Raw genomic sequence first — 277,961 nt, forward strand, 5'->3', positions numbered from 1 at the left:
TTTACCTTGGTTTTCTTTTCTTTGTCCGGGCCAGCTTAATTAGGCGCACTTCGACTAATCTCATGGGACAGCTGCCCGACCCTATAAAATTTGGTACTATAAAACACATAGGAATTAATTTATAAAGTAGGTGGACATCGTGGAGTTTGAATCCATTCCCCTCACTTTGCTCTAGCCCCCTACATCATAAAAAAAAGTTGCTAAATAATAGATTAAATGCCTTGCACCCGGAACTAAAGAGTTGGTACAAGCTAAATAGAACATTTTGGCCTTTTGTTTTTGTTTTTTTCCTTTGGTCTTGTTGATGCCAAAATCAACCTAAGTCCTGCGGCACGACTTGTGCGGACTGCATAAACTAATTCAGAGTGAGCTTATTTGGGAGACCTACAAAAACAGGTAGAGCTGACGCTCAAGTTAGTTCAGAATCCGAGCTAGCAAATCAGCTTCAAATGGATTCCTCTACTTGATTGGGTGTAATGTGAGTATATTTATAGTGACCGAATGGGTAGTTTTACGTCCTATCAATCTTAGTTCACTATTCTGAAGTTAGGTTACCTATCAAGTATTGTGGTTGTACTGGTGACTGGACCTGTTGCCTTCATGAGGTCGGCGTCGTGGTTTACTTCCGATGCTCAAGGGCCTCATCCCGACCTGTTAGCTCGAGGTGTTTCTTTTCTTATGTAACAGCTCAGCCTTCGTTAAGGGCTTAATTTGATGAGTTAAAAACTTTTATGCCGAGTCTAGCAAACAAAACATGACAATCCTTTTATTTCTAGATCTGCCTGAATAGGAGGAGCTACCAAAAACCCAAACCTTCCATTGAATTGAGTGACCTTTCAAGTAGTGGTTTTTAAAATGATTTTGAATCCATGATGCTGCTTTCTTGGAGATCTATTGATTCTGTGTTTTTAGAGTTATAGGCTTTTCTGTAGCTCGCATCCTTTAATTAACATCCTGATGCAATTTGTGCAGTGCCACTCTACTTGTAAAAGTTTGTTGAGTGCGTGTACTTTCCTAGTTTCATAGTTTTATAAAGATTAGCTTTTGGAATTCTTAAAAAATTATGCATGAATTCTTGCTTGTTGGGAGTATAATGGCTTTTTGAATGAAATCTTGTTGAATTTGAGAGTGTGCAATTATAGAATGTACTTGTGTTCTTTTTCTTCGAGATTGCCAATCGATGAATCAAAACAATTAAATAAAAAATTTGACTTTTAAATTCATTTACCTACCTAACTACTTCACTCACTAACCTCATCCTAAAAAATTGTTGAAAAATACTATCACCTAATTGATGAAGATCTATTTTTATGGTCGAATGTGACAGTTCATTATTATTATTACTATTATATTTTTTTTCTTCTTAGTTATGAGCACAACATACATCCTTAAAATATTTTCCAAAATTGTTGCTCCTACGCCTCACGAGTCACCTCCCCCTCCTCTTCTTTTGTCATCTCCCTTTTTTTTTTTTCTCTCTCCATGTATTTCCGATGGTCACTTTTTTTTTCTTTCTGTTTCTACTTCCCAACATAAAAAATACCTCTATATTCCATTGTTCGTTATTATTTATTTATTTATTTACAGTCTTTTTTAAATCAAATTTTACTATATTTTGTTCTTTATCTAAATTTACCCTATCTTTTTTGTTCGAGTTTACCATACTTTTATTTATTTGTATTTTTATCTAAATTTACTGTACATTTTCATCTCATATATTTATGTAAAAGTTAATATTTTTTTACAAAACATTTAAAAAAGTAATTACAATTTATAAATATCTAGTCACCTGTTAATCGTCATGTAATTTTTTGTTAAGTAGTCAACTAAGGTCAAATAATACTTAGAGACCATTTAAAACAAATGTTCGAATTTTAGTGACTAAAAGTGTTTATTTTGAAATTTAAAGATAAATTGACATATACGCTAAATCTTAGGAATAAAAAATGTTCATTTTGAAATTTCAGGGAAAGTGTATTTTTCTATTTTATTTATTTGTATTTTTTTTCTAAATTTACTATATATTTTCGTATCATATATATATATATATATATATATATATATTTATGTTTAAAAAAAAACAAGAAAAATGAATTATTCTAGTGCTGCGTAACTTTCATATTTCACGATTTTATTAAAAAGGCATCGTTCCAAATTAGAAATCGTTTCTTTTGGATTATGCGATGTCTTCTCGTGTTGTTATTTTGAACCTCCCAATTTAATTGAATTATTAGAAATAGATACTGTTGATGTAGATTTTTGGGCAAGGGCCACCATTAGTGTTGTGTTATGTCGAATGCACTCCGATGTTTAAATTGGAACTCAGGTTGAGAGCAAACGGGTATGAAGCAAGTAGAGGTAGAAGAGCAACAATCTCGTTGGTGAGATCCTGCTTGATATTGTGTGTCGAATTCTCACGCGGAGTGGTGTAAGGACAATTGGCTTTACCTCAATTAAGATTGTCCCTTCATTTATATGCAGTACGATGGGAAGTTTGGAGGAGGAGAGGCAAGCAGGTGGCGGATGGCCCACGCTAAGGGGTCGGGGGACCACCGACATTCTCTGTCCTCTGTGTACGGGAAAAAAAGGGTGTGGCAGTGATAACTTTCCAAAAGAGAGTTATTTGTCCAATAATTTCATATAAATTAATTAAAGATAGCCTCACTAACACCCAATCTATATTGATTTTGTACTTGTGTAAAAGATATAAATTCATCATCATCCTTATTTTTTATAATGCTGAGAGTTATGAAGAATGACCTAGTTTTGAATGTTTTGATGCAGCATTATTGATGCTGCAGCATTATTAGCATCAGAATAAAAAAAAGGCAAAAAATGACAGAGCTGACAGTGATAGCTTTTACTCGAGAAATTACTGTAGTAAAACGGAGCAATACCTGAAAGTTTGAGTTGATGCCCATTTATCGTTTGTGTTGCCCTAAAATCAATGAGGGTTATAAAAGTTTGCATTCAATGTTGCCTCCATTCATTCTTCATCAATCCATAGAGATAACAAGACAAGAGAGGAGGAAATACACTTGGAGAGGAATCCGAAGGAGACAACAAAGAGAGCTGATATAGTGAAGGGCTGTTGTTTTTCTTCATTTTCTTCTTCTTTTATACTCGTTAGTACACGAGTTTTGTATTTTCTCCTTCTCTTTTCTTGTATGGCATTGCATAGCTAAATTCATATTGTAAAGGAAGAATGTTGTGAACCGATTTTAGGCTGTAAACTTTGCTCCAGTTTTTAATGATGAATATATCAATAAAATATATATTAATTATTTAAAAAGTGGAATCGGGGATTAGATTAGGACATGTATTTCTTATTCTTGGAGCGGAGACTTGATCTTGCTGGAACTTTTGTCATCGCTAATGTAGAGACATGACAATACAAGTTTAGAAAAATGAAAATAAACTTTTGAAAGATAAATTTTAGAGTGATAAAAAATGATTTGGAAAAAAAATAATTAGTGAAAATAAAGTTAAAAAGACAAAAAAGAGAAAAATTTTGAGGGAGGAAAAGTAAAGTTGGGAGGAAAATATATGTTAAAGAAAAAAAAAGAAATTAGAGAAAAAAAGAAAAATTATAGTAAGGAAAAATTTATAGATAAAAACAAGATTCGAAATATACTTGTTAGATAAAATAAATAAATACAAAGAAAATAAATGTTATAGTGAAATTTTTTTGAAATTTTACGAGGAAAAATAGATTGGGAAGAGATAGGGAAGTTTAAAAAAAAACAGAATTTTATAGAAATTTTGGGAAAATATTAAATTTTTAGATAGAAGAATAAGATTGACATGTTAGAACAAAAAAGGAAAAAAAATAGTGATGAAAATTTTTTAGAGAGATAAAATAATAATAAATAGTTAAAATAATAATTCTTTTTAAAGAGAAAAATAAACTTTTAGAGAGATATTTGTTGAGAAAAAAAATTTAGACCGAGAAAGAAATTTATTAGAGACTAGTAACAAACACGTGCGATGCACGTAAACTTTCACAATTTTATTTCAAAGTATTTAAAACATAAAGTTTAATTAAATAGTTAAAATATAAATACAATTGGGTCATTTTCTCCCTCCCTATTTACCTCATGAACATTTTTTATTTTTTTTCTTCTTTGTATCTAATACAAAAGTGACCTTGCAATAAAATCTTATCAATCATTTATCTCTAAACAAATTTGAGAAGCAATAATGATTACTTTATATATTTCATAATTAAAATGCAACGAACAAGAATAAATAATTTAACACGTATCTATGATAGAAATGGACAAATCTTTTTTAAATTCAAAAATTTATCATATCTTTATCGGAAGATTATAAGTTTTAATTTAAATGAAAACAACAATATTAAGTTTTTTAAGGAATGCACACCTTACTTATCTTATTAAATTTTATGGCTTTTTTGAGTTTATTGAAATTTTAAATTTAAATTGGCTCTTTTAAGTTGTAATCTCCACGTAGAGTTTATAGACCCTAAGAGGAAGATGAAAGGATTAGTGAGAGGAGGAGAACTTGGTAATTGGAGCATGAGAAATAGTGATTAATTATTTTTTAAAAGTCATTATTTTTTAGAAAGAAATTTACAAAAGTTTTATCAAAACTTTTCACATTATATTCCTTATTTTTTTTCTTTATTCTAAATTAAATAAAGGAACTAAAATGACAAAAAAAAAAAACAAATATAAAATGTAGAAGAGAGAGGTTATAAAAAGAAAATAGAAATGGTTATAAAAACCACTGTTTTTTTCAAAAACTAAAAACCAGAATGAACGCGGTTATAGTTCGTTTGATTACAGTGTTGGTGTTTCCCCTTTTGGTAAATTTCCCCCCGAAGACCCCACATCGCCGCTAATACTGACTATGCACTACGCCTCTGATCTATTTATATGAATTGAGAGGGAAAAGTGAGAGAGAAGGGTATATCAGCTCCTCCTCCTCCTCCCTTTTCGATTTCAATACAGCATCGGCATCAGCATCATGTGGTGGGTTTCACATTTTCGTACCATTCGTCGTCCTCATACTCCCAGGAAAGCTGCTCCGATCCGCGCAGAAATAACTCCTTTCACTGCTCGGCGACACACCAAGTTCCGCGTTTTCAAAACTACCATTAAATGCCTCGAAAGCTTCACTTCTGCCGCCGCTCGAGCACTCGCTTGTCGCACTGCACCGCCGCCATCTCCGCCCGGATCGCAATAAAATCTTACCACACTGTCATATCGATCACGTGATTGGCAGCTTCTATCGATCACTTGTACGTGTGTGTGCTTCACTGGTTTATATTTTCGGCATGCAGATTCAAATTTCTGCAAGTTTTTCTTTTTCTTTTTTTTTTAAATTCAATAATATGTGAGAGTGAGAGCAGATTTGTCGGTTCTGATTTAGTATGTACTTTTAAATGATAAGCAACCGTGTATGTTGCTCAATTGAAGTCTCTCCACATACCGATCACGTGATTGGCAGCTTCTATCACTTGTGTGCGCTTCACTGGTTTATATTATATTTTTGGTATGCACATTCAATACAAGTTTTTTTTTTCCTTCCTTTTTTAATTCAGTAATACGTGAGATCAAGGAGTTTTGTTGGTTTGTTTGTGTTAAATCAAGTTGATTTTCGTTTCTTATTCAAGTTTGTGGTCTCTCTTACCATAAAATCGAGTTCGGGATACGATCATTGTGATCGTGTTAAGGATTTGATCTTCTTACTTGCTGGTGGGGTATTTATGACTTGCATGTTCGAAGATGATATGATTTAAATTATTTTAGGATTGGTTTCCTTTTGTGTTTGTATCCAATTATGGCTTGGATATAATTTAGGATATGATTTAAGTTTTCAATTCTTTGATTTAGGTATTTAAATTTATTTGATTTAGACGTTACTCGTTTTAATTGTATTCATCCTATTATAAATTGGGTAGGGTTGCATCATGGTTGGAATCAATAAAATTGTATGAGTTATTTTACCTATTTGATAACTTCCAAAATTTAACACACTTATTTAGTTTGTAATTTCAAATGATAAAGTAATATTGATCCAATGAAGTTTCTGTAATTGGTACCACTCCCCGATCGAGAGATCATGGGTTCTAATCTCCACGTTATAAACAAACGGAATTCCTCAAACTGCCAACACAATTTTAAACATCTGTTTAGTGTTTACCGATAAATGGAGAGAATATTCCGTAATCCAAAAATCTATTATGGACCACTCGCTTCTTATGTCGCGCCCGCGCCACTCGCAGGCAGCGGCGCTGGGTCTAGTATGAATTGGCGAAGGGCCGTTCGTTGTGTTGAATTGTCCAGAAATTACATCCACAGATGAAAATCCTTACGGTCTTCAGAGTCTCTCAAGCCAAAATTGGAGTGCCATTTTCGTTTCAATCTCAGGATTCTGCTTCTCGTTCATTCTCCCGGATTCAATCTCCACCTGAACGGTTTGCCGTCTTAACCTTACTCATAATTTTCCGTATTTTGGTTGCTTTATTCTTGATTGGCTACTCAGAAATCGTTGTAAAGGACTGTAGTATGTTTTCAAGAAAGTTCGCGGGCAGTAACAGAGATTCGCATCTTTAGTTTCGCGATTGAAACTCTGCGAGAATAGGATATTAGGAACTACATTTCAATTCCATTTTCTTTTAGGAGACTACGTACTATGCTATTTTGATCAGAAAGATGATATTTATCATTTATTATTGCTGTTCGTAGTTTCGTTTATTTATTTACTGGCAACCAAGAAGTGAAAAGAGCTTATGATGATCACAGTTCTTTCGGGATTGCATTTGACATCGATGGGGTTGTTCTACGTGGCCACACTCCTATTGGAGGGTCTCCCAAAGCTTTGAGAAGGCTGTATGCGGATTCTACATCCTCTGGTATCGATCTATCCACCGAAGTGAAATTTTCAAACTATAAAAACCAGAAAATCATCAAGGTGCTGCCCTTTTCTTGGTTTCTACAAAAATAACGTTTTCTTCAGGTGGAAACACATGAATAGCAGTTTATTTTTATTTTTCTCAACAAATCGCCTGGAAGTTGATTTTGGGGACTGCCTAATCAAGAGTGGAACAACAAGAGTTGCCATCTACTTGATTACTAAATTGATGTTATGTAACATAGTCATTTTTTCTTGTTTTGGTGTATATTGTTTTGCTTTATTGCTTTTTGGGCATGGTTCGGTAAATTGACTCTGTATCTAATACAAATGATGCTGCTGTTGTGTAGGTCCTTTGAAAGTTCCTTTTCTTTTCTTGACCAATGGTGAGTTTCTCGTCCTTTCTTCATGGTATTCAATGTTGTCTTATAGTTAATTTGTTGAAACGAACTCACAATGTATGTATACCACTGTTCAACTATTCCGTGAAATGGATTAGCCAGCAATATGAGCCAATGGTTGAGTGCATATATATGAGGGAAAAAAGCCTTATTATTGCATTTTTGCCAGCTTTTGTAATTGCATCTGATGCACAAAAAATTGTTTGACAATTTATTCTTGCGAATACTTACCATGGTTATTAGCACAACATTTTCCCCCAACCTCACCAAAAGATATGCTAGTTTCTGATGCTATTGTAAGTGTACAGCTATTTCATGACAGTTATAGAGTTCCTCGTGATCGTTTTTACTTGCTGAGCATTATATCCAATTATACATTGTGAAAGAATTATAAAAGATAGTTATTTAGCATATAAAAGATGACAATATTGTTATTCATTTTCTTGTGTAGGAGGAGGTACCCCAGAGTCCAGACGCTCCATTGAATTGAGTGACCTTTTAGGAGTGAATATATTACCTTCTCAGGTAGTTATTTCTCACATTACGATCCTCCCTTTTATACTGAATGAGATGCTGCTTTCTCAGCAATTTATTGATTTTGTCGGCTTTGTCGTAGCTCTCATTTTTTTTATATCTTGATGCAGGTTGTACAGGGCCACTCAAGTTTTAAAAGTTTGTTGAGTAGGTACCTTCATATAAATTTGGAGGGTACTTTTTCCTTAGTTAACATATTTTTTGAAGTAGGAAAAGAAGAAAAAGGAAAAAAAAATTAGTACAATGAAACTCACTATACTTCATATAAGGTTCTGCAGAAGATAAAACTAGCTTATGCAGTTGCTACTTAAAAAAGTTTTCGGAGATTTCTTCGAACAGCTTTCTCCTCTGTATATTATTAAGCGATAGGAATTTTTGTCCCCCTACTAAAAAAGAAAAGGAAAGGCCATTTGAAGGTTGTTTTTAGGTTAGCATGAATATAGTGAAAGTGAGCTAAAACTGAATCTTGGAATGACATCATGGATAAATTTTTTTAGATTACTGAAGCTTTGAAATAGATACCTTAGGGACCTGGGCAATAAGTTTGGGTCTTCTTATTTACCATGCTAAACTCACAGATTTTAGCTTATCTTATATTGTCAATGATATTTTGCATCATGTTTCTTATTATCGTCGGCATATGCTTTAAATTTTGTATTTAACTGCTTTTGTTTACCTCAGGTTTGAGAATGAACTTATCGTTGCAACTGGAAAGGGTGAGCCAGCTCTTGTTATGTCTGAGTATGGTTTCAAGTAAGCTCTTAGCCATATGTCTTGGATTATCTTTCGTCCAATGCCTTCAGAGCTAGTTGGATCACATATGATAATATTTTATTCCTCTACAGAAAAGTTTTCTCCATTGATGAGTATGCTTCCTTCTTTGAGAATATTGATCCTGTATCCCAATACAAGAACTGGACAACCAAACAAGATTTTGATTTGACTAGCAACCCTGTGAAGTTGATGAGGAGAAGGCAGAGTGTTTTCTCTGAAAGAGTGAAAGCGGCTTTTGTTGTCAGTGATCCTGTTGATTGGGGCAGGGATATCCAAGTACTCATTCTCTCTCCTTTATTCTTTGAATTTCTGAGCTGGTAGTTGTATAGTGGGTTGTAAATTTAGCTGTTAAGGCTACTTGTTCCAAACTTCCATTAGGTAAATTTTACTTCATGTCTATAAATTTGAGTTACTAACATTTGTCCAGCGACAAATAATTATTATAGGTTTTGAAATTACTTGGCTCTTCAATAGTAACATCTGTCTAGGACTTTGTATAATTTACTGGGTAATAAATTAAAAAATTTTCTCCAGTTTGATACCTCCGTAGACTTCTAATTCATTTCACTTGTAGATAAATTGTGAATCAATCGATGAAAATTTAGATTGCTAATCATCGTACACGAATATAATATATTTTATTGTAAAATATTGTTGAAGATCTATCATTTATTATTGAAATTGTGGAAATTTGATACTGCCGCCCACCTGAAAAGTTCAGATTCTTAATTGAACATTGTACATCTTTCAATCCATCCAAAAATAAATAAATAAAAAAAAAATCTTCAATAGTTTGTTGAACTTTTATGGTAGTTGAAATTGCAAGATGTTAATACCTTGTGTTACCAAAACAGAATAAAATATTGAACTATTGCAATGCTTCCCACAGTAGTAGTCTTCGCCCCATAACCTTTAACCATTTCTGATTTGCTTTCTTAGTAAATTTGAAGCTTGGTTTTCCTTTTTCCCTTTTGAGTTTCCTTGACCAGGTTTACTACTAAGATTCAGATTCAAAGAAATTAGCTTGAAATCGAACTTTGAATTCAGCCCCCTTGCTTGATGCTGACCTCTTGATAATAGCTATTTTTGCAAAAGCTTCAAACTCATTGATGAATGAATTAGGTTCTTTGTGATATTCTAAGATCTGGAGGCCTTCCAGGACAGGAGAATGGGAATCAGGTGCCTCTATATTTTGCTGCAGATGATTTTGAATATCAGGTTAGTTTCAAAGATTATGTTATGTATTACTTATGCAAATAATGCTTATCGATTGAAATAACCGCCAGCACAGGGTTACATCTCCTAATGGTGCCGTGCAATTGTTTGTCATTTCTCTTACTCTGCATCTACCTAGCCTACCATTCTCTCCATTAGTTTTTAAGGCTACAAATGCCATTGCCAGTAAAATCGAGAATGTGTCGATTGGATTTTTTGTGCAGGCTGCATTTCCGTTTAAGCGGCTTGGGATAGGTGCCTTTAAAATTGCACTGGAAAGTATATTTAATAGGTAAAGTTGCTATCTTGTGTCAAAATTTTCTCCATTTGCTGCTTAAAACTCAGGAAACATGGCAATATTTTGGCCCATGAATTGCCCCTTGGTTCCTAGGTGTTCGAGATTCTCTCTCTTTTCATTCACTTACAAGCTGTGTTAGAAGTGCTACTAATTTTGATGGTTTAAAAGCTAATTCCCTCGTGTTAGAATTATTACCACTCCAAGTATTGATTAAAACTGTTTGATCTTGAGTCGCAGGATTCACCATAGACCTCTCGAATATGTAACTTACGGGAAACCAAATCCTCTTGTGTTTAAGAATGTTGAAGTTCTGCTGAGATAAATTCTCTCATCTCACTGTGATGATCATTTTGTGAACAATCGAGATATGGAATTTACTCGTTTTAAAACACTTTATATGATCGGCGACAACCCCGCGGTAGACATCAAAGGTGCACGAGAGGTTCGTCATTTTAGCACTTGTAGTTTCATCACCTTATTGTCATTGCGAATAAATATTTCGCATTGTGAAAACCAGATTTTAATATCCAAAATCGACTTGTGATTTCAGGCAGGACGACCTTGGTTTTCTATTTTAACTAGGACAGGAGTGTACAGGGGCGAAGAAAATCACGCCGAGTTTCCTGCCGATCTTGTAAGTAGAAAGTTGATGGATAAAAATGCGTACAGAACTTACAAGTATTACAATGTAATCACATTAATGACTATAATGTCTGCCCTATTACCTTCTATATTTGAGTTTCTTTTTCGATTATTGCAGGTCGTTGATACCATTGAAGAAGCAGTGGACTATATTTTCGAAACTGAGTGCATTTCTTAATGCCTTTTGATCTCTCATTTTTCATCCTAATTCATTGTGTTATGGTGTTACAATGTTCTCCTATGTCACACATAATTATAATATCCAATGTTCTCCTTGAAAATACGAGAAAACATGATACTAAAATACCTTGTGCAAAAAAGAAAACAGAAACCGAACAAATCCGCGAGAAATCTTTTCTTTTCAGAATATAAAGCATCAGGATTTGTTCTACAAGCTGTGGGAGCAACGTTGAGTTCTATAAAGCATAGCATTTGGAAGCTTGGCATAAATGAGGGTGATAGTATGTTATCCAGGCGATATTACAATTTTTCTTTCACCGAATTGATAAGAATTGTTTAGGCTTAAAATTGAGAAGTCCATATAAGGGATGTAGCTTCCCAATTTATATTATAATCAATTGGTTCATTTCTTTGCTCGTCAGATTTATGTGGAATTTTGTTTTCTTGAATTAACTGTACGTAGGGTTTTGAGAATTTGAACCTTCAATTTTTTTAATTGAAAATATATGGTTTAACTAATTTAGTTATGTTTAGGATAGCTCTAGAAATTAAGAAAGGAGAATAGACAAAATGATACAAAAGACGTCCCCTGTTTCTTATTATTATTGATATTTGCTCATGGTACAATATTTTGGCCGAGGGGCATAGACCACAAGCATTAATAGTAGGAGACAAGTTAAAGGTAGGAAAGAAGTTTAGAAGAAGAAGAATTCAGGGGTATGGTGATTCAGAATCCTTACATGTTCTGGGCAAAGATGGATTCAACGACCCCTCGAGCAATCGGGTGATAACTCTCACGGGCTTCGGCATATATCTTCTTCGCCAAAATCTTCTCTTCTTCCCTCCCGGGGCCTTGTGTAAGAGCAGTGTACAGAGGACGGAGGTACTTAATTCTACCAACTGCCGTTAAAGTGTTCTCGACCTCAACATAGCTATCTCGATACTTCGACACAATTGCAATTTGAAGAAATGCAGCTTTGACATCATAATTCTTTGATTCTGAGAATTTATAACGGCCATCTAACGCCTGGACCTACACAATCGAACAGATGGTACGAAAACATAACTATCATATGAAGTTCACGATTGCTCATGGAAGCATCAAACTGTAGAATTGAGATCAAGAACCATCTTTGGTTCCAGAAAATATAGACTTCTTTTTTTTAATTTTTCAGAATTGATGCTGTGTAGTTTACGTTGTGGATCCCTACCATAAGAATTAAGAATTGATGCTATGTGACTTATGTTGTGTGCTTACGGTATTTTTCAAAATTGATGCTGAACAATACTATGACCAGCCAAAGGCTTAAACCAAAGATCTCATGGAAGGCACTCTATCCAAGGTCCTTGCCACTACACCATCCTCGGGGATGCACGGACTCATTCATAACTAAAGAACCTAATTTGAAAGATAAAAGTTGAAGAAGACACTCGTTTTTTGGGCAAGTGATATCAAGTCGCTGTCGTTGAGTTGAGTAGTTAAAAGCATCTCTACCTTTTCTAACAAGTCATGGGTTCGAGTTCCCTTTTCTAATAACTCATATATTCAAATTCCTACTCCAGCCTTTGTAGCATAACATTCTCAAGGAAAAAAGAGGGGTTGATCATAAAAATCAGTACCTGTGAGGCTTCAACAGATTTTGGCAGATTCTGCAAGTACAGCTCCCATTCTTGCCCTCCCCAATCAGCAGTTTCTTCGTCGGTCGGCATTTTACCGAGCTTAAATTCATTGGCGAGCGCTAGGATCGACGTGTACAAACTAGAAACTGGTTCATAAGCATCTGGAGGGATACCAGTGCCCTCAGTCCACATTACCAAATCTACCTCTTTCTCAATTCCAGGAATGGTTGCTTTCATGAAATCAAGAACGGTTTGGGTATCAATTGACTGGAACTTAAAGGTTTCAATATATTTCTTAAGAAACTCATCAAACTTAGGCCTTCCCACCTGAAGATTAAGAGGATGAACATTAGAACAAATACAAACAATGAAACAATAAAAAGGATTAATATAGTTTGAAGAAACATTATAACATACCTGGCGTTCAATACGCCAAAGGAACTGAAAACCCTTCTCGTAGGGTATTTGAGAATACACATCATCTGGATCCACGCCTTCTTGGTTGTTTTTTAGCTTTGTGAATTCCAAATTATCCTTAAATCTTTCAACATCCTCTTGCAAACCCTTCCAACCTATTCCTGTATTGAGAGTAGCTGCATCCTCCCCTTGCACAACCTCAACAATTCTCCTTTCAGCATACGTCGTAAAACCCTACCGCCATCCGTGACAAAAAATAGCATTAGAAAAAGGATAGAGAAACAAAGGCTCTCAAAAGAACAAACAAGCCTCTTCTGGGCACAATGGCATGATTGAGAGTTCTATTGCCCATAATCATAACAAGCCAAAACTAGGATCTTCCAATTATTCCATCAAGAACTGCCAGAGAAGAACAAGATTGAGATCCATTTAAGCTCATTAAGTTTGACTCTTTTCTTCCCAAATCAACCCATCCACACACACACTAACACTAGAAGAGAGTGGAAAAGAAAATTAATTTGCACAAAAACCTCAGCAAGAAATCAAGGCAAGAGTTTGCACAACTTTTTAAAAATGAAAACCAAACTTTAGTTTGGACCGTTGAAAGAATACAGAAAAAAGGCCACTACAAAACAGCCTGCACAAAAAGACAAAGCTAACAGTAGCAAAAAAATCTAGAGAACAAGGGATAAAACTGTTGTTATAAATCAATGAGGACCCCAATTAGGCTCGCACGATACTTGAACCAGAAACTGAAGTCAAACACAACTCACTTCTCGCTAGAATCATTGATTTAGCATAGAACAGAACAAACCCGAGTGATTTGATTTAATTTGGGTAAAAAGTTCCCCGGAAACCCTAGTTATATCTAAATGAAATAGCAACCAATCAATTGGAATGAAGACAAAAAGGAAAAAAAGTACCTCGTTCAACCAAAAATGTTCGTTGTTTTTGTTAGTGATGAGGTTCCCAGTCCAGCTATGAGCAAGCTCATGAGCAACCACATGCGCACCCGTAGCATCCCCCTTTATCACCGTCGGCGTCAAGAACACCATCTTCGGATTTTCCATCCCACCGTAAGGAAAGCTCGGAGGTAGCACCAGAAGATCAAATCGGTCCCAAACGTACGGTCCATATAACTTCTCGGCATGCTCCACCATCTCCTCTGTCCCTGAAAATTCAATCGCTGCAGCGTCGAGCTGCGAGGGCGCCGCTTCCCCATAAACCCTAGTCCGCGGCCCCACTTCCCTGAAATCGATCTCTCCCACGGCAAACGCGAACAAGTACGGCGGGATCGTCTGCTCCATCACGAACTCTTCCACCACTCTCCCTTTGCCGCTCCACAGCGAAGCAGCCCCTCCGGCCAACATCGAACCCTCGCCAGCAACTGGTGAGCGGCGCTCCACACTTCGCGCGGCCATCACCGCCGAGAGCTCCCCAGGGATATTCAGACGCGCAGAATAACGCACCCGCGCCGCCGGAGTGTCCTGGCAGGGAAAAATCGAACGAGCGTGAATAGCCTGGCACTGCGTGTACACAAACGGATGCGTCTTGTTGTAAGTCTGGGCAGGAGTCAGCCATTGCAGAGCCGAGGCCGTAGGAGCAGTGCTGAAAATCACGAGGAAAGAGGACTGGCCGGAGAGCGAAACGGAGAGAAGAGAGCCTTTGATTTTGTCGGGAGGAGCGAGTGAAAACGGTATCGGAGCACGGGATTGAGGATCAACAATCGAATGGATGGTGAGAGAACGAGTATCGAGAGACAAAGAACCAGAGTACGAACTCGCGAGAGAAATTAGGGCAGAACCATGAATGATCGTGGAAGAAAAATCGAAGAAGAGAGAGAGGGAAATGTGATCAGTGAATGGATGGGTAGAATCTGTGTAAGAGTGTGGGTCCACAGGCGCCATTGTTGAAGTCTTGAAGCTCAAGAACTGAAAATTGGTCCGTGAATTCAGAGAGTGGAGTTGCAGAGCCCTTTTATAATGGCGGACACGGCCCACGTGGCGCGGACGAACCCCATCGGCTATCCCATCCTCTGTAATAAATAATATATAAATGATAAATTATATATTTTTTATTTTTTATGGTTTCTATTTATTGGGTCTGGATTAATTCGAAGTTCCTATTGGTTCTTCAGATTTTTTAACTCAGGTGTTGTAAGATTTTGAATCTGTCGCTGTTGTTAACTTTGTTTGTTTCGATTTGTGCCACAAAATATTTAAACATGTTGAGAATTCGTGATGATTGAAGAGTAGCAGCGGCGTTATATGTTGAGAATGCGTAACTTTGTTTGACGACGTATTAAAGCAGTTTAAAATACAATAATCGAATAAACACGACTTTAAGAGCTTATGGATCTAATAAAAAATTTAATAGTATAAAGTATGAATAAACATAATTCTATTTATCAACTCGAGAATAGCCTATATTTTCCTAAATAAAAGATCGTGAGTTCAAATTTTTATTCCCTCAAATTGTACCCAAATAAAAATAACTCTACTTACACTATAGATTGAAAAATATTATATAGTTAATAAATTCTACAAGACCATTGAATTGAGACTCTTTGATCATTGGTGGATAATACTTATAAAGATTGTCTCGTATTTTATTTAACCAATCAATTATATATAAAAATTTAATAAATTAATATAATTTTTTTTAATTCAACAATACGTGGGAGTGAATGTTCTAATTACCAACAAAGATTGATGATGCAGGAAATATGTATGAACAATTTTAAAGGGTAAGAATTTAAATCAATTTCGAAATAAAATAAATATATTTGTGTAAGACAATTATGCTGACGTGTGTTTAGAAGCTGTTTGAAATTAAATATTTAAAAGCCATTTTCATGGTGGTGTATTTTATGGTAGTACTTGTAGGTGTAATAAGTCCACTTTTAATTTTGATATCATTAAGAAAACACACACAAAGAATAAAGGATAGTGCCTGCTTTATGCTCTCTCTCCAACCTTCCCAATAGCCATCCTCCGTTATTACATTCTGTGTACTTTATTCTGTTGCACTAATGAGATTAAGGTGTAAACAATAGATTGGTTATATATATATATATATATATATATATATATATATATATATATATATATATTCATCTACTTTTAAGATATGTATTTTGTTTTTTTAGTGGAACGAATAGGAGTGGATTATTCGAATCTATTATTAATTATTGTTGAGGTAAGCTCATGTCGACTTAAAACTATCTATTTTGATTTAAGTACTTTTAATTTTGGTTCATTTTAGCCAAACCGAACACAGCTTAAATGGTTAATACACCCCCTTGTTTGAAAAATAGAAAAATTGCTCTAAGGCTTAGCATCGGTCAGTTAGAGTCGGTTTTTTGTCGACTTTGATACCATCTATTTCCAAATATGGAAATTGACGAGTTACCTGCAAAGCTTGGCGTCGACCGAACCAACTGTCAGTTTAGTAGGTCGGTTTGTTGAAAAAAGGGCGATGTTATTTTTTTGTTCAATTCCATTTTTTAATTTATTCCCATCTTTTTGGTAACCTAAGGTCTAAAAACATAAAAATAAAACAAAAAAAAAATTAATAGACATATTATTGTCGGTCGGTCGATCAGAATGTGAGGGTGCATAACCACCGACTTGACCGATTTATTGATTATGATCAAAACCGACCGACTAAAAAACCGATCGACCGACGTAGGTTCGATCGATTCGATTTTTCGTGTCTATTTGCTCACCCCTTGTTCAAAGTTCAAACCTATATCCCAAAATGGTTTGTTTGTACTCAAATGAAAAATAAATAAATAAATAAAATAATAATAATAAAGTTATTATTTGAAATAGTTGGGCAAAGGCCCAGAGCCCAAACGATGAAAGAGGAATGGCCCAGATACGAAGGAAACTGGCTAACCTCCAATGGAGCCCATGCTTCCATCAACAGTGAAGATCACGATTCATTTCCACGCTCTTCGCTGCGCTTCGATCTTCCATTTCTGCTCCCTTTCATGCCCACGATCCTGTAGTTGTTGATGCTGTCACGCGCCTTCACGCACAGCAGCAGAGCACGGGAACCGGCGGAGCGAGCGGCGGAGTGAGCAGCGAAGCGGAAGCCTGGGGAGTGGTCAAAGATGGACGATTATACGAGAGAGATGATGGACTTGAAGACCCTTGTCACTCGCACTCTCGAGAAGAAGGGCGTCCTCGCAAAGATCCGTGTAATTTTCTTTTGTTTTTCCTTCGCTTTTTTTCCAATTTTGACGCTGTTTCGATCGGATTCCCCCCCCCCTTCCGGCCTCTGCAGATCTTATACTCGATTTCTTCCTGCTTGATTTCTTGGAATTCCGGGGTTATTATGGGCGAGCAGTACGGAATGTGGTAGATTAGAGCTAGGGTTTTGTTTCTACTTGCTGCTTTGAGAGGAATTAGGATGGAGGAGAGTGAATCCTTGTCTCTCTCTCTCCTTTTTAGTGTTAAGCTGGTTGGAACCAGAATGCAGTTACTTCGAAAATTGAGCCACTGTCCTAAGCTTTCAGCGATATCGTATGAAATGAGTTTAGGGTTTCTGTGCCTTTGGTGTCTGGGCAACTGGGTGGACTTGGCCTCTCGTTATTCATGGGTGTTATAGAGCTATTGGATCTTACACTGGTTGAGAAGAAAATTTTAATGTCAATCCCCTGATATAATGGAAGCTTCGTTGTGTCGTGGCCTTCAACTTGTTCTCATTGGAGAAAGTCCTTGAGAAGTGCATTTTGACACATTGAAAGAATACTTAGACCACTTCTCGTATCCTTCATAGATTATTATTTTTGAGTTGTATTGAGCTTTGACATCGATCTGATGGTAGGGGTCTTTAGAAGACACTACCTTTGAAGAGATATTCAGTCTAAGGCAGTGCCTTGAAATTGTGGGGTCTTTCTTGAATTCTCACTTACACTTTTTCCCCAGTTGTCCTGCCACTAATTGCCCTCCTGTTCCATAGAACAAATTATTCACCTCTTTATTTTTTTTTCCTTTGGGTTACATACCAGGCTGAACTTAGGGCTAGTGTATTCGAGGCAATTGAAGAAGAGGATCGTGTTATTGAGAAAGATGAAGGGTTGCCACCTGCATTACTTGGTAGTTGCAATGATCGAGCCAAGCAGCTTCACGCTTCACCATCAGGTTCGATTACACATAATTTTCTCCTCGCTTGAATGTTACAAAATTAAAAATAATTTATTTTGTCCATCTTGACAAAATGTGCCTTAAGAACTTTTGATAATGGGATTTTTAACGTGCATTATATTTCTTTACAGATAATTAAAGTCATAGAATCTACAGTGTGAATAGGGCGAACTCAATTATTTCAAACTTTTGATGTAGTTATTCACTCTTAAGTAATCTATCTATCGTTACTTTGGTATTTGAATTGCAGGGAGGCTGCTTACTGCTCTAATTTGTGAATACTTAGATTGGGCTCAGCTAAACCACACTCTAAAAGTTTATCTCCCGGAGTGCAATATGGTAATTGAGTAAATTGTTGCTTCATGTATACCAAGTTCTCCAATGCACCCACGAACAAAAAAAGAGAAAAATAGCAGACCAAAAGAATAAAAGGATATAAAAAGTTATACGAAATCTAATGGTCTTTTAATTATGCAGCAAAAAGATTCTTGGAAAGCTGAATTGAAGGAATTTAGTAGTAAAAATGGATATGATCTTAACAGAAATGGAGATAGTGGACCTTTGCTCTTGGATGTGCTTGAAGGATTCTTGAAATTTGAGGTTGGTTAGAATAGATCTTATTATAGATTTTGTTGAATTTGAATTCTTCGTGGTGTATATTTGCTTACTATTGTATAGTATTGTTGAAGGATAGTTATTTTCTTCAAAATTTACGGTAGATGTAATTTCCACAGGGTGCTCTAGTCTAGACCCAAAGCTCCAAGTTGAAAACTTAATAGCTTAAAACCTTGTTATCTTCTGGAGCTGTCCTTGGCTTGGTTGAAGTCTTATTGGGATTAGTGGGGTTGAGTCATGAGCATAATAGTAGTAGGCAACTAATTTCGGCCTCACAAATCTAAATGTTTGTTTTTGTACTTTGATGGTTTATTCTTGCCCCCATCAATATGCGACAGTTCTTGTAATATTCCAGTTTGGTCTTTGAGATGCAATCTTTCTCAAATAAACCTGCTGGGTTCTACTGCAAAGTGCAAACTCAATTAGGTGTGTATTTTTCCTTTGCACTGGGTATCGCAAGTCAATAACAGTCAATGATAAAAATATGGAGAATTAACTGTGTTACTTCGAAGAATAAATTAATAGACAGATGTTCAAATTGTCTTTCCCTGTTACCTTACCTGTGGCCTTGGGAATCTATCTTTGTTCTCTGTTCTTTTCTTTTCCTTTTTACTGGCAACTTATTGATCTTGTTCATTTCTTTGATAACAAATCAGAATTTATCTCAAACAAGGGGTGCTGGAAGGAGAATAACCACTTCAGAATCTGATTCAATGTCCAGTCATGAGTCTCGAAACAGTAGGAGACCTTCTTCATCTGTTTCAGGGGGTTTACCTCCTCTAGGAAGGTAAACACATGCCTGAACTAATAATATAGCTTCATTTCGTTCCCTTACCTAATTGTTGCTACATTCCTTTTTGCCTTCCCTAACTTTGTTGTATATTTATTCAGGTCTGGTGCTGGTTCACAGTCATCCGGTAAGTCATGTAGTTATTTATTAAATGCTTCTACGCTTGCTCTTCACTATTCATGTGATGATTTAAGCTTTCAGATAGGAGGGGAGGATCTTCAATGTCTGGTTACCGAAAAGATGAATACAGTTGGAGATACGATGGCAATGAGCTTCCAGAGGATGTAATCAGAGCCTCAACTGCTTTGGAAAACCTGCAACTGGATCGAAAAGCTAGAAATCTAACTTCATCATGGCGGTTTGTTCTGACCCTGAACAATAAAATCTACTATTTATTAGTAAAGAATGACCTTTTATTGTGTGCATATATAATGTTTTCCTTTGTGTCTTTCCAAAGAAAATTATGACTGTTTAATTGTGTGTTTATATATGACATCCTTGTCTCTTTCCTAAGAAACGTTTTGATTGAAAGACCTCTTCTATTCATATGAAATATGAATGAGAGCAGAAAAACCTTGGGCCACCCAAAGGAATGTCGAGGATGTAAAAAAAATAAGATTATCCTCATTAGAATTACTGCACAACAACCACCAACTAGGCTGACACATGCTGGAAAGGCTCTAAATAGCATCGATGGTGTCAAGTTGTGCGTGAACTCTTCCCTTTTGAGGGCTTTATACTGGTTTAGAAATATGTCTCCCTCTGGAACGAATACTCTTATATCCAAAATCAGAGAAGTTTTGTGGATGAGATTTTCTCCCTTTTGTACCGTTTCAACTTTCATTTGATCAATGAAATTGTTTCTATACAAATAAGAAAAAGGAAGCCAAGTTAGCCAGTTCTTTTATCAAGAAATTGCGTCTAAGCCTACAAATCAAAAGAAGGGGAATCAACCTAGGATTCAAGAGACAGATTTTATAGGTGAGGAAAAGCAGTAAAGAGAGGCCTATATCAAGGGGAAAGACCGACTGAATTAGGGTGAGTTTGCTCCTCTGAGAAGGAAGTCTTCTTCTAGGAAGAAAGATACTTTTGAACCTTCTCAACAATCGAACAACCAAATCTTGAGGCCGACCTAGCAAGTTTTGGCTGACTGCTGTTGATGTAAGCCAACGGGCGTTTAGTCGTATTGATAGCCCTTACAGGGGATTGAAGTGCACTATTGATGCCCAAAACATACTAATCCTTCTCAGAACAAAAGAAAATAAAGTCATCTCTGATCTAAAGGAATGCGAGATGCACCCAAGTATCACCCTTCTTAACTTCATATGTGAGATGCACCCGAGTATTAAACAACTCAAGTCCTCATTAATCTCCTCATCTTTCTTTTCTTTGAAACTCTGCAGAGTATCACCCCTCTTAACTTCAAATGCGGTTCTAACTCTTTTTCTTCTCTATTTCCTTAATTCAACTTATTTACTGTTTGTCATTCTTAAGCTGGAACCGTAAAATCGAAATTGTGGATGTTGTTGCAGACATGGGGGAGATGGCATCGGCGAGGATGATAGCAGAGGTGAACATATGTGACATGGAGGTCGTGTACTCTGTGCACAATGATCAAGCGAGGGTAGTGCTGATGTTAAAAGATTATGTAACTTGACGTGTTTAAAATGTTCTATTTGAGCTTTTTTTAGTTACCCCTCTGTTACTATCAACCCCTTTTGAATTCTCTTGACCAACTCTGAAGCCATGCTGTAGTTTTTATGTATTTTGAGTGAAAAGAGAATGAAAAAGGAGGCATTCGTCAATCATTTGTGAGATCATAAAATTAGCGTTATATGCTCGTGCTTGGTTTCATAATTTCAGTGCCTCCTTTTATCATGTACTCAATTGATGGTATTTTATAGACCTCAGTCCTGGTTTTTATGGACCTATATTTGACTAATTTTACAACTTATTCTAGAGTGGGCTATTTTTTCAATTCCACTGGCCTCCAACCATTCTATTTGCAATAATACTGGGTGCTTATCGGACTGTTGAGCACCATAAAATTTTTATATTTTTACGGCGTCATGATCTTGGGACACGCTTTTTTATGGATGATCGGTATACATACATTCGTACGAACACAAATATTTGTTTACATGCATTCGTGAAAGATTTGAACGATTGAGGTCGAGACAACGTGTCCACCTAATGCTGAAACTAGAGTCCGAGTCAGAATCAAAGGCCATATGATCCTAGCGAAATATTTGAAGAAGAATCCCAACCTGTAGACTCCAAAAGGAGTTGTTAAGAAACAAGGTAGCAGATTTCAAAATGTGCTATTGATATGTTCCAGGCAAGTGGACACTGCATGAGCCACTTAATTTGCTCATTGTTCCTGAAGAAAGTTAGGTCTGATAAGTTTGCCCGTTCTAATTCTGTTTACGCTCCATGTTTCTTCAGTTTGATGCTTTGATAATCACAGCCACTCTATCATTCTCTATCTATTTATTTACCACTCAATTTCTGCTAGTTACAATAACGCATCACATTTTCATTTTCAAGCTCTACACTTCGAATAACCAAAACAAAAAGAAAAAGGGTGGAGAAGACTCAATTTCAAAAAGAGACAAAACGAAAATTGAGAGGCAAGTTGAACAGCACCTTAAAAATATGACTATGAACAGTGAGATGATCCAATCAATGGCAAGCCTGGTTTTCTGGTTCATCGAATGAGAAATTCGTCTGTAGATTCAATGTTACCAAGAAGGTCAAAAGATTTGTTTCTCATGGTGTCTTTGAGGATTGTGATCTGACCTTCCCTGAGAAGTATGTCTTCCTCGAGGACTTCTATCTTCTTTTTCAATAGATTAACCTCCGAATTAAGTAACATATTTTTTTCACTGTATTGTTTCACTTGGTCCCACATGATATCCCTCTCCTCAGAAATCTTTGGCACAGTTCCCCTAATGATCGCCAATTCTGTAGTAGATTCTTCAAGGTCATTTTGCAGCCGGTTCACATTCTCATCCTTTTTCAAGATCTGTAAATGATGAAGGACGTTTTCATATTTGAATTCTTCTTAAACCCGAGGATTAAATCACGAATCTATTTCAGTTTGAGACATGAAAATATGGAGGAATTACCTGGAGTTCTAGATCCTTTAGCTTGTGAGAAATGCAGGATGTGTTGTCTTGTGCATTTTGCACTTCACATCTAAGAATATGGTTTGCTCTAGCTGCCGTTGCAATTTCAGCTTGGAGCTGCTCAATTTCCAGCTCCTTAGAGAAAAGTTTCTCTCTCAACAGACAAGTCAGTAACCTTTCTGCTTTGAGCTCAGATTTTAGAACATGCTGCAAGAGAGAAATAAGATATAAAATGAATGCCCTTATCAAACTTCATAAATCCAGTCATGATTTAGAATACAATAAATTGACATTAGGGATGCTTGTACTAGATTCAGAGACTACCTCTGCAGCATCACAATTTAATTGCATTGACCCATCTGCATTTGCACACTGAGAATGGACTTCCGAAGCAGCTAGGTTAAATTTCTTATGCAACAATGAAGATACTATCTGTAAACTCCGTTTTAAGCTTTCAGTTCCACGCTTCAATCCCTGAACTTTCACCTCAGATTCAATCAAATATAGCCCATCCAAATTGTTCTTCACGCCTTCCATTCCCTGCATACTTTCTGAACGACAGTGAACTTTCTCTTTGATGAACTCAAGTAAGTCTGCACATAACTGGGAGCTCTCATTCAACAATGTTTGCCCTTTATGTTGTAGACAATCAACACGTGCTAACATTTCCTCATCCAGCTTGATGGTTAAAGCACCATTATCTTTCCCACTATCTTTTAAGCGGTTGAATATGTTTATGTTTTCATGCCGAAGGGAATCAATTTCAAACCTGCAAGATTCTAATTCCCTTCTCAATGCCAGTTCTACTCCAGTTAACCTTAATTGCTCCATCTGCATTTTTGCCACATGCTTATCAAACCTTTCAATTTCTTGGTTCTTCCCTAATTCTTGAGTAAATATTTCCTGCAATCCATTTATTGTTTTCTGCTGGTCACAGCAAGTCCTCGTTAACCTTGTTGTTGATTTATACAACTCCTTGCATTCCTTATCCTTCTCCTCAAAATGTCTCTTAAAGGATTCTCTATCTTCTTTAGCAGTTCTGTACTTATCTTGCAATTCGGAGACATTCTGCATCAATACTTGGTTTTCATCCCTTAATTTGTCCATCATTATGGTCAGGTCCGTAATTTTTTGCTCCGAATTTGATATTATGTTTCTATTCTCTGTGTCCCTCTCATTAAAAAGAGAAACTTCCCTTTGTAAAGATACATTCTGTTCTGCTAGCTCCCGAACTCTTTCACGAAGTCTCCGTTCTTCGAATTGGTACTTTTCTAGCTTTAATGACCATTCATTCGACCTTCTGTCCAGCTCTTTCTCCAATTCTGACTGCAACTCGTTCTTTTCTTTATTGAGCTTCTTAGTCTGAGAATCCAATTTTTCCTTTGCGAGTCTCAGCTCTTCCCTTGCAGAAACCCTTTCAGTAATTTGGGACTGTAGAAGACTTGAAACCTCAAGTGCCAAGCTTATTTTCTCCTCAGTAATATGTCTAACTGTCTGAATCAAACCTGGAACTCCTGTCCTCTGTTGAAGAAAGCTCTCCCGGTCACGTTCTTCTCTGAAGAGCACGACTCTTTCCTCTGCCTCCTTGGTCCTCCTCTGCAGTTCTGCATCCATATCCTCTTCAGTCTCAACAAGGTTTAACAATTCACTATGATTTATAATGTTCTGTCTATCGAAACCAGAGCACTCCATATTATTTCTATTAATAGCTTGGGAAGGTTGACGTACTGAACAAAATTTCTGGGGAACTGCATCTAAGTTGGAATCATACCATCCATTTGAGGATCTATCATGTATAATATCCCCTATGGTGATTGGTATACTTTTGTCAAATCCCTTTGGACTTGTTTTAGGAATGCCATGAGACTGGGAGAGTCTCTCGATAACATTCTTCGCAATGGTCCTTGGAGATTCATGTCCTAACCCATTTTTAGCATACTTCCCAGAGAAGAAGTGATAATTTGAACCTGGAAATTCTTCAGACGGATGACTTGTTGGCTCACCATCAACAACAAATTTTGGCGAAGTAGGTGCTGTACATCGACTTCGTGGGGGCCGCCTCCCACTACCACTTTCAGGGTAATTTCTGGGAGGAATATTGTTTTGGGGTCTTCTTGATTCATCCTGTTGCTCTCCATCATCAATATATCGATCCAAGATTTTGGTTGAGACATTACTAGAGGAAGTAGAAGAGTTTCCTGAAGAATCACAATAACTTTGGGATGAAACAGCAGAAGAGGGCCTCTCCGTTACAGCTCCATAAGTATTATGTGCTGTCTCAAATTGCTTTGCCCTACACTGTCTTCCAAATGGTGGTGTTTGACAGCTAGCAATACCACAGGCAAGATTATTCAGTTTTAAGCATTAAATATTTGATCAAGAAGGATTAAGTGACTTGCATAATATAGCACCAATTTTATGGAAACACTAGGCAACAAAGTCTCATCATGTTCTTAGACAACTGGTCTAAACCTTACCGATCTGAACGTTCACATTGCTGATCTGAAATGCCAATGAAGTTACTGGATAGAGACCCATTTTTATCTTTTAACCTAGAAGAACTCTTATCCTTCCCGCCATCAAGAAATGATGCTGAAGACAATGATCGACTTCTTCTAAGACCAGCACCTGCATTCAAGTAGTCAAATATCAGGTTTGCTCTTTCATCAATTGGTCTTGAAACTACCTGCAACGTTGTTCAATTTACCTTCAAATGGATGCTCCATGCAATCTTCTTTTTCTGTTCTTGATGAAGAAACCACGGTACTACTGTTGCTAGGCGCTGAAGATCTGAAGAAGAACAACTTCTTCATGTATAATCTCGATACTGGATTTACTCTAGCTTGTGACTTTCTACGGATCCTTGTCCCCTGCTCTTCGCTACCAAGCCTTCTACAAATGGAAAAGAATTTGGATTTTTAATTGGAACAAAGAGCCACGGAAGTAAAGCATTCATCATATACACTGCTTAATATGTGAGAGAAATAAATATGTAACTATACAAGGATAAGAAGCATAGATATAACTGCAACGAAAATAAATAAATAGATAAATGATTGCAAGAGGGAACTAAGTTAGTTATTCATCCAGAAAAAAAACTAACCGATACGAAAGCGTTGAGAAGTAAACTGAACAGATGAGAAAGATCCAAATACTGAAAAGACAGTTTTCGACAGTACTCTTTAGTGACTGAAAATCCAAAAAAGAGAGAAAATTTCAATGAATTAGTCAATCACCATTATGCCACCAATGTGATTTTCCAAGAATTAAGGAAAATATGAATTACAGTCGAAAATACGCAGAAAATTCATAATCATTAATTTTCCCGACCTTTGTTCGTTGATATAAATTCGATAGGAAAAAAAAGGCTAATGACCTACTGAGCTCGGTCAAAAGGAAAAACAACCAGCCTTCGGGCTAAGCAAAGTTTTATGCTGAAAATAATGAACTACAGAAAATTATTCTGTCCCCCCCCAAACCCCAGTTTTGGATATCATCTCAGCGCATTTCACGGAAACCAAGCGCCACGTATACAATTCTTACTCGGATCCTTTCCTTCTCCTCAATCGTAAAGTACCAACATCAACTATCAATCAATCCGCTCCACTACTCTTTGCCGATCAACATTCAATAACAGAAAGTTAAATGCAAAATAATCAATCGTCGTTAATTCAACAGAATAACAAGAATCAGTGACTTACCAAGAGAAGACAAGTAAGATTCTATTCAGAAATGAAATTCCAAGAGAATACTCTGCTCGAAGCTCCAAATTCGCCGGGCAAGGGTTTGGGAAAGCGCCGGTGAGTAGAGGAGTTGAGGCCGGAAAGTATCCGGCGACGGCGGCCGGAGAGCAGAGCGGGAAGCAGAGAGAGAGAAGCAGCGGACTTTGGAGGAGCGAGGGAATAATCAAGTAAAAGGAAGCATGTTCTTTTTCGCTTTTTTGAAAATGGGAAGGGTAATTATGTCCAATCAGAATAATTCAAAAGTTTCAGTTACGATGATACATACATATATAGCGGCGTGCCCGTTTATGTGGAGATAATCACCTGCTCTCGATCTCATTTTAACTTCTCATTTATTTATTTATTTTAAATATCATTTTGATCTAAAACTTTCAATACGTTCCATGTGGTTCTCCAATTTTTAAAAAATTCATTTTCGACATTTAATTTTTTCTTTTCTTTTTAAGTATAATATATGTGGTAGAAGATCGAACTTATAACCTGCTAGTTTAAGTTAACTTATAACCAACATGATTTATATAAATAATAATAATAATTTAAATCAATTTGAAACAAAAATTATCCCCCATTACCAAACAAATAGGGAAGTTTCCACTCATCTCCAAGAGTGTGATTTTGCCATCCCACCGGTGCTCTCCATAGTACTAAATTTTTGCATGTTTATATTGGGTTTGATATCGACATTAAGGATGAATCAAGATTTCCATAACATCGTAAAAAATTGACAAAATATAAAAGATATCAAACAATAGATATCATGAATATGAACTTAAAAATAATAAGTGGCAATGCTATGCATCATTGAGGGTGGTGTAAGGCTTTGGTTAAATATTAAAATTATACAACTGTTGAAGATCCAAGGAGGGTGTTGTTATTTATTTCTCTATTTATAATTATTTATTGATTTTATACATTTGGTCCAATGTTGTTGCTATTATTACGCTTCCTGTTGATGTTCAATCTTTTTAGTTGTAAAATGAAATTATTTTTAATAAAAGATGTATAGTTTATTTTATCTATTTTTAATTTAATATTTTAAATTATTATTCAACTTTTGATTTGACATATGTTAATTAATTATAATTAAATTGTTAATATGAGCTTAACTTAACGGTATTGATACATAATGACACATATTTTAATGTGTACTAAAAAACAATAAATAAATACAAGCTAAAACAATGGTTGATATTTTGTGTTCCTAATTTTATATATAAAATTAAAGTCTATAGGTGAGCCACTTCTTTATTTTATCATTCTTATGTTTTTTAAGATTTGATTCCAAATTATAAAATTAAATATTTATTTTATGTTTCTTATGTTTTGTCAGATTTTAGTCCAAATTTTAAAATTAAATATTTAAGAACACTTTTTGAAATATATGGCTCTCTCAATTGGGTAGGATTCTCAAAATATTATTAGATACATAGTTAAAGAGATAGTTAATAAATAAGTTTAAATTTTAAAAACACAAAAGTTGGAAACAAATTAATTAATTGATTATTGAATGGCATTGATCATTTGGATGATAAAATTATGGAGTTGTGGCTTATTTAGTATTTATAATAGTTGGAAACATATTGAAAATTATTGATATTTCAAAAGTTTAAGAAACCGAGATAAAAATAACTCTAAATATTTAAGGATCAAAATTGATATTTTAAATATCAAGGGACAAAAATAAACCAATCCCGAAAATCTAAGAATAAAATATGATTTAATTTTTTTTTTTTTTGAGACAAAAGGCAAAGTGAAAAGTCGAGCAAGAAAAAACCAGAGGAACGTCTCCTTTTGAACAAGAGCAAAAATATCAGGAGGACAATTTTCTAACCAAAGCTGAGATTGATTTCCCCATGAGAGCCCACAAAGCCTTTGAGTTATCGGAGAACATCGCCTAAGCAAGAGTCATCTTCAACCTCTGACGAAAGTAGCTTGAAAACACGGCTTGAGTCGACTTCCAATACGATCTGATGAATCCCCATTTCTGAAGCTAATCGGACGCCTTCCATAGCTGCGAAACCTTCTGCAAGATCAGACTAAAAAATGAAAGGAATCGATTTGTACGAGGTAAGCATAATTTCGCCTTTGAAATTTCGAATAACAATCCCCAACCCCGCACACATAAGGTTACTGGCCATAGCTGCGTCTGTGTTAACTTTGTATAAAGGAGGGGTAGGAGGAATCCATTTGTTTTGTAAACTGACAGATGAGGTAGGAACCACACAAGTCTGCTTTCTATTCACATCACGGTATATCTGGAGATAGTTTATAGCCCAACTCCATATATATTTAGCCGATTTGAGACCTCTCCCATGAATCTGATTGTTTCGGTTATTCCAAATGGTCCAGGAAATGGTCACAATTTCTTCCATATCAGCCCAGGAAATGTTCTCCTTCCAATCTAGCGCCAACTCGAAAAAACTAGGGCCAAAATAATTAGGAGCCAAGAAAGTAAGGTGAGTATGCCGCCACACTTTCTTGGGAAACTTACAATTCCACAGAACATGAATAATGTCTTCGCCCTGAACTCCACAAGCTTTGCATAAGTTATCGTCCTCAACACCCCGCTTACTAAGATTTGAAAGAGTAGGCAACAGATCATTACAAACTCGCCATAAGAAAAATTTGAGCTTGCTTGGAAGCCCCAATTTCCACACACCTGTCCACCAAGCTTTCCGTTCACTATATGAAGAAGATGATGGGAGGCCTTGAAAGCTTAAGGATTGGGCTAGTCTATATCCACTTTTCACTGAGTAACACCCCTGCTTTTCATCCTGCATATTCATACAAGACCCGAGTAGGCGGGTTGAGGTCTTACGAGGTACCCACTTTACCAAGTCCCCCTATTGGTAGGCCAAGGATGCTCCACGCTTCATTTTCAAGAAAGTTCTCTGACTTTCCTCTCATTCCACTGATCTGATTCACTTATCAAATCTGCCACTGTACTAGTAGGGGAAAGAAAGCGGGGCGGACTAATTTTGAGGGAAAATTCAATCGGGATCCATCTGTCTTCATATATTGAAATTTTCTGCCCGTTTCCAATCTTCCAGCGAAGACCTTTTAGTGAGAAGCTTTTTTCCCCACATTAAGCTTTTCCAGATAAAAGAAGAAGATCCCTCAGCTTTAGCGTTAAACAAACAACCATCCTTAAAGTATCTATGCTTAAGAACTTGAGTAAGAAGCGCATATGGGTTTTATATAGCCTCCAACATTATTTAGCAAGAAGTGCTTTATTGAAATGCTCGAGGTCTCGAAAACCCGAACCCCCTAAACTTTTTGGTTTACACAAATGGGCCCAACTCGCCCAATGTATTTTCCTTTCCTCACCATTGGAGCCTCACCAGAAGCGAGCCATCAATCTATTTAAATCATAGACAAGACTTTCAGGCAAGCGAGAACAGTGCATTGTGTAGCAAGGAATAGCTTGCACAATAGCTTTAATAAGAACTTCTTTTCCACCAATTGAAAACAACTCGTTTTTCCAACCTTGAAGAAGTTTCCAAATTCTATCCTTTAGGAAATGAAAGGTGTTAACCTTATTCCTTGGCATAAACACAAGAAGACCCAAATAACGTTGGTGATGTGAAACAATTATGACACCCAAGATCTGGCCAAGATAGTTTTTCAAAGAGACATTTGCATTAGGGCTAAAGGAGAGATCTGACTTCTCAAAATTAATGGGTTGGCCCGAAACCCTCGCATAAGAATCAAGAAGCATACGGACTATGTGGCACTCTTGAGCAGTCGCTTTGAAAAAGAGAATACTATCATTAGCAAAAAAGAGACGGGTAATCGGTGGTCCACCTTTAGAAAGAGAGAATTTACTGATCTGTTTACTATGTTCTGCCCTTTGAATTAAATGAGACAAACCCTCAGCACAAAAAATAAATAAATAAGGAGAAAGAGAGTCACCTTGTCTTAGACCTCTGTCGGGAATAACTCTTCCAACTCGATCACCATTAATGTTGAAACTATATGAAACTGTTGTAACACACATCATGATTTTATCAACCCATTCCTTAGCAAAGCCTAATTTCAAAATAATTCTTTCTAGAAAGAGCCATTCAACTCTATCGTAGACCTTGCTCATATCAAGTTTTAGTACTGCCCAACTGGTCTTTCCTTGCCTTTTGTTTTTAATGGTATGAAGGCTTTCATATCCAAGAATGGCATTATCAACAACACACTGTTTAGGAATAAAAGCACTCTGATTCGGGGATATGATGGCATCAAGAATAGGTTTTAAATGATTTACCAGGGCCTTCGATACCAATTTATATACTGTGTTACATAGGGAAATAGGCCTGTAATCTGAGACCCGCACATGATCTTTGATTTTAGGAATAAGAGTAATAACCGTTTCATTAATGCGTTTAGGCGAGAGACGATCGTTCAAAATCTTGAGACATCAGGTTGTCACATCCCTACCCACAATATGGCAATAGGTTTTATAAAAAGACCCATTGAAACCATCCGGTCCAGGGACTTTATTGGGACTAATTTGCTTTAGAGCATTATAGATTTTATCCACAGTAAAAGGTCTCTGCAGTAAGCGATTCATATTATCTTCAACTCCGCATTCTAAACCATTAAGAACAGAATCAATCAAGGCAGATCAGGCATAGATGAGGAGAAAATATGTGAAAAATACTGCGAAATGGCATCAGTTACCTCCTCTTTGCTCTCTCGCCATATGCCATTCACATCTTCAAGTCCTTGAATGTAGTTTAGTTTCTTTCGATATGAAGCTTTAGAGTGAAACCATCTGGTACTTTTATCCCCTCCCCTCAGCCACTCATCTTTAGTGACGCCAATATGTCTCTTCCTCTTCAAGGATATGCTCTAAATTTCTCTCAGCCACAAGAATAGAATGTGCATAATCCGTACCGCCGGCATAGTGATTGCTCTCTGGAGATCACACACTGAGTCTTTTGAATCCTCTGTCTATAATTACCTTTTTTATTAAAACCCCAAGCAATCAATTTAGAAGCACAACTAGAAGAAGCTTTAATCAATTGATGGGTATCCATATCTGATGAACAAGCAGGCCAACCAATCCTTACAATATCTTCACATCCTTCAAACTGAAGCCAAACATTCTCAAATATGAAAGGTCTAAATTTCAGAATACATTGATCTTTTGGGGCAGAACGAACTTGGAGAGAAATAGGGCAATGGTCCGAGAAAGAGAACTCCAGATGTCTAACTTCAGAGAAAGAGAAAAGATTCTTCCAAGCAAGATTGCAAAGAACTCGATCAAGTCTTTCTTTAATGAGACTTGTCTCCTATCTCCTATTAATCCAAGTAAATTTATAGCCACAATATCCCAGATCCATAAGGCCACAATAGTCAATGGTATCTCGAAACATAGATATGAGGCTCGCAGGTTTTGGTCGACCTCCTTCCTTCTCATGTTCATGTAGAATATCGTTAAAGTTGCCTCCAACTACCCAAGGAATATAATCGTCAGACTTTAGATGTTTAAGAAGACTCCAAGAGGTAGATTTCCCCTCCTCTTTTGGGCTACCATAAAACCCAGTAATGTGCCAATACAGATTGTTATTCTGCACATAACCATCAATGTGGTGATCTGAAAACGACGACATGTTGAAAGAAACATCATCCTTCCATACAAGGCAACTCCTATCAAACTTGTTATGCTCTTCATTTTGGCGCTTGAAGCACGTTTGATAGGAGTTGCTCTAAGCCAGTCACCATATTGGTATCTTAGCCTAGTATTCTGAGGGTCCACAAACATGTCACAATCTCTATTAGTATGACCAATCAACCCACAAATATAACAAAAGTCAGGCAACCATTCATACATTATTGGACACCAAATCTTGCTCCCCGAATCAATTTCAATCTGAAAACCACGTCGAAGTGGTTTAGTAAGGTTTATAGCAACTCGAACTCTAAGAAAAGGACCACTCCAATTATCCTCCCACACATCGTCAACTTCTACAGTTGCCTCTAAACAAGATCCAAGCTTTCGAGCCACATCCTTAGTCGTAAACTTAAAAGGAATATTATGAATTTGAATCCAGAAGGGGTCTTGAGAAAAATCCATGCTTTCTGGTTGGTCTGATGCCGTAGGAGATGAGAGGACTAAAGGAGATTTCTTAAAGAACCAGGTCCACCCATAAGAACTCGTTTTTTCTCAAAAAAAGATTTGAATTGTATAACAAAAAGATTTGAGCCCGCTACTTCAAAGCGAGTATCTCCCGAAACACCCCAAACATTTTTCATCGTTGAGCAAAAGGCTTCAAAATTAACAAATTTACTAGATAGAATTTTGCCAACTAGATACAATTGAATATTCTCATGTGAAAGAATACTTTTGCCATCTATATCACGTATAATGTCTTCTTCTTCTGCTGTTAACGAAAGAGACTTCGATCGTTCAGTAATTTCGTCCATTGATTTACAAGAGACTAAGAAACAACAATTCAACTTATAACCAGAACTAGACAGAAGGAAAGAAAACAATGAGCAGTGCCAAGGAAGGTCGCACGCCCCAAGCCCTTATGTCGAGTGAAACCCTGTACCCTAGACAAGATGATTCTTCCTAGGTTAAATTCTTATTAATAAATTTGTGGCATAGAGATATATTAAATACAATATATATTTATTTTATAAATAATAAATAAAGCGCTATCTAAATATTAGAAGTACATATTTTTTATGTCAAGGGAGAAGGATATCATTGCTGAACTGCATGAGCTTCAATGGTGATATCGCCAAGCACCACCAGTTTCTCCTCCAGCTACTTCAAGCATGCTCCAAGGCCCCTTCCCTCAAAGCAACAAGACCTCTTCATGCTATCACAATTACAATGGGTCCTGTTCCGAACCAGGCCATTTTTGTCCATAATAATCTCATCTTCCAATACTCTTCTTTTGGGATGTTATCGGTGGCACGCAACCTGTTCGACAAAATGCCCCACCGAAATGCTGTGTCTTATAACACGGTAATCAGTGCTTATAGTCGATGTGGGTTTGTAAATGAAGCATGGGGTTTGTTTTCAGAGATGAGAGATTGTGGTTTTGTGTCGACCCAATTCACATTTGGTGGGTTATTGTCGGCGGAGTTATTGGATTTTTGGCAGGGTGTTCAATTGCAGGCGTTATCAGTTAAGAATGGACTGTTTGATGCTGATGCTATTGTGGGAACGGCCTTGATGTGGCTGTACGGTAGGCATGGATGCTTTCAGGAAGCTCTGTGCGTTTTTGGAGATATGAATTGGAAAAGTTTGGTGACGTGGAATTTGATATTGGCATTACTGGGTCGTAATCAACTTGTGGAAGAATGTAAGTCTCTGTTTTGTGAGCTTATGAGTGGAGGGATGGGACTGTCCAAGTTCTCTTTTGTGGGTGTTTTGTCTTGTTTTTCTTGTGAAGAGGACTTGAAATTTGGGCAACAGTTACATGGTATTGTGATTAAAATTGGGTTTTATAATGAAGTTCTGGTGGTAAATTCTCTGATGAACATGTATTTACAATGTGGAGGCTTTTTCTTAGCTGAGAAACTGTTTTATGAGGTGCCTATACGGGATGTTGTGACATATAATTCAATCATTGGGGCGTGGGAAAAGGTCAAGAAACCTGAAATAGCATTAGAGCTCTTTTACGATATGTCAATGGATGGACTAATTCCTACCCAGGCATCATTTGTAAACGTTGTCTACTCTTGTAGTTGTTTGGAAAGTTCCATTTATGGAGAATATTTTCATTCTAAAATAATTCGTTTTGCTTTGGAGTCTGATGTATATGTGGGCACTTCTTTGGTTGGTTTTTACGCTAAGTTCAGAAAAATGGAGGAAGCCCGTTATTGCTTTGATGAGATAGCTGAGAAGAATTTGGTTTCCTGGAACACTTTGATTTTGGGTCACTCAACTGATTGCTATACTTCGTCTATTTATCTGCTGCTAGAAATGCTCCGTTTTGGTTATCGACCTAATGAGTTTACATTTTCAGCCATTATAAGAACACTATTGGCTTCGGAATTACTTCAGATTCATTGTTTGATTATAAGAATGGGCTATGAGGAGAATGATTATGTATCAAGCTCTCTTGCTTCTTCCTATGCCAAACATGGTCTCATATCTGATTTCCTGACTTATGTATCTGATTCTAACAAACAGCCTTCTGTTGTACTCTCTAACATAATTGCTGGATATCACAATAGAGTTGGCCGATATGGCGAGACACGAAAGTTGCTTTATCTACTTGAGGAACCAGACATTGTATCGTGGAATATTTTGATTGAAGCTTGTGCTAAAACAAGCAATTACATCAAAGCTCTGGTTCTTTTCAAATGCATGCTCATGCTCCAAATCTATCCAGACAATTATACATTCATCTCCCTTTTGAGTGTTTGTGCTAAATTGTGCAACCTTGCTCTTGGCAGTTCGGTTCATGGCATTATCATAAAGACCAGTCCCAGTTGTCGTGATACATTTATGTGCAATCTGCTAATTGACATGTATGGAAAATGTGGAAGCATTGGATGTGCTTTGAAAATATTTGACAAAGTGGAAGACAGAAACTTAATCACATGGACAATTCTGATCTCCATCCTGGGGTTACATGGCGACGCTTATGAAGCGTTGGAAAGGTTTGCAGAAATGGAGTTATCGGGGTTTAGGCCTGACGAGGTAGCTCTTGGTGCAGTGCTTACAGCTTGCAAGCACGGTGGGCTTGTTAAAGAAGGAATGGAGTTGTTTAGCAAGATGAAAGTGAAATACGGAATCGAACCAGAAATGAATCATTATCAATGTCTGGTTGACTTGCTTTCTTCACATGGACATGCTGCGGGAGTGGAGAAGTTGATTGTCACCATGCCTTTTCCTCCTGATGCTTTTCTATGGCGTAGCTTCCTAGAAGGCTGCAAAAGACAAAGGACCTTATAGACCAGGTGATGCAAACATGACCGTGCCAAAGAATCCCTTTCGTGCTGAAACCGAAAGAAATACCGATGGCTCATATTCCTTCAGAGCACGACTTCAGAGATTAAAGGGAAACATGAATCACCATGTTTCTTTCTTGATGATGAGGGACACTTCTGGCCACCCAACGAAGAAAGTAAACCAGTGGATGCCTGCCAAAACCTTCACTTAATGTCAAGGTACTAATGAATATCGACACGTTCCCAACAGTGTTTCGTTCTTCATAAAATCGAGTACTCATCCACCGTTAAGGCCTCCCGTCCTGTACTCTGCACAGATTGGAAAAATTGCAGACTTTAAGGTGGATGACACAGCCGCCTTACACCACCAAATCTAAACCTCAAGCAATGCAGCCTACAGCACCATGCCCTTCTTGAGGGGTCCCTGTCCTTACAATTATTTCCTTTACCCATTTTTTCAAACTTGAATATACATCAGTACGACTGGGTGAAATACAAGTTTCGAAACAAGAACTTACACAGTCCATAAATTTGTGTTATAGTATCTATATTTTATACTGTTTTTTAAGTCGTAACTGTGAGACTATGAGAGAAGTTTTGGAGTCTGCTTTATAAACTTTGATCAGTTTGCAGTTCTGTATTCAGTGGCTTCTTCCACTCTCCAATTGGTTCAGAAAATGAAGTGAATTTTGATCAAACGGGCTCTATTATATTGCAGGGAAAGCTGGTAAGCTGATTTACCATAATTATTAATTAGGTCCAAGATTCATATTGTTGTTAAGCTGGGTAACTGCCATTCTATTTGTCTTGTTTTTTACTTTTATTAATGCTTTGAAAATTTAGCTCATTTTAAAAAAACAGTAATAAAGTTTTTTAAAATTAGTCTAAGATAATTTGAATTAGACAATATTTATAGGAGATTTTGATTTTCATCCTTGTCCCATTCTTCTCTGATCTTGGAGAGTGGGGTGGGTGCTGGATAACTTTCTGGGTTTCGGATCTTGTATTAGTGAAAAGTAAACCATTTTTAGGCTAGTTTTAATTTTTTTGTTGGTGTATACCATGATTTTAAATATCCGTCGTCCATGGACATGTCCATGTATCCATGGGTTCGATATCGATTTTATTACAAAAAAAATCGACAAACTATAAAAAATATCAACAAAATTTCACTAATATAGACATAATATTAATATTAATCATTTTTAACTTGTTTAGAAATGGTTAAACGACTATTTGTTAATTAATTTTTTTTTTAGTTTTTTATTTTTATAATTTTTCCAGAAACATTCATCAACATCGACATTGTATCGATATTTCCATGAAATTGAGACATTTAAAACTTTGGTGCACACCAATATGATTTATAGAAATAATAATAATAATTTAAATCAATTTGAAAACAAAAATTATTCTCATTTCGAAACAAATAGGGAAATTCCCACTCATCTCCAAGAGAATGTGATTTTGCCATAGTACTTAGTACTAAATTTTGGCATGTCTATATGAATTTTCATATGTATATGGGTTCAATATCAACATGAACGATGAATCGAGATTTCCATAGCATTATAAAAAATTAACAAAATATAAAAGATATCAACAAAATATATCACGAATATGAACATAATATTAATATTTAATAAATTTTTATTGAGGTACAACTTTATTTGTTAATTTAAATATTTATTATGAATTTTTCTTTTGTAATTTTTTTAGAAATATTCATCGACGTCGACATTTTATCGGTATTTTCATAAAATTAAGACGTCATATTTTCATCTACATCAACATTTAAAATTTTGCTTATTCTACCTGCGAAATTTAAATTTAAAGAAACAAAAAGGCTCCATTTTGTTAAACATGTTGCACAGAGTTAAAAATAAAAATAATAATCATATCCATTTCTACTTTTCATTTACGTTACAGTGAGCAAAAGATTTGATTGAATTTGAAACTAATAAAAATTTTAGTAGTTTATGCATTTGGTTTTCTTTAAGTTTTTTTTTTTATATATATAGAAAAGTAAGCAATTGTTCTTATTTGATCATCAACTATTAAATGCATATTTTCAAAACATCAAACCAATCTAAAATGTGATTGTAATAAAGAAACTTCAAAATCATTTTTTCCAATATATATATATATATATATATATATATATATATATTCCATTGATACATTGATGTTTTGTCTGTGAGTTCAAGTTTCACTACAAGAATTTTTAGATTTGGTGACAAAAAAAATCAATCGTGAAATATATATAGCTCAATGATGATTCATGTTTTTCCTTAATCTTTGAAGTCGTGCTCTAAACGAACATGAGTATTCTTTCGGTCTCAGCACGAAAGAGATTTTTTGACACAGTCATATTTGCATCACCTGATCTATTAGGTCCTTAGTCTCTTGCAGCCTTCCAAGAAGCTATGCTATAGAAAAGCATCAGGAGGAAAAGGCAGGGTTACAATCAACTTCTTCGCTTCTACAGCATGTCTATGTGTAGAAAACACCTGATGGTAATGATAAAATATATTAAATATGAACCTAAATTGATTTAGGTCAAAGTCGTAAATTCAAATCGAGTAAAGTATGAAAAGAAAAAAAGAAAAATCGACAATTAAAAAAGTAATTATTGCTCTGGGTGAATTCTAGTAAAGTTTGGTTGACAATGTAAATTGAAGAAACCCGAAGTCAATTAAACAAAAGCGACGACGTTTCTTCCCTTTTCTTATCACAGCGACTCTGATATTTATTTGTTTCAGGTCCGTTTTTCTAGGTCAGCTGCTCGTTGATTTTTGTTTTCCCTTGTTTTATATGCTCCCGTCGATTTCATTCTTAGTTTGCTAATCGTTACTCTCATCGGCCTGACAAGTACGTATGATTTCTGATTTCTGGTATGAACTCCTCCATGAATCCAATGAGAAAGATAGGTTAATTTGTCAGGTTTATGTTGTTGTTGTTTTTTTTTTCTCTTTTTTTTTTTTTTTTTTTTTTTTTTTTTTTTTTTTAAGCAGGGCTTTTAGGGTTTTGAGTTGTTGAGCAGGGAAAGGTTATTGAAGTACTCGAATGTTTTCTGACTATTAAATCGGGAGGGATTTCAAGGTTTGGTTGGTCAAACGCGGGATTTACTATACAAAGACGAAAAAATTGATTGAAGATCGAAAAATCTATAAAGCTTTTGAGGTATTGGAATCATGGTTGCTCCCGAAACTGAAGAGGTGTTTCACGATTTCTTGTTGTTTTCTGGAATTAGAAGATCATGCACATTTCTTCTTGTGTGGTCATAATTTTCTCGGTATATATTCATTTGGCAGGTTGGGTTTAAGCACACTGTCATGTCAGCTAGTGATTATAATGTAATTGTGCCTATCAAGAAGAGGAGATTTACTATAGTCCAATCTTCTCCATCGTCTCCACACAAAGAATTATCTTCTCTTTCACTAGATGATAACTTAGTAAAAGTAGCAGAACCCGGTATATCTGATGGTATAACAGTTTCGAGTTCTGTTACAATCACAACTTCTGAATTATCTGAAAAGAAGGAGATTTCTTTTTCCGAGGAAAGTGAACGAAAAGTTGATTTATGCAATTCAAATAGGGTCCAGAGCAATATTGAACCCTCCGGAGTCAGGTTTCAGGAAGATGATGCTTGTTTTAATCATCAAGTGGAAAATAAAGCTATGAATGTAGAGAATGAAAAGCATGCACTTCATCTGCTTGAGAAACCTGAGTTAAAGTTACCAACATCTGATCCTAATTCTAAACTTGGACTTTGTGCTAATAAGAAAAGAGTTGGAATTGACAGAAAAGAACTTGAAAAGTGCAAATCTTTAACTTCTCTAGTTAAAACAGAAGCTGAATTATCAGTAGGCTTGAATGAACGTCTCGTTCCAGACTTGGTTGTAAAAGGGAGTGACAGGAAGTGGCAAAAGCAGAATAATTTAGAACCAGTGTCACTGAACCTAAGCTTAAGCAAGCAAGGAAGTTATACCCAGTGTCTCACTAGCAATGTAGGGTCTGATTATGATGGTTCTCTTCAGCAGTCAAATAGGGGAAATTGGGATCTCAATACCTCAATGGAATCATGGGAAGGCTGTGCAAGTGATGATCCTTCAGTGCAGGTTCCAGTTGTTCAGACAAACACAATTGTCACTACACATAGATGCTCAACTGAAATGGTTAGAGCAGATATTTCGTCAGGAAAACCAACCCCTTTAGATCAAAGTGATTATCTTCATCTAAGTCTCAATTCATCTGATCTTAGGCCTGTAACGAAGCAAGAACAAATTTCATCTGTTAAACTAGACTTTAGGAGTACTGATTCTTCTTTAAGCTCACCAGGCAATATGCAGTTTGATGATCTTAATGTTGCACTTAAAGTTGTAAAGGCAGAACCATTTGTTAAGGGCTCCGAACTGGAGTCTAAAAGCAATGAAGTTAAAGGATTGGGATTATCAGGCGATGCTTTAATGAATGGTGAATTAGATGATCAATGCAATCTTGAACTCCCCAAGGCTTCAAATATTTGTAGTCCGATGAACATAGTCAAGGCTAAATCTTTTAAATCTGAACCAGTATATGAAAGCAAAAAGGAAGCACTTGAGATGTTAGGGGGTAGATTAAATTTGATATCTAAGCAAGTTCTTCCGGATGTAGATAATTCTTGTCCTATAGCGGTGCCTGTAGTGGCAGAGATGTCGGAGGCAGCCAGAAATCCTTCTTGTTCAACTTATTTGGCTACAGATGGTGACATGTTGAACCATTCAGAATTGCCAACTCCTACTAAAGGAAATCTTAATGAATGTGGTGGTGGACTTGTCAACTCAGAAAAGACTGATATAACTAAGGATCCGGGTTTGGGAGATTCAAGTATTTCTATTGCAAAACCATTCAATGCTGAAGATGAGAATCAGAATAATCCTAAGTGGTGTCTTTTGAAACTCTCGAATGAGCAGTGCTCTGGTTTACAGGGAGGTGAGGAAAGTTCTGTAAGTGATGAGGAAAAGATTAGTTTATCAGCTGATATATTAGAAGAATATCCTTATAGTTCTGAATATGAATCAGATGGCAAGCAGGATGTAGATGGGGCCATGGCTGAAGTTCATAATGATATCGAAGAAGATTATGAAGATGGGGAGGTTCGGGAACCATTATTAAAGACTCAAGTAGAAAGCAGCGTATGTGTGAAAAGAGAAGTTGAAAACTTTGATCATGGTGATTTTAGTAAGGATAAGAAGATTAATTCTGTCGGATTGCCTGGTACTGATTTTTCCACTCTGATTTCTGTTAAGCAGGAAAATAAATTAGAAAGTCACGATGTTAGACAAGAAGACAAATTTCATAGTGTAACTACCAATCAATCTTCTGAGCAAGAAAAAGATGAAGCTTCTTACTTGAAAGAAATACTTGTTGAAGAGAATGCCTCTAACAAGGTTATAAAAGCCACAGGTAGAAGGCAATTGTTTCATTGTGAGGAAAGAGACGCCTTAGAGGACCAGAACTCTTCTGACAAAGCCACAGATGGAATTGAAGAACCAATTGTGACAGTTTCTCAGGGTGATGCAGAGAATGTTAAAACAGTAGATTTTGTGCGAAACAATGATCCAGTTTTGCCAAATGTTAAAGAGCCTGTAAATAATGATGATGCAACTGATGATTTTATTCATGGCAGCAGACATATTAATCCGTGTCATGGTTCTACTTCTTCATCTCCTAGTAAAACAAGATCTAATTCATTGAGGTCAGTTTTAACACGAACTGACAGAGAACAAATACTCGACGTAGCGCTGGAAGGGGGAAAATTACAACCTCAAGGAAGGTGCTCGATGGTCACTGCTTTTTTTATCTTTAAAAATATAAATGTTAATCAAGCTAATGCAATGCTGATTTCTTCTTATTTTCTAGAGATGACAGATACAGTGGCGTTTCCCAGAAAATTTATGTGAATAGACACCAGAATCTGTCACCCCAAACGAATTTTCATAGAAGAGAGAGATTCACTATCCGGACAGACTCTCTACAAGGTGAATGGGATTTTAATCCAACAGTTTCTCCAGGAATTTACAGTGATCAAATACCATACGATGCCCCCAGACGTAAATACTTGTCTGCTGTTTCTGACGATGACATCGATCAAAACCATTATAAAATCAAACCCAATGGCCCGTTTCGTAGTGCTGGTCGTCAAGGTAGACAAATATTAGATGACGAAGGCCCCCCCTACTGCCATATACCCTCTAGGAGGAAGTCACCTGGTATAAGAGATGGTCCTCCAGTACGAGGTGTTAAAATGGTACACAGAATGCCTAGAAATATTAGTCCAAGTGGATGCATTCGCGAAGCTGGTTCCGAATTGGTTGGACCACGACATGGTGAAAAGTTTATGAGAACTTTTGAAGACGAGACCATGGATCCAATCTATGCACACCCTCAACCTCCATACGAAGTAGATCGGCCTCCTTTTATCCGAGAACGAAGGAACTTTACTATCCAAAGAAAAACTTTTCCCAGAATTGATTCTAAATCTCCAGGAAGGTCTAGAGGACGCTCTCCTGGCCAATGGGTTCCAGGCAAAAGAAAGTCTTATAGATTTTGTGGGCATTTAGGAATGACACGTCGAAGTTCACCAGGTTATAGGGGGGACAGGATGAGATCTCCTGATCAGCCTCCTCCTATCCATGGAGATATGCCAGTTCGTAGACATGGTTTCCCTTTTTCTCCACTGCCATCCAGTGATTTGAGGGATATGCGTTCTGCTCCGGACCAAGGCCATATGAGATCAGATATTCGATGTAGGAATCGATCTGACCGATTGTCCTTTAGAAACAGGAGGTTTGAAATTATGGATCCTCGAGATAGGATAGAGAGCAGTGAGTACTTTGATGGGCCTAGTCAATTGAACGAACTGTCCGGTGATGGCAACGATGACGACCGAAGAAGGTTTTCTGACAGACATGAACATCTTCACTCATTCAGACCTCAATATAATGATTCTGATGGTGAGAATTATCATAACAATGCGGAGGATAGCCGCAGGCCTTTCAGATTCTGTGCAGAGGACGGACCTCCAGAGTTTCATGAAAGAGGTAACATGAGGGAGAGGGAGTTCAATAGACGTGTAAAGAACCAACCAGGAAATCTAACTAGACGAACTGGGGTGGTAATCGAAGAGCATGAAGTAGAAGATTACAGGCATGGTCGGCAGATGTGGAATGATCATGGCTTTGAAGATATCTCACGAATGAAAAGAAAAAGATTTTGAATTCGCCTCTGGTTATAATCTGCTGGTTTATAGTTCTAAACTCATTAGATTTGTGCAATTCTGAAGCCAGGTGAATGGTGATTCACTTACTTTCTGATAAGTTAGTTCTTATTGGAAAGGTGATTTCTTCTGCAGTTTCGGTGAAGTTGCTTCTGCTTGGATTATGGTCATTGGTCACTTCAATATATGGCTGCTTCACATTTTGACTTTCTCCACCCACAAATTATAAAATATTATATTTTTATATTAAAGGCGTACATGTAGTGATTTTGGCCTGACTTTTATCATTGCCGAAATTACTCATGTTTAGCAAATTAGATTTTAGAAAAGTTTAAAATCATTTTAAATTGGTTTTTAAGGTATCGTTGTGATTTTGAAAAATCAATTATACTTGAATCTATGTTTTTCAAAAACACTAATTTTACTATTAAACACACACAATTAAGTTCTTGAAAGAATAAGAAGAATTTAAAAACACACTTTTCTTTACATCATTTTTTTGAAAATTGTGATGGCACAACTTTGTAAAACTTAAATGTTTTCATAGATGCTAACATGAACTTTGATCAACGATAATTGACACATGTGGTCATGAGTTTGAATTACACTTCTATTTGTACTAAAAAAAAGTTTTCATAGACATTGAAATCACCATATTTGATGTTTATAGAAACTAAATGACATTCGTGATTGATCAGCACGATCTTTCAACGAAAATTTACGTCAGACTGGAAAAAGTGTGCGTGAATAAATCAAGATAAAAAGAGATGTTATGTGTTGGTTTTTTTGTTTTTTGTTTTTTAATAATACATATTGTAGATAATTATGACAAACAAATTATTTGACAAAGAATTTGAAATCATGTTGACAGGTGCCTATTACGTTATTAATAATATAATTCCTACAAAATAAATAATATAATTCCTACAAAATATTAAGATCATATTAGTAAAAGGTTATACTTACTCTAATTTTAATTTCAATAATTTATATTAAATTTTATTCCAAACGTAATTAGAAATTAGAAATTATTTTCATTATTTAAAATATTAGAAATTTGAAACCAGTTTCTTACCGATTTCAAAAGTATTAGGAATCTGAACTAAATTTGTACAAATTTAACGAATAATTAACCGTTTACTACGTTCACTGTTTTAATTTTATTAAAAAAAAAAGTTCTTAAAATCTGTCCCAAAAGGAGGGCAACAAATTATCTATAAAAATCGGCAGAAGAATGACGCCAAAATGTAATTAATAAAATTTAAATTATTTCAGAATTAATATTCCCGGGAAGCTATTACTTTTAAAACGGAAATTGATCTGAACTGGTCAAAGTGTTTTGACCGGATTTCGACAATTTATTAAATAAGTTTAATTTTACAGCGTCTTTGCCACGCAGCCTTGTTTTTCTATAAAACGATGGTTTGGGGCTCACTCTTCTTCGGAACGAAGCGAGTTTCTCCCGATTTTCAGACTCATTCATTTGTGGAGTTCAAGTTTCTTCAGACGCTGAGATTTTTGGACGACTCATTTCATCGTTATAATCATCGCCTTCGAGTTCCAGGCTTCAGCTTTTGGAACTGTTCCGATCAAAACTCATCGCTTGCATTGCACTCGTCTTCTTTTCTCTCGGCTTCGGCGGTGGAAATGAAGGTAATCACACTACTTGCCGTCTTGATTTGCTTAAAGTAATCGCACCGCCATTGTTGCCGTAACCCCGAGCAGCATACTATACTGTAACGAATGAACTTCACTATTTACATTAACGAAAATGTATTAGGTACGGCTTAACGAGAATTGATCTCCAGAACGATTGGACTATGGAAAACCTAACTCCTTTGTTTCTCGGTCTAGAATAATTTGATTTCTGGTGCGAATCGAAACCCTAAGCCTAATAGCGATGAATTCTCTACTCTGGAAGAGACGAATAGGGCGTAGGCGTCACCTGAGTAGCGACGATGTTCGATCATGGACAGGGGCGTTTCGTAATTGGTTTTTTTTCCCTTATTCTTTAATTCTTTTTTTATTGATAAAATAACATAAGTGAGCTTGATAACAATTTATCGTTCTTTAAAATTGATTATATGAAATTAATTTTTATAATCGAATGTTCTAAATTTTTATGTTACAAAATAACGCTTTTACTTTTGTTTTGAAAAACATTGAAAGCGAAAATAAAAAATAAGAAAGTTGATTTTGTTTTTAGAAATTCTACAAGAACAAAAAAATATGAACAGTTGGTAACTTTTTGTTTTTTATTTCTAATTTCTTCTTCTACAAAAAAAAAAAAAAAGAACGGCTTTTCGTAAGTTTTTAAAATGAAAATAATTATAATTATTATTGTATTTTCAACGAAAATAATTATTAACTTTAGAACGAAAAGAAATCCAGATTGGTCAAAGCATTTGGCCGGATTTTGGTGTTTTATTAATTAAATTTTAATTTTACGGCGTCTTTACCACGTCACTCGTTTTTCCTATAAATGGATGGTTCCACTCCGTCTTCTTCATTTGCATAAACTCATTCTTCTGCTGAACTAAGTTCTTTCAGATGCTTAAATGTTGATTGTTGGAAGTGGAGTGTGGACGATTCCCTTCAACCTCGACAGCCGAGAGACGCTGTTTTCTAACCCTAACCCTAAAATTGAAATCGGAGGAAGGCGTCAAGGAATAATTCATGGTTCCACGTTTGTTTCATTACTTTAATTAATGGTGAGATTCAAGTCTCGTTTTTCAACTCTGTATCTCTATCTCTCTCACTTCTTCGATTCATTCTAATGGCAATGTGTCGATGCCTCTCTCTCTTGATGCAAGTTTTCATCCTTCGGACATGAAAGTAGTCGGTGATTGAAGGTTGTTCGTGAACTCTTGTCACGCCTACTGCTGTGAATCATCCGAAAATTAAGTAATGGTGAGCTTAATCTATTTAGAAGAAAAGAATAATCTTTGGATGTTTTCATCTTATAAAGACGAACCAATTTGCAGGATCGAAAAGGAAAATCCCTAATTTGAAATAGAACCACATATGTCTCACAGCTTCAGTAATTGGACTCCTCGGCATAGTCAAGTGGCATTCAGTTCATAATAACAAGAAGACATAACAGACTCCACGGCGTCAGGTATCTAAAATTGATTATTATTCAAAAGTAATAATTACGTTAAACAACTTGGATCAAGTTGAGAGTGTAATCTACATCTTTTTTTCAAGCTACATGATATAATATTGGACTGCTATTGGGAAGCAATACCTCCCGGACTTTATGACTTGGGGGAGACCCATTCTGGAAATTTCTTGCATAACATCGACCGTACGGGGGCAGATGACAAAATTATAAAGGCATTGCTAGAATTTTAGTTTGCGTAACTCTCTTCCTCTTCGACCTTTTTGGACTCGTCGTAGCAAGACATATTTAGGTTTTCCGTGTTCTGCATAGTACGAGGTTATCCTAATCCACATTTGAAATCAAATTTGGTGACTAATTATTTTCATTTGGAATAAAATTGGTGATTACCCATTATTTTGAGACTTGTGTGTTACGTTTAGATATAACTTGTGATGTTAAAAGTATTAGTACTAATTTAAGTTTAACAGAGCAGTTGGAACTATCGAGAGCTCTGATATGCTATTGGGTACTCGATTCACCAATATATGGCGATGGGGGACGTCTACATCAATTTCTAGTTCTCATGCTCTCCGCTTCATTAGGCACTTCTCATCCTCTTCTCAACCAGAGGTATTGTTGTTGCCTTTGATGTTAAGCATGAACGGGAAATCTTGACAGCTTCACAATCTCATTCTAAGATTTTAGTTTGTATTAAACTCTAACCATGATTTACTTATCAGGAGTTGCATTCATTTAATGAGGATGAGGATACTGATGGGGCATTTTTACCATGGTTGGAGCGAAAAGCAGAGATGAAGATCTCATCAGTGCTTTCTATCGGGAAGTCTTCCATTGGCAGGTTGCTTCTTTGACTTCAGCCATTACCTTTATATGAGGTTTACATAATTTAATCCATCACTCCCTTTGCTGAGTTCAGGTTTCTGTTTGCTTCTGAGACTATAAGAGCTGGAGATTGTATTTTAAAGGTTCCTTTCAATGTGGTATGTTATCCTTTGTGAATAGCTTCATAAAGTATCTTAAATAGTGATACTGTGATAGATTGATATCTTTCGTTTCTCTTTGCAGCAAATCTCATCTGATATTCTTCCTTCACCTATTAGACATCTGTTAGGCAATGAGATTGGAAATGTTGCCAAGCTCGCTCTTGGAATTCTACTTGAGCAGAAACTCAGTTTGGTAAGGTTTAAGTTATGTTGGTTACATTAAAGATGAGAATGATGTTTGCATTCAACTGTGCTATGAGATTACCTCGAATTTGAAAATCAATTGAGAGTTGGATTTTGATATACTAATTTGTTATTTTCATGGTAGGATTCTGAATGGGCTCCTTATGTTACCCGACTTCCTCAACCATGGGAGATGCATAACACAGTTAGTATTTTGTCTTTTCATTTGATTCGTGAAAAAATTTCATGTAGTTGTGCATTTAGCATGCTGTGTGCATGAGCAACCTTATATATGTATGAATCGTATGTGTTATTTTATTCTAGACTAAATGAGTGACTCGTGAAATAAATTCTGTCAATAATCCAACATTTTCTTGAGACGTGGCAAGGCTATAAATGATCTACAGATGTTGTGGCTCAGACACTGTTGTTTCTTTCTACTTGGAAATACATTTTTTGTGGCGAATGTGACTGCAGCAAGGATAGGCCTATCTTATGAATTTATCTTTACCTACATGCTAAAAGTTATAATTAGAACATCAAATCATTAATATTATTACTCTATTATTGGTTGCTCTGTAAGTACATAAAACTTGAAAGGTTACATTACAATAGATCGGCAAATATTGGTCATCATTTTCGCAAGTGAGCCCTCATTTTCTTATTTTTCATTCAAAGACCTTTTTCTATTTTGAAAATAGTTGATGAAACTTCCAAGTTTTCAATTTTACGATGTCTGAAGATGTTTAGAAATAACAATTAGTTCCTGACTAACTTTTCCCTTATTAGAGACTTTGTAGATATTTTGGTGCGAAAGTGAGTTGCAGATGATTCGTAAAAGCTCTTTGTATGAGGAATCACTTAATCAAAGATTACAAATTGAAAGGGAATTTGTGGCAATCAGGCAAGTAAGTGCTTTGCTTCAGCTACAACTTGGCATTTTCTTTGATCTGGTAAGCATTTGCTACCAATATCTTGTTATCCAAATATCATGCTTTGTATTGGTGCGGACTTTCAATATCATTTTTCACTACATTCCTTTTAAAATTAATTCAAATTGGAGTGGATTTTTTTAACTCTGGAAGAGTGCTTAATGCATCTTGTTGTTAGGATCCCGATTATAAGAAAGTGTCAATGTAACTATATTACCATATCAAAGATGAAATTACAATATTAATGGCCTTTGGAGAGGCTATCTCTCTCCCAAGAACTATGCCACGTTCCTCACCTTAGACTATTCCCAAAATTATACTCCCTTCTCTACATACTACCTCTATTTATATCCTAACTTACCCCTAACTAATTACCATAACGCCCCTAACTAATGTACTAATACTATTTCCAAACTATCCCTATTAGTACTTTCACTCTTGTAAGTGGTAGCGGCTTGTAACATCTAATCTCCCAGTCCCAGCCATTACTTAGGTTATAATTCTAATGGTAAATGGAGATATTATATACATTAGAGCATTTAATTTGATCATGTTTGTTAAAAATATTTATTCCATAATTCATTTGAGATAAGTTTCACTGATTTTCCTGATGTTGTGGGTACATTATATGTTCTTAGGCCCTGGAAACCTTCCCTGAGATAATTGATAGCTTCAACTACCAGCATTTCATGTATGCTTATGCTCTTGGTAGGTAAATTCAGTTGAGAAGGAAGATATATTAGTGGGGATGTTTTCCCTTTCTAATTTCCACACGTAGGGGAACAGTTTGACTTTCTATTAGTTTGCGATTCTTCGAAAATTTTAAAGTTGTAAATTTTGTTCTTTTAGTACAGATATATTCATTGCTTTACTATATTGAATTTGACAGTTACTTCTAGAGCATGGGGAAGTGCAAAGGGTGTCTCTATGGTATTCTTTTGTGACATTTCTTTTTCTCTTCTTTGTATTACAATTTACATCTAAAGCACAAACAAGTTTCATAGTACAATAAAGAACTCTATTCGAGTCATATTTGTACAATTTAATTTTTCGACAGATTCCATTTGCAGATTTTTTGAATCATGATGGAACTTTAGAAGCAGTGATACTAAATGATGACGACAACCAGCTCTCCGAGGTCCTACTCACCCTTTCTTACCACATATCTTATTTCCAAGGAAATATTAAATTGTAACTTTGATTTTTTTTTTTAATTTATTTTAGTCCATTTATGGAACTTGGACATTTTTCTTTCTTTCTCTATTTTTTGTCAACTGAATTTCCTTTTTGGTTTTCAAGTATCTGAATTTCTATGTCAGGTCATTGCTGATCGTGACTATGCTCCAGGCGAACATGTGAGTCTTCATTTTCATTCATTATCTGAAGCTGAAAGGCCAAGTAGTCGGCTTTAGTTTTTCTTCATCCGTTTGTGAAGAAAATTCCCATAATTTGTACTTGTCCATCCTCTTTTTAAAGACGGACATTCCTTGCTCATTATCAGACAATCACTTATTCACAAACCTCGTGTGGGGACCTTTAAACTGTGTGGGGTCATTTCTGTGCATTTTGTTTTGGTGTCTCCCTTCTTGGGGGGTGATGGAAGAAGTTTTACTTTGATTTCTTTTAAATATCTTTCTTATATTAATAAGTTATGGTTGTATGCTTATATGACATAAAGTTTTGACAATTTTTTTATTTTTTATTTTCTAAACCTTGGATATGTACACACTTATTATTGTTAACTACATGTATTTGTGAAATGTATGTGGACAAGAGAAGTTGGAATTAATCCCAGATTTCACACGTGTCTATTGATATCATTTGTTGAAAGTTTTTTATTTGAGCTCCTAAGTGCCAATTCATTGTCTGCTTATTGTTTTTGGTTTTATCTAATCATCATGATAATAAGAAGCGGATGTATTTTTTTATGTACATGCTCTATTGGGTACTTTTGTGCTTGTATTTTATGGAATTGCAAGCCAGAATGATCCATTTTCCATTATGAAGTACTTTGATTTGTTACCATACTATTCACTAAAACTATTTTGTACAGGTGCTAATAAGTTATGGCAAATATTCAAATGCTACGTTGATGTTGGACTTTGGGTTTGCACTTCCATACAACATGCACGATCAGGTTTGTATGTCAATTTTGAAGGGAGCGATTGATACAATGGAGAAATAATATTATTGAATATAGTTATTCATATTCCAAAAATTCTATTATGGTGATACTTCCAATCAATTAAGATTAAGATCTCCCTTTATGATATAGTGTGGTCTAAATTTGATCCTTACATTTGATATACTACAAATCCCTAGCAATCTTCTTTAGGTTCTCTTAGTTCCTCTATCTTGCATCATGCAGTGTTCTTGTCTCCAACTTTGTTCTACCCTTAATCTTTAGGATAAGAAGTGGATACGTTGGACATAATTATATAGTTTGTTAATGCTATTTATCATTTATATTTACTTTTATGTCTACAGAAGAAGCGGTAGTTCTTTATGTTATGTTATTGATGCTTGTTTTGATGTTAAATTTTCCATGTTTCCATGGAAATATGGCATGCTCAGGTTCAGGTGCAGGTTGTAGCGACTGGAAATGATCCCTTGGCGAGAATAAAGTTGGAACTTTGGCAAAGAAGTTGCACATCAAATACTAAATATTTTAATGGCGTTTACTCACCCAAGAATTCTTTCACAATCAGGTTAGTATCATATCAAAAAAACAGTTGCATTTATTTTGATCCATGGTGCTATAAGTTGTGGAAACGGGATACTAAGATATGATGTAGACCAGCAACATGTTACTTCTGGAAAGATAGGACATGGGTTTATTGAAATAATTTTACCAATGATTCAAGCTGAGAAGTTTATGTTTTATACATGAGACGAAAAATGATAGTCTATGAGGACTTGGATAAACTGGCTGCATTATGTGTTTTTCATTTGATTTTGTTTAAAAGAATGATATACTACAAGAGTCTGTGTTTAATCGGTTTCGTATATGAACAAGTCATTCTAATTGAATTATCCATGTTTTTGTAGGTTATATGGGGATAGAATCTAGTTTTCAGTTTTATGATTAGTCTCCTGTGGATTATGAGCTTGCCTTCAATGTGTATTATGGAACATATCTTTTTTAGGAGGAGAATGGTGATAATTTTCGGAGGAGGCTTAGCTTGAAGAAAACGTTGGATTTTAAGTTCTATACAATTATGTTATGCTGATAATAATTATACGAGTAAAATGTTTATTTTGTTAAGCCGAGCTCGGTAGTGCGAGCTTGTAACCCAAGCGAGGGCAGGGCATTAAAGTGGCTGGATGTTTGTTCAGCCAACCGCGTTGGATTTTTTGATAATAGAATGTTTAATCATGTTATGACTTTTCCGTCAGCAACAGATTTTGGGAAGAATTTACATTCTCCACTTAGTTTTTGTTTGTTACTCCATGTTTGTGTAACTGTGTAATAGTTAGATTATGTTTACCATAAGTATTACAACTTCGGTAACTTTTACATACCATTAGGGAAGTGAGATCCGCTACTGGGAAAGGGAGAGGTCTTCCCCAATCACTTCGTGCATTTGCTCGTATTTTATCTTGCAGTCATCCCCAAGGTTTTTATCTCCCTCTTCCTGAATTCTGAGTTAGTTATTTCTGCATTGTCATGGCTCGAGTTTGATATTTTCTTGGTGCTTGTTGAATATAGAGTTAAATGACTTAATTACTGAAGCAACTAATGGCGATGGTCGGTTGGCTCGAATTCCACTAAAGAACGTCAATAGAGAGGTTGAAGCACATCAGATCTTGCTCTCTCAATTCAAACGATTAGTTGAGGAGTATAATGAATCTATTGAGGTACCCACACTCCAACATCAACTTATTTAATTGAAAGTTGTTTATATAAATTCCATTCCTTCGTATCCATCTAATTATTTGCTTTGATGTGTAGCACATGTATCGTACAGCATTTTTATTTTCCTGTTAGAACATTGGCAGAATTATTCAACCAGTATTCTAGTGGTACTTTTCACAAGCGTGCAGCGCTTTAGCTCTTAGCTTTATTTGCGGGCATGATCGTTATATTTTCGAGTTCTCATTCGTTTCACAATGTATTGTTGTTTTAAATGCTACGCCTTATGTGCAGTGGCAAAGCTAAAATTTTTAAATTTTTCTATGCAACCTCTTGAATGTGACCAAGTTGGAGCAACTGCCCTATTTTTTAAATTTTTATTTGTCTCTGTTACGTAACTAGTCCATTAGCATTACTATTTTCAGTGCCTAAGTGAGCTAAATATTTAAGGTTAAAATACTTAGTTTGGTCCTTCAACTTTCATTTTGGTTCATTTTGATATATGCTTGGTTCATTTTAGTCCATATACTTTAACCTATATTTAATATAGATTTTTTTAATTGCTCATAGTCTTACATAAATATTCTTGTATCCGCCATCCAGTCACTAGGGTTGGTTGATTCTCCCTTTCTATGCAAAAAGTTGGCACAACGGAAGCTAATGGCCCGACATCTTCTCAATGGTGAGCTTTGTATCCTCAATTCTGCTCTTACTTGGCTGGAGAATTATTGTGATACCTTTAAAATATTATAGGACTTCATCAGACTTTTATGAATACTCGTTGTACAATACTTCATTTATTTCGTGTTCATTAACTATTCTATTATATGTTTTCAAATGCTTTAATTAAAAACAAGTCATTTGAAACACATTAAATCAATGTTAAACTTATTATTAAATCATGTGTTCTTTGGTCTTGCAACTTTTGGAAGGTTTAATTTTAAAAAATTATCATTTCAATCTGTGAGCCAATATTCGCCTACTCTTAAACTAACCTATGTGGCTTACAAGCTTGGGTTAACATATAATAAACTCGAGAGTTTGAAAACTATAATGTAAATCAAAATGGAATAGCGTGAATATTGGGGGATTAACATTCATGAAAATATTATAACAAACTTGAGTATTGTGTCATATCATGATATTTCAACAGCCTTACGGATCTTTAAAAATGTTTAATATGCAAGAGACTTATTAACGGAAAGTTTGGGATGTATTAGATACAAAATGAAAATTATAAAAATATATTAGACATTTTTTTGTGTAAAGGTCTATTTGATATAAAATTGAAAGTTTTTTTGAGCCTATTCGTTATTATAATAAAAATATAAATTAAGTTTATTTGTATATGATGTCTAATAACAATATTTTATTTTAACAAATTAAATCACAAATATAGATAATTAAAATTAAATAGTTAACCAATGAAATAGAAAATTTTGATTTCATTAAAAAAAATCACGTGTACTGAAAAAAGATTAGCCACTGCTAGCATTCTTGGTAATTAACACCACTTTTCTTTCACACCATTTTTCTAGGCATGCTTAATTTCGTTGCTTCCTCGGATATCACTGCACTTTTCTTCCATACCATTTTTCTAGTCATTTATATAAATGGAATAAAATAAAATGTACTCTTTCAAAGGTAGTTTGAAAGTTTGCAATTTTGTAAACAAAATAAATAAATAATAGCATAATCAAAATTTAACTTAAACATAAATATATGTTAATGTAAAGCAAGATTAAAGACCATATAAATTTTGACAAATGGGTCACTCCAACCAAGAACCAAGGCTGGCTCAACCCGTGGATCAACTAGTTGCCCCATTTGAGTTAACTGCAAGGTCAACCAATCCTTGGTTTGTTTGCTAGTTGGCTTGACCACTACAAAGTCGACCAGTTCGGTGTTGGTTGGCTCATCCAAAGCTCCATTCTTAGAGCTCTAGCGTCCGAGCTCGAAGTTAGGTCGAGGTCGAGTAGCTTTGTGGCTGACCGACCTAATAGTTTGGCTGGTTTGTCTAGTTTAATTTTCAATTTCTATTTCAATCCATAAAATGTCAATGCTCTACATATCCAATTAAAAATGTTCAGAAAGTCCAATTATACGAAAAGAAGAGGATATCTTAAAGAGAAGAACTAAAAAAAGAGATTCGGGAGATTTGAGGAAAAAAGGTCCCTATATAGTTAGGATTTATCCTCTATAAAGGGAGGAAATATAATCCTACTTAAAAGCTAAGCTTCACACAAAACTCCATTGTAACTTAGGCATCAGAATATGTGTGGTTGACATCATACCGATGGCATCAACAAAACATATTAAGAAAAATAATTATTCAATAGTCGCGGATATAAAAGTGTTTTAAAAACAAATATTTATTGTAAATATACCAATAAAATTCACTCTTTATTCCTAGTTGAAAAGTTTGGGAGAAAAAAAAATTCTCACATGATGTAAAAATTATAATTTTTCTTTCTGCATAAAAATCGACAAATGGAAAAAAAGGATATCAATATGGAAATTATAATTGTTCTCACATCAATTCAATCTTTATTCACAGTCATTTACGTTTCCACCCATTTCTTTTTCCTTTGAGAGTCAAACAAGCAAAATCGGTATCAATATGGAATATTTCAGTACCTTAATAAATTATTGCCATAAAATTTTAATTTTTAAAAAATATATTTTAAAATCAGGTAAAATATCAATAGATCTCAAATAAGAAGACGCTTGATTGAACTCTTACAAGTTACAAGCATTCTACAAGACTAGATACGTATAAATTTCAATTAATACGACACTTGAATTAAAAAAAACCAAAAACATAAATAAATAGTTTTTTTTTGAATTAAATTTGATATCCATAATTATTTAAATAGAATATTCATGTTCTCTCAGTCTCAGTCAACCGGCAACCGAATCTGAGAATTATTTTAAGCGCTAGTTCATTAAATGGGGCCGCCTATTCAAATAATAATAACAATAAAAAAAAATAATTAAACAATGGCGATAATTCCATTTAACCGGTAAAGTTCGCGGCAGCCAACCACTGAAATGAGTAGTACGACGAAGAACAGTGGAGTTGGAAGAAAATAAACATTTTATTTAATTTTATCAAAAAAATAAACGGAAATGTTTTCTTTTTCCTTCGGCTTAATTTCCATGCGCTTTCCTCTGGTCTCCTTTTTTCCTCGCCGATTGTTTTTTTCTGATTTCTTTTTTCCCTATTTTATCAGAAGCCATATCTCGATTCTCTACTAGCTTCGCAGCCACAATCTGAGCTCTCTCATCGGCTATTAAAGCTTTGGAAGAAGCTGATCTGCTAGGTTTTTGTCGCTTCTCATCCAAAGATGGGTAGTTCTTCAGCTCAAGGTAGCTTTGCTCTTTTGGATTTTGTTGTTTTTCTTTGTTTGTGATTTGAAATCTGTAGCGGGGAACGATTTTTCTGTTTTTTTGATTTGCAGTGGCGGTGGATGTCGATGGAGGTTTAGAGAAGGGGATTTTGACTGTAGCATCGAATCAAAACCCTTTGGCTGAGCCCTCGCCGACGCCGTCTCCGTCGTCAACTGCGACGGCTCCGGCTCTTGTCCTGTCCAATTCAGGGAAGCGGATGGACCAAGCGGGGAAGAAGAAGTACGTGAAGCAAGTAACCGGACGGCACAACGACACCGAGCTTCATCTGGCGGCGCAGCGGGGAGATCTGGCCGCCGTGAAACAGATTCTCGATGATATAGATTCACAGATGGTGCGGAACCTCAGTGGCGCCGACTTCGATGCGGAGGTTGCGGAGGTTCGATCGTTAGTAGTGAACGAGGTCAACGAATTGGGGGAGACGGCTCTGTTCACTGCCGCAGAAAGAGGGCACATAGAGGTCGTCAAGGAGCTGTTGAAGTATTCCAATAAGGAGACTCTCACAACGAAGAACAGGTCTGCTTTCGATCCGCTGCATATTGCTGCAAGTCAAGGACACCATGGTAATGATCTCGATCTCATCTTCTCTTTCATAACGAATGCCCTAGGGCTAGATCTCATCTTCTTCACTTCGAAAATTGGGGGAAATAGTAATCATTGTGTTTCTTGAATTGTAGAAATTGTCCGGGTGCTTCTTGATCATGAACCTTCACTGAGCAAAACGATTGGACAATCGAATGCCACTCCACTCATAACTGCTGCAGCACGGGGCCATACAGCCGTAGTAGAGGAATTGCTTAACAAAGATCGCAGTCTGCTAGAGATTTGTAGATCTAACGGTAAAAACGCACTGCATTTTGCTGTGCGCCCAGGACATACTGAAATTGTAAAACTATTACTCAGCAAAGATCCACAGTTAGCACGAAGAAATGACAAGAAGGGCCAAACTGCACTGCACATGGCTGTCAAAGGGCAGAGCCGTGATGTGGTGAAGTTGCTTCTTGACGCAGATGCTGCCATTGTAATGCTTCCTGATAAATTTGGTAACACTGCACTGCACGTTGCCACAAGGAAGAAGCGTGTGGAGGTAATTTAATTCAATCACTGCTCCGTAGTTTATTGAGTTATGAATCACCTTTGTGGATGTTGGCTTATTTATCTTCTTAGTTACTGGTAATCTTGGACATCTTTTGAAACTCTCGTATACAAACATTTTAAGGGTCATTTGGTATGCTGGCATTGAAACGAAAAGTTTAGAAACAGAAATGTCGGGAAATAAGATCGTTGGGAATGAGACTAGTATGTTGTGAGTGTGCAGTACTAATGGGTTTCATATACATGAAAAAGGAAGATGTAATATTTGGTATGTGGTAATAAGTATTGTAGGATGAATAATATATTAATTTATATCAATTAGTTTCTTAATTTTGAGTTAATTAGTTTGATTAGTTTGTTAATTAGTGTTTCTTTAAGTAATTTTTTGGTTTCCTGTAGATTTGTAACAGTGGGCTTTTGACGTATTATTGAATGGTAAAGGCTTAAGAGAGGGTTTTCTCTCCTCTTTGGGTGTTTTCTCCTTGTTATTAGGATGAATTTCCTCATTGCTCTTGGCCATTGACATCATTCATTAAATCTGCTGCATCAATAAGAGAGATATTAGGAAGGTCTCTTTTTAAACTCTGGTATTAAAATAAAAGTTTAGGGCTTGTTTGATAACCATTTTATTTTTGGTCTTTTATTTGTGAAAACTAATTTTGTAACACTCTTTTCTCCCATGTATTTGTTTGTTATTTTAGAAACGTTTTCAAAAAGAAAATGTTTATCAAACGGGACTTTTAGAAATGAAAATTTTGGAAATGAGATTGTTGAGAATGAGATTCTTGTGTTCCGAGTATACATTACTAACCTGTGTTTGCAGATCAACCGTCCCTTTCAATAAATTATAGTTTTGTGCTCGATAAATTCTGTAACTAAAACATGGCATTTTTTTCTATGTAGTGTTTATATAGAAGAACCCTCGTATTACTCAAACTCATTCCTTTTCTTCAATTTTGCAGATAGTGCAGGAGCTTCTGCTCCTTCCAGATACCAATGTGAATGCACTAACCAGAGACCACAAAACTGCTCTTGACATAGCTGAGGACCTTCCTCTCTCAGAAGAATCATCAGAAATCAAGGACTGTCTTTCTCGTTACGGAGCTGTCAGAGCCAACGAACTGAACCAACCGAGAGATGAATTGCGGAACACGGTGACCCAAATTAAGAAAGATGTCCATACCCAACTCGAACAAACCAGAAAAACAAACAAAAATGTACATAATATCTCTAAAGAGCTCAGAAAGCTGCACAGGGAAGGAATCAACAACGCAACCAATTCAGTCACGGTGGTGGCTGTGCTCTTCGCAACGGTTGCTTTTGCAGCCATCTTTACCGTGCCCGGTGGCGACAACGACGACGGAACAGCCGTTGTGGTGGGCTCTGGTTCTTTCAAAATCTTCTTCATCTTCAACGCAATTGCCTTGTTTACGTCGTTGGCAGTCGTGGTGGTGCAGATTACATTGGTCAGAGGTGAGACGAAGGCGGAAAGACGAGTCGTGGAGATCATAAACAAACTCATGTGGCTGGCTTCTGTTTGTACTTCGGTCGCATTCATGGCATCGTCCTACATCGTGGTTGGCCGCAAATATCAATGGGCTGCAATATTGATTACCGTAGTTGGAGGTGTGATAATGGCGGGTGTTCTTGGCACCATGACTTACTATGTTGTGAAATCTAAGAGAACTCGATCCATCAGGAAGAAAGAAAAGAGTGCGAGGAGGAGCGGCTCCAACTCATGGCATCACTCTGACTACTCAAATTCAGAAGTTGATCGAATTTACGCTCTTTAGAATTAGACAAGACTTGCAAATTTTCAAGTTATTTGGTGTTGACTGTTGAGCAAATGTTTGTATGTATGTGTATGCGTACAAAGTCAATTCTCTCTTTCAATAAGTTTGATAACTTATTGAAACCAATTTACATGAAGGATGCAAGTAAATCAACTTCTAGGAGTGTGGATATAATTGAGAAAATAAAACCGGATCGAGAGGTTTGGTTAGACCACGGTTGGGAGTGGATACAGCTGAGAAAATCAAACCGAATCGAGTCGTTGGGTTGGGGTTTTTATGCTCATTCGGTTCTCCCAGTTTCAAAGGTGAGAGGGTTGAAAAGTTCTGGTTCTGTTGGTTTGGGGGTGGGGAATATGAAATATGGTCATTTATAATTTGACTCAGAAATTCATTTGGAATTTTTTTAGTACGGATGGGGATTTGAGAATATATATATATAATCCGATAAGGGGCTTTGGCTTTTTTCATAAAACCCTAGTCATAGTATTCAGGAATATATATATATACACACGCACGCAGTATAAGTGTGTGAATATATATACACACACATGCGTGACCGAGAATATATATGTGTGAAGACCGAGAATATATATGTGTGAATATTTGCCTATAAATTTTTGTTAGATTCAAAAGGAAAAAAAAAAATTGTACATGAATGACCCACTATTAAGTCAATTTTTGGTCAAAATTGGTCCACTGCTCTGAGTCAGAGTTAGGTGTATTTGATTCATAAGGCTCCCAAGATATAAGAAAAATTACTAACTTTTATTTTTTTCAGGGTAAGTAAAGAAAGTAATTTGTAGATTATTTATTAAACTATATTTATTAATTTAAAAAATAAAATAAAACAGTGATTATTTATTATAATTAGACTGGGATGAACTTAGTTCACTAAAAATGTCACGAGTTAAACTCTGTACTAAAAAAAATATTATTATTATTTAGAAAATAAAACCGGTTTTATTGTTAAAAGTAAAGCAGACAGATTTTAAAGTTTAGCGGGCTTGGGCACCGCTATTTATACCTACCACCAAGGACGGTCCGAGCCAGCAGAGACGTGGACGTGCTTGTTCCACGTGCTGACGCACGTGACCGCTTGAATGCGAAGTCTGCCCCCACTTACGCGGCACCACCGCTCTCCCTTCTCTCTATAAATGCCTCCAATTCCCTCCCAAACTCCTCAATCGAGAAACTGACAATGGCGCCGGTGGCTGATCTCGGCGGAGTTCAGGTTGAGAACGTCCCGTTTCCACCCCAAATAAAGCCTCCAGCCTCCGCCAAGACTCTCTTCCTCGGCGGCGCAGGTCAGATTCCTCCGCCGCGCGCCGATTCAACTTTGAACTCTGTTTTCCTTTTCCTTTTTCTTTTTCCCCGATTTCATTGAATGTGCTTGTGGAGAAACTGCGCAGGAGTTAGGGCTTTGGAGATCGGAGGAAACTCCGTAAAATTTACTGCGATTGGCGTCTACTTGGAGGAGGACGCTGTGGCGCCGCTCGCCGGTAAGTGGAGCGGAAAGAGTGCGGAGGAGTTGATGGATTCCGTCGAGTTCTTCAGAGACGTCGTCACTGGTTAGTAACTGATTATCGCTTTTAATGTGTTATCGTCTAAATTTAATAGATGACTGCTAGATTTCAGCCGTGCCGGCCGCCGGACGTTACCGGTGATCCGGTGACTCGACTATCTGGCTTGCCAGGCTGTCGCTTCTGTTGAAACAAATTTGTTAATTGGACGAATAAAATCAAACTAGGTTTGCGTGAAGTTCCATATTGTGAGATCAAATAGTTCCGACAGTTAGCCTGCTACACGGCCCAAATCTTATTGAATTGGTTCAAGAAGAGTACAACTGGTTTGGTTCATTTCTAATATAATTTTACAGTAATTCAAATCTTCAGTAGATTAGAGATTAACGAACAGCTAATTTGATCTATGGAATTTTAAGTTTGAGTGATTCCATGAATGATTAGAAGTAATAGACTAAATATATAGTTTTTTTTTTTTTTTGTCTCCCTTTTGAATACTATACTGAAAACACAGTTTTGATTTCTAAATTCTATACAATTATTTTAACTTCTTCGCTAAAACTTTAAAAATGTCAAGTGGCCTATCATGCAACTAATTTTATGACAAAGTTTGATGTTAAGGTATCTAAACTCTTTAACCCCATGTTTGGAACCTCATATTTTGGAAAGATTTTGAAATCATTTGCGTTATTTGGTTTAAAAAAAAATGAAATTAGGAAGGATTTGAAATCACGGTTTGGTGATTCCAAATAGTTTGGATTTGGCGGGATTTTAAACTAAAGCTCGACAAATTTCAATTTTACCCTGTTTGAAATAGTTTGACTTTCAGTTTTTTGTTTCTTTTTAATATTTGAATTGTGACATGTGCAAGTTTTTTTGTTTTATCTTCTAAGGATGATATTTGCAAGTTTTAATCTTGTTAACTTGATTTGATTAAATTATTTCTTTCTTTTCATGATTATATATAAAAAAAAATTCAATGATTTGATTTAAAATCAATTTGGTTCCAATATAAAATTCAAAATTATTTCAATGATTTAAGATCCTAGAATTTAAAATCATTTTTAACTGAAAATGAATTTTCACCATTTTTTTAATATCAAACAAATCCCCTCCCCCACATTTTTAAACCCAAAAAAAAAATTAAACGAATAATCATAACCAATTCAACATTTAACTAGAATGTTTGGCCTGGATGAACTTATAATATGAAGTTATGAACTAATAAGCTGGGACTGATAACCTCTCCTCTATTTATCTGTTACGAACACCCCATATGGAATCTGAATAGATCTCATTAGTGAAAAGTGAAAATTTTTATTGGTTCATTGGTTGTGAAATGGATTTTTTCAGGCCCTTTCGAGAAGTTCACAAATGTAACTTTGATATTGCCACTGACGGGTGAGCAATACGCTGAGAAAGTTGCAGAAAACTGTGCTGCAGCTTGGAAATCTATGGGAATCTATACCGATGAAGGAGCCGAAGCCATTCAGAAGTTCATTGATGCCTTCAAGAATGAAACTTTCCCTCCTGGCTCTTCAATTCTTTTCACCCATCTACCTCCCAACTCTTTATCGGTTAGTACCACTTTCACTTAAATATATAATAATCAATGTATCTTTTCACTTTATGTAGAAAAAGAATGGTAAATATGGCTAAAAAAATTAAATGTACATCAGTTAGAGATTACTCTGATTAAGTTAGTAGTGTACTAATTACTAATTACTGTTATCAGATCAATTAGATGATGGATGACATTTTGCCGAACTCTTAAATTTTTGTGAAAATGCACGTTGCCAAAATAGTGACACCTGCTAACATAGCTATCTAGTTCTATCTCCCAACAAAACATAGTAAAATAAATTTGAATAGATTACCCATCTACCTGTTTGTCGTACTAAAAATAAATAAACCAACCACCCAAATTCCCTTGCTCTACATATATGGAAATGCATGACTAATGAAGAAACTTTCTTGCATGATAATGTGAATTTTGTATCTAATTAACTTTATTTTTTTTAATTTGGTGTTAAATGAGTTATTGAATTTTATAAAGTATACCATAGGTTTGACTTGTTAGGTTTTTTTTAGTACAACTACTCATTTTGCTTTTAAATTTTTTAGTCACCTTCATTTCCTGTTAGAAAATTATGATAAAAAGAAATTAGTTAGGAAAATGAAGAATCACTTTTTAAAAAGTTGAAAGACTGGAACTAAATAAAACAAACGTTTGTACTAATTAAGAAATGGAAGATATAATTGTGATGTAATTGGTGGAGTTTGCAGATTAGCTTCTCAAAAGATGGAAGCATTCCTGAAAAAGGGAGGGCGACGATAGAGAACAAGCTGCTGAGTGAATCTGTGTTGGAATCAATCATCGGTAAGAATGGGGTTTCACCAGCTGCAAGGCTTAGTTTGGCCACCAGATTCTCCCAATTAATGTTGCAAAATTAAACCCAACACTCACAAAATTTCTCTGCCAAACAAGACATCATCTCAACAACCCAAACCCATGTGGATGTTGATTGTTAATGTTGGTGAGAAAAAATCAGCCCCCTCCTTTTCCCACTCCCACTCTCTTGGTTTACTTTTCTTCTTTTTTACGTTGCTTTCTCTTCCGGAATAAGACACAAAACGACATCGTTTCATTTCTTTCCGTACTTTTTTGTATGACTTCGAGTCGGCGTATATAGTTCAAAACGCAAACTAAATAATTTTTTTTTCCTAAACAAGAAGTTCGAAACGCAAAATAAATGGTTTTTTTTCCTAAACAAGAAGTTGGAAATTTTAAAAGCAATCATCACAGCAATGAATTCTCACATACATTGTACAAGAGCTATTGCAATGTGCAATTTGCTCTAAAATATCGATGATAATCCTTCCCTTCAAAGCAAATATAAGCACATTGTTTGATCTTTTGGTTATTTTGAAAGAAATAAAAAAACGCAGACTAATTTAAAAGTCAGAGTGAATTTGGATGATGAATCTGAACAATATGATGAATTTGAACAATATGTGTACTTCAAGGTCTCATTTTAAGCAACATGAACATAATTCGAACTCCTTGTATTATTTATTGAACTAAAAACACTTGAACTTTAGTCTTTAGATGTAACTTTTTCACGTCACCGTGAAAATTATAATTAAAAAATAAGAATATAATGGAGATTAACAGTTTCAGAGCCTTAAAATGGGATGGCTTAATTTGAAATTTAAAAAAAAAAATACATAAACGCTCCAACCAAACAAATGAAATAACATTCGTGATTTTGGCCTCCATTGATCTGATCTTTCGTTGCTGCTCAGTTCATCTTCTCTTGTTCTTGCTTCCAATCAGGAGCGAAAAGTAAAACAGAATCCTGAACAAGAATCCCCAAGCGACGGTCACCAGCAAGCAATGCCACTTACTCAAATCCGTTATTCCTTGCTGTTGCAGAATGTCAGATCCCGTCGTCAAGCAAGTGGAGCTCGTTATCTTCATCCCCAAAGTGCTGCTCAGATTCTCTAGAAGCTTCAATTTCATGGCGGACGGGACGATTCCCAGAGGAGTGTTGTCGAAAATCTGCACGCCTCTCACGAAGCATTTCGTCGGGTTGTCGAATTCGTTCTGTAGAACGGCTTCGTACGGATACTTCACCAGGGAGATGTAATGGAACCAGATCCAGTAGCCTGGAATTCGATCGCGAGTGATGAAGAAGCCGCTGAAGAGAAGGAAATAGGCCAAAATTGCTACGACGATGGTGTAGCCAAGCATCACATGAGGCACTACTCCCGAAAGGAAAGTGACGAATGAACTCCCCGCCCAGAACGCAGCAAAAATTATCAGAAAGTAGAACAAGAAACCTGTAATCCCGCCGTCCAATCCCACCGCCCAAAACGTCGTCGCTGCGAAGGCCAGCGATAGGAAAATCAGCGCCGGCAAGGCCACCAGAGAGTGCGAGAGAACGTAGGAGGATCTTCGATATGCATTGTAGGCTGTTTCTCGCATGAAAATGTACCGTTCTTGGAGAAACACCGGAAGAGCATCGGCGCATGTATAGAAGGTCGTGGACATGGCGAAAGCGAAGAATCCCAATCGTTCTTGAACTCCTTTTGGCGAGTTGTCCAGTTGCCAGAACATGGTGGCGAGGATGAATCCGGTGACCAGAACGGCGCCGAGTCGGATTCCGAATAGCTCTGGCATTCGGCGGGAATTTAGAATCGATCGTTTCGATAGAACCGCCATTTCGATCCAGAATGGATTGGCGAAGGTCGGAACCATGGAGTTGGGGCTTGCGTCGTTGTTGGTAGCACCGGAGACTAATTTGCCTCTGGAAATGCTTGCGCTGATTGCTTCTTTTAACGACATACTCTGGCGATCCGACTCTGGTTTTGGAGTGTTGTTCTTCATGCTCTGCCATGATTTGTTGAATTCAACTAAGCTCTTGGTTCCTCCCGGAGAGCCTTCGAGCTCTCGAATCCGATCGAGCGCGAACTCAGTCCGGTTCTCATTTTCCGGTATCGGATGGCCGAACTCCGCGAAATACAGAGGAAGATTTGCAGGGGAGCCACTGTAAACGGTTTGTCCACGAGACAGAAACAACAGCCGATCCAGCAATCCGAGAATCCGATAACTCGGCTGGTGTACGGACATCACGACGATGCTACCACTCTGAGCAATCCTCTGCAGAACTTTCACCACCATGAACGCGCTAGTCGAATCGAGTCCCGATGTCGGCTCGTCGAGGAACAGGATGATCGGATCGTGAATTATATCGATTCCGATCGAGACTCGCCGCCGCTCTCCGCCGGAGACTCCTCGGTGTCCTTCATCGCCGATGACGGTCTTCGCCGCGTTCCGGAGCCCTAACTGGTCTATCAATGCTTGAACTCGCATCTTCTTCTTAGATTTCGAAAGCGTTCGAGGCAATCGGAACTCGGCGGAGAACATCAGAGTTTCTTCCACCGTGAGCATCGGGAAGAGCAGATCATCTTGCATCACATAAGCAGAAATCACTTTCAACAATCTCGATTCCAACACCTCTCCGTTCAATGTCACCCTTCCTTTCAAGCTTCCTTTCGCGATTCGGTTAGCCAGTGCATCAATCAGCGTTGATTTACCTGAGCCACTCGCTCCGAGAACGGCCAGAATCTCGCCCTCTCGCGCCTCGCCGGAGATGTTGTTCAACAGAGTCTTCGTTTTCGTGAATAAGCGGTCGCCGACAACTGTCTCGTCCGCCGTAGCGCCGCCGAGTCTGTTTCCTCGGCGATGAAAAACCGATGAGAAACTAATTTTACGGCGAACCTTAACGCTGTATGTGAGATTGCTAAAGGATAGCACGAAAGGCAGTGACCGCGGCTCCAAGCTTGCGCCGGTCAAGTCGAGCACCTGATGGACCTGTCAAATATTAATTAAATTAATTAAATATAACCTAACATATAAGTTTAAGTTTTTCTTTTTTAAATAATATTTTGGTCCTGACCTAAGTTCTAGAATAACATATCTCATGGGTGAAGGATTGGGTTTAGGTGGATTGAGATTTGGCTTAAGATGTTTTTTTTTGCGCAACCATTTGGAGATATGGAGGATCGAAATTCGATTTCGATGGAAGAAAAACATATCAATTACTGTTGAACTATGTTCATATTTGATGTTGAACTCATTGTTTGTTTGTTAGATTTATTAAGCGTGAAGGTTATCTAATGTTTCACCAGCAACTTAAACCTCACTCTCTCACACCGTACTTAATTTAGAGTTCACAAACTAAATTTAACATTCTTAGGTGTAAATGTGAACTTGTACGTCTAAAACATCTTCAGCTTCATTATCAAGCTCACATGTGAGATGTGTGTCGTGAGGGGAGTGTTAAGAGCACCGTGCTTTTAAGTGTTTATCGACCACCACCCATTTCTCTAAGTACCTAGCTATTAAATATTTTAGTACCGCTCTTTATTTAAAATAGAACACAAAAATATTATCTTTTATGCACTCGTCACTGTATTTATATAGTAATTTAATTAATGGTGGTCAACAAGAAAGTGCTATCCGATGAGCATAAATATTATTCAATACCAAAACAAAAATATAAACAATATCCAATACTTTAAAGTTAGGAATTTAGTAGTAGCTTAACATTACCGGCGTCTCGCTGCCATCTCCGTTTGCCTCGCTCCGCACGTCCCCGACTCGCTTCAAAAGCTGGCCAAGCGTAGAGAACGAGCGCGGGCGATCATGAAGCTCCATATGGTTGAAAAACGCCACCGTATCTCTCGCCGGCGACATATCCTCCCCCATGGCCCCGGTAAGAAAATTAAGCACTTATAATTAATATGTGTACTGGCCGTATAGCAGAACTACGGAAAAATGAAGATCACAAAGAAAGAGAAGAAGAAGAAAAGAGAAAGCACTTTCTGGGAGAAGCGATTTTTTAAGAAACTGCTTTTTTGAAAAGCCCCATAAATACAATAAAGCTGAGAGCAGAAGAAAGGAGAGTTTGGTTACACAGTTAGGTTAGAGTTGGAACAGTTTCATGGGGAAGAAAATATGAGAAGAGGTAACCTAAAACTCCTAACTTCCTTGCATTTGTATAAGAGAAGCCATCCCCATGAGATGCAATGGGATTGCGCCACGTGTCATTGTTAATATTTGGGGTTTCATATTGTTCACACTTTATGGTTCTGAATTTAGGTTGGATGTTGATCTACTCTCTCTGTGGAGTTTGAATAATAAAGGATTCAGCACGGGTCGCCCCTGTTTTGATTTGATGCAACAAAAAGAAAAAAAAAAAGATTTCTTGGAAGTTAGAATGTAGCAGGTGAGTTCTATTGATGAAACTTTGTAATTGATTAATTAATTAAAAAGAAACAAACTTTTTTATTATTTTAGTTATGTATAATATATATATATAGATGTATGTTGATTAAGGTGATAAGGTAGAATTCCATGCTTTTGGTTTTTTATTGAAGGGTAATAAAAAAACAGGTACGATTGGTGGTGATTTATTGACTCGGTTGCTATTTCAATGTATTTCTTTATGTTTTAATATATATATATATATATATAGTAGTAAAGATTGAAGTTGATTCGTGATAAACTTATCTAATATAATATTTAGAGGGTTGGTTGTAACTTTAATTAGAATTTTAAAAATAAAAATTTTTCTAAACTTTTAAGAAAGTTTGGCAAAAAATTTCTAAATTTCTTCAACTTCCTAAAATTGAAAACTCTTGATAATGTAAGCTATTAAATTGAAATTTTTAGACCATATATAGATTGGAAAATACACATTGGTTTAATGACAATTTAGTTTTGAAAATGGTGCTTGTTTGCCCACAGTATTTTCCATATGCTTTTACTTTTCTTAAAAAACACATATATGCATTCCATTTTTTATTTTTTATTTTTATAATTTGGTTTAGATTTCAAAAATCGTTTTTAAAAAGTACGTACCAAAAGTTTAAAAAAATAACATAGGTAGAAATAATATTTTCAAAAGCTTAATTTTTAATAACGTAAAATGAAAAAACAAAATTAAGGAATCAAACTTTTAATCATTTACAGATATTTTTTGGTTAGTAAATTATCTAGTGATGGACGTTGATACCTTGATAGTAGTGTTAAAGTGTAAAAAACAAAATAATAAATAATAATAATAATAATAATAATAAAGGATGGCAATGAGAAAACAAGTATTTTTTTTTCTTTTTTGCAAAAAAGTCAATAAAAAGTCTTTATTGTATTTATTGTACTTTCTTTTATTTTTTTTGCAAAAAAGTATTTATTTATTGTATTTATGGTTAATAGTATTTATTGTATTGCTCTTGCGTTTTGGATTCGTGTAAAGTTGGTTGATGTAGGTGGGCTACCGTAGGCGAGGCCGGCAATGTAAATTGAAGAAAGCCAAAGTCAACACCAAACAAAAGCGACGACGTTTTCCTTTCCTCTTACTGGATCTCGCACGTGCTTTCCCCCACGTTGTCCGTTGTCTGTCCACGTCAATTTTTCTTTTTAGGAAATTTTCAGTTTTTATTTACGCCGAATTTGGTGACCTGTATATTTTTAGTTTTTACTACTCTCTTTTTCTTCTTTTAATTTCCCTCTCTCTTATTATTTTTCCTTTTTTTTTCCTAAACAACCCTGAAGTTTTTGTTTCAAGGATTAATTATATCTATTTTATAAAGTCGTGGACTAAATTAATAGAAACTTAATCTATGATCAAAAGTGTAATGTAGCACTATTTCAATAAAATATTACGAGAACGACAGCTACAACATAATTAAATTTTTTTGTAAAAATTATAGCATATGACATTGGTGTTTACAAATATTGTAAAAAATGTATGCTAAAAAAATGTCGACGTTAAATTTTTCTCAAATATAGAATAAGTTTAATATTTTTTATGTGTGTTTTATATTACATTTGAGTTTGAGTTTGATTTCTCCTCGGACGATTGTTAAATTAAAAAATATATATATATATATTTGATTTCAATTTCAATTTCAATTTTGCAATTTTTGTACTGTATTTGAAAATACAAATTTATTTTTGTGTTAATTATGTAAATATCTCATTGATTTGTGAAAGTCGATTAAAGATTTTTCAAAAAAGTAAAAGCTATTTCATTAAAACTGAAACAGTGCCATAATGGCTATAATTAATGATTATTATTTATTTTATTTTGAATAAATTATGCCTACAATTAATTTAGTATGTTGTAATAAGAGACTTTATTTAAAATGGTGGACTTTCGATCTACGTAAATGAAAGGATCAGAAGGTAAAATATATCATACCACGTGGACCGAAGACGTGAGTCCACAATTGATCTAATAGCACCAATCTGTAGAGCTTAGTGGACGACACTTAGAGCCTCAAATAGGGTGAAGTTACCTTATCTCGCCACTGTTCGAGCTAAAAATCTGCCAGCATTGAGAAACCGCTTGAAACTGCGTAACAACCTTAATAACTAAATAACGACTATCGTAACATAATGATTCTCGTTACCTCTAATAAATATGTCATCATTCTCCTTCAAAGGTATGCAATTAATCTGGAACCGACCTACTAGCTCGAGCTTTAAATTGACTTGAGTATCGACTATTTGTTAATTGAACACATAACTCATTCCCACAGCTTGATCGGTTAGCTTGCCATAGATTTCTAACCCTCCAAAAATCAGCATAAACAAATAGGATATCATATAAATCACAAGCAAATCAATTGATGGCCCACAAAGTTATCATTTCAATCCATATGTGATCTGATTGTAACTTTTTGTTTTATTAGTTATGATTATAGTTAATGCATAGATTGTACTAAAAAAAAACTATATTTATATGTAATAATATTTGGTTTAAAAACGTATATATTGTTTCAACTTGAACGATTTAGTTATTGGGCCCGCATTCGAGTGGGCCATGTTAATGGGCTCAACACGGAGTCTCGTCCCGATTGGGCCAGATCCACTTCTACTGGGCTTGCCGAATTCATTAGATTTGCGCAATTCTGAAGCCAGGTGATTCATCTTCTGCAATTTCGATGAAGTTGCTTGTTCAGTTGTTCTTGGGTAATGTTTGATTAATACATATTATTTCAATGCAAATTCGAGTTCAGATAAACAATAATGTTACTTAATAACTCAAACATTGCTTCAATGTTAACAACGGAAAAAGGAAAAAAAAAAAAAACTTGAAGGGTTTGAAACACTGATCGAACGCTAATTTTTCACTTCCTCCGGCGGCCAAACACTAACCTTCTCCTTCTCGAATTTAACATACACAGCAGCAACCGCCGCTACGAAGTACACCTGAATCAGAATTATCGCCGGCGTGTGGTAATTTATGACGCCTTTTCCGGTAGCCAGTTCCACCAGCACCAGAGCCGAGATTCCGAGGATCGCAATCCATCCATTTATCCTCTCGCTGAACGGACTGAAGCCGAATTCCACTTTAAGGCCGCCGGAAACCGCCTCCTTCAGCGGCACCGGCGGGAGGTACACCGATGAGCCGCCGGCGCCGGCGGTGGATCCTTTATTGGACTTCCGCGCCTTCCGTATCTCCGCCTTCTTCCCCGTTCCGCTCCGGTACTTTAGCCGGACCTTGGCGAGGCGGTTCTCGAAATCGTCGCCGTCCGATCCCGGCTCTGGATCGGCGGCAGGGGTTTCCGGATCTGCTGCACGAGTTACGAAGGTGAGGGGCTTCGTCTTGTGAGGCTTCGAATTGGAAGGGAATGGGAGAGAGTTTGGGAATTGCAGGGAGGAAGATGGAATCGCCGCCATGAAATCAGAAAATCAGAGCTCGTGGATAACTCGCTGTAACCATTCTGGCCTTATATTTTTTTTTGCCCCTTCCTTTTAGTATTTTTTTTTCCGCTGTCTTTAAATGAGTGGTTTCTACGATATCCGTTTGTTTTATTCATTTTTCTTTTATTTTTTTATTTACTCAGTAGATTTCAACTTATAAACTTCTAGTTTGATGCACGTTATTGCTTCCGAATTTTTATACTTTAAAAAATATAATGGTTAAAATTTAGATCCCCTATTTGTAAAATTTAATGGATAATATAAAATGGTTAAAAGAATCTGAACATAGCACCTATTTAAAATAATAAAATGTGTTATTAAAGAAAAATAAAATAATAAAATAGTTAAAATATTATTTTAATTCTTACATTTTAAAATATTTAATTTAGTTTGAAAAATAAATTCATTGTTTTCATTTCTGCAATTATAGAAGGTTTATTTTACTCTATTTTTTTAGTTCAACATAATGGGCATTGGAACTTCCGACTGCTTAATCAATTATATATAAGTCAAACTACACTTAAATTTGACAGGTTTGTTTTACTTTTTAAATTCAAAAAAATAATTGTTTCTATTTTCTATTATTTTGTCATGTAATCTCATATATTATAATATATATTTAGATTAGTGTGTTAAAATCATAATAGCGGCCAAACTGTAACGAGATCAAGCGTTATTTTTTATACAAGTAATGTAAATATAAAAATATCTAATAGGATTTGTATTCTCTGTTTTCGTATTATTGAATTACTTTTTTTACCAAATAAGCAAAATGCAGTCAGCATTTGATTATTATGTTATTTTAACATTAATAAACTGACAGTCAAAATAACTTCGGGATTATTTATAACCATTTATCAAACATTAGGGATTAAAAATATCTATTTTAAAATTTGAAGAACTAAATAGATACCTACTTCAAATCTCATGGACCTATTTTCCCAAATTTTTTTTTATGTTTTACCATTTAATTGAGTTAATTTTAAAGCTTTAATAAGTTATGATATTTGTAGGGTTGAATTTGAGCATTTTAAATTTTATTTTTAGAGTTGGTTGATTTTTGTGTGATAAATTGTGTAGTTAATCCACTGACAATATTAAAAGTTAGTTGGAAAAGTATTGATCTAATTGTTTATTTCAAATTCATGATATGTTTTAGCAATACAAACTTCCAATAAATTTCAAATGAATTTTCTTGTATGCTGTGCTTAAGATAATTTGGCTTGAAATCAAATTAATTTATTGCAAATTAAATGATTAATCTAACTTCGTCATATTCTATTTGTATATTCATAAATTAGTAATTAAAATTTATCATAGTAAAATCACTTCTTTTTTTTTCGTATTTCTAATGTTATACATGTATATATATTAATATCAAAGAAAGGATTAGGATATAGAAATTTAAACCTATAATTTTTTTTTGGTGACAATTTAATTAGATTGAAATGGTAAAATTGAGTTAATTTCTAAATAATAATAATATGGAGTTTTGAAAAATAAATACTGTGGTCCATATATTTTAATTCCGCAGTATCCACGAGGTTTCACATCTCAGGGGAATGCTTGAGTTGAGATTCCCTATTTTACTCCTTTTCTCTCTCTCGAAATTTATAAGAATAAAAATATATAAAAAATAAAAAAAAGGAAAATTATTAACCCAAGTCCGATTCCCTATAAGTTTGCGTAGAGCCGAATTTCCCATCTTCCACGCAAAATTCTCCATCTCCGGAAGGTAATCTCATTCGTTGCTTGCTTCCATCTTCTTTTTTCCCTGCCGATTGCGAATACATTAGGTCAATGCCATCTTTGATCTGGGTTTCTCATGTATGTGCGTTGATTCCAATTCCATTGTTACTTTCTTTCGGTATCTTCAGCAATACAAGCACGTCTTAGATCTCTGTGAATCGCCTGTCTAGGACAGCCTAATCTGTCATCCAGTATGTTTCTCTTGAAGCGGAGGGGAGTTTGATGGAAGTTTGAGTTATTGGTTGAGGAACAGCTGTTCAAATATTGGGGGATGTCTTCTAGAAATTTTGATCGGATTCATTATCAAGTGATCCTGGTGATCTTCTGGTCGTTTAGATGTGGAATACGTTTGCGTAGATGGGGTTTATGCTTCTTTTCTTTTGTTCCTTTTAGTTTTATCATCAATTTTGTATTTTTCATTAGGAATCTGCCCTTATGGGCTGGATGGAGAAGTTTTTGCGTGGATATGAAAGTTAGTAAGGGAGGTCGGGCAAGTATGAGATTGTGCATGGCTGCTCTGACGCTTAATAACCTTATGCCCAAAAGTTTGTGGCTGGAGTTTGCTATGAAGTTAGTTGTGTTGGGTCTCCGCTGATCCATTTTTGAGGCGTGGATCGTCTGAACATTTATGGGTAAAGTTTGAATCACGGGAATCTTCATAAATAGGATGGGCATGCAGGATTTAAGATATGGATGCAGATTTTATGATATTCCATGATGGAACCGCTGCATTCGCTAATTTATTTAGTTTTCGCTTGCAGATTAATAGATTATTATGACACAATGTCTGTCATATGCTATCTTGCAGATTGAATATTTTTGAAGATAACTAATGTATTAGTATCCGTACAGTGCAGAATTTGGAAGTGACTTCTAAGAAGTTGGTGAGAATTTGGTGTTGGATTAGAGTGATTAAAGACCAAGAAACTGTTTTAAGCCACTCAGGCCTTTGAATAATGGCCATGCCAGAAAGTGAAGAGGTGCCTAATATTTATTTTTATTTTTTTGCTGTTTTCTGGGTTTTGAAGATCGTGCAAGTTTCTTCTTATATGGTTGTAATTATTGTCAGTAAATGTTCAATTGGCACTTGGCAGGTTTGTTTTAAGCGCATTGGGCTGTCAGCTAGTGATTATGATGCATGTCTTCCCATCAAGAAAAGGAGGTTTCCGTTAGTGCAGTCTCCTCCATCTCCATCTAAAGATATATCTTCATTTCATCCGGATGGAAATTTAGTGAAGACTGAACAGCCATCTTCATCTAAAGATATTTCAGTTAATCCCAATGGAAATTTGATGAAGACTGAACAACCATCTCCGTCTAAAGATATTTCTTCATTTCATCGCGATGGAAATTTAATAAAGACTGAACAGCCCGGGATATCTGCGACAACAGTTTCAAGTTCTAGTGCAGTTACGAGCTATGAGTTGTCAAACAAGAACCAGGAATGTGTTTTTGACGAAAATAAAGGAAAATCCGATACTGATTCATGTTATCTGGATAGGTTCCAAAGTAAGATTGGAATGGCTGGAGTCAAGTTTCAGGAACCCCAACCCAATTTGGGAGATCGTGCTTGTTTTAGTGATTATGTTGATGATTATGTTGAATATGAAGAGAAGTCCTTGATCACTGAAAAACATACACTTCATGCATCATCAGAGATACCTGGGGGATTAAAGTTATCATCAACCAGCCTCAACTTTGACCCCCTTACTGGTAACGAAGAGGAAGAAATTGCTGTAAAAAATCCCGAAGAAAAGCGCACATCTCCTATTTGTCAAGTTGAAGGAAGAGCTGCATTATCAGTAGGTTTGAAGGGACATATGGTTCCGAAATTGGTACCTGAGAATAATGATATTACTTTATTGAAGCATAGCATTTTAGAACCAGTGTTACTGGACTTGTCTTTAAGCAAGCAAGGGAGTAGCTCCCCTTGTGTCAGAGGTAGCATAGGGTCTGATTATGATGGTTCTATTTTGCATTCAAATAGGGAAAATTGGGATTTAAATACCTCAATGGAGTCATGGGAGGGTTGTACTAGTGATGCAGCTGCAGTGCAGATATCAGCCACTCAAACAAACATGGATGTCGGGACGTATGTATGCTCGTCTGAAATGGTTGAAGGTGATAGTCCACGTGGAAAACAAATCCCTTTAGATAGTGAACATAGAGACAACTCTATTAATGCATGCGTGCCATCAAAAGATCATCTTCATTTAAGTCTCCATTCATCTTATCCTAAGCCTACGCTTGAAGAAGATCCTTATCTTTCTGACTATGAATCAGATGGCAACTGGGATTTAGCTGATGCTGTCGATTATGATGATAATAATGTAGAAGAAGATTATGAAGATGGGGAGGTTCGGGAAACAATGTTGGAAACTGAAGTAGAGGTCCATGAATGTGAGAAGAGAGAAGTGGAGCGTTTTGATCATGCTGATTGTGATGATAAGAAGATCAATTATGTTGGATTGCCTGATCAGGATAGTTTCACTCTAGGCCTTGTTGAACAGGAAGCTAAACCAGAACATCTGGATGTTAGAAATGAAGATGATGTTCATACTGCAACTAAATGTAAATCTTCTGAGCAAGAAAATGAAGACCTCTGTGAGAAAGAAGTACATGCCGTTGAGAATACTATTAATGAGGACGTAAACAGGCCTGTGAAGGCCACAGGAAGAAGTCAATTGTCTCTGTACGATAAACAGGACAACTTCGAGGGCCAGGCCACTGCTGATAAAAATATTGATGGAATTCAGGAACTGATTTCGACAGTTTCTCAGCATGTGGAGAATGCTATAGCAGTAGATGTAGTGCAGAATAAGGATGTAGCTTTGCCTAATGTCAAAGAGTCTGTAAATAGTGATGATGCGAAGGATGTTAATGGTGGCATAAAAAATAGTCGGATAATTAATCTCAATCGAGCTTCTTCAGATTCAACTCCTTGTAAGGTGAAATCTAGTTTTGTCAGGCCAGTTTTATCACGTACTGATAGAGATTTTATACCCAACATGGCACTTGAAGGAGCAAATGTACAACCTCAAGAAAGGTGATTAGTGATTTCTAGTTTTCTTCCATACGTTCTCAACTTTTTTCGTTTATTAAACTTGTTTTAACTATTCCTCTGACTTTCTATCTTGTCATTATTTTTTATTTTCAGAGATCACACATTCGGTAATACTAACAAGAAAATTTCCGTAGATAGACACCAGGATCCGTCACCATGGATGAATTTTAGTCGTCGAAGAGGGAGAAACTCTAATAGGTTGGACACCCGATCTGGGGAATGGAATTTAGGGCCCAACTTTTCTCCAGAAACTTACAGTGACCAACAGATAGATTACCATGTTCCTGGCCTTGATCAAAATCGATATGATATTATACCTGATGGTCCATTTGGTGGTGCTAGCCATCGTGGTAGACAACTGTTAGATGATGAGGGACCTTTTTTCCATGGACCCTCAAGGAGGAAGTCACCTGGAAGAAGGCATGGTGGACAAGGTGGCAAAATGGTTAACAGGATACATCGAGATTTTAGTCCAAGTAGATGCATGGATGAAGGTGGATCTTTTGACCGACAACACGGCGAGAATTTCACTAGGAATTTTCCTGACGGGACCATGGATCCTATATATGCACGACCGCAGCCTCCATACGAGGATGATAGGTCTTTCTTCAGGGAAAGAAGGAACTTCTCTTTCCAAAGAAAAGGTTTTCCCAGAATTGATTCTAAATCCCCAGTAAGATCTAGAGCTCGCTCACCTGGCCAGTGGTTCCCTTCAAAAAGATCTGATAGGTTTTGTGGACGTCCAGGAATGACGCATCGAAGATCTCCAAATTATCGGACGGACAGGATGAGATCTCCTGATCAGCGTCCCATGGGTGGGCATATGGCAGCCCGAAGACATGGATTCCGCTTCATTTCACCATCTGATGACATGAGGGATGTGGGTCCTGTTCCTCCAGACCATGGCCATATGAGGTCCATTATTCCTAATAGGAATCAGACTGAAAGATTATCACTTCGAAACAGGAGTTATGATGGTATAGATCCTCGAGGAAGGATTGAGAGCGACGAACTTTTCGATGATCCTGTACGTTCGGGTCAATTGAGTGGGTGCAGTGGTGGCAACCATGATGATGATGAAAGAATATTTAATGAAAGACATGAACCTCTTCATTCTTTTAAGCATCCATATGATGATTCTGATGGTGAGAGGTTTCGAAATAATGCAGGGGATTGTTCTAGGCCTTTCAGATTTTGTTCAGAGAATGACTCGAGAATTTCATGGAAGAGGAGGTGAGGGTGAGGTAGGCAGGCCATCCCATTGAGTTGGTACAAACTTAGATTTTATTTCGTAGATGATATATTCTATTTATGGTGTAAAGGGATGACGTTTTTTGTGTTCTCTTTTGTTTTGTTTCATAATTTGCAATTGTAAAGAATTCCATACTCATGTAGAAGAGTATGGTTCTGGTTCCTCCCAAGTGCTATTGTGACTTTACAGCTTACCAGCTGACTAAATCGTAAAAGTCTTGATGAAGTACAAGTACAAGTAGAACCCTTCTGCTCTAGAGAATAATTTGTTGGCTGAGAAATATGTTACTCTACCGTGGGATAAAATAATTGCGCGGGTGAACTTTGGAATAGAAATAAATGCTTTATCTATTAAGCTATGTTCGGATTGTCAGATTCGAACCTTTAATAGATCTGCATATAAGAAATCTTGTCCGTTGGTAACGGAAATCACATTAGTAGGAATACTTGTCCGTTATGTGTAGTTTCTTACAGGAAATCACATTAGTAGGAATACTTGTCGGTTAGGTGCAGTTTCTTACTAAGTAATAAATGGCAAGGCTTTTGGGCTAGAAGTTTGAGCTAATGGATTGAATTACATTGGTTAAGAAAGGCAAGATTTGCAGGTCATTTGACGAGTCTGATTTTAAAAGGGTGTTTCAAGAAGAGGCTAGTTCAGATCTAAATAAAAAGATCCAATGTCAAGGTATGGTGTTTCTAATGACTAGCATTTGCATAAATCTCATGACAAGTTAGTTTGCTTTTTTTTTTCCTTCATATTAATATTTGAATCTCAGATTCTCCATTGTGTGGGGGGAGGAGTGGGTGGCCAGTACTTTCCTCTTCTCTTGCCTGTAACAGTTCACATTGAATGACATGGTCGTTGGTCATCTTCTCTTGCTTGTTGACGGCCAATTCACGAGGTAAAAGAATGAATGTCGATTGTTTTCTCAATTTTTATGCATGACTGGGTTGTGTTTGGTTTGTTTGGGTATGAATTTTGTCCCTCAAAGTGAAGGACACCCTCCTTTGAGTTTTTTGGACAAAATCTGAACAACTAAAAAGGTCGTGGGTTGTTTCTTTCTTGTGCTGTTGTCTGTATTTTCTTATACTTTAAGTGGGAAACGGAATAAGGGGAAGTAACCGGGTTTGTCTAGGTAAAGGTTTTGTTCAAGCAAAATTTGGATCATTAGCGATAGGACCTTTATTCTTGCTATGTTCTAACTGCATTGAAACTGCATGGCAGTTTGTGTAGCAAATAATTGAATTTGGTTTCTTAATTATGTCTAGCACAGTTAGGTCTTTGATTCATCTCCTTGTAAGGAAAAATCTAGTTTTGTCAGGTCAGTAGATAAAGAGTTTGTACCCAACATGGCACTTGAAGGAGCAAATGTGAAGAAAGGTGATTGTCGATTTCTAGTTTTCTTATATCCTTTTTTTACCTTTTTCCTTTATTAAACTTGTTTTAACTGACTTTCTATATCGTCATTTTTTATGCTCAGAGATGACACATACAATAATGTTTTCAAGAAAATACCAAGATCAGTCACCATGTATGAATTTTAGTCGTAGAAGAGGGAGAAGCACTAATAGGTTGGACACCCGATCTGGGGAATGGGATTTTGGGCCCAACTTTTCTCCAGAAACTTACAGTGACCAACAGATAGATTACCATGTTCCTGGCCTTGATCAAAATCGATATGATATTATACCTGATGGTCCATTTGGTGGTGCTAGCCATCGTGGCAGAGAATTGCTTGATGATGAGGGCCCCCCTAACTGTCATATACTCTCTAGGAGGAAGTCACCTGGTAGAAGAGATGGTCCTCCAGTACGAGGTGTTAAAATGGTACACAGAATGCCTAGAAATATTAGTCCAAGTAGATGCATCCGTGAAGCTGGTTCTGAATTGGTCGGACCACGACATGGTGAAAAGTTTATGAGAACTTTCGAAGATGAGACCATATGAAGTAGATAGGCCTCATTTTGTCCGAGAACGAAGGAACTTTTCTATCCAAAGAAAAACTTTTCCAAGAATTGATTCTAAATCTCCTGGAAGGTCCGATGGACACTGTCCTGGCCAATGGTTTCCAGGCAAAAGATAGTCCGATAGGTTTTATGGGCATACAGAAATGACACGTCGAAGTTCACCCGCTTAATGGGTGGACAGGATGAGATCTCCTTATCAGCCTCCTATCCAAGGAGATATGCCAGTTCGGAGACATGGTTTCCCTTTTTCGCCACTGCCATACAATGATTCGAGGGGTATAAGTTCTGCTCTGGACCAAGACCATATGAGATCACGCATACGAAGTAGGAATCAAACTGGCCGATTTTCCTTTAGAAACAGGAGGTTTGAGGTTATGGATCCTCGAGATAGGATAGAGAGCAGTGAATACTTTGATGGGCCTGTACATTCTGGTCAATTGAACGACTTACCTGGGGATGACAACAATGACAATCAGAGAAGGTTTTTTGACAGATATGAACATTTTCACTCATCCAGGCCTCAATACAATGATTCTGATGGTGAGAATTATCATAGTAATGCGGAGGATAGCCACAGGCCTTTCAGATTTTGTGCAGAGGATGGACCTCCAGAGTTTGATGAGAGAGGTAAGTTGAGGGAGAGGGAGTGTGATAGATGTGTAAAGAGCCAACCGGGAAATTTAACTAGACCAACCGGGGTCATCATCGAAGAGCATAAAGTAGAAGATTACAGGATGGTCGGCAGATGTGGAATGATCATGGTTTTGAAGATATCTCACAAAAGAAAAGAAAGATTTTGAATCTGCCTCTGGTTATAATCTGCTGGTCATAAATTATTTCAACAAAAATTTGCTAGGCTGAAAAAAGTGCGAGTTGAGGATTCAGACAGAGCTTAAAATGAACAAGAATGTTACTTAATAACTCGAACATTGCTCCATTCGAATTCTAATTTTTTACTTCCTCCGGCGGCCAAACACTAATCTTCTAGCAATGGCTGGCTGCTACAAAGTACATCTGAATCAGAATGCTCGGGCTAACGCCTTTTCCAGCACCAGAGCGGAAATTCCGAGGATTGCAATCCCATTTATCCTCTCGCTGTACGGACTGAAGCCAAATTAGATTGCCCGGGAACCTGAATTGAAGGGATTTTGTAGTAAAATTGGATGTGATCTTAACAGAAATGTTGATAGTGGACCTTTGCTCTTGGATGTTCTTGAAGGATCCTGAAATTTGAGGTTGGTTGGAATGGATCTTATTATAGATTTTGTTGAATTTGAACTCTTCGTGGTGCTATTTGCTTACTGTTGTATGGTATTGTTGAAGGATAGTTCTTATAAATTTTTTTAAAGTTAAAGAACATAATATATTATTAATTCAAAAATATTCTAAAATAATAACTATACAAAAATTAAGATATTTATGTTGCAATAAATATTTTTCTTTTTTTTTTTTTGAGATAAAAGATAATAATTTTTATTTTGAGACACACAGAGACTAGAACTTGGATTGTGGAAATTACCACTATACAATGTTTTAAAATGAGATTCGATTTCTAAAATGGTAGAACCGAGTTGCCCTTTTTAGATCACAACTAAACTATGTTTGCTTCAGAGTGAATTAACTAACTTAAAGCGCTTTCAAGATTAAAATTCAAGACTTTTGTAAAAATAAATACTTGCTAGTTATAGAGGCTCATTCCAAATTTCCATTCACCAAGAATTTCTCATGGCGGGTGAAACCAAAGCCACAACAATTCCGGAAATGAACTGCAAATAAATTTATCAAACGAGAATAAACACTAACTGTCAAGATAAATAAAAGTCAACAAAAATAAAACATCTTGGTTGAGGAAAAATCTCAGAGAGTATCCAAAGTAAAATTATCAAGAATACGAGACAAAATTTGTCAACAAAATTGGTCTGCCGTTGCATAAGAAAATGTCTATCAGATAACACTACACCTTAATAGCATATTTCCTCAATGGAAAGTACATCTCTTTCTTCTTCTGTCTCTCAGTTTTCAAGGAGGCCTGAATAAGAAAGTGGATTCATTCAACAAAATGGTCGAAAGCAAACGAGAAACAAAGAGAAAGAAATGTACTACCAACCAGCTCACAGCACTATGTTTACACCAATGAAATTGAAAGATATAAGAGGAATACAAATGAGAGAAAAAGTTCAATTGGCTATTGTCAAAGTAACTCCCCTTTTTATTGATCATAGGTGATTCTGGAAAATCAATTATACCATCACTCACAAACGCCCTAAATTCAAGGAATATCCTGAAGTAAAAAGAAACCCAACTGGGTGAGTACTTGCTGTCTTAGGGTTTTTCACGTGAGAAAGGGTTTTCCAAATCCATTAATGTTACTAAAATGATTGATCCAAATGCAAATTCTCCCCATCGAAACTGATTAAATTACAAAAACTGAAATCATAAAACTACTTAATTCTAGATAATAGGAATACTAACTTCAACTATGGATATCAAGGTTGTAAAACTAAAACAAACAAAGCCATACTCTAATCATGGATATGTTTGATAGCATTTCAATCTAAATCCAAATTCAAACATGCTTTACTATCCCTCAACCAAAATAACCTTGATAAAACCAAAAGACCAACAAGTACTAGTAGTTTTGCAGTACTTTTGCAAGAACAATCTCAACAGATATCGTACACAAACATTGTAAATATTAAACATAATTAAACTCGAGAATGGCCCACGCAATATTGAAATTACAAGATAAGAAACAAGACAGGATAAAGATGAAGTAATCACCTGGTGCTTGGTGAGCCTTCTACGAATGGCCCTGGTCTTCTTTGGACGCAGATCGAGAGGCAAAAGTTTCTTCTTCTTGTACGCTTCTCTCAATGCCGCCTTCTGCTTCTGCGAAATCACCGTCAAGACCTGAGCGATCGACAATCTCACCACCTTGCTGCAAAATCAACCACACAAAACAACACAGGTCAATTAAACAACAAAATGCATCACAGGAAAATTTAAAAAAAAAAACAGAGAGAAAAGGGAATTACATTTTGGATAGCTTGTTCGGGGCACCGCCGGTGACTTTGGCGACACGAAGGAGAGCAAGCTCCGCCTTAAGATCCTTAAGCTGCGTCAACAGATCCGCCTTTGATTTCTGCCTCAACTCGTGAACCTTGATCCTCGCTACAAACCAAAAACATCAAAATTGAATTTAAAAAAAAAAAAAAAAACAACAAGAAGTTCATCCTTTTCCTCGATGATTTGATTTAGGAATTACCCATTGCTTCTCGCGTGCTCTTCGAAACTCTGCGCCGCCCTCGACGAAACCCTAGAAGAGGAGATGGAACCTGGTGAAAGAGCTGCTACTGGGAAGACTAGGGTTTTCGAGTACGAGAAAAACGTTGTAGTTTTATAGTATTGTTTCTAAATTACCAATTTGCCCTTCCGCTCTCCCTTTGGGCCTCAAAATAAGCGTTTGATTTAGCCCACTAATTTAGCTCGGCCCAATTATACTACGGCTTCGTTTGGAATCACTGGACCGGACGGAATTGATATGATGGCCCATTAGGTTTATCTACACGAGTACTCGTCCAATTTTTTTTTGATAAAGGTACCCTTCAAATTATTGCTTTATACATTTGCCCTTTACCCGATCTCTTATCTCTTGCTCCAACAAACAAAAAATAATAATAATAAATAAACAAACGATTTGATCCATTTCTTTTCAATAATTTCGATTATCACAGTTTTATTAGACGTAGAATTTCACACCCTAGCATTAATTTAATATGTATTTTAAAAAAATATCACAATTTTTTTTTTTAAATGTAGCATAGATTTGAACTTTTTTTTTATGTATTTTATATTTGAGGTTGAGTTTGATATGGATTATACTGTTTTTCATAAAAATTTAAATTATCTACCATATGTGTTATTACGTTTTTATTTTATGTATTTATGTAATTATCTAAGAAAAATTGAGCCTAAATGGTTGTGGTTAACTTTGGATTGGAAGGAACTAAATTAGGCTTGGGATGAAAAAGAAACTGAGCTCATTCATCGGGCTGAAAATTAAATTTCCAATATAAAAAAAAAAAAAAAACTGATTTAAACGGCACCAAATTAGATTCCTGCTTGTTCAACAGGAAAAACCATTTAATTTGCACAATGAAATTTCAATTTTTTTTTGGGAAATTTCCATCCTTTTATTTAGTTGAGCTATGTTTAGGTTTTTTCGAATAATTAGTTGAATTCAAATAAAAACAGGCAGATAAGAGAACACAAAATGTTTTGATTGATAACTTTGTAATATATTAGCTTTCATATGTAATTGAGAAATTCATAAACAAAGTGAGATTTGAGATCTCAAACAAAGGATAGATGATAAAACAAGAGTGGTTTTAGTAAGTGATGTAAAGAGTGAATTGCAGCAAAGTCTCTACCCCATCAGTTTCATGCTGGTTGGTGCCTGGAAGAGTCTTCACATTGGCATAACCTTTTGCATTTACGTATTTTCCAGTGCCTCCCATGATGGCCAAGTGAGACTCCGACACCGCCGTCCGGTGGACTCCGAAGAAGCTCAGGCTGTCGACGTAATGGCCACTCTCAAACATGGTAGTGAATGCCATTGTTTGACTGTTTCCATCCTCCGAGCTCACCACATAGAATCCTTGTGCTTTTCCAATCAAACCAGAGCCCAGTTCGTGTCCTTCGGTCAGCTCGTCGTCAATCACTGTCATGGTACCGAACATGAGCTGTTGTATCGACACTCCGGACGGAAGCTGCCCGGCATTAACGGATGGAAATCCAGCCACACCATTGAAGTTGTTCCCATTGTTGTTCTGCAACAATGGGGATGTAGCTCCACCAAGGCCAACCAGAAAAGGGAGGTTGTTGTTGTTAATTAGACCACTGTTTCCATTGCTTTGGGGGACACCATTGCCCACTGATAGAACTGCTCCATTAGGCTTGGCAAACGGAAGCTGACCGTTGAGGGCCGGATTGTTAACCGCCCCGGTAACAGCCCGAGCCGAGGGGTTTGAACCACCAAGGATGTCATGCATAAAGAAGGTTAAGGTATGGTGATCAGCTTCAATCCCACCACCAAAACTAGGTAGAGTAGTTGAAGGTGAAGTAGTAGTTCCTTGCCCTGAATTGCTAATAGGCGTACCAACGACATTGGATACTGTCGGACCAACGAGATTGGATGATGTCGGCGTACCCACCGGCCCCTGTGGCTGCTCGTCGAGAAGCCTGGCTGAGTTAGCAGATAAACACATCAAACAGAGGAGAAGGCAGGCTATGGCTTTGGTTGAGAAAGAGAGAAGTTTGTGAGATTCCATGAGAGGAAGCTGAAGGAAGGAGCTAATAGAACTTCTGTTTTTGATAATCTTGATGATGGGTTTGAGGGTAATCTGTGTGAGTTTATATATATATTAGAGATCAAGCTTAAGGAAATGGGAGTGGCTGAAATGGAGTTGGTGAATAACTCTATGATCTTTGGTGTATTGGTTTAGGTTTCATTAATCTGTCAGAAACATACAAAAACAGTCTGAAAATTAAAGAATTGTCAAGGGGATTGGCTCAACTTCCAAAACACCAACAGAAACACAAAGGTAATCTATACACAAATAATGGCATCACAAAAATTTTGATGCATAAAAATAACATCAATCTGTCACAGTTGACAACAACAAACTCTAATTCCACTCATGAATAAAAGAATACAAACTCTTCGAACACTTCAACTGGATCAAAAATTTTCCTATGCACAAATATATAGCTCACTTTTTCTTTTTCTTTTGCTTCAAAAAAAAAAAAAAAAAAATCTTTGTTTTTGTATGGTAATGTTTATCCATAACCATATATTATCATACCGTTCATAAGAATCCAATGATACCAAACTCTGCAAGAAGCTCTTTGATCAATAATCTCTCTAGTTCTCTACAAATAGAATTAATCTCCTCTCCGAGATCAATCCACCCAATCTCCTTTCCAAACTGCTTATCTACTAGATCTTTGTTCAGTTCCCTTTCTTGGCTATCCAGCAGGATCCATAGTTCTTCCTCGACCATTTCCCGGTCAAGCAAAGGCCGAAATCTTCTTGATACAGGCTTTGCCCATTCTGGCACACCAACTAATGACTGAAAGAGTTCTATTAGCCCAGAATTTATTCTGTCAAAGAGAAGCTTTCTTTCTGATCTTCTCCAAGAAGTTTGTTCACCGAATTTCTTCTCTAAGGTTTCGAAGACTGAAGGGCTAATCACGTGAGGTTCCTGACCATCCCATGAAACACAACCCTTATCCAGGTTTCCACAATACAAGCCTGCCTCACTTAAGACATCAAGAAGGTATGAAAAATCCCTACTATCTTTGAATTTGAATGTGCTCATTATGTCATCAATTTCTTCAGAGCTGCATTTAGATCCTTCTCCACCACCATCATCATCACTTGATACGAACATTTCATGTCCTTCTGAGTTAGATCCCGGGGAGTCTGACATCAGTAGTTCAAGTTGCATCATCAAATCTACAACCAAAATAGGTTTGGATGAGTATGTTTATAAGAAGGTATGAACTTGAAAATAAGAATATAGTCATAAGATAAGCCACCTCTACTGTTAATGCCTGAGGATTCAGAACTTGATATCGTTTCTTCTTTAAAAAGTGGTTCAAGAACTGAAACTGGGCTGGGTTGATAAGCCTCCTCCAAACTCACAATAGAATCTAGCTCTTTGCAAGGGTAGTGTTCAAAGCCAGGACCTTCCTTATCAAATATGGTCGATGCTTCCTGCAATTTATTTATAGGTAAAAGAAATGTTGGAACACGTAAAGCAAGTATCAACTTGTTGAGGATAAGGAAGTAATGGGGCACATTTGAAAAATGCAAAAACTCTAACAAAATATGTACTTACTATAAACACGGGAAAAAAACAAAGACCAAATCAGAAAGTAAATACAATTGACACAGAGAAATATGAGCAGGAAAAGTCCACCTATTTAAGAGATTCTAATTTTTAGATAAGAAACAATTTCATAGACAATAAATTACAAAAAGAGAATGAGAAAGCTAAAGTAGATTGCTAAGAGATCTTCCAATCGGCAGAAAAGTGTATTTAAACTATAGTTTTTACGAGTGAGCTTAGATGCCAATAAGCATGGAATGAAGTAGAACCTAAGAAGCATGCACACTTTATTTTGGTTACGTGTCTGATAGTCGGACACTTGTTGGATACATATTAAACAAACACTTTTTGAGCACAATAGACATGTCTCAGACAGTAGTTATGCAAAGGGAATATGAGTCCAATACTTATTAGGCATATATGGAATTCTAATTATAATAAAAGATATAAATATTAATATATAACAGAGAGCATTAAACTTAGCCGTCTAAGGTCTAGAACTAGAACCAAAACCAAAACTAAGTTTAGAAACCATGTCTAAGGTCTGGTTTTATTCAAGTAGATCGCTCAATTTACACAAAGTGAATTTTTTAACACAATAAAGTTAGCTAGTGCTGAAGGCATCGGAAAAACATCTTTCTTGTGGGAGAAAAACAAATATAAATTATTCTATTTCGCTAGCATCATAATTCAGCATGCCCTCCTTCACTTGGAATGAAGGCTGAAACTGTTAGCCTTGTCCAACTGAACATTACATAAGTCACAAATAATACAGTCCATTGCAGTCAATAGTAAATGGTTCAATTTCAGTAAATTCAAAGTCAATTTAGCCAAATAGATTATAGAGTCCGTCCAATACTGCATGAAAGGAGTGTATGCTCCCAACTAAATCTACTGTAGTGTAAGTTTCTGAATACTTTAATGAGAGAAATACGGAACCTGTTGAATGGAACGACATGTGGTACGAAAAGAGTTGGTAGATGAATCACCATCAGTCTCTGAAATACTGCAGGACATTGAATCAGGTTCCTGTTTGTCCACAGTAGGGACCTCCGCGTCATCAGTCTTTACAGCCAATACGTTAGAAGCCATACCTGAAAAATTATCATCTGGATAATCACTCTTCAAAGAACACTCAATTGCCTTATTTGGATTGTTCTCTGCGCAAAAGACAACATCGTTCCTTGATGATAGAGAATTTATAGAACGCTGATTACAAAGGCTCTTCTTCTCAACTCTGGTCTCCAGATGACCCACAACAATGCAGCCATCATCGACAATGTGACCACTTGCTGATTCAGGGCAAGGAAAAATCCTCAACTTCTTAGAGCCCAATTTCAAGGTAGGGTCTGAAGCATCTTTTCCATCAGAACTTTTATCTGATGGTTTGCATTGTAGCCAAGTAGCAGAACCTTCAGACTTTAAAAACCATGTATTTCGAAGGGACTCATATCTGCTCCTGGTTCTAGATCTTTTTGTAGTCACAGTAGCAGCAGAACAAAATCTCAATCTGTGGGAGTTTTTACTGACTTGATCTAGTCTTTCGTCCTTGCAGCTCAAGCACAAGGGACTGCCAGAATGCAAATGTTCCTTATTCGAACAAACATGCTTCTGGAAATCATACTTCACTGGCTTGCAATTCAAATCGTTGGGCAAAGTTGCATGATGATGTAGTATAGGCATTTCACCTTTGTTGCTACCTTGCCTAGAAAGAATCAACTTTTGAGTCTCCTTTTGTTCTTCGATGTCCTCCCTGAATCCTCTGGCTTTGTACGACTCAACTGAAAAGCAACAGGAATGCTTATATTCAGCCTTCAAATTAGATAAACCTGGGGAAAAAGTCGTTCTGAATTCAGTTTCTTTTCTATGCACATCGTCATATATGGATTCTGATCTTGATGCCTTCATTTGCAAATTGACAAAATCATGCCTTGTTTTTCTCCCGCTTACATCAAGAATCCTTGAAACTTGAGATGGTTGCTTGATGGGCTCTACTACACATACCATAGTCTTTCTTTCTTTTTCTTTAGCCATATGCTTTCCATTTTGAGAACCATGAAAATATTTGCATTTCTCGCTAACTAAATGCGAGCCTTTCAAAGAAGTCAGTGAGGAGGAAGAAAAGCATAATTTATCTTTCCACTCCAAAAGGGGTATTGAAGACTTCAAAAGATCAAAATCATCATACGCGCATGCTTGTCCTTGTTTCCTGTTCGTAAATTTAGTGCCTGCATCATTAATTCCTCGTGTCAATGTAAAATGTGACTTTGACAGACTGAGTCCATTCTCGACATGGTTGAATATATATTCCTTTTCTCTTGTAGGTCTCGGTGAGATGTCCATAGAATCAGTAACTTCTGGTAATTCTTGAAGATCATTTGAAGTCTGTATCATCTTATCTGTTGGAAAGTGCTCGACTCTCATGAAGTTATGTCGTGTAAGTGGCATACATGCTGATGATAAAGCAGAGTGTTCCTTCTCCCTAACCCCTAATTCGTTGCAACTGATATCACTCTTGAAGCTATCTACTACATCGAGAGTATTAAAGAGTTCTATTGGCTCTTCTACGGTCGTCCTAAATGGATGACATTTGGAGGGGGGTTTCTTCTTCGGGACTCCAATAGAAGCAGCCCTTTGTAAATAACCCTCAGAAAGAACTCTAGAATGCCGTGAGACATGGTGCGCAGATTGCTGCTCCTCAAATCCCATCAATGCTTCAAGAACACTAGCTGTACACTGTTTAGTTCCCATCTTGGAGAAACTCTACCGACAAAACTTTATGGTACACAACCCCTGACCTCAAGTAGTTCGCTGAAAATAAAATAATTATCTGCAAAAATCCATTTAGAATATTTCAGGTGAACGAAAAAGGGAAAGGGAAAAGGGAGAGAGAGATTCATATGTCTTAAGTTCAGAAACCAATTGTCCACTTTTTGGAACGTGAAGCTGATTACAGATTATTAACTACCAAAGTGAATGATATAAACTTATCAATTACAAAAGCAGAACAATTAAAAGCTTACTTTGTCTTCCCGTGATTGCTAGGATCCTCAATCTCCCTGCTTCCTGAATACGGTAACAGGGCATTTTAATAGCTTTAAAAGAGAGTAGAAAATATAAAGCAAAAGAAACATATTACCGTGTGAGGGGATAATATATATAACACAATCAAGAGAATAAGAGTATCAGTAAGGAGTCCACTTCACAGAGTACACAACATCCCTGGAATTTATGGACAAAAAGAAACCAGTAGCCTCTCAGGCTACATAATTAATTACATATCACTATTTTTTTCCATAAATGGAAACAATTCTGCCTTGTCTGCAAGAGCCAACAGCATAAGCTTTAAAAATAGAAAATAAAACTGATTGGAAGAAACAACTCAAAAACAGCAGATTCATCCCATCCAAGATGCCTGGTGACCATCCCATAAATGATAAGAAATGGGCCACTCACATAAATAAATGTAACACAGCAAGGTTTGAAGCAATCAACCTGTGAAGAAAACAATTCATTTCTAACACCTTCTTTCTGGTCAGCAATCATTGGAGTCAAAAAAGAAAATAAACATAAAGTAAATCATAAATGAAGACATCAACATGCTGTCATAATATCAGATTTATGGTTAGAATAACAATTCCGATACATAACCCACAAATTCCCAGCAACAACAAGAAAACAAAATCATTTAAACGCCATAACAATCATAGCCCACTCGATTAATGGACACAAAAGAAGCAAAACCCAGAAGCGTACTGGGTAAAGAAAGATACTCAAATACTAAGAAAAAACAGAGAAAACAAACTCAGAAATCACATACAAAGCTAAACAAGACAATCGGACACGGACCTTCTTTCAAAACCTTTCGCATCAAAACGCTGATCTTAGATCTTCCTGAAAATCCACGCCACAGAACCTCCATGATCTGCAACAAGAAGAAAAAACTAGAAAACCCTCCGCATCATTCCAAATCGCCCTCTGATCATAAGAGCCACCACTAGATCAAGTTGAAAACCACTTCTTGAGTTCGCTGGTATGAACAAAGCAATACAGAACTGAACCCAAATGATTTCAAGTCAAATACAGAACTGAACCCAAATGATTTCAAGTCAAACACCCACAATTGAAAAGCGTTCTGCTTATTTATACTACAGAAAAACACAAAATAGAGGTCGGCGGAGCAAATCTGGAAGATGGAGTATTCGATCTTTTTCGATGGTGAATGATACTGAAAGTAGAGGAAACGAAAGAGGCGCGTCCCAGAAAGAAAATGGGCGAGAAAATGATGGGATATAACAGTGAAAGTTTTGGAAAATTTTGATGTATTGGGTATTTTTGCTACAATTTTTCCCATTGTCGTATTCAGAGAATTACGCGCCAACTTATGCAGTTACGTTTGTCAGCAGCTGCAAGATCGTCGCCCACATTTATTATTCGCAAAATTATGTGAAAAGTTTTATCTTTGTTTTCTATTGGCTACGATTTTGATGTTTCCACTCCCTGATTTTTCTCAAGGCGCACTCACTGTAGACTGTCTGTCACTGGCTCTGCCTGTGGCGTGGAAGTATGAAAATGAGGAGTGGAAATATTAATTGGAAATTATTGTAATTAAAATACTCGAACCTGACATGCCGCATCATGCATGAGCTTTTGACCTAAGCTAGGGCGGGCTCCTTTTTTGTTTTAATTTTAGTTTTTAATTATTAGGACAACACCTAAAACTCTCATTTTCTTGTCTTATTCATTATAATGTCTGTGTATTAATTATATTTTTTAAACACAAGATATTTGGGTTTGTATGTATGATTAGAATATTAGTGTAAGTCTCCAAGCTTCGGATCAACTAGAACAAGTTGGACAAAGAGCTCTGGATGTCGTACAGAGGACCTGCAAAACAGAGTAGAAACTCCGATGTTAAAGTCGGTAAGCGTTCAAATCAACTCGATAAAGAGAATTGGACTAATCGCGTACCTTGAAACGGAGCGGAATGGTCCTATTTATAGGCAGCACCCTCGACTGGATTCCTGACAATACCTCAACGGTTCTTTAAGGTTCCCGTGAAGTACAGCGTGATGTCGCGGAGTTTGTCGGAGAATAGACTGAGCCGAAGTGGTCCAAGTCATATATTTAGTCGGTTCGGCCATCGTATATGGTCGGCTCGACATGAGGACTCATGGTCGAGGTAAACACACTTCGTGCATGTGCACTGCTAGACGAACCACAACTTGCCACGTGTAGGTTGAAATCTACCCCCAACAATTAGAAACATTTTTTGTGATATTATATTATTTCAGTTTCTTGCATTACTAGGAAAACTCTTATCAATTTAAGTACGCAAGTATACTTATTTATATAATATAATTGCGAGGGTCAAATCTTGTAGGATCACTTTTAAGTACATTATGAATGTTCATTGGTTGGATTTTATAATATTTTAAATCCAATTGTACGGGTTAAAGACTTCTATAACTTGGACATTTATAGTTAAATTACAAACTCAACTTAAAATAACTCACACCTCATATGTGTATATTATATGAGTTACAATGTTTTTAACTAAGGTTGCTCAAAAAAATCGACTAACCCAAAAATTCTAACATAAAACTAATCCAATCTATATAATTTGGGTTCAGGTTACCTTCATTTTAACTAGAAAGATGAGTTAATTTTAAGTTAGTAATACATTTATAAAAGTTGTAATTATATATTGTTGTGGGTTGGGTTGACTCAACTTGGTGAACCCAAAATTTGAATCATCCCAACCAAATTAGAAGAAGAAAAAAAAAACAACTTGTTCTTGCTCATATTAGCAACCCAACTCAAACCGTATGGATTGGGTTGGATTGTGGAAAGAAAAAAAAAGTACCAACTCTTGGATTTTCTATCATTTTATGGCTACTTTAGAAAGCGGTAATTTATATATATATATATATATATATATATATATATATATAGAAAAGGTAGTTTTTAATTTTTAAAATATGCATTGAGGGTCGAGGCCAAGTGCTATATATAGAAGAGAACCGATAATTGCACCAGGGTACAATTATTGATTTCTTACTATTGTCTTGACACTTGTCTCAACATAATTTGATACAACCTAAAGAGATAGAGTATGGCCGACAAGACACGTCCTTGACTGGCATCTTATCTCTTTGGAATCTACTTTTAAAAAGTAAAGATAAGCGTGGCCGACAAGAGGCATCTTATCTTTGAAAAAGCAGGAAAAGAAATAAAGTAAAGCGGAAATAATTACAACTTGACAAAATAAGAAAAGTTGGAAAATAAAGGCTGATATGACTGTTTTTGGACTGGATGCCTTGCTTTAGAAATCTGACGAAGTCACCCGGCTTCTTCTGATTTAGCGAGGATTGCGGATTCTGTATATCAATCGTAAAGGCTCCTCTGGTTTCCAATTAGGCCGTTCCATCCAGGGTCTTACTCTCGGCTTCCCGCCTTTCACTGCCCAAGGAACACCATAGATTTTCGACTAGAGTTGCCTTGTGAGATATGGAATCCTCTCATCTGAGTCAATCCTGTACGCTACCTGCGTTGCCTTGTGGTTGGTTATTCCACATCAGAAGCATGCCATCTACTGCATCGTGATTTCTTCTGCAAGTCCTTCACAAAAACAGACTGGGATAGTGATGATAAGATCGGAATACAATGATCTTATCGAAAATTCAAAATGAAATTTAAACAAATTAATTTACATAATAAGAAATTAAAATTAAACAATTGAAATATCTAGTCTCAGCTGGGCTGTGAATCTAGATATGGGTCGTTGATGTCGTATCCATCGAAGGGATCGAAGTCTTCTTCGTCGTCTACGGCATCATCGTTGACAGAGGCGGATGAGTCAACATCCGTCTGGACATCGTCGGGATCAGAAATCTGAACTGCGACGGTATTGAGGACCGAGTTGAAGTCGGCTTGAGATCCGGCTCCAGCAAGTGAACTCATGATCGTATTTTTCGCCAGAAGGAAGCTTTCATCTTCTTGCCTTGTGACGTCTTGGAGATGAACATTGGTTTTCAACCAATCCTTCATCTTGTCTGATTCTAGGTAGGAATAATCGAATTTTTCCCACTATTTGACGCGGAGAGCTTTGCTCAACGCTTTAAAATTTCCACTGGGTCCTAGCTGGAAATTCCAGCAAAGGATCCATGGTATTTGAAAATACAAAGCAAATCTAAACGTCTTGGAGAGAGGAGACGAATAGATACTTTGTTGAAATAGGTGGTAAGATTTCTGAACTTCTACCGGAAAGATCTCTTCGGAGAGTCCAAAGTAAGTCCACCATGTTTGAAACCAAATTGGAAAGTGAGACTTGTAAGCTTGCTTACAGAATGTCACAAACCAGGAATGGTTATAGCCTTGCAACCAGAAGACAATATACCACGCTTTCATGTAGTCGCGATAATTGTAAGTTTGCGGTTGGAAGGTTACTGACAGTCTCTTCCCTACAAACATGCCCTGTTTCCAAGAGGAAGGGGTAAGGATGCGGAAGATCCTGAGCTTTAAGTAAATGGTCCTAGAAGGATCATTTCTGTCTGGAACATGAGTTATTTCTGCAGACTTTGAATCTACTAGAATAAACTCATAATAAGTTCGGGTTTTTTGAAGATCCTCTGGCAGGTAGTTGAAGCCTTGAGGAAATATTTGCTTGCAGACTTCTTGGACTGAAGGTCCGTCGAACTCTGGTTCAATAATTGAATCTACTAGGGTAGTTCTTGTGAAATACCCAGTGATTGGAGGCCTTGGCTGAAAAACCTTCGGCCTAACTATTTGAGAAAACGAGGAAGGGTTCCTCGGAATCGTTGGTCTGGAAGTGGCGGCTGCCGTAGCAGGGCGCCTATTCCTCGTTGTATTGCCGCGAGGGCGTAACAACGTGCTTGAAGGGGTTGGAAGGCTTGGAGGGCCTGTTTGAATAGTCAAGGCTCTTTGGGAAGAACCTTGCTGACGCCTGGATACCGTTTCAAACTGGATATCCATAGCATAATTTTCTGCACTCATTGGAGATGGTACAGATGTTTGAGTGACGGGCCTTTTGCCCTTTGAGGTGGCAGCCCTAGAAGAGGATGTTGCTGCTTGAGGAGAAATGCTTGATTCATTTCTCGGCGACGGGGGTCGCTGATTGTTTTGCGGCGGAGGCCGCTGGGAGTTTGGCCGTCTCCGGCCGGGAGGAGGTTCCATCTTGAGGAAGGGAGGTCAGATCTGATTTTGGTGTCTTCAAGAGATGTTCTCTTGAGAGGTAATCAGCAAGGGAGTTTTCACTTCCTTTTATAGGCTCGATTTTGAAATCAAAGCAAGATAATATTGCCTGCCATCTTGCGAAGATTTGCTTTGAGACAAGATCTTTACATCTTTTTCGAAGATGTATTTGCTTGCTTTTGAGTCTGTTCGTACAGTGAAATCCTTGTTGATAAGATCTCCCTAGAACTTTTGAACGCAAAGTACTATTGCTAATACTTCTTTTTTTACTGTGGAATAGTTTTTCTGGGCACTATTCCATATTCCTGAATGATAACGGATTATGGAGATTCTTCCGTTAACTTCCTGTTTGAGAACACCGCCGTAACCGATTTCTGAGGCGTCGGTGTCAATAATCAGGTGCGCCTGTTCATCCACTAAGGATAAGCATGGGATGCTTTTCGCCAGTGATTTGATTGATTGGACTGCGCGTGTATGTTCTTCAGTCCAAGGCTTTGGATTCTTTTTCAATCTGTCATAGAGTGGCCGACAGATTGTACGAAGATCTTTGATAATTCTCCAATATAATTCACACAACCCAAAAACCGCTGTAGTTGTGTTTTGTCTTGTATAACGTCTGGAAATTTATCCACAAATTCCAGAGACCTTTGGATGGGTTTGATGATCCCTTGATTAATATCATAACCGAGGAACCTAATCTTCGTTTGGAACAATTTAATTTTTGGTTGGGATACCACAAGACCATTTGCTCGGATGATATTGAGAAACAACTGGAGATGCTTGAAGTGTTGATCTACAGTGTTTGAGAATACCAGAATGTCATCAATGTATACTATTGTGAATTCTTGGTATTTGTTGAAGATATCATTCATTATCTTCTGGAATTCGGATGGAGCATTCTTCAATCCGAATGGCATGACGTTCCATTGATATTGTCTGAATGGAACATTGAAAGTCGTCTTGTAACGGTCAGTTGGATGAATCTGAATTTGCCAAAACCCAGATTTTAGATCAAACTTTGAGAACACCTTCGCAGAAGTGATCCTTTTTAGTAAATCCTGACGGTTAGGTATAGGATACCTAATCCATTTTAGGACTTTGTTGAGAGGCTTGTAGTTTATGACGAGCCTAGGAATTCCACGTTCTTTTTCGGCCTGGTTGTTGACATAAAAGGCCGAACATGACCATGGGCTTTTAGAAGGACTGATTAGCTTCTTATTGAGAAGATCTGTTATCTCATTGGTACAAGTCCTTACCAGATCTTTGCTCATTTGAATGGGCCGAGCCTTAGTAGGAATTTCGGCTTCTTTAAAATCATCAACGTATGGCAGATTTACCATATGCTTTTTTCTATCCCAAAACGCATTCGGGATGTTTGAACAAACTTCCTTCTCGAGCTTTTTCAGGAAATTTTGTATTTTTTGCTGAATGGATGGCGTGTTGATTTGAATTGCCACCTTGCAAGTCTTTATATCGTCCTGAAGGAATTCAATCTGCTTTTCCTTTTTGGCGATAGTGTTGATGTAAAGACTAATATCTTCTTCAATGGACGAAATATACCTTGGAATTATTGGCTGACTGAATTCGAAGATAATTTCTTTGTTGAACTTCTTTGAGACAATTCTCTTATCAGTGACTGAAAAAGGATATAATTGAGTCAAGAAAGGGGTACCTAGAATTACTCCTTCATTGAGGGTTTTGACCAGGATGAAGGTATTGATAAGGCACATGTCGTCTTTGCAGATGTGGACCCTTGATAATTTGTATTTGATATTCAACGGATTTCCACCAGCTCCGCTGAGACTTTCTTTGGTTGTTTCAATGTATTTTGAAGGGACCAATCCCTCTTGAATAACGTTCTGATCGGCTCCAGAGTCGATAAGTGCGAACGTCTCTAGTTGGAAGTCTCGGATTTTGAATATAATCTTGGACATCCACTTCTGATGCTGAACTTTACTGATGTAATTGATCCCGCTTGGTGAACCAATCTGTAAGGTCTGTTCAGGTCTTGAAGAGGAGGTTTCTCCTTCTGTTGATTCTGACTCTTGGAATTTTCCAAAGGCGAATTCAAGAGTAGAAAGTCGTTGCTTGTTACTAGCAACTTCTCTTTTGAGATTCTTCACTTCAGTGTGGAGATCTTCAATTTGGATCGGCTTCTTGGCTTCTCCTTTGACCCTTTTTAGAATATCTTGGAAAGAGTATTCTATTAGGTTATAATCAGGTTTCCTTTGAAGAGCTTCTGCTTCAAGGCTTTCCCGAAGTTTCACAAGGCACATTCTCTTGGATTCTTCATCGGGTAGTCTATCAATTAGATCAAAGAGGGCCTCTTGATCTCTACTGATGACATTGATATGGCCATGACTTCTTCCAGCGCAATGTCCAGTGCAAGGAATAATTTCATCTTCTTCAGAGGAATCACTTTGAGAATAGAACGTCTCTTCCTCAGAACCTTCTTCGTTTATGAGGTTGATCTCATCATTGACGGTAGAAGATTCGGAACTCAAAGAGCTTTCTTCTTCACTTCTGATGGCATAGAGAAGAGATTGTCTTGTTTCTTCATCTATAGTCAGAGAGTTGATTTTGTCCTTCAAATGGCACTTACTGGAGTAGTGTCCTTTGCGGTTGCATTTGTAGCAGACAACAGAGGACTTATAAGGACGATTCTTAGAATAGTCCTTCTTTCCTTTGTTCTTGTTGTAATATTTCCGTTTACGCCTTGGTAATTCGGAATCTTTTGATTTGCTCTTGTTGAAGAGTCGCTTGTTGGAAGATTTCTTCTTCTTCTTCCGTTCTTCTTCAGGTCTATTATCAATACCATATTGTTTGCAAAAAGTTCCCAATTCCTTTCGGTAGTCAGGATCTTTGATCACTTTGGCTGTATGCCTATTCTCGAGAAAGAGATTAACACATACCTGTTGAATTGTGGCGTTAATGTCTCCGAATGTTAACTCCGCCCAATCGATACGATTAGTTGCAGAGTTTACTACCGCAGTCTGGTAGTACTTTTGAGCAATATAATATGGAAGTCCTTCAACGAACTTTTGCTTCCAGATATCTGCTCCGCATGTCGTGATGGAGTAAAGACGCGCCAAGAAGGTGTCTTTATACCATTTGTAGTTACTCATCTTTCGGCATCGAAGGCTTAAAAGAGCTTCGGCGTTGAGATCTGAGTATACTTGAGTGCTACCAATAAAATTCTTGGTCATAGCATAGATTAATTGATTTACCATGTCTGGCTCATCAATCTGCATAGCATTAGAACCTTCCTGCTTGACAACCGATTTAGTCGCCGTCAGGATTTTCGTTCTATCTTCGTCGGTTAGCTGGTTATGCCACCAGCTTCTTAGGTTTCCAGAAAGGCCAGAGATAAGGATGTGGGCTGTCTGTAAAACCGACTTCTTGGTGCTGAAGGCAGTGGCTGCCATCATCATTTCTTGAAAAGTATTCATCATTTGAGCTTCAGAATACCCATCAATATTCCAAGTAATTATTGAAGATCCGTCATAAGTTCGTTGGTCATGGCGGAGATCGTCCCATCCCATATCTGGAGGAGATGGTCTTGGATAATGATTCCTTACTTCCGTGTGCATGGTAACCGGAAGTATCGTTGAGGATGTAGCCTGTGAAGTAGTGGGTATGGTGGTCACTACATTTATACTTTTGGCTGCCTCGGGTTTTTGAGGAGATTCTCCTTTATCAAGGGACAAAGAAGAAAGTCTTCTGTTGATCTCAGCAAAAAGATCTGAGGGGTCTTCTTTGAGAGGTCCAATCTTAAAACTATTTGGTTGAAAGATTGGCTGGCAGGGGTCTACTGGAGGGATCCCTGGAATCTTTGAGACGGTAGGAAGAACTGGATTCTCAATTCTTTCTACAGCTTTAGATACCTCAGAGAGGATCTTGTTTGAGTAGTTGAGTTGATGCTGGATATTTTTGATTTCTCGAACACCAACTTTCTGGACTTTGTCTTCATCTATTGTTTTATAGGGTGAAGACACCATCTTTATGGCAGGTATCACCGGATGAGAGAAGGTCGCTTCTTCTTCTGGGGGGAAGGTAGAAGCTACCCAAACAGTGTCATTTCTGATGACCGCTACCTGTCCATCAGCTTGGAGTCTTTTGACTAGAGCTTCGTTCTTTACTAGCTCTTGGTTTTGTATCTTTGAGGTGAAATCGCCAAGGGTCATGACGGGTTTTCTTGTTTCTTTGGGAGCAGCAATCCACATGTCGATGTACTTGCTGTATAATTCTTTATAACGTTCCTCTGTTTTTGAGATAACGTTTATTTGATTGAAGGCAGATTCAGTTCTCCTTTCCATATCGGATTGGGTTGGAGAGAGTGATCCTTCTTCGTAGTGAACGTCAGGGATTTGATGAGTGAAATCTACTGACGCTCGCATGGATTCAGATCTTTTAAAAGATCTATTAATAGTGCTCACCGATCTTGCATCTGACTATTAATAGATCTTTTAAAAGATCTGAATCCATGCGAGCGTCAGTAGATTGTTCAAACATCTCGAATGCGTTTTGGGATAGAAAAAAGCATATGGTAAATCTGTCATACGTTGATGATTTTAAAGAAGCCGAAATTCCTACTAAGGCTCGGCCCATTCAAATGAGCAAAGATCTGGTAAGGACTTGTACCAACGAGATAACAGATCTTCTCAATAAGAAGCTAATCAGTCCTTCAAAAAGCCCATGGTCATGTTCGGCCTTTTATGTCAACAACCAGGCCGAAAAAGAACGTGGAATTCCTAGGCTCGTCATAAACTACAAGCCTCTCAACAAAGTCCTAAAATGGATTAGGTATCCTATACCTAACCGTCAGGATTTACTAAAAAGGATCACTTCTGCGAAGGTGTTCTCAAAGTTTGATCTAAAATCTGGGTTTTGGCAAATTCAGATTCATCCAACTGACCGTTACAAGACGGCTTTCAATGTTCCATTCGGACAATATCAATGGACGTCATGCCATTCGGATTGAAGAATGCTCCATCCGAATTCCAGAAGATAATGAATGATATCTTCAACAAATACCAAGAATTCACAATAGTATACATTGATGACATTCTAGTATTCTCAAACACTGTAGATCAGCACTTCAAGCATCTCTAGTTGTTTCTCAATATCATCCGAGCAAATGGTCTTGTGGTATCCCAACCAAAGATTAAATTGTTCCAAACGAAGATTAGGTTCCTCGGTTATGATATTAATCAAGGGATCATCAAACCCATCCAAAGGTCTCTGGAATTTGTGGATAAATTTCCAGACGTTATACAAGACAAAACACAACTACAACGGTTTTTGGGTTGTGTGAATTATATTGGAGACTTTATCAAAGATCTTCGTACAATCTGTCGGCTACTCTATGACAGATTGAAAAAGAATCCAAAGCCTTGGACTGAAGAACATACACGCGCAGTCCAATCAATCAAATCACTGGCGAAAAGCATCACATGCTTATCCTTAGTGGATGAACAGGCGCACCTGATTATTGACACCGACGCCTCAGAAATCGGTTACGGCGGTGTTCTCAAACAGGAAGTTAACGGAAGAATCTCCATAATCCGTTACCATTCAGGAATATGGAATAGTGCCCAGAAAAACTATTCCACAGTAAAGAAAGAAGTATTAGCAATAGTACTTTGCGTTCAAAAGTTCCAGGGAGATCTTATCAACAAGGATTTCACTGTACGAACAGACTCAAAAGCAAGTAAATACATCTTCGAAAAATATGTAAAGAATCTTGTCTCAAAGCAAATCTTCGCAGGATGGCAGGCAATATTATCTTGCTTTGATTTCAAAATCGAGCCTATAAAAGGAAGTGAAAACTCCCTTGCTGATTACCTCTCAAGAGAACATCTCTTGAAGACACCAAAATCAGCTCTGACCTCCCTTCCTCAAGATGAAACCTCCTCCCGGCCGGAGACGGCCAAACTCCCAGCGGCCTCCGCCGCAAAACAATCAGCGACCCCCGTCGCCGAGAAATGAATCAAGCATTTCTCCTCAAGCAGCAGCATCCTCTTCTAGGGCTGCCACCTCAAAGGGCAAAAGGCCTGTCACTCAAACATCTATACCATCTCCAATGAGTGCAGAAAATTATGCTATGGATATCCAGTTTGAAACGGTATTCAGGCGTCGGCAAGGTTCTTCCCAAAGAGCCTTGACTATTCAAACAGGCCCTCCAAGCCTTCCAACCCCTTCAAGCACGTTGTTACGCCCTCGCGGCAATACAACGAGGAATAGGCGCCCTGCTACGGCAGCCGCCACTTCCAGACCAACGATTCCGAGGAACCCTTCCTCGTTTTCTCAAATAGTTAGGCCGAAGGTTTTTCAGCCAAGGCCTCCAATCACTGGGTATTTCACCAGAACTACCCTAGTAGATTCAATTATTGAACCAGAGTTCGACGGACCTTCAGTCCAAGAAGTCTGCAAGCAAATATTTCCTCAAGGCTTCAACTACCTGCCAGAGGATCTTCAAAAAACCCGAACTTATTATGAGTTTATTCTAGTAGATTCAAAGTCTGCAGAAATAACTCATGTTCCAGACAGAAATGATCCTTCTAGGACCATTTACTTAAAGCTCAGGATCTTCCGCATCCTTACCCCTTCCTCTTGGAAACAGGGCATGTTTGTAGGGAAGAGACTGTCAGTAACCTTCCAACCGCAAACTTACAATTACCGCGACTACATGAAAGCGTGGTATATTGTCTTCTGGTTGCAAGGCTATAACCATTCCTGGTTTGTGACATTCTGTAAGCAAGCTTACAAGTCTCACTTTCCAATTTGGTTTCAAACATGGTGGACTTACTTTGGACTCTCCGAAGAGATCTTTCCGGTAGAAGTTCAGAAATCTTACCACCTATTTCAACAAAGTATCTATTCGTCTCCTCTCTCCAAGACGTTTAGATTTGCTTTGTATTTTCAAATACCATGGATCCTTTGCTGGAATTTCCAGCTAGGACCCAGTGGAAATTTTAAAGCGTTGAGCAAAGCTCTCCGCTTCAAATGGTGGGAAAAATTCGATTATTCCTACATAGAATCAGACAAGATGAAGGATTGGTTGAAAACCAATGTTCATCTCCAAGACGTCACAAGGCAAGAAGATGAAAGCTTCCTTCTGGCGAGAAATACGATCATGAGTTCACTTGCTGGAGCCGGATCTCAAGCCGACTTCAACTCGGTCCTCAATACCGTCGCAGTTCAGATTTCTGATCCCGACGATGTCCAGACGGATGTTGACTCATCCGCCTCTGTCAACGATGATGTCGTAGACGACGAAGAAGACTTCGATCCCTTCGATGGATACGACATCAACGACCCATATCTAGATTCACAGCCCAGCTGAGACTAGATATTTCAATTGTTTAATTTTAATTTCTTATTATGTAAATTAATTTGTTTAAATTTCATTTTGAATTTTCGATAAGATCATTGTATTCCGATCTTATCATCACTATCCCAGTCTGTTTTTGTGAAGGACTTGCAGAAGAAATCACGATGCAGTAGATGGCATGCTTCTGATGTGGAATAACCAACCACAAGGCAACGCAGGTAGCGTACAGGATTGACTCAGATGAGAGGATTCCATATCTCACAAGGCAACTCTAGTCGAAAATCTATGGTGTTCCTTGGGCAGTGAAAGGCGGGAAGCCGAGAGTAAGACCCTGGATGGAACGGCCTAATTGGAAACCAGAGGAGCCTTTACGATTGATATACAGAATCCGCAATCCTCGCTAAATCAGAAGAAGCCGGGTGACTTCGTCAGATTTCTAAAGCAAGGCATCCAGTCCAAAAACAGTCATATCAGCCTTTATTTTCCAACTTTTCTTATTTTGTCAAGTTGTAATTATTTCCGCTTTACTTTATTTCTTTTCCTGCTTTTTCAAAGATAAGATGCCTCTTGTCGGCCACGCTTATCTTTACTTTTTAAAAGTAGATTCCAAAGAGATAAGATGCCAGTCAAGGACGTGTCTTGTCGGCCATACTCTATCTCTTTAGGTTGTATCAAATTATGTTGAGACAAGTGTCAAGACAATAGTAAGAAATCAATAATTGTACCCTGGTGCAATTATGGGTTCTCTTCTATATATAGCACTTGGCCTCGACCCTCAAGGCAAAATTGTGTGTTCAAGGGATATTTTTGTTTGTAACAACAACATTGTATATGTATTATATTATATATAACTCTATATTTTGAAATTTTTGTTAATTTAACTGATTAATTATATATTTTGATAAAAAAAATTTGTTGGTTCCAATTAAATATATAATATATATATAATTTTAACCTCTAGATTCATAGGAAAAAAGTTTATTTTCTAATACTTGATTTTCTTTATTTCGAGAATGTCATTCATCCTTATCCCCAATTTCTCTCTCTAGTTTTTTTCCACTCTCCAAAAATTACTTTAATGGAGTGTTTTGCTCACAGGTCTGATCAAAGATAACCAAACATACATTTTTAGGACGTGAGATTTGCTCATCTCAAATTACAAGTTTGCTAATATCCCGACCTACATAAATCTTAAAATCATAATTCATGTTAACTTCCACACACATCATAAATCCAAGTTTCTATTTCTTAAATCACACAAATCTCAATCAAAAAATATTCAAAATCAACATGAAAATATACAAACCAAGCGACAAAATCAAGTAGGTAATTAAAAACCGTCTAAGCACAAAATGCCAAAGCGCAACCAAAACATATCCAAGCACAAAAGTAATTTCATCCGACCGAAAAAAGATATTTAAAACTAGCCACAAATCTTAAAAATAAATGAAAAATATAACTGCATTATTGATCTCACCACTTATTGAGTTTAAAATTCAATTACATAAGATCGAAAGTTACCGAACTAAATATTGCGTAAAACATGAATCCTTCGTAAAGGTTAACCATTCATTCAATTCATTCTAGTCTCTTAACTTTAACAATCTACCCTATTTTCATTCTCTTATATTTCGATAGATTTATCATTGTTTTACATTTTCCGACTAAAAGATCACAAGTTCATCTCCGTCCCCACACGTTGACTAAAAAAATATAAAATAAACAAAAAAGAAGTTTGTGGTGCTACATTCTAGATTTTGTTAGATTTAAACTAAAAAGAAAAAAGTGTAAACTAAAACAAGATTTAAACTAAAAAAAAACCCAAGCACTAACATGCATCCTAGAGATTTGTGTAACAGTAGTACGTTTGAGGCCTTGAGCTGAGACTTACCTCAATGGAAATTCCAATAATATCACCAACCTGGAAAATTTCATTCTAATTCTTTACAAGTAAATGGTTAGAATAAATAGAAGAAAATGATTCTACATCATTCATAAAATCTAAGAATCATCTTTCCTACTAGAAGTAAACTTCTTGGAATCTGATTCCAATTCTGGAACTGAGAGACATTAGAACAACTTACTATCCATCTTGCACGTCAATAATACTAAGATTTATATTTAAATCACATTTTGATCAATGAACTTTCGAAATATTCATTCCAATCTCTAAATAATTAAAGGATAATTATTTTGATTCTGCCACCTAACATCTACTTACTCAATAGTCGCCCTCAATCTATATGGGTTGAATTCAGACTAATGTGAAGATGATAATACACCCCCTCAAAGTCAAGTTATCAAATTGTTAAAAGAAAAATAAAGGTATGGACTAAAAAAAATTTTTTTTTTTAGTTTGGAAACTAAATAGATCTTTTAAAAGTTTAGAGACAAAGTTATAACAATTGACTAGAAGAAGCAAGGGTTAGATTACCAACACAATCTTCCTAGAAATGGAGAGTCCATTGCCTCATCTTTTCTAGTCTCTCCTCCTTGCTTACTTATCTAACTCCATTTTTTTTTCTGAATTCATTTGCCAAGATCAAAATAGACATTCTAAAAGTTCAGAAACCAAAAAATTAATTTTGAAAGTTCTATACTAAATCCTCGAGGGAAGGCATAGCATCAAAGCATTGGTTGAGAAAGGTCCACATAAACCCAAATGCATTGATATATTCTCAAGGCAGTTTCACATATACCCAAACCAACGAGAGGGACAGGGTATCTTGATTATGGACCGTGACTAGAAGAAAGCCACATACATCACATTCACTTACCCATAAAAAAGGTTCATGCTTTGAACAAGAAAAGGCCAAGTAGTCGTGCCCCCACATGAATATTTGCTTCATTTATTGATCAATGCAAAACGTTGACTGCAAAAAAACCACAGACAAAAGGGAAAACCTCTCCCAATGTAGAATGAAGGACATAAACTTCGAGATAAAGCAACATCCAACATCCAATGGCTATTGTCCAACTAATACATTCAAGTAAATGTATATTGACATGGCACAATATGATTGGTTGAGGACAAAACACACCTTGTTATAGCAACTGAGGAAGATTACTATAATTGGGGACCATGAAATTATACTCCGTGCTCATTTCCGTAATGATTTAAATTATTCATGGGGACCTCAATGGATTCTCTGTGCGAGTTTGTCTGATTGTCATGATAGAATTTGAAGTACCAACCAGAACTCAGAGGTAAGATCGTTGTCATGGCAGGCTTAGTTTTTAGGGTCCCCTTTGGAGGAATCCGAGATCATCTTTTGGATCATTTGGCTTGTCTCTTCTTCACTCATTCTATCTTTGTTGCTTTGAGATTGTGCATATGCCTCGAAGAATTCCTTGTTTTCCTTCTCTAATTCGCTCCACACTGCATATGGAAGAAGCATGAATTTTAATTTTTTTTAAAAAAAAAAAAAAACTGTCCACATTAATGTTTAACGATTTAGGTTAATTATCAATGTAAAATACAAATAAAATCAATATATATGTTTATGGATATAGAGGAACAAAGAACGAGATTCAGAAACTTGTAACTCAAGGTTTAAAAGGCATTATTGAAGGCGTTTTTTTTTTTTTCGCTTCTAAAACCGACTTTTATTGAGAAGAAATGAAAGAATTACCAGGACAGTACAAAAGGGGGGGAAACCCAAGAAAAAGGAGCAGAGAACAAAAAGAAAAAGACTTAGAAAGCATTAATATTGAAGTTTGAAATATATACTCAACTTAAAGGGGCTGGTAAACATTGCAAATAACAAAGGAACTAGTAGCTCCCAAGAGGCAGCTCCGTTGAATAAGGTGGACGGTCTTTGAGTAACACTTATCTAGAAGTTGCGTGTTTGAATCTTTAGATGAGTTTAACAAGAAAAATTTTGATGTCTCAAAGTCTGAGCCTTGGGCAAGCGCAAACTTTAAAAGTAAATAAATAACAAAGTAACTTGTAGTTCTCTAGTGATTCTGTCTGCCCAATGCTAATGGAATGAGATCATGCATGACTAATTATAGACAAAACAAAACACTTTTCGTTTTTTCAAATAAGTTTTAAGTGCTTAATTTTCTAAGGCGTGGTCTTGCTGTCGAAACCCAATTAATAGTATCAAAGTTATACACATCCTTGTGACCATATCTATGGTGGGTAATAGAAAACACACAGAAAAGGTTTACCTGTTGACGTGATGATAGGTTTAATATTTGCATGTTTGGATAGAGCGTCCATGCATTCTTCTTTTGTCATGTGGAAGATCAGACACTTCTCTATCAGGTGCTGCACCTACAGCAAAATTTGTCACCACCATCAAGAAGATTACTAATACAAGCAGAATGGATTTTAATCATTAAATTAGGAAAATAACCAAACCAAAAGCACCAAGTACCATATGTATGTAAGAAGCAGAAGAATCTGCCATGTTTTATTATCAGAAAATCTCTGATATCCTCCTAAGGCTCGAGCAATGAAAACAAGATGATATACAGAGCAATAAAGTCGATGTTTATGAGTGATCAACTCATAGGGGGAGCAACAACAATAGCATTATAGTGGTATTTAAATAAGTGCAGGGACGAGGATGGTGGGGCAGGCAGTCCCACGTGGGAGATGGGTGATTATTGGCTGGGAAGAGATTAGAGTAGATTTGTGAATGACAATTCCTTTGTCTTCTCTACTTACCATCAGAGACTCCAATCCACGTGAGTGGGGTCCGGACCAAATGAAGAGTCCTCCAAGCAGACAAAAACTTATAGGCTCAGCTCAAGGCAACAAGGTGGCATCCTTCAATAGTGTAGCCAAAACTAATTCTTTGGCTACTCTTTCGTTCATCACTATTCTAGACAAACATTGCAGGCCCATTTCCAAGTCCTTCCAATGAATAAGAATACTCATCTTTCTGCCCTGAAGTTGCCATGTCCCTTCTCGTGGCATGCCCCGGTTGATTATTCCTGCCACATCAGCACTGAGTGCTGTTTAAAACCAACTTATTTTAAGTAACTTGCCTCGTGTTTCAGCACTGATTGCAAGTGCCAGTGGACCTACGCATTCAAAATCTACAAGAGAAGTAATTGTATCCTGAAAAATGAAGAAAGAAGGAAACATTATCAAGAGGGGAAAAGGGAAAAAGAAAACACAATCAACTCTAATTGAATCAAATTAGAGCAATCACTTGGACGTAAAGGTATTGATCTCTGTCATCTTTACTGGTTTTGGATTTCTCATTTTTCTTTGAGTATACCAAGTTGAGTTCTTTTCTTTTCTTTTCTTTTGTTCCCTATGAATAACCAGCTTTATGAAGATTTGAAAATCATACAATCTATCGTAATGGTGATTTATGGATTGAAATCTGAAGTATGCTTTTCTAAGGTTGGAGTATAGTGCATGATAATAGAACTTCATCGATACTTGATAATTTGCGCCAGATTGTCCCCATATTCTCATGGAATTCTACGAAGTTTGTCTTTTTTACTACGATTATGAAGCAAAGTCATCATTATGGAAGGGAGAAAAATAAGTCCTGTCACAGAAAAATCAATAAATGAATCAGAGAACACAAACGCTAAGCTATCTGTTATATTTTGATAAAAATTAATAGCAGAAATAATGAAACATCAATGATTGGGATGAAATTTGCCTATTTCCAGAAAAAGATATTTGCCCCGTTTTTTCAATGTTATCACAAAGCATGGCCAATTTTAAACTTAACATTACCTCCAAAACAAGAGTCCAAATGAGATCAGTTTCCCTACCCCCGGTGGTCCGTAATTCCTCCAGAAGTTACCAAAAATGTGTGACTGAGAATTCCAAGGCTCATGTGAACTAAAATGTGTATCAAAGCCACGTCAATAGAACCCACTTGGTGATTAGATATCATATCATTTTGGATCATATGTGATGACATGTCAAACATAGATTGGTTGTACAGAATCAAAATTTAAAAAAAAATCTTTTGCATCTTCTATTAAATTTTCATTTTTCATGCTACTAAACCTTATGCTCAGTTTCGTAGTCAGCATAACTTGCATAATTATAATTAACGTTGCATAATATTCCACATCTTAGCATGTTAACTCATTAACCATGCCCTGAACTTCGCTTTGCTGAAGGCTGACCAACCTTGACCCTGTTTCAAGTTTTAAACATTCTAACAAATTATAAATTATAACGCATCATAAGAGATTATGTCGGAGGACCTCATACGTGGCATATCCTTATTGGAGGAGAAAACTACACATGGCTTTAGGTGGACAAGGGCATCAACTCGGTATTGGGGTTTACTACCAAGCTGACGTCCAATATGGTCGAGCCGACCAAGTTTCCTTTGAGTCCTATTCTCATTCTTTGGTTGAACCGACCTGGACGTCTTTGGCTGAGCCTGATGTCCCCCTTACCATGGGTACGCGAGCAAGTTCCGTTCCAGCTCATCCCGTCCGAACTGAGGTTCACTAGCTTGGTCATTTTCGTGATCAAACCGATCATGAGAGTAAACAACTGAACAAAAACTCTTCGACAATAATACATTCACTTATGAAAACCCCACGTAATCGAGGATTTGTCAAATCATAGCTCTTACGATTCAACTTTAATGAAAGCTTTCAAAGCCAAGAACCACAAAGATCAAACTTACTCTTGAAACAATCAGGTCCTTTTCAAGAATCTACGCTGCCTCAAATATCGCATGTAATTGTCTTAGAAAGCTTGATTCCCAATAAGATGACTGCAAAAAATGTCGGAGCTGATCAGAAACATATCATGTGAGGTAAAATCAGGAACTACGAGCTCGTTTTTTTTTTTTTGTTTGTACTAACATGTGGGGTGGGATTCAACTCCCGGTTAAGATATAATTTTTTTTTTCTTTTTCTTAAACGAATATATTGAAGCATAGAAATTTATCATTTTTCTTTTAGGGTAGGTAGACAATTTTAGAAGGTTTATGTGTCAAAAAAAAAACTATTTTAGAAGGTTTAACAAATATCAAAGGAAAAACAAATCTTACTAGAGCTTGGCCCGGAGTTCATAGAGAGTAGTGCCTTAATACTAACAAAGCAGTACATGGTTGTCACCAACACATATCGAGGTTAGGTTAAGTCTCACATCAAGCACGGCCCCTCATATTTGTCACCTATTAAAATTGTAACCTTATACAAATTGTCGATGGTGAGTCGAACGGAAGTAAAGATGACCTTGAATCTCGAATCCCAAGCGACGAACACAACAATGATTTAAGACAAAGGGACGATATCTCAACAGTGTAAACTAAAAACTCGTTCTCACGCCCACCTAATTTTAATTACATATTATTTCTCAATTATTTCTGTTGTTGATTTCCAAAAATTATGGTCTACATTATAAATGTTGTTTTCGCAGTATCTTGACCCCAGAAAAAAAAAATGTAACATCCATCCACGAAGAGCTAAAATCTCTTAATAATCTTTTTAGTGCATTGTACATTTAACATTCTCAGTCAAATTCACTTCTATCAAATAAATGTCTTAGAACAAAAGAAAAAATCTAAGAATTTTATACTTCCAAGCTCTAGCATTCTATTATTAAGCAGGTATGTTGTACTCTCCAAAGTGTATGATTATTTCATTCTTTTTCCTAATAATGACAGATTTGTAGGTATCTTCTTATGACCTGTTTGATAATATTCCCATTTTTTATTTCTCGTTTTTTATTTTCTTAAGAAATCTAAATATTTTACAACTAACTTTGTTTCTGGTTTTTCCTTTATCGTTTATTGAAAACATTCTCACAATTATATAACAAGGTTTGGAAACAACCAAAACAAGTTTCTCCTTTATTGTTCCCATTTCTAATGTGCTCCAAAACATAAATAAAAAATTTGTTTTATCATACTTGAAAACAAAAACGTTATCAAATAGACCCTAAATTATTCAGAGTCACAGTCAATACCTAAATATTCTTTTCCCCATCCTATTCGATCGGAGTGTATCAAATATCTTTGTATTCAGACTCTGAGCATATCACTGAAGGAGCTTTGATGAATTTAACCATCAAATTTCTCCATACCATATATCTGAATTCAGCAACCTAGAATTGTAGAGTTTATATGGATCTGTTTTGAACAAAAAGATCTGCTCAGTTAAAAATTCTTGCAACTTTCAATCCTAACAACCCCAAATTCTTCAACTTTAAAAATAATAAAAAAAAAATCAAGAATAGGAAGCATCAAATCTGCTAAAAATAAATTCGAAACTTGCATAAATTCCAATCAAACTCCATGTCAAGTTATTCTTTTAGCTAAATTCATAGTTTTAAGCATGCTATTTTAGTACCAATTAACTCAAATCATCTATGGAAATTTCCAGAAATTCATGGATATTAGAATTTCGAACACTAATAGACAACTAACTATGAGACATTAATCCAAAAGGTGTAAACTACCTTAATATCATGAACTTCATATTGTTGATAGTATCAACTTGATACAAGGCCTTCAAAGAGTAGGGTCTATAAAGAAGTAGAAATGTCTAGCATGTCAACGCAAATTTTGAGATTTGAACTAAATAACCCAGAATGTGCACATTGCGAGCCTAAAAGTATATGGACAGGGAAACAAGAAAATTACAGCAAAATAATAGGGAATTTTTTGTCACATAGCAATTGAAATAATAGTTAAACAAGTAAATAGAATAACCAAAAAGTTTATAACTTCTATGCAGCACGAAACAGTTCCTAATTTCTTAGTACCACCAAATTCAAAAATCAGTATTATGAACATCATAGAAAGAAAAAATATTACAGACCAGACAACCATACTAGAGAAGCCTGCACTTCCAAAGTTACATGGTAGGCCTATGGTATCAGCTGGAGATGTTCCAGATTAAGCAGATTATATGTTCTCTCGTGTGTGTCGGTACCACCTTGATCTCATACCTTTTGGGCATTCAATCTCCCTGTGAATAAGTTTTAGCAGACATTAACTCGAATATTTAGCTGGAGGAAATGGTCTTCCAAGTTTCCTTTATATTTGCCTACGAAAATCTACTCATATTCAAAGTAAATTATGCATGCATAAACTAGGAAAAAGAAAACATAATAGCCTCTCTCCTCGTGTGTGTAGAGACTGTGGATACCCCTAGATTCCATACCTCTTGGGCACTTGGACTCCTGTGGATCAATTGTTTACAGCCTTGGAACTCAAAAGTCAAAAAATTGGCTGAAGAAGAACGGTCTTCCAAGTCTTCTTTAAGGCTTTAACCCTCCTTGTATTTGCCTAAGAAAGTCTGCTCGTGTTTGAAGAAGAAAAAGAAACCCATTACACACACACACACACACACACAAAAAAAAAAAAGGTTTCCTCAAAAGTGATGATTTTTTCAACATCTAATTATATAAAAACAAACATGAGCTCCAATATTTGGTTATATAGCAGTTTTTAAGTCATTTCAGTAAAAACCAATAGAAACCTAACATTGAAGAGTTTCCTTGCTCAAATTTTCGTTTTTGAGTCTAAAATAACCACATTCATTGAATCTCAATGGAAAAGATACTATGGTTAAGAGTAGAACATGGCTGATAGATACTCCAAAATCTGCCACTCAATTAAATAAGCTTTCATATTTAAAAAACCACTTAAAATTGAAATAGAATAATTCTATTTTCCAAAAACATTCAATCATTCAGCATGAGACATCGTAGATTGACACCTGAAATTCATAGCATATTCACAGGACAAACTGTATATGAACATTTGAGCTTACTTTGTAATTTCCAATTCAATTCCTTGATTTCTTCCAAACTTCCAAACAGTATAGAATAAAGTTTTCTTCACTTACCCAAGTAGCAGGAATTTGTGGTGCCTTCTCTCATCTTTCTTCTGCTTCTTTTCTTTGGCTTAAACTATAATTTGGCTAGTAATGGGCATTAAGTAGAAACTTGAACCCTCTCTTAACATCTAGAAGTGTTTGTTTGAAGCCATCGCCTCAAATTCTACTAATTTTTTAGAAAACCTGCAAAACACAACCAGCATAAGACAAAATTCAAGATAAAATAAAGCAACGATCAGCAACCAAAGAGATGAAAACAGCCAAATAAATTTGCTATTTGCTATTGACGGCACAGGACAAAAAACAAAAAAAAAATCAACACAGGTAGCACAGAGAGAATCAACATGAAATAACTTCGAAGATATTTCGTCGCTATGTCTGCAGGATAAATAAGTAGTTCACTCCATCCAAACGTGCAACATAAGCTATGCAAAACTCAAATGGCTTGCAAAATAAAGTAAAACGCATATCTCATCACAATACAGTCATTAGTGCACAGAGCAATGCACTAAAGCCAGTCTTCGGATACATTATCATTTAACGAGTAGTATTTAATTGTTCATGCAAACTGGATCATCATAGTCTTTTTCTTTTAAAGATTTCACCAACTTAATCAAATTAGAGATAATAATAGAATGTATGTAAATAATATTAATATAAATTTTCACTATTCAGTTATTAAAATGCCTTTTCGAGTTAAATATTCAAGTGATCCTTGGGATGATGTTAAAAAACATGAAGCTCAGAGTTATGTATATTCAGAAGAAACCTGATTGGTAATGAATAAAGAGATACTAATAACTAATTACATGGCTTAAATACATTATTCATGCAAAATTCTCGACCAAAATTGTTTCAACCACGGAGCAGACGTAGCATGTTTCATGTTAGTAAGACCAAAATTTCATATGTTCTACCTGTCGGATTGAAATGCATCCATTTTTTCCATTATCATCGGAATCATCTGTATCAGGTTCGTCGCACATAGACGAAATCGTGATAGACCGAACCGGCCTCGGAGTTGAACACCGGACCGGCCGCGGCAAAATTGGTCAAAATGTTGCAGGCCGAATCTGGAGAAGAACGAGCCGCACCGAGCATTTCTCCGGATTCAATTCCTTGCCGTGAAGGAACGTATCAATGATGATATCGCTTCTCGGCCAAGCACGTTACAAATACCTTACAATCTTCAATCGAGATCGTCGATCAATATCATCTGAAAAGCGGTTGCAACTAGAACTTCGTAAATCGGAAGTCCTTACCGAAATCGACAAATAAATCAGTGACGTTTCATCTCTGTTGTCGACCAGGGATCCAATTTCAGCAAATTAGGGTTTTCCCTCTCCCATCTTCCGCCTATGGTGCCGTTTTGTCTTCCAAATCCAGTCGTCCTGTCCAATTCCAAATTAGGGTTTCCAGAATTGCAACAAAACATTACAGTTCGATAAAAAGTAATCGAAAGTAAACATTACTTTGAAATCGAAAATCATACGGATTTTACGATCTGGTCCCATCGCGAGTTCCACGTCCTAATCTAGGGTAAATGCCGCCAAAATACAAAATAGCGATAGTTAGGGTTAAAAACAGTAATCAACAGTGCAAAATTAGCATAAATTGGAAAGATCATATATACAAATTCATCAGGCAAGTTCTTCAATCAAATTTCAAAAATTAGGGTTATCGAATTAATTGTGCGTGACGATTGAAGAACGTAGAAATTATTGGACTTGGAATTGGGGGGTGGGTAACTGGGAGGCCAGCACGAAAGAGTTCTGCGAAGTAAGCAGCGTCAACGATCGGCCAGCCTATAACCCCTCCACAAATTCTTGCGCACTGCAACTAGAAGCGCTGCGGCCGGATCCCCCCGGCCACTTTGTTTTCCTTACTCATTAGTTTAAGGCAAGTTTTTCTTTACCACCAACATTCTATTTATACTCCTCTGCCCATGCCCATCACTCGCGCCTTTTCGATGTGGGAACTGCAACTTGCGGTTTCTACTTTCACCAAGTCAAATCTGGCTTTTTTTCTTCCGTTTTTACCCCTGTTAGACCCTGGGGAAATTCCAACTCTGGGTAAAATTCTTTATTCTGGCCCTTCCTTCGTTTCTTCCTTCAGTAATCTCCCTCAACAAAAATTTCAACCTCTCAACTTATAATTTTAACACAATTTTGTAAGAATTCTGACTGAAATTTATTGAGAATTTTATCAATTTTATTTGTAATTTGTCATAATATTTTTCTGGTTTATTTTGAATTGTCCAGTATAAAATAGAAATTGATAGATCCCAATTTGTAACTAATCTCAATCACAAATATTTAGATTTGGCTTAATTTCGTAACAAACCTCATCAATTTGGTCTCCAACTGACTTCTTTCTCATGTGTTTTTTCATTTTTATACATCTAAAAAATGTTTTTGTCAAGAGGCTAAAGAATTTTTAAAAAACAAGAAATGTGAGAAGATTTGGTTAAGGAATGTGGATACAAAACTAATTTCAGGTTGTACTTTATGTCAGGAATAACTATAATAAACATTTTTTAGAAAATGACCCATGGTTCTGAAATGAAAAACTTTGGCATCCATAAATGACAATCTCTCGAAACAAGTATGGCATAAGAGAATTATAGTTTTGACACGTTGAAGAGTGATTTTGGCTAACCTTTTATAAAGTCATTTTAAAATATTAGAACGTGTTAAGTCATATTCTTTTTTTAGTACATCATGTGGGGTGGAGGATCGAACTCACCATCTTAGAGATATATGTCAATTACCACTGAACTATGTCGCACTAACAAGTCACATTCTTTTGAAATAGTAATGTTTGTGATTTTACAAAATAGAAAAGTAGTTTTTTTTTTTTTTACAACAGGTAGGGGTGAGGGATCGAACTCACAACTTACTAATTTGAGATATATGTCAATTATTATTTAGTACGGGTTAAAACTGTACCAGAAACATTCCCAAATACATCTAAATTTTAATATATATCTTAAAATATCACAGTTTTTATAAACTAGAGCATAAATCGGTTTTTTCATAACGACTTTGACTGATTTTAATTATTATTTTTTAAGTTCTTGTTAAAGTAAGAAAATATATATTTTTAGTCCAAATTTGTATTATTTTTTTATTTTCCGAAGTTATACATAAAAATCGAAAAAGAAAAAGAAAAATGGGTGAGGGGCCGACGGCAAGAAATGTGGCTGAGTGAACCCGCGAACATAACGGATAGGCAATCCAAGAACAGCCCAAAAGATAAGGTCATCTTGCTTTAACGAACCAGACGATTCACAAGCAATAGACCTTCTTCAATGGCTTCCCTGCATTGCTCATCCTCCGTCCAGAACTCTCTCTTTGTCAATTCACTTTCTCAGGTTCACAATTCCTCCAAAATCATTCCATTTTTCATCCCTTATTATCTTGATTAACGATCAGTATTGTTTTGGCGGTCGCAGAAACTCCGTGGAAGATTTATTTGCTGCAGAGCAGGGATCTCGTTTCTTGTCAGGGCCGAGCAAGCACACGCATCTTCCATTAATGGCCATGCGTGCAGTTCCGAAGGTCAGTTTAGCACATTGACATGGAAAATTAGACGTCTCTTGGGTTAGAGTTTTGATGATACTTGCATTTAGCTTGGCTTTGTGAGTTAATTGAATGTGCTTGGCAGTGACTGTGTTATGTGTCGGGATAACTTGGCTCAAGCAAATTGAGAGCGAAGAATGTTTTATAACCTTTAATGATATGTTGGAAGTTATAGAAAGAAAATGGTAAAGTAATACCTGTATTATATTGAAGTTGCTGCTACAGGGTTTAGTAAGAACATGGTTGTTGTTGGATGTAATAGAAAAAAACCACACAGAAAGCTAATTAATGGAAAGGAGATGCAAACAAAGTGAGATATGTACTATGGATATCATCTTAAAAAGCATAACTTCGCCCTAGTTCGTAGGTGCTACAGTATTACGGATTTCTTACCAGATTAATGCACTAATACCAATTTTGTCGTGTGAACCAAATTGTTGAATATCAATATCTTCCTTCTCAGGACTAGCAACTCATCAAGTGGACTGGTCATGGTAAAGTGATCTCAAACTAGTTTGAATTCTTGTTTTAGTAGAGACCTTAGTTCAACTAAAGCAACAATAAGTTAATTGGGAAGTGTCAAGGCACACCGGCCTCGACTCCAAGAGTGTGGAAGTAAGCTAGAAGTCATGCTAGATTTTTGTTGTTTTTATAATTGGGAGTCGGAGAACCATCATGGGATGGCTCAAGTGGTCAATAAGGGCCTTTGTAAATAGTAAAGGACTTAGAGGGAATGAGTTCAAACCAGGGTGGCCACCTACCTAGGATTTAATATCCTACGAGTTACCTTATCAACCAAATATAGTAGGATCAGGCGGTTGACCCGTGATTAGTCGAGGTGCGCGCAAGCTAGCCCGGACACACGGATTCCAAAAAAAATAATAATAAATAATAAAAAAAATAATTGGGAGTTGGAGCTTTGCTCCCCTATACCCTTGGGCACCCGCGTCCGCAGCAGTCATGCTAGATATTCTAATCCCATGTTCCAATATTCCCATTTTATTGTGGAGAAGATTGTTACGTGGATGTAAAAGCATTTTGCTTCAAGGCAAATGACCTCAGGGTGAAATCTTAATCATGACCAGGCTATTATGGATTGTCTTCTTAGTTAGCTTACTATGTACTGTTTCTTCATTACTTTTATCACTTAAATGCCATTTTATGGTTTGTATGTGTTTATCACAGTCAGGCACTTTCTATACTGCTAATATATCTCTTCCTATGGTTGACCTCATTGCATTCATTTTTCAATAGTTGCTCTATTTTTTGGCAGATAGACTTGGGAGACGCCAGCTACTTTCTGGCAGTGCATTTATAACTTGGATTTCTCTTGCGGACATGAATTCCATGTCATGTAAGATATGTCACTCGTATTACTTACCAAAATCTTACATATCTCTTTCATTTTCGTTGCTTTGATTCAAGGAGTTTAGTTCTGAAATTAGCACCTCTAGCGTGCATCGTATTTCTTTCTTCCAAATTGAAGGATGATGATATCCTAAGAGTGCCCGCTTGATATTGCTCAGTTGCTGCAGAAACAAAGAAAGGGTTTCTGTCAGTTTCAGACAAGAAAGATGGTTACTCGTTTGTTTATCCATTTGGGTGGCAGGTACTCTAATTGTTCAGTTTTTTTCATTTTTCTCCTCTTCACTTCCTTACACACATTCAACAAATATAACTACTCAATACAATATGCATGTTTCAAAGTATTTTTTTCCTCGAGGAGTGGGCAGGAAGTAGTAATTGCTGGACAAGACAAGGTATTCAAAGATGTAATTGAACCATTAGAAAGTGTCAGTGTCAATTTGATTCCAACCGGCAAAGAAGATATTCGAGATTTTGGGCCTCCTGAACAGGTTAGCAATAAAATGTGTTAGAATAATGCAATAAGTTGGTAATTTTAACTTTTAGGTAACTTCAGCTGAGTATCTTATGGTTCAGGTTGCAGAAACTTTGATAAAGAAGGTTCTAGCTCCTTCAAATCAAAAAACAAAGTTAATTGAAGCGTCAGAGGTTTGACTATTTACACTTTCGTCTGAGTTTTATCATACTAGTTGCTAGGAAATGAAATAATTAGTTGCTGTAAATGAACTTACCCATTAAATGTGGGTGCACAAGAATCTCAACTCAACACTATGGTGTGAGGTTCTTTGGAATATTCTTCTGCAGTTGTCCTTGACATCATTGTAAAGCAATGTATTAAAATTTAAATACACCCAAAAATAAAGCAAATTCCTTATGTAATCTGTGAAGTGAATGGTTTACATAGTCTACTAGTTCACCCTGTTGCTCACAAACACCTGCCTACAAATATCGATGATAGAACCAGACACAAATGGGATCGCTTGCCTGCCCATCTTACTTCCACTGTATTGTAGTAGATATGCTAATTGCTAAATACATTTTAAATTTTAAGCACATATTATTTCAAAATAGCAATAGCACTTCCTGTGAAGTTGGCCTGTTAAACAAAGAGACAACAACCAATAAGCTATTAACTTGTTTTGATATTCATAACTCTGTCTATGTGATCGAGTGGAGCGAAATTATTTTAGTTTATGGATTTGTTACAACTCAATTTTCATCTGATTTTTTATTAACTAAAAGCTTTCTTTTAGATGGGCTTACTACAAGCTTTTGAGGAGGTCAAATTTGTCTGAATTGTCAAGTTTATTTGCCTGTGTATTTTTAATTGATTTATTTCAAAATAATGATGCAGCATGATGTTGATGGAAAAGCATACTACACATTTGAGTTTGTAGCTCAAGCTCCAAACTACACTCGCCATGCTCTTAGCACAATTGCCGTTTCCAATGGTATGCAACTTCACTAGTCTTATTTTATTGTTGTTGGGGTAATTTTTCTCCAAGTTAATCTTGTTGGTCTATCCCAGGGGCTTGTCTAACAAGCTGTTTTCAAATTGTATTTTAAAGAACAGCTATTCAAAAATGTTTTTACTGAATTTTTGCTAAAAGAAGTCAAACTATTCAATAAACAATTCACAAACAAGCCCCTAAGATTCCTAACAAAGCTCTTCCATACCTTGTTCCGATTATATCCTTCCTCCAATGGCAGGAAAATTCTACACTTTGACAACCGGAGCAAACGAGAGGAGGTGGGAGAAAATGAAAGATAAATTGCGCACAGTTGTTGAATCCTTCACAATTTCAAACGTTTGATGGTGTTCCTTCACAATCATTCCAGCTCCATTTTGATTCTCTCTCAGATTGTTGAGAACTCGTGTCACCATTTGTATCTTCAGTAACTCGTGTCACCATTTGTATCTTTATTCATTAGATTGAGGAGTGAGTTTAGAGAGATTGCAATGCCTTGTATTATCGGATGAATATGTAAAAAATTGCAGTAGCACCAAAAAGTCAGTGGTGTAATGACACAGCTATATATAGTCTTACTCTTGCGGAAGATATGTTCAAGAACCAAATTTCCGAAATCAAGAGAGGTCAAAGTTATTTGAGAGAGTGACTTATTTCTAGTTTTCTGTTTCATTGTTTTTCAATCGAAAAATAAATATATTTGACAATCATTTTTTGTTCTTTAATATTTTAAACTAATGTTTCTAATTTCCAGACTGTTGGCAGACCTGTTTTAAATTTTTATATTTTCAGCATTTTCAAATTTTAAATTTAAAACTTTAAAACGAAGAATTAAACTTTTTGATAAATAAATTATATGTGTTATAAACACATTTGTTAAAATAAAAAAAAATGTAAAATATGACATGTTATAAAATAATATTTGTTCTAAAAATAATAATACGGTTAAATAATAATCGTACATAATTTTCAACAAATATATCAATAAATCAATTAATATTATTTTAAATTTAATTAATAACTACTCTTAATTTACAAATACACAAAAACAATTTAGATTCAATTTTCAGATCTACTACCAAACATAGCTTTAAAAACACTTACAAAACATACCTTTGACAACTTTATTTACAGATTTATATTTTTCAATCACCAACATAACAAACCCTAAATTGTAATATCCAAGGAGTAAATAGTTTAAGCCAATAAGATGAAAACTACTAAAACATTCAAGCACTTCAACCATTTCAACAAGCATTCCAGCAGCTTAACGAAAAACAACTTACTATTTGCTAGAGAAAATAGAGGTCATTCCATAAATCAAAAATGTCATCGCGAAAGATAATCAATTCTCTCAAAAAAAAAAAAGCAACAAATTCTAATAACTTAAATGATTCCAATCTTGTTTGCGACATCCAAAGCATCATAATCGGGAGTCAGCCTAACGTATGCCTTCTTAGTCCCATCAGGCCTGCAATTGTTGTACAAAGCATGAAATCATTATATGAATTAACACTATATGAGATGAATAATAATCCGCACTGTTAGAATTTGAGCTGGATTAGACAATAAATTTTCACAAGATTATTGAAGCCCCACATAACAGTTAAGAACGAGATGGTATCTGAAAACAGCCAACTAAATATTCTAAGTAGAAATTATAGGAATGCAATGCGTCATTCAAATTACCTTATCAAGGTGTTTACTTTCTTTGTCTGGATGTCGTACATCTTTTTCACGGCGGCCTTAATCTTCTTCTTATCGGCTCGGATGTCGACGATGAAAACCAAAGTATTGTTGTCCTCGATCTTCTTCATTGCAGACTCAGTGGTCAAAGGATACTTGAGAATCTGATAATGGTCCAACTTGTTCCTTGGAGTAGCACTGATGCGTGGATACTTGGGATTCCTTTCCTTCTTCAATGTCTTGGGGCGGTGAAATGTGACTGATGTCCTGATCTTCTTCGCCTTCTTCTTAAACGTTGGACCTGATTTTACTGCCTTCGCAGTTTTCAAGGCTTGAGCCTTAGGGTCGGCCTTTTTGGTGCTGTCAGCTGAGGGAAGACAAAAGTGTCAAGTTTTAAAGGCTTAAATCACCTAAAACTAATGAATTATATACAAGTCCTTTGTGTGTGCGTGTGGATGTGGATGTGGGATGTTCTGAAACCGGTCTTCAATGTAGATAAAGAAGATTGTTAATCAATGAAATCCGATCCAACCCAGAAAAAAAGGAACAGATAAAAGACTAGACTGATTATCATTATCATACAACTCCAATATCCTGTCATGCTTGAAGAATCTCCGATTCAAAATAGAATAGGCCGAATTCCACCATCTATGCCAAACAATTTATTTACAAGTTACATAATTAAAAAAAAGGGGGGCTTTCTCATCCCCTGTCCTTCAGGCTGTATACTTTTCTTTTTTTAATATACATGTTTCTGAAAAAAAAAAGTTACATAATTAAAAAGCAATATTATTTCAGAATTGAAAAAATAGCCAGAATATAAACATCTAGAGAAGGCTAGGCATAGTAACATTAGACACTGAACGAAATTTTGAAAATTTAGATGTTTACAGATGTTTAGACATGATCCGCTCGCTATTGCTTGATGACAATCTAATCCAACCACTGATTTACCATATCAAACTTACCGCAGCACATAACAGACATGAATCCATTTCATAGACATAACATTATTCATTATCTTACTCATAAAACTTCATATCTTACATAATAAAACACGTATCTTTTATAAATTCCATTAGCCTTATAACGTAGTTTACAAAAATGATATTTAAGCTAATAATAAACTTCTAATGACCATTTAATATACTTTTGACCCTACCCTACACAAGCTGCTTGGCGACAATGGGCTTGCCAAACCAAACAACTGACACGAAAAAAATAAAATGGGACTTAAGACTTAAACCTTCCGTACGAGTTTATGAAGTTGGTAACCTACAGATAGCTGACTAAATTCAAAACAGATTATTCAAATCTTCATTGAACAACTGAGTCCAAAGAACCGAATCTTTACTGTATAACAAGATGTCGAGTAATTATCGAACCGCAGTAATGAAAATATCATCGAAAAACATGTGAGGATGTCTATGCAGCTACGAATGAACAAGATTATTAAATAAGTAAATAAACCAGACGAATCGAGAACGGCGAGAGGTAGAAGTTGATAAACTTACCTTTTGGAGCCATTGTAAAACCCTCTACCTAATCGCTACTCCGACCTGTTGATGATAAAAAGGAATGAAAACTCAGTATACGCGCAGAAATCCATCTAATAGCATCGCATTTGAACCCTAGCCCTAAATTTAGAGAGATTCAACCATTGAGAGTTTGAGCTGAAGCTAATCAGATGAAAGGTCTTACCCAGACGAAGAGCTGCTATCGGGGAGGCTAGGTTTCCGCAGGGGATGATACGGCTTATATATTAGGGTTTTGTTGACACATATATATACTCGTAAAAATTAATAATAATATTTTAAAACTAAATCTCGTTTTTTCATCAAAATTTTTAAATTATTTGATTTTGGTGTTAGATACTTATTTTCGCTCTTAATCTTTACTTGAATATAAAAATATTTATTTTAATTGCCAGCACAGCTTATCACTATCACCTGTTGTGCTTAAATATAATTTTTTTATTTATTTATTTTAATTTTTTAACTTTCATTTTTTATATTGTTGTTTATTAAAAAATACATCTTTCAAAAACATAAGATGATTTTGAAAAATATATAAAAAACATACAAATAAAACTAGTAGTTTTTTAAGCTTGCTTATTTTTAAATCTGGGCTAATGATACCAACTTATGTTTTAATAAATTTGATATATATGATTAAAAATTGTGAGAAAAATCATCCTAATTTTGTACGTGTGGAAATGACATAATTTAATTTTGAGAAACAATTTTAATCCCCCTAAAAAGTTGTACAAATCTCAAGCATTCAACAATAGGAGTGGCTTGTTTTCAACCCATTAATACAAAGTTTTCCAAAGTACCTTTTAAAATAATTATGGATATATTTTAAGGGTATTTAAACTAAGCATAGTTCAACCGATTATGCATGTTCTCAATCATAACATCAAAAGTTTGAATGCTCTTGAAGCCAAAAATATATATTTTTGGGTATTTATGCAACGGAGGGATGATTACCAAATTTATATAATTTATATATAGTATGTATTATTTCCGAATTACCAAATTTGCCCTGTCGCTGGGCTCGAGCACCTGGCAGAGTGAACCCAATTGATCATCATATAATGGGCTTTTAGTGGGTAATCACGAGTGGCCCGTCCATTTAATGCTTTTGGGCTTCAATTGAGGTTATTGGGCCGTAATGGAGTGTAGGGTGGGCTAGATACGGAACCCATATATGCAAACTGTCTTCGTCTTCTTCTTCTTCTTTTTTTTTTTTTTTTTGGGTTAATTTCCAAAAGATTGCTACAGACTTTTGTTTGGTAAAAAAAATTTGTTCAAATTTATTATTGTTTTTTAATATGTTTTTCTTAACTGACTAGCTCCTACTATTTGGTTTTTTTTTTTTTCAAATTAGTCTCCAACCTTCTAAATGTTTTTAATTTCATCTTTAAAGTATTCATTTTTCAGTTGAATTAAGCTATTGTAAATGAGTTGGTAAAGTGATGTTATAACGTGAAATACATTTTATTAATTGAATTAAAATTTTAAAATCACTCTTAATATTTATTTTAGTAGAAATGATTCAATCAGAAAAGGAAAAAAAAAAATTGATTCTTCGCGTTATATCCAATGTTTGATTAATGTTGGATTGTCGTCTAAACCATGTATATCCTCATATGCTATTATCCAATAATATTTTGATTTAAAAACTCAAAAAATAATTGACCCTTTTTTTTCAAGCAAATGTTGCCTCTCTTTTAGTAGTATTTTGTTAGGTGACAACTTAATTGAAAAAAATAAGGGCCAGAGTTGAAATATTTAAAATTTTAGAGACCAATTTTGAAAAATGCTGAAATATTATGGATTAAAACATACGTTTAATGCACAATAAAATTGCGATGAATCGTTTTTATTATAGATTTGTAGTTAAATATTTTGAAATCAAATTGTCTATCTCCTCAAATTGGAATTTAAAGTTGTGAAACCTATAAAATTCCAAAAAATTACTTCATGAGTTGGGTCAAAGTCAATCTATTGAAAATTAGATTTCAATGGGATTGATTTATCCTCTAACACTTAGATCATTCAAATGGATGGAGTGATATGAATGTACTCGTAAATTTCAAAATAATTGTTAGGTAATAGGCTCTTAAAATATAAACCCAAATATCAATTTAAAATATTTTTTTTTTATAACAATGATACGATTAAAGATAAAAATTTAGAATCTACAACTTTTAAAAAGATCCATTTAAATTATACTCATATCTCCACCTTATTTGACAATAGGAGTTCCCACACGATGTAATTGGAAACCTCTCACAATTGCTATCAATAAATGTCTTATAACGTGAAGGGAAAAGTGTTTTATTTTCTTCCATAAATTAATATCTCTCCATTTCACAAAATATAAATATAACTTGGCCACATATGTTTTAGCTCCTCACCTCCATCACCCAAAATAAAGTTGAAAAGTCCCACCCTATTGGCCTTTTCCCACCAATCCCTTCACGACACGCGTGTCGCTTCAAGGGCACCATTTTTATTGGAGACTCGAAGGATAATTGCATCATTAATTAATTTTGTTAAAGTACTTAGCAACTTTTTCAAAATGAAGAGTAGGGTAACTTTTTTTTAGTGGCATCCTATTTTTTGTATTGTTTAATTTGATGGATTTCAATTGGTCAAATCTTACCTCAATTCTAGACCACGTATATGATTTGATAGGCTTTTTCTAGTGGCATCCTCGTTTTTTAGAATTATTTAATTGGATCGATTTTAATATGTCAAATCTTACCTTAATTCTAGACCAAGTATATGATTTGATGTGCAAAATCTATAATAATTTATTCAATTTGGGATCCAAAATTTTTTAAATCCAACATTAATCTATAGCCAGTAGTGTTGAAATTGAGTAGGCGACGTGACAATTAAAAATATAATTTTATATCATGTGACAGATTTTTTTTAATTAGTTGTCCTCACTTGTCTAGGAGTTTAACTCTCGTCATTATAGTAGACAACACACAAATTTCCTATCTGAGGTCAAATTTGGAGGTACATATCAATTATCGCTGAGCTATGCTCGCTTTGACTTATAATTTATATCAATTGAATTCAACTTAAACTCAAACTTCATTTATCAAATTAATAACTTAACGTCAATTTTAGCTGACACGAACACATGTAAGACTTGAATATCCCACATAGTCGAACTATTAAAAAAAAGAGATCAATTTTGTTTGAAAAAAGAAAATCAATTTCAAGAGGAAAGAAAAGGCAGAACACAACCCCACCGCGCCATCAAACAAATTTTTTGGCAAGAAAAAAAGGAAATAAAAGTCAGAAGATGACGTGCCGCCCCGAAAGACGAAAAAACCTTCATCCTCATTCGACCACCAACCTTGAACCTAGACGCTATCACGACCCCATACACCCAAAACCTTTGTATTTCGCACTCCAATTTTTGCTTTTAAATAATAAATTAACTCTACGGGGACTATTTAAAAAAAGCATTATATCTAATATTCGAGAACGGCCCTCTGACTGTTTATTTAATCTTTTTATTTTTCGACAACGGAACCTGTAAATAAAATATAAAAATGTCTAAAAACAGAAAGTATGAGATAAATTGAATTTTGTCAATTAAATAATTAATAGCGATGAGTTGAACAATCTTTAATTATCCATTAATACTGATATTTATATACTCATCGTTTTTTTTATATTTTTTTATTTTAGTCAAGTCTTATTTTAGATAACTATTTTTTTTCAACGAACACTTAATTATATATACTTTTCATTCTTTCCGATACATGTATATATGTATTTTTTTAAGTTGATAAGATTAACTCTACATTTTAAAAATTAGAATAATATCATAAGTTGATTTATAATATACCAAAATAAAATAAACTCAAAGAAGACATTATCTCAAGGATAATAAAAAATTATAACATTTTTATCATATAAATAAAAATTATAGCACAATTTTAATACGATAATTTTAGAAAAACGATGAAAACATACATTAAAGAAAAAAAAAATATATATATATATATATACATATATATATACACACCAAATTAAAATGAAGATTTTTTTAGTACAAAATGAAACTATATTGTAAGAAAAAATTATAACTCAATAAAATTATAATTTTCAAAAGTATAAGGAATAAATGAGAACTATTTATTTTAAGAAAAAAATAAAATAAAACTATAATACAAAGTAAGATCACTTAATTACTAAAATAAACTCTACTAAAAAAATTTGAAACTACGTATATTGAGGGACCACATTGAAATTAAATATAAATCATTGGCCAAAATTTTAATTTGTACTAATTTATCAATATAAGAGAGGATTGAATTAAATCATCGGTATTAATTTTCTGACAGATGATAGAGTGGGAGAGGCTCTCTCCTCCGACGGACGATGCCGAATCCCAGTCCTCCATTTCAGAAATGAAAAACGAAAATTTCCCGGGAAAATAATTGGAATCCAAGAAAATATTTCAATTCCGTCGAGAAAGTTACAATTCATCTCATCCACTCCAATTCCGCTTCCATTTATCGAATCAATTGTCGACCACCAGTTTTACAGTTCCACTGATTCACGCCGCTGAAGCTCTTCGTCGGAGCTTGTATGAATCCTTGCGCTGGTTTTGTGTATGGAGATTACGTACGCATCACCCAGCGCGACTAGCCTTGCTTCATCCAATTCTGCCCTTTCCTCCATGCCTGCCTCGAGCCGACCGGTCAAGGTCATTCCCCTGCAGCATCCTAGCACGACGTCGTCATCTCCCTCCGGTGCTTCTGCCGGAGCTCTGGTGAAGACATGGACGGCGAAGGTGAAGCGGATGACTTGGATTCAATGGATGGAGCTTTTGCTGCCTTGCTCCCGCTGGATTAGAACGTATAAATGGCGGGAATATTTACAGAGCGATCTATTGTCCGGGATTACTATTGGCATCATGCTCGTTCCGCAGGTGCGTTCATACTCTCTCATGAAGTTCAATTCAGAAATGATTTTTTCTTTTTGTTTAATTGTCGAGGAAGAAGGGAAAAGAAGTACAACAGGATTGAATGTTGTTTGGTGGCGAAAAACAAAGAATATTTCATTTATGCCGGCGGAGTATTTTTTTTCATCTGAAACTAGAAGTTTTACTTTGTCTTCCAATTGGTTCCGTTCCAACTAAAAAACTGTACGGTGTTCTTAAAAAAAAAAAGACCAACTACAGAGTGGTTATTGAAATTTTACACCCAACTTTTCTGCTTCAGGACACTTTCATTTTTGAGTTTTCTTATTTTCGAGCCTGGGTGACATTGGATATTGGTTTTACGCCACTCGTTCTCGGTCCACATTCTAAAGATAAATCATGGTTAAGGAATAAGAATGGACTTACCACCGTGCGATCTTTAGTTCTATTTATCAACTCTCCCAGAATCTTGCTTGACAATTAAACGTTTCATTTCATCAATTTTGCCAGTCATATTACAGTATAACTGTTGGTTTTTGGAAATGAACAATGAACACAGACTGTACAAGTTAAAGATAAAATAGTTGGTCAAATTGTCGCAATAAGAATAATATATATGCTGTACAGATTTTATATTATTGCTTAATTTCAGTTTTGTTATACGAGATCAAGGTTTTCTTGGAGATTGTAACCTGTGTTACCCCTTTCACAATGGTTAGTTATGGACCTGACTGCTTGTTCTGATTTACCAGGCAATGTCTTATGCAAAATTAGCTGGGCTTCGACCAATATATGGACTTTGTAAGCAAACAATTCCTGATTGCATTAATATGTGATGATGGTGTTGATATTTTTTAATTCCTTACACTTCGCTAACATTTTTTGTGCTCATATATTTGAGAAACTCTCCTAATGCTGGAATTTTTATTGCAAGGCAGATTCTGGTTTCTTCCCTCTGTTCGTCTATGCATTTTTTGGTTCTTCACGTCAGCTTGCAGTTGGTCCAGTAGCATTGGTTTCTCTCTTGGTTTCTAATGTCTTGGGTGGAATTGTCAATTCATCTGAGGAACTATATACTGAACTTGCAATATTACTGGCACTCATGGTTGGAATATTGGAATGTGTGATGGGGCTGTTGAGGTGGGTATCCTTTTCCTTTTGAGGAGATATTTGTTTCATGTGAAACATATTCATTTTAAAATCATATCTCAATATTTAGAGGACCTTGACAATTTTGATGGTTGAAAAATGCAGATTTTAATTACAACATGATTTATGGTTTTACCTAATTATGTACTCTATTTGTTGCCTTATCAGGCTGGGATGGATTATTCGCTTTATCAGTCACTCTGTAATCTCTGGCTTTACTTCGGCTTCTGCCATTGTGATTGGATTATCCCAAGTGAAATACTTTCTGGGGTACGATGTATCAAGAAGTAGCAAAATCGTGCCACTAATTGAGAGCATAATAGCTGGAGCTGACGGGGTATGTATTGCATGACCATATCCTTGTGGTATAGTAAATTAGGCGTCTGATTCAGTACTCCATTCACCTTACAATCAATAATCCATGACAGAACAAAGGAGGGAAATTGAGTGGATAGAGTATCAGCATGAATATTTTTCTTACAGGATCTACATTCTATCTAATCTTCTTCGTTTTACTTTCTAATGTAAATATTTATTTATAGTTCTTATGGCCGCCTTTCATAATGGGGTCAGTCATCCTTGCGGTACTTCAGATCATGAAGCATTTGGTATGGGATCTTATCTATTTATTGATAATATTAACTTTTCATCAGATTCTTTTTATGATTTTAGCATTCGTGATTAGGGAAAAACAAGAAAGCACTTACGTTTTCTCAGAGTTGCTGGTCCCCTCACAGCAGTTGTTATGGGCACAACTTTGGCGAAAGTATTGAATGTACCTTCCATTTCTTTGGTAAGCATTGATAATAAAAATTTAGGATCCTTTCTATATCTTTTAATTACTTTATACAGATTGAATTCAGTTTCATGCTGATGATGTTTAGAATAATATGCTTTAAACCAAAATCATATTTAATTTCTTTTTGGTGCTCCATAAACTACATTTAGCAACGATGTGTGCTAATTATGAACAAGGCATTAATGAAGACCTTGGTAGGTTAAGTGAAAGACTACATACTTTTGAATTTCATACCAACGATATTGAATTCTGGTTGTAACCGACTTATAGTCATGACAATCTGCTCTTTATCTTGCCATTAGACCATATAACTGTTAATCGCCAACATATGTATTAATCTTTTAGTAGTTTTTAAAAAAAAAATTTAATTAAAAAAATTAGAAACATAATATGAATACGTTTTTTGTGAGCCATAAATGCTTTTTAAAAAGTGGTAATGGTTTAGGTTGGAGACATTCCCCAAGGCCTTCCAAAGTTTTCTGTTCCTAAAAGATTCGAGCATGTGAAGTCTTTGATTCCAACTGCATTTCTGATCACAGGAGTTGCTATATTGGTAGGAGAAGTCATTCCTATCCCTCTAAGTTTGTTGCTTACACGACAATCATGCTTAACACTTAGTGGTCTCTTTTGAACATTCCTTGCTCTTAGGAATCTGTTGGGATTGCCAAAGCATTAGCAGCAAAGAATGGGTACGAGTTAGATTCAAATCAGGAGGTATGTACTTTTGCCCTTGGGAAATGATTTTCAATTTCTACACCTCTTGAAACTGGCTACTTCACTTAGCGAAAAGTGAGTTATAGTTCATATTCTTTTATTGAGCAGTTATTTGGTCTTGGAGTATCCAATGTCGTTGGCTCATTTTTTTCAGCATATCCCACAACAGGTCAACTATCTTTTACAACTTATCTCATAAGGTTGCTAATCATTAACTCACTATCACTCGAAATCTAGAAGAATTTGAGATTTCTCTCTTAAATGAATCATTAGTGTGTATATATATATATATTTTTTTTTTCATGTGTTTTTGTAGGTTCTTTCTCAAGATCAGCCGTGAGCCACGAAAGTGGAGCTAAAACTGGCTTATCTCAGATTGTTACAGGAATGGTCATGGGTGGGGCCCTTCTTTTCCTGACTCCATTGTTTAAGTACATACCTCAGGTTTATCTCCATTCTCCGAATTATAAAAGACATTTAACATAACCAGGGTGGTAATATGTACTTTTACCATATAATTGTTGTACCTTTGTGTTCATTTTTCCTCTTAGAAAAAGGTCATAATACTAATGCTGCAATCATTATAGGTGCTAAGAAAACTTAAATGTGATTATTTTTATATTGAACTTTTTTTAGTCTTCAAAGCTTAAACTTTGAGGTTCAAATTGATTTTAACATTTAAATTATATCTTATTACTCTCTTCCATATCTCGTTTTGGACTTCGACTTCATTTACCTGGACTTGACTTAATGCATGGATTATTGTTTTGAAGAAGTAGAGGGAATAATATAGTAAATTTGAGATTCCAATGCTATTTGTACTGTAAACTCGGAAAAGCTAGAGATGTTAGGTTAGATTAAAATCAAGCATTTAAACTATACTCTAACCACTTATCTATTCGTGTCTTTAAAGCCACCATCAAATTATTTATTTAAAGATGCTAAATCTGCTTCTTTGTTCTTTGTTCTTTGTCATCTTAGTGTGCATTGGCTGCCATTGTGATCTCTGCTGTAATAACTTTGGTAAGCACCGCTGAATTTAATGCAGTAATTTTTTTTTTTCATTTAGTTAAATCTTCTGATGATATTAACAAATATGACTAAATGTACATTTTATCTAATCAATGAGTTAATTAGCGACCACCCTGAAAAAAAAAGAGTTAATTAGCGAATGGAGCATGATCATGGTTGTTGTGTTTATTACTACAAATATACAGTTCAGATTTTTGTTCCGACTTTCTTTATGAGGCGATTAAGCGTAAGTAGATTGGACTATGAGGATTGGCAAGTGAATACCAATGCTTCTTCCTTTTATCGTTCTACCGGGACTTGGCCCTTAGTGTATCTAGAAATCTTCATTTGGGGTATCCTCGTTCCTTGTGGTGGAAAGAATCTTTGGCAGATTGTCTAAATGGAGAATTTAGGGTTGGTTGCCTTTTGCTTACACTATCCATTCTCTCTCTACTTTGGTGAGAGAATGTCTTCTCTTCCCATTTGTTATCCTTTGAAATTAACGATATCGTCTCTTATATGGGGATAAAAATCTTAAGTTGTTTGGACTCTCCGCCGTTCGTACAACTCTAAACTAAAATTATATACTTTCATCTTATTTAAAACTACTGTCTAATTCTAAATTTCTTCTTGTGTAACGAATAAAATATTGATTTCTTCTTGTGATACTTCCATCTTTTTGACTAATTGGTCACCTTATTCGTGAGGTTTTTTGTTTGCTTATAAGTTGTTGCTCAAGAAAAAGGAAGTTGGATAACTCAAGAAGTTAGAAGTATTTCTTGATGTCCCAGTGAAGATTGTCATGATGATACGATGATAGCGGGAACATATTTCCCTGCTTGTTTCAATGAGATTATCTATTTTGGGGGCATTTTTTTCTATGTTTTCATGATTGTAGATGGACGTGCATTTACTATTGTCATGAAACAACTATTTTTCCTTTTTCCTTGGATGCTTATCGTTTCAGGTGGATTACGACGAGGCTATTTTTTTGTGGCGCATTGACAAGAAAGATTTTCTTCTATGGGTGATTACTGCTATTTCTACGTTGTTTCTTGGCATTGAGATTGGCGTCTTAATTGGGGTACGTATTTAAAACTGTTCTGATACGGTAGTTTTATTTAGATAATTATTTACTGTCAGTTTTAGTTTGTTCAAACTTATAATGGATATGTTTTATCATAGCTTTCAACTTGAAGAAATTAATTGCTGTGGCCTTTTTAAAGTTCCGAAATAGGATACCTCCTGGCTTTATTTCGATAAGAGAAGTTACATCAAAACAATTAGACTACAAAAGAAGGCTACAATGAGAATGGTATAGCCAACATCCGGGCGCAGAAAATAAACAACATTAAAATTATTACAGATAGGAGCCACAACTATTTGTGAGTAAAAGTAAAGGATAATTGCACAAAAAGTCTACAAGTATATACCGGGAGAGAAGCAGTAAAATAATGCTCTCAAACACCCATCAAGATACCTCAACCTAAAAAATATCGTGTTTCTTTCTCCAACAAATTGCTCTACACAATTTCAAAGAAACTCACCGTCCATAACAGTGAACTCTCTCCTAAAAAGGATTAGGAGGATGTAGAAGAATTTCCTTAATCATCTCACGGCCCTCAAGGGTCGGACCTAAAGAAACCTCAAATGTCTGCTAGATTCTACATCACGCTTTGATAGAAAAAATAGCACCGCTACAACAATTAGTTCAAGTCTTTTGAAACCCTTTTGCAAATAACCTACATTGAGATTTATGTGAACTTTTCTCTTTTGACGTTAATGTTAGAACTTAGTGAGTAGAATGTAAGAAGTAGAACCTTTCATATTAGGCAATTATCGTAACTAAAATTGAAATATTGAAGTATGCTTTTTAATATGTCTTCATTAATATTGTTCAACTCTTCTATTGTGAATACCACTCTAAGCATGCGGTTTATTGTGAATCTCATATTGTAGGTGGGTGTTTCACTAGTCTTTGTCATTCACGAATCTGCAAATCCACATATGGGTAAGTCGTTCAGTTTCGAATAAGCTATATTTGAAACTCGGAAATGCTGTGTTCCAAAGTCTTACATTTATTGGAATCCATGTTATTGATTTGTATATCAAGTCAAGAAGGTGGACGGTGAATTTCCATCTTTGTAACATACTATAAATAAGTAATTCTGCCTTCTATTTCCAAACCATTCAAAATTTTCAATGGGAGGGAAACGTCTAAAATTCATGATTTAGTACTTGCCCCTGCCTCGACTGCATTCCAGCCAATGATCCTTAATTTTTCTTTTTATTATTTCACACTCATTCTTTGGGTCTATTAATTTATTTGTCTTTATTGCTGCTCAAAAAGAAGCATATTCTTTTGAGATAGAACTAAACAACAAACGAAATTTTGTGAAGTTACATTATCCTCAAAAATAATGGAAGCTTGTAATGGATCAATAAGTTATTGTTTATTTATGCAGCATCCTTATAAGAGCAGAGAATTTTGATAGAAATTGTATTGAAGATTTTAAGAATAATAAAACACAGTAAAATATCCCAAGTAATTCAAATAACTTGGAAGGCTCACTGCGAGCAAGCTGAAGCACAAACGACTAAATAATTGCTCAACTTACTTTACCCTAACTCACCTTATTTATAACCACTTTCTTCCAACGAACTTACTTGCTAATTACTAATATAACTCTAATACATTGCTATCACTCGTACTTCATTGTTAATTCTTCTATTTGTTCCTATTACAGCTGTATTGGGGCGTCTTCCTGGCACTACTGTGTACAGAAATGTTCAACAGTATCCAGAGGCATATACTTACAACGGAATTGTGATTGTTCGGATTGATGCACCAATTTATTTTGCAAACACGAGTTTCATCAAAGACAGGTGCTTGCTCCTACTTATAGTCTTAGTAGTTTGGTGTACTTGTCCTCTCAATATCACGTCGAGAACAACTTGCTTTTTTGTATCTGTTAGTTTTCCCAAGTAAACAAATACAATAAAGGATTTTGTATCACAGGTTACGTGAATATGAAGTTGAAGTTGACCGATCTACTGGTCGTGGGCCAGATGTTGAGAGAGTTTATTTCGTTATTATAGAGATGGCACGTAAGTTTATTCATCCTTCTGCTTTTGTAGAGTTCATAAAATACATGTAAAATAACTAAATGAGCATCACTTGTTTTTTTCCCCTTTTGATGGAGTGCTCCTACCACTCTCTGTTTTCAGCAGGTCACTGAGTTATGTTCTATTCTTCCATTCATTAAGTGGGATCAATATTAGCATGATTGTCATTAGTATCTAATAACAATTTCATGACACGTGCTTAAAGATTTCATCTCTAACTCATGGATAACTTTGTGTGGAAGTAAGGCTATGTTTAGGAGTGCTTTTGGCTGAAAGCACCTTTGCCATGACTAGAAGTACCCTCGTTAAAATCATCATGTTTGTTTGGAAGTGATTTTTTATTGCTTTAGAAAAAAATCAAAAGTACTCGAAAGTATTTTGTGATAAAACACACATAAAATCCTTTTGACTTGAGTGTTTCTTAAGGAAGCATTTAAAAGCACCCTCAATCGTGTAGAATCAAGCATCAAAGTAATCTGATATTACACACTTTTTACTAAAATGATTATCGTTAAACTACTTTTGCTAAAATCACTCCCAAAACACACCATTAAACTATTAGCCTCTCCATTCATGGGCCTTTTATCCTATATTACTAATCTTTGTTTCTACTTTTCCAATGTGTTCTCTACCTCCGCAGCCGTTACTTATATAGATTCTAGTGCTGTCCAGGCTTTCAAAGAATTGTATCAGGAATACAAACTTCGAGATATTCAGGTAGTTCTCACTTACTTCATTACTATAACAAATATAATCACCATAATTTTCTCCATAACCATCTGGGTCGTACACAGATTGCCATTTCCAATCCGAATCGAGAAGTTCTGCTTACATTTTCAAGATCCGGTGTCGTCGAGCTTATTGGCAAGGAGTGGTTCTTTGTGAGAGTTCATGATGCAGTTCAAGTCTGTCTTCAGCATGTGGAGAGCTTAAAGGAGACAAACAGGAGATCAGATTCTTCACCAAATGATGCATCAAGCTTTCTCCAAAGCTTAGTGAAATCCAGAAGTGAGGATTTATCAGTTAGCCAATTAGAGGCAGGCATCAAAAAGCTTCCAAGTTCCAATGAAATTGACCCTCGATTGGAACCATTGCTGCCTCGAATGCCTTGAGAATAATTTTTTTGATAGAATGCAAAGTGTATCAATTATTTTGCAAATTAGCTGTGCATATGTATGCTTTATTGCTTCAATTTGCTTTATATATGTAAATTGATATGTTGTACCGTTGAGTAAAAATATATACAGTCTATTTTGTAAAGTATCAAGATAAATTCGGCATGATTATGTATTCATTTTGATGTATGCCGTGGCAATAAAAAATTTGATATGTCTGATAATATTAATGCATTTGAATCTTCTGTTTATTTATTTATTATTATTATTATTTTGGAGTTGCATTTGAGTGCATTTTGGTTTTATATTTTTTTTAGTACAACAACTAGGGGTGAAGATACGAAACTACAACCGAATTTGCAATAACCAGTTAAGTTATACTTAAGTTTGCAAATTTTAGTAAAATAACTTAAGTTTGCAAATCTTAGTAAACTAATGATAAATAAAGACCCTAATAAAACATGAAAACAGAGTTTTTTCAAGGAGTTGGAGAAAAAAGTGGGGAGGAGAGTGGTCAGTGGTTAGTGCCCAGCTCCCCTCCTATACTTATCCTCCCTGTGAAGAGTGTGCATTTTCTCTCAGTCATCAGTTTGATTTTTTTTTCCGAGTTTGTTCCTTCTTACTTTGTTCTTTTTTTGGTTTTTTAAAGAAGTCGTTGAATGGGTATTTTCTTTTGCAGATTTGGTGCGTGGTCACCACCCTTCTTATGTCATTCTCAGTGGTTTTTTCTTTTCTTTTCAAAGCAGTGTTTTATTTATATATATAAAGAAAATACTCTAATAAGACATTTACACCTTCCTTATTATCTATTGCTAATGAATTTTCTTTCTATATTTGTTATGTAAGATCCAAAAGAGGGTGGCTTCTTATTTTAAAATATTTGAAAATATGTATTTTTATTAAGTAGTTAATATCTGCCAAAATTTTCAAACTGGTTAATTATTGATTAACTTTAATTTTAGTAACAAGAATAAAAATTAGAATAACATAAAAGCCCTAAAATGCGCTCTTTGAATTGGTCAAACCACGATAGTAGTTTTCTTATTCCCACATCGAAGAGGCGCTACTGACGGAAATGGGCGGAGGTGTATTTTTAATAGTTTAATGGTTATTTTTATTTTTGAAACCCCCAACGGTTATTTTATTTAACCTTAAGAGACTCTAGGGCTAATAAAAAAATAAGCGATGGTGAAGTAATCTTCGATTCCACTCCACGTTCGATCGGGTAACTCTCATTTGATTTTGGTTAATTTCATAGATTTTTACAGTTCATAATTTCTTATCATCTTTGATTTTGTACTTTCGTTAAGGGACATGAAAGACCCAATTTAAAATTGGAACTGAAATTTCATGATCAGAAAACCCTAATTCGAGGTCGGATAGGAATCGTGATGTGATGAGATTCCTTGGACCAAACTCGATCGGAAAACCCTAATTCGAAATTGGAGAGTCGTTGCGATCTCGATCGGTTAGAATCACGAACAGAGAGCTGTTGTTTGCGATATGTTTTTCGGCAGGAGTTTGCACTGGCGTTTGATCTTGCGGAGGAGGGGGTTCAAGTTTCTCTCATTGTACGATTCACGACTTTCACTACCGCATCACAAGCGACTCTCATCGTAATGATTTTCTTTCCAGATTCATGTCGGTAAGAATCACAAGAGACTCTCATTTGTTATTGGGTTCTCTCATCGAAAACCCTAATGTTTTTTTGAAATTGGAGTGGGCGTTGGGTAAGACTCACGAACAAAGAACTTGTTGTTAATTTTCGGTGGTTTTCGTTTGATAGTATCTCCAGACTTTGGAGTTTGCAGTGGCGTTTGATCTGGGTTGCGGAGGAGGTTTCTCTATTCATCACAGGCGAATAGTTCTCACTGTAAGTTTTCATTTATCTTTGTGGTTTCGGGTTTGTCACTTTATGATTGTTGTTACTTTTTTCCCCGAGCTGTAAATTCCATATTGATTTCAAATAACCTTCTTCATACCTATATTGGCTTTCTGAGTTTCTCTGAGGAAAAACGAAAATCTCTAGTTCATTCTTTAAATATATATGTCTTGTCTTAAAGGTATGTTGCATAAATATTATGTATATAACGTTAGTTCCTTCTTACAAATTTTATATTGGTTCGTTAAAATGATTCCATTATATTGGTAAATGTTAAAACTAGAAACGTAAAAGTAGCTACACATTTTTGTCCTGTTTGCGCAGATTTTGCATCTACATAATTAAATAACTAGGGGCTGTTCGATAACCATGTTTTTAGTTTTTCTGTTTTTAAAAATCACACTTGTTTTTGTACACTTTTGTTATTTAACTTTCTTGTAAATACATTGGAATTCTTAACAAAATTAAATTTTTTTTTTTTGAAAACTATATATATATATTTTAAACATTTGGCCTAGATTTTGAAAATACTTATCAAAACTGTATTACAAAACAAAAAAAATAACTTTCTAATCTTACTATTAAAAACCAAAAATAATAAATCAAAAGCAACATAGTTATCAAACAGGGATTATATAATTATATATTTGAGTTTTATTTGTTTTATTTTTTCTCTTCCCCGAAAAATATTATTTTTCAATTTTGTTGACATATAAGTTAGGGACAACATCTCCATTACACTTTCAATTGGTTACTTGTTTTTACTCCTTATATTTGGATTTTTATACTGTTTACTATCCAAAATAATATATTTTTATATGTTTTAAATTATTATTATTATTTTTTTCTGTCCAAAAAAATTTCTTTTTAAATTTTATTTACATATAAGTTAGTGATAACATCTCAATTGGTATGAGGCTTTTTGGGTGATACCAAAAGCGGCTACGAGGATTATGTCAAAATTAGAATATCATACCAATACCAATATAGGGATGTAAAGGGTGGTTCCTTGCTCCTGACCCTTTCAATTGGTTCATTAATTTTATTCCTTATATTTTAATTCTTCTATGGTTCATTATCCATAATGATGTATTTTTATATGTTTTAAATTATTATTTATTTATTTTTCTCTTCCTCAAAAAAAATTCTTTTTAAATTTTATTGACATATAAATTAGAGGGAATATCTCCATTAGTACGAGGCTTTTTGGGTGATTCCAAAAGCAAAGCTCTGAGGGTTATCCCCAAATTAGACAATATCATACAAATGAAGGGATGTGGAGGGTGGTTCCTTGCCCCTAACATTGTCAAATGGTTCCTTGTTTTTATTCCCTAGATTTGGGTTTTCTACCGTCCATTATCCATAATAATATATTTTTGTATGTTTTAAAAAATTATTTACTTATTTTTCGATTCCCAAAAAATTAATTTTTACATTTTATTGACATATAAGCTAGGGAGAACATCTCCATTAGTATGAGGCTTTTTGGGTGATTCCAAAAGCAAAGCTATAAGGGTTATGCCCAAATTGGACAATATCATACCAATGTAGGGATGTGGAGGGTGGTTCCTTGACCCTAACATTGTTAATTCCTTGTTTTTATTCCCTATATTTGGGTTTTCTACTGTCCATTATCCATAATAAAATATTTTTGAATGTTTTAAAAAATTATTTATTTATTTTTCTCTACCCCAAAAAATTTCTTTTAAAATTTTATTGACATATAAGTTAAGGGAGAACATCTCCATTAGTATGAGGCTTTTTGGGTGATTTCAAAAGCAAAGCTATGAGGGTTATGCCCAAATTAGACAATATCATACCAATGTAGGGATGTGGAGGGTTGTTCCTTGCCCCTAACAATGTCAAATGGTTCCTTGTTTTTATTCCCTATATTTGGGTTTTCTACGTTCTATTATGCATAATAATATATTTTTGTATGTGTTAAATTATTATTTATTTTTTTCTCTTCGGCAAATTTTTTTTTCTTAAATTTTATTGACATATAAGTTACGGAGAACATCTCCATTAGAATGAGGCTTTTTGGGTGATTCCAAAAGCAAATCTATGAGGGTTATGCCCAAATTAGACAATATCATACCAATGTAGGGATGTGGAGGGTGGTTCCTTGCCCCTAACATTGTCAATTCCTTGTTTTTATTCCCTATATTTGGGTTTTTTACTGTCCCTTATCCATGATAATATATTTTTGAATGTCTTAAAAAATTATTTATTCATTTGTCTCTACCCCAAAATATTTCTTTTTAAATTTTATTGACATATAAGTTAGGGAGAACATCTCCATTAGTATGAGGCTTTTTGGGTGATTCCAAAAGCAAAGCTATGAGGGTTATGCCCAAATTAGACAATATCATACCAATGTAGGGATGTGGAGGGTGGTTCCTTGCCCCTAACATTGTCAAATGGTTCCTTGTTGTTATTCCCTATATTTGGGTTTTCTACTGTCCATTATCCATAATAATATATTTTTGTATGTTTTAAATAATTATTTATTTATTTTTCTCTACCCAAAAAATTTCTTTTAAAATTTTATTGACATATAAGATAGGGAGAACGTCTCCATTAGTGTGAGGCTTTTTGGGTGATTCCAAAAGCAAAGCTATGAGGGTTATGCCCAAATTAGACAATATCATACCAATGTAGGGATGTGGAGGGTGGTTCCTTGCCCCTAACATTGTCATGGTTCCTTGTTTTTATTCCCTATATTTGTGTTTTCTACGGTCCATTATCCAGAATAATATATTTTTGTATGTTCTAAAAAATTATTAATTTATTTTTCTCTTCCCCAAAAAATGTCTTCTTAAATTTTATTGACATATAAGTTAAGGGAGAACATCTCCATTAGTATGAGGCTTTTTGGGTGATTCCAAAAGCAAAGCTATGAGGGTTATGCCCAAATTAGACAATATCATACCAATGTATGGATTTGGAGGGTGGTTCCTTGCAACTAAGATTGTCAAATGGTTCCTTGTTTTTATTCTCTATATTTGGGGTTTCTACAGTCCATTATCCATAATAATATATTTTTGTATGTTTTAAAAAATTATTTATTTATTTTTCTCTACCCCAAAAAATTTCTTTTAAAATTTTATTGACATATAAGTTAGGGAAAAGATCTCCATTAGTATGAGGCTTTTTGGGTGATTCCAAAAGCAAAGCTATGAGGGTTATGCCCAAATTAGACAATATCATACCAATGTAGGGATGTGGAGGTCCTGCCCCTAACATTGTCAAATGGTTCCTTGTTGTTATTCCCTATATTTGGGTTTTCTACCGTCCATTATCCATAATAATATATTTTTGTATGTTTTAAAAAATTATTTATTTATTCTTCTCTACCCCAAAAAATTTCTTTTAAAATTTTATTGACATATAAGTTAGGGAGAAGATCTCCATTAGTATGAGGCTTTTTGGGTGATTCCAAAAGCAAAGTTATGAGGGTTATGCCCAAATTAGACAATATCATACCAATGTAGGGATGTGGAGGGTGGTTCCTTGCCCCTAACATTGTCAAATGGTTCCTTGTTTTTATTCCCTATATTTGGGTTTTCTACGGTCCATTATCCATAATAATATATTTTTGTATGTTTTACAAAATTATTTACTTATTTTTCTCTACCCCAAAAAATTTCTTTTTACATTTTATTGACATATAAGTTAGGGAGAACATCTCCATTAGTATGAGGCTTTTTGGGTGATTCCAAAAGCAAAGCTATGAGGGTTATGCTCAAATTAGACAATATCATACCAATGTAGGGATGTGGAGGGTGGTTCCTTGCCCCTAACATTGTCAAATGGTTCCTTGTTTTTATTTCCTATATTTGGGTTTTCTACGGTTCATTATCCATAATAATATATTTTTGTATGTTTTACAAAATTACTTATTTGTTTTTCTCTACCCCAAACAATTTCTTTTTACATTTTATTGACATATAAGTTAGGGAGAACATCTCCATTAGTATGAGGCTTTTTGGGTGATTCCAAAAGCAAAGCTATGAGGGTTATGCCCAAATTAGACAATATCATACCAATGTAGGAATTTGGAGGGTGGTTCCTTGCCCCTAACATTGTCAAATGGTTCCTTGTTTTTATTCCCTATATTTTGGTTTTCTACGGTCCATTATCCATAATAATATATTTTTGTATGTTTTACAAAATTATTTATTTATTTTTCTCTACCCCAAAAAATTTCTTTTTACATTTTATTGACATATAAGTTAGGGAGAACATCTCCATCAGTATGAGGCTTTTTGGGTTATTCCAAAAGCAAAGCTACGAGGGTTATGCCCAAATTAGACTATATCATACCAATGTAGGGATGTGGAGGGTGGTTCCTTGCCCCTAACATTGTCAATTGGTTCCTTGTTGTTATTCCCTATATTTGGGTTTTCTACCGTCCATTATCCATAATAATATATTTTTGTATGTTTTAAAAAATTATTTATTTATTTTTCTCTACCCCAAAAAATTTCTTTTAAAATTTTATTGACATATAAGTTAGGGAGAACATCTCCATTAGTATGAGGCTTTTTGGGTGATTCCAAAAGCAAAGTTATGAGGGTTATGCCCAAATTAGACAATATCATACCAATGTAGGGATGTGGAGGGTGGTTCCTTGCCCCTAAGATTGTCAAATGGTTCCTTGTTTTTATTCCCTATATTTGGGTTTTCTACCGTCCATTATCCATAATAATATATTTTTGTATGTTCTAAAAAATTATTTATTTATTTTTCTTTTCCCCAAAAAATTTCTTCTTAAATTTTATTGACATATAAGTTAGGGAGAACATCTCCATTAGTATGGGGCTTTTTGGGTGATTCCAAAAGCAAAGCTATGAGGGTTATGCCCAAATTAGACAATATCATACCAATGTATGGATGTGGAGGGTGGTTCCTTGCCCCTAATATTGTCAAATGGTTCCTTGTTTTTATTCCCTACATAATAATATATTTTTGTATGTTTTAAAAAATTATTTATTTATTTTTCTCTACCCCAAAAAATTTCTTTTAAAATTTTATTGACATATAAGTTAGGGAAAAGATCTCCATTAGTATGAGGCTTTTTGGGTGATTCCAATAGCAAAGCTATGAGGGTTATGCCCAAATTAGACAATATCATACCAATGTAGGGATGTGGAGGGTGGTTCCTTGCCCATAACATTGTTAAATGGTTCCTTGTTGTTATTCCCTATATTTGGGTTTTATAGGGTCCATTATCCATAATAATATATTTTTGAATGTTTTAAAAAATTATTTATTTATTTTTCTCTACCCCAAAAAATTTCTTCTTAAATTTTATTGACATATAAGTTAGGGAGAAGATCTCCATTAGTATGAGGCTTTTTGGGTGATTCCAAAAGCAAAGCTATGAGGGTTATGCCCAAATTAGACAATATCATACCAATGTAGGGATGTGGAGGGTGGTTCCTTGCCCCTAACATTGTCAAATGGTTCCTTGTTTTTATTCCCTATATTTGGGTTTTCTACCGTCCATTATCCATAATAATATATTTTTGTATGTTTTAAAAAATTATTTATTTATTTTTCTCTTCCCCAAAAAATTTCTTTGTACATTTTATTGACATATAAGTTAGGGAGAACATCTCCATTAGTATTAGACTTTTTGGGTGATTCCAAAAGCGAAGCTATAGGGTTATGCCGATTTAGACAATATTATACCAATGTAGGGATGTGGAGGGTGGTTCCTTGCCCCTATTATTGCCGAATGATTCCTTGTTTTTATTCCCTATATTTGGGTTTTCTACGTTCTATTATCCATAATAATATATTTTCGTATGTGTTAAATTATTATTTATTTTTTTCTCTTCGGCAAATTTTTGTTTCTTAAATTTTATTGACCTATAAGTTAGGGAGAACATCTCCATTAGTATGAGGCTTTTTGGGTGATTCAAAAAGCAAAGCTATGAGAGTTATGCCCAAATTAGACAATATCATACCAATGTAGTGATGTGTTGGGTGGTTCCTTACCCCTAACATTTTTAATTGGTTCACTGTTTTTATTTCCTTTATTTGGGCTTTCTACGATCTATTATCTATAATAATATAGTTTTATATGTTTTAAATTATTATTTATGTTTTTCTATTTTTTGATCACTCCATCTTTTGGGTGGTTCCTTGCCCCAAGATGGTTACTATTGTTGACCGCACATGATGCTATGGGCTTGGTTACACCCTTGCTTGTGGGGTGCGAAACTTTGAGATATATATTATCTTCTCTCTTTTGACGTTGGTGTAGAACTCATCATGTGGAGTAAAAATGTTTATTTTCTCAAGAAGCATGTGGTTAGTTGTTTGATATGTTTTCTGTAATGTAGTTTTGGGTAGTTTACTTGTTATCTTTAAAACAGGTGCTTGACTATTTTGGATTTATGCATCAACTTATTTTCTGACACTAGTATTTCTATTTATTTATGATTGGAGAAAAATAATGTACTTACTATTTTTCAGAGTTGCGCTGGTTCCCCGACAGTTAGATGTTACCAAGTCAAGATAATTATTTATTGGTCTTAATTGCTATCTTACAACTAGCAAAGATCTCAAAGATTTTTAATTCTTAAGCAACTCATAAGTATAGTTTCATCTTCTTATTAGTTTACATTGTTGGTTCCATCTTATGCAGATGACATAACTAGAAGTATGAGGTTCGACGATATCAAATAATAGTATATTGACTAATTTTGTTTACAGTTATGACTTTTGAGGACTTATTATTATCCTGGATTGATTTCTTCAAAGTCGTGGCATTGAAGAGAAATAGGCAGGAACTAACCCATTTGATGTCTCCCTATCCTTTATTGGGCCATCTCCCTCATTTCTCCACCAACAATCAATTAGTGCTCCCCATCTGATGCCTCCATAACCTTTATTGGGTTTATTTTCTCATTTTTTTCCTTTTATTAAATTTTATATTGGTTAATGTACTTCTATTCTTAGTGGGGAGTGAATCAAGACCAGATCGTAGATTCAATAGTACTTACCAAAGATATTGCAGTAGAGATCACAACAGCACACATACTAAAACAACTGAGAAAGAAAGTGCATTGATGGGAGACTTGAAGAATTAGAAGACACACTTAAATATCGGTGGTAATTTACTTTACCTTGACTCACCTTATTTATAAATACTTCTATTCTTAGTGGAAACCTTATTTATAAATACTTCTATTCCTAGTAGAAAGAGAATGAGGACCAGATCATAGATTCAAGAACACTTACTAAAGATATTGCAGTAGAGATCACAGCAGCACACATACTAAAACAATTGAGAAAGAAATATTCTAAAAGAGGCGTCTTCCTAGCACTACTGTGTATAGAAATGTTCAATAGTATTATGGGGATGCACCAATTTATTTTGCAAACACGAGTTTCATGAAAGGCAGGTGCTTCCTTCTACTTGTAGTCTTAGTAGTTTTGACTTTGGCTTTCTTGTCCTCTCCATATTACGTTGAGAACAACTTGCTTTTTATTCTGTGAGTTTTCCCAAGTAAACGAATACAATAAAGGATTTTTTTTTTTCTTTCACAGGTTACATGGATATGAAGTTGAAGTCAACCAATCTATTGGTCGTGGCTCAAATTTTGGAGGAGTTTATTTCGTGATTATAGAAATGACACGTAAGTTTATTCATCCTTCCACCCCTCCTAGTATAGATATTAACAATGGGGGGCCTCACATGGCCTCCCATTTCATTAAGCACCTTGTCCTCAAGGTGGGTGTCAGCAAAATGGCCCTGATGAGAGTCAGGGAACTGGCGTTGCAGGTCCTCAATCGCTTCCCATGTAGCTTGTTCCTCAGCTAAGTTCTTCCGGTTGGTCGCGTAGGGCCCGAAGTACTTGTTTGCAAGCTTTTAATTTCGACACTTGGCTGCTGTTTTCTAGTACGGTCCGATGTTCAAATACACACAGTCGTCATCCTCATCTTTGAAGCAATCTATTGCCACATCCCTTTCTTCCAATTACTGATCCAATGTTGCGTTGGTAGCTTTCTTGCTTCCATACCCAATCAGAGGGAGTGGGCCTCCCATAGGCCAAATGAAAGGTGTTGTCCCCACCAATACTTGGTACGTTGTATCGTCGTCGGGCATTTATTGACTATCTTCAACTGTCCATCTGTTTGTGGGTGGTAGGTTGTGCTTCAACGTAAATGGGTCCCTTGCAACTGGAATAATTCAATTTCAGACCAGAAGTGATTCACAAATATCTTGTCTAACCCGTGTAGTTGAACAATTTATTTGTCAAAAACAACATCCACAATCTCTAAAAATGAAAATGGGTGATTTAAAGGGATAAAGTGTGCATACTTACTTAGCTTGTCCACAACTACTAAGATAGTGTCGTTGCCCCCAGACTTTGGTAAGCCCCGACAAAGCCCATGGTCACATGTTCCCATATACGTTCTGGAATAGGTAGAGGTTGGAGGCATGCTGGAGAGTTTGCAACAATCTTATTTCTTTGGCAAACTTGGCATGGCCCTACATAGCCCTTGACATCCCCCTTCATCCGTTGCCAATAATCCTCTCGGGTTAATCTTTTGTAGGTCCTAAGAAACCTAGAATGTCTCCCCCATTATTGAGTCCAGTGTTCTAAAAAGCGCTTGCGCTTCTTGGCGCTATGCGCAGTGTATGCGTCTTGCCTTGAAAATACCTTGCATTTAGGTATTTTCAATTCGCCTCGCCTTTTCAAGGCAAGACGCATACACTGCGCATAGAATACCTTGCATTTAGGGTCTTTTTTCTGTAAGTCCACATGCTGCTGGTTGAAAATGGGCCAAATCCCATAATTTTTAAATCAACCTCCACGATTTCCTCGAACTTTTCCCCTCTTTCTTCTCCAACTTCAAACAACTCCCAACAAGGTTCTTTGTTTTGTAATTTCTCAACCCACATGACAGTAAGGTAAGGCCCTCTCACTTTTTCTAAAACAATAAGCTCTCCCTCCATTTCTCTAAAACAGTTATCTCTCTCTCTTTGTTTCTCTCTCTCTGAAACAAAATGTTAGAATTTCTTTATTTTGAACTATCATGTACTAGTTTAGGATTGTTTTCATGTTTTTGTGGACCATTGACTCTTTATGCTAAAAAACTTATAATGTTTTTTAATCTTATTTTGCTTTTACATGTTTTATATGTGGATATATATTTTATTTATTTTGTGCCTTGTGTTTAAGCTTTTACATGCTTTAGAGTGAGGTCTATTGAACTTTAGTACGCCTTGAGCTTTTAAGAACATAGATCCAGTTGTGGTGTAACTTTAGAACGGTTGAAATGAGAGTAGACTTCTTGGACAGTATCAGGCAGATCTTATACCTCAACACGCCTTGTTGCATACTAAACTTGTTGCTCCCCTTAGTATCTTTGGCTAAATCCGCTATTACCACGAACAAGTATGGGTCATTATTTAGGTTTCTAATAGCGTCGGTGCTGAAAAGGCTCTATGTGGGCTACTGGTGTGCTTTAGGATAATGCATATGCTGCCTAATTTTCCAACCTTGGCTTGTACTAAATTTCAAAATTGTACCCTAGCAACTTTGAAATCCACTTCGGATATTCAAGTTAAATTACTCTCTGTTCCATCCTTACTATCTTTGGCTAAATCCGCTATTACCACGAACAACTTTGATAGTACCATGTTCATAAATTGGAATCAGGCAGGCTAGAACTGGTGTAATCACCATGGCATGCTTCAATTTCTCAAAGACTGCGGTGGCTTGCTCATCCCAGCAAAAGGCATTCTTCTTATTAAGTTGGGCTACTGGGGCTGCTAGGGACAAGTAATACTCTGTCAAGCTTACGTGGTTGAGGCCATTGCAGCATTGCTCTTACTTTTTGTGGATCAACGTCCACCCTCTGTGCAGAGACCCAGTGCCCCAGATATTCAATCTTTTCCCTCATGAATTCACACTTCTCCAAATTGGTGTTCAACTTATTGTTCTGCAAGATGTTAAACACCACGGTGAGATGCATTATGCAGTGTTGTTGAGGCGCACCCGGGCGCTCGCCTCAGACGAGAGGCGAGGCGATTTCGCTCAGGTGCGCCTTGCAAGGTGCCCAGGCGAGCGCTTTCAATTGGGCGCTCGCCTCGGTGCTCCTTTGTGCTCCTCTCTCCTGAGGCCAGACGATTGCTTCAACGAGGCGAACTGCTTTATTTATTTTATTTTTTAAAAATTTTTAATGTGTTGTTTTAAAAGAACCTTTCTCCCTCGCGAAATACCTTAGTCCACAAACCCTAACCATTCTCTCTGCCTCTCGACATTCACCTTCACCACCCTCTATCTCTGGCCATCGCCCGCTCCCGTCTCCGACCATCACCGTCGCCGCTCCTAAACTTATTGAATTTGGTTGGTTTATGTATCTTGTTGACATTTACTATGACACTATTTTGGTATTTATTTTTTAAACTATGATTACTATATAAATTTATGCACTATATATATAATTTTTATTTTTTATTAAGGTGCACCTCGCTTCACTTGGGCGTCGCCTTTGTATCGCCTTTTGCCTCAAGGCGATCAAAGGGCTTGTCGCCTTGAGGTGCGCCTTGCGCCTTGAAAACACTGGCGTTATGTGAGAATCTTCGTTTGGGTTGTATATCACAATATCGTTAAAGAAAACAGGTATGAGTTTTCGTAAAAGGAGGGCTGTTATTTGTCAAGGTTAGAGGTTGTTATTTGTTAAGATAAAGTTTGCATATGTACTTAGCTTATCCACAACCACTAGGATAGTGTCGTTGCCCCCAGAAAGCAATAGACCGTTGATTCTGGGATAAATCTGCGTGCAATGCTACATTGTTTGAATGGTTACTGCCATTGCTACATTGTTTTTTATAGTATTACTGAGATTCGTGCGTTGCATCCTTACATTATATATTTATTTTGTTCTTTGAGTGTTGATCCTATTATTTTGACTTATTTATCAATTGCTTTGATATGGTAGTTGCTTTGTTTTCCTTGCAATATTGATGCATAAACATAATTAGCTCTTTTGGTCACAAAATATTGACGGGATGAAAATATTGATTGTTTTGATAAATAATGTGTCGATATGATGTTATTTCGACTTGTTTATCAATTGCTTTGATATAATAGTAGTTGTTTAAACTATGGGTCGTAGGACAATATTGATTGCCTCAATATAGTAGTTGTCTTTAAGCTTCAAGTACATCAATATAATGATGTTTGAATATACCATATACATTCTTGCCTCGAAATATGAAATATTGATTACCTCAATATAGTAGTTGTCTTTAAGCTTCAAGCTTCAAGTACATCAATATAATGGTTGTCTTGATATAATAGTTGTCTTATTTATCAATTGCTTTAATCCGGTAGTTGCTTTGTTTTCCTTTATTTCAAGTTTTAGTCTTGAAATATTGGTGTGCTCGAAATATTAATATTGATGGCTTTGATATAGGTATTTGTCTTGACGTAATTTATATGAAGTTTGTTTTGGTAACTTTTTTGGTTTATAAAATATTTATTTTTGCGTGTTAGTCCCAAGGTTAGAAATGTGATGTCGATGGACATGTAAATTGCAAATATTGGTGCAAATTTTTTGGATTAGTAAATATGACTTGGTGCATTGAAGTATTTGTTTCGAAGTATTGATTGTTTTGATATAATAGTTTTATATGGATAAATATGTCTCGATATAATGATTACTTACTAAGTATTTGTCTTGATGTAATTTATATGAAGTTTGTTTTGGTAATTTTGTTGGTCTATAAAATATTTATTTTTGTGTGTTAGTCCCAAGGTTAGAAATGTCAATGTCGATGCAAATGTCGAGGTCTTGATGTTACGGACATGTCGATGGACATGTAAGTTGCAAATATTGGTACAAATTTTTTGAATTAGTATATAAGACTTTAGTTGTAACTTAATTAGGTTATAACTAATCGTTGGGTTGGGCCTTTGTCAAAAATTGGGCCTTTTGTCTTAAAAGTTTTTTTTTTAATGTTAGTAAAAGACATATTTTCGAAATGTCGTGGATATCGCAACATTTGTATTTTGGCGATATGTTGATGACACGGGGAAAAAGGACTTTCTACTCCCCTGTTCAAGTGGAGGCTGTCGAAATACTACTTGATCATGTCAATATGTCGATCGATATTTAAATCATTGGTTAGTCCTTTTATTTTGTCTTATTTATCAATTGTTTTGTTATAGTAGCTTTGTTTTCCTTGAAATATTGTTGCGTCGACATGATCAAGTAGTATTTTTATTTTATTTTTTTTTAGTCCATGTGGAGGTTGGGGATTCCAACTGAGAACCTCTTGGTGTGTTGAAGTATTCGTCTCAAAATATTGATTGTTTTGATATAATATTTTTAAGATAAATATGTCTTGATATAATTGTTTTGAAAAATTAGTCACTGTAGTTTATATGAAGTTTGTTTTGGTAATTTTGTTGGTTTATAAAATATTTATTTTTGTGTGTTAGTCCCAAGGTTAGAAAAGTCAATGTCAATGCAAATGTCGAGGTCCCGATTTTACGGGTATGTCGATGGACATGTAAATTGCAAATTTTGGTACAAATTTTTTGAATTAGTCAATTAGACTTTAGTTGTAACTTAATTAGGTTATAATTAATCGTTGTGCTGGGCCTTTGTCAAAAATTGGGCCTTTTGTCTTAAAAGTATTTTTTATGTTAGTAAAAGACATATTTTGGAAATGTCGTGGATATCGCAACATTTGTATTTTGGCAAAAGGACTTTCTACTCCCCTGTCGAAGTGGAGGTTGTCGACACATCGACATGTCAATATGTCGATCGGTATTTAAATCACTGGTTAGTCCTTTTATTGTCTTATTTATCAATTGTTTTGTTATAGTAGCTTTGTTTTCCTTGAAATATTGTTGCATCGACATGATCAAGTAGTATTTTTATTTTATTTTTTTTAGCCCATGGGACTGGGGATTCCAACTCACAACCTTTTGATGCGTAGTATTGATTGTTTTGATAGGATAGTTTTATTGATAAATGTCTCAATATCATTGTTTTGAAAAATTAGTCACTAGTTTATATGAATTTTGTTGGTTTATAAAATATTTATTTATTTTTGATATAAATTAGTCACTAGTTTATATCAATAATATGTATTGATGGGCTTGAAATATTGACTACCGTAGTAGAATGATTGCTTTAAATAATGGTTGCCTTGAAATATTTGATTATATCAATCTTTTGAACATTCAATACTTTGTCATTTATAGCTTCCTTGAAATATTAGTTTCCTTAATATAGAGATTGTCTTGAAATAATGATCTTGTTTTATAACAATTATTTTGAAATACTGCCTCGATATATATATATATATATTGTCTTGGACTTATGATATAACAAGATTAGAAAAAAGTTCTCTTGATTTATGTTTTGAAAAATTGTTCAAAACTATTTGTTGTTTGATTATTTAGATATAATAATTATCATGGAATATTGATTGTTTCAATATAACAAGATTATGAAATATAATGGGTGATGTCAAACCCTTCGCCCTTCTCAAAAAAAGAATGATAATAAAATAAAAGTAATGGTGTAATCAAGATTTTAAATGTCGATGTTGATGTTTCAATTTCATGCAAATATCGATTGAAATATTGATCAAAATAATTAATATTATATATATATTATTGACATTTTATTGATATTTTTCACATTTTGTCGATTTTCACTATGATGGAAATGTTGATTCACACCTCATGTCGGGTCAGAACCATGGCTGTAATATCTTAAATCAAAAAGGTAGAAGAATGGTGAAATTGGATGCCCCACATCGACTGATTAATGAACAGTAGAGAATGGCTATAAATGAGATGTTTGTGAGCGCCAGAATTTTGTCTGTTCAACGTTGGATGGGTTACGAATGATTTGGATGATTTTCTCTTTTTATTTTCGTTGACCGGTTCTTCGCTGCGATGCGCAATGAACCGAGATAAAATTTTGGGAACTCACTTTTGAAACCCTGATCCTACTAATTCTTATTTCGTATAATATCACCAATTTCTTTCTGTTTCGCCAAAATTTCTGCAAAACCTTATAAATCCTAATCCTACTGGTTTCGGTTCATATATCATTATTAATTTATCGCAGTTTCCTCCAAAGTTCCATGTTCGGATCATCTGTATCAACTGATCGATTCATCAGAAACCCTAACACACAAACTTGTTAGTTATTTTGATATCCTCTCTCTCAAATGGACAATGCTGAGTACTACAAAATGCGAAAATTGATTCATCAAAACCCTAATCTGGTAAATGTTTGTAAATATGATTAACGTCATTCACAATCTCTAATTCATCATAATGATTTCCCTCAGTTTTGAACTCTGAACAGCTCGATCTTACGATGTCCTCACGTCATCAGACGGGGTAACGAAATTCCTTTTACCAAGTCTGGTGGCCTTATTTTTCTGCTTTCGACGTCACAGTCATATATTTTTCTTTGCAATTAATCTCTAACTTTTCAATGTTATGCTAGATTTACTTCAGGCATTATTCAAGTTACTAAAACTTTGCAATTACTTTTCATCTTAGCATACGCTAAGTTTTCTTTAAAGTTGTTGAATTTCTAAATTTTTTGCTTTTCTTTCTTCTTTTGATGATACTTTAATTCTGATTCCATGTATGATAGCTATGTATTATGTATGTATGATAGCTAACAAACCGAGAGTAGCCCCTGCAAGGCTGCAACTTTCTTCATGTTGTTTGAGTTTCATGCTAAATTAATATGGTCTTTGACTAGCAGGGCCAATCAGCGAGACTTTGACAACAAGACTCAACTGCGGAATTGACTGAATAGGACACGAGCGGGTACTTTCAAGCCTATGTGACCAATGCACTTATGCTGCCTTCACTCAAACACTTTCAAAGAAGCAAGGGGAAGGAGCGAAGCTGCTTTACCGAGTTTACGAGGGGAAGGGGAAGAGTTTTTGAAATCGATTCACTAAGCTAGCTTCACTCTTAAACTACTTGAACTAGAGGAGCGGTACGAGCTACCTACTCTACTAATAGGCTTACTACAAAAGAAAGGAAGGCTATTTGAGATCCTTTTTCAAGGCTGTTGTGTATATCATAGAAGCCAGGTGAACGAGGCAATAATTCATTGGCACATGCTGATTCTGTCCCTTACCCTTTTCATAGCATGCACTAAACTCATTAAGATGATTTTTTTCTCTCCTGACCAAAAATCCCTTGATAAGGTTCTTCTCATTAAGATGATGGCATAGGACACCCAAAAAACTACCAATCTCGCTTCATGTCCAATGAGACATAGGTCTTCTTTGAAGTCATGCTTACAATAGCTTTGTTATCTGTCATTTTAGTATGCACTAGTTGCATCCTTATGCCGTTCATGTATGAGCTGTTCAATCTTTTGTTACGAGAAGCTGTCAACATCTCACAGCTCTGATGCTTCATATTATATTTTTTTTTGTGGTTCAAAATCCTCTACTGTCTATGTGATGTACTTGAATATTTTTCAGGAAAGGAAAGAGGATAGCAGAAATCCCACATTGGGTAGGCTTAAATTTGATCTCAGTTTACAGAAGGTGCGCGAGTTGCAGAGAAACTGCCATCCAATTTGCCATGTGGAAGATGGACATTAAATAAGTACAGTGACCTAAAATAGTACAGTAAAAACTGGCTTTGTGGGACTGTGGCTGGGATTGCTACAAGAAAAAAAGAGCACCTATAACAATTAAGTCAGGTCTTTTGGAACCTTTTTGAAAATAACCTATATTGAGATTTATGTTAACATTTTCTTTTGGCCTTATATTAATGCATTTGAATGCTTTATTTATGTATTATTATTTTTAAGTTGCATTTTGGTTAATACAGGGTGACTATATAAATAAAGATGTGTTAATCGGTTAAATATGCGTTAATAAATGTTGATACGATAATCTATAGTTAAATATGCGTTAAACGATTAAACTATGCTCAAGTTTGATAAGTCGTTATGGATCTGACAAAATTTTGAAAACTGGTTAATTATATATTGATTAACTTTAATTTTAGTAAGAAAAATAATAATTAGAAGAAAAGTAATAACGTAAATGCCCTAAAAAAAGGGTTATTTGAATTGATCAAATCACAATAATGTTTAAGTAAGGGCAGCTCCCCTTTTTTAATAGAAGGAAGTGGGATAGTGGAGATGATTTCGGTAAACCGATGCATGAGCTGAGGCTCCCATGTCCCGCCGATCCTTCGAAAAAGTAAGGTCGTCAAACGGCTCATAGGGAGTCAGAAGCAAGCGGAGTCAAAGGCGGGTCAAACTCACATAAGCAGAGGGGGAGACACATTCATGAAAAGCGAGAAGCTGTCGGGAATCCACTCAAATTCACTTAGATTTTATCCCGAACTTCTTCTTGACACATCCTCTTTGATTCAAATTGTGGGGCATTCAATGCACTTGATGTAGACCAGAAAGAAGAGCCTTTCCCTGTGGGCTGGACTAGGAGAGTAGCTGTCTCTTCACTCTCCTGCAGCCGATTCTGTGCTAGTTACGGGTGGATAATTATAGGCTAGTCTACCTTGACGATTATTTTATTAAACCATAAAACTCTATGGCTAATAACAAATTATCTTATGGTAAAATAATATTTGATTCCATCAGGTAAATCTACTTTTGCTATCGAAAAAAAACTCTATTTTTAAATTTCATGATTAGAAAATGCTAATTCAAAATCGGATAGAAAACGTGATGTGACGTGATGAGGTTGCTTCTATGAATCTCGTCTGTAGATAATCGACGATTGGAAAATCCTAATTCAAAATTGGAGGATTGGATTGGCGTTGTGGGGTCGGTAAGAATCATGAACAAATAACTATTTGTTTACAATGGCATTTGATACGGGTCAATAATCTGTCGAAGGAGGTGATTCTACGTTTGTAGATTCAATGATGGAAAAGTCCTAGTTTACAATGGCGTGTCGATTATCACTAAGCTAAATTTTGAAATATTGGTTATCTTGAAATATATTTACGTAGCAGTTATTTTGAAATATTATCTCAAAATATTGATTGCATTTTGATAAAATAATGTCTTCATATAATGAGATTGGAAGATAATAGTTTTTAAATAGAATTTGTTTGAATAAAAAAAATTCTCCATAAGTATATGACTGTTTCAATATAACAAAATTCGAAATATTTATTATCAATATTGGGTATTTTGATATTAACACGATAGAAATTTCATGAATTTATTTAATTTTCAATATACAGTGGAATAAAAGAAATATTGTAATATCAAAAAAAAAGAAAAATAGGGAAAAAATGTTAAAATTGGATGTCCCGCTCCCACATCGATCGTAGACACCGAAGAATGAACATCAGGGAATAGTTATAAATAAGGGACTGGCGGGCTTCACACTTTTATCTTTGTTTAGCGATTGGCGGGTTCCGAATTATTTGGAATGTCTCTTCCTTTTATTTTCGTTGACCCGGTCTTCTCCCCGATGCAAGGAACCATGAAGATCGAGATGCAAAGTCTTCGAAACCCCCTAACCCTTCCAATCCCGATTTCTTCATAATTTCTGCAAATTCTTTGGAACCCTAATTCTAACCATTCCGATTTCTTAAAATATTAACAACTTCTTTCGTTTTCACCAAAATTTCTCCATAACATTACAAACCCTAATCCTACTAATTTCGATTTTGTATAATATTACCAATTTCTTGAGGTTTCACTTAAATTTTTCTGCCAAATCTTAGAACCCTAATCACACTCATTTCGATTTTATATGTTAGTATTTATTTCTCGCAGGTTCGCCTAAATTTCCATGATCGGATCATCAGATTTGATGCTGGATCGAATCATCAGAAACCCTAACGTAAAAGCTTGTCCGCTAATCTGATATCCTCTGTCTCTTAAATGGATTAATGCTAATTACAAAGATCGATTAATTAGAAACCCTAGTAATCGTTCATAAATTACGGAGATCGCTCGTCTTTTACTTTTTCGCGCCTATTTCATTCGTGAGCTCATCTCTCTCTCATTTAATATTCCCTTCAGCGCCTATTTTGTTAACTGAATCACGGAACTTCTTAATCGAAACAAACTTCAGAGGATTTTACGATCGCCTCGCACAGTGTTCTCCACAATAGCACCGTTGCTTCATCAGACGAGGTGTACAATCTCGTCACCATGTTCACTTACAAAATTCTCTACATCTATTTTAAGCTTCGTTGAAAGGATTGAAGCGACTCATCACCATGTGCGGTGACTAAAACAAGATGGATATTGGTTCAGTAAGTATTTTTCTGCTTTGATTCTCTTGCAAAGATGCCATTGCATTAACGTTTTAGTATGTCAGTCACGATCTTTGGTGGTACTTTAATTCCTAATTCCATCTAGATATATAAGAGAAGGGAGTCGTTGTTTGTGACGTTGTAAGAAAAAATAAGAAAAACTAAAAATCAACCGATGGATAGAATATTATGTATGATACAAATCGATTGTTTGGAACAAGAAAAACTCCTTACTCTTCCAGCGTACCTTACTCCTTAAACTTTATCGATCTATTCCCTTCTCAATCATTGATTGGAACAAGGGAGATGCCAGCGTCTTCCAAATATTGAAAAATACTTTGATTATCAGTAGAAGATGCCTTTTTCAACTAATAAATGTTGTTGGCTGGAAGGAGAAACCAAAGGATAATGCGGTTGTTCATAATGTGTTTAAGAACAAATAAGAAAAAAAGAAAACAACCGGAGAAAATATAATGGATGATACAAATCAATTGTTTGTCCCTTCTACTTCCTCATGTTGTTTGAATTTCATGCTAAATTAATTTGGTCTTCGTTTTGTATGTCGTAGCTAGATGAATAAAAGGCAAGAATTATTTGGCATACTCCAGGATGTATGTTGAAACGGACATAGAAGCCTAAATTCATCAACTTCGGAACGGAGCAAAAGGTTCTGTTTTACAATCTTTAAAGCTGAAGCTGATGCCATTACATGGGTATTTTTCTTTCTGTTCCAAAATTTCAATTATTTAATATTTATAAATTTGTTTTTGCTACATGAAATGTATTTTCTTCTGGAGAAAGGAAGTTTGATCCTGGATCTCAGAAAAAGAGTTAAAAGATTATCAAATGGGGAGCATAGAGAGCTTTAAGGACTTGTTAATGACTTAATGTTGATCAAACAAGATCAGAAGGGTTTACAGATACGAGGGCTCTTTTATCATTGATGGATTTCTTATCGATCAAAATACATAAAGCTGCTGATATGATAACCATCCTAATTTTGCAGCCAATAGGAAAATGCACCAATCTTTAAGTTATAGATACTTTGATTTCCATTGGCTTTATTTATTCTCCATTATTTATTTATTGTTTATTTCTTTTTCCTTTTTCTCAAGTATTATTTGGGTATCTACAGCTTAACAGAGTTAAACACTCCAGTTCCTAGTTGGAGAAGTCAGATCGTCAATCAAATTTCTTTTGGAACCATTAAGCCAGCTGAAGAAGCAACACTGAAATCACTTATTGGGAGGAAAGTTAGAACCAAATGACCCATGTTGCTGTTGAGGTAAACTAGCATTTAATGGTATAATACTTCATGTTATCGAAATAAAAGGGGCTCAATTACATCTTTGTATATTCAGGGATGACATGCTCTGGTTTATGATTTTGGCTCTACTAACGAGATATGGGAAGGTATTATCCCAAGGTATGGTATATACTATTCTTTCTTTGAGCTTAAATAAATTACATTACCATATAATGGTGTTACTTGGTCCTATGTAGCTATTGGCAACTAGTTCATATCTTTAAAATTAGTACTACTCGTTACCTTCAAAATACGCTAACATTGAAACCTCTAGTACTGTTTAATCCTTTAAACTCATGAGAACGTTAGGTTACATTTTATCTATGTATATGTTTGGTGGCATCAACGCCTTGGGGCTTGGAATTTAGGAATGGAAACTGGAAACTTATGGTTAACAACTTAATGGTATCTTCTCCATTATAATTAATGATAAACATAAGAGAATGATTTTGGATCACTACCGAGCTTAGGCAAGGATCCTTTGTTCCCATTTTTAATTGTGGCTGTGGAGAGGCGTAGTGAAAGCTTTCTTTGTTGGGTGTATAGAGTTCATCTCACTCATAAATATTTCCCAACTCAATATTTTCCCATAATAGTTGAAAAGGAAACAACCTCGGCTTGGAAAATACAAAATCAATGATTAGTCCGCACAAAAAACACCCTCGAAGATTTGAATTACAACACACGATCTCATTCTTTTCTTTTTCATTTCTTTTTTTTTCCTCTCTCATTCTTTCCGTACGCTCAAATATTTGAATTACAGATGTCGTTTCTCTCCGAAGTGTGATAGCAATTTTTGATACAATGTAGTCCGCCCATTTGTAATTTAATTTGAATTCTCAGGGCCCTTCTGCCTCCTGCACGCATGATATTTACCTCTTTTTAACCTCTTATTTCAGATGTAGGATTAAGACATGTTACACTACTATGCACCGCCACATGATTGTGAAGAAGCTAAGTGACTGTGAGCGGGGGAAGAAGTCTAATATACATTTCAGAAATTAACAAAACGTTAGGTGATTCAATCATTTTCTTTTTCCTGGATGGCCTGCTCAATGCTCATAAAAAATAACAAGGAAGCATAATTTAAGGTGAAAAGCTTTTCGTCATATGGAAAGGAATTATGTTTTTTTGGATCTTATACTTATTTATTACAAATAGTCTCTAACAAACTCCTACAAATTATCTTTACATGTCCCTCATTCCCTTCAAACCGCATTTTATAACCCATTGTTCTTTTCCATGACATTTCCTCTGCTAATCAGTTATAGATATGGAGATCCTACTACGAAGCTTCCATCTGGATCCTTTAACCAAACACAATCTTTTCATTCCCTTCCAACATCAACTGATTTTTCAGTGGGATCAAAATAGTCTGCAGCTCTCTTTCCTCATCGTCCTCCAAGATCTTCTGTTGGCAGCCAGCAGTATTTCAACATTTTGTACTTGAATTTCAAATTTCACTCAACGAACTGACTTTTTTGGCTCGACCACTTAATTTAAACCTGGTAATTTGACATCAAACAATATATCATCCACCCAAGTGTGTTCCCAAAATTTCATCCTCTTCCCATTTTCAAAGTTCTGCCCATGGACTTCTTCCTTTCCTCTTCCCTCGTAAGTAAACCAATATCCAACACCTAACCACACATTTTTAGTAGGAAAAGATATAAAACCTTCCAATTTGCCAAATGGAAGATGGACATAAAATAAGTATAAAAATGGTCACAAAGTCAATCCCCAGTACCCTACCCTTTGGCAATTAAAAACTTCTCCAATTATCCATCTTTCTATTAGCTTTCCGAACCACTACGGTTCCCAAAATTGGAGTAGCCAATGTTACTGACTTGTGTTTTTTTTAGCATATCCCACATCAGGTGTATTGCAGTTGCTGAATTAAATATTTTAGGTTATGTAGTTCCTAAACATTGATTCGTGAACTGCTATGAATATAGAGCACATTTTACATTTCTTTGTTGCATCAATTGTTTTACAATTACTTCTTTTGTTGTTTTTGCAGGTTGACTTTATGGGACCGTAGTTGGGATTGCTGCAAGAATCATTATGGCTGCGAGGCCTTTTTTTCTTGACTCCAATGTTTGAGTACCCCTCAGGTTTATCTTCATGTTATAACTGTTCTCACATTCGACCACATGCCATAGCTCGCTCTTCAGCAGTATTCTATTGAGCCATTTACTTACAATTGGAATGTGATATTGCTGGTATTATTTCTGAAACAGGTGCTTATTTCTATTTATTTATGATTGGAGAAGAATAATGCACTTACAGATTTTCAGAGTTGCTAGTTCCTAAAGATTGTAATTCAAGTCAAGATAATTATTTAATCTTAATCGCGGTTACTATAGTTTTAAGCTTACAAATAGCAAAGATCTCATATATTTTTAATTCTTAAGCAACTCTTAAGTGATCACATATTGGTTATGTTGTTGGTTCCATCTTAATAGGATTGATTTATGCATATAACATGATTAGAAGTATGAAGTTCAATGACATCAGTCATCAGATAATAGTTTATTAACTAATTTTTGTTTACAGCTAAAAGATTATTCATTTATCTTTATTATTGATAGATTTCTTCTAGGTCATGGCATAGAAGAATTAGGCAGGAAATAACCCATTTGATGCCTCCATCTCCCCCATTTCGCCACCAGTAATCCATTAGATCTCTCCTCATAAGCTATCCCTGCCAGCCAATAGAAAAATGTATAATGATTTATTCTCCATAATGGCTCTAATTTTTCGAATCATCCTTGAATCTCCCAACATTTTGTAACTACTGGAATGTTGTGATACCAAATATTGGGAAGAGATATGTACCTTGAAATATTTTTACTTTCATAGAAGGATTTTTTTTTTAATTTTTTAATTTATAAAATATTTATTTCTACTTGTCAGTCCTATTGTTTTATCCTATTTATCAATTGCTTTGATGCAGTAGTTACTTTGTTTTTTTCTCGAAATATTGATGCAGGACAGTAATTGAGACATTGAAATATTGGTATCAAAATATTGTAACTACCATATTTTAGAGGTGGTTCGTGTCATTTGTCCTGAAGTATGGTTGCCGCAAAACATTGATTGATTTAATATTATAATCGACTTTAAGCTTCAAGTACCTTAATAGTGTTTGAATGTATCGGTGCTCTTGATTCAACAATGGATTCGAAATATTAATTATATTGATATGACAATTGTTATGATATAATATAGTGATCTTGATTATATCCCACATTACTTGAAATATTGGTTATCTTGAAATGTTGATTTTGTTTTTGTTGATGCAACGTTTACTTTTTAGCAGGTAACAATGGTTGCTTTAAAATATTTGATTGTCTTTCATTTTATAACATTATTGAATTGTTGATTTAATGATTGCATCAATATAGTTATTGCCTAGATATCTGTTGCATTTGTGAAATGGTTGCTTTGATATATTTGATTATTTTTACATGACATTTATTTTGAAATATTATCTCAATATATCGAGTGCATTAGTAAAAAATATTCTCAGAAATATTTGTTGTTTCGATATAGTAATTCTCAATAATTACATAACTGTTTCAATATAACTAAATTCGAAATGTGTGTACTTTTTGATGTCACTAAATTCGAATATTTATTCTCTTCGATGTCTTAAAATATTGGGTGTTTTGATATTAATGCTATATAAATTTGATGAATTTACTTCATTTTCAATATGCAGTGAAATAAAAAAAAGGTAGGGAAAAGAATGTGGAAATTGGATGTCCCACTTCCACATCGATTGCAGACACTGAAGAATGAACATTAGGGAATGGTTATAAATAAGGGACTGGCGGGCTTTCGCAATTTCATCTTTGTTTAGCGATTGGCGGGTTCCGAATTATTTGGAATGTCTCTTCTTTTCATTTTCGTTGACCCGGTCTTCTCCCCGATGCAAGGAACCATGGAGATCGAGATGCAAGGAACCATGAAACCCTAACCCTTCCAATCCCGATTTCTTCATAATTTCTGCAAATTCTTTGAAACCCTAATTCTACCCATCCCGATTTCTTCAAATATTAACAACTTCATAACTTAAGAAACCCTAATCCTACTCATTCCGATTTTGTAAAATGTTATAAATGTCTTGCGATTTTACCCAAATTTCGGCCGAACCTGAGAATCCTAATCCTACCAATTTCGATTTCATATTATTATTAATTTATCGCAGTTTCAACCAAACTTCGATGTCCGGATCATCCGTTGTGACGCTCGATCGATTCATCAGAAACCCTAACGTTTAAACTTCAATCTGATATCCTCTTAAATGGATTAATGTTGGGTACTGCAAATCACGAAGATCAATTCATCCGAAAACCCTAATCTGGTAATTGATCGTGAATGTCTCGAGGAATTAATATAATTTCGCGCCTATTTCTCTCTCTTGTCCATAATCAATCTTTTCTTTACGCGCGAAATATGGAACTTGAATCACGGAACTCCTCAATCCGATTTTTCTCTGTCTCGAAACAAACTTCAGAGGATCTTTCGATCTCCACATTTCTGAGTCGCAACAGCAGCATCGTTACTTCATCAGCCGAGGTGTACAAATCTCGATGCGTCGTCACCGATTAAATCTCTGCAGCTTACGATTTTAAGGTTTGTTGATCATCTATTCCATGAAAACTATTAACAAGTGTCCTCTCAATTTAATTAATGTAAAGAAAATCCTTCTAACTAATTCGGGAGGAGTTTGACTATTTATTATTGTTGATTTTATTGTAATTTGTCGTTTTGAGAGGATTGAAGCTATTCACCAACGACGTCACGATCTGCCACCATGTTCGGTAACGAAAATCAAATGGATATTGGTTCGGTTATCGATATTACGAGTCATTTTCTTAGCATGATACAAATAAGAAAAAGGAAAGTTGACAAACGGTGAGTATATTATGCATGATACAAATCGACTGTTTTTCCCCTGCAACTTTCTTCACGCTGTTTGAGATTCATGCTAAATTAATTTGGTCTTTGTTGTGTATGTCATAGCAGACAGATGAATAAGATTCTTTGGCACATGCTGATTCTGTCCCTTACCTTAGGAAGCCTAATTTCAGCAACTTGAGAAGGGAGCATGAAGTTCTGTTCTTACAACCTTTAAAGCTGAAGCTGATGCCATTACTTGGGTAGTTTTTCTTTCTATTTCAAAATTTCAATAAACTAATAACGTAATGTTGATCTGACATGATCAAAAGTATAAGTTCAATAACATCAGATAATAGTTTATTAATTGGTTTTTTTGGGTTGTTTACAGTTACGAGGGCTCTCTTATCATGGATGGATTTCTTCTATCAAGTACATTTTGCTCCTCGTAATGGTCCTCATTTTGCTATTGAAGTTATAGATGAGGTAATTTTGATTGGCTTTATTTCTCCATTTCCTTATTGTTCAATTCTTTTTCCTTTTTCTCAAGTATTCTCTGGGTATCTTCAACTTAACAGAATTAAACAATCCACTCCAGTTTCTAGTGGGAGGAGTCAAGTTGTCAATTAAATTTCTATGGAAAGGAGCAACACTAAAATCACTTATTGGGAGGAAAGTAAGAACTAGATGACCTTGACCTAAGGCTTTGTTGGGGCATAATACCATTTAATGGTATAATAGTTCATGTTATAGAAAGGAAAGTTGCTAAAATTATTTCTTTGTATGCCCAGGGATGACATGCTCTGGTTTATGATATTGGCTCTACTAATGCAATATGGGAATGGGTATTCTCTCAAAGGTATTCTATCTACTATTGTTTCTTTGAACTTTATATTGCAATGAACTCTAGAGAGTTAAGACATATTATTAACGTCAGTCACGATCTCTAACCTGATATTACTAAACTTTGCAATTTTTTCTCATCTTAGCATGCACTAGTTGTCTCTGTGATATTTGTTGTATCGTATTATGTGAAAGTTGTTGAATTTCTATGTTTTCCCCCTTTAATTTCATCTTTTGATGGTACTTTAATTCTGATTCCATGTACATGCTAAGTATATATTAGTTAATAAGAGACAATGAGGGAGTAGTAGAGCATAATGCGGATCTTCGTAAAGTGGTAAGGAAAAGAAAATTAACTGACCGAGAGAATATCATGCATGATACAAATCGATTGTTTGCCCTTGCTACTTTCTTGATGTTGTTTCAATTTCATGCTAAATTGATTTGGTCTTTGTTGTGTATGTCATAGCAGATGAACGAGGCAACAATTCTTTGGCATATGCTTATTCTGTCCCACACCGCAGGATGTATGGTGAAGCTAACATGGAAGCATAAATTCATCAGAAGGGAGCATAACTTCTGCTTTTTACCACCTTTAAAGCTGAAGCTGATGCCATACTTGGTACTTTTTGTTTCTATTTCAATTTTCAAGTTTCTAATATTTGTACATTTTTTTGGATCTGGATTATGTGATTGCTATATGAAATGTATTTTCTTCTTGAGAAAGAAGGTTTTACCCTCGAACTCGGAAAAAGAGTTAGATTATCAAATGGGGGGCATAGAGAGCTTTAAGGACTTGTTAACGGCTTAATGCTGTATAATGTTCAATAATCCCCTTCGATCTCATTAAATTTGAACGTAAACTTATGGTTGTGTTGTTAATTCAGGTGACGAAATGGGTCTCCCAGACTGCTGGTTTTTCTGGATCCATTGTTAACTAAGGATGTAATTCTGGAAAATTGGGTGAATTATACTTCTGGCGGTGGAGGCATCTTGAATGAAGCTGAAGGCCACTTTTCGTGAGTTTCTTGATCGCCATATCTCAAAAACAACCCAACCAATCTTTTGATCGAGCTTTCTCTGATCTTAATTGGGGTACGTATTTAAAACTGTTCTGATACAGTAATTTTATTCAGGGAATTATTTACTGTCACATTCAGTTTGTTCGAATTTATAATGGATATGTTTTATCGTGCCTTTTAACTTGAAGAAATTCATGGTTTTGACCTTTTTAAAATTCACAAGTAGGATACCTCCTGGCTTTATTTTGATAAGAAATGTTACATAAAAAACAATTAGACTACAAAAGAACGCTACAATGAGAATGGTAGAGCCAACATCGGGGCGACAGATATTATACATAGGAAAAATCTACAAGTATGTACCGGGAGAGAAGCAGTCAAAGTATGCTCTCAAACACCCATCAAGATCCCTCAACCTAAAAAATATCGTGTTTCCCTCTCCAACAAATTCTCTACATAATTTCAAAGAAACTCACCGTCCATAACAGTGAACTGTTTCCTGAAAAGGATTAGGAGGATGTAGAAGAATTTCCTTAATCATCTCACACCCCTCAAGGACCCAAAGAAACCTCAAATGTCTGTTAGATTCTACATCAGGCTTTGATAGAAAAAATAGCACCCCAAAAGCAATTAATTCAAGTCTTTCGAAACCCTTTAACCTACATTGACATTTATGTGAACTTCTCTCTTTTGACGTTAACGTTAGAACTCTGTGTAGAATGTAAGAAGTAGAACCTTATATTAGGCCATTATTGTAACTAAAATTCAAATATTTGAGATTTAATTGATTTATTTTTTTTTTAACCCCAAAAAATTTCTTTTTAAATTTTATTGACGTATAAGTTAGGGACAACATCTCCATTAGTATGTGGCATTTTGGGTGATACCAAAAGAAATGCTATGAGGGTTATGCCAAAATTAGATAATATCATACCAATGTAGAGATGTGAAGGGTGGTTCCTTGCTCCTAACACTTACATAATGATATATTTTTCTATGTTTTAAATTATTTTTTTTTCTCTTCTCCAAAAAATATATTTTAAATTTTGTTTGCAAATAAGTTAGGGACACCACATCTCCATTAGTATGAGATTTCTTGGGTGACACCAAGAGCAAAGTTACGAAGGTTATCTCCAAATTAGACAAGATCATACTGGTGTAGAGATGTGGAGGGTGGTTCCTTGCCCTTATCACTTTTCAATTGGTTCCTTTGTTTTTACTTCTTATATTTTGATTTTTCTACTGTTCATTATCCATAATAATATATTTTTATGTTTTAAATTATTATTTTTTTCTATCTTTCTCTTTACAGCGATATCTGAAAACTCTTTTGTGTTTATAATACCTAATTTCCTTGTTTTTTTAAACATAATTTATGCTTTTAATTTTTAATTGTCTGTACTTTATTTTGCTCATTCTTTTGCCCACTTTTAAATAAATACTTTCATTTTGTAAGTTCTAATTTAATTTTAGCCTTCTATAATCTTTATATGTTTAAAATTTTATTAACTTTTGGATTGGACTCCGTTTCTGCAAGGGACTCCTCTCGGGGTTGTTTTTTGTAGGCTCGTTTTGTTTCTTTTGTATCTCTTTTCATTTTTCTCAATGAAAGTGTCGTTTCTTATAAAAAAAAAGAACAATTATTTTCTTTTTTGAAAGGCACAGTTTTATTTTATTTACTCTGACTTTTCATCCTTTTATTGTTCATAATATGTTTGTAACCTAATTTTTGCTGCGCTTTTGCATATAACTGTGCTTTGCTTCTCGTCATAGACCAAGACAGAGCTGAGTGTACAGACTTAGGGATTGGGCTACTTTGGACTTTTCAAAACTGGTTAGAAAATATTCCTTCGTTAGTTGTAGTAATGAAAATTTATTTTTTTTCTTGAACACTCTTCTTACCTCTCATAATACGTTGAGCGCAATGTTAAAATTTTTAAAAACCATCCAGTGGGAATCGTTAAAAGTTTTAACAATTTCGTATTGTGCATTTTTTGACGACATTGTTCTGCTTTAAAAGAGGAGACTTCACAAATAGGCACCTCATACCTTAGTCCCTTTATGAAAGTTATATATATTCATTATATTGGTTCCATTATCAAACATTTTGGAGGGTGTGAGTTGATATGCGTATAGAATAGTATGCAATCTAAATTTTGTTTTGTTTGAGTTTTTGGATTCAAGGGATGCCGAAAGTGATTCTATCCTTGGAGACATGAGAGGAAAGCAAAAATTTGTAAGTTCTCGAAGTCGTTATGCTGTTTGACTTCACTGTTTCTTCATTTTCTTTAACTCATTTGATTTCCTTTTCCACTTTCTCAGTTATTACTTGGGGTATCTTCAACTAAATACTTCACTTTCAAGTGGAAGGATCAGAGATGCTAGTTAGATTTTATAACTGGTAACGATGCTGTTGAGGTAAACCATCTTATAATGGTATACTGTTTCATGTTTCAGTAAGGAAAGTTGTTGAAAGTACATCCTATTGTACACTTCAGGACAACATGTTATGATTCATATTTGTTGGCAAATAAGATGTGAGAATGAGTATTTTCTCAAAGGTATATCTCCCTACTTATTCTTTGAACTTAAAATAATTGCATTATCTCTTGGCTGCATATTTAGAATTGTGACAATTATTGCAAGGATATTCTTTGGCAACGTATTTTGAGAGGCACGGATAGAGGCTTAGTGGAAGATGCCTTTGCTAGGAGAGAAGTTCATTTCACTCATATTTGCACCATTTTATTTGGATCTAGGAGGGATGAGTTATTTGTAAACCTAAATAGGCAGTCATACATGTCTTCCAGTCCATTTTCAAACCTAGAACTAACAGAACGAATTGTCCACCCTCTATCGTTTGTCATATTCCCTCTTTATTTACCTTGAATAATGTTAGCAGACATAAGAAAGTATAGTAGCTTGCGGAGTCATGGTGGATGTACTTTAAGCAGGACAAAATCGCCTACAATCTCTCCTCCATCTAATCCAAGATGGTTACTATTATTGACTTTTGAGGGCTTATTACTACCTGGATAGATTTCTTCAAGTCGTGGCATAGAAGAAATAGGCAGGAATAACCCATTTGATGCCTCCATATCCTTTATTGGGCCATCTCCCTCATTTCGCCACCAACAATCAATTAGTGCTCCCCATTTGATGCCTCTACTTCCTTTATTCTCCATTATTTTTTATTGTTTATTTCTTTTTCTTTTTTCTCAAGTATTATTTTGGTATCTACAGCTTAACAGAGTTAAACACTCCAGTTCCTAGTTGGAGGAGTCAAGTCGTCAATTGAATTTCTTCTGGAACCATTAAGCCTGCTGAAGAAGCAACACTGAAATCACTTATTGGGAGGAAAGTGAGAACAAAATGACCCATGTCGCTGTTGAGGTAAACTAGCATTTAATGGTATAATAATTCATGTTATTGAAATAAAAGCGGCTGCAATTACATCTTTGTACATTCAGGGATGACATGCTCTGGTTTATGATTTTGGCTCTACTAACGAGATATGGGAAGGTATTATCCCAAGGTATGTCTATCTACTATTCGTTCTTTGAACTCAAAATAGTTACATTACCATTTAATGGTGTTACTTGGTCCTATGTAGCTATTGGCAACTAGTCCATATCTTTAAAATTAGTCCTACTCGTTACCTTCAAAATATGCTAACATTGAAACCTCTAGTTCTGTTTAATCCTTTAAACTCATGAGTACATTAGGTTAAATTTTCTATATGTATTTGTTTGGTGGCATCAATGCCTTGGGGCTTGGGGAAACTGGAAACTTATGGTTAATGGTATTTTCTCCGTTATAATTAATGATAAACATGAGAGAACGATTTGGATCACTACAGAGCTCAGGCAAGGATCCTTTGATCCCTTTTTTAATTGTGGCTGTGGAGAGGCGTAGTGGAACCTTTTTTTGTTTGGTGTATAGAGTTCATCTCACTCTTAAATATTTCCCAACTCAATATTTTCCCATAATAGTTGAAAAGGAAACAACCTTGACTTGGAAAATACAAAATCCATGATTAATCCGCACAAAAAACACCCTCGAAGATTTGAATTACAGCACACGATCTCATTCTTTCCTTTTTCATTTCTTTTTTTTTTCCTCTCTCTCTTATTCTTTCCGTACACTTTTTTTCTTCTACTCTTTCCTTGTCTGCTGTTTAATTTTCCTCTTTTTTTCCTTTCTTTTCTTGTCTTTATTTTTTCTTCTATCATCTCTCTCAAGAAATAAGTCTCCACCATGACTCAACAAACCAAGAAACCAATAGTGACTCAACAAACCAAGACATCAAAATGATGATCTAAAACCTCCAAAAGAAACACCCTTGAAGATCTGAATTACAAACAACCTCATCTCTATTTATTATTTGCCTCTTTTTCATTTTTCCTCTTTTTCCCCCTTTTTCTTTCTTTTTCCTTCTATGAACTCTTCTAGTGTCCTCTTCTGCATCTCACCTATAAAGAAAAGCAAATACCCAACTTCTATTATCCACCAACCATATCCAACGGTATGAATTAAGATGAACTTATTCCGCCTAACCAAGTGAGAAATATTCTTTTTCTCCTTCCCATCCCAAAAGAATCCTCTCATATGTCTCTCAAAAGAATTAAGATGAACTTATTCGTGAACTGCTATGAATATAGAGCACATTTTACATTTCTTTGTTGCATCAATTGTTTTACAATTACTTCTTTTGTGGTTTTTGCAGGTTGACTTTATGGGACCGTAGTTGGGATTGCTGCAAGAATCATTATGGCTGCGAGGCCTTTTTTTCTTGACTCCAATGTTTGAGTACCCCTCAGGTTTATCTTCATGTTATAACTGTTCTCCCATGCTCTTACTCTTATTTAAACTTTATTGAGATATAAGTTAGGGACAACATCTCCAATTAGTATGAGTTTTTTCGGTTTTTGGGTGATACCAAAAGCAAAGCTATGAGTGTTATGCCCAAATTAGACAATATCATACCAATATCAATGTAGACATTTGGAGGGTGTTCCTTTCCCCTAACACTTTCAATCGGTTCCTTGTTTTTATTCCTTATATTTGGATTTTTCTATTGTTCATTATACATAATGATATATTTTTATATGTTTTAAATTTTATTTTATTTGATTTTTTAAAGATTATTATTCATTTTTTCTCTTCTCGAAACAATTTCTTTTTAAATTTTATTGACATAAGTTAGGGACAACATCTCAATTAGTATGAGACTTTTTGGGTGATACCTAAAGCAAAGCTATGAGGGTTATGCCCAAATTAGACAATATCATACCAATGTAGAGATGTGGAGGGTGGTTCCTTGCCCCTAACGCTTTCAATTGGTTCCTTGTTTTTATTCCTTATATTTAGATTTTTCTATGGTCCATTATCCATAATGATATATTTTTATATGTTTTGAATTATTATTTATTTTTCTTTTTCTTACCCAACAAATTTATTTTTAAATTTTATTCACATATAAGTTGGGGATAACATATCTATTGGTAGGAGGCTTTTTAGGTCATATTAAAAGCAAAGCTATGATGCTTGTGTCCAAATTAGACAATATCATACCAATACCAATGTAGAGATATGGAGGTTGTTTGTCTCTAACACTTTCAATTGGTTTCTTGTTTTTACTCCTTATATTTGAATTTTCTACAGTTCATTATCCATAATGATGTATTTTTATATGTTTTAAATTATTATTTATTTAATTTCTTTTCCCCAAAAAATATATTTTTAAACTTTTGAGATATAAGTTAGGGAGAACATCTCAATTAGTATGAGATTTTTTGGGTGATACCAAAAGCAAAGCTACGAGGGTTATGCCCAAATTAGACAATATCATACCAATGTAGAGATGTGGAGAGCGGTTCCTTGCCCCTAATACTTTCAGTTGGTTCCTTGTTTTTTTTCTTATATTTGGGTTTTCTACCGTTCTTTATCCATAATGATATATTTTTATATGTCTTAATTTATTATTTATTTGGTTTTCTCTTTCACAAAAAATTTCTCTTTAAATTTTATTTACATATAAGTTAGGGACGACATCTCCATTAGTATGAAGCTTTTTTGGTGATACCAAAAGCAAAGCTACGAGGGTTATGCCCAAATTAGACAATATCATACCAATGTAGTGATGTGGAGGGTGATTCCTTATCCCTAACACTTTGATTAGATTCATTGTTTTTTTTCCTTATATTTGGGTTTTCTCCTGTTCATTATCCATATAATGATATTTTTATATGTTTTAAGTTATTTATTTTTGTCTTCCACAAAAAATTTCTTTTTAAGTTGTATTCACATATAAGTTAGGGATAACATCTCCATTAGTATGAGGCTTTTTGGGTGATACCAAAAGCAAAGCTATGAGGCTTATGCCCAAATTAGACAATATCATACCAATGTAGGGATGTGGAGGGTGGTTCCTTGCCCCTAACATTTTCAAATGGTTCCTTGTTTTTATTCCCTGTATTTGGGTTTTATATGGTCAATTATCCATAATAATATATTTTTGTATCTTTTAAACTATTATTTATTTTTTTCTCTTCCCTAAAAAACTTCTTTTTAAATTTAATTGACATATAAGTTAGGGACAACATCTCCATTAGTACGAGGCTTTTTGGGTGATACCAAAAGTAAAGGTATGAAGATTATTCTCAAATTAGACAATATCATACCAACGTAGGGATGTGGAGGGTGGTTCCTTGCCCCTAACACTGTCAATTGGTTCCTTGTTTTTATTTTTTATATTTAGTTTTTTCTATTGTTCATTACCATAATGATATATTTTTATATGGTTTCAATTATTATTTATTTATTTTTCTCTTTTTCCAAAAAATTTCTTTTTAAATTTTATTGACATATAAGTTAGGACAACATCTCCATTAGTATGAGGTTTTTTGGGTGATGCCAAAAGTAAAGCTATGAGGGTTATGCCCATATTAGACTATATCATACGAATGTAGAGATGTCGAGGGTGGTTCCTTGCCCCTAACACTCAGAAATTGGTTCCTTGTTTTTATTCTCTATATTTGGTTTTTCTACTGTTTATTACCATAATGACATATTTTTATATGGATTCAATTATTATTTATTTATTTTTCTCTTCCCCAAAAAAATTTCTTTTTTAATTTTATTAACATATAAGTTAGGGACAACATCTCCATTAGTACGAGGCTTTTTAGGTGATGCCAAAAGTAAAACTATGAGGGTTATGCCTATATTAGATTATATGATACGAATGTAGAGATGTGGAGAGTGGTTCCTTGCCCCTAACACTTTCAATTGGTTCCTTGTTTCTATTCTCTATTTTTTATTTTTCAACAGTCCATTATCCATAATAATATATTTTTATATGTTTTAAATTATTATTTAATTTTTTTTCTCTTTCTCAAAAATTTCTTTTAAATTTTATTGACATTTAAGTTAGGGACAACATCTTCATTAGTATGAGGCTTTTTGAGTGATACCAAAAGCAAAGTTCTGAGGGATATGGCAAAATTAGACAATATCATACAAACGTAGGGATGTGGAGGGTGGTTCCTTGCCCCTAACACTGTCAATTGGTTCCTTGTTTTTATTTTTTATATTTAGTTTTTTCTATTGTTCATTACCATAATGATATATTTTTATGTGGTTTCAATTATTATTTATTTATTTTTCTCTTTTTCCAAAAAAATTTCTTTTTAAATTTTATTGACATATAAGTTAGGGACAACATCTCTATTAGTACGAGGCTTTTTGGGTGATACTAAAAGCAAAGCTAGGAGGGTTATGCCCATATTAGACTATATCATACGAATGTAGAGATGTAGAGGGTGGTTCCTTGCCCGTAACACTCTCAATTGGTTCCTTGTTTTTATTCTCTATATTTGGTTTTTTCTACTGTTCATTACCATAATGACATATTTTTATATGGATTCAATTATTATTTATTTATTTTTCTCTTCCCCAAAAAAGTTCCTTTTTAAATTTTATGACATATAAGTTAGGGACAACATCTCCATTAGTATGAGGCTTTTTGTGTGATGCCAAAAGGAAAGCTACGAGGGTTATGCCTATACTAGACTATATCATACGAATGTAAAGATGTGGAGGGTGGTTCCTTGCCCCTAATACTTTCAATTGGTTCCTTGTTTCTATTCTCTATTTTTTATTTTTCAACGGTCCATTATCCATAATAATATATTTTTATATGTTTTAACTTATTATTTAATTTTTTTTCTCTTTCTCAAAAAATTTCTTTTTAAATTTTATTGACATTTTAGTTAGGGACAACATCTTCATTAGTATGAGGCTTTTTGGGTGATACCAAAAGAAAAGTTACGAGGATTATGTCAAAATTAGACAATATCATACCAATGTAGTGATGTGAAGGGTGGTTCTTTGCCCCTAACACTTTCAATTGGTTCCTTGTTTTTATTCCTTATATTTGGGTTTTCTACCGTTCATTATCCATAATGATATATTTTTATATGTTTTAAATTATTATTTATTTATTTTTGTTTCCACAAAAAATTTCTTTTCAAGTTTTAGTGACATATAAGTTAGGGACAACATCTCCATTAGCATGAGGCTTTTTGGGTGATACCAAAAGCAAAGCTACGAGGGTTATGTCCAAATTAGATAATATCATACCAATGTCCAAATTAGATAATATCATACCAATGTAGGGATGTGGAGGGTAGTTCCTTGCCCATATGTTTCCAAATGGTTCCTTGTTTTTATTCTCTATATTTGGGTTTTCTACAGTCCATTATCCATAATAATATATTTTTGTATGTTTTTAATTATTATTTATTTTTTTTCTTCCCTAAAAAAACTTTTCTTTAAATTTTATTGACATATAAGTTTGGGACATCATCTTCATTAGTATGAGACTTTTTGGGTGATGCCAAAAGCAAAACTGTTAAGATTATGCCCAAATTAAACAATATCATACCAATATAGGGATGAGAGGGTGGTTGCTTGCTAGTTGCCCCTAACATTTTCAATTGGTTCATTGTTTTTATTCCCTATATTTGGATTTTCTATGGTCCATTATTCATAATAATACAATTTTATATGTTTTAAATGATTATTTATTTTTTTCTATTTTTATATCACTCCTCCATCTTTCTGGGTGGTTCCTTGCCCCAAGATGGTTACTATTGTCGACCGCACATGATGCTATGGGCTTGGTTACACCCTTGCTTGTTGGGTGCGAAACGTTGAGCTATATATTATCTTCTCTCTTTTGACGTTGGTGTTAGAACTCATCACGTGGTGTATAGAACGTAGAACCTTTCATATTGAGCAAATAAACATTTAAGTATGCTTTTTAAGTTTCCTTCGATAAGTTTGTTAAACTACACAACTGCCTACTGTCAAAGAATATTACGAGAAACATGTGTATTTTACTTATCTTTGATTCTTTTCATTCATCAGAGCTCTTCAACAGTATTTTTTTGAGCCATTTACTTGCAATGAGATTGTGACTATTTGGATTTATGCATCAACTTATTTTGCTGACACTAGTTATCTTTAAAACAGGGGCTTATTTCTATATATTTATGATTGGAGAAAAATAATGTACTTGAAGTCTATAAAATTTGAGTTGTCAAATAATTTATAAAGTTAGATGTTACCAAGTCGAGATAATTATCTATTGGTCTTAATCGCCATTTTACAACTAGCAAAGATCTTGAATATTTTCAATTCTTAAGCAACTCATAAGTATCCACATATTTAGTTCCATCTTCTTATTAGTTTACATTTTGGTTCCATCTTATGCAGATGACATGATTAGAAGAACGAGATTCGACAGTATCAAATAATAGATTATTGACTAATTTTGTTTGCAGTTTTGATTTTTGAGGGCTTATTACTATCCAGGATAGTTTTCTTCAAAGTCGTGGCATAGAAGATGATGTAGCCGTATATGGCCTTTGGGATAGCTTATTAAATCTTAAAAGTTTAGCTTTATAGTTGTATTTCTTTTAAAACATCTTTTACTGTGTAGTAACTACAAGTTACTATTAGTTGCTAGTTTGTTAGTTAGGATCTCTCTATAAATAGAGAGACTTTTCCCATAATAATCAGATTTGAGATATTCTTTCTTTCATTGAGATTACTCTCCACCAAATTGGTATCAGAGCATCGGAAAGAAAAAAAAATTTTCTGGGCATTCAAATGGCGGGAAAGAAACCTATCATAGGAGACGTTTCTTCCATGACCAACAAAGAAGCGGAGCAATCAGCCGCTCTCTCACCACGAGCATTGACCACACGCTTGCAGTTGGTCGAAGGGGATATCAAGAGTATACATAATGATGTGGATGAGATCAAACAGATCTTGGGTATTATACATCAGCAACTGGAAAATCTGAATTTAAATCACAGTCCATTGGAAGTTCCTCAACAAAATCCATCAAGACTTGATCAAGAAACTAGAAGGGAGAACCATCAGGGAATCCGGATCCAAGAAAGACCAACAGCCCCTCCAAGAAGACATCAAGAAAGGGGGCAAGAATTCAATCTGGGACCAAGATTTCACCAAGATCGTCGTCGGCACCTTCAAGATTTCAATGACAACCCCCTGTTTCAAAGGCGACAGGATCTTTTTATGGATTATTCCAGCGATGAGGAGGAAGACCTTCTCGAGATGGAAGGTAATAGGCACGGGTATCAAGCTCGACCAAATAGACAGCAAGATACAAGTGAATACAAACTCAAAATTGACATCCCTACCTTCAGCGGAAAGATGGACATAGAAGGGTTCTTGGATTGGGTGCGGAATGTTGAAAATTTCTTTTCATACATGAACATGCCAGAGCATAAAAAGGTACATTTAGTGGCTTTCAAACTTAAGGGTGGTGCTTCGGCATGGTGGGATCAACTAGAAATTAACCGACAAAGGTATGGGAAACAACCAATCCGTCGATGGGAACGTATGAAAAAGCTTATGCGTGAGCGATTCCTACCTGTCAATTTTGAACAGATTTTATATAATCAGTATCAAAATTGTCGACAAGGAACGCGCACGATTGCTGATTACACAGAGGAATTTCATCGATTAGGGGCACAGACATCTTGGAGAACATCAACAATATTTGGTGGCCCGGTACATTGGTGGGCTGCGTTCGGATATAAAGGAACAGATAGCATTACAGCCTATTGGGTACTTAAATGAAGCTATATCCACTGCTACAACAATTGAAGAACAAGTGAACAATCGTTACAAGAAGACCTATGTTCGACGAACAACTTGGGATCAAGGTGGCCCTTCCAAAAAGAATTTTGCACCATCAGACAAGTCATCTGTCCCAACAATTGGCAGTTCACCCAAAGGCAAACACGTCGGCAAAGATAATCTTCTTGAAAATAAAACCATGGATGCCACTGTAGGAAAAAAGGCAGCTGACACCTATAACCGTCCAACTTTGGGCAAGTGCTTTCGTTGTGGACAGGTGGGGCATCTCTCAAACGAATGCCCTCAAAGAAAGGCCATTACCTTTGTGGAAGATGAGGAGCAACCCGACTACAGTGAAGAAGAGCAGCAAGAAAATGAGGTCGAATATCGGGGGCACGAAGGTACTTTCTTCGATAGTTAGCCATGTGGGTAGAATCATCCGGTTTCTTTCAAAGTGGTGATCCTCAGAAGATGTAGACATGGTGTGATCCGTGGTTGAGTTATTGGAAAGACGGCTTGTTCTGATTAAGATGAGTTGTGCCTGGTTAAAGATGATGTGTTCGAAAATAGGACACGGATGGATGACTATTACGGGGGCACGAAGGTACTTTCTTCGAGGGAACGATTGTTGGGTGTGCGATCTAAGTCCCACATTGGCTTGGGAAGGGCAAGATCACAAGTACATAAGTTAGGGACAACATCTCCATTAGTAGGAGGCTTTTTGGGTGGTACCAAAAACAAAGTCACGAAGGTATGTTCAGAGTGGGCAATATCATATAGAAGTTGAGATGTGGAGGATGGTCTCTTGTCTCTAACAATTGGTATCAGATTTATGCCCCTGACTTAGAGCTCTCACAAAGGTTATTCTCAGGTGCCTTACAAAGTGGTAAGTCTCGATAGTGTGATCCATTTTTGACCTATCATACATGCTCCAATGAAGAGAAGTTGCACCTAGTTAAAGGTGATGTGCTTGAAAATAAGACACGTGTAGATGACTATTCTTGGGGGGGCTTGGTGGTACTTTATTTGAGGGGAGGATTATTGAGTGTGGGACTGAAGTCTCGTGTTGACTAGGAAAGGGGAAGATCATAGGTATATAAGGTATGGACAAAATCTCCATTGGTATGAGGTCTTTTTGGTGATACCAAATACAAAGTTAAGATGGTTATACCCAAGGTGGAACATATCAATACCAATATAGTGATATGGAAGGTGGTTCCTTGTCTCTAACAATGAAGTTCTTAAAAAAAAACATGTTGGAACAATACCAAATTGGATATAACGGCAATGTCCCAGATTTTTTGTATTATTGAATCGTGTATAAGACAGACTTTTGTTTTTGTAGAAACATTGATGCATGACGTAATCGAGGCATTGAAATATTAACGAGTTTAAAATATTGATAAATATTTCAAAATATTGTAACTACTATATTTTAGAGATGGTTTGTGCGGTTTGTCCTAAGGTTTGATTGTCTAGAAACATTGATTGATTCAATATTATAATCGTCTTTTAAGCTTCAAGTACCTTAATAGCGTTTGAATATATGAGTGTTTCTTATCAACAGTGGATTCGAAATATTAATTATATTGATATGACAATTGTCATGATATAATATGGTGGTTTTGGTTATATCCCACATTAGTATATTGATTGTTTTGATTGAATGATTGCTTGAAATATCGGTTATCTTGAAATGTGATTCTATTGATGTAACATTTACCTTTTAGCAGGTAACAATGGTGGCTTTAAAATATTTGTTGCTTTGACACAAGTATTATCTTGAAATATTGGTTACTTTTAAATTTGTTTTATCGATGCTATATATTTGCCTTGAAATATTAGTTTTTTTTAATATAGTGATTGCCTCAAAATTGACTGTTTTTCATTTTATAACTTTCTTGAATCGTTGATTTAATGATTACATTGATATAGTTGTTGTCTAGATATATCTGGTCCATTTGTGAAATGGTTGCTTTGAAATATTTTATTATTTTTACAAAACAGTTATTTTGAAATATTATCTCGGTATATTGAGTGCATCATTCAAATATTGTCTTGATATAATAAGATTAGAAGAAAATGGTTTTAAAATATTTGTTGTTTCGATATAATAATTCTCAAGAAGTATATGACTGTTTCAATATAACTAAATCCGAAATGTGTATTTATATTGTTTTTTATATCACTAAATTCGAAATATTTATTCTCGATGTCTCAAAATATTGGGTGTTTTGATATGATGGTATAGAAATTTGATGGATTTATTTCATTTTCAATATGCAGTGAAATAAAAGAAATACTGTAATATCGAAAGAAGTAGAAAGGGCAGGGAAAAGAATGTGGACATTGGACGTCCCACTCCCACATCGATCGTAGACACTGAAGAATGAACATCAGGGAATAGTTATAAATAAGGGACTGGCGGGCTTCGCACTTTTATCTTTGTTTAGCGATTGGCGGGTTCCGAATTATTTGGAATGTCTCTTCCTTTTATTTTCGTTGACCCGGTCTTCTCCCCGATGCAAGGAACCATGAAGATCGAGATGCAAAGTCTTCGAAACCCTAACCCTTCCAATCCCGATTTCTTCATAATTTCTGCAAATTCTTTGAAACCCTAATTCTACCCATCACGATTTCTTCAAATATTAACAACTTCAGAAACCCTAATCCTACTCATTCCGATTTTGTAAAATGTTATAAATGTCTTGCGATTTCACCCAAATTTCGATGTTCGGATCATCCGTTTTGATGCTCGATCGATTCATCAGAAGCCCTAACGTTTAAACTTGGATTAATGCTGGGTACTGCAAATCACGAAGATCAATTCATCCGAAAACCCTAATATTGTAACTGATCGTGAATGTCTCGAGGAATTAATATGACGATTACGCTCATTTTCCATTTTGCGCCCATTCATAATCAATCTTTCCTTTTCCTTGTGCGCCTATTTCTCTATCTTTTTCATAATCAATCCTTCCTTTCGCGCCTAATATGAAAATTGAATCACGGAACTCCTCAATCCCAATGGATACTGGTTCAGTAAGTATCTTTTTGCTTTCGATGTCACGAGTTATTCTTCTTCTCTTGTAAAGCTGCCATTGCAATTGACCCTTACGTTCCGATTCAGTATAAGTGCCAAAAACGCAAGAGCCGTGTTGCCGGAGGTTTGCGTTTCTCTTTTTCTTTCCAACTCATAGATGATAAATTCATCTGGTAATCAATTTTATTACTCTAAAGAAGGATTTTGGTGCGAGAACCTGTTCCGTGCTTGACATTTCTGTCATTTGAATTGGTGCAGATGAAGGAGAATGTCCAGTGTGGAATGAGAAATTTACATTCCGAGCAGAGTATCCCGGAACAGGCGACGGTTTCAAGCTCATCCTCAGAATCATGGTCCATGACACCTTCTCTTCTGATGATTTCATTGGCCAAGCCTCGTAAGATCTTTGATCTTCTTCCATGAAATTGAGTTATTGATGGCAACATTGCATTAGAAAGAAGTTCCAAATGAATGAGTATTGTATTGCAGGGTATATGTGGAAGATTTATTAGCTGTGGGAGTCCAAAATGGCAAATCGGAGTTACGGGCTCAAAAGTATAGCGTTGTTGGTGCTGATCTGAACTACTGTGGAGAATTCAAGTGGGAGCGACCTTCACCCAGAAGGTAAAACCCTGCTATTTGATCGTTTTAATAAGTATCAATTTCATGCTAAATTAATTTGGTCTTCGTTGTGTATGTCATAGCAGATGAATAAGGCAAGAATTCTTTGGCATATGCTTCGTCTGGCCCATACCCTAGGGATGTATGGTGAAACTAAAATGGAAGCCTAAATCCATCTACTTGAGAAGGGAGCATAAAGTTCTGTTTTTAGAATCTTTAAAGCTGAAGCTAATGACATTATGTGGGTACTTTTTGTTTCTATTTCAAAATTTTAATTATCTAATACTTGTAAATTTGTTTGATGTGGATTAAGTGATTGCTACATGAAATGTATTTTCTTCTAGAAAAAGAAAGTTTGATCCTGAAACTCAGAAAAAGAGTTAAGATTATCAAATGGGGAGCATAGAGAGCTTTAAAGACTTGTTGATGACTTAATGTTGATCAAGTATTATAAGTGTAAGGTTCAACAACACTTGATAATAGTTTATTAACTGATTTTTTGGGTTCTTTACAGTTACAAGGGCTCTAATATCATTGATGGATTTCCTCTAGGTCAAATACATTTAGCTCCTCATAACCATCCTCAGTTTGCAGCTAATACCAATGCACAAATCTGTAAGTTATGAATGCGAATTTGAATTGGCTTTATTTACTCTCCATTATTTTCTTTATTGTTTATTTCTTTTTCCTTTTTCTCAAGTATTACTTGGGTATCTACAGCTTAACAGAGTTAAACTGTCCCGTTCTTAGTTGGAGGAGTCAAGTCGTCAATTGAATTTCTTCTGGAACCATTAGGCCAGCTAAATGAGCAACATTGAAATCACTTAGTCGGAGGAAAGTAAGAACCAGATGACCTATGTTGCTGTTGAGGTAAACTAGTATTTAATGGTATAATAGTTCATGTTATTTAAAGAAAAAGCTGCTTAAATTACATCTTTCTATACTCAGGGATGACAGGCTCTGGATTATGATATTGGCTCTACTAATGAGATATGGGAATGGGTATTTTCTCAAGGTATGTCTATCTACTATTTATTTTTTGAACTTAAATAATTACATTACCATATAATGGTGTTACTTGGTCCTCTGTAGCTATTGGCAGCTAGTCCGTATCAAGCTGGTCTTACTCATTACCTTCAAAATACGCTTAACATTGAAACTTCTATGTTTCATCCTTTAAACTCATGAGAACATTAGATTACATTTTGTATATGTATATGTTTCATGGCATCAATGCTTTTGAAAATTAGAAAGAAAATATGGAAACTGGAAAGCTATGGCTAATGGTATCTTCTCCATGAAAAGGTTTATCACCTCTGTTGGCACAGGCGTGGCCCTTTCCATCCTCTAGATCTAGGTTCGAGTCTCAAACACGATGGTAACCTCTCCATTATAATTAATGATAAACTTAAGGGAAAGATTCTGGACCACTAGAGGGCTTAGCAAGGATTCTTTGTTCCCTTTTTTATTGTGGCCGTGGATATTCTCAACATGCTTAGGGATAGAGGCTTAGTGGAAGGGTTCTCTGTTGAGTGTATAGCGTTCATCTCACTCATAAACATTTCTCAACTAAATATTTTCCCATAACAGTTGAAAAGGAAACGAGACTTGAAAACACGGTTTTGAAAATACAAAATCCATGATTAATCCGCACAAGAAACACCTTTGAAGATTTGAATTATGACACACGACCTCATTCTTTTATTTTCCATTCTTTCTTTCTTTTTCCTTCTTCTTTTCATACACTATTTTCTTCTACTTTTTCCTTGTCTCTTCATTTTTCCTCCTTCCGTTTTCTTTCTTGTCCTTTATTTTTTCTTCTATGATCTCTCTCAAGAAATAAGTCTCCACTTTGACTCCGCTTAGTGACTCAACAAACCAAAACAACAAAATTATGATCTAAAACCTCCAAAAGAAATACCCTTCTGTATCTCACCTATAAAGAAAAGCAAATACTCGAATTCTATTATCCACCAACCATATCCAAAGGTAAGAATTAAGATGACCTTATTCCACCTAACCAAGTGAGAAATATTCTTTTCCTCCTTCCCTTGAATCCTCATTTTATAACCTATTGTTCTTTTCCAAGACATTTCCTCTGCTAATCAGTTAAAGATATGGAGATTCTACTATGAACCTTCAATCTTGGATCCGTTAACCAAACCCAATATTTTCACTCCCTTCCAACATCAACTGATTTTTCAGTGGGATCGAAATAGTCTGCAGCTCTCATTCCTCATCGTCCTTCAACATCTTCCTGGCAGCAATATTTCATCATTTTGTACTTGAATTCCATATTTCACTCAACGAACTGACTTTTTTGGCTCTACCACTTTATTAAATCTTGGTAATTTGACATCGAACAGTATATCATTCACCCAAGTGTGTTCCCAAAATTTCTTCTTCCCATTTCCAAAGTTCTACCCATGGACTTCTTCCTTCCCTCTTCCCTCATTACAAGTGAACCAATCTCCAACTCCTAACCCCACATTTTCAGTAGGTGAAGATACTACCTTCCAATTTGCCAAGTGGAAGATGGACATAAAATAGGTATAATAATGGTCACAAAGTCAATCTCCACTACCCTTTGGCAATTAAAAATTAGAACCTTACATATTGAGAAAATAACCATTTAAGTATGCTTTTTAAGGTGCCTTCGTTAATTGTATTCACCTCCCCAACTTCCTACTATCAAAAGAATATTACAGGAATCACGTGGTCTGACGTTTGAGGTGGTTTTCATTTTGTAGTTTTTGGTATATTATTTGTCTTTGGTCGTCCATGAAAAATGCAAATCCACATGTCTATGCAAGTGCTTCAATTTCTAATGGGGACCCAGATTATCTACTTATAACCTTTGTTGTATATCTTGTCCAATAGGGGGTGAACTGTGAATTTTAATTTCTAAAACATATTATAAATTATGTAGTAGTTTTGATTTTCATTTTCATTCCAATCAAAGTTTGGATTGGATATACCTCTTGCTGAAATAGAAAACTTCTGGAATTCATGTTTCAGTAAATAACATTCAGAAAGTTGCTTCTGCACATCTTTTTTGTAACCGTTGACTTTTCATGGATTTCTTTTCCCCGACCCCTCTTTTGTATCAAGCTTTTGCTGCAATTTACCAAAGAACTAAATAATAAACAAAGAAAGTTGCATAATATCTGTTTTTGAACTGGCGAGCATAACATATAAGTGATTTTTTTGCTAAAATTCTAATTCTTGATTGGTTCCTTCTAACAGTTGCATTCTACACCATATTCCAGAGTATTTGAGCAGTGTTCTTTTGAGCCATTTACTTACGATGCAATGGTCACTGTTTGGATTTGTGCGCCAACTTATTTTGCTGACCGAAGTTAAAACAGGTGCTTATTTCTATTGACTTATGATTGGAGGAGATAATTCATTTACAGTTTTTCAAACTTGCTGGTTTCCAAATAGAGTTGTCAAATAATTCATCAAAGTTAGATGTTCCAAAGCCAAAATAATTATTTATTGTCTTAATTGCCATTAATATAGTTTTAAGCTTACAACTAGCAAAGATCTCAAATTGTTTAAATTCTTGAGGAACTCTTAAGTATCCACATAACTAGTTCCATCTGCTTTTTAGTTTACGTTGGCTCCATTTCATTAGGATTGGTTTATGGCTTATGCAGATGACATGATCAGAAGTACGAGGTTCGATGGCATCAGATAATAGTGTTTATTAACTAATTTTTGTTTACAGTTTTGAGGGCTTTTTTCCTAATGTTTTGTAGATTTCTTCTAGGTCATGGCATAGAAGAAATAGGCAGGAATAACCCGTTTGATGCCTTCTCCATATCCTTTATTGGGCCATCAACAATCCATTAGTGCTCTCCTCATAGGCCATCCACATCTGTGCAAAACTGAAGCTATCCCCTGCTGCCAAAAGCATGATGCATAAATATGTAAGTTAATACAGTAATTATTTATTGGGTTTTTCTTCTTTTTTCTTAAATTTTATATTACTTGCGTATTCCATTTCAACAGTACTGAACACTTCCCATCTTGGTGGGAGGAGGATGAGGACCAGATGACCTACGGTGCTGTGGAGGTAAATTATAATTTGATAGTATAAACTTTTTTCTTTTTTTTTTTTTTGGACATACATGAGTTTCCAAACTTGAGCCTGCTATATTTGGTTGGGTTTGAACTCATTCTCCTGATTTGGCCTTTGTTGACCATTAGGTTAACCCGCGATGGTTTATAACAATTCATGTTTCTAAAAAGGAAATCTGGAATTATACCACCTAAGAAATTGGTAGCATCAATGATTTGCAAAATAGAATATTTTTCAAAAGATTGTATTGCAAATCTATACTGAAAAACAATTTTTAGAAAGAGCTCCATAGTTTTGAAATTAATTTGTTTTTTATTTTGAGAAGTGATTTTAGATGGTAGAAAAAAAATAATAAGTTATTCGTTAATATTTTTATTTTAAAAATCAGAAAAAATATAATTATAATTAAATAGGAAAGAAGGTAAGGAAGAAAGAATACTAAGTAATTTTGTAACATATTTATTTATAATTGTGCTGTGGTAGAATTCCTTTTCGCCAGCGTAATCTTAGGGCGTAAAAGTTTCAACAAGAAAAATAAAAAAGTATTATTATGTATATAAAAAATATATATGTATCTAAATTGATTCTTAAATTTTCTGTCTTTAAGATGTTGCTGAATAATATTAGCTTTAAAATTGCTTTAATAAAAATAGTGTATAATTTTTCAAAAGTGATAGCATATATAATTACTAGACCAAATAAATAATTTTTTTTAAGACAAAAAAATATATAGATGAAAATCTTCTACAATGTCTTGTTGAACAATGATAGTAGGCGGTAGTTAATATTTGGAGTTTTTTTTTTTATTTCAATTCCATTTATCTTTTTGGAGTTTTAATTTCATCGGAGAGGTATCTAATTCTTTTAGTTAAATTATTACCCTCGCTAAATTTTTAAATAGTAAATTTTAATGAGGTTTTCATCTGTTAGTCTAGGTTTGTTGTTGAAATGAATTTACTCAATAATGTAGAATTATTTTGATATTACATAATATTAACCCCATTATTACTAATTAAACTATTTTTTTATTGGAAAATTATTTTTCTTCTTTTTTTTTTTTTAACTTCAACGTGGGAGTGGGTATGAAATTATTTGCAATACGATGTAATGATGTTAAAAGAAATACCAATATATTTTTCAGCAAAGAAAAGTGGAAATCGGAAAACCCCGTAACGGAGACGAACAGCACGGAACGGGGGCAGACGGCTATAAATTAGATCTCGATTGTTCCGCATCATTCAACTTCGACTATCACTAGAGGCGTCTACAGATGGACAAGCTTTCAGAGATTTGTCAAATTGATGAAGATCGTAATGTGGAATCGGAGAAACCCTAATTCTACGTGATCGTAATCGGACGGGGTACGGTGTCGCTAATTTGGTACGCAATTTTCATTTCCGCAATTTCTTTCTCACTGTTGTTTTGTTGCGCGCTGGTTGCTGCTGTGATCTATACTGCAATAACTTTGATAAGCGCTGCTGAATCTTCGATCTACCGAATAATTTACGTTGATTTGATATTTTGATGGTATTTAATTTGAGTTAAGCTATGAATGAATTCAATTAATTAGAGTAGAGCATAGTGTCGTGGTCGTTCACAGTTATTACTACCTTTTTAATGCAATTTTACTAGGATTTTGTTTGGACTTAGAGGATAGGCAAGTGAACACCAAAGGTTCTTCCTTCTTTCGTTTCACTGGTAATTAGCCGTAGAGTGTGTTTGGCTGTGATTTTAGTATGAACATTGTCAAAATCACTCCCCATTTCATACATGTGTGGCAAATTAAAAAATTGATTTTTAGAAAGTTTAAAACCTTAAATTTTGGAAAATCAATTATGATTAAATCTATTGTAGGGTGATTTCTGAGTTTTGTGGTGGAAAGAGTATTGGTAGATTATTTGAATGGAAAAGTATTTCTTATCTCCAAGTGAAGTTGTCTTTTGCTTGCCCACCTCCCTTTGCCGAACCACCATAATTACTGGTATTTTTTTTTTTTAATAAGAAACTATGGTTTCACTGAGAAGAAAGAAAATAGATAAAAAAAAATAAGAAGGGCATAAAAAAAACAGCCTTCCAAGAGGGATATATTATGGTAAATTTAGGAGGGGGACCTCCCTCACGCCTGTTATACCATCAAATGTTATTATATGGTAATGGTACTGTTAAGTCCATGAAACATATTCATGAGATGTAAATAGCATGTAGATGTAGTTTTATGGTAGTGACTAATATTGTAATTTTGTAATTTTTGTTGTGAATATCTAAGGGGAAAAAGTCACTTTATTGATTAAATTAATAATTCCTCATAATTAAATTAGAAAATTACTCATGAATCAATCAACACTACCTAAAATTTGAAGCCACAAAAATGCCCAAGTCCAAAAAGACAAAATGAAACACCTAAAAGCTCCTTATACTTTTGTTGGAATGGGAAACTTGAGATTCATGTTTTAGTAAATAACATTAGAAAACTTGCAAAAAAAGCAATTTAATAAAGAGAACTAAATAGGAAACAAAAACTTTGGAGGTATTTATTGGGTAAAAATTGATGCACAAGTGATTTATTTTACTTCTTTATTTTTATTTTGAGTATAACATGTAACATGTGGGGGTAGGGGATCGAATTTCTAACCTCATGGTTGAGGTATATGTCAATTACCAAGCTATGCTCACTTTGGCATTTTAGTTGAATACTAATTATTCTGCATTCTTTTCCACCATAGCTTGCATTGGGGCGTCGTCAGCTTTATCGGCTTCAGCCATTTACTTCCTAACTAATAATGGTATAATGCTACAATGTTTATAGCCAAAGTTTACTGAGGGTTGGACAACAAATTACTTTTTTATGTGAAGTGCTACATAGTACATGCTAATACTATATGTAGACGACTCTTTAAATTTATTTATTGTCATTTCAGTTTCTTTCATTTATATTTTGATTTCTCGAATCAAATAAATATCATACTTTGAAGAAAGTAAATAAATATTTATTTCTATTCCTATTTAATTTTTTGTATGGTGCTTATTTTTATCTTTCATTTTACTAAAATCAAACATGCGAGCCTTACTAACTAGTACTAATAAAAATGTTTTTAAATCACTCCATTTTTCTCATACCATTTTTAGGTGCTTTTAACTTTTTATCAAAAAGTATTTTATGTTATATTGAAATATATGACAACCTTATAATCAAACCATCACATTGACTAAAATATAAGAATTTATATCTTTGCCTGTTTACTCATATATTTATATATATATATATATATATATTTTTTTTTTTTTTTCTAAATACTTATATCATAACATCATAAGAGATAAATAGTTATATCGGTCACTAAGGTTGAAAAAAATAAAATGGGTGAGTTTGTACTTTAAAAAAGGATCAAAGGCTTCACAAAGCCAAACACGGGCTCCTTTGGTAGGTTCAATTCCCCATAGAATTAATTATGCATAAGCGTTGGAGGACTGTCGCACACCAACAAAAGCCAAAGTCCAATCAATTAATTTTTATAAGTGGAGTTTACATTTTTCTTACATAATCATTCCTTTAAGATCAAGAAATACATGCCATATTCCCTCAAATGCTGATTAATATTCATTTATAATTTAACAATGGTTGGAACAAGAATTGATCAATATTTGAATCTGACTCAAGAGTTAGAGATTGAATGCTATTGATGTTGTTTTCTTTATTATCATTTTATATACCACAATACTTTTTATATTTTTTTAATAATTTTTTTTTATTTTATAGGACAACTAGAGGATCCTAAAAAGCACTAGAATTTTATCTTAGATTAGGTGGTCACCTTTAATTAGTCTTCAAGTTTCTTTTTCCTTGCTTCAATGTTTATTGTTGTATTGATCGATTGATTCTTAGACAAGTCACATATATACTGATATAAATCGCATATAAATACACGAAGAAATTAGTTAAACTCATTTATGAGTAAACAAGCATATAAATACACGAAGAAATTAGTTAAACTCATTTATGAGTAAACAAGCATTTTTGCCTTTGATATAAATTCTTATATTTTAGTCAATGTGATTGTTTGATTATAAGGTTGATCTATATAATTAATTATTATTAATTTATTATCCAACCCATTAATTATTGTATTCAAACTAATTTATTAACACTACCTAATAAAATATAGAGAATGCTTAGTTTATAATCATACTCGAATAAAATTAATTTTTTCCTGCGTTTTAAATAAATAACCCAATTAATTTTCTACTAATAATCTATATCACTTATCACCATTGACTTTATATTGGGCTTCAACATTAAAAAGGAAAAAAAATAAATTCAAGATATGTCAAATATATGTTGTGTATAAACAACTAATGGTAATTTCTCTAGCCCATTGTAAGACCACCCATCATTAGGGGATAAAATTATACTCCATGAAATGATGATGCATCCATTTTATCATTTTATAATTTAAACCAAATAAGTAGGTTTTGGACATTGATATATTGGTCATTTGTACTAGCAAAATACCACTTATTTACCCAACCTATAAGATTATAAAAAATTTGTGTATTGGGGTTGATTTTCCAATTTTAAACTGGTTTGTGCATAGGATTATATTAATCTTTAACATTCATATATGATTTGTAAGTGATACAAAATATGGTAACTAAAGACCGTTTATAGTTATTTAAAAATAAATCAAGCTTACATTGTACTTAACAAAACTAACTTTTCCAATAAAATGAACAAATGTTTAGCGTTCCTTTCCTAAAATAACAAAACAAAACTATGTTAAAATATCAGATTTTGTTCAAAACGGCATCAATTACTTAAATAAAAATATCAACAATATAGATTATTTTAATATGCCTGAACAACACAATGTTTTTTTCTCTTTCATTTTGGTATTTTTTGCAAATTCAGAACAAAAACAAAATTTTTGCGATCACAAATCATACGAATATCATGGTGTTACGAAGATCCAAGGAAAAGGAAAGGAAAAATAGATGTAAAAAAAATACACGTCTCTATCCCTCTTTATTATTATTATTATTATTATTTTATTTTTTTTTTGAGAAAGAAAAAAAAAGACCCACTTTTTGGCCTCCTTTAAAATTTTTAATGTTTGATTTGAGACACAATCCAACACATATTAGCAACTTGGTTGAACCCACAAACCCAAAAAAGCAAAGCCATAATACCACTCTAAAAAGTGCACATGATCAAAAGAAAAAAAGGGCAGACACAGAGAAAATGGCCTGGCACACACACACACACAGATGTGAGAGAGGCCTTATTTACAGTCCCCCACTCCCCCAATCATATCTCCCTCAATTTCTGATCAAAATATATATATTAATGATATCTGTGAGTGTGTGTGGATCAATTTGTGCATATTTTGATTAATTTCACGAGATCCTACTATATTTAGTTGCCAATAAAAGTAGAAAATACATTAGAATTTGCTCTAAAAGTTGCTCCCGTTTCAGGTCTTCTTCCATCCAAGACTTGTCAATCGTGTCATCAACATAAACCTCCATTTCCGTAAGTCCTTCATAAATAAAAACATAAAAAAAAAGAAATTACGTGCTCATCGTGTTGGAAATTACTAGGTAGGTAGTCATTACGTTGGTTTGAACTCATTCTCTCAAAGTCTTTTGTTTTTACTCTACTCTATTGCACGATAAAGTATATATGACGGCTAATTTATTACTAATCTCACCTATAGTTTCACACAATAGTGCCACATGTCACCACCTTACAAGTTAATTGAATTTCATATCAACATTATGACAGGGATGGTGATGTACAATTTTCTCAAAATTATTTCAGCCAATTCTTTTTGTTGGTCCAGAATTATCCTTTTGAAAAGATCCTTTTAGTTCATATTATAAAAACATATTGAATATCTTAATTAGAAGAGGATGAAATGCAAGATTGATTGTTGTGGTTTTAATTTGATTCTTATAGTTTATATTTTTTAACTCTAATTATTATGGAATAATCCTTAATGGTGTATAAAATATTTTTCATTATATAATTAACTAAAATTTTTTTAGTACAAATTAACCCAATTACTTAAATAGGAAATACATATCACATGTTTAGTACCATAACAGCGTAGATTTTTTTTTTTGTGATAAATTGACGAGATTATACATATAAGCATAATTAAACCGTAATTAACATATTTTTCTACCATACATTTGTTGTACTAATAAAAAAATAATTTACAAGATCGTAAAAATCATTAATTAAACTAAACTAAAATTATCAAAATTATGGAGACCATGTTCAAAATTAGCCCATTTGTAATTTAACCAAATTATAAATTCATATTAAAATAAAAAATACAGTGAAAATGATGGGAAAAAAAAAGCTTGAGAAAAAGAGAAGAGAAGTCGGATGGCTCAGTTGTTAATGCCAGTAGCCATGCTCCAAATGTCGAAACGCATCGCCTGCATTTGACCGTTAAAAGAAGGGGCAACGGGAAAAAAGTAAAATAAATAATAACAGTAATAATAATAATAATAAAAGGGTTTAAAAAAATTAAAAAAAATAATAATAATTTTTTTTTTGGTGGATACTTATTATTATTATTACTTTGGGGTGAGTCAAACATTTGCCTGGTGTCTCCGCCATATTTGACTCAGTCTCATCCACCTGCAACAACCATTTTTGTGCTCTCGCGAGAAAAAAAAAAAAACTGAAAATGGACACTTTCACAGAGCGGGAAGGATGAGCGGGTGGAGAGGGAGAGACACTGAAAGCTAGAAGAAAGAGGAGCAATTTTTCGTAAATCTCTTTCGATTCGGGATAGTTTCCTCTAAATTTAGCAGATCTGTGGCTAAATTTAGGGGGAATTAGGGTTTTGATTTTCTGTGTTGGGTATTGACGGACGGAGAGGGGGAGGATTAGGGTTTCTTCTTCAAGATGATGATCTCTCGGGGCTTGTTTGGGTGGTCTCCACCTCATATACAACCCTTGACTCCTGTCTCCGAGGTATCGGAGCCGCCGGAATCTCCGTCGCCCTACCTTGACCCGGGTAGTGACCCTACCGGCGACCGACTTGAGGAGCCTGAAGAGATCGAGGAACCCGAGGATATTGAGCCGCCCCCGGCTGCTGTGCCATTTTCGCGGCTTTTTGCGTGTGCCGACCGGCTTGATTGGACTCTCATGGTTGTTGGATCGATTGCCGCTGCAGCGCACGGTACTGCTTTGGTTGTTTACCTCCATTACTTCGCTAAGATTGTCCATGTGCTGAGGATTCCTCCGGAAGAGCAGTCTCAGAGATTTAGGGAGGTTAGTAACTGATTCTCGAAAACCCTCCTTCTGGGAGTTTATGTTCCTTTCATGATCGGCGTGTCTGTTTCTGAGGGAATTGCTGAAATTGAAGTTTGAAGTGCTAGAACTAGGGAGTCTAGCGAGTTTTCTTGTGCGGGATGGCTGGGCTTAGAATATAGGTCCCGGAGTGATTCTCTTTTGAAAGTTGATTGGTTTTCTTTGTAGTCGAACTAAGAGAAGCTTTCACTTGGAAGCTTTCTGCTTTAAATAGAAACAATATTTTCCTTTATCTAGATATGCCGGTTTCTTTTCTCGTCACTTATGTTACTAGTTTGGTCGTCTGAATATTCACGAGTAAATAAATGTTACCGGAAAGTTTAAATCTTGATTTAGCTGTAAATTAATCACCGGAATTTTCTTCATCAAAATTTTCGCAGTTACTCATTTCATATCTCTATAATTACACAATTTTAAGGAAAACTTACGTAATGTCAAATAACACGAGCCATGCTAGATGCCTAATTGAATTCATAAACTTTATATTATGTTCCAATCACAGTCAGTTCAGGTATATCTACTGTATAGTTTTGTTTCTTTGAAGTATAAATGCTGAGCTGTAGCAACTGTAGTGTATCTGAGGTTAATTAACTTATCAATTAGGTGCTTGACTTTAAATATATTGAAGACATGACGTATGTAGCTTGTGTTAGAAACATAGCTTTTAGTTGTATTCATATTATATTTTTGTTAATTTAATTATCTTTAGTGATTGCTTCAGGAATGATGGACTCGATCATGGAGTTGAGTGTAATTGTACTACATGATTTAAATTTTTTTTTTTTTTTTAATTTTTGCAGTCTGTAAAATTACATACTTAAACCCATTAATTCTTTTAATTGTAACTCCATATGCCCAGCAAATGCCTGTGTCAGAATTAGTGAGTAACGATAAATTTTTTTTTTGGACTTCATTTCTTTGCAGCTTGCTTTAAGAGTTGTTTATATCGCTATTGGTGTTTTCGTTGCTGGTTGGATTGGTAAGATGTAATATTTATTGGATTGGATGTTAGCCTTAGTTGAAATTCCTTTCATATTTAAGTTCGTTTTATCCGCAATCAACTAACTTGTCTGTGTGATAGAGGTTTCATGCTGGATTCTGACCGGTGAAAGGCAGACTGCTGTCATTAGATCCAGATATGTTCAAGTGTTACTTAATCAGGATATGAGTTTTTTCGATACATATGGCAACAATGGGGATATTGTTAGCCAAGTACTCAGTGATGTGCTACTCATTCAGTCTGCTCTTAGTGAAAAAGTATGTACTGGACTCCAGTTGGGACTTGAGAATAAAATTCAACTTGTGTTTTCATCTCCTACATATCCGATGGGATTTTTTATGATCATTTTTATTTTTGCACTCTTTTCAGGTTGGAAACTATATACACAATATGGCTACATTCTTCAGTGGCCTTGTCATTGGATTTATTAACTGCTGGCAGATTGCTCTCATAACTTTAGCCACTGGTCCCTTCATAGTTGCTGCTGGAGGAATATCAAATATATTTCTTCACAGGCTTGCTGAAAATATTCAAGATGCATATGCTGAAGCTGCTAGCATCGCAGAGCAGGTAAATTTTTCTTTTCTTTATTTCTTTCTTGGGACCATGGTCCTTAATCCCTACAACATCAGGGACTTGTGGTGTTTTGCCCTTCTAATATTTTAATGTACCTACCATACCATTATACCTTTCGTTTGTTAATTTAATGGACCCTCAATACTGTAAAGTCATACCTACAGTTCTGCTATGTATAATTTGGACAAAATACAGTTCACATTTTTTTTAGGATAAGTTTACTGATCTCATTCTTGATTGGTTGAGAATGATTTTAGTTGTAATGTGTAGCTGGTAGAGTGTTAGGTGATTTTTCAATGAGGGGTGATTTATTCTTGGACTTCTCTGGTATATGTTCCTTTTAGTGTATATATATTTTTTTAGTGATAAGTTCATGATAGAGGTTTCAAATCTATCCCGCATGTCACTGGAAGGAGAGGGGCATTTGGAGTACAGAGGAGTAGTTTGGCATTATGGGAGCCAGGAGGGAGGGGGGAGGGAAGGAGAGAGCAGAGGAAAGAGGGGTTAGGGAGAGAGGGGACAGGGGGAGAGAGTGATGGAGGAGGAGGGGAAAAGAGGGTTTAGGGGGAGAGGGGAGTGGGGGGATGAGGGGATTGAGGAGGGAGGGGGAGAAGGGGGAGAGAGGGGGGTGTTGGGGAAAAAGGGTGTTATATGAGACAGTGACCAAAGTTAGAAGGGGGAGGGTGAGAAATATATTTTTAGAAAGAAAAGATATACATGGAGAGGGTGGATTCTGATGACCATTCCTAACTTAAATGGCATAGATCCGAGAAAAGCTTTTCAATTAGCTGATACAAAAAATATTACCATTCTTCTTTTGTATCCCCACAAAACCTTTTATTACTCTCTTCGAGTCACCTATAAGATAGACACAATGGACATAAACCAAGTGACTCTAAGATTTTCTTTAAAACAAAGGCCACACACTAATCAGAGTAAAAATATCCCATACAATTGGAATGGATCAAGCTAAATAAATTTCTCCAAAGCTTTTGAACAATAAAATCTTGGAAGTGGATAATGTATGACAAGGTGCTCTAGATCCTCTTTCACAGCTTCATGTAAGATACTATACATCTTTGAGGACTGCAATAAAGCTAATAATCTTTCTTTGAGAGCAGTTGTTGTAGTGTGTATTTGCGTGAGATAATTGAGTTGAAATTTAAAAATGATGCAAAAGATTATTTTTTATATTCTGTGATACTGTGAACCTTTTCTTCATGAAAAATTATAAGCATTGAATATGAATGGAAAATTATTGACATGACCTTTGGAAAATGTGTGGTGCCCTTTATTTTGAAATGAGTATTAAACTTAAAATATGCAGGCAGTCTCTTATGTCAGGACGTTGTATGCATTCACAAATGAAACATTAGCCAAGTATTCTTATGCAACGTCATTACAAGCAACTCTTAGATACGGTATATTGATAAGCCTTGTGCAAGGTCTTGGGCTCGGATTCACTTATGGACTTGCAATATGTTCCTGTGCTTTGCAACTTTGGGTTGGAAGGTTCTTGGTCACACATCAGAAAGCTCATGGAGGAGAGATTATAACGGCACTATTTGCTGTAATTTTAAGTGGCCTGTAAGCGTGTTTTTCAAAATTTACTTCAAAGTTGAAATTCTTGTTTCTCACTACTACTTTCCTTACGTACGTTTTTTTTTTCTTGATAAGAAACTGGAATGCATTAATAACTTCACTTACGTATGTTATTTGTCTGTAGTGGGTTAAACCAAGCGGCTACAAACTTTTATTCATTTGACCAAGGGCGCATAGCTGCTTATAGACTTTTTGAGATGATAAGTCGGTCATCATCTGCAAGTAATCAGGATGGAGTCACTCCATCTTCCATTCAAGGAAATATTGAATTTCGTAATGTATATTTCAGCTATCTATCTCGCCCTGAAATTCCTATCTTGAGTGGGTTTTACCTTACTGTGCCTGCAAAGAAAGCTGTGGCACTTGTTGGGAGAAATGGATCTGGAAAAAGCAGTATAATCCCACTCATGGAGCGGTTTTACGATCCCACATTAGGTACAAATTTTTGTGTTCTGCTTCTCTTGGTTCTTCATATTCTTTTATTGGGGGTTCAACTGAAAGATGTTTCTTAGTGCCTCAAACTATCTGCCTATTTTTTGCTGCAGGAGAAGTTCTTTTGGATGGAGAAAATATTAAAAACGTGAAATTGGAGTGGCTAAGAAGTCAGATAGGATTAGTAACACAAGAACCTGCGTTGCTAAGTTTGAGTATACGAGATAATATTGCATACGGGCGAAATGCTACTCTGGATCAAATTGAGGAAGCTGCTAAAATAGCTCATGCACATACGTTTATTAGTTCTCTTGAGAAAGGATACGACACACAGGTAAGCCAAAAGCCATGTAAGGATTATGGCTAAAACTACTTTCATTTATTGTTCTGAGTTCCAACTTCCCCGTATTATTTTTTATTTTTTATTTTTAAAAAGTTTCAATCATCAGGTAGGCAGGGCTGGAATTGAGCTGATGGAGGAGCAGAAAATAAAACTCTCAATTGCTAGAGCCGTGCTTTTAAATCCATCTATTCTGCTGCTTGATGAGGTCACTGGTGGTCTTGATTTTGAGGCTGAAAAAGCCGTGCAAGCGGCTCTTGATCTTCTCATGCTGGGACGTTCAACAATAATAATAGCTCGGCGGCTTAGTCTAATACGGAATGCGGACTACATTGCCGTGATGGAGGAGGGCCAACTTGTTGAAATGGGTACGCATGATGAATTGTTGAGCCTTGATGGCCTTTACACAGAACTTCTCAAATGTGAAGAAGCTGCAAAGCTCCCCAGAAGGTATTATAATGAAGAGTCTAGCATTGAGAATTTTTCAACATGGTGTATTTTCTTTTGTAACTCAGCTTGTTATTTTCCATTGTTGGAAAGTTTTTCTTCAGATCAACTACAGCAAGGTTTTGATAGCTCAACTGGCATCCTAGGTTTAATCCCCTCCCCGCCTTGTATTGATTGAAAATGAAATTTAGCAGGGTTCTTCAAAATTCCCTCTGCATGGAGCAAGATTGTTAATTGTAAATTTGTAATTCTGCTGTTTATAAATTCCAAGTAGAGGTCATTTTTTAAAACTCTTCGGCTATGGGTGGATTTATTGTCTTCCCTTTTTGCTCTCCCACTTTCATCTTTGAACGATGGTTGTGTTTCTTATTTTGGAAGAGAAAATTGGGAGTCGCTATATATGTCTCTTTATGGTTGAAATTCCTCATTACTTCCACTGAATTGCTTCTGTATCATGACTTCATTCAGGATGCCAGTCAGAAACTACAAGGAGTCTTCAACTTTCCAGATTGAAAAGGATTCTTCTGCAAGTCACAGTGTTCAAGAACCATCATCCCCTAAAATGACAAAATCACCATCCCTTCAGAGAGTTCCTGGTGTTTTCCGACCAACAGATGGCGTTTATAACAACTCTCTTGAATCACCTAAAGTTCCAAGCCCCCCTCCTGAAAAGATGTTGGAAAATGGTCAGATCTTTGATTCTTCAGTTGACAAGGAACCATCAATTAGGCGGCAGGATAGTTTTGAAATGAGACTCCCAGAGTTGCCAAAAATTGACGTTCAGTCTGCACATCGTCAAATGTCAAATGGCTCAGACCCTGAGTCGCCTATTTCGCCTCTCTTGACATCTGATCCCAAAAGTGAACGTTCCCATTCACAGACGTTCAGTAGACTGCACAGCCAATCTGATGACTTCCGAATGAAAGCAAAGGAAGCTAAGGATACTAAGCTTAAAAAGTCACCAGCCTTTTGGAGGCTTGCAGAGCTTAGTTTTGCAGAGTGGCTGTATGCCGTCTTAGGAAGCCTTGGTGCGGCCATCTTTGGATCTTTCAATCCTCTTCTCGCATATGTAATTGCTCTGATAATAACAGCATATTACAGAAGGGATGAAGGTCATAACATACGGCATGAGGTAGACAGATGGTGCTTGATCATTGCTTGCATGGGCTTTGTCACAGTGATTGCCAATTTTCTGCAACATTTTTACTTTGGAATAATGGGGGAGAAAATGACTGAGCGAGTTAGGAGAATGATGTTTTCAGGTGAGCATTTCATTTTTTTATCTCTGTTTGAGTTTTACTACATGGAATAATATTTTTTATGCCTTTCAGGTTAACATTGGTTTATGTTTTTCTCATGTTCTTTCCACAAAAAAAATTACAGCTATGCTACGAAATGAAGTTGGATGGTTTGACGAAGAGGAAAATAGCGCAGACACTCTATCCATGCGTTTGGCAAACGATGCTACATTCGTAAGAGCTACTTTTAGCAACCGACTTTCTATATTTATTCAAGATAGTGCTGCTGTCATTGTGGCACTTCTTATTGGGATGTTGCTACAATGGCGCTTGGCACTTGTGGCATTGGCAACGTTGCCAGTGCTAACTGTTTCTGCCATTGCACAGGTGTGTATGCCTTACTTTCTAGTTCTTTTTTTTTCTCTTTTCTTCGTTTTCCAAATTATTTGCAGAAGGAAATGCTAACTCATGGCAGCCAGACCTTTTAAGCAAACTTCATGGACATGCATTCTCTCTGCTACCCACCCCCCTTAAAAAAGGGGAATGAACAAAGGAAAAAGGGGAAAAATAATCCCGGACAGTAGTTCATTTCCTGCTGTGTCTGATAATTAAACTTCGGTTCAGGACTTTGGATCTAAGTATTGATATGTATAGGCTTCTGACGTCACCCTTTTGCTCTGTTATTCCTAGATGGTAGTAAAAGGAGTTTAGTTTCCTAATGTTTTAAGATTTGTTTGTACATTCATTTATGTATGATTTTGTGCATGATAAAATTCTGAAGTGATGTAGGATGGGTTTTTAGTGTTAATATGCATATGTGTGAAGAATGGACACTTTAGTTTGTGTACAGTGTCCAGTGTACAGTGTCCATGTACATGTGTGTATAAGACACTCCAACGCTCTAGTTCCTTTTGGACATGTATTTCACACTCATCAAAAATATTAGACACGTGTGAGATACTTGTGAACATATGCTATTACTATTATTGAGCACTTGAACTTTTAAGTGATACATCAAACTTTTAAGTGTTCTTTAAAAAATATAAGTGCATAAACATAATTGGTTTTAAATTTCTTTTTGTAAGATGAAATCAACTAGAAAAAACATACATACATTTTTTATTGTTTTAGATCTTTTTCCAAATATTTTGCTCAGTTGAAACATGTAACTAATATCCTCAAAATTGAAGTACTATATATTTCATCACTTTTACATTTTTGGATGTAAATATCATAAACTAAGACATATTATTAATGTGAAAATTGTATGGATGTATGAGAGTATTTGAACATAATTTAAAAAATGTGCATGTTTTAATGAATGAGAGTTGTGACTATATCATGGTTTTTTTAGAAAATGATGTATTATATGGTTTCTTAGATGTGTATTTTGGCATGGCTTTTAGTTAGCTTTCTTTTTTAATTTGTGGTTAGCTATTAATGTAAATTAAGAAAGCTTTCTTCATAGTTATATTCTGTATGATCTCTATCCAGTGATTATATTCCGTGGTGTTAGCTTTGAATAAGAATTCCTCTGGATTGGGTTCTCTCTTCATGGTTTCAGGATGAACAATAATTCAATGAAATAAAAAATTTTTACATTTACAATACATGATGTCCTTTTTGTATTTTTTCAATTTAAGTTTTGTCGGATAAATTTTTTTGAAACATTGCAGAAGTTATGGCTTGCTGGATTCTCAAGGGGCATCCAGGAGATGCACCGGAAGGCATCTTTGGTTCTTGAAGATGCAGTTAGAAACATATACACCGTGGTAGCATTCTGTGCTGGAAACAAGGTTATGGAACTCTACAGACTGCAACTGAATAAAATTTTTAAGGAGAGTTTCCTTCACGGGATGGCTATTGGTTTTGCATTCGGCTTTTCACAGTTTCTGCTTTTTGCCTGTAATGCCCTTCTTCTCTGGTACACTCCACTTTCTGTCCAAAATCATACTAAGGATCTGCCCACTGCTCTTAAAGTGTATATGGTGTTCTCTTTTGCAACGTTTGCCTTGGTGGAACCTTTTGGGTTGGCTCCATATATACTTAAACGGCGCAAATCACTCATTTCAGTATTTGAAATCATAGATCGTGTACCGAAGATTGACCCAGATGATAACTCTGCACTGAAGCCACCCAATGTTTATGGAAGCATTGAGCTGAAAAATGTAGATTTCTGTTATCCTACTCGTCCTGAGGTTTTGGTATTGAGCAATTTCAGTCTAAAGGTCAATGGGGGGCAGACGGTGGCTGTGGTGGGTGTTTCTGGGTCGGGAAAGAGCACGATAATATCGTTGATCGAGAGATTCTATGATCCTGTTGCTGGTCAGGTTTTGTTGGACGGTCGAGATTTGAAAAACTATAACTTGAGATGGTTGCGGAATCATTTAGGTCTTGTTCAGCAGGAACCTATAATCTTTTCAACAACCATTAGGGAAAACATTATATATGCAAGGCATAATGCCAGTGAAGCTGAAATGAAAGAGGCTGCTAGAATAGCAAACGCTCACCATTTCATTAGTAGCCTGCCTCATGGTTATGACACACATGTAGGCATGAGGGGTGTGGATCTAACCCCGGGGCAGAAACAGAGAATCGCAATCGCTCGGGTAGTATTGAAGAATGCACCTATCCTATTGTTGGACGAGGCAAGTTCCTCAATCGAATCCGAGTCAAGTCGGGTCGTGCAAGAGGCTCTCGACACTTTAATCATGGGAAACAAAACAACCATTCTGATTGCCCATAGAGCCGCAATGATGAGGCACGTTGACAATATTGTGGTACTAAATGGTGGGCGAATAGTGGAGGAGGGTACTCACGATTCCTTGGTGGCCAAGAATGGCCTATATGTGCGCTTGATGCAGCCACATTTCGGTAAGGGTTTGCGACAGCATCGACTTGTTTAAGACATGGAACTGATTGTTCGAAACTCATCTAGTTTTGGTTGCCTTCATTAGCTCCCTCTGCACTGTTAGAGCTTCTGAAAAAAAAAAAGAGAGATTTTGTAGCTCATACATAGCTAGAGGTTTGAGGTCGGGCAGAAGGCGGATAAAGGAGGATTGTGACTGAATGGCAGCAGCAGCAGTAGTTTCTTTTGTTCAGAGTTAGGGTACAGAAGTAGGAGGTTTTTGGAGTTTGACCGTGAGGCCTTCCCTTGGGGGCTAAATCCATATTCTTTAGGAGGCAATCATCAATTCATTGGGTTTGTCTCCATGGTATATTGATTTGTTTATTGATGATTAGAGTAGGGGGTGAGTTGGGTCCAATTCTAGGTGTGGTGTTTTTCATTTTCTAAATTTTATTTTTTACTTCAAAGACTGACTCTTTCTCTCTCTCTCTCTCTCTCTCTCTCTCTCTGTATGATGAATCTCTCTAAGAATCTTGGGAAGTTAAAAAGAGAAAGCATACGTTTGTAACCTTTGTAAATACGTCGTTATAATTAATCAAATAGCTGTTCATTTTTGGTTGTGTTTAACCCAACAAATTCATTTCCTTTTCATTTTTTTCCCTTTAAGGTTTTTCATTGATTAACAGGAATGAGACTTTGACGTAGTATCATCCCACAAGATTTTGCATCGTTCGATTCAAACATATAGAACTTTTTTTTATCTCTCCCGCTCTTTACTAGCTATGAGACTTCGAAATTATCGAACATTTTGACCTTTTTAAACCTGTGAAACCTAATGCTTCTTTTCCCCGTTTTTCTGATTTTGTTAAACAAAGTCTAAGTTTCAGCTATTGAGCTCAAGTGGGAAGTAAAATAGAAGGGTGTTTTGTTTTCAACAAATCAACGATTTTGAGCTCTTGAAAATATATACCTTACAAAGAGATAGGTATATACCAACTATACAACAAAAACCAATAGTGCTTATTCAAATTCACATCCTTCAGAAACAGCTTATATATCCAACACCCTGAATGAGTCTGCAACCACTTTAAGCATGTTGCGGTACCTTCTCCACCTTCTGTCATTTGCCCCAACTACCAAGGTATAGTATCTACCTGCATGCGTATTACAAGCAACGGGATTACTTTTAGAGGTAAATAATATCTTAACTAGTTGTTTTAACAATTGGAAGTTACCTTGTTCGTGTACCACTCATCTAAATATACAAGAGCAAGAGTTCAGCTCGAATTTGAGAACTTTAACTCAAAACAAACCGTAGCGATTCCAGAAAATATAGACTAGATAAGAATTTATTTTAAGATAGCAGAATACAACTAGATCAAATGAGTTTGGTCAACGTTGATTTGAAAGTTTTTCCACTTATATCTCTTTCTGAACTGAATAGTTCACTTAAATATTCTTTAACATTTTGGGTAAAAAATTATCGTATGATCAAGAAGTATGGGAGTTAGAGCTGAAAAATCAATGAAAGGAAGGACCCTAAATTCAAATGGTACAGAATATGAGCTTACCGTTTCCAATTGCTATAGTTGCAAAGGAGGTCCGGGAGTACGCTCTAGAACTAAGTTTATACTCAAAAGTATAATAAATTTTACCATCAATCGTTCGCTGAAACAGGTAAATAAAAAATCAAGCAGATGTCCAGAAACAGACCTCAGGATAATATTATATGGAAATATTGATGTGGAGAGACTGAGAAAGATGCAAACCTCCTTCATGTCATATATGGTAGCTTGTTGATTTGGTGCAGCATAACGGTGATTTACCAAAAAGTTAACAACCTGCTCAAGTCAAGTTCAATTATTCAAGCTTCTCTTCAGAATATCAATATGATCTGAATCGAAGATTCTGTTACCTCTTCTATCGGACCTTCTTCATGGATATCCCTTTTCTCAGTTGGTATAAACTTAACTCTAACATTCTGTAGTTGCAGGTATCGATCCTTGAATGCCGAATCATGGGCTCTAAAATCAAATTCCTAGATAGCGAACATGTAGAAATTATTTGTTTTAGTATACTCTTTTGTTTCCTACAGATATGTCTCATGTTTCTACTTGTTGAAATTTTCTTACCCTCCAGTCAGAAGGGTAATAATAGGAATAACCATCTGTGGAGTCTACAAAAGCTCGATAATTTTTCGGGACTTCTGCACATACAAATCACAATATTAATTTGGAATGCAACATTAAATTATTGAAGAGAAGTGGATTTAGGGGCAAAGACAGTACCTTCGGCAAAGAGGGAACTTGCAGGGAGTAAACTTGTAGCTAGTGCTCCAACTCCCAATAGAAGCGGCCTTCTATAGCAATGGCCTAAATATTAATATCAACATCATATTACCACAGGCAATAAAGACCTCCAAGTTCAAGAGAACAGAGAGAAAAAAACACCTAAATGGAAAGAAAAGAAAAATACCAAGTAGAACTTAATAAATTCATCAATAAGTGAACAATCCCACTATAAAAACAACAGAAGTGAAGTCATCGTTTTGCTTGGTACCATGACCACTTCTCACTAAGTTGATGTTCGACCAAGAAAATAACAGATAATGATTGAATAAAGACAATGAAAATGCAATCTCAGGAGAATCTCTAAAACGCAAATAGATCTAAACAGAATTTCTGGGGGACACTGTGTTCTTCCGTAATAGTCCAGTTGGTTCAGACATTTGTACAAACACCTTGCATGCTATTTTCATATGATTCCACACAGCCCTATAAATCTTAACGAATTCCAAGAATAAGCAATCAGATTATGTACCAAAATACGTATTCTCATCGCACAAGTAATGAAATCGAAGAAAAAACCACATTCTTCAACTCTAAGCATTGGAATTAACCATAAAACTCAAGGTTGCAAATCTTACTTTCCTCAGGGGAAGTTCTCTCGGTGGAGCAAATGATGGTACTACACGAAGAAAATGAACAAGAGGCTGGTGATAGCAGGTCATTGAAAGGAAGCAACCTCGGCTGGAATTAAAGCACAATGAGACACAAGAATTGGGTCCTGAAAGATCAGTAAATGAATACACCAACCTTCAAATTTGATGCGGTGGTCGGAACCCAACTCAAGCATGAGGTTGAAACTGCCATATCTGACTGAGAGAAGCTCTCATAAAATGGAAAATGGAAAATTGAAACTCAGAATACTATCTGATCGGGTTGGGTTTATGTGGTCATATTGAAGGCTCTTCTGTTCTGTTGTTTCCTCCCTTTTGGGAAATGTTGTAAATGCTTGAAAAGGATAAAGTGAGAAATTTTTTTTAAGTGTTTTTATAATATTTGTTTTATTTCAAATATCTATTTTTATTAAATAAAATAAACTTCTAAAACTTTCTTTTTTAGTACCTAAAACATTTTTGTTGTGTTCGTGGAAAAACAACTACGAAAAATGAACATGGATAAACAAAATTACCAATACTATTGTAGTATAGATTATACTGTCATTTATTGTGTGACACGTCAATATCATTTGAAAATGATGTGAAATTCACTAATATTAAAAGATTACCTATAAATAAAAAAATTGTAGCATAAACAAAGGGAGTGAGTCCCGTAGTATCAAATGGTAAATGTGGATTTAGTCTTTGAAATTTTAAAAGAAGTACTTTTTATCCCTAAGGTTAGAGTAGGGAGAATGTCGCGAAAGATGAATTCACCAATGTTATAATTTTTAGGGGATAAATTTAACTTCGAGACATTTTTCCTCTTCAAATGGGGATGTTCTCCAAACTCAAAGGTAGAAGAGAAGGGCCTCTAAAGAGGTGCAACCAAGAGTATAGCAATTTATTTTTTTCAATATAACAACTACCAGATCAAGAGTTGAAGTATCATATCATTATTTGTAAACTTAAGGGACGAATATAATCTTTCTAGGTTTTGTTGTTATTTATGAAAGAGACCACGAAAGTCGACTTGTCTAAAAAAGAGGGATGAAGCTACTTTGAACTTGGCTGGAAGATAATATACAAGGGCTATCATACTTTTGGACAACAATAACAATTTTGTAGCGTCCAAAGTCCAGGATTCGGACTACAAAATGGTATGTAGAACTTTTTCCAGCACGATGTGGTTTGGGGACGAACCAGACGAAAGCTGGTAGGCATGTGACATTTGAGGAGAGAGGAGAGATATATGGATGAAAAGAATGATTGAGAAATATAATTACTACTTATATCTTTTCTCGATGACTCAACCATAAAAATTTCAAAATTAAGCCTTGATTCACGAATGTAGCCTCTTCATTAGACATCACATCTATATAAGTTGAAATACTAAGATCTAAGTCAAAAAATGGATAATAGGATTGTCTCCACAACTTTTAGAAGATATGAACTAAAAAACCAAAAATAAAAAAATAAAAAAATGAAAGAAAGCTTTTGAAAGATGGAATCTACATACTCAATGATCGGCGATCCTAAATCTCCTCGGCACCTATTCAACGGCACCGAAGTTTCATCACCGCCACACACGTGGCAGCCCGCCAATGACCCCGTCCCGTAGCTGGTGTGTCACCGACCCGGTGGTCGTAGAATACCCCCTACTGTAAGCTTTACTGGCAACTGGTTCTGCCGGTTACGAAGCGGTTATTTCTGGTATATAAAGGGACAATGGAGGAACAAGGAAATACAAACCATAAGCATTAAGCAAAAAAATTATTCAGTGAAAAGGCAAATTCTAAAATCCCTTGAACTGAAAAATGCCAATTCATAAATTTACACTCGGGACTCCGGGAGAGGCGAGCCAACCCGACGCGATAAAGGCCGCATTTGCCGAATTCTTCTCCATGATCATATTTGTTTTCGCCGGACAAGGATCCGGCTTGGCTTTCAGTAAGTTCTACGGTTTGAATCGTGCATCCAATGTTCTTTGCTGCGCATTTTTTTTTGAATTTCAATAACTTGTCGATTCTTTCGATAACTGAACTCATTGTAGTCAATTAGGATTTTATAATGAGTTATTTGACCGTTTTTTTGTGAACTGGAATTTGAAGGATTTACAGTTTCTAGTAGAGTTGTTGCTAGTTTAATTTTTGCCTATTGATGTGTAGATTTGTTTTGGCAGGTAAGCTAACGGACGGTGCATCCGCGACACCGTCGGGGCTGATAATCGCATCTCTTGCTCACGCTTTTGCGTTATTTGTGGCGGTTTCTGTCGGAGCCAATATCTCCGGGGGTCATGTAAATCCGGCAGTTACATTTGGTGTACTCGTTGGTGGAAACATATCGTTTTTTAGAAGCATCTTGTATTGGATCGCTCAATTGCTTGGTTCTGTTGTTGCCTGCTACCTTCTTAAATTTGCCACCGGTGGCCAGGTAATGAAGCTGCAAAAACTAATCAGGAACAACATATTTTTTTGCCTGCATATTGGTCCTTTTAAATGTTTTTAATGTCTCTTCTAACTTTTAAAATATCTATTTTAGTCTTAAATTGGAAAAAAGAGAAACATATTTTAGTCCAAATCTTTATTTTGCCTTCAACAAATGGATATGTAACCTAGTAACATGAACATATATTGGAGCCACATAAGTTAGTGGGGTAAGTTAGGTGAGTGGATATTAATGAGGATATTAATGGACAAAATATCTGCAAGGGCTAAAATTATTATTTTTCAAAAGTTTGTTGTGTAAAATAGACCTTTTGAAAGTTCTAGTTATTTTTTAAAAGTTTAGGATCAAAATAAACCTCTACAAAGTTTAGGGACCAATGAAAATTAATTATATTTAAAAAATTATTTCAAATGCCTTTATAATTCGAAAAACTCAGAAAATTTTATCCTTGCTAGTTTTGTGGAATTGATGATACAAACTATATGGATGAGACATGTGATTATCTTATCTTAATAGGCATGTGGACTACATAATTTACTCCCTAGACCAATCTTTCCCTTGTCTTGTGTCTGCAATATATAAAATGTGGCTGGTAATGAAACGCAGGCCACACCAGCATTTTCCTTGTCATCAGGAGTTTCTGTATGGAATGCATTTATTTTTGAGGCAGTGATGACTTTTGGATTAGTGTATACAGTTTATGCAACGGCAGTAGATCCCAAGAAGGAGAATGTGGGCATAATTGCACCAATTGCTATTGGTTTCATTGTGGGTGCTAACATTTTGGTTGGTGGTGCTTTTGATGGCGCTTCCATGAACCCTGCAGTCTCCTTTGGCCCTGCTGTAGTCAGCTGGTCGTGGACTAATCACTGGGTCTACTGGCTTGGTCCAATGGCTGGTGCGGCCATTGCCGCCATTGTCTATGACACCATCTTTATCTGCGATGCCATGCATGAGCCTCTTACACAGTACAATGATTTTTAGAACCATTGCCCCTAGCCTAGAAGATGTACTGGAGAGAATGCCTTTGGGACAAGCAGATGGATTTTGAGCTGCAATTTCGGACTGAAGTTTTTTTTTTCCTTTCAACTTCTGCTTGTCAAATCAGGAATGTTTTTTATTATTTTTTTCCCTCGTTCAACAGGGTAGATTCCTTTTCTTTATATTTTTTGGGTTGATGTCCCATTGAAGATTTTGTTTAACAAAGAATCAGTCAGAGATTATATGGATAGCTTATTTTATTCCAAAGACTTTTTATCTATGGATCTTTCATGAGCAAAGCCAACCAATTAGGATTTACCTGTTATATAAAATAACACAAACGAGAAAGTGCCAGGAGCTGACCTTAAATCTCAAGGACTTTGGCTGATAATGATTGATGCAAGATCTTATCTCTTTAAATATTGAACCTTGGAGAGGATCATTGATCTAAGTTGGCAAACCTGATGGGTCTGGCCTTCTCAATATTAATTTATTACTTGCTTTCTTTTCCATAGATTGAAATTCAATCTGAACATGAACCTCTAGCAGTTTCACCTAAATAAATCTTTTCCGCTTTGTTCACATCTCTATACAATTTTGTTGCGTCTAAAGTTTGTTCAAGTTAAGCTGAATGGCTCAGACTCAATCCTTTTGGCCCTCGAGTTCTTGAGTACTTTGAAAAGGTCTTTGGATGTCAAAAGAGAGTTCCAAATAGGATTGGTTTAGGAAGCAATTATTCACAACTATTATTGAGCTAGGTAGAAATCCTGAGATGTCATTTTAATTTGTAAGAAAAAACTAGTTTCAAACTTTCATATAGGTTCCATAGACTGTATTTACAGAACTCAACAATCGAAATTTGGCGCAGCAGAATAATAGAGCCAAACAAGGATAATGATGATTGTTGTTGCAAACTGACTGTAAGATTTTGGTAACTAAAGATTCATGTGAGGATGTTTAGGTGTCGTTTGATCCACGTCATCTTTTAACTTAGAGAAAGAGTTACTTACATCTGATTCATGTGGTGCTGCTCTGATGCTGATAAAACTCTCTGATTTCAAGTGATTGGAAGGAATTTTAACCAAACTCTCCAAGCTGTTCTGTTCATTTGTTGACACGAACAATGGATCCACAGAAACCAGCTCTTTTATCTGTCTAATCAATGAGATCTCTTCATTATGATCCGTAAATCCCTTCAAAATTACAAGCTTTAGATGTTTCGATTTGGATTGCCTCAAGACATTTTTTGAGTATGTTGCATTGCTTGGTGTGCAGTAGCTTTTAGGATCAATCTGCATAGAGTTTACATAGAGGACCTTGACATTAATGTAAATACAGTTAATGGGGCAAGGAAGATTTTAGCATGGTTGTCAAATGTCGTACCTGCAGATTGCTGACTGAACTCTAACCCCAGATGATGGATTTAATCGTCAAGAAAATAGAAGAGGAAGGAATGAGACATACCGTGACGAAGAGCCGCTCTAAGGTGGGACACATCTGGAGGAAGGTGACCAAGGCATTGCTATTGTATCCCTCATTGGAATAATCAATCCACCACAGCTCTTTCAGATTATAAAATATGAAGTTTCCTTGTAAAGAAGACAGAGAAGGCCAGATCAGTGCCTGCAACAGAAGAAATAGACCTTACTTTTTTACTGTACGATGAAAAAGATGAGATATCATAGATTAATCAAGTTCTTTAGATAAAGTAACAAATTTACCTCATCATTCGATTTACATAGTGTAAGAATAGTAGCATTTTTTATGGTTAATAGGGTTGGATCAAAGTCACTAATCTTCAAATTGTTGCATCCAGGACCTTGTCTGAAATCAAGCATCGCATCCTGCAAATTAAAATGACTTTCAAGACGCATCCGTGGAAGCTGTCCTCGATACCGGAAGGATCTCAGCTTGGAACACCTGATATGGACAAGTCTCAAATCTGGACAATCCAAGACAGTCAGCCTCTGAAGTTTTGGACTCGAACCAATGCATAGTGATCGGAATCCGTTGCACTGAGTGATCCTCAGGCTCTCGAGAAACGGAATATTTGAAACTAGCAAGGAAACAGCGTCATTTGTAAGATAACTCACTGATTTAAGACACAGATATTTGACAAAAAAGGCAGATGGAGACAGATTTTGGTTATTAAACTTCAGCTCCCAATCGAACTGCCACGGAAACTCCGACTTCCCAGTAGAGAAATCCAAGTGAAGCTTATCATCAGCTGCAATGGAAGCTAAAAGGACATCATCTCTGCCAAAGTGATATTGAAGTCTTCTCGGATGCTTTATAGGAAGCTCACTGAACTGATTGCAAAAAGAAGCAACTTCATCAGCCACCCCTTCAATGGCTCCATAGCGCACCAAAGCCGAGTTCCACAGCGCTCTCCACCGAGAAGAAAGCAGGCTGGTTTGAACTGCTGATTCAAAAGGAAGAAGGGAAATTATGAGCCTCAGAATCTCATCTGGTAAGTAGCTGATCAAATCTTCCCCATTTCCATCCATTTTCCTCGCAAAACTCTGGTTTTTTTCTTTTTCAAACTCTTATGAAATCAACCTTTTTTCTGAAGTTTTGATCTCTCAACTGATATCTGATTCAGTTCTTACAAAAGGGTGGATTTTGACTAGGAAAATGACTCTCTTTTAGATGAACATTTGTTTATGATCTTGTGGGTGATTCATGATTTAGATGGTTATTAATGAGGTAGTTATGGAGACATAGTCGTTGGGTTTTATCTGTTAAAGCTCCCTTGCTTGTGGGTCTCACAGAGTCGTAAGATTTTGTGTGAATTATTTAGATGAAAAATTGGACAAAAATGCACACGGTTTTCTACACTGTGATAGAATTGTAAGAGTTGATAAAATTTTCTAAATATAATTTGGTTTTCCGAAAATGATTGAGAATTATTCAATTGATATTTAACGAAGACTTTTAAGCACAAAATCATAACAAAGACAACAACAAATGCTGGATAAGTCGAAGTTTGGAGTTTTCGTAGACTTTCTTGAAACCTTGGATCTTCCTAGGCTTAAAATTAACTCGTAAATGAGTCCAAGGGTTCAATTAGTCGAGTAGAGTTCGGTTAATCGAGTAGATTAGTTGAGATACACATAAACTAGTTCAAATCCTGGTATTTTCATGTATATGAAATCACTTCTTAGCTTTTCTTGAATACTCATTTGGAGGGTTTTCTATTCTATGGACGTTTTCCGGTTGAAAACTCATTAATAAACTAAATTTTTGTGGCTTAGGGAGGCCCTAAATGTTTCATCCTTACAAAAAAAAAACTTAGCACAATATTTAACTTCTATTGATTTTTAGACGTGGCATATTTTTATTGGTCCATTTCTATTGACAAGTAGATTTCTTTAAAATTTGTGAGCCAATAAAAATTTGTCATATCAAAAAGTTAGTAAGAATTGTCACACCTTATATCTTTGTAGGTAAGTCGTTGACTTTTGTCGATCCAAGTCTTTTGCATTTGTTCTTTATCCTTGGTCTTCATTCGTAAGATTTGCCAAAAGTATCCTATTTAGCTAACAATGAAATCAAACTTAAATTCTTAAAATCAAGATTTTTTACTATACATATTTTTTATTATGAGTTTAACAAGGTGGAAATTTAAATTTTTGATCTCTTAATTAAAAATATATGTCTTAATCAAATTAAATGTTTGATTTAATTCCTTTGATTTTGTTACACTTTTTTTGGGGTGGTTTTGAGGTTTGTGGTTCTCTTTTAAGTATATTTAATACCCCAAGCATTATGATGCCTCTATTATTATTATTATTATTTTGACGGTATGATGCCTCCAACTAAGCGTTACATTAATGAGATCCTTCATTTAGGAAGCTTAAGTTTTATAATTTTATTTTTAAAACTATAACTAAAAAAATTATCTTTATCAATGAATAAATTGGTAGTTTAACAACGATAGGTGGTGTCCGACCAGCAATATATTTGTCTCTCTAATAATCATGATAATTCTGAATAAAAATTATTTTTTTCAATAAAGTTCAACCGTAGATAATTGACACTACCATGTACTATAATTATTATTTTTAGAATATGTTGAAAAGGTGAGAATTTGAATCTTCAGCTTGCAGAAAAGATTATTGATACCTTAATTATTGGATCATGTTCACCATGACCACTATACACATTGTTGCATGCTTTTTGAGTTTTAACATTGTACTTAATAAAGATATGTTAGCCCTTCAACATATATATATATATATATAAATAAAGTACTATTACATGTGAGGGTACATGTTCGAACAAAATATTTTTTGGTTTGAAATACATGCTTTTATTAGTTGAATAGACTAGATTTGCTGACATTTTTTTATATATATATTTTTATTTAAAAGAAGTTATAGACTCATGAATAGTTATTTTAAATATACAATATAAGTCGGGGAACTTCTCAATTGAAGTTTGGAAAACGAAAAAGTAGAAAGCTATTTCTCTCTCAAATAATCCCAAATGAAATTTCTCAAAGAGAGTGATATTATTTTTTTGTGCTTCAGTCGGAGAAAACGACATGTCGACAGAGGCTGCACTACATCGTAAAATCATGGAGCGCAATTGACGAACTTGTTCAGATTGTGAGGTAAATCTGTTGGGCGCAAATTTGCCTGGGTGGTGGAATCTCAAGTGGTTTAGGGTTAGGGTTTTGGGGAGATGGATGTGAAGAATCTTCTCAAGGACAAGAAATTCTGGTTCGCCTCCTTCCTTATTGCTTGGGCCGCAGCTCTCCAGGTTCGTTCCCTGTTTTAGGGTTTTAACTTTACCGCTTTGTTTTCCCACTCGAACCATCTGTTGTTGTAGAGCTGCGAGCTGCCTTGGATTCTGTGCTCCATTTGAACTTTGAAGTTAAATGTGGGGAATTACTGTTACAGGGGCACATGATGTGGTTGCAGAGGCAGGATTCTTTTAAGCAGAAGTTTGGGACTCCCAATCAAGAAAATGATCCTGAAAAATGAAGCACCATGCCATATCATCACTCTGTAAGTTCCATTGCAATTGAAGGGGGCTGCATTACCGCTGTTAATTCCTCATAACGAATTCTTTAGCTGGATCCATAGGTGTGAAGTTTCTAAGAAAATTTTGCTGGAAATGCAATAATTTCTGGTCATTTTGATCTCTTTGAGTGAGTGCACCCTGATATTGATGGCAAATGTTGAATGATCCTAAATGCTCCCTTGTTTGGATGATCAGCAATTTAGTTTGTTCGTGTACTCAGTGATGACAAGAATTGTAACAACTGCTAAGATTTGAAGCTATATGTTAATAATTGTGTCTATTGTCATGAGAGATTAAAGGCAGGGTAAGATACCAATTCATTCACATCTTTCAAATTACGAAGCTTGCATATAAATATACCTCACTTGCATGGTCTTACCAGCTGACTTTTAGGATAACTTTTAAATCTCAATGAATTTCTCCTCTATCTCTGTTTAATACAGAATGTCTACTGATTTCTGCATCAGAGAGTACCCTGACCATAGAACAAATTTAATGTCCTTGTTTTAGTTTTAGTTACAAATTTCTGCAGAAAATTAGCTGGCATATCAATGGATTATGACGTTTGGATATGAATTGACTTTTGCGATTTAGCTCAAATACATTATAAATGAAGAATCAGGAGTAGTCCATTTCAGAATAATTTGACCCGAGATCTACTACCTTACAATTTGACTCATTTATACACGGGCATATTGGACATCCTTCCTAATTCGCACAAAGAAGACAACAGCAGAGAGAATTGGCTTCCTGGAGCATTTCCTAACCCCATCATATGGCTATATAAAAGTTTCAATGATGGTTTTTGTAGATGATCTCAAACCGAATCATCCACTGTTCTTATTCTAGTTAGATCGACTACAAGTTCTTTTTCTGTAGTCTTAGGTTTGTCAGTTATTGCAGTCATTTTCTGATCTGATGGGACCATCTTCTCACTTGCTGAATTGTATGGAGTCTGATCCTTGCTTTTACCCCACAGAACTAAATAAAGACCTGTAATAATTACAGCTGCTCCAATAATCCTGCAAAAGATTATCTCTTAGACCATTATCACAAAAATCTACCAATAATTCTGCATTTGGTTAGTGCAATAGACAGGTTAATTACCTTCCTAAGTACAATATCTCGGATAGTATGAACGAACTAATAATTGCAACAATAACCATGCTCAGGGGACTAAATGTGGTTGCAAAAACTGGTCCTTTTGTCTTCATTACCGCTGCTTGAATGGTATATGAAACCCCTGAAGACATGATTCCCTACAATAGACAAAACCTTTGATTTTGAGTTTCTAGTCAGAAACAGGGGAGTATGAACTGCATGAAAATTTTCCAAACTGCTTATGTTCTTGTTGATGATTTCTTACACTGTATAAAGGAGCTAAGAGGGTGGAATCTAAATGCAATGACCAGGCTGCAGGGCTGTGCCATTCCATTGCTAAAGCTATCACTGTAGCTTGCACGGCGCCAGTGAAGCATATCCAAGCTGTTAAGGAGAGTCTAGCTGGGTATGACTTTATGGTAATTGCCTGGAAGATTAAAGGAAATCAGAAAAAAAAGGGTCATTTGATAATGATTTTGTGTCCTGTTTCCTTATTTCTATTTATCGTCGTGTGTATGTAGGTGTAACAACTTGTTTCTTGTCAAATATTTTGATGAATTCACCATTGTTATAAGAACTTTTTTAGGAGTAAAATGTTATGTTATACCTCTGTATGCTATTTCCAATGTTATAGATTGAAATGTGAATCTCTTCATCAAGATATCAGATGGAAAATTATGGAAAAAAGGGTTTACCTGAAGAACATTGAAAGCAGACCAAAAAATACAGCCTGAAGTGATCATGAGAGCACCCTTGAGATCTTGCTGGTTGGCTGTAGTTGCGGAAGCTTGATGGTGGTTGTGATTTGTCCATGGCAGATTTAAGATCGGTCCTCTTACCAAAGTCATTACCATCGCCCCTCCTACAGTCACCACTGTACCTAAAATCTTCGCCTGGCTCTCGGTCCGCCTTATGTTAACCTTCTCAAGCCTAAACAAACAGAGAAGAAAAAGGTTGTGAGGGTTCGTATATTTATTTGATTCATGAAATTTAATATGTTATTGAAGAAATGACATTGTAGAGACCTGAATGTATCAGGACTTCTTATTTGAACACCATATTAAACTATTACTAAACTTTACCATTTAAGTTGATAGGTCAAGATATATTGGTCTTATACATATATTTAAACAACTTCATCTTTTAATCTTTATATTAAGGTTAAAAGTAATACACGTTTTAATTTGATGACATAAACATGTCTGCTCATAAAATCGAAACCTACCAATTTTATATAACTCGGTCCATAATAATTTACTCGACTCGAAATGATTTGTTAGCATAGAGTTTTTTCGAGAAAGACTCATTTGTTAGCATAGAGTTAGACTCATTAAAGATATGATTATGATAACAACAGCGAGTCTCATAAATAATAAAAAATTATTACTATTATTATTATTATTAGAAAAAGACATTAATATTAAGAGTTCGTTCGGTAACGTTTTCGTTTCTTCTTTCTCATTTTTAATTTTCTTAAGAAATCTAAACATTTTGCAACTATCTATATTTTTTGTTTCACTTTTTTTTTTGAACATTCTCAAAATTATATAGAAATTTTGGAAACAATCAAAATAACTTTATTTTTTCTTCTTCCCATTTCCAATTTATTCCAAAATATAAATAAAAAGATAATTTTATCATACTTGAAAACAAAAACATTACGAAACGAGTTCTAAATTATTACCGGACAATCCAAGCCATAAGGAACACAAATGCTGGGGCCATATTGGTCATAGCAGATGCAAAAGTAGCCGTGGTGTACTTCATTCCTGTGTAATACAAATTCTGGTCCAGTGCTGGCCTGCGTCATCCATTGCTTCATTTCATCAAATTTTACAAAATATTTTAACAATGCCCTAACAAATCATAATTTAATAGCCTTCAGTTCTTACTCAAATAACCCCAACAACACAATCTTCCCAAATGTGGACCACGTCATTGTCGGCCTCACTTTCCTGTCATTCACCGTTAACAAGTTTAAGCTGATAAGTTACTGTAAATTTAATATTTCCTACCTAATCATTTATTTATATTTTTAACGTCAAGCGAGAAGCGAGAGAGAGCACCTTTCGAAGAGGAGGGCAAAGGGAGCGACGAAGACGGTGGCAATGGAGTAGCGGTAGACGACCAACACGTGTTGGTTCATCCCTTGGTTGAGAGCGAGCTTGGAAATGATGGCCATTCCGGCAGTGATGAACTGCTGAAGAATCACTGCAAAAAATGGCTTTGCATGACTCAAATTTCCGGCGGGCTGCTCCATATTATTACACCGCCGGCGCCGGAGATAAACGTGCAGTGCAGTTGCAGTGGCTGATCCATTCAGCTCCCCTTTTATAGAGAGGATTTTTTAAAATAATAATAATAATAAATATTATTATTATTTTTACGTCCATGAAGAGATTATGAAACATCTCTCCACTAAATATAAATAGAGCGATACGTAGGGGTAATGCAACGTCACAACACAAAATTAAAGCATGGAATTTTCTTTCAGCTACATGCATTCGTGTCTCAAAACCAACCTCGTCCCCCTTACCTAATTTTTGTTTTTTATTAAATTAGACCCTAATAATTAATCTCAATTAATTAGTTGAGGTTTTATTAGTGTTTCTGTGGGAGGAGTAGGATTCAACAATTTTTGTACCTATGATATGGTTGTTACGGGTGTGTGTTGGGTATCGTTTAGTTGAAATTAGCTAGTAAGTTTTTTTCTTTTTAAGTACATGTGGGTGGGGGATCGAACTCACAACCTCGATTGGAGATATGTGTCAATTATCGCTGACCTATACTCGTTTTAACAAAACTAACCAGGTAAGTTAAAATTATAAGTTTGGTTTCGAAGTTTTAGACTTATGTTTATTTTTAAACTTTACAAAGTGCTTATTAAGATCTTTTTAATTTTTAAATATTTACAGATTTATGAGACACTGAATTCAAAGGCGTAGGATTTGTCAAACACAGTTTTAAATTTCAGGAATTCATTGGAAGATGCAAAATTGGAAGAAATTTTGTGAATCTATTAAACACAAAATTGAAAATTTAGAAGATACTTGAAAGTTTAGTAGCTTACTAAACACAAAATTTTGGAAGTTTAAAGAGGTGTCTTTTACAACTCTAAAAGTTTAGAGACTGAACTTGTAATTTAACATTTGACATATATGAGCTCAAGAACTATTTCATTTTTACATACTCAATTTTTTTATTAAATTAAAGTATTTATATAGTTCTGAATTTGGATATTTGTGTTTGCTTGATTTCCATCCAAATTTTACGTAATTTAATTGGTTGGTTTACAAAGTTAAGGTAACTCTATAGCAGAGTGTGACCTTATGCTTAGCCTAATAGATCCCTATAATCGAGCTCATTACATTGGGCTGAACAACACTGTGACAGAGTAGACTCAAATATAAGATTTCATGATAGATGATATCACAAGGCCACATGCCCTTACCACTGCCCCATCTTTTAATAGACGAGAATGAACTAATTTCACTGACTCATCAGAGTTTAGAGTCCAATTTGATAAAATTAAAAAACTTTAGGTTAAAATTTTCTCAAAAGAAATGAGTGGATATAGAGTACAAGACGTAGACGCCTTCTCTAATTCCACTCCACCCTATAGTGCTACTCCTAATTAACATACTTTTAGATATAAAATTTGAAACCATTATCATCAAATAGAGGAGAGAGAGAGAGAGAGAGAGAGAGAGAGAGAGAATTAGAGCTATTGTTTGCGTATACTTCAAGTTACTTCCATTTCTCTCTCTACATATATTAAGGTTTGCTTTATTAGGTGAATTTATATATAATTTAAATTTAGAAAAGCATAATGGTTGAAAACCCTTTTGAAAATATTGTGTCGTTACACACTTTAATCAATTCCATTATATGTCACACACTACTACTGCCTTTTTATCTTTAATTTGGTGATGATCTTTGTATGCACTCAATTTTCCAATTATTTCTCCATTTCTAAAGATGCATGTTGGACAAACCACCAAACCCCCATTTCTATGTCATCATATTAAATCCTTTCATATTGTAATATAATCTATCTTCTATAGGAACAATGGGCTACCTACACCAATAAGCATTGAGTTGACCATGGAAATCTATTTCAAATTTGAGCGAAATTAACCTATAGAATAATTACGAAATTGTTACCATGGTTGAATCTTTATATCGTGAAGATATAGTTACAATAACTCTGATGATTTATCGATAGTTTAGGGTTTAAGGTTTATAGTTTAATTACAATAATTTCATTAACCATCATGGGTGGTTTATTGATCTAATGAGACTAGGATAAAGTAGGGGGGAATGGAGTCAAATCCTGTGATTGGCCACGTACATGCCAGAGCGAATGGAGTTCAAATCGCCCTTAGAGAATAATGAGTCCCAAATTGGTTCATTGATGAGAGCTGTCGTACGTAGGCGGCATCAGTGTTCAACTTGAACCAACCTGGGGAAGGGGTCCAAGAGGTACACTGCGAATAGCTAGCCGTGCGATCCGTGAGAGCTCGAGACTGTGGAACATAGTGAGAATACGAGGTAATCCAATCACATTCTTGATTTATATAGAAATAGTGGAATGTATATTGGTTGATTTAAATATTTTTATAATCTTTCTAGAAATATCAACACCGACGTTTCATTGATATTTACATCGATATTTCTAATAAAATCGAAACATCAAAATTTCTATCGACCTCCAGAACTGTACGATCTCTTAATAATAGTTGGTAAAACCAATACGCTTAGACAATATTAACTCTAAGTTGGTTGAAGTGGGGGTGACTAGCTAGTCTCTAGAGCAGGATACATGGAGAAATTCCAACATTCTTTACGTGTATTTCCTTGTAAATTAGATTTTTTTTTCCCTTTTTCCATGATTAATTAGATTGCGTTCGGATAATTTTTAGAATAATATTTTTAAGTATTTTCTTTTTATTTACCCACACCATATAAAGAAACACTAATTTCAAAATCACTAAAAAAATTCCGTAAAAGAACTAAACTATTTTAAAATTTTTTAAAAATCAATTTAGACACGTAAGTAGATGTACATGAAATTTTTGAAAAGTATTTTTAATTAGCTAAAAGTACTTTTTATCTTTCTTCAAAATAATTCCAAACTTAATCTTAGTATTTGTGTATAATAAATCCATATAATTAGCTTAAAAGTTTTAAGAATGATTCTTTGATTTAAAGTGACCTATCATTTTCTCTCAAGAAAAGGTAATTCAGAACACCATTTTTATTTCTAGTTAATTTTTGGATCTTTTAAAAAAAAAAAAATTGCCTCTCTTTAAAATATAAATTGATGCTCATTTCAAATTTTAGGTAAAGAAAATTATTGGTTAATTAATAAACCTCGTTGGGTTTCAAAATCAATAAAGTTAAAAGTATTTGTTAAATCATGAAAAAGATGATGATGTTGATTGTTAATGAATATGCTTAGAATATCTTCATATGAGGATGATATTGAACTGTTAATGAATATTCTTAGAATATGTCTATTTATATTTATATACCAAGTTCAAATTCATAATTCATATATACCAAACCTAAAAGACATATACCACACATATTTTTTGATGATCGAGTTCATAGCACACTAGAAAATTGAAGAATTAATGAATATCACAACCTATTTTATTCGTCACATTGGAGTTTATTTTAGCTCAATTGACATGTGCGGACAAAGATTCAAATCTCCAATCTTTTAGTTAAAGATATATTGCATTCAACCAGTTGAGTAAGGTTGAAGATTTCTCAAGCAAATGACGTATTCTCTTTGGAAAATAATTATTTTAGTTAAATGCATTTTTAAGACTTTAATAAATTCTTTTTTGTAGTTTTATAAAATCGTCCTTAGAACCATTTTTCCCAATTGCTTAGTTTTTCTTTTATAAAATCATCCTCAAAAAAGCATTACAATAATTAGTAAGATTTTTTTTTTTTGAGATAAATTCAGTGCGATATTATCTCTTTGTAATCACAACATACAAACCGAAAATAAAAATAAGCTCCAAAGAGGACAATGTTTATGTATAAATTAAAAAAGACATGGTGGAGGCATCATTTAAAAATGTTTACAAAAAAAGTACTTAAACTAAAGTTTTAATTATCCATCAACGAATATATTTTCTCTTATTTATTTTTTCAAAAATTAACCTATTTATATAGAGAAAATTTTCAATTTTCCTATAAGAAGGAAAAGAAACACTAATTTTATGATTTTGTCCTTTTAAAAATTGACAAATTAGGTAAGTTTCACTTTTTTTCTTGTGCGATTGGTGTGGGTGAAAAATCAACAAAATACATTAAACAAAAAAGTTAGAGAGTGTATAATAAATTGATAAAATAGATTAAAAATTGAGCCTCGAACTTGGATAGCAAAGGATTAGGGCAGTCACATGCTATCATGCCAAGAGAGATCGTTGATAATTAGTTAACCAATGTTTATATCATAAATTCCGGTGGGGCTTGAGCTCCCCGAACCCTACGTAAATCCGCTCCTTGTTAACTAGGATCCTCTCTCGTAACTGTAAATTATATATTTAGCTGTTGGCTAGTTCAAATACAAAACTAAAATTGTATGTACCTTGAGTAAAATGGTTTTAAATGAATTATATTCAAATATATTAAGGGCAAGTAAATTTTTTTTTTAAATGTCCGCAGAATTATTTAATGTGATCTCACACCACATATTTTAATATCTATTAAATCACATTATCTTATAGAATGACGTATACATGACCCTATATCATAGCTAAGGAGTTAAATATTCAATTAAATAGAGATGCCAATAGAAGTTTTATATCATGAAGGTCAAGAAATTTGTAATGAATAATTCTTATAGTCTAATTGGTAGTACATTTTGACATTTCTAATATTTTATTTGTAATTCTAAGAATAGCTTTCTTGGTTAAAAGTGATTTTTGGTAAATAATTAAAAGCATTTTAAGAAATATATTTGTATTGGTTAAGTACCCAGTATGATATTGTCCGCTTTGGATATAGCCTTAATTGTCCTATCTTATATATCAATTATTACCTCATTCCCTAACCAATGTGGGACTTTGTTTGCATTCACCTCACAAATCCAACAATATTGATCGTTAAACCGTGTCTGCACTCACCCTTCCTCCCAACAATAACTGAATTTTGGAGGAGGGTGAGAAGATTCATTAGTAAAGGAAATCAATGGTGGGGGCTGTGGATTTTATATATGTAAAATTAAAAAAATGGGGTTGGTGTTTAGGGTGGGGATTAAACAAATGAAGTGTTGGTGTATTGGCAAACAATAAGTGATGGATGTACATTTAACAACTACTTCTTGCTTTAACTAAAAAAAAAAAAGAAAGAAAAAAAACCCACTTCATAATTATTGCCCTACAAATTACTTTGCCCAAGTTTGAATTTAGGTTTTTTGTGGGTGAGAAAGATATACTAGACACAGATGTGACAAGTTATGTAAACAGTTGACATTGATGTGAGATTATTATTTCTTTTATATCATTTGGGGGAGAGGATTTACTATTTTCAATCAATGTACTTGACTTTGGTTTTTATTTTAATTCATTTACTTTTTCAAAACGTTTATTTTGATTTTTTTTTCTTTTAATTTTTGTTTATTTTAGTAATACTTTGACCCCGATATTTGGTGTGTTTGTGTGTTAGACTGAGGGAAAAAAACTTTTTTTAGTATAGAAATTGTTATTAGTTATATGCTCATGTTGATGAGGAAAATTACTAAAAATAAATGGTGTTAATCACTTTATTATTTTTCTTTTGAAAGAAAAAATCAATTTGAAACCCATCGTGATATAAAATACTTCAATCAATCAAAATATTAGTAATATCTCTTAAAGACTAGAAATTATATTTTTTTTTTCTTTATAAATCATGAGAAAGAGAGAGGTTGATTTTTGAAATGGCATCCATCTCATGTTTCCATGAAATAATATGAAAGGTGAGCTGATTAGGAGACAACCATTATTGAATTGCCATCCGTCTCATCCTCTTTTCCATAACACAACACAAGCATTTTATTAATTAACTTAATCCCAAATTCCAATACAACATTATCACCAAACCTAGGATATTAAAAATTAACTAAAAATTATACATTTATTTTTTAATAAAACAAATAATATAAGAGGATCGGAGATTAAACCTCTAAAGAAATGAATAAGATATTTCTTAATGACTGAACCATGTTCAAATTGGCTATTACACATTTTTATCGTTTTTTTTTGTAAGCACACATTTATATCATTGCATTACAAATTTAGTCCTTAATTTAACATTTAGAGTTATTGTGCCTAATAAATCACTGAATATTAAAAAATGTTTAATAGATTCTTAAACTTTAATTTTGTGTCTAGTAGAACATTGGACTTTAAAGGTGTCTATTAAATTATCGAACTTTCAATTTTGTGTCTTATAAATTTCTGACCTATTTAATATTTTTTAAAGTTTATGGACTTATTAAACACAAAACTTAATTTTGTGTGTAATAGAACTCGTGATTTTGTAAATTTGTGTTTAATAGGCTCGTGAATTTTAAAAATATGCTAAATAAGCTAATAACCTATTAAGCACAAAATTGTAATGTTGGGATCTATTAGATATAAAATTGAGAACCTAATTGGATTATCTTTTAAAGTTTCCAAACCTATAATTAGGATATGTTGAAAGTTTATGGACTAAAATTGTAATTTAACTTTTTTCGGTGAAACCAACTTTTATTTCTTGAATGGCTGTAACAACTCTAAATAAATAAATATGTTAGAGCTGGAGCTGATGAATTTTATAATTGTTTTGTTTTAATTTTAAACCTAATTAATGATTAATTAAATTTTTTACACCCAAACCAAAACGGATACACAGTTTGATTTAGGACCAGTTTGTAAAGTTAGGCTTTTAATTAATAAATAAGTTTTCCAAACAAATGGTTACTTTTAATAATTCCCAGCAAGTTTTCTAAGGTAAAAAATAAATACAATTAAAAAAAAGTTAATAGATTTCTACAATCAAGATTTCAAATTTTATCCCCAAAAAAAAAAAATCAAGAATTTAACTCATGCAATAAATATTCAAGATACTTAATATATACGCAACAATAATTTACAGTAATTTTTTTTTTCCAAAAGAAACACGATAGTTAGATTTCAAACAATAAGTAAAGATAATAATAAATATACTCAGAATTAAATTATCAGTGAATAAAAGATATAGAGTTAAAAAAATGTAATAATTTAGATTTGGTCTTTGTATTTTCACTAAAGTAATAATTTACAATTTAATTTTGTAAAGTAATAATTTAGTCCTTAAACTTTAGTTTGTAACGATTTAGTCCCTATAATTTTACTAAACTAATGAGTTAGTCCCTAAATTTTAGTTTGTAACGATTTAGTCCCTGTAGATTAAAATTTGTAACAATTTAGTCTCCGTAAAAAATTTTATCCTATAACAATTTAATTTTTCTAATTTATAAACATATTTGGTTCCTCTTTAGTTTATCAATCTATATATATAAGAAACTTAACCAAAAAAAAAAAAAAACTACAATAAGAACTAAATTGTTACAAACTTTAAATTACAATTACTAAATTGTTAGATATTAAAGTTCAAAGACTAAATTGTTACCAATTTGAAAAGTACAGACTAAATCGTGACAAACTAAGTTTTAAAAAGTAAATTGTCATTTTAGCGAAAATATAGAGACAAAAAATGTTTTTTAACTTATAATTAATTAAGATAGAATATTATGAGAATAATAGTCATAAAAAGAAGTATAAATATTAATAAAAAGTTTCTTTTCGACTTTTAAATAATTTGGAAAAAGAAAGTCTTTTGATATTCGGCTCAATTTTGGGCTACTAGCTAAACAATGGGTTCTAGCCAGTACCTATATCTAGTATCATTAATTAAGAAAAGATATATATTACAAGACTAATAACTATAAAAATAATTGTAAACATTAATAAAAAGTAAAACACGTACCAATAAATGGTTACTGTGATTATAGCTAATCAATATCCAAGTTAAAAAAATATCTAAGTTAATCACTAATTATTATAATTATTATAGTCAATCAATATATAAGTTGAAAATTGAATTATATAGCTGCTAATTTAACAATTATAACTTATAAAAAAGAGAGACTTTATCTTATTCATTGCATCTAATAGGTGTAAGAACTGGAGACACATCTAAGAAAATTGAATATATATATATTTTTAGGATTATTCTTGTCAAATTTGTTGTCTACTTTTTTGATGATCGATATACTACTAATCCATCTTCAACCTAGTTTTCTTCATGGTTCTATTAGCTACACTACATGACCCGTCTCTCAATTTCACTTAGGCATGACTGTCAACTTTATATATGTATATATATATATATATATATATATTGATTTCAACATTGTAATACTTCACACAAAATTTCCGAACACACACCACAATATTACCTATATTTTAACTAAGAGATCGTTAATAAACAAGTTTATTTTTTTTTAAATGTAAAAATCTATAAGAACACAATGTTCGTTATCGAACAAAGCAGGATCGTTATTCAAACAAAACGATCCCTTATGTTGGCATAGCAATCTCCTCATCTGCTTTGAGTTGTTGATCTTGATGGTCCAAAGCCTTGAAGCTTTGTGAAGAATTATTAGCTTTCTTATCAATGGTGGGATATTTGGTTTTGCCCCCACATAACCAAATAAAGACATATTATTATAACACTCCTCGAAAAATCTCGCAAAAATAACTCAAATTTTTTAGTACAACAAATGGAAATGAAAGATTCGAACTCGTGACCTAATGGTGTCAACTACTATTGAACTAAGTTCAGGTTGGTAATATAAATAATATTTTTAAGGTTAATTTTTAAAATAAAAAACACAAAGCGAAATAAAGTAAATGATGAAGACATTTTTGCCCTCACAAAGACTATTTTTTTTCTTTGTTTATTAAGGTTAAATTTAGCAGTGCTTAAGAATGAGGGAGCAACAGCTTACTTTCCCAAAGACAAAATCTCAGAGACTGCAAATGAGCTTATGATTGCTACAATGACACTGCTTAGAGGGAAAAATGCTTTTAAAAACACAGGTCCTAAAAATAGTAGTGTTTAATTAGAAGCGCAATTTTAAAAAACAAACAACTCAAAACAAAATAGTTACTCAAAACAAAATAGTTATCCAATGGCCGGGACCTAAAAATAAATTTCAATTTGATATCTATGATCTATTAAAACTCCAATAATATAATTAATCGACCATGTTGGCGAGCTATACTTGCATTAGGATTTTAGAAAGAGTTCACCAAACATATATAGGAAACTATTAGATATCCATAAATGAATTAAATTTACCAAACTCGTACGGTAGGTTATTCATCTTTAAGTTGGTATCAGAGTTGGAGGTTCGTGTGTTCGAACTTGATAGAAACTAAAGTTAAAACTTTTAGAACAATATAAAAACTAAATTAAAAAGACCATGTTAAAAGACTTAAGCCCCAACCATAAATATCAAATTTGTAATGGAACCTTTTAGTAACTTGTATTTGGTAAAAAAAACTTAATTTTTGAAAACTAAAATAAAAACCAAGAGAAAAGAAACAATGAAGAAGATATGCATAGAAGGTGAAAATCAAAATGAAGTGACCAGGCACAAGAGTTTCTCCATTCCATTGCTGAAGCCACCACAGCTCCTTCCACAACTCCCACTAAACTCACCAAAACTGTCACACTCAATCCCATTGGATATGATTTCAATTCAACTGCCTGAAACAATAAAATAACAAAAGTTAACCACCTGATACCGGGATGCGAACAATGTTCCACATCAGCATCTGAGAGATTGATTCATGGTACACGAGCAAATAAAGATATATTGAATCGAAATAGGATTCTTTTGTATTGTTTGTACCTGGAGAATGCATGAAAGAGAAGAGCAGAGACAAGAAATTGTGACCAAAATGACACCCTTGAAAGAATCTTGATGGGTGTTTGAAGGAGAAGTTGAATTATTAGAGTGATGATTATTGTGTAAGTCTTGTAATTTTGTCCATGGAAATCTCAAGTTTGGGCCTCTAAAAAAGGTCATTATCATTGCCCCTCCCACTGCCACTACAGTTCCCAATATCTTTACCTGGGATGAAAATCTCCTGATATCAACCTTCTCCATCCTACAGAAAAAAGAGAATTAAATTCACTTTTTACCGCAACAAACTTAAAAGTTAAAAGAGTATAAACAGTGACCAAAGCGATCCTAGCTCAACCATAATTAACACGTATTTTCAATTAAGAGATTATGAGTTCGATCCTCATCCTACCGAAATTTATGGTACTAAAAAGTTTTGTTTCATAACTATTTTATTGTATATTTTTAAAAATTAAGTTTACAACTAGCTCTTCCCTACTATATATTATTATTTTGTATTGTTATTAAAATTGGAAAACATTTTCAAAACCTAAGTCAAATTTTAATTTGCAAAAGTGCAGTAGTTTTCAAAAGTTTGTTTTTTAAAATTGGACTTAAAAACAGGTTAAAAACATACCAAACAATAAGAAAATACTATTTTGATCGATATATTTTCTTTGAATAAAACGATTATCGAATGGAGCATGGACAAAGGAGTACCTGAGAGTGGCAGCGAAGAAGAAGGAAAAGGCAGGAACAGCGTTGGATATAGCTACGGAGAAAGTTGGAGTTACATATTTCAAACCATCTGCATCCCAATCATTTACAACAAAAACCAATCATCAAAGTGGCTTGAACTTTGAATTTGGTCTGTGTGATTATTTAAATTTTCAATTTGGTTCACATGGTAGATTTGAACTTATAGTCTTTTAATCGTACTTCATCTTAAATATTAATAGTGGAAAACTTATCATATATTTTATATGATATTGAAGTCAAATGGCAAAGCTAGGATCAAGCTTTTACACATACAGAAATTTAAATTTGAAGCTAAATCTAAGCCATAAGGTTAGAGCTTTTAAAACCACCCGAATTAATAAATGGAAAACTAAGGTCAAAATAATAGGAATCAAATTAGAACTTTTTAACCCCACGTGATTTAAATTGAAACTAAACACAAACCATAAGAATCAAAATTGAAATTTAACTAAATCTCAAATCGTCGAAATGAAATTGAAATCATATGGACCAAATTGAAACTCTTGACGACACGAACTAAATAAAAAAAAAAACGACTTGTCTCACTCCATGGAGCCGAGCAATAGAATCTTGGCAAAGATGGGCCAAGTCATCTGTGGTCTTCTTTTTCTGCCATATATATTATTTGTGTCATCAGTTTCAGCCATTTTCCAAGTCCAAAGAGAGAGAAAGAGATGTAGAGAGAGAGAGAGAGAGAGACCTGTGAAAGAGTAAGGCAAATGGAGCTACAACAATGGCGGCAACAAAAAAACGATAGAGGGAATACACGAAGGGGCTCATTCCATGGTTCATTGCAATTTTTGATATAACAATCAAAGCTGCAGCCAGAAATCTTAAAACGATGGCAGCTAAATATGGCTTCGCCTTCCTCAAAACGCCACTCAACTTATTCTTCATTCAGGGAAGAGATGTACCTAGAGAGAGAAATAATTGTATAGATTTGGAAAGAATGTTGACTAAAAATGGGAGCATAACAGGGAACCAACGGCAACATCAAGAAGTATTTAACCTCCTCCGCGCTTCAATTTAGAGTAGTCTACTACTCACCCGAACATAGTTTAGCGAGTTAAAACATCTATGTTTGACTAGAAGATCGTGAGTTTGAATCCCTCAATTCCAACCTATTAGTACTAAAAAAAATACGAGATTTTGTGGGTTGGATAATTGACAAGACCCAACAAATGGAAATCAATATAAATGGAGAGGAAATAATAATGCAGGGATTTTAATAGAGGACCTCCCGCTCTGATATAATGTCAATATTTATGGAGTTATTTCTCAATACCAATTGGTCATGAGAAGAGTAGCTTATCATGTCTATTATAAATTTGGCTCATTAATCTTGGTCGGATCCCATTTTTGGACTTGTTGTTCGTATGAACGTTTTGGATTCTCATACCATATTAATTCATTTACATGGATTCTCAACATATTTCGTGAGACAGCCACCTAATCCTATACAACATTTGGTGACGAATAATAACATAGGAATTGATTTATAAGATAAGTGACCATCATGAAATTTGAAGCAAGAGAGGAGAATAATTGATGAGATATTTTAAAATAAGAGCGTTTTAAGTTGTCTATTCGAATCATGAACCAACAAAGTTTACGATATTTTCCTTTCTTTTTTTTTTTTTGGTTAAATCGTCCAAACAAACGTCTCCATGAAAGTAAATATTTGGAATTTGGCTTTAGACAACTCTTCCATGGTGGGTTTTGCTTTTGAGTAGAGACAGCTTATCAAACATATGTAGAAAATAATTCATTTAACAATACTTAAAGAGCATTTTTTAACTTTAAAAATGTCATTATTTCTACCACTATCTATCTAGTGCAATTTTTTTAGTATTATAATTTAAGCCTGTAGTGTAGGTTGGAATCTACTGTCTATCAAAAGCAGGTTATTAAAAACATATAAAAATGTCATTATATTTGTTTTTCGTTCTTATTTTCATTTTTTCAAAAAATATAAATAAAAACATTATTTTCTAATTTTTTATTAATAAAATACATAATGAATATTTAAAAGTTTCCATACTTAATTTAACTTTTATATAAATCGTTTACTTTTTTATTAATTTAAATTTTCAAACAAAGAGACAAATATGTTTTTGGTTTTTTTTTTCAATAGAAAAAGATAGAAAAAAAAACAAGGGCAAATTGCAAAAACCACCCTAAAGTATGGTGGTTGTTAAAATTACACCCTTAAACTTTCAATTGTAAAAATTAAACCCTCGAACTTTTATAAATGAAAAAATTAAACTCTCAAACTTTGAATAGTAAAAATTAAATCCCTAAACTTTCACATATGATAAAATTGTACCCTCCAAATTAAAATTAAACCCTAAAATTTTTTAAAATGGTATTTTTTTTTACAATTCCGTCCATATTATGTACCGAAAATATTCTCATCTTCATTAATTTTGAATTCAATGAAGTTTTTTTTTGCTCTTCAATATCCGATTTTGCAGACAATTTTTATAAAGCCTTTTTCCTCGAGACTTGCCAATAAATATGGGGAGATTGTTGCTCAAATTGCTCTTAGGGACGTCAAAATCCAAGAGATTGCTCAAAGTTTTTAAGTTTAAGCTTACAAAAGAAGACATGAATAATAATTCTATCGGCGGAATTGACAGGAAATACCAAAGGCCCCGCCAAGTTTTGGGGAATAGATTTGTACGCATACGTAATTAATAAATCTGATACATTTCAAGATCTGATATTGAAAATTGAAATGGAAAATAATGTCCGTTGTTGTGTTAAATCCCTCACAAGTTAATGAATGATGGAGCATATTTCCATTTGTGAATTACTGTTTGTCTGCAAAATCGAATATCCACGAACAGAAAAAAAAATTTTAATTTTACAATTGTCAAATAGATACAAATTTTCAAAATTTTAGGGTGCAGATTTTACAATTTTTGAATTAGAGCGTACAATTTTATCATATGTTAAAGTTTAGGGGTTTAATTTTTACTATTGAAGGTTTGAGGATGTAAAAATTTTTTTATTTATAAAAGTTCGAGGGTTTAATTTTTACACCAATTTTTACAATTGAAAGTTTTTTACAATTGAAAGTTTAAGGCTGTACAAATTACAATTTGCAATTTGATAGACAGTTGTGCTGTAATATGAAAAAAAACAATTACACCCTTAAACTTTCAACTGTCTATTAAATGAACTTAGAAGTAAAAATTCCTAGTATATATAAATTAATATTTTTTGGGTCGTAATATGAATATATATAGCTCAGCAGTAACTTGTCTATGCACTTGAGACCTTCATCATTGGATTTGCTTCTTGATATTGCTATTTTTGAGGTTCAAATCCTTGTATTGCATATTTGTCACAGATAGTTGTAATTAGTTAATTGATCCTAATTAGTTTAGTTAGTTAAGTGTCAAAGCCAGCATAACTCATGTTTCCAATCAAGAGATTGTGAGTTCAATGAAAGCTTTCTGTACCAGTGAATGAACAACTTGATTGGCCTAGCGCCTAATGCATGGAAATTACCACCATTTTGTTAATACAATTTAATTAGGTAAGATTTCATCTTGTTGAAAGGCATGAAATTGTGTGTGTACCAAGATATGCATGGACTTAAATAGAATTATATTTGATAATAAAAGAAAAGTCAAATGAAAATACATAAAAAGTAAAAAGTTATTGTTGTCAAGAACAACACTCAAATAATTCACTTAAACTCTATTTTGCTCGGTTTTTCTACTATATTATTTGAATTATGATTTGTGATTATGTTAGTTTAAATAGGTTATTAGGTGGTAGAAAAATGGGATGAAACTAATGTTCTATTTATTTTCTCTATTTTCTCTTCTCTTAAAATAAACATTTTATATATCATGAAGTCATATCCCAAAGGAATCTCTCTCATGTTTAAGAAAAATAAAGAAAAATAAAGAAAGAAAAAAAAATTACCACTCTTGATCACCTTTCATGAGTAGAGGTGAATTTTATGTTGGAAAATATATTAAAAATATTTATTTAAGTTCAGATTATGAATTTAATGGTGTGAATTATAATATGAAGATGAAATGAAATTATGGGAAAGTTTCAACAATGAGGGAGAAAACGGCAATGGCAAAACCAGTCTAAATTATTTATGTCTAACTTTAATTTGGAAAAATTAGATTTATGAAGATTTATGAAGTGTATGGTGATGAATGAAAAAAATAATATAATTAGTGGGAGAGGGTGTGGAAAATATATAGAAGAAGAAAAAGAAAATATATGAAAATAAAAAACCTTAGAAGGAGTTTCAAATGAAGATGGTAATTGGGAATAAATAATGATCAACTCTGAATAGTAATTTCCCAAGGAAAAAGAGAGAGATATTTGAAGTGGTATCCATCTCATATTTCCATTTTGAAAATGATGCAATCCATATCATATTTCCACAAAAAGAGAGAAGGTGAGAATATGACCTAATTAGAACAAACAACTGCAATATTTTATTACTCGATCCAATTCAACGGTTAAGACATTTACTTTTATATTTAAAAATAATGATTCAAATCATTTCAAGTAACATTCATTTCATATTCGAAAGGGTTACAAACTTGGTAGGTGAAATAATTTCTTTGGTTTGTTTTTTAGTACAACAAATGAGGTGGGGGATTCGCGAACCCGTGATCTTTTAATCAAAATCAAGTGTTAATTACTGTTAAGTTAGGCTCCTGACAATATAGATTTGATCTCGAGCTTATTTGATCAATTATTTCTTTAATCACCATATCATCGAAACTTTTCGTCAATTTTATTCTCACACCTTATAAAATAATTAAAACTTCGTGAATAACCAAAAGTTTTTGTAACATGCATCGGGTAATTATTAATATGATGATAAAGACCATTACAATTACTAAATTAAAAACTTAGAATGAGATCAAAATTTTTAGAAGTACATGAACAAAATCATTATATGAATTAAAACCTTAGAAAATACTTGAAGGAGAAGTCCCAATCAATCATCTCTGTGTGGAAATTGTTTACTGTTTTTGATCTGAAGAAGGCTTTCATGAAAGTTGGGTAACTCAACACTGCCCAATTTGAATGGAAGCTCATCTTCTTGCAATTGCCCCCAAAGAACTAAATAAAGACCTCTACATAATTATTATGACACGTGCTCCAATAACCTTGAAAAATTAATTAATTTTTAAGTGTTTTTTTCCTTAGAGAAAAGAATCATTTCCCACCCTAAGAACTTACCTAACTATAACTCCCATTTATTTTTATTCAAAGTTTAAGTACCAAAAGATTTAATCAGGTCAAAACGAGCATAACTTAGCTGTAATTGACATATATCTCCAACCAAAAGTTCGTGAGTTCGAAAAAAAAAGAAGAAGATATAACCAGATTTGAAAGTTTAGGGACAAAGATAAAATACTTTGTGATATTGGTGATATTCGGACTCACCTACTAAACTTTTGTTTATAGTGGGTTTGAGATGCCTTTTGGTTAAGAAAAGTATTTTAGGTAAATGTTTTTTTTTCTTTAAGCACCTTTGGGTGTTACCCACTGGCAAGAATTTGGATGTTGACACCCAAAATCCAGGTTCGAGTCCTCCTCTATTCAGAAGTCAAAAAAAAGTAAACTATGTAATTTTTTTTTTCCTTTTTCAGTAGAAGTAGTTCCAGAAGAAAACTATGTAATTGTTGCCTTCAAAAGTACTTTTAAGTGTTCTTTTTTTTTATCGGTCTCTAGCACTAAAAAACTAATTAAGTGCTTTTTCTATATTTTTAGAATCTTTAAAATTATTTTTCATTATCTTATCAAATATTGTGAAAATTTTAAAAATTAAATTTTCAAGTTAAAAGCACTTTTTACCGTTCCAAAAATTAACAACTTTAGTTTGAAAATTGATAAAGCTTACGCGGAGTGACAGATCCAAGAATTTAACTCAAGGGGATACAATACATAAAATAATCTACAATCAATCGACCTATTGTAATGTTATTATCTAACTTATCAAATAAATCGTTCTCAATATGCGTTAGTATTACTTTTCTTTAGAAATAATGACTCAGTTGCATATTTTTTATAATATTTCTCCATATTGATTTAGAGTTAAATTTAATTATAAAAGTATGGATAAAAAAAATATTTAAGACCTAAGACAAAAATTTAACAATTACCAGAACTAAAACTAGAAGTCTACAAATAATGGGCTTACTATCAAGGGTATATTCTGACTCAAAACTCGTATTTAAGTTTAACTCTAGCTAAAATTTTGAAAATTAAAGAAAGAAAGTCAACCATGTGAATAAAAAGCAAAAATTAGTTTGATTTATCTATAAATTATTATGCAAATAAAAAAGGCTAGATATTCAACCAATCTTAGAAAATATATGTAAACCCATTTTTTTTTTAAATATTGCGTGGCTGGGTGATGTATAATATATATATATATATATATATATATATATATATATATATATATATATATATATATATTTGCATTCGTCAAGCCAAATTCGAACTAGGGTACGGGAAGACGAAATATACTAACAAAATGTATAGAATATATTATATTATTGTCATGAGGTATGTGTCACCTGGTCGCTTCGTGGATCCACCCCTACCACTAAGCCACCTCCAACATTTTTTATTTTTTGGTTTGATTAGACCAATGACTCGTCTCTCAAATTTCACTTATACGTGATATAGTCAACTTTTATATATTAATTGTTAACGCAGTGTAATACTTCACACATAATTTTCTAACACACCCCAAACACTACTCTTATATAGTTTAACTACGACATCGCTATTCATTAACAAACAAGCTTAACTAAAAAAAAATGTGAAAATTTATAAGATCACAATCGTTATCGAATAGGACATGATTGTTATTCAAACGAAACCAGCCCTAGCAACCCCATCAGCTGCTTTGAGTCGTTGATCATCTTGATGGTGATCCGAAGCCTCAAAGCTCTGTGAAGAATTATTAGCTGCCTTATCGACAATGGCGGAATCTTTGGTTTTGCCCCACATAACCAAATAAAGACCTACTACTATCACCACTCCTCCCAAAACCCTACAAAAATAACTCAATATGTATGGTCAGCCCATTATATTAAAAATATTTATGCCCCATTTGATAACTACTTTATTTTTCGTTTTCTACTTTTAAAAATTAGACTTGATTTCTGTTTATGTAGCATGTTTTTTACCTATTGTATTTGAATTCTTAATTAAGTTTAAGAAAACAAGAAAAAAAAATTAAAACTACTTCAATTTTCAAATTTTGGCTTAGATTTAAGAAATGTAGATATAACTAGATAGTCTTTTTAAGCTTAATTTTTAAAATAGAAACAAAAAATAAAATGGTTATGAAAAGTGATCTTATTATTTCAAAATTTTCTTCTTATTTTGTCTTCTTGAAATTTTAGAATTGAAAACCATATACATAAACAGCAAGTAACATTTCTCCTCTCGCAAAGAAATCAATTTTTTCGTTTTTCATGTTAAATTTGGAAGGGCTTAGAATGAGGGGCCAATAGCTCAGGTCCGTTTCCGTTTTCGTATCTTGTGTTTTTCGTTTTCAATTTTATTAAGAAAAAATAACCTAAACAAGTTTCTTATTTTTTTTTTTTTTGTCTCATTTCTAATTTGTTTAAAAAATAAATAAAAATATCGTTTTATCGTTCTTGAATCTATGAAGAGTTAGACTCATACAATTCTATTTTTATTTATTAAAAATAAAAAACGAAAACGTTTTCAAACGGGCCCTTACTTTTCCAAAGACAAAATCTCCGAGACTGCGAATGAACTTATGATTGCAACCATGACGGTGCCTAGAGGGACAAATGCTGTTAGAAACACAGGCCCCTTTTCCTCCATTACAACTCCTTGAACGTAGTACGAAAGCCCTGAGATTATTGTTCCCTGCAAAATTATAAAATGGTTAAATTATAAATTTGGTCTTGTCGGGTGGGCTGATTTTCAATTTAGTATTTACCGTCTCATGAGTTTTAATTTGATCCTAATAGTTTGAGCTTAATTTCAATATGATTCATATGGTTTTTAAGATTCCATTTCATAACCATTTTATTTTTCGTTTTTTGTTTTTGAAAATTATATTTGTTTGCTCAAAATTTCTTTAAGATATTTTAACTTATTTTTAGAAATAAATTTGACAAACTCTATTTTAAAAATAAAAACAAGTTGAAAATTTTTTTTTTTTAGTTTTCAAATTTTAGCTTATATTTTAAAAATGTTTTAAAAAATTAGATGCAATACAAAGAAATACGTACATGAAAATCGTGTTATCAAACGAGACCTAAAAGTTTCAATTCAATATTTATGATCTAGTAAAACATCAAGAATATAATTTAAATTTTGGAGATAAAAATAATTCATGAATGTGATTGGTAAGGTTTAACTCTGACCCATATATAGAAATCAAGTGGAAACTTTGAGGACCATCAAAAAACTGAATTAAAACTTTTGACATTAAAGAAACCAAATTAAAATTAAGTCCAAATTATAAAAGGAAAAAAGATATTATTTGTTTTAGTAAACTAAAATTTAAGAAGGAGAATAAACTGAGCCAGAAATTAGAGAAAGAAACTTGAAGTGGGATTCATAGTTACAGCATAAAGGATGGCCAAGAGTTGAAAATCAAAATGAATTGCCCAAGCACAAGAGTTGTTCCATTCCATTGCTAAAGCTGCCACAGCTCCTCCCACAACTCCCACCAAGCTCACCAAAACTGTCACACTCAGCCCCACTGGATATGATTTTAATACAACTGCCTGAAACAACAAAATAACAAAACTTAACTACTTGATACCGGGATCGAGAGATCGATTCGTGGTACACGAGCAAAGATGTATTGAATCGAAATAGGATTCTTTTGTATTGTTTGTACCTGGAGAATGCATGAAAGAGAAGAGCAGAGACAAGAAATTGTGACCAAAATGACACCCTTGAAAGAATCTTGATGGGTGTTTGAAGGAGAAGTTGAATTATTAGAGTGATGATTATTGTGTGAGTCTTGTAATTTTGTCCATGGAAATCTCAAGTTTGGGCCTCTAAAAAAGGTCATTATCATTGCCCCTCCCACTGCCACTACAGTTCCCAATATCTTTACCTGGGACGAAAATCTCCTGATATCAACCTTCTCCATCCTATAAAAAAAAAAAAAACTAATAATCACTTTTTACTGCAACAAACTTAAAAGTAATTTAAAAAATTATGTTTGTTTACTTACAATTTTTTGAATATAAAAAAAAATATCGAAAATGAAATGATTAACGAACGTAACATGAAGAGAAGTACCTGAGGGTGACTGCGAAAAAGAAGGAAAGGGCAGGAGCAGCATTGGACATAGCAATGGAGAAAGTTGGAGTTACATATTTCAAACCACTGAAATACATGTTGGGGAGAACCACACAACTGCATCCCCAATCATTTACAACAAAATTAAACCGTTCATCAAATTGGTTAAACTAAGAATTTGATCGAAAAGTTTCAATTTAATCTTTATAATTTTTTTTAATTTTAATTTGATCATTTATGATTATCTAAAATATTCAATTGATCCTAAACGGTCACACATCGCATTCTAACTTGTTTTTAACCCATGCACTCAAAAACCTACCTATTTTCTCTTGTTTTTTACTTGATCCTAAATCTTAATAAAGACAGCGAGATAGAAAGCATTTAATTCATTGCCACTTGATTTTTTTTTTAAATGTGTCATGTACTTTAATTATATAGATAAATTCAACCTAAATTCAAACTAAGTCCAAATCATATGAATTAATTAGAACTTTTAAGGCCACTCACGTTTCAAGTTAAAACTTATCAAAACCATAAGAGTCGTTTTTTTCTTGAGGAAGTAAGAATCAAATTGATATTAAACTCAACCCAAATTGTAGATACCAGATTAAAACCAAATCCAAACCATAAAGATAAAAAAAAATTAAATCATAAGAACCAACTTGAAACTTTTCCCACTTCACACAAATTAAATTTGTAATTTATGACTTGTTGGATAACATATTCATTTATGGTTTCTATTTCTCATTTATAACAAAGAAAAATAGAATTATATGGCCTCCAATCCCATAGATTCCATGTTTTGAAATAAATTGAGACAAGAACAAGAAACATGAATTTTTTTTTTTTACATTTATGTATAATTTTGAGATAAACAATAAACAAAGAACGTTAAAAAAAATATGTAAACAAATAATTAAAGAAATGAGTTCTCACTCCATGGAGCCGAGCAATAGAATCTTGGCAAAGATGGGCCAAGTCATCTGTGGTCTTCTTTTTCTGACATATACATTATTTGTGTCATCAGTTTCAGCCGTTTCCCAAGTCCAAAGAGAGAGAGAGAGATGTAGAGAGAGAGAGAGAGGAACCTGTCAAGGAGTAAGGCAAATGGAGCTACAACAATGGCGGAAACAAAATAACGATAGAGAGAATACACGAAGGGGCTCATGCCATGGTTCAATGCAATCTTTGCTATGACAACCAAAGGTGCACCCAGAAATCTTAGAAGGATGGCAGCTAAGTATGGCTTGGCCTTCTTCAAAACGTCACTCAACTTAATATTCTTCATTAATTCACCCTAATAATCAAATTAACTCCTCCCATGTAAACAATGAAAGATATATATAGAGAAAAATGTGTAGATTTGGAAACAGTGAATATCTATTAGATTTGGGTTTACGTAGTGCATGAAAATGGAAGTGTAAAGGGACGAACGAAAGAGGCGCGTGATCTAAAGGTACCTGCAAAAGATCAAGAGGTCGTTCTCCACACTATTTATTGGGAATGAAATTATGTTTGGAATCATTTGCACATCTCCAAGATTCACAATTGGGAGAATTAGAGAACTTGTAAACCATGTTTGGAGTGAGCTCAAGATCACATTTGACCTTCACAAGCGAGCCACAATTGCCACCGTTTCATAAAAGGGTGTGAGAAACGTACCAAAAGAGAGAGCTTGAAGAAAGGTGGTCCAATTGAAAGAAATGGTAACAATATCGTAATCACAAAAAAGATTGGATTTAGAGGACCAAGACAAAGCATTTATAATGATACCCTCCCAAAAGCCAAAGTGCAGCGCCGTTAAAGGTGTGATTGTTCCTTTCCAGCCCGATATTCCAGAGAATGGTACATATAGCATTACACCACAAAATGTTTTGCCTATATTTGATGGGATTATGTTTCTAATTAACTTCATCAAAATCAAAAAAATGTGTTTTAACAAGTTGCAAGTCTGAGTCGCGTCAAAATTGATTTCAAGACAGTGGTATTTTCCACGCACGACACTATTTTTCTCCTCTATTTTCAAATCCTACTGTTTTTCTCTTGTTACACGCTAGTGTGGTGAGTCGGTGACGAGATTTGAAATACCCTCTTCGAGACTTCAATTGGGAGTCTTAAGCAGGACATAGTTTTGGTTGTAGTGGTGCTCAATGAAATACATCTGTTTGACTTTACATTCATAAGAGATTGGGAAATCGTTGTGACCAAAAGTGTTGAAGCTAATTTTGTGCTTGTCACGAGACAAAATTGATGGGCATTGATCAATGTGTGTGACATTTAGGACTGTGTGAAATTTGTTAGTGGCATTTCCTAGCATTGAAATCGTGCAAACAACGTCTCCTCCATGAAAGTAAATATTTGGAATTTGGCTTTAGACAAATTCTTCCATGGTGGGTTTTGCTTTCAAGGAGAGACAGCTCTACAAAATTCTATCAAACATAGAAAATATTCATCTAGCAATATATACTTAGGAACACTTTTTAACTATAAAAATGCCATTATTTGTAGTGTACCACTATCTATCTACTCTAATATATAATTTAAATGGAAGTTGGAGGTTGTAATATACTGTTCTCTTTTTATTTTTCGTTTTTAATTTTAGAGGAAACATTAAATGTTTGGTAACTATTTTTATTTGTCCTTTGTCGTTTTCAGTTTTTTTCAAAAGATAAATAAAAGGATTATTTTATCATTTTTAAAATGATTACTTTATCATTCTTGACTTATAAAATTCATAATAAGATAAAAAAAATTTGAATATTTAATTTTAAAAATTAATCTTTATATAAAAAAAAATTAGTCTTTTTTAATTTGAAACTCTAACTCTGGAGAACAGGTTGTTCTCCAGAGAGTTACTAAATATGTTTTTTTTTCTTTTCTAATTAAAAAAGAAGAAACAACAATAAAAAGAAACAATTATCATAGGGAGTTACATTTTTATTTATTGAAAAAAGACGAAAAAAGGGTATAATATTTTGACTTGGCGATGAGTTGGAACAAAACACAAGTTTTATGGCATCTTCTTTCCATTCAACTTCGGAATTGGTGACGATTAATTAATGGTTTTTTCCTCTTTTTTTTGTTCTCGCATGATTTGAAAAGTCGTTACATGTCAATAGCGACTTGATATAATCCTTAAATTGTTTCTCTCAAAAAAAAAAAAAAAAAAATTCCTTAAGTTGTGGATCATGTGCCTTTATATAAAATATGATTGGGTTTTCGAAATAAATTTAAATTGGATTCTTTTGGTTAATTAATCAAGTTATACGGGGCTTAAAAGAGAAAAATAATAATTTTCTCATGAGAAATACTTTTTGAAATTTGAATTCGAATCCTTTAACTTACACACTTAAATTTTAAAAATATTCAAATTTGAATTTGGTTAATTAAGATAAATTTTTGTTCTTTACTTTCAATAATAATTGTCTAAGATTTTATTTAGTACAATAATACGTGGGAGTAGAGATTCAACACACACTACATTTTGGTCGAAAATACATACCTTACACCAATTGAGTAAATTTTGAGTCATTTTTCTTTTAAGTTCAATAATTGTAGGGTAAGAAATCTAACCATAGAATATAATAGGTGCAATTTTCGTTCGACTTGAATCAGCAAAGAATTAAAGGGTTTAGAGTTAGATATTTTTTTAATTCAACCATATGCGTGGAGATGAAGATTTGAGGTCAAACACATCTACCCACTACAACAAAAAAAGGTCTTCGGCCACACTTTCGTCGTGTTTCCAGTGACAAAAACAATTTTCTTGGTAGTTTAGAGTTAGATATTAAATTACGAAATTCATAAATTTAGATATTGCATTCCATCCTAGTTTGGAGTTGTATTAAATGAACTTAGAAGTTTGAACCTCTAAACTACCAAGAAAAAAATTTCTAAACTAGAATATATAATTTACTTTTTTTTTTTTTGCTAGCATATATATAACTCATTCAATTTTTTTGAGACCGTTAATAATGCCTTTGCTGCATTTGGAAGGTTCAAATCCCTACACATCTGCATATTTGTTGTACTAAAAAATATATTTCTTTTTGTCGTAAAGATACTTATAATTAATAATTAACTCTAATTAGTTGAGTTAGATAAGATATTAGTTAGATGGCATTTTGTTCTTTTTTTCTTTGAGTACAACAGTTTGGAAATATGGGGATCGAATCTCCAATCTCGAGGGAAGGACATATCAATTACGGTTATTGGCGAGGTGACATTTGGTTAATACAATAATTTAATTAGGTAAGATTTCATCTTATTGAATGGCATGAAATTGTGTGCGTACCAAAAGATCTGCATGGACTTAAATAGAATTATATTTGACAATAAAAGAAAAGTCAAAGAAAAAGAGTACATAAAAGTAAAAGCTACGTTTTAAAGGTTATTTGTTATGAAGAACAACACTCAAATAATTCACTTAAACTCCATTTACCTCTATGCTTTTTAATGGATGACCGTAAATTTCAATACACATCTTCGTAGCAACTTAAAACTCTATTAAAATAGCTATTCACTAAACACTTTCTCGTGGAAAATTTCCAATACTACGAGAATCGTCATAGTTCACACTATAATTTTACTTTTATAAATAAATTTTTAACATTAGTAGATCCATTTATTTTTAACACGATGCTAACATGATAGATTATAACTTAAAATTTTATGTCCCACGTCATATTATGATGTTGTGTCCATATCCTAAATTTCATATATATTATGGATATCTCATGTCTTATATCTCCCGCAATTTAAAAAATAGTAAGAATAAAGAGAGAAAAAACTGGATACAATTAATTACCACTGCCCACTTTCATGAGTAGAGGTGAATTTAATGTTGAAAATATATTTAAAACGTTGATTTAAGTTTAAATTTTGAATTTAATGGTGTGGATTATAATTTATTTAAGTTCATATTTTGAATTTAATGAGAGACAAGTCAAAGCGAGCATAGTTCAACGGTAATTGGCGCATATCTGTAACTAATAGGTTGTGAGTTTGAATCCCCACCCTATTAAAAAAATCTTTAAAAAAATTAATGAGAGAGAAAATGGCAAATACGAAAAGCAAGTAAAATTATTTATGTCTAACTTTTGAATTTTTTTTTTTTCTTTGAAGAGTCTAACTTTTTTTTTTTTTGACATCATAGCGTCTAACTCTTGAATTATAAGTGAAAAAGATGTTGAGATAATACTCAGGAAGTTAAAATAATTTGTAATAATATAAATGGTGTGAGATAGAAATTAAGTGTTATTCCACGTGTCACTCTACGAACTAAGCGCTATTATATCGATCTTACTCCCATATTGAACAAACGAGGTCAATTTGTAAGTAGACTCCTGAAGAATCGTTAAACTTCCCACTTGCCACTATCCTGGATAGCCCGCCTGATTTTTCGGAGTGGAAATCGTGACCGACCATGGTGTTATATAAATACGCTACGCTAAAGGTAATTTTATTTGAGGTACGACGCACATGCATATTTGGAGATAACTAATTCGAGCGATAACTAACTTGAATGTGGGAGTGTTCACCTTTATTTTTACATATCTGTATCTAAATTCGTGATATCATGTGCTCAAATAAATAAATATATAAAAGAATAAGAAAAAAAAGTCATGTCGGAGTTAAAATGGAAAATATATAAAAATGAAAAACCTTAGAAGTTTCGAATGAAGATGGTAATTGGAAATAAATCATAATTAACTCTGAATAGTAATTTTCTAATCAAGGAAAAAGAGAGATATTTGAAGTGGTATCCATCTCATCTCATATTTCCATTTCGAAAATGATGAAATCCATTATCTCATATTTCCATAAATGAGAGGGCGGTAGAATATGACCTAATTAGAAACCACTACATATTTCTTTTTTTCCTCAGCAAATTCTAACTTCCTGAACCGATCAATTAGAGTGCGTTTGGTTGGTAATCAGAAAACAGAAATTTGAAAACAAGGAATTCAATGAAAATCAGAGAATTGTTTTCAGAATTTCTATGGTTTGGATCATAGAATCTGAAAACAGTTATAAAAAACGAATCTCAAAAATTATGGCAAACGAATCCAATTTGAAAACAAAAAAACAGAATCCAAGTTTCCAACAAAACGAACCTTTATTTACTTATTTTTAGGTTAGTTAATAATTCACTCCATATTTATTTCCATATCACGTCAATTCTATACTTGAAAGGCAGGTGATTTTTTTTTTTTTAAGTTGAGGAAGAGATATGTGTTGACCAATTAAATTATATTCAAGTTGGCAATATATAACCAATTTTTTTATTTCAATTTATACCCCATCACTTATAGATGCTAAAAAAGCTTCTGAAGTGCTCTATTTTAAGTCTTCGAAACCAACTCTTAAATTAGCTAACTTTAATCAAACACTAATTTAGTTTTAATTGTGAAAGATATTACACTGAACTAATGAAAAAAATGTGTTTGCCTTCTTGCCTGTTGGTAGTTTTTACTTCCAATTCCCCAGCTTAACTTGAATTCAACAACCAACAAAAATGAGAGTTTTTGATCTTGAGATACCCATCAATTATTCTTTTAATCCCCGAAATTTTGTGTCGATTTTGTTCTTGCACTTATAAAATAATTAAACTTATTCATGATGAATTTTGATCTTGAGATATTGATCAATTTTGTTTTTTGAGTTTTTGGTGGTGATCCGTCTCTCAATTTTACTCCTATATATATACATTGTTCTCTATTTAGACTCGTGATCATAACTCAATTGAACTCATTGGTCAACTTTTATATATTGATTACAGCGATACTTACCTATTTTAACTAAGATATCGTTAATAAACAAGCGTAATTTTTTCTAAATGTAAAAATCTGTAAGAACACAATCTTATCGGACAGCGCATGATCGTTATTCAAACTAAACCATCCCTTGTTGCCTTAGAAACCTCATTAGTTGGTTTAAGTTGTTGATGATCTTGATGGTTTGAAACATGGAGGCTCTGCGAAGAATTATTGGATGGCTCATCAATGGCTGGATCTTTGGTTTTGCCCCACATAACCAAATAAAGTCCTATTATTATGACCACTCCTCCCAAAATCCTGCAAAAACTCAATATGGTCAGTCTTTGTGGGACAAAGTGAAGAAAGTAGAAGGCAAGTAATTCAAAAGGGATACATAAAATACTTAATATTTTTCGTAGTTTTTTTTTTTTTTAATACAACGGGGTGGGATTCGAATTCATGACCTCTTGGAAACGGTCTCTCCAATGCATAAATGGTTGGGAATTCACGTTTTCATCATCTTTGGTAAAATCAAGTCCACCGCGTAGACATTCATAAACTGCTCTACCATAATTCTTAGCGGATAATCCCAATTTTGGTTTAATAGTACATCCCAATAGAGGGCGGCCATACTTGTTCAATTTATCTCTTTCAACTTGGATACCATGAGGCGGTCCTTGGAAAGTTTTAATATAAGCAGGAGGGATTCGCAAATCCTCCAGATGTTTTAACCACTTGAACTATAATTTCTATATTGTGATATGTTCTAATGACATGCACGGCCACTTTTGACAACATCCACCAATTCATAACTGAATTTGGAAGTAACTTTACACGTCCGAGCCTAGTGACAATTGGAGCGACCTATTCAATTAAACTTCTGATTCGGGTGTTCAAACAGCCTACGCTTCCTTTCTCTGACCCCATTTGTATAAGATTTTGGGGAGGAGAACCGATAACAATTTCATGAATGACTGTAAACTAGAGCATACTACCAAAAAGACAAATGAAGGATCTTCTTTCTAAAGAGATTTGATTCGAAATTGATTTTTGGTCAAAAGGCTCTGCTCCCCAATTATCGAGGTCCTAATTGTAAACTTTGATATGATGTCCTTCCAACGTGGCTCGTCCTCTAGGCACCTTTTGGAAGGCATGGAATGCGACAATGTATACGATTCAACTCATTTTAATTAATAACAAAAACAAATAGAGTCAGCCATACTTGTGTGGTTCCCAAAAGATCCCTTCCTGAACACATATTTTCCCTCCGGGTGGCATCAACACTAGCTTAGTAATTAGTTCGCTCTTTTATTAGGTCCAGGCATATCATCATAAGACCATGCAAAAGTCATCCTTGTATTCTTTCAAAATAAACCTAGTTAAATAGATACTATGTTGACATATGGATTAATCTTATGTCCAAAACTTTGAGAACAATCAGCAATCAGCAAGCATACGAATGTAGAATCAAAGACATGTGGAAGTTACGAGGAAGATTAAATGAAAAAAAAATAGTAAAGTTAATTAAAATAGCAAACTCTAAATTTATACTAAAACTTTTAAAGACAATTTAGTCATTCTTAACGTCTCTCACCTCAGAAAGCAAGTAAAGTTTTGCCTCTCACAGAGAATTTTCTAATTTCTTTTTTTAAGTAAAATTTGGAAGTGCTTAAGAAGGGCAGAGGAGAAGCTTACTTTCCCAAAGAAAAAACCTCAGAGAGTGCGAATGAGCTTATGATTGCAACAATGACAGTGCTTAGAGGGGAAAATGCTGTAAAGAACACAGGCCCTTTTTCCTTAATTACACCTCCTCGAACGTAGTACGAAAGCCCCGACATTATTATTCCCTGCCAAATTATAAAAAAAATAAAAAAATTAACTTCATTTTGTTTTAGTAATTTAATCAAATAAAAACGAAGGAAATTTTTTTTTTTTTCATTTTTATTTAACTTGTGTTTTAGTAAACAAACTTCATTTTGAAAAACTAAAATCAAAACTAGGATAAAAGAAATGAAGAAGAAAAGAGAAGTTTGGAGTGGGATTTTATAGTTACAGCATAAAGGATGACCAAGAGTTGAAAATCAAAATGAAGTGACCAGGCACAAGAGTTTCTCCATTCCATTGCTAAAGCTACCATAGCTCCTTCCACAACTCCCACCAAACTCACCAAAACTGTCAAACTCAGCCCCACTGGATATGATTTTAATACAACTGCCTGAAACCAAAATAACAACAAAAGTTAACTATCTGATACCGGGATGCGAACAATGTTCTACGTCAGCGTCGAGAGATCGATTCACAGTACACGAGTAAAGATATATTTGAATCGAAGTATGATCTTTTGTATTGTTTGTACCTGGAGAATGCATGAAACAGAAGAGCAGATACAAGCAATTGTGGTCAAAATGACACCCTTCAAAGAATCTTGATGGGTGTTTGAAGGAGGAGTTGAATTAGAGTGATTGTGTAAATGTTCTAATTTTGTCCAAGGAAATCTCAAGTTTGGGCCTCCAAAAAAGGTCATTATCATTGCCCCTCCCACTGCCACTATAGTTCCCAATATCTTTGCCTGGGATGAAAGTCTCCTAATATCAACCTTCTCCATCCTATCCAAAAAAAAAAGTCAGTTTTTACCTCGAGAAACCTAAAAGTAAGAAAAATAGATAAATAGTAAATCAGTAGTTAATGGTATGTGGGATGAGTTTTCCTTTTTTGTTTTATGTTTTTGAAAATTATGCTTTAGCTCACAAATTTTTTAGTATGTTTATTCACATTTCTTGAAAAAAAGTATGACTTTTATGCATATTTCAAAAGCAAAATCGAGTGATTTTTTAAATTTAGCTTAGATTTTATAGTAAAAAAAAAATACATGGAACGTAACAACAAAAGAACAAAAAATAAAAATTTATTAAACAGAAACCAAAAAGGAGTACCTGAAAATGACAGCGAAGAAGAAGGAAAAGGCAGGAACAACGTTGGACATAGCAATGGAGAAAGTTGGAGTTACATATTTCAGAGCACTGAAATACATGTTGGGGATAACCAAAGAGCTGCAATATTCCCAATCAATCATTTACCACAAAAATTAAACCAATCATATACAAATTTGGTCCTAATTTCCATTATTAGTCCTATGATTTGAAAAGTTTCTATTTAATCTTAATAATTTTTTAGTTCCCACGTAATTTTGTTAAATCTCACCCATGTATAGCATATAATTTGTCTTTTACCCACTCGATAATTAATAAAGTTTTTCCTTCTTTTCATTTTTTTAAATATTTACTTAATAAAGTTAACGATATAGAAAGCATTTCCTCATTGTCACAATTTTTTTTTAAAGTGTCGTGTATTTTATATGACAATAAAAATTAAAAATTAAGTCCATATCATATGAATTAAATTGGAACTTTTAAGATCACATTGTTTTAAATATTAAAATTAAGTACAAAACTATCAAAATCAAACTGAAATTAAGCTAAACCCGAGTTTATAGAAATGAAATTAAAACCATACCCGAATTGTAAATATCAAAATGTTTAAAAAATTATATCGTCGCAAAACTAAAATTTTGTATGAGAAAATGAAAATAAATAATTTAAGAAAAAAATTAGTTCTCACTCCATAGAGCCGAGCAATAGAATCTTGGCAAAGATGGGCCAAGTCATCTGTGGTCTTCTTTTTCTGCCATATATATTATTTGTGTCATCAGTTTCAGCCATTTTCCAAGTCCAAAGAGAGAGAAAGAGATGTATAGAGAGAGAGAGAAACCTGTCAAAGTGTAAGGCAAATGGAGCTACAACAATGGCGGCAACAAAAAAACGATAGAGGGAATACACAAAGGGGCTCATGCCATGGTTCAATGCAATCTTTGCTGTAACAACCAAAGCTGCAGACAGAAATCTTAGAAGGATGGCAGCTAAATATGGCTTCGCCTTCTTCAAAACGTTACTCAAATTGTTCTTCATTCAGCCTAATCTAATTTCCTCTCATCTATTCCATGGCAGATATATATAGAGAAAAATATGTATGGATTTTGGAATGGTGAATATCTTGGGCTCTTGGGGATTTTTGTTGTAGAATTTTCATCAATTTTGATGTGACTTAGGTTTAATTAACGAGGTGCATATGGAAATGTTAACTGAAAATGGAAGTATAAGAGGGACGAACGAGAGATGCGTGATCCATATCGAAAGGTACTTAACACTAGTGTGGTGATCAGTTGGTTACTATATATAAAATACCTTCTCCGAGACTTTAATTTAGATTAGTCTCGTCTCTCTTTATACTTATAAGAGAGGAGAAATCGTTATGATTAAAGTTGAAGGTAACTTTATTCTTTGCAATTGATGAGTTTTTATCCAACTAGATATATTGAGCATTGATCACGTCTAGGACAATTAATGTGTCAAATGTCATAGTATGTTATTGGGCGTACGTACCATCGTCACAAGAATCACCTCAAGTTTGATTGGTGTATGTTGGATCGACTAACCTAATTATTACTTGCTACATGCCTGCGTTGCTAATGGATGATTGGTTGCTCTAATCACACTAGGTATTTGCTCCGATCAAACTTTTCAAGCTTTAACTTCTAATAAAGATTGAATAAATGTGGTCTTTTGGTCCTACTGGATTAGAAAGACTCAAGTTTGAAGCTTCAAGTGAACTTAATACTAAAAATCTTTGACGTCTCTCAGGTCCAGGTCTTGAGATAGGCACGAGTGTCCTTGAGTATAGGAGAGCAATGTTCCGACTCTCCGTTATCAAAAAAATAATAATAAATAAAGATTGAATATTTAGCTAGGCATGATAGTGTTCAGACAAAATTTTGGATTTTTCACTTTTGAACATTTTCTTTATATAAAAGGATAACTTTTTCTTGAGTTTCTAATTTTTTAAGAAGAGCCAAAAAAACAAATTCATATTCCCAAGTAAGCTTACGCTATAAGAAAAAAGAGTTTTAGAGACGGCAAAAAATATTACTGAAAACCCGAATTTGTCGTTAAGACTCCCCTAATCAGGACTTAAAATAGAAATGAAAAAAAGAGACCTATTGTCGTTTATATGCATTTCCACCATTGAAATCTTGCAAACAAACGTCTCCTCCATGAAAAGTAAATATTTGGAATTTGGCTTTAGACAAACTCTTCCATGGTGGGTTTTTCATTTTAGGAGAGACAGCTCTACAAAATTTTGTTAGAAAATAATTCATTTTACAATACTTGACAACACTTTTTAACTATAAAAATGCCATTATTCGTAGCACTATCTATCCAGCGAGCATGATTTATGTGAGGGTGGGGATTGAATTCATCACCTTTTGGTTGAAGATATATATATGTCAATTACCACTGAACTAATTAGTTCACTTTGATTATCATGTGCCTTTAATAAAAACATAAATTAGATATACAATATATAGAAATGGTCTTAAATTGACGCTTCATTTTACAAATGTCATTGTTGTAAATAATTATAAATATAGATTGTGATCAAGTAATGATCCTTTAATGCTAATATTACATCTATTATTAAGTATTTATATTTTAGTAAATTATTCACAAATATAGAAAGTAATCAAAGAATTATTCTCAACTTACCAAAGTTCTCAAAAGAATTCACCAGATTTGAGATTTCATATTTCTCTCGAGCTCACGAATTTGGATGGATCACGCTGGCTTAAGCTTTCGTGTTCATTCCACCCGTTGAAACTAGTATTTTGATTGTTGGTCCATTTGGATTGGGCTGCATGGAATAGTCGGGCAGGCCATACTGGAGTTCTCGCCAGTCGAGAACTGCTCGTTGTCGAGCTCGAGTCAGCCCTAGTCCATTTAGGCTTGTTGACTTCTACGCCCTAGTCCATTCGGTCCTATTTAAGCCTCTTGTCGTTTTTGTCGAGCCTTATTTGTTAAGCCTAGCTATAACATTCTGGTGATTCTATTTCACATTTCCACGGCTCTTTCTATTTTTTCGATGACCCATTCCCTTTCTGGCGATTTATTTCTACTTTTATATGGCTTTTATCTTTTTTCAGCCTTATTTCTTTTCCAACAATTCATTATTTTTTCGGCGGCTTAATTCTATTTTTCGACTACCATTATATTTATATATACATTTTAATCTAATCTATGGAATCATGAATTTAAGAAATAACTTTTGAAATCTCAATTTAATCGTCTTTTAAGTTATATTCTTAAATTTAAAATAATATTCAATTTGAATTTGGTTAATTAAGATAAATTTTGGTTCTTTACTTAAAAAATAATGGCTAATATTTGGTTAATTAGTACTTTTGGAAATTTTCACTTTTTAGTTCTTTTTGGACCAAAAAAAGTCCATAGCACACCCAGGCCCATAAGAATTCCAGAGAGAGACCTTTCTTTTTAAACATCCAGAGAGTGACCTTATTAAAACGTAAAATAAAAGAAATAACAAGTTTTAACTACAAATTTACATAAGTGCTTCATTTAAAATCCTAGTTAATTTGAAATTTTGAATATAGTGAATTGAGATTTACTAGAATTTTTTAAAAAAAAAAACAAAAACCATAATTTATTTTTTTTGAGTTGTAAGACGGGAAATATATGGAGTTTAGATTAATAGAGACAGAAGATTATTTTGGGGTGTTTTTTTTTTTTTTTTTGAAATAGAATGATATTTTATTAATCTTTTTTAATTCTAAATTTTATAAATATAACATAAATATATAATTTTTTTAATTTAAAAAACACACACACACACTTCTTTTCTAAAATACTTTTAGTATATATAAAATGGAAAAAGTTAATTGTTTACTAATTTAAAATCATCCATTTCAACGTTGATCATTCTAGGCAATCTTGACATTTCCTAATATTAAAATTTTTTTTCCTTTAAGTTCAAGAATTTGGAATAAAGAATCTAACCACAAACGAATAAGTGTCATATTCATTGGAATTTAGAGTTAGATTTTTTTTTTTAAATAATTTAACAACACGTAAGGAGGAGAATTTGAGGTCGAACTATGATCAAGTTGACATTAAGAATTTATAAATTGCAGATAGTGGGATGACATCTTACCTTTGTCTCATAGTTTGGAGTTGACCTCAATAGTGTCTTTTCTTCCCGATGCAATTTTGGAGATTCAAATTCTTGCGCTACATATTTGTTGTACTACACTTTTTTTGTCACAAAGATAGTTGTAATAAATAGTTAATCCTAATTAGTTTAGTGAGAGCATAAAAATATTAGGTGGCATTTTGTTAATACAATTTAATTAGGTGAGATTTCATCTTGTTTTAATGGCATGTAATTAATTGTGCGTGTACCAAAGATATGCATGGACTTAATTAGAATAATAATATTGATAATAATAGAAAAGTCAAAGAAAAAGACATAAAGGTAAAAGCTATGGGTTTTAAAGGTTATTGTTGTCAAGTACACTACTCAAATTTCAATACTCATCTTCCGGAGCAACTTAAATTTCTTGGTGGATTTTTTTCCAAATCCATTGAATGGCTTCTCTCTCTTTATGGGTTTCTGGTTAAATTCACTCAAATGGTTTCAAGTGGTTTGGACATAAGTATTACCGTTTTTCTTTTTTTATTTATATATCATGAAATTTTCCTAATCAATGTAACGCTGTGTTTGTAGTCCTTGCAACGCAACACTCACTTAACGGGAAGAATAGAAACCTTAGAAAGTAATAATTATGTGGCTGAAGAGTATCTATGGAAAGAGACCAACTTTAATTCTTTAGATTTTCTCCAATCAACAAGTTGATCCATGTCCGATGCCACGTTATGATATCGTGTCCTCTTTCCTAGATTTCTTATATATCATGATGTCATGTCTTGAAATCTCTCTCAAATTAAAAAATATGAATACAATTACCACTCTCCACTGGTGGTCCTTGCTAATTCACACGGGATTCAGGTATACTTTATGTTGAAAATATACTTAAAATATTGTTTAAGTTCAGATTTTGGATTTAGTGGTAAGATTTATAATATGATGATGAAATGACATGATAAGTGTCCACAATGAGGGAGAAAATGGAGATGGCAAAACCAATTTAAATTGCTTCCGGCTAATTTTTGGAATTATATGTGAAGAAGATCATGTTGAGATAACGCTAGGGTTGACGTTGGAGTAATTAAGATAAATTTGTAATTTATATATATCTCTCCAATAAAATGGGAGTGTGTGAGTTTGAACCTAGGACGACCAGAAAAGAAAAGAATTTGTACCAACTTACTACTGGGCTATGTTCATATTAATTATATATATATTCTCTTTTTTTTTTTAGTACCAATAAGATTTATGAAGCTTATGATGATGAATGAAAAAAATAATATAACTAGTGGGAGAGGGTGTGGAAAATATATAGAAGAAAAAGAAAATATATGAAAATGAAAAACCTTAGGAGTTTGAAATGAAGATGGTAATTGAGAATATAAATAATAATTAACTCTGAATAGTTTTCCAAAGGAAAAGAGATGAGAGATTGTTGAAATGGGTATCCATCTCATATTTCCATTTTGAAAATATATGATATGCAATCCATCTCATATTTCCATATAAATTGAGAGGGAGTTGTAGAATATGACCTAATTAGGGACAACAACTGCAATATTTTTTTTATTATCATTAAAATTAAAATTCTAACTCAATAATTAAAACATCTCCTCGTTTATTAAAGTCGACGATTCAAATCAACTCCATATTGTTATATTAAAAAAATGCGATATTTTATCTCATCAATTTTCATACTTGAAAGTGTTATTACACGTGATAAGTGAATTAACTATTTCTTTTTTTTTTTCCTAATTCAACAATGTTTGAGTATAAGTTGAAGATATATCTTTTTATTAAGCTATGTTTAGGTGGACAATATAGAATATCATCGTTTTATTTCGATTTACAACATGTTTATGGATGCTATACCAAAGAGTATTTTGTACACAAATGCTCTATTTTAAGTCTTAAATTAGCTTACTTTAATCAACACTTTTGTAAGAGATATTACCGTGAACTAATGCAAAAAAATAAAATAATAATAATAATAATAAATGCTAGGTTGCGTCTTGCTTGTTGGTGGTAGATTAATGAGGAAGGAGGATGTCGACTTGATAGAAATGATCTGGCTTGTTGAAGAACTTGTAGCCTTGAAGGAATGAGAAAAGGGTTGAATTGATAATTACTCACACATAAGAAGAAGAAGAAGAACACTGTTGTCGATGGGTTGGCGACTAGAACGATAAACAATAGGTATTTTGGTTTTCGAGCTGTTTGGTCTCGTGAAGTAGTGGAAACTGACAATCTTTTATTCTAATTTTAAATTTGAGGTATTTTTTCGAAAAAAAAAAAACCTTGTAAATAATCAGCTGCTTTTTTTCACAAATTTCATCTTTAATAGTCTTAAGAAGGCTTTGGGTAATTCAATCACTGCCCAATTTGAAATGGAAACTGAATTTTTGCTACTAATCAAATAAAGACCTATATAATTGTGACACGTGTTCCAATAACCCTGAAATTTTTATTTAATTTCGAGTGTGTTTTCATAGAGAGAAGAGAGTAATTCCTTGTAGTGCTCTAATTACCATCCATTTATTTTTGTTGCAAGTTTGAGTACCAAAAGATATCTTTTTTTTTAAGATTGAAAAACATAACAAGATTTGAAAGTTTTAAGGTTAACGATTTGAAAGTTTTACGGCGGTTCATTTGTAAACGTTGTTTTGTTTCCAATTTTATTAAGAAATCTAAGTCTTTCAAGACTATTTATGTTTCTTGTTTGTCATTTTTGTAAAAAAACATTCTCAAAATTGTATAAAAATTTTAGAAACAACAACAAATTTCTTGTTTCTTATTCTCATTTCTAATTTGTTCCAACGTAAATAAAAATCTTATTTTTAGTGACTCACCAATAGTACTTCAAAAAGTATGTCAAAATTCATTCTTCCTAATTTTGTCATTATTCATTTTGCATTGGAGGAATATTCTTAACAAAATCTACATCTCTTTAGTATATTAAATATTAATAGAAAAAAATATGTCACTATCATAGGTCCTTTCAACTTCAACACCTAACATTCAATTCCAGGAGATATTATTCCCTGCAAAAGTACATTTTTCTATAGATACTTTTTAAATTAAAAATCTAATTAATTGCTTTTCTGTACTTTTATAATCTTTAAAATTATTTTTTATTATCTTATCAAATATTGTGAAAATTTTTAAAAATTATTAATGTCAAGTTAAAAGAACAAAAGAAATTTTTTTCATTCTCATTATTTGTTCAAACATATATAAATAAAAAGCATAATTAATTTATCATTTGTAATTATGTTATAAAATTCATATAATAAAGGTTAAAGGATAATATAATACATAACGATTTAAAATATTTTAACTTTTAAAAGAATCAATTTTTAGAACTTAGGGACTTATTATTCACAAATTTGAAGAAATTAATTATTAAATACTTCTTTAAATTTTAGGAAATTATTAAATATAATATTAAAATCTAAATAGCTATTAAACACTCTGTAAAGCTAAGAGAATTTTAAACACTCAAATTCACAAATAAACTTATAACTTCTAAGTTTATATATATAACCTAGGACAAGTATATTTCCGAAAAATCCAAGCCATTAGAAATGCAAATACATATGGAATTAATATCGCATATAGTGATTTGTGAATGTTGCAGTACGTTAAAATTTGAGTCGATATTTTCGTTATATCATAAAAACGGTTAGTATGTAATACAAGCAAACACAATGTTAATAATAAAGTTTTTTAACTTATTTAAATATTGAAAGGTTTTATTTATTACCTTCAATATCTTTTACTGATCTCTTCTAAAATAAATATTCATCGAGATAACATTTCACCCTATCAATTGAAACTTCGACATTTCTATTATACATTGATATTTAAAATCTCAATTGACTTAAAAGTGGTTAAGTTCCTACTCCAACAAAATACAAAGCGACAAATAAAAAACTTAATACCAACGTGTCATCCAGAATGGATTTATCTTCTTTTGAGAATCATATCACTTAATATTGGTGGCTAATAATAAAATAGATATGAATTTGATGCTGGTTCAGAAGAAATGTGACATAAAGTTGCAAGTACGCAAAATAAAATAAATATGGTGACAAGCGAATTATAATGAAATTTGAAAAAAAGATTGTGATAGAGAGGGTAATATTAAATATTTAAAATAAAAATAAAAATGGAATAAAAGATGAATATATCCTCTTTAAAGAATAAATTCTGATTTAACTATTTAATTGGTGGGCTAATAATAAAAGACTGATGAAGAATACTGGCTATTTGATGCTCTCTTGTTGAGAATAAATGTGACATAAAGTTGTAAGTACGCAAAAATAAATAAATAAGATAATTATAATGAAATTAGTAAAATAATGTGTCTCTAATTTTTCCCTAATCTGTAAACTTGAAAATTCTTGCATATAAAAGATTAAAATGTAAGGTTGGACCCTCTAATTTTGCTTTTCTTATTGTATTTTATTTTATTTCTGACAATTTAGCTTTAAAAATTTTGTTTATTTTAAGTTCCCTCTACAAATTTAAAAATTAAATTTGTTAATTTAAACCCCCATTTGATAGTTATTTTATTTTCTATTTTCTATTTTCTATTTCTAAAAATTAATTAAGTCCATAAACACTACTTTTACGGGTTTAGCTATATGTTTGTATGTTTTCTAGTATATGTTTTCTAGTTTGTAGGTATAACTTCTTTTTATATATTTTTTTTTCTTTTTTTTTCGCAAAGGAACTTCTTTATATATAGACACGTGGTTTATGTTATTAGAATTTAATCAGGTATTTTAAAAGATTAGTCCCTTGAGATATGGTGCAGTAGCAAGGATTTGAGACTTAAGTACCACTTACCTTGAAGTTTCAAGTTCGATCCACTAGCGTAAGTCACACGGTATCTATTATGGAAAAACTTTTATATATTTTTTAAAAGATTTTTTTTTACAACAAGTGGATATGTTCAAACTCATGACTTCTTGATCAGGGACAGGTACTAATTACTGTTGAATTAAATTCATATTAACTAAAAGATTTCATCTCGTTCTTGAATAACATTGTATCTTTTAGTACCAAAGACGTACATACCTAGGAATGATAATAGAAAAATAATAGAAAAGAGAAGTCAAAGAAAAAGACATAGAAAATGTAACAATAGGTCATAATTGACAGTAATTAAACAGTAGTGTGTGATTTGATCTTTAATCTCCACTTACCTCTTTTTGCTTTTGAATAATGGATGGCCACAAATTTTCAATACGTCTAATTCCGTAGCAACTTAGAACTCTCCCAAAAAAAGGACCACTCGTTATTCATTTCATATGGGTGCTCAAGCTTTTAACACGAACGAGAGGAAGAGAGAGAGAAATTCAAGAGCTAAATTCATCCACATAATTAATAAATTTCTTTTTCTTTTTTTAGTTCGACAATTGAAGAATGAAGATCAATTTTCATCGACCTTAAAGATTGATATATATGTCTTATCCATTTAAGTTAGGTTGGTACAAAATTATTTCTCATTCTGATCAAATCCATAAAATAGTTTCTCTCTTTCGATGAATTTTGCTTAAAACTCACAAAATGATTTCTCTCCCTTCTCTCTTGTGGGTTTAGTTTGCTTAACATAATGAAATATGTTTTTGCCAATTTTCTTATGATCTTTTATTTAGCTAAAGGATAAGTGAAAGAAATGATTATGTCTAAAAGTGTAATTTAACCATTGTAATTAAGGTTAAAAAAGTAGTAAAAGTAGTGAAGCCAATCTGGCAATTAATTATAACGATCAACATGATTGCTAAATACACTCCCAAAAAATCCAGTAATCTTTTCTAAAATACTCATAAAATAAGAAATTCACTAAGAATTTGAATTACTATTTTTGTGTGACTAAAATACTGAGGACAAATTTTCCTGAACAAATAAATTTTTTACTATATATTATATATAAAATGGTAATATATCCAGAAGAATTTTATGAGTCAGAATCTTAAAGATAAGAAACAAAATGTATCAGATAATCCTCGATGCACTTTTTTCGTATTTTTATAAGAATTTGTTCAACCCCACGAAACATTTTAATAATGTTTTTAGGATTATATATCAAACAGATTCTATTACGATAAAATATATATATATATATATATATATATATATTTATAAGATGTGGCTGAAAGCCATCCATGCAAAAGGACAGCAACTTTTAATGTGGGATTCCTCGAATTCCAGCACAAGTTGATTCCATTGTCTCACGCCACGTCATTGCTTTTGGATATAAACTCCACCTTCAACAAATTAATGGGTTTAATTTTGGCATAAAATGATTGATTAAAAATATATGACATCCCTCTCCACTTTCCACGCGTGTAGAGCTCAGCTAGGTTGGAAAATTATGTTAAACAAGATTAATTTATTTATTTAGTATATTACTAAAGTAAACAAATTTTGAGTTCAAATTCCTCCACGTGTCTATTGATGAGTTGTGCTTGTACTGAAGAAACTATCAAATTTGGTAACAAGGAGCTGACATTATTGACAAATGCATTTAAATTGATAAATCTAATAACTTTTGTGATTGATGAGAAACATGTTGAGATAACTCTAGAGTTAAGTTAATTTGTTTGAGATGATTAATATTAATTAATTTAATAAAAGTGTATGATCAAATGAAAGAAAAATTAAAAAAATAATGGTAAGTAGTGGGGGAAGGTGTGACAAATTAATATATATTATAGAAGAGAAGGGTTTTTGGTCTGATTTTAGTGTGAAAATGAAAAAATGAATTAATTTTGAAATGAAAAGAGAGAGATTTTTGAAATAAATGGTATCCATGACATATTTCCATTATGAAATAATTGGCATCCATATCATATTTCCATAAAGAAAGAGGGTGGGGGAATAAGAGCTGATTAGGAGACAGCCACTGCAAATTTTTCTCATCCATTTCCATAACTTGAGACTTGGGAGCTGAGAATTTCAATTAAAATTGTTTAATTATTTGTTATTATCAAACTCAATTTTTAGTAAAACACATCACATCATAGAGGTAGGTCTGCCTAAGTGCTAGTCGTTTTCACAAACAAACTTAGATAATGAATTTAGAAAATAACTTTTGTTGATGCAGAATTTAGAGCTAACATGTGTTAAGAGTGCGAGTTTGAGTGAACTCTTAATAGGATATGATTAGTTGATGACATACAAACAAAACTTTGTATCGATTTATGTGGTGTTCGACTGCGTACACTTTAAAGCTTAAGTTAGAATTTAGAGTGATCAGTTGGTGTTGAATCGAGCTTCATACCTTCGAAAAGGTGGGGTTTCGCCTTTGGTGATCAGCTGTGGGAAGTGCAGTCATGCCACTTTGATGCCGGTATCTAGCATTCAAAAAGTTTTATGTTCATACCATCCGCCTTTTTTTAGTGGAGTTAGCAGAATTCTTACCAGGAGCATTCTCTATTGGTCGAAGGTGGGCTATCTTTGTCAATCCCACCTTGTTGTGGGTGTAAGATCGGTTGCCACGTGTCGCTGTGAGGAGAGAACGTCGATCTGATCGAACTCCTGGACAAAGAGATTGACGCGTACTAGGGAAGTATCCCCATTCTCTTACCAACCTCCTATGATGCCATAATTCGAGAAAGGAAATAAAGATGATTAAAAATGTTGTCCGTAATTTTCTTATGTCCAACATAAGGACGAGAAGAGGCAAGTGAATCCATGCAAATGTATTGAAGCCATAGCAGTGAAACATTTGTCCTTGATGGGACCAAGTTGAAGCTGAGACGTGTATTCCCGAACAAGTGGTCCATATTACAGACCTACAACCTACCTATAACATATAATATATAATAATAGACGTGTGGGGTTTATTTTCCCTTTTCCTTTTTCTCAAGTTGCCCAAAGAAAACAATGTTTCCTCGTTTTTTTTCCCTAAGAATTTTGTTCTTATATAATATTTTTTTAGTACAATAAATGGGATGAGGTGGAATTCAAATCATAACCTCTTGATTATTAGAGAGAAGTACCAAGCTCAGATTGACTGTCTTTTTTTTTAGACTAGCTCTTATATATAATAATTATCAGTGATTATGGCCTAATAACTTAATTTTATATGATGTTACATATTTGATAAAAATAAATTCTAATTTGATACATAAAATCCAAGTATTATAAGGCAAGAGAATATGATTTCCGTAACAATTATATACGTTATATCATGACTTAAAATAATTTGAGAAAATAAAAACAACGCATAAAATTCCGAGTGAAGTTTTTTGAAGTGTGAAAAATTAGGGGGAAAATGGTGTTGCCTCTTGGCTTTGGCTGGGTATTTAGTTTCAATAGCACAGCTTAACCAGAGCTAATAATTGATCAGCCAGCTTTCTAAGAAAAAAACAAACAAAACAAAAAAGAGAGTTCTAAATAGATAGGATCTTGAGATTAATCATATACACATCTTGCTTCCGTACTTCTACTTTTGTGTCAACTTCATACATGCACTTTTAAAATAGTCTTAATTTGGCCCTCGAGCTTCGATTTACGCACTTTTCTCCCCCTTAAAGCATCAATTTAACATGAGGTCTTGTATTCGAGTCTTGCACTGGTCACAATGTTGTTCAGTCTGGACAATTACGAGTCTCGATCACAAAGATCTATCAGTGTAAGTTTACACGACATTAATTTTGAAAAATCCAACAAAAGAAGAAGGTTTCACTTTACCAACCCTAATGGTCCCTCTGCTGCGCCTCATGACAAATGTAGCACAACAAATTGAAGTTCTATTTTTTTTTCTTTTTTAGTTTAGGAGTGGAAATTTGAATATTTGATCTTTTGATCGATAATATATATGTCATGATATTCAGGTTAGCAAATTGAAGTCTTGAATTTCAAACTGAAATTTTTTAAAAGTACATGGACAAAATCGACATAAAGTTGTATTAATTTATTCTAATAAATTTGATGAAAAAGAAAGAATCAACTGGTAATTTGATGGAACCATGCCTAGTTGTTGTAGGAGTTTACAAATGAAGTTCCAATAATATGATCAATTGTTCTCTAATTTGGAGATTGATTGCAAATTCAAGCATTGGAGACTGTTGTTGTTGGAGCAGTGGCTTTGAGTTGTGCATGATCTGAAGAAGGTTTCAAGTGGTGATTTGTGGTAGTTGAGTTTTGGTGCGAAATTGAAGTCGGTAAGTTGTCAGTGCCCAATTTTAATGGAAGCTGATCTTTGCTTTTGCCCCACAGAACCAAGTAAAGGCCTATAATTATCACGGCTGCTCCAATAACCCTGAAATAAAATTAAAATTAATTAATTCAAGTGCTTTTCTTAGTAGAGATCATCTATTTGCCTACTAGAAACTCACCTAATATAACATTAATAATTTCTTGTAGGGAGTGCTCTAATAATTTGCCAACCAATTAAAGAATTAAAATTGTGACAGAAAAAAAATAAAAAATAAAATGAAGGGTCCAAAATAATTACTTTTTAAAAATACATGATCAGACCAAAATAAACATTGTGACAAACTAAAATGAACCAAAGTAATTAGAGACCAAAATGAACATTTTAGTAGTAGAGGACTAGAGGACCAAAATAGTATTTTAACCTAAGGTAACAGATAAAGAAACATCACTTAAAAAAAAGTAATAAAAAACTCCTACTCTAGCAGTAAAGAATACTTTTTTTTTAGTACTCAAAAATTACCTTCCCAAGCGCAGTGTTTCAGCGAATATGAATGAACTAATAACCGCAACTATGACCATGCTGAGAGGATTGAATGCGGTTACAAACACAGGTCCTTTTAACTTCACCACCACTCCTTGGAGATAATACGCAATTCCAGAAGATATTATTCCCTGCACAAGGCATGGCCTTGAAATTTAGTTTAAATCTTAAACTCCCGTCAGAAGTTTTGTTGGAAAATGATATATAAACTTACACCGTAGAGGGCGGCTAAGAGTATGGAATCGGCATGTAAGGCCCATGCAGCTGGATTGTTCCATTCGAACGCTAGAGCTAGAATAGTGCTTTCCACAGCTCCCGCCAAGCATATGAAAGTCGTCAGAGTCAGCTCTGCTGGGTATGTTCTTATTGTATGTGCCTTTAAGAAGCACGAAACAAGAAACTTGAATCATGAATTTTCTTCGTTACGACGTAAATATAGTTATAACATGGGGAAACATGGATGTACCAGAAGGATGGTGAAGGCTGAGGAGCAGATACTTGAAATGGTGATAACAACGGCGGCCTTGACAGGTTCTTGCTTGTTGGCAAGGCTGGAATAAGAGTGAGGGTTGTTTTCTTTGGTCCAAGGCAAATTCAACATGGGTCCTTTTAGAAGCGTCATCATCATAGCTCCTCCAACTGTCACTAAGGTTCCTAAAATCTTTGCCTGACTTCGTATTCTTCTAATATTGACCTTCTCCATTCTTCAGAAGAAAATTAAGATGATGCTCATGATATGAAGTAAATATCTGTCAATGGATATGTATGTGTGTGCATGAATGCATTTTTTGAGTTTATATAAGAAGGGGTACCTGCAAATCCAAGCCATTAAGAACGCAAAGGCTGGGAGAATATTGCACATGGCGGTTGCGAATGTTGCAGTTGTGTATTTAGTACCAGAGTAAATCAAGCTCTGTGCTATTACAGGCCTGTCAGGGTGATAAATGGATGTGAGTTTTTTCAACATAGGTAATTGTGGCTGCGTCTGAATGATTTTATGTAAACAAAAAATTGCTGTAGGGTGCTTTGAGTTCTTACTCTAGCAAGCCCAGAATTAGGATCTTGGCGAAGATGGAGAGAGTCATCTTTGGTCTTATTTTCCTGTCATCAAATGGGTTTGTAATGGTGAAATAAGGCTTAAGAAATATAGCTTAGAGAGAGAGAAAGGAGACAAATACCTGTCCAAGACAAGGGCAAAAGGAGCAACAACAATGGCACCAATAGAATAACGATAAACAATGGTGACAAGTTGGTTCATTCCCTGGTTTAGAGCAGCTTTGGAAATAATAGACATTCCTGCAGAAGCAAATCTTAGTGCAATGGCTCCCAAATATGGCTTTGCCTGCTTAAAAATTCTATCCGCCTGCTCCATTTCTCTCTCTCTAGAAGTGTTTGTCAACAGATAATCACAACAATGGCAGAAGTTTCAGCTTGCTTTTATAATGGGTTTTTAAGCTAATCTTCGGGGTTAACTGATATGCATTAAAAAACTAGGAGTAACCTTTTTGTTTTAGGTCAAATACTTGAGAAAATTACATCATCAATATCCTCCAACATAAAGCATTTATCCTCAGTTGTGATTAAAAAAACAAGGGAGAGTTAAACCCGGCCCGTAGGAGGTCCATTAATAAGGTTTTGGAGTCTCTTTAGTCACACCAATTTAGAGGTCTCAAATTTAAATTTTCGAACGAGCTTAATAACAAAATTCTTTCATATCTCCCGAATTTGGACCTTGGTTACGCATGGTGCCCACCATTACAGTGGAAAACATTAAACAGGTATCCGATTCAGAAAAAATATTCAAAAAAAAGGAGAGAATTAGAATGAAACTTGCGCACAATATTATTAAAAAAATGAATATCATATCCGTGTCTATTAAAATTACTTTTCAATCAAGATTGTGATATTGAGGGGGTGAACAATGTATATTTTAAATGAAAATTAAAAATGTATTAAAAATGGAACAGAAGATGAATATGCTCTTTTGAGAATCATATCTAATAATTCTAAGTATTTAAATGGTGGCTACTGACTAGGAATAAAGGAGATGAATCCGATACTTATGTTAAGAACAAATGTGACAAGAAGTTGCAAGAACAAAACATAAATAAATGGACAAACAAGAGAACTAGAATAAATTTCGAAAAACAAGATTAAATTTTCAAATTTGTATGTATTGAAATTACTTTTAAATCAAGATTGCGACAAAGGGGAAAAAGATGAAACATTTCAAACTAAAATTAAAAAAATGGAATAAAAGATAAATATGTTCTCCTTTGAGAATCATTTTTTATTTCAGTATTTAATTAGTGGCTTATAATACAGTAGATGAATAATAGTGGCTATTCAATGCTTGTTGAGAGTAAATAGGACATAAAAGTTGCAAGAACGCAAAAAAGAAACTAATAGAAGTAGAATTAAGATGACAATAGCATCTGAACACTCAAATATACGGCCTAACAAGTAATGATTTAACGTAAATATGAAAAGAACTATGTGAAATACTACCAATTAAGGAATATATTTGAGATGTATTTTAAAAATTCGATTATATTTCTTAAGCAAATTCTCTAAAGATTGTAAATTTTAATTTTTCTTGTTTCATTTCAGCTCCTAAATTTCCAATTTTTGTTATTAGTCCCTAAATCTTTGCATTAGAAACTATTTTAATCCTTGTCATAAATTTTTCATTAAATATTTAACAATAATCTTAACTTAATTGAATATAAACTTACCATTACATGTGATTTTAAACATTTATCCATATCTTTTATCAAAATATATATATATTTACATTTATCCATATAGGCATCTTTTACTCGTCACACCTAAATGAGTAGAAGGCATAACACATGTTAGATCTTGGTTGAATGATTGATAAAAAATAAAATAATAATAATAATAATAATAGCTAAGATAATGATTTTTTTTGTAAAATTTAAGAACTAAAATGGAAGGTTAGAAATAAAATAGATATGAAAAATATTTTAACTTCTTTATATATGCTCGCACAAAAGAATTTTTTATAGTACCACAAACATGAAATGGGAATATAAACCTCTAATTTTAAAGGAAGAATTAGATGTCATGTTTTTAGAATTTCTAAAATCATTATTTTAACTATATAAACAAACAATATGAAAATTTTGAAAAATAAATTTGATTGGACAAAAAACACTTTTTAGCTTTCAAAAATCATAACAGAACTTACTCTTCACTCAGAGTTTAGGATGCTACTAACCTTAGCCTTTAAGATAAACTTTGCCTACAAAATTACCTACCATCAATCTTCATCTCTCTACTACCATTATAATCTCCATCCCGCGTCTACAATATTTAACATCAAAAAAAATCATTAGATATTTTAATATCCGATATAAATGCCAATCATGGATAAACTTCAAAAATATTTTAAGTTTACTTTTAAATTAATATATCTGATCATGATTGAAACAAAGCCACTTCTAAAATTTAATAAACCTCACCTTCAAATAAACTCCCAGTGCCTGATTATCTTTTCCTCAAACTTCATTCTGCCCAACCTGGAAGAATTTTTTTTTTTTTTTTTGGTGTACCTTTTAAATAAATGCACATTATCATCATCTCCCTGCAATTCCCTTCTCTCTCTTTTTTTTTTCCTTTTTTTTTCTTTTTTTGTCTTAAATGAGCAAATAGTTTAACATATCATCATCTCCTGCAATACCTTAAATAGTTTATTATATCAGAGCATGCATCACCTGCAATTTTTCCTTTTCTAAAACAAAAGAGGGCAAATATTTTAGTGTACAACTTTATTATTTTAAAGAAACTCACTATATTGGCCTGCGTTATCGAGCTCATTTCTTTTTCAAGCTGCTTAATGTCAAATGGATAATTTAAGAGGTTGGGTTCTTTTCCTTCCGTAATGGAGTTTTGCACCTGCAAATATAGCATAATAAAATTTCAATATTAAAACAATAATGTCACTAAAAGGATTAAAATAAAGTGAAAATATGACAAAAGATAGAATAGACACTCATCAGTGGTTTACTATCATTATCTCCAACAATATTTAGACCAAGTATTAATCACTGATTGAAGATGAAAAATGAATTAAAAGAATTTAAAAAACTGATTATTATTATTATCATGTCAATAAATCAATGATTTATTAATTTTTCAAAAATAATATTATATTTAAAATTATTTTTATAAACACACATACAAATAATTATTTATATTGAAGGGGGGTAGAGAGGGATGGAAGCAGAGGTGACATGTGATGAGGTAATAAATCATGTAGCCACACATACTGTGTTTTTCTAATTCTGATTACCAATCTGTTAAATAAACTTGAGGAATGAAGCATATGGGCATTATGAAAAGTTGTGGAGCAATTATTTAACAACATTTGAAATATAAAATTATTGTTTAAACTCTAACCAAAAGTATCGCAATGGGTCCTGCGTACATAACTTTTTAATAATGAAACAAATAAGATTCTCTACAGGGAATTGAAATCTTCCAATCTGGACAGTTCTTGGGGCAAAAATATAAAACGGAAAAAAATTAAAACAGTCAAAATGATTCAAATGAAATCCTCGAAACTCTAGAAATCAGAGAGGGACTTGTATAAAATCACATATAAGATCAAATCCCTTTCTTCTTTTCATTAATAGATCAAATCCCTTTTTTTCTTTATTTTAGTAGATGGGAGTTCGAACCGGTCGGAATGCCTCGATAAATTGATAAATTGAACTATGCTCAAGTTGGCAAATCAAATCCCTTCTAAATATTATTAGTTGTGTCACATTAACACGGTAAAAATTAATCACTTGCTAGATCATTATTCCATTAATAGTATCAATAAAAAGGACTAAGTACCAGCATAATTCAAAATTTAGTGATATAATTAAAACTATTTAAAGGTTAAAAACTAAATAAATACAATGTCTAAGACTAAATTTATAATTTAACCTATAAATAACTCAAATTCTAGTGATATAACTAAAACTATTTGAAAGTTTTTCGAAGGATGAAGGACTACGAATGTCTAAGACTAAATTTATAATTTAACCTAAATTGATACTATACGGTGTAAAATCCAAGAAAACCAACAAAGAACAATAGCAGAGCATTAGGTGACATCATCTTCTACGGTGAAGCTGGCAATTTTCCTTTTGGCTTAGTGGAGTGTGAGAATATACATATTACAGGCACGAGATTCTTTCTACTCACAGAGCAAGTTGGTCTCCCAGCCTTTGAGTGGAGCAACTAGCAAGTGTTGTTGTGGAATCAGAATTTCTGGCAAAGTAAAAAACCAATATAATAAGAAAACAGCTACTGTTGATGTCATTTTATTAGAGCTAATAGTTTAAATGAGCATTGAAAATTAAAATGCCATCCCTCTCAGCTTCCACAAGGGGAAGTGTGATTCTAAGGTATGCTGTGGAAATTCCAATTCTGATGAAGAGTAGACGGCCCTTGTAATTGCAATCCATCTCAGACTCTCGAAATAGCAACTGTTGATAACAAAACATCATAATCAATTAGCCCATTACAAATTTACAGGTAGGAATATTGTATGGATGAAAACGACAAATATCCCTGATAAAAGTGTTGGAAAACAATATAACGTTAATGGAAGTGGGTGTCTGCAAAAGAAAGAAAGTACAACGTCAGGCCTGCTTTCAAGAATATGAGATTGCAGAAGTCAAGATATCCAAACATCAGATGAAAATCAGAATATGAGAATATTACTTTTCTTTTTCTACATGTTACGAAATACATAGTTTACTGGATGAGATAATTGTCCAACCAACAGAAGTTGATTGGAATAAAGCATCATATATAGTTCAGATCTAGGTAGAATTATACTCTCCCGCTCTAACTATGACAAGTGTATGTGTGAGAGAGAGAGAGAGATCACGATACATGCTTTAAGAATGTAAATGTTTTGAGTTACCGGTTCCAATAAATATGAAGCCTTGAGGTATTTTAGGAGACAACAGTGGGATGAACGGCTAACAATGAGAATTTTTTTCCAACAAATTTTACATTGATCAGTATCTTTATTCCATTGAGCAGAATACGTCTGCATGAGACTGCATACAGCCTAACATAATAAGTCACTCAATAGAAACATATGCAGAAAAATTACAATGAAAGTACAGAATTTAGGACCATATAAAGTTTACATTTACATATCTTTTAATATGTTGTGAATCGCTTACTAATGGGATCTGGAGGGACTTCAATGGGGATACATGATTGGGTCATGCTGCAGTGCTTTCTCAATAATTTCGGTTTGTTCTTTAACATGAACTTGATAAAAACCGGTGGCTGTAGCCGCAGATGGAGCCCGACCAACGTATTTGATATCTTCAATTGTTCCTCGGGCCAGATTCTTCATGGCAGAACCAAGACGAGGACTTATGTAGCTGTACGCACCCATGTTCATTGGCTCCTCTTGGCACCAAACAACCTCAGCATCTGGGGAGCAAAAGGTGAACGATGTTCATCACATACCAAATTAACCATTTAAAATTGGGGGGAAGGAGGTATTTCCACCCCCCCCCCCCCCCATCAGTCTGCCTACAAATGTTTGTAATTAAAGCATTCACATATATATTTGGCATCATTCCCAAATATAGACTTGGAGGAGTGCCAAGCGTTAAGCCCTAAATTCAACCATCTCTACGGAGTTGAAAAGTCATTATGGTTTCTGCAAGATGAAGCAACGACAAAAGCAATGTATCCTTTGTAATAACAACTACAAGTTGGTGCTCTGCTAAATGTTGGAAACAAGAGCCTAATGCAAGCTTTGTCCAAATATTTGCAAGCTAACTCCTTACAAGTTTTTGACTAGGTACACTTTAATAATCTTCTGCAGTAGGTTGAATGGACTTACTTGGATACCGTTTCAACTCTCGCTGGATGAGATCGTATGGGAATGGACATAGCTGTTCCACCCGACATACTGCAATGTCCTTTCCATCGATTTTTTTCCGCTCTTCATCTAGTTCATAATAAATCTGGTACAAAACATGTCAGAGAATCTTATATTGAAGATTGAAATTTAATAACTAATATGAAGTCTCAGCTTCAAACTTAGATCCATAGTATGAGTCAACATTGGTCTGTGGGTTTAAACAAGAAAGTCAATTCTTCTGTCTGAAGTTACCAACAATAAGGAGACAATAAGACCTGACTTGGATGTAAATTAATATAATATAAGAAGTTGAAATCAAATGTGTGGCCTACCTTTCCAGAGCAAAGTATCAAACGCCTGATACCTTCTTCACAATCAGAGTGCAGATTTTGGTCCTTGATAAGGCGCTTAAATCTAATCCCCTGCTTGTCAAAGCCTGGGTGGCCTTTTACATCATCAAACTCAGACAGATTGGATTTACAGTCCTTATGACGAAGCAGGTTTTTGGGAGACATCACAATGAGAGGCTTGCGGAATTCCCTGTGAATCTGGAGAAAGCAAAAAATTGGATAAAGTAACAAAGGAATGAATTGATTCAAGGAAACTTGAATTCTTTATTATCTAACTCACCTGACGCCTAAGCACATGAAAGTAGTTAGCAGGAGTTGTAACATTCACAACTTGCCAATTGCATTCTTGAATTTGCTTCCTAAGAGTTGGATCCATCTCAGGCATAACATAAGGGTTATCATCACTCATCTATCACAGAATTTAATGAAATCAATATTGACGAAATATCTAAGCTAAACCAAATCCATTTCCATAAACACAGGTCTAATTAAGACTGCACTAATTCAAGAGAATCTAACATAAGCTTTTTTTTTTTTTCCTTTTTCGATAATGGGAAGTCAGAGCTTTGCTCCCCTTAATCCCTATAACATAAGAAATTATTAGAACCTCAATATGATAAAGTTCTAGACATTTTAACCAGGAAGAACATCAAATTTCAAAAAATCAGCATCCAAACTTCGTGAGAGAAGGGGGAAACATGGCACACTTTTTTCTAATTAGAAAATGTAAGACAATAAAAATTATTAAAAGGTTCATAGACCAGCGATCCTTCATCTAAGAAAATAGAAAAAACTTGGAAACATCAAGCTAACCTTTCATACACAAAGAAAGTGATTCTCACAACAAGCACAACAGTAAAGTAGAAAGAAAAGAAAGGGAAGAGATTGTGCTTATCTGGTAGTAAAGAGGAATGAAATTTCTTCAATGAAGTACCTGAAGGAAACGCTCCAGTCTTGCACTTGAATGTTCCGGACCCTGGCCATCATAGCCATGAGGAAGTAGCACAACAAGTCCTGTTTGTCGCAGCCACTTCGATTCTCCACTGCTTAAGAACTGATCAAATATCACTTGTGCCCCATTCGCAAAATCACCAAATTGAGCTTCCCAAATTACCAGTGAATTGGGATTTTCCATTGAATAACCCAACTCAAATCCAAGAACGCCAAATTCTGAGAGAGAACTGCAGAAAGGAATGAAGTGTAAGAAAGGATAGCAAACTAGCACTTGGAAAATAACTACTGAGCATCCATAATTCATATCTTAAGCTATCCAGAAAAGAGAGCAGTTTACAAATACAAGAAACATGAATGAGAAAGGATATAATATCGGTATCATATCCTAAAAAAAAAAAATATATATATATATATAGTGAGAATGATATTCCCTAGTAAGACAATACTCGTGCTACCAAAGTAAGATTCTACTTTGCATTCAACAAAGTTACAGGATAAGGATTTGTTTGTGTCTATTTCATCAGAAGCAATGAACACATTTCTTCTCAAAATTGAAGCAACGGGCAGGAACATTATCATGGATGATAAATGTAAACACAAAAGAAATTGCTTACGTAATATCTTTTCCATTACCTATTACTGACCGTAAACATCTCCTCATTCTGGTTTATGATAACATGATCAAGAGGGCAATACTTTTCTCCTGTTTCCTGATCATGAAGAACTGAATGTCTATGGCTAAAGGTACCTCTTTCAACATCCTGTCCACTTAATCTGACATGGTTACCTTCCACTAACAATGTGGCAAAAGCAAGTGCTTCTCCTAGGGCCCAGTCAATGCCATCCCCAGTTTCAATCATTTGGGCACGCTGTTCATACACCTTTCTGACTGACCTGTGTGGCTTGAAGTTATCAGGAAGGGATGTAATAGCTTTTCCTACATTCTTCAAGATTTCTGGTTTAACCCTGCAAAGTAGCTTACAAATATTAGTATAACGTAAAGAGTGAAAAGCAGTAAAAAGGAAAATATCATTCCACATGCCCTGTATTCCGAATACGTGAGAGCTGTTCAGGGGACTTGAATCCAGCCCAATATGCTGAAAGCCAATCCCTTCTTTTAGTAACATAATCTTTGCTGGCAATAAATTCTTCATTAAGTATTGAATTGACCTTGGACTGTATCTTCTCAATGTCTTCTTGAGTCACATGCTCCGAATCTAAAAGTTTCTTCCTATAGATCTCAAGAGATGAGGGATGATTCCTGATTACCTGTCAAGAAACAAAGTTAAGTATCGTGGACGAGAGCTACAACGTTTCATCAGTAGCACTCAAATGCAATACAGGGTTTAGAATTAAACTATACAGCTATGAGAAAATGTTACAATAAAGTTCACCTGATACATCTTAGGTTGGGTGAAAGATGGCTCATCAATCTCATTGTGCCCAAAACGACGGTAACAAACCAAATCAACTACAACATCTGAATGAAAGGTCTGGCGCCATTCTGCTGCCAGCTCACATACATGAACAACTGCTTCCACATCATCTCCATTCACATGGAAGATGGGTGCATTCAAGGCTTTAGCAACATCAGTACAGTACTGTGAGGATCTTCCTGACCTTGGGTCAGTAGTAAATGCTACCTGATTGTTTACAACGATGTGAATGGTGCCGCCAGTGGTGTAGTTTGGAAGAGCGCTGAGATGTAAAGTCTCGTAGACAACACCTTGTCCAGCAAAACTACCATCTCCATGAATCAAAACACCCATTTTCTTTGTGCGGTCCACATCATTTGAGTAGTATTGCTTTGCCCGAGTTTTTCCAACAACCACAGGATCAACAGCTTCCAAATGACTTGGATTAGCAACCAACGAGAGGTGGATCCTCTTGCCACCCCTAGTTGGTCGGTCATAAGAAGTTCCCAAATGATACTTCACATCACCAGTTCCTGTATAGAGCCCAACCTCATTGACAGGCTTTGTACCACCACTAAACTCACTAAATATTTGACGTAGTGGCTTTCTGACAACATTACCCAAGACATTTAATCTCCCTCTATGAGGCATTCCGATAACTATGCTCTCAACCCCGAGATCTGCAGCCCTATCAAACATTTCTTTCATCCCAGGAATCAAAGTCTCCCCTCCCTCGAGCCCAAACCTCTTTGCTGTGGTCCACTTGGTCGCCAAAAAGTTCTCAAATTGTGTGCTTCATATAAGCCGATCGAGAATAACCCCCTTGCGTTGTTGATTGTAATACGTTGATGTTGGGGTCTCAATCTTGTCCCTCAACCAGTTACATTTATCACGGTCTGCAATATGCATGTACTCATATCCGATGCTTCCACAATATGCTTGCTCAAGACGGGTCAAAATGGATCTGAGTGTTTGAACAGGGCGGTTCTCAGACAAAAACCCAGACATTTTCCACAACCCCAAGAAGAATTCCCGATCAAGATCAGCTTCTGTGAAACCATGATGTGCAAGGTCCAACTCATCAGGAATTTCCCTTTCTTCCAAATCCAAGGGATCCAACTTGGCTTTCATGTGACCATTAACCTGATATGTTCTCACAAGCAACAATAAACGCATACTCTCTTGTATTGTTTGGCCAGAAATGCCAGGAGATGTGGCAGCCTGACCCACGAAGTTTCTGAAGAAATTATCCCATGACTCATCAACACTGGTAGGATCAGCCTCCCAAGCCCTTTGAAGTTCCTCCAAGTAGACGCTACTAGTTCCATCTAAAAAGCTATCAGTAAGCCTAGAAAGGGGAACAGCACGTGGAACTGGAGCACCTTGAGCTTTTGATTTAAAAAGTGTGGAATGAAAATATCGACTTTGAGATGCACTGATCCTTGATTCCCCAGCATATGATCCTCCCTGCACTAAGCTTCTCTTAATGGCAAGTCTTGCTAAAGCGGAGCTTGCTCTAAACCACCTCATAGTTCGTGTATTAGTTTATTGGAAAAAATGAGTCAAATCTGAACTTCTCAGACCTGATGCCCAAAGATATGCATCATTCCCCTCCTGAGAAAGCAAAATCTGGGATTAGAGAATTAAAATATATATATGTATATATATAGTAAGAAGAACGCACAAATAAATAGAAAATAATGACATTCCAGACAACCAATAGTTTGAAAGATAATTCATAAACAATAACATATTAAGACACTGGAACGAGAAGAAATGGGAAACAAGATCTACAGAAATGTCATATCGACACAATAACAAGTTAAACATAACGAAATTTCTCCCACTTCAGGAAACAATAGGCTCTACAACCATTGTACAAATAATAACAATAAAATAAAACAGAACCCTGAGGAGTATAAACCATAAACAATAAACTGCTTACTAATAAAGAACTCTCGCATCAAAGTATAATAAAACAATTTTCGATGTAAAATGTTCTTCATTAAATGTAAAATAAACTTTCCAAAGTACCGTCGTCGATACTAGCTAATTAAAAATAAAGTCCATTAGCTCCATACAAACCGAAACAGAACAAGCAGAAATTCCGGAAAAAAATGACTGGATCGAACATGTAACACTCTCTGAACAACAAGTTAATAAACTAACATTCAATACGAACAAGTTCTTTTAATCAAATTCCATAATTACATAACATCATGAAGAGTGGAAAAACCTCAGAACTAGTTAGCAGAACTCAAGGAACACTAAAATGAAGTGCAACTGCGTGAAGTAAACACGAATCTGAGGTGAAAAAATGGAAAGATATGGAAGAAGAATCACCAGAGAGCGATGAAAACAGGCAGAGAAACCCTATCGATTTGAAGCAAATGAGTTGATCTTAGAGCAAGCAAGATGCGGTTTCTGTATCTTTCCTTTCCCGCATTATGGAAACTGACACTCTTTTTTTCTCCCGCGAATCCGCAATTTATTATTTTATCCAATTCTAAATGTCAGGACTCGGGAAGGCGCTAGAGTTGACATACGTGTCCTCGTTACTTTTCCAGAAAAGTAACAAAAAAACAAATACAAGTCAATTTAGTAAATTAAGAAGATTTTAGTTCAACTTCTTTGACTTTAAAATTATATCTATATTTTGAGCTTGGATGAATTTTTGTTTAATACTCGTAAAGTTTTCATTTTATAGTAGTATTGTGAGAGAGCTTGTTATAATAATTTGAACAGGGTGATCTCATCATCTTCAAGAGTATATGAGTCCTGGTCATTGTTCAACCGTACTATACTCAAATTGGCTTGTAGCCATCCTTTTCTAACATTATTCAAAATGGTTTGAGGATATAATTTGAACTACATCATCACATTCGAAATTTATAGCCATAAAATTTCCACTTATGTCTATACAATTTGTCAAATGGACGAAAAATCTCTTTCTTACGTCATTTTCATGGTATTGACGTTAAAATCACGCTATAATAGATATCATATCAAGTTCATCTCTCTATTTATCAAATATTTTAGAAATTCGACACGAAAGAGAATCAAATTACCATCTCAATAATTAGATCAACAAAGCACTCATCTCTGAGTAAAAGTCATGAATTCAAATTCCCACCCAATTATTCTAAAAAAAAAACTGATGTTCTTACAATCATTTCTATCTTTAACTTTATGGTTTTAAAGGGATTTTGGTAATCGTTTTAAAGGGATTTTGGTAGAGATAAGAAACTTATAATAGACCATTGAATTTGGAATTTTCTTTATTAAAGCAGTGGCTAAAAAGGATGGTTCCAGGGAGAGTTGGAGGAGAGGCTCATTGGTGGATGCACACACAGCCAATCATCCATCTACGGCGACGAATCATCGACAATCTCGTGAACTTCTTAACCACTCAATCACAAAACGGTGTCGTAGCCCGTGAAACGGAAACAGCGAACGCGTGCTTTAAATGCTTCAAATATTATACAAATGAAAGCTGTTTCACTTTTTATCATAGAATAACCTTCTTGTTGTTGAAATTAGAACTGGCCTATCCTCTAAGCAGAGAGTAAAATTAACAAAATAACTATGTCCGAAAATCCAAAGAACTCCTAGTGAATAGTTGTCAAATCATTCTATTTTTAAAAAGATCGTCATGGCCACAAAGTATCACATGTAATGTTACCGAACACACCCATGTAAAATTTTGTTTACTGTTCTTAAATGTTGAATAAAATTTTTGGGAAATCATCAAGTTTGATCAAGCCACAGAAGCCGATAGCGGAAAGAAGATAGTAATCAGTTCTGAAGCTAGCAATTTCAGTTTTCAGCATGTCAAACAGATAAAAACAGCTCATAGATTAAACAAAAAGCTCATAAACAATCTCAACGTCTTAAAAAACAATGCAGGTCACATCCTGTATCCTCCAACCAAAACGGCAGCTAAAACAAAACAGGACTCTACTGCTTCCATTAAAGTTCAAAAGTGCAGAAAATCGGAAAAGAATTTCAATTTCACGACACCGCTTAGTAAAAGAAACCAAGCACTTTACCACCAACATTCTTCCTTCTAGCCTCTTCATGGTCCATGATTCCCGCAGATGTAGTTAACACGATGAAACCAAACTGAAATTGTATCAACATAGTAGTTATAAAAGTTTGGCTTATGCAGAAACAAATAAATCTGAAGAGTAATACCGAATAAGCTGACTCCAAGCAAGAGAGAAAAATACCTGTCTAGAGGGTAGTAACCTTGCAGTCCAACCTTCAATTTCCTTGACACCAACATCAAAACGGGGACTAATGACGCCACATTTGTTGAGTCTCCCGTTAAGTTCAACAACAATTTTGCCTGACCTGTGATCGTCAACGTACTCAAACTCCCCAATGTATCCTATAACAATGAAAAGTTAACCAAATAAGATCATACAGGTCTAAGGGCCAAAAACAAAAGAGAGCAAAGTGAACTTATTGGCGTGAAACTTAATGCATACCATGCTTCTGCATAACAAGAAGAAACTTTATGATAACTTTGGATGATGGCCTTATCATGACCTGGCGCTTCCCTCGTTTCTCAGCATTATACATGCTTTTAAGAGCATCATTCAGAACACTCACACGCACCATTGTCACTGAAAAACGTAAAACGCCCAAAGTCCAAGTTAAGAATGCGCAAAATAAGAAGAAAACCTCGTAAGTCAATTTATCGACCTTAGAAACAGCCAGCTAAACCTCTTGGACACGAAGAATACATATATTGTTCCCAATTAGTAACCTTATAATTCTACTACGAATCATTTAATAGCCTAACAAAAAGGGAATAATATTAATTAACAAGCATACAATCAACCCTTTCATCAGTACAGAATGAATATCCGAAAGAGACGTGCGTTTGGCCACTTAAATTATGCAGCCTGAACATTCAAATTTCCAGCGAACTCTGCAGCTTGATACGCCGCACAAGTGAAAGCAACACGCTCAAAATACAGACGATATCTCTCCCGAGTTACATCTCAAACAGTCTGATAAGTTCGACAGACGCCACATATACTCGAATCACAAAACAAATAGGAAATGCTTTCCCGTCTACATACAAATCAAAATCATGAAAGACAAAACAAAATTTTTCGATTGCCTAGTCCAATACCCCATCAATTAACACGGGAAAAAATACTAGCAGATTGATTTTAGAGCATGGCAAGACCCCAAAAAACAGTAAATACGATGAGAACGCACGTAAAAGAACTACAATGTGATGCAGAAACCCGAAATATAACCCTAGATTGTTACGTACAGCAAAGAAAGGCAGATGTTGCAGAGGCGCCTCCGAAATGGTTGACGAGCAGGGGCGGGAACTAGGGCTTCTTTCGAGGGTTCTAACGAAGAGAGAAGAGTGAAAGAGAAACCCTAGAGTATTTATAGTAAGTTGAAATTTAATGGATTTGCTTTGTGGCCCCTCTTCGAACCGGGTCTCGCCAATTGGGCCGACTGTGATACGTGTATATCAAAGTTTGCTTCGAATTATGGGCCCAAGCCCAATATTTATTACTAAAATATTTTTTATAATATATTGTTGGTTTGATAATATTTATAAATACATTCTCGAATATCTCAATATCCACAATTAGGTCTTTTTTATTTGATAACTTTATATTTGACGAACTCGATATAATCGTATACATTATATACATTACTTGAGGCCAATTTGAAAACATGACCATATGGTTTTAAAACTCTTTTTTATTTAAGAGTACTAATCTCTTTTTTTTTATTCGTATTTCAACAACATTTTTTTATTTAACTGTACTCACGACGGAAAATTAAAATTAAAATTAATTTAACATGATTTATTTGGATTCTAAAAGATAAATGTTATTTTGATTTTTAAAAATTAGTGAAATAAATAAATAGTAAACAATTAGGTTTAGAACTTCAAAACGATAAATATATTTTAAAAAAATTATCAATTATCTCACATTTTAATATTATATAAATTACACAATCAAATAATTGAGAGAGAAATAACTTACATTAATACCCATGTAATTTTTTTTAATACAGTTAGGAGTTGGAACTCGTGATATTTTGGTTCAAAATAGGTGCATTAACTAATTGAGTTAAGTTCCTTTAAACTGTGAATTAAAAAGTTATGACTAAATTGTAAGAGATAGTTCATATAAAGTTACTTTTTAGCTTTTAATTTACGAAGTTACTCATGATAATTTATAAATTAGTTCTAATTAAATTATAAAAATATTGTTCAAATCCCACAATCACCACCTATTTAGGAATTAGTAATTTTTATGTGTTTTCCAGCACCAAATATCATAGGGTCAGGCGGTTGTCTTGTGATATTAGTCGATGTGCGTGTAAGCTGGTCCGGAGATATATAAAACAAAATTGCAAAAACATTGTTCCGATAAGTAATAGATATAAATTAAGTTCATATTTATATCATGAACTACATACACATCATCTAATAATATGTATCTATTTTTGCTAAACAATAACTTGATGCTAACAACAACAATTGTAGAGACGACCTCCCCGATTCCAACTCTAAGAGTCGTCTCTCAAACATCCAACTCTCTCTAAGAAACAACTCCCTGCAAAAAAAAAAAAAAATAACAAACATGATTAGTGGTATCCATACATAATCGTCATTTTCCACACCAAACAAGTTTTCAGGACAAGTAATTTGTATTTACCTTATTTGACTTTATTATTTTCAATCAAGCACTTTGGCCTGATCTTCTTCCAATGTCCATCAACGCTACAGTTGAAACATTTTCCTTTATCAGCAACATTGGTCTTCTTTCCTTTTCGAGCATAGCTCACGGTAAGTGGCATGTATTTTCAATCAAGAGGTTGTGGGTTCGAAACCCTATCCCATGTTGTACTAAAAAAACAATGATGATAGTGATAATGACGTTGGAATTTTTGTTACTTTTATATTATTTATTCAGTTGTCTAAGGGCTCGTTGGATAATATTTGTGGTAGAAAAAAATATAATTGTATAGCCATCAACCCAATAGAAATAATATTTTCATTCATGTTATGTAACAAATTATAAATTAGAACAAGAAACCAAGAGAAAACTTATTTTTATTGTTTTCAAAATTTATATATATATTTTAGAATGTTTTTTTTTTAAACGAGAAACAATAAATATAAATAATTGTCCAATGTTCAAGTTTCTCAATAAAATAAAATTTGAGAAATAAGAAACAATAACGTCACCAAACACGTCTAAATATATCACAAATTATTCTTTTAAAAAACCTCTATTTATCGTAATCATTATGGGTGACTGATTGGTCCAAAGGAACTAGGGTTAATTAAGAGATAATGAGTTTAAATCTCATAATGGCCACCTACATAAATTCCAGGAATAAATTCTACTAGATTTGTTTGGTTTGAATTAGGGTTTTATTTATTTATTTATTGTTTTCCATGCAGAATTTTAAATGCGAGATTAAAACTTAATTACAATTAAGAAAGTAAAATTGTTTCAGTTTCAAGTTCAACCGCCATTTTTTAATTTAACAACAATTGGAGCGAAAATTCGAACAAAGTTAGCTTACACACAGAGATCGATGATTTTTTAATTTTTATTTTTCTCGCCGGACGAACTGCGAATGGGCGCTCTGTGCGAGACATTTCTTCAAATGGATAGTGTTCACAGCCAGCCTTCCAAATTATGCGATCGAAAGAGAGGAAGATTCTGGCAAGTTCCGAGTCTGAGGTTTGACTATCGCTCTCTGCATTTTCAATCGATCACGTCGCCCAATTTGATCTTTCTCTGTAGTATTTCCATGGAAGATGGTTGTTGTTAGGTATCTATCTGTATTTACGTTCCCTCAGAAATAGTCTACGTTTTCATGTTTAAGAGTCCATTCATTTTTAGTATTTCAAAGATAAGAAAAACGGAACTCAATTTTGGACTGCGATGATATGAAAAGGAATCGCTCGGCTTTATGGAAGGATACAAAGCTTAAAAGACATGCCCATTTGATATTTTAAAAGTTTCCATCTAGTCAACTCCATTTTATAAATGTTGTTTGATTAATTTTTAAGCTTCAGAATCTGATACATGGAATATTTCTTCCTTTGAAGAAAAGACAATCAGAAGCTTGTTGTAATCTGATGGAGTCAGATACTGAAAATTTTCAGGATTTTTGGCTCATAGTTTTTGTAAGTCTGAGTTTTAATAATTTGTATTTTGGATTGTATAAAAAATTGGCTATAGAAACTTAGATTTGGACAACCTATATTTGATTTTTGGATTTATGTTTTGTGAAGGTAACCTAGTGTAAAAGGTAGGTTCTATAAGTTTGGATTTATATGGCAAATGAGATTGACAAAGTTCTACCCACATACCAAACATGGACTCGACGTCTCTACACAAGTCTAGTTCGTGAACGGAACATCCCTAGAAAAGTCGTATTAGCTAAATTAGCTAGAATTAGAAGATTACTGAATAGGTGTTGATGGGAAAAGATGATTGGATCTATTTATTAATGTGAGAAATGACGTATCACTACAATTCTAAATAGCAGATCTCAAATAGAAAACGCCTTCCTGAAAACCATTTTTTAATTAGTTAATTTACAATTCTAATATCTCAGCTGGTTTCTTACATATTTTAAGTTTTCTGTAAACATCTTTCACGTACAAGCATCATAAATTAATCTATTATAGAAAGAATGCAATATAAAAGATTCGAAGTCTGTACGAAGATTTATTTCTTGTAATTTGTCTGTATATGTGCAGCTATTGTTGTTATTCCATATGTCATGCTCTAAAAGCTACCATGTCTAGTGGCGACTAAAACATAAACAGGGCTGATCACTGATGTTTCATTGAAATTGAGGTGAATATGTAGAAATATTCTATAATATGGGGGTAATAAGCCAGTATTCCAAGGAAGGAGAAACCGAACCATCAGATACAACGGTAACAACTAGCAAAGATAATTATTTTATTTGGGGTGTTTTCTCTGGCGTGTATATACTTTTAAATGATAGGTGTATTTTCCTAACAAATAAAAAAAAATGGACTAGGAGATAGCTGAATTGGAATGGTTTTCCTGGAAAACGGATCCATGGTGTGTTAACACAGCACAATCGTAAATAACCTTCCATCTATTAGTTTCAGGTTATAATCATGATCTTTCATTCCATATTTTCTGAGTTATTATTATCTTTTAGGTGCTTTCCAATTACTTTTTTTTTTTATGTACAAGTTGAACTCTATAATTGTGTTATAAGCATAAAGTTTCTCCCAATTGTTTGAATTGTGTTCAATTTTACATAGTTTTGTATGCTAATTCCTGCTAACCTGTGAAAAGAGCATCCAAAATTATATAGTTTTATATCTATATTTGACTAGCTATAATATGCATGTATTCTGCCTTTTATCTGTTTGCATAAATGAAATAAAAAAATCAACTTGCATAAATAAATCAAAGCAAGTCAAATTTGGTGAAAGCGAAACCGAACAGATTGCAACAAATTTTGCCAAAATTTATATGTAAAGCCGCCCCACTCCTCCTGTAGAAGGCTCTGAGTGGCTGGGCGTTTGATATGCCGTTCATACATTGATTGAATATGCATGTGATCTTAGAACTCTCTACGAATGGAAAATATCATCCTCACACTCAACAGATATTGTTTCTTTTCTTCTATAAACATGCAGTTATAGTTGACGAGATTTCTTATCTCTAACTTCTCGGTTTCTACAAATATTTATTAAACATTTATAAGTTCATCAATCCCTTGATTTTTATTAATTTTTTGGTAAAGTGCAATAAATATCATTATATACTGACCATGCATTGAAGTTAATATTTTTGTATTATTAAATTAACAATTTGAATTTCTTTTTGTACTACCAATAAAATGGTTGTCAAACAAGTTAGTTTAACTTGATTTTCTTCCTTTGTTTTCGTAAATAATTTAGTATCTAAAAGAAATAAGAGGTGAGTTACCATAGTTGCCCCAAATCCGCTCTCTCTCTTCACTATATATGCATTTTGTGCATATTCTCATACAATTAAACTCCTTCAGGTTCGCTTGGTGCTTCATTGCCCCATGCCTACCAAACAATGTTCCGAGTTGGTAACCTGAGAAAGTGAGCTCTTGCTTGGTGCTTCTGAGAGGTGAGAAGCATGTAATTAAATTCTCTCTGTTCACCGCAATTGGTTTTTGTTCAAGTTTTTTAGAAAACTCTGGAGATTGTGGACTTTAGAACAAAATAATATGGAGACCAATAAACTATAATGGTCGAAGAGTGAATCGTTGATTCTATTCTTCTCCTCTCCCTCATAATAAGAACTATTTGCAATACATAGGAAAATACAATTTTTGTTCTTTGATTTGCAGTATCTGGCCATTTTACTCTGAACTTCAGAGGGTTTCTCCAGAAGCTTGTCGTTTTGCAAGAATCAGGAGGTTGAAGGATATTGATGGGGGGTGGTGGAGGCGTTCTTGATCAGTTTCTTACAATGAGAAACATTTTTCTTTTATCTGCATCTGCACAACTTCATTCCATAGTTAATATCTTAGACTACTACTAGACCTAAAAGAAGATTATGCGGATAGCTAATGTTAAATATTTATTTTTATATATAATCTTAACATAATGATTTCAACAAATAGCCTTTTTCTCATTAAATTTATAGTATTACTTCTCATGTACAAATTTCTTTGTAGCAGGGCACAGTGAAATTTGACTGCTTAACATGGATGTTCCATCGCAGAAGGCTAATAATTAGTATGTATCATCTCCCGTTCAATCTCATTATCTTTCAAAACCAAGCGAACCATTTCTCTCTCGCTCTCTTCCTTTTTTTATTTTATTTTATTTGTTTCTTGAAGAAGAGGAACATAGTTTGATATGAAAATCGTCATATGGACTAGTAGAGGGAGAATTACTCTATCAAAAATATGTTTTTTTCCCTTTTGAAGGGAACTTGATAAGACAATTCTAGAGTTTACAATCTCGAAAAGAAAAGGAATGAATTATTCTGTTTGAACTATTTTGAAGGGAATGTATCCGATCAACCTCACACTTGTAGGCGTCTACTACTTATCACTGACCATTTTCATGGCATATACAAAAATCGAACTCCCCAAATAATTGTCCAACTTTTTTCTGAGGCTCCTTGAAACTGTGAAGCCTCCAAAAGAGAAAAACCATCTTATTGAACATAACAATTATATAGCCTCGTCATTTGTTTCTCTAAATATAATAATAATAAGCTAGAACAGACACCCCAAGGAATGTCTAGGGGCTTCAAATTTTTAGGGTCATTTTAGTTTCTTAATTCTTGTTTTCAATTTTATTAAGAAATCAAAGCATTTATAGAAACATTCTCAAAATTGAATAGAAATTTCGAAGACAACAAAATCAAGTTTATTTTGTTTTTTTCCCATTTCCAATTTGTTTCAAAATATAAATAAATATATTGTTTTGTCATTTTTCAATCCATGGGCGTTGGATCATCCAATTCTATTTTTCTTTATTAAAAAAGAGGAAACAAAAATAAGAAAGAAGAACATTATCAAATAGATCTCTAGAGACACCACTCGAAATCCTGGTCTAAGCTGTGGTTGAAAACTTTGATTAGAAAAAACGGAAGAATAGAAAAGAAGTTAGAATGGACCTTTAATATCTGTCTTAATTTTCCTCAAAAAGTTTGTTGGTTTACTACAGTGCCTTCTGTTTAGAGTCTAAGTTATTCAACAATGACGGCCAGCTAAAGGATGGAGGCTTCACTATTCCTTGTCAGCGCCCCATTAGCTACCAGCCAGGTAGTCAATTCCGTCCTTATTTTATTTTATTAATTTTGGGGAAATATTCTCCTTCATTCATCCTAATTTCATGTTTTCTTTCCTTACCAACTACTTTAGAAATGATTGCACTAAAAGACATAACAAAATCTCACTTGATTTTATCACATTAATTTGCATTATTGTAACTCAGTAATTTTGATTGCGTGACAATATTCAAACTTTAAACAAAGGGTTACTTTTCGATGGAACTAATTGTGTTTTTAATGGTTTCCTGGAATTCTGCCCTCAATATTCTAGTTATTCACACAGCACTATTAATCACTGCTGTTACAAATAATAAATTATCCACCTCATTGAAAGTTCAGTTTTGAACACTTCAAAACGAAAACTAAAACTATTTTTTTAAACATTGAATTAAAAAAATTCTTAAACCATCCTAAATCATATGAATTTATTTTTTCTGTTTTTTTTTTGGTGGAAGGTTGCAGTGCAAGTATCTCCATGGCTGATAGTGTTTCATTTCAGTCAATATTGTTTCCCAAGAAGGTTTCTTTTCTGCAGAATGAATCGGTAACAGCTCATTCCCTCTAAATTTCTTCCCGTCTGCTTACAAAACTTTTAACTCTCCAAGCATTTACTACTTGTACTGAAAATTAATTGTATACTCCTTCGATTTTCTGGCCCAGAATGCAAAGAAACGTGAGTTCTTTGCCCAGAAAGGCCTACGAACTTCCCCAGGTGATGTGGCAGGGGATAACAAGAGAATGAAGGTCAATGCCTTGGAACAGGGCCTGCGTTATTTAAACCAACAAGAACCATCAGGAATCCATGATAGCAGAGTACTTAAACCAAATCCTTTTCCTTCAATCGTTTGAATCCATTTTGAATGATGAGTTGAAATGTGACACAAATCAAATTAGATCATTCAAACTAGTTCGAAAGATTGCCAACAGCTCAATGGCTAAGGCATCTCCTACCTCTTCTCTTATAAAGAGTGGTAGGTTCGAATCTCCGTTGATATTCTAAAAAAGGGAAAAAACTAATCTGAGAGATAAATAATAAATCCACTTCCCTTGTTACCATCCTATGCACTTTCATTTGTCTTTTATTGCATGCAGTTGCAGGAACCAGCAAGGAAAAGCCAAAGGCTTAGCGACAAAATTACTGCCCTTCAAAAGCTGGTTTCCCCTTACGGCAAGGTTGGTAATATTTATTGCTTAGAAAATGGAGCTTATTTTTCCTCTAAAAGAGAACAACAAAATTTTCCTTTCGTAAAACGGTATAACTTTTTGTTTACTTATCGTAGACTGATACTGCATCTGTTCTTCAAGAAGCCTGTCTTTATATCAAGCTCGTTCAAGAACATATCCAGGTACAATTCTTGGCAAATTCTCTCATTTTATGCCATGATCTTTCCCATTGTTGCCATATTTTGGGTTGTTCCTTCTCTTTTTTGGATTATCATTATACTACAGGAATGATGATGAACATTGATGGATTCAACAAGAAACATATGATAAAATTTTGAAGTTTATTGCTTAAATATTCTTGTTTGTTAAATATGGTGGTTTGAAGCTTGAAATATGTAAACTTTTTTTCTGGGTTTGGAGCAGAATCTACTTCAGTTGCAGAGTTGCTCATATAAAAGCCTCAAGGTAAAACCATAAAAGATTTTCAACAAGAGGAGAAGGTTGTAAAAGTTACCTCTACACTTGGGTTTGCCTGAAACTTTGATTCTTCTACAGGGAATTCGACAGAAGGAAGAAGGTCTAAGAAGTGAAGGATTATGTTTGGTTCCTGTGACTTTTACTCAGAAAATACCCATTTGATTTTACACACCCTCATATTGATTTACTTTTTTCTCTCTCTGGAGAGGGGGTTGGGGGGCATTTCTAGTAAATTTGGTGTCCTGAGTTGTGAATTCGGTATGACTATGAATATGACGCATCAAAACGACTTGTCGGTTCACCAACCTCGTCTTGTGGGCTAGTTTTCAATGAAATTATAAATGATTCTGCGCGTAGGGTTCAATTCAAATAAGATACCAATTTTGTCCCAAGTTTAACGGTTTGTGGGTTGCGTCTTGAATGGAATAATTGCAGAGAAAGGGTTATAGAAATAGATATTTGAGGAATAGGATCTGTGAACAAGAATAAATAAAATTTAATAATTATAAAAATAATGTTTTTTTTTCTTTTCTTAATTTGAGGATAGACCCTTGGGAAATAGAAAATGTTTTTTTTTTTTTTATACACACGAGAAGGGAATAGTATTCTCAGGAAAAAGAGAAGAAAGTAGAAAGTGTTTTATCCAGGAATTGACATGCACCGTTTCTTTTGATTGACCTTGTAGCATTTATTATCTACATTTATATAGCATTATCAACTTAGGCTAAAGCACGTTCATCCAACATGAGGGTGAGAGTTCGAATTTCCACCCCATAGGTTATACTAAAAATAATAAAAATAAAAGTTCTTAATTCATCAAATTGAATAAAAAAAATTATACATATTTAAGATTCATATTGGTCAAAATCAATATAGATTTTTTTAATGAGTACAGCAATATATGGGGGTGGGAGATCGATTACGACCTCTCGGAGATATACGTTTGCTTTGACCAATATATCAATATAGAATATAATCCATCAATAAAATCATACATGAATTATAATAAAAATATAAGAAAGTAAATTACAAAAATACTAACATTCAGTCATAAAAAAACATCTGATACTTGATTATATAATTGAGAAGTATACACGTACATCAAATATAAGGGCGGGAATTTAAATAAGAAAGATTGAGTTGCTTAACTATCCAACTACGTTTACATTTCTAGTATTTATAAAAAAATTTAGAAAAAATAAGACTCAATTGAGTAAGGTTAAATTTGACTCCACAAGTTAAATATAAATATATTTTGGATAAAACTAAATTAAATGAATAGGAGGAATCAAGCTTGCAAATCAACTCAATATTCACCGACCAATCTTGGAATCTGATTCCCTCACAGCACTCAATATGATTTTTTTTTTTAAGAAATTGAAGATATCAGTGAAAATTGAACGTGGATCAAAG

At 34.4% G+C, this 277,961-nt stretch overlaps 33 protein-coding genes, 2 long non-coding RNA genes, 1 other non-coding gene and 1 pseudogene across 88 annotated transcripts; 18 read left to right on the forward strand and 19 right to left on the reverse strand.

The window, feature by feature from the left end:
- The first annotated feature begins 6,198 nt into the window (after window positions 1-6,198).
- Window positions 6,199-11,344, forward strand: LOC111006243 (mitochondrial hydrolase YKR070W-like; annotated as a pseudogene). The gene is made up of 12 exons (XR_015790265.1): window positions 6,199-6,442; window positions 6,771-6,880; window positions 7,230-7,265; window positions 7,732-7,805; window positions 7,925-7,965; window positions 8,496-8,567; window positions 8,660-8,864; window positions 9,711-9,806; window positions 10,028-10,095; window positions 10,339-10,543; window positions 10,652-10,735; window positions 10,862-11,344. The product of XR_015790265.1 is annotated as a mitochondrial hydrolase YKR070W-like (transcript).
- Window positions 11,345-11,494: 150 nt separating this feature from the next.
- On the reverse strand, window positions 11,495-14,963 carry LOC111006242 (peptidase M1 family protein). The gene is made up of 4 exons (XM_022278036.2): window positions 13,884-14,963; window positions 12,961-13,194; window positions 12,544-12,870; window positions 11,495-11,956 (listed from the first exon to the last, which is right to left on the reverse strand). Exons 1-4 carry the CDS (start codon window positions 14,865-14,867, stop codon window positions 11,660-11,662), a joined length of 1,842 nt encoding a protein of 613 aa, XP_022133728.1. The 5' UTR covers window positions 14,868-14,963; the 3' UTR covers window positions 11,495-11,659.
- A 1,916-nt stretch (window positions 14,964-16,879) lies between these two features.
- LOC111006471 (protein TONNEAU 1b) lies at window positions 16,880-21,323 on the forward strand. Its single transcript, XM_022278434.2, has 8 exons — window positions 16,880-17,164; window positions 17,978-18,110; window positions 18,364-18,452; window positions 18,591-18,713; window positions 19,385-19,515; window positions 19,620-19,645; window positions 19,720-19,876; window positions 21,051-21,323. The coding sequence occupies exons 1-8, from the start codon at window positions 17,078-17,080 to the stop codon at window positions 21,100-21,102; spliced, it is 798 nt and encodes a 265-aa protein (XP_022134126.1). The 5' UTR covers window positions 16,880-17,077; the 3' UTR covers window positions 21,103-21,323.
- Window positions 21,324-22,033: 710 nt separating this feature from the next.
- LOC111006030 (uncharacterized) lies at window positions 22,034-26,628 on the reverse strand. Of its 3 annotated transcripts, XM_088123027.1 has the most exons (7): window positions 26,348-26,628; window positions 25,750-25,835; window positions 25,354-25,538; window positions 25,124-25,274; window positions 22,971-24,972; window positions 22,647-22,853; window positions 22,034-22,543 (listed from the first exon to the last, which is right to left on the reverse strand). In XM_088123027.1, the coding sequence occupies exons 3-7, from the start codon at window positions 25,457-25,459 to the stop codon at window positions 22,226-22,228; spliced, it is 2,784 nt and encodes a 927-aa protein (XP_087979153.1). In that variant the 5' UTR covers window positions 25,460-25,538; window positions 25,750-25,835; window positions 26,348-26,628; the 3' UTR covers window positions 22,034-22,225. The 3 variants fall into 3 exon arrangements, with proteins under 3 accessions (XP_087979153.1, XP_022133459.1, XP_087979152.1); XM_022277767.2 differs by lacking the exon at window positions 25,750-25,835 and having other exon boundaries at window positions 25,354-25,535; XM_088123026.1 differs by lacking the exon at window positions 25,750-25,835.
- Window positions 26,629-28,132: 1,504 nt separating this feature from the next.
- LOC111006323 (pentatricopeptide repeat-containing protein At3g58590) lies at window positions 28,133-35,994 on the forward strand. 2 transcript variants are annotated; one of them, XM_022278186.2, is made up of 2 exons: window positions 28,133-28,456; window positions 33,082-35,994. In XM_022278186.2, the coding sequence occupies exon 2, from the start codon at window positions 33,108-33,110 to the stop codon at window positions 35,298-35,300; it is 2,193 nt and encodes a 730-aa protein (XP_022133878.1). In that variant the 5' UTR covers window positions 28,133-28,456; window positions 33,082-33,107; the 3' UTR covers window positions 35,301-35,994. The 2 variants fall into 2 exon arrangements, with proteins under 2 accessions (XP_022133878.1, XP_087979225.1); XM_088123099.1 differs by having other exon boundaries at window positions 33,089-35,994.
- A 2,024-nt stretch (window positions 35,995-38,018) lies between these two features.
- LOC111006113 (uncharacterized) lies at window positions 38,019-42,763 on the forward strand. Of its 3 annotated transcripts, none has more exons than XM_088123194.1 (4): window positions 38,019-38,167; window positions 38,311-38,514; window positions 38,611-41,114; window positions 41,201-42,763. In XM_088123194.1, exons 2-4 carry the CDS (start codon window positions 38,491-38,493, stop codon window positions 42,555-42,557), a joined length of 3,885 nt encoding a protein of 1,294 aa, XP_087979320.1. In that variant the 5' UTR covers window positions 38,019-38,167; window positions 38,311-38,490; the 3' UTR covers window positions 42,558-42,763. The 3 variants fall into 3 exon arrangements, with proteins under 3 accessions (XP_087979320.1, XP_087979321.1, XP_087979322.1); XM_088123195.1 differs by having other exon boundaries at window positions 41,210-42,763; XM_088123196.1 differs by having other exon boundaries at window positions 38,311-38,479.
- Window positions 42,764-44,842: 2,079 nt separating this feature from the next.
- LOC111006114 (SET domain-containing protein) lies at window positions 44,843-52,534 on the forward strand. Of its 3 annotated transcripts, XM_088123066.1 has the most exons (19): window positions 44,843-45,268; window positions 45,371-45,467; window positions 45,542-45,675; window positions 46,154-46,290; window positions 46,401-46,519; window positions 46,598-46,661; window positions 46,747-46,857; window positions 46,993-47,052; window positions 47,648-47,800; window positions 48,418-48,487; window positions 48,669-48,709; window positions 48,837-48,917; window positions 49,099-49,134; window positions 49,833-49,916; window positions 50,354-50,487; window positions 51,308-51,396; window positions 51,489-51,637; window positions 51,732-51,802; window positions 52,236-52,458. In XM_088123066.1, exons 4-18 carry the CDS (start codon window positions 46,177-46,179, stop codon window positions 51,765-51,767), a joined length of 1,341 nt encoding a protein of 446 aa, XP_087979192.1. In that variant the 5' UTR covers window positions 44,843-45,268; window positions 45,371-45,467; window positions 45,542-45,675; window positions 46,154-46,176; the 3' UTR covers window positions 51,768-51,802; window positions 52,236-52,458. The 3 variants fall into 3 exon arrangements, with proteins under 3 accessions (XP_087979192.1, XP_022133557.1, XP_087979191.1); XM_022277865.2 differs by lacking the exon at window positions 51,732-51,802 and having other exon boundaries at window positions 44,868-45,268; window positions 52,236-52,534; XM_088123065.1 differs by lacking the exon at window positions 51,732-51,802 and having other exon boundaries at window positions 44,870-45,268; window positions 47,648-47,755; window positions 52,236-52,534.
- A 2,200-nt stretch (window positions 52,535-54,734) lies between these two features.
- On the forward strand, window positions 54,735-58,081 carry ITN1 (Ankyrin repeat family protein). Its single transcript, XM_022277873.2, has 4 exons — window positions 54,735-55,001; window positions 55,094-55,603; window positions 55,718-56,127; window positions 57,098-58,081. Exons 1-4 carry the CDS (start codon window positions 54,980-54,982, stop codon window positions 57,926-57,928), a joined length of 1,773 nt encoding a protein of 590 aa, XP_022133565.1. The 5' UTR covers window positions 54,735-54,979; the 3' UTR covers window positions 57,929-58,081.
- A 991-nt stretch (window positions 58,082-59,072) lies between these two features.
- On the forward strand, window positions 59,073-62,100 carry TT5 (Chalcone-flavanone isomerase family protein). The gene is made up of 4 exons (XM_022277875.2): window positions 59,073-59,232; window positions 59,338-59,496; window positions 60,802-61,025; window positions 61,735-62,100. Exons 1-4 carry the CDS (start codon window positions 59,127-59,129, stop codon window positions 61,900-61,902), a joined length of 657 nt encoding a protein of 218 aa, XP_022133567.1. The 5' UTR covers window positions 59,073-59,126; the 3' UTR covers window positions 61,903-62,100.
- Window positions 62,101-62,499: 399 nt separating this feature from the next.
- LOC111006116 (ABC transporter G family member 6) lies at window positions 62,500-66,128 on the reverse strand. The gene is made up of 2 exons (XM_022277874.2): window positions 65,567-66,128; window positions 62,500-64,825 (listed from the first exon to the last, which is right to left on the reverse strand). Exons 1-2 carry the CDS (start codon window positions 65,720-65,722, stop codon window positions 62,756-62,758), a joined length of 2,226 nt encoding a protein of 741 aa, XP_022133566.1. The 5' UTR covers window positions 65,723-66,128; the 3' UTR covers window positions 62,500-62,755.
- A 2,906-nt stretch (window positions 66,129-69,034) lies between these two features.
- On the reverse strand, window positions 69,035-69,781 carry LOC111006119 (FKBP-type peptidyl-prolyl cis-trans isomerase). The gene has a single exon (XM_022277876.2). The coding sequence runs from the start codon at window positions 69,701-69,703 to the stop codon at window positions 69,143-69,145; it is 561 nt and encodes a 186-aa protein (XP_022133568.1). The 5' UTR covers window positions 69,704-69,781; the 3' UTR covers window positions 69,035-69,142.
- Window positions 69,782-71,312: 1,531 nt separating this feature from the next.
- On the forward strand, window positions 71,313-76,017 carry LOC111006120 (uncharacterized). 6 transcript variants are annotated; one of them, XM_022277884.2, is made up of 4 exons: window positions 71,313-71,462; window positions 72,329-72,456; window positions 72,571-74,522; window positions 74,634-76,017. In XM_022277884.2, exons 2-4 carry the CDS (start codon window positions 72,433-72,435, stop codon window positions 75,775-75,777), a joined length of 3,120 nt encoding a protein of 1,039 aa, XP_022133576.1. In that variant the 5' UTR covers window positions 71,313-71,462; window positions 72,329-72,432; the 3' UTR covers window positions 75,778-76,017. The 6 variants fall into 6 exon arrangements, with proteins under 6 accessions (XP_022133576.1, XP_022133577.1, XP_022133571.1 ...); XM_022277885.2 differs by having other exon boundaries at window positions 71,322-71,462; window positions 72,334-72,456; XM_022277879.2 differs by having other exon boundaries at window positions 71,325-72,108.
- A 142-nt stretch (window positions 76,018-76,159) lies between these two features.
- On the forward strand, window positions 76,160-77,936 carry LOC148212064 (uncharacterized). 2 transcript variants are annotated; one of them, XM_088123198.1, is made up of 4 exons: window positions 76,160-76,476; window positions 76,568-76,693; window positions 77,105-77,172; window positions 77,273-77,936. In XM_088123198.1, the coding sequence occupies exons 2-4, from the start codon at window positions 76,647-76,649 to the stop codon at window positions 77,737-77,739; spliced, it is 582 nt and encodes a 193-aa protein (XP_087979324.1). In that variant the 5' UTR covers window positions 76,160-76,476; window positions 76,568-76,646; the 3' UTR covers window positions 77,740-77,936. The 2 variants fall into 2 exon arrangements, with proteins under 2 accessions (XP_087979324.1, XP_087979326.1); XM_088123200.1 differs by having other exon boundaries at window positions 77,114-77,172.
- Window positions 77,937-79,551: 1,615 nt separating this feature from the next.
- Window positions 79,552-81,180, reverse strand: LOC111006751 (large ribosomal subunit protein uL29). 2 transcript variants are annotated; one of them, XM_022278840.2, is made up of 4 exons: window positions 81,025-81,180; window positions 80,795-80,930; window positions 80,541-80,697; window positions 79,552-79,788 (listed from the first exon to the last, which is right to left on the reverse strand). In XM_022278840.2, the coding sequence occupies exons 1-4, from the start codon at window positions 81,026-81,028 to the stop codon at window positions 79,714-79,716; spliced, it is 372 nt and encodes a 123-aa protein (XP_022134532.1). In that variant the 5' UTR covers window positions 81,029-81,180; the 3' UTR covers window positions 79,552-79,713. The 2 variants fall into 2 exon arrangements, with proteins under 2 accessions (XP_022134532.1, XP_087979327.1); XM_088123201.1 differs by lacking the exon at window positions 79,552-79,788 and adding an exon at window positions 79,839-80,040.
- An 855-nt stretch (window positions 81,181-82,035) lies between these two features.
- Window positions 82,036-83,221, reverse strand: LOC111006295 (dirigent protein 10). Its single transcript, XM_022278143.2, has one exon. It carries the CDS (start codon window positions 83,087-83,089, stop codon window positions 82,148-82,150), a length of 942 nt encoding a protein of 313 aa, XP_022133835.1. The 5' UTR covers window positions 83,090-83,221; the 3' UTR covers window positions 82,036-82,147.
- A 132-nt stretch (window positions 83,222-83,353) lies between these two features.
- On the reverse strand, window positions 83,354-89,359 carry TRM18 (Phosphatidylinositol N-acetyglucosaminlytransferase subunit P-like protein). The gene is made up of 5 exons (XM_022278142.2): window positions 88,502-89,359; window positions 87,676-87,718; window positions 85,592-87,482; window positions 84,360-84,537; window positions 83,354-84,276 (listed from the first exon to the last, which is right to left on the reverse strand). The coding sequence occupies exons 3-5, from the start codon at window positions 87,401-87,403 to the stop codon at window positions 83,627-83,629; spliced, it is 2,640 nt and encodes an 879-aa protein (XP_022133834.1). The 5' UTR covers window positions 87,404-87,482; window positions 87,676-87,718; window positions 88,502-89,359; the 3' UTR covers window positions 83,354-83,626.
- A 13,657-nt stretch (window positions 89,360-103,016) lies between these two features.
- On the reverse strand, window positions 103,017-112,101 carry LOC111006373 (uncharacterized). 14 transcript variants are annotated; one of them, XM_088122478.1, is made up of 10 exons: window positions 111,461-112,057; window positions 111,251-111,379; window positions 110,906-111,175; window positions 109,998-110,171; window positions 109,311-109,445; window positions 108,112-109,115; window positions 105,907-106,912; window positions 104,875-105,712; window positions 104,373-104,472; window positions 103,017-103,578 (listed from the first exon to the last, which is right to left on the reverse strand). In XM_088122478.1, the coding sequence occupies exons 8-10, from the start codon at window positions 104,875-104,877 to the stop codon at window positions 103,430-103,432; spliced, it is 252 nt and encodes an 83-aa protein (XP_087978604.1). In that variant the 5' UTR covers window positions 104,878-105,712; window positions 105,907-106,912; window positions 108,112-109,115; window positions 109,311-109,445; window positions 109,998-110,171; window positions 110,906-111,175; window positions 111,251-111,379; window positions 111,461-112,057; the 3' UTR covers window positions 103,017-103,429. The 14 variants fall into 14 exon arrangements, 4 of the variants coding, with proteins under 4 accessions (XP_087978604.1, XP_087978603.1, XP_087978602.1 ...); XM_088122477.1 differs by having other exon boundaries at window positions 104,373-104,478; window positions 111,461-112,011; XR_015790198.1 differs by lacking the exons at window positions 103,017-103,578; window positions 104,373-104,472 and having other exon boundaries at window positions 104,877-105,270; window positions 105,365-105,712; window positions 111,461-112,086.
- LOC148212065 (U12 minor spliceosomal RNA) lies at window positions 111,739-111,891 on the reverse strand. Its single transcript, XR_015790620.1, has one exon. It is a non-coding gene; the product is annotated as a U12 minor spliceosomal RNA (small nuclear RNA).
- A 1,063-nt stretch (window positions 112,102-113,164) lies between the features above and the next one.
- PPL1 (PsbP-like protein 1) lies at window positions 113,165-117,044 on the forward strand. The gene is made up of 8 exons (XM_022278837.2): window positions 113,165-113,361; window positions 113,443-113,548; window positions 114,843-114,923; window positions 115,096-115,178; window positions 115,303-115,425; window positions 115,511-115,582; window positions 116,289-116,385; window positions 116,645-117,044. Exons 1-8 carry the CDS (start codon window positions 113,299-113,301, stop codon window positions 116,746-116,748), a joined length of 729 nt encoding a protein of 242 aa, XP_022134529.1. The 5' UTR covers window positions 113,165-113,298; the 3' UTR covers window positions 116,749-117,044.
- A 626-nt stretch (window positions 117,045-117,670) lies between these two features.
- On the reverse strand, window positions 117,671-119,892 carry LOC111006585 (large ribosomal subunit protein uL23). The gene is made up of 4 exons (XM_022278593.2): window positions 119,791-119,892; window positions 119,604-119,648; window positions 118,093-118,456; window positions 117,671-117,874 (listed from the first exon to the last, which is right to left on the reverse strand). Exons 2-4 carry the CDS (start codon window positions 119,614-119,616, stop codon window positions 117,790-117,792), a joined length of 462 nt encoding a protein of 153 aa, XP_022134285.1. The 5' UTR covers window positions 119,617-119,648; window positions 119,791-119,892; the 3' UTR covers window positions 117,671-117,789.
- Window positions 119,893-123,940: 4,048 nt separating this feature from the next.
- LOC111006262 (sulfate transporter 4.1, chloroplastic) lies at window positions 123,941-132,693 on the forward strand. The gene is made up of 17 exons (XM_088123013.1): window positions 123,941-124,554; window positions 125,298-125,346; window positions 125,484-125,685; window positions 125,863-126,031; window positions 126,237-126,302; window positions 126,380-126,487; window positions 126,939-127,046; window positions 127,142-127,207; window positions 127,316-127,376; window positions 127,524-127,651; window positions 128,189-128,230; window positions 129,186-129,302; window positions 130,178-130,229; window positions 130,966-131,104; window positions 131,238-131,326; window positions 131,985-132,061; window positions 132,139-132,693. Exons 1-17 carry the CDS (start codon window positions 124,237-124,239, stop codon window positions 132,454-132,456), a joined length of 2,109 nt encoding a protein of 702 aa, XP_087979139.1. The 5' UTR covers window positions 123,941-124,236; the 3' UTR covers window positions 132,457-132,693.
- An 837-nt stretch (window positions 132,694-133,530) lies between these two features.
- On the forward strand, window positions 133,531-150,169 carry LOC111006264 (uncharacterized). 7 transcript variants are annotated; one of them, XR_015790156.1, is made up of 8 exons: window positions 133,531-133,684; window positions 133,770-134,104; window positions 134,246-134,332; window positions 141,068-141,466; window positions 141,552-141,755; window positions 141,905-141,993; window positions 149,117-149,453; window positions 149,853-150,169. It is a non-coding gene; the product is annotated as an uncharacterized LOC111006264 (long non-coding RNA). The 7 variants fall into 7 exon arrangements; XR_002600844.2 differs by having other exon boundaries at window positions 141,555-141,759; XR_015790155.1 differs by having other exon boundaries at window positions 141,555-141,755.
- A 1,537-nt stretch (window positions 150,170-151,706) lies between these two features.
- On the forward strand, window positions 151,707-175,778 carry LOC111006213 (16 kDa phloem protein 1-like). 4 transcript variants are annotated; one of them, XM_088122357.1, is made up of 18 exons: window positions 151,707-152,622; window positions 153,191-153,335; window positions 153,758-153,907; window positions 153,984-154,048; window positions 155,949-156,168; window positions 157,653-158,569; window positions 158,712-158,851; window positions 158,963-159,096; window positions 159,225-159,319; window positions 159,412-159,509; window positions 159,625-159,692; window positions 160,149-160,298; window positions 160,564-160,771; window positions 162,472-162,934; window positions 163,021-164,091; window positions 164,169-164,233; window positions 165,425-165,518; window positions 170,236-173,282. In XM_088122357.1, the coding sequence occupies exon 18, from the start codon at window positions 170,875-170,877 to the stop codon at window positions 171,871-171,873; it is 999 nt and encodes a 332-aa protein (XP_087978483.1). In that variant the 5' UTR covers window positions 151,707-152,622; window positions 153,191-153,335; window positions 153,758-153,907; window positions 153,984-154,048; window positions 155,949-156,168; window positions 157,653-158,569; window positions 158,712-158,851; window positions 158,963-159,096; window positions 159,225-159,319; window positions 159,412-159,509; window positions 159,625-159,692; window positions 160,149-160,298; window positions 160,564-160,771; window positions 162,472-162,934; window positions 163,021-164,091; window positions 164,169-164,233; window positions 165,425-165,518; window positions 170,236-170,874; the 3' UTR covers window positions 171,874-173,282. The 4 variants fall into 4 exon arrangements, with proteins under 4 accessions (XP_087978483.1, XP_087978484.1, XP_087978486.1 ...); XM_088122358.1 differs by lacking the exons at window positions 151,707-152,622; window positions 153,191-153,335; window positions 153,758-153,907; ... (1 more) ...; window positions 155,949-156,168; window positions 170,236-173,282 and adding exons at window positions 174,160-174,915; window positions 175,004-175,040; window positions 175,175-175,313; window positions 175,406-175,540; window positions 175,624-175,778 and having other exon boundaries at window positions 157,675-158,569; XM_088122360.1 differs by lacking the exons at window positions 151,707-152,622; window positions 153,191-153,335; window positions 153,758-153,907; ... (1 more) ...; window positions 155,949-156,168; window positions 170,236-173,282 and adding exons at window positions 174,160-174,915; window positions 175,004-175,089; window positions 175,175-175,313; window positions 175,406-175,540; window positions 175,624-175,778 and having other exon boundaries at window positions 157,677-158,569.
- A 136-nt stretch (window positions 175,779-175,914) lies between these two features.
- On the forward strand, window positions 175,915-182,628 carry LOC148212066 (uncharacterized). The gene is made up of 10 exons (XR_015790146.1): window positions 175,915-175,993; window positions 176,090-176,152; window positions 176,258-176,407; window positions 176,486-176,552; window positions 178,784-178,905; window positions 179,197-179,218; window positions 179,299-179,469; window positions 179,552-179,615; window positions 180,763-181,001; window positions 182,345-182,628. It is a non-coding gene; the product is annotated as an uncharacterized LOC148212066 (long non-coding RNA).
- A 3,595-nt stretch (window positions 182,629-186,223) lies between these two features.
- On the forward strand, window positions 186,224-196,055 carry LOC111006078 (ABC transporter B family member 20). 2 transcript variants are annotated; one of them, XM_022277823.2, is made up of 11 exons: window positions 186,224-186,906; window positions 187,870-187,924; window positions 188,027-188,202; window positions 188,315-188,515; window positions 189,849-190,108; window positions 190,248-190,558; window positions 190,669-190,889; window positions 191,005-191,345; window positions 191,811-192,604; window positions 192,726-192,967; window positions 194,257-196,055. In XM_022277823.2, exons 1-11 carry the CDS (start codon window positions 186,538-186,540, stop codon window positions 195,484-195,486), a joined length of 4,200 nt encoding a protein of 1,399 aa, XP_022133515.1. In that variant the 5' UTR covers window positions 186,224-186,537; the 3' UTR covers window positions 195,487-196,055. The 2 variants fall into 2 exon arrangements, with proteins under 2 accessions (XP_022133515.1, XP_022133517.1); XM_022277825.2 differs by lacking the exon at window positions 186,224-186,906 and having other exon boundaries at window positions 187,883-187,924; window positions 188,029-188,202.
- A 263-nt stretch (window positions 196,056-196,318) lies between these two features.
- On the reverse strand, window positions 196,319-198,725 carry PNSL1 (PsbP-like protein 2). 2 transcript variants are annotated; one of them, XM_088123106.1, is made up of 8 exons: window positions 198,524-198,725; window positions 198,355-198,457; window positions 197,717-197,800; window positions 197,561-197,631; window positions 197,344-197,466; window positions 197,198-197,269; window positions 197,000-197,096; window positions 196,319-196,582 (listed from the first exon to the last, which is right to left on the reverse strand). In XM_088123106.1, the coding sequence occupies exons 1-8, from the start codon at window positions 198,578-198,580 to the stop codon at window positions 196,479-196,481; spliced, it is 711 nt and encodes a 236-aa protein (XP_087979232.1). In that variant the 5' UTR covers window positions 198,581-198,725; the 3' UTR covers window positions 196,319-196,478. The 2 variants fall into 2 exon arrangements, with proteins under 2 accessions (XP_087979232.1, XP_022133531.1); XM_022277839.2 differs by having other exon boundaries at window positions 197,561-197,634; window positions 198,524-198,723.
- A 1,244-nt stretch (window positions 198,726-199,969) lies between these two features.
- On the forward strand, window positions 199,970-202,145 carry LOC111006080 (aquaporin TIP1-3). Its single transcript, XM_022277827.2, has 3 exons — window positions 199,970-200,319; window positions 200,552-200,802; window positions 201,424-202,145. The coding sequence occupies exons 1-3, from the start codon at window positions 200,187-200,189 to the stop codon at window positions 201,799-201,801; spliced, it is 762 nt and encodes a 253-aa protein (XP_022133519.1). The 5' UTR covers window positions 199,970-200,186; the 3' UTR covers window positions 201,802-202,145.
- A 265-nt stretch (window positions 202,146-202,410) lies between these two features.
- LOC111006079 (F-box family protein) lies at window positions 202,411-204,480 on the reverse strand. The gene is made up of 3 exons (XM_022277826.2): window positions 203,520-204,480; window positions 203,263-203,421; window positions 202,411-203,090 (listed from the first exon to the last, which is right to left on the reverse strand). Exons 1-3 carry the CDS (start codon window positions 204,303-204,305, stop codon window positions 202,734-202,736), a joined length of 1,302 nt encoding a protein of 433 aa, XP_022133518.1. The 5' UTR covers window positions 204,306-204,480; the 3' UTR covers window positions 202,411-202,733.
- A 1,717-nt stretch (window positions 204,481-206,197) lies between these two features.
- LOC111006648 (hexose transporter) lies at window positions 206,198-209,044 on the forward strand. Of its 4 annotated transcripts, none has more exons than XM_088123310.1 (3): window positions 206,198-206,562; window positions 206,703-206,810; window positions 208,562-209,044. In XM_088123310.1, the coding sequence occupies exons 1-2, from the start codon at window positions 206,485-206,487 to the stop codon at window positions 206,784-206,786; spliced, it is 162 nt and encodes a 53-aa protein (XP_087979436.1). In that variant the 5' UTR covers window positions 206,198-206,484; the 3' UTR covers window positions 206,787-206,810; window positions 208,562-209,044. The 4 variants fall into 4 exon arrangements, with proteins under 4 accessions (XP_087979436.1, XP_087979435.1, XP_087979437.1 ...); XM_088123309.1 differs by having other exon boundaries at window positions 208,588-209,044; XM_088123311.1 differs by having other exon boundaries at window positions 208,595-209,044.
- LOC111006647 (WAT1-related protein At2g39510) lies at window positions 207,438-210,246 on the reverse strand. Its single transcript, XM_022278676.2, has 7 exons — window positions 209,994-210,246; window positions 209,820-209,882; window positions 209,612-209,728; window positions 208,623-208,857; window positions 208,193-208,354; window positions 207,934-208,085; window positions 207,438-207,848 (listed from the first exon to the last, which is right to left on the reverse strand). The coding sequence occupies exons 1-7, from the start codon at window positions 210,185-210,187 to the stop codon at window positions 207,644-207,646; spliced, it is 1,128 nt and encodes a 375-aa protein (XP_022134368.1). The 5' UTR covers window positions 210,188-210,246; the 3' UTR covers window positions 207,438-207,643.
- Window positions 210,247-219,277: 9,031 nt separating this feature from the next.
- LOC111006100 (WAT1-related protein At2g39510) lies at window positions 219,278-221,619 on the reverse strand. Of its 2 annotated transcripts, none has more exons than XM_022277849.2 (4): window positions 221,328-221,616; window positions 221,174-221,236; window positions 219,875-220,133; window positions 219,278-219,729 (listed from the first exon to the last, which is right to left on the reverse strand). In XM_022277849.2, exons 1-4 carry the CDS (start codon window positions 221,522-221,524, stop codon window positions 219,538-219,540), a joined length of 711 nt encoding a protein of 236 aa, XP_022133541.1. In that variant the 5' UTR covers window positions 221,525-221,616; the 3' UTR covers window positions 219,278-219,537. The 2 variants fall into 2 exon arrangements, with proteins under 2 accessions (XP_022133541.1, XP_087978504.1); XM_088122378.1 differs by lacking the exon at window positions 219,278-219,729 and adding an exon at window positions 220,589-220,676 and having other exon boundaries at window positions 220,082-220,133; window positions 221,328-221,619.
- A 5,744-nt stretch (window positions 221,620-227,363) lies between these two features.
- LOC111006124 (WAT1-related protein At2g39510-like) lies at window positions 227,364-231,643 on the reverse strand. Its single transcript, XM_022277891.2, has 8 exons — window positions 231,394-231,643; window positions 231,022-231,230; window positions 230,870-230,932; window positions 229,931-230,047; window positions 229,521-229,779; window positions 229,243-229,404; window positions 228,384-228,535; window positions 227,364-227,684 (listed from the first exon to the last, which is right to left on the reverse strand). Exons 2-8 carry the CDS (start codon window positions 231,219-231,221, stop codon window positions 227,501-227,503), a joined length of 1,137 nt encoding a protein of 378 aa, XP_022133583.1. The 5' UTR covers window positions 231,222-231,230; window positions 231,394-231,643; the 3' UTR covers window positions 227,364-227,500.
- A 5,026-nt stretch (window positions 231,644-236,669) lies between these two features.
- LOC111006125 (WAT1-related protein At2g39510-like) lies at window positions 236,670-240,677 on the reverse strand. Its single transcript, XM_022277892.2, has 7 exons — window positions 240,460-240,677; window positions 240,310-240,372; window positions 239,625-239,741; window positions 239,048-239,297; window positions 238,745-238,906; window positions 238,387-238,538; window positions 236,670-237,009 (listed from the first exon to the last, which is right to left on the reverse strand). The coding sequence occupies exons 1-7, from the start codon at window positions 240,654-240,656 to the stop codon at window positions 236,823-236,825; spliced, it is 1,128 nt and encodes a 375-aa protein (XP_022133584.1). The 5' UTR covers window positions 240,657-240,677; the 3' UTR covers window positions 236,670-236,822.
- Window positions 240,678-252,652: 11,975 nt separating this feature from the next.
- Window positions 252,653-259,302, reverse strand: LOC111006062 (WAT1-related protein At2g39510). The gene is made up of 10 exons (XM_088123500.1): window positions 258,677-259,302; window positions 256,945-257,377; window positions 256,741-256,786; window positions 254,638-254,841; window positions 254,498-254,560; window positions 254,272-254,388; window positions 253,926-254,163; window positions 253,674-253,835; window positions 253,439-253,590; window positions 252,653-253,021 (listed from the first exon to the last, which is right to left on the reverse strand). Exons 4-10 carry the CDS (start codon window positions 254,829-254,831, stop codon window positions 252,811-252,813), a joined length of 1,137 nt encoding a protein of 378 aa, XP_087979626.1. The 5' UTR covers window positions 254,832-254,841; window positions 256,741-256,786; window positions 256,945-257,377; window positions 258,677-259,302; the 3' UTR covers window positions 252,653-252,810.
- Window positions 259,303-259,454: 152 nt separating this feature from the next.
- LOC111006506 (uncharacterized) lies at window positions 259,455-265,607 on the reverse strand. Its single transcript, XM_022278488.2, is given in 9 exon segments — window positions 259,455-259,930; window positions 260,349-260,472; window positions 260,702-260,917; window positions 261,000-261,128; window positions 261,654-261,900; window positions 262,307-262,639; window positions 262,716-262,942; window positions 263,068-264,702; window positions 265,432-265,607. Coding segments are annotated over 8 exon segments (3,066 nt in total). The 5' UTR covers window positions 264,619-264,702; window positions 265,432-265,607; the 3' UTR covers window positions 259,455-259,691.
- Window positions 265,608-266,919: 1,312 nt separating this feature from the next.
- On the reverse strand, window positions 266,920-268,505 carry LOC111006763 (40S ribosomal protein S15a). Its single transcript, XM_022278854.2, has 4 exons — window positions 268,379-268,505; window positions 267,579-267,716; window positions 267,318-267,478; window positions 266,920-267,210 (listed from the first exon to the last, which is right to left on the reverse strand). Exons 2-4 carry the CDS (start codon window positions 267,709-267,711, stop codon window positions 267,112-267,114), a joined length of 393 nt encoding a protein of 130 aa, XP_022134546.1. The 5' UTR covers window positions 267,712-267,716; window positions 268,379-268,505; the 3' UTR covers window positions 266,920-267,111.
- A 2,167-nt stretch (window positions 268,506-270,672) lies between these two features.
- Window positions 270,673-276,925, forward strand: LOC111006672 (transcription factor bHLH68). 10 transcript variants are annotated; one of them, XM_088122529.1, is made up of 12 exons: window positions 270,676-270,830; window positions 271,859-272,041; window positions 273,154-273,245; window positions 273,469-273,638; window positions 273,802-273,859; window positions 274,802-274,899; window positions 275,363-275,451; window positions 275,568-275,720; window positions 276,000-276,080; window positions 276,188-276,253; window positions 276,495-276,536; window positions 276,627-276,925. In XM_088122529.1, exons 5-12 carry the CDS (start codon window positions 273,828-273,830, stop codon window positions 276,708-276,710), a joined length of 645 nt encoding a protein of 214 aa, XP_087978655.1. In that variant the 5' UTR covers window positions 270,676-270,830; window positions 271,859-272,041; window positions 273,154-273,245; window positions 273,469-273,638; window positions 273,802-273,827; the 3' UTR covers window positions 276,711-276,925. The 10 variants fall into 10 exon arrangements, with proteins under 10 accessions (XP_087978652.1, XP_022134417.2, XP_087978648.1 ...); XM_088122526.1 differs by lacking the exon at window positions 271,859-272,041 and having other exon boundaries at window positions 270,673-270,830; XM_088122531.1 differs by lacking the exon at window positions 273,469-273,638 and having other exon boundaries at window positions 273,154-273,256.
- Window positions 276,926-277,961: the final 1,036 nt, after the last annotated feature.

This window comes from Momordica charantia (assembly GCF_013281855.1).
Source record: "Momordica charantia cultivar OHB3-1 chromosome 4 unlocalized genomic scaffold, Mcharantia_2.0 BLBB01000004.1, whole genome shotgun sequence".
Classification (NCBI taxonomy): Eukaryota; Viridiplantae; Streptophyta; class Magnoliopsida; order Cucurbitales; family Cucurbitaceae; genus Momordica; species Momordica charantia.

Excerpts from the sequence above, each read along its gene's own strand:
- LOC111006751 (XM_022278840.2), bottom strand. Across the intron at positions 80,698-80,794 it reads CCGAACAAGCTATCCAAAAT|CAAGGTGGTGAGATTGTCGA; the intron begins GTAATTCCCTTT and ends TTGATTTTGCAG. Across the intron at positions 79,789-80,540 it reads GAAGGCTCACCAAGCACCAG|GCCTCCTTGAAAACTGAGAG; the intron begins GTGATTACTTCA and ends TTTCTTATTCAG.
- LOC111006113 (XM_088123194.1), top strand. The coding sequence starts at position 38,491 with ATGGTTGCTCCCGAAACTGAAGAG. Across the intron at positions 38,515-38,610 it reads TTGCTCCCGAAACTGAAGAG|GTTGGGTTTAAGCACACTGT; the intron begins GTGTTTCACGAT and ends TTCATTTGGCAG. Across the intron at positions 41,115-41,200 it reads AAATTACAACCTCAAGGAAG|AGATGACAGATACAGTGGCG; the intron begins GTGCTCGATGGT and ends CTTATTTTCTAG.
- LOC111006030 (XM_022277767.2), bottom strand. The coding sequence starts at position 25,459 with ATGAAGAAGTTGTTCTTCTTCAGATCTTCAGCGCCTAGCAACAGTAGT. Across the intron at positions 25,275-25,353 it reads CATGGAGCATCCATTTGAAG|GTGCTGGTCTTAGAAGAAGT; the intron begins GTAAATTGAACA and ends ACTTGAATGCAG. Across the intron at positions 22,854-22,970 it reads TAAATTGTGATGCTGCAGAG|CATGTTCTAAAATCTGAGCT; the intron begins GTAGTCTCTGAA and ends TCTCTCTTGCAG.
- LOC111006119 (XM_022277876.2), bottom strand. The coding sequence starts at position 69,703 with ATGGCGGCGATTCCATCTTCCTCCCTGCAATTCCCAAACTCTCTCCCA.
- LOC111006262 (XM_088123013.1), top strand. The coding sequence starts at position 124,237 with ATGGAGATTACGTACGCATCACCCAGCGCGACTAGCCTTGCTTCATCC. Across the intron at positions 127,652-128,188 it reads TGTTTAAGTACATACCTCAG|TGTGCATTGGCTGCCATTGT; the intron begins GTTTATCTCCAT and ends TTGTCATCTTAG. Across the intron at positions 128,231-129,185 it reads TCTCTGCTGTAATAACTTTG|GTGGATTACGACGAGGCTAT; the intron begins GTAAGCACCGCT and ends TTATCGTTTCAG.
- LOC111006125 (XM_022277892.2), bottom strand. The coding sequence starts at position 240,656 with ATGAAGAACAATTTGAGTAACGTTTTGAAGAAGGCGAAGCCATATTTA. Across the intron at positions 240,373-240,459 it reads TTTGCCTTACACTTTGACAG|AAAAAGAAGACCACAGATGA; the intron begins GTTTCTCTCTCT and ends TATATATGGCAG. Across the intron at positions 238,539-238,744 it reads TCTTGGTCATCCTTTATGCT|GGAATAATAATGTCGGGGCT; the intron begins GTAACTATAAAA and ends ATAATTTGGCAG.
- PNSL1 (XM_022277839.2), bottom strand. The coding sequence starts at position 198,580 with ATGGCAGTTTCAACCTCATGCTTGAGTTGGGTTCCGACCACCGCATCA. Across the intron at positions 197,801-198,354 it reads GAGAACTTCCCCTGAGGAAA|GCCATTGCTATAGAAGGCCG; the intron begins GTAAGATTTGCA and ends ATTAATATTTAG. Across the intron at positions 197,635-197,716 it reads AAGTTCCCTCTTTGCCGAAG|AAGTCCCGAAAAATTATCGA; the intron begins GTACTGTCTTTG and ends TTGTATGTGCAG.
- LOC111006672 (XM_022278725.2), top strand. The coding sequence starts at position 273,828 with ATGGATGTTCCATCGCAGAAGGCTAATAATTA. Across the intron at positions 275,452-275,567 it reads CTTTTCTGCAGAATGAATCG|AATGCAAAGAAACGTGAGTT; the intron begins GTAACAGCTCAT and ends TTTCTGGCCCAG. Across the intron at positions 276,537-276,626 it reads GCTCATATAAAAGCCTCAAG|GGAATTCGACAGAAGGAAGA; the intron begins GTAAAACCATAA and ends ATTCTTCTACAG.
- LOC111006323 (XM_022278186.2), top strand. The coding sequence starts at position 33,108 with ATGAGCTTCAATGGTGATATCGCCAAGCACCACCAGTTTCTCCTCCAG.
- TRM18 (XM_022278142.2), bottom strand. The coding sequence starts at position 87,403 with ATGGGAACTAAACAGTGTACAGCTAGTGTTCTTGAAGCATTGATGGGA. Across the intron at positions 84,538-85,591 it reads CATGTCGTTCCATTCAACAG|GAAGCATCGACCATATTTGA; the intron begins GTTCCGTATTTC and ends AATAAATTGCAG. Across the intron at positions 84,277-84,359 it reads CTCAGGCATTAACAGTAGAG|ATTTGATGATGCAACTTGAA; the intron begins GTGGCTTATCTT and ends TTTTGGTTGTAG.
- LOC111006213 (XM_088122357.1), top strand. The coding sequence starts at position 170,875 with ATGGCGGGAAAGAAACCTATCATAGGAGACGTTTCTTCCATGACCAAC.
- LOC111006100 (XM_022277849.2), bottom strand. The coding sequence starts at position 221,524 with ATGAAGAATAAGTTGAGTGGCGTTTTGAGGAAGGCGAAGCCATATTTA. Across the intron at positions 221,237-221,327 it reads TTTGCCTTACTCTTTCACAG|AAAAAGAAGACCACAGATGA; the intron begins GTCTCTCTCTCT and ends TATATATGGCAG. Across the intron at positions 219,730-219,874 it reads CTCTTTCATGCATTCTCCAG|GCAGTTGAATTGAAATCATA; the intron begins GTACAAACAATA and ends TTATTGTTTCAG.
- LOC111006116 (XM_022277874.2), bottom strand. The coding sequence starts at position 65,722 with ATGGGGGAGGATATGTCGCCGGCGAGAGATACGGTGGCGTTTTTCAAC. Across the intron at positions 64,826-65,566 it reads GAGATGGCAGCGAGACGCCG|GTCCATCAGGTGCTCGACTT; the intron begins GTAATGTTAAGC and ends AATATTTGACAG.
- LOC111006120 (XM_088123197.1), top strand. The coding sequence starts at position 72,526 with ATGGTTGTAATTATTGTCAGTAAATGTTCAATTGGCACTTGGCAGGTT. Across the intron at positions 74,523-74,633 it reads AATGTACAACCTCAAGAAAG|AGATCACACATTCGGTAATA; the intron begins GTGATTAGTGAT and ends TTTTATTTTCAG.
- LOC111006647 (XM_022278676.2), bottom strand. The coding sequence starts at position 210,187 with ATGGAGCAGCCCGCCGGAAATTTGAGTCATGCAAAGCCATTTTTTGCA. Across the intron at positions 209,883-209,993 it reads TTTGCCCTCCTCTTCGAAAG|GAAAGTGAGGCCGACAATGA; the intron begins GTGCTCTCTCTC and ends GGTGAATGACAG. Across the intron at positions 207,849-207,933 it reads GAGATATTGTACTTAGGAAG|GATTATTGGAGCAGCTGTAA; the intron begins GTAATTAACCTG and ends AATCTTTTGCAG.
- LOC111006242 (XM_022278036.2), bottom strand. The coding sequence starts at position 14,867 with ATGGCGCCTGTGGACCCACACTCTTACACAGATTCTACCCATCCATTC. Across the intron at positions 13,195-13,883 it reads AACATTTTTGGTTGAACGAG|GGTTTTACGACGTATGCTGA; the intron begins GTACTTTTTTTC and ends GGATGGCGGTAG. Across the intron at positions 11,957-12,543 it reads AATCTGTTGAAGCCTCACAG|GTCCAGGCGTTAGATGGCCG; the intron begins GTACTGATTTTT and ends TCGATTGTGTAG.
- LOC111006763 (XM_022278854.2), bottom strand. The coding sequence starts at position 267,711 with ATGGTGCGTGTGAGTGTTCTGAATGATGCTCTTAAAAGCATGTATAAT. Across the intron at positions 267,479-267,578 it reads TCTTGTTATGCAGAAGCATG|GATACATTGGGGAGTTTGAG; the intron begins GTATGCATTAAG and ends TCATTGTTATAG. Across the intron at positions 267,211-267,317 it reads GGTTACTACCCTCTAGACAG|TTTGGTTTCATCGTGTTAAC; the intron begins GTATTTTTCTCT and ends ATACAATTTCAG.
- TT5 (XM_022277875.2), top strand. The coding sequence starts at position 59,127 with ATGGCGCCGGTGGCTGATCTCGGCGGAGTTCAGGTTGAGAACGTCCCG. Across the intron at positions 59,497-60,801 it reads CTTCAGAGACGTCGTCACTG|GCCCTTTCGAGAAGTTCACA; the intron begins GTTAGTAACTGA and ends GGATTTTTTCAG. Across the intron at positions 61,026-61,734 it reads TACCTCCCAACTCTTTATCG|ATTAGCTTCTCAAAAGATGG; the intron begins GTTAGTACCACT and ends TGGAGTTTGCAG.
- LOC111006080 (XM_022277827.2), top strand. The coding sequence starts at position 200,187 with ATGCCAATTCATAAATTTACACTCGGGACTCCGGGAGAGGCGAGCCAA. Across the intron at positions 200,320-200,551 it reads AGGATCCGGCTTGGCTTTCA|GTAAGCTAACGGACGGTGCA; the intron begins GTAAGTTCTACG and ends TTGTTTTGGCAG. Across the intron at positions 200,803-201,423 it reads AATTTGCCACCGGTGGCCAG|GCCACACCAGCATTTTCCTT; the intron begins GTAATGAAGCTG and ends AATGAAACGCAG.
- PPL1 (XM_022278837.2), top strand. The coding sequence starts at position 113,299 with ATGGCTTCCCTGCATTGCTCATCCTCCGTCCAGAACTCTCTCTTTGTC. Across the intron at positions 114,924-115,095 it reads GGACATGAATTCCATGTCAT|TTGCTGCAGAAACAAAGAAA; the intron begins GTAAGATATGTC and ends GATATTGCTCAG. Across the intron at positions 115,179-115,302 it reads TTTATCCATTTGGGTGGCAG|GAAGTAGTAATTGCTGGACA; the intron begins GTACTCTAATTG and ends AGGAGTGGGCAG.
- LOC111006373 (XM_022278274.2), bottom strand. The coding sequence starts at position 104,614 with ATGGCAGATTCTTCTGCTTCTTACATACATATG. Across the intron at positions 104,479-104,581 it reads CTGCTTCTTACATACATATG|GTGCAGCACCTGATAGAGAA; the intron begins GTACTTGGTGCT and ends ATTTTGCTGTAG. Across the intron at positions 103,579-104,372 it reads ACCTATCATCACGTCAACAG|TGTGGAGCGAATTAGAGAAG; the intron begins GTAAACCTTTTC and ends TTCCATATGCAG.
- LOC111006078 (XM_022277823.2), top strand. The coding sequence starts at position 186,538 with ATGATGATCTCTCGGGGCTTGTTTGGGTGGTCTCCACCTCATATACAA. Across the intron at positions 186,907-187,869 it reads AGTCTCAGAGATTTAGGGAG|CTTGCTTTAAGAGTTGTTTA; the intron begins GTTAGTAACTGA and ends ATTTCTTTGCAG. Across the intron at positions 188,516-189,848 it reads CTGCTAGCATCGCAGAGCAG|GCAGTCTCTTATGTCAGGAC; the intron begins GTAAATTTTTCT and ends TAAAATATGCAG.
- LOC111006471 (XM_022278434.2), top strand. The coding sequence starts at position 17,078 with ATGGACGATTATACGAGAGAGATGATGGACTTGAAGACCCTTGTCACT. Across the intron at positions 19,516-19,619 it reads GGTTTACCTCCTCTAGGAAG|GTCTGGTGCTGGTTCACAGT; the intron begins GTAAACACATGC and ends ATATTTATTCAG. Across the intron at positions 19,646-19,719 it reads TGCTGGTTCACAGTCATCCG|ATAGGAGGGGAGGATCTTCA; the intron begins GTAAGTCATGTA and ends TTAAGCTTTCAG.
- LOC111006114 (XM_022277865.2), top strand. The coding sequence starts at position 46,177 with ATGCTATTGGGTACTCGATTCACCAATATATGGCGATGGGGGACGTCT. Across the intron at positions 46,662-46,746 it reads TAAAGGTTCCTTTCAATGTG|CAAATCTCATCTGATATTCT; the intron begins GTATGTTATCCT and ends TTCTCTTTGCAG. Across the intron at positions 51,638-52,235 it reads AGTATAATGAATCTATTGAG|TCACTAGGGTTGGTTGATTC; the intron begins GTACCCACACTC and ends TCCGCCATCCAG.
- LOC111006585 (XM_022278593.2), bottom strand. Across the intron at positions 117,875-118,092 it reads AAAGTAAACACCTTGATAAG|GCCTGATGGGACTAAGAAGG; the intron begins GTAATTTGAATG and ends CAACAATTGCAG.
- LOC111006295 (XM_022278143.2), bottom strand. The coding sequence starts at position 83,089 with ATGGAATCTCACAAACTTCTCTCTTTCTCAACCAAAGCCATAGCCTGC.
- LOC111006648 (XM_088123310.1), top strand. The coding sequence starts at position 206,485 with ATGGATGTGAAGAATCTTCTCAAGGACAAGAAATTCTGGTTCGCCTCC. Across the intron at positions 206,563-206,702 it reads CTTGGGCCGCAGCTCTCCAG|GGGCACATGATGTGGTTGCA; the intron begins GTTCGTTCCCTG and ends TTACTGTTACAG.
- LOC111006079 (XM_022277826.2), bottom strand. The coding sequence starts at position 204,305 with ATGGATGGAAATGGGGAAGATTTGATCAGCTACTTACCAGATGAGATT. Across the intron at positions 203,422-203,519 it reads TATGTAAATCGAATGATGAG|GCACTGATCTGGCCTTCTCT; the intron begins GTAAATTTGTTA and ends CTTCTGTTGCAG. Across the intron at positions 203,091-203,262 it reads TAGAGCGGCTCTTCGTCACG|ATTGATCCTAAAAGCTACTG; the intron begins GTATGTCTCATT and ends AACTCTATGCAG.
- LOC111006062 (XM_088123500.1), bottom strand. The coding sequence starts at position 254,831 with ATGGAGCAGGCGGATAGAATTTTTAAGCAGGCAAAGCCATATTTGGGA. Across the intron at positions 254,561-254,637 it reads TTTGCCCTTGTCTTGGACAG|GAAAATAAGACCAAAGATGA; the intron begins GTATTTGTCTCC and ends ATTTGATGACAG. Across the intron at positions 253,022-253,438 it reads GAAACACTGCGCTTGGGAAG|GGTTATTGGAGCAGCCGTGA; the intron begins GTAATTTTTGAG and ends ATTTTATTTCAG.
- LOC111006124 (XM_022277891.2), bottom strand. The coding sequence starts at position 231,221 with ATGAAGAATATTAAGTTGAGTGACGTTTTGAAGAAGGCCAAGCCATAC. Across the intron at positions 230,048-230,869 it reads CTATTGCTCGGCTCCATGGA|TTGTGTGGTTCTCCCCAACA; the intron begins GTGAGAACTCAT and ends TTGGGGATGCAG. Across the intron at positions 229,405-229,520 it reads CTCTTTCATGCATTCTCCAG|GCAGTTGTATTAAAATCATA; the intron begins GTACAAACAATA and ends TTGTTGTTTCAG.
- LOC148212064 (XM_088123198.1), top strand. The coding sequence starts at position 76,647 with ATGGTCGTTGGTCATCTTCTCTTGCTTGTTGACGGCCAATTCACGAG. Across the intron at positions 76,694-77,104 it reads GTTGACGGCCAATTCACGAG|TTTTGTCAGGTCAGTAGATA; the intron begins GTAAAAGAATGA and ends GGAAAAATCTAG. Across the intron at positions 77,173-77,272 it reads AGGAGCAAATGTGAAGAAAG|AGATGACACATACAATAATG; the intron begins GTGATTGTCGAT and ends TTTTATGCTCAG.
- ITN1 (XM_022277873.2), top strand. The coding sequence starts at position 54,980 with ATGGGTAGTTCTTCAGCTCAAG. Across the intron at positions 55,604-55,717 it reads TGCAAGTCAAGGACACCATG|AAATTGTCCGGGTGCTTCTT; the intron begins GTAATGATCTCG and ends CTTGAATTGTAG. Across the intron at positions 56,128-57,097 it reads CAAGGAAGAAGCGTGTGGAG|ATAGTGCAGGAGCTTCTGCT; the intron begins GTAATTTAATTC and ends TCAATTTTGCAG.